A 268,139-nucleotide genomic window follows, 5' to 3' on the forward strand; every position below is an offset into this window, starting at 1 on the left:
ACTTCACCCTACCGCATCAGTAGGACTGGTTGCAAAGTCAGGAGAAGGAAAGTGGACCAGACTCCCATGGAAATAACCACATTTGTGATGCCAGTGCTAAGTTGATTCATCAGCTGGGACAGATGCTCAGTTTGTGGGGTGGTTTACAGCATGCTCTTGAGGGTAATTTTGACTTAGTTGTGACAGAGCCCTATGGCACTGAGCTACAGATCCCAAGTATTGTTCTTCACCATCCTTTCAGAAAGGCTTTCACATCTCTACAGGTGGAGATGAGCTTTCTGTCTCCAAGCACAGCATCTGCCCCAGACAATCAGGCAGAAGAGTCAGCATCCATTGCTGTGCTTGAGAGGTAGTGATTCACTGCAGGGGGAAGGCAGGAGATGTTGCCAATGAGCATTGCAGGCTCGTTGCAGGACATGGGAAGGAAAACTGGGATGAGAAGGGAAAAATAAAACAACTTGCCAGTATGTGAAGATGAATTTATCCCCTCTGTTCCAATCTACCATCACGAGGTATACCCATCTGAGACTCATTGCCATGCTTTCCACCACACAGTTGTGTGAGGCAGGATGTGAAGAGACCAAAGCAGTTTCAGCAGGACAGCAGCAAGCTGTGTTGGTGAGGAGGCAGCTGCATGTACCCCTGTGCCTTTGGTCCTCACCTCCATGTCTCTCTCTCCCCTCCCAGCCCATGCCTTGATGACAGTAAGCAGCTAGGAAATAGCACTGGAGGGTGATAGAAGTTGGCGGTTGTCATAGACCCCTTAAAATGAGGATATTGAGAAGAAAACATTCTGCTGCTTTTTGGGAAGGTTTCTTGCAGCTGCCAGGACAATTTGTGCGTGTATTTGGCAGTCTTTGAGGATGAGATATTCAAGAAATCAGCTGCTTCTTACTGGTATAAATGCCAGAAAATCTCTACAGATGAAAACAGCACACTAGTTAGGCTCACTAGTGGGGCAAAATCATCAAGTACTAGGCTTTTAGGAGACATTTTTTGTTCCCTGAGCTATTCTGCTTTAATGAAGTGCAAGCCATGGCACCGTCTCAGACTCTCCTGTCTCTCTTTCTCCGATTTTACCTCATTTCTTGCTGTGCATCCTCACTCATGCATGCATTCAAAATCATTCACAAGCATAAATCCAATGAGATTCATAGAAGCTAGAGCACCCAGCCCACAAGGCACTCAGCCTGAGATTCTGACCCAGCTGGGAGTAGCCCCTATGGAGCCTTGAAGGATATGTCTTCAAGGGTACACCCATTATCAGCAAGTACTACCACAAACAGAGCCATAACACTGGTCCCTATAGAGCGACTTATCACTGTGCACATACAGACAATATAATTGTGGGGCAGAAAGTTGTAAAGCCTTCCAAATGCAACATGCATCTAACTCTTGGCTTTTCCCATGAACTCTTTTTTCCCGTACTGCATAGTATGTATGTCAGGAGAACCAATCAACGTATGAAAAACTGTATCTAAGCAGAGTGCAGATCTCATGATCTGCATCATTAGATGCTGAGATACCTTTAAAATCAAAATCATGCTTTTAAGCTTCTTTAGAACTTGCAGTAGCCTTTTTACGGTTATTATGCTGATGCAAAAATGATGTTAAATAGCTTGTTGCCTCACTGTGAAGTCAAATAGGATCCTATCTACCCCGGAGCATCCTGAGTGAAGACAGGAAAGCAGCACAAAGGGAAATGTGACTTTCCAACCTAGCAGTTTGGATATTCAGATGAGCAGGGAGAGAACTGTTTGCTTGGCTTTGCTCCCAAAACAGTCTCTATAATTTACGCAAGTACTGAATAAATGCAAAAGCCATTTCTGCAGCCTGGGTCACACAACTATCAAGGGAGTGAAATGTCTCAGTCCATTTTGGGCTCCCTGCTGTAAAGCTGAGACTCTTCCTACACAGCTGGAGCCATGCATCTTTTTCCATCAGCATCTTCATTGCTACCACTTGAAAGGGAGTGAGTCCCAGGTGTGTGTCTTGATAGTCCCCATTTCACATGCTGACCAGTTAAACAGATTTGCTTATTTTTCTTTAGCAGCCTAATTTATCAAGGAAAAGCTGCAAGGGGAGTTCTGGTCTACCAAGCTTGATTGGGAAATGGGTTAACCCTGCAGCCACACCACTCAGTCAAGGCAGAAGCCAAACTGGATTGCCCCAGGTAATAGCGATAAAAGGGAAGTTAGTATAAAAGGAGGGATGATGGTCAGGGGTGCCCCCTAGAATGGGGTAAAATGTAGCTAAAGGTATAGTAAAACAGCGCTAAAAAGAATTTAGGTTTCTCCTTGAATGCTTTCAGGTATTTAAAGTGTGTTTAAGGGAACTGGAGATTGTGTAATAGATTAATATTTAGGAATACAGCTTGAGAGCAGAAGTAATAAAGTGGGGAAAGGGACCCTTATACACAGAGGAGGTTTGAGGTTAAAAGTAATCTAGTGACAAACAGGACTATCTGGGGAGCAGGCAGAAGCTGTCTGGTTGCAGTCACTGTTCTGCACTTGGGGTCATCTCTGCTGCTTCAGGAAATGGGCCATGTGGGAGCACTACCTCTGGGTTCCCAAGTCCAGGGATTTCCTCCCTTTGGTTTCAGTGGCCACTCGAGCTGTCAGACTGAAATCTCCAGTTCATCCGACTGATTGCACACCACACAAAACTGTTTACAGATGATGCTTTTGGCTTATAAAGCAATTAACTCTCTTCTTTTAGCTTACTACACAGCACTACTGACTGAGCTAGCCTAATTCTACTGTAATGTTACCATCTGAGGGTCTTCCACATCATGAAAAATATATGGTTCCTCCTTTCTGAACACACACAATGGCATCTTCAAGGAGAATGACCAATCTTGATTATTTTTTCCCCTGTGGTCACAAGTCCTATTTACAGGTTTATCTTCTGTACTCCTAGGTGCCCCTCTTCAAGCCCAGCACTGAAGCAGAACCTGCATGTGCTTCCCTGCCTTCAGCACCCAGACCTGCTTGTTTAACACGAAGCATGAGAGGAGAGATGTATTTTCCCTTAAGAACCCAGCCTCCCATTTATTGAACAAGAGCTCTCCCTTTTGCAGCGAAGGAGGGCAAAAGAGTCATTGCAAACAAGGTGGGAGGATAACACACCCTTAGCAGGCCACAGCAGCCTTCAGTAATTATATCAGACACCTGACACTGGAAAGCTGTTGCAGGATATAAAGAAAATTGCTTGCTTGTACCAATGGCTTTTGGTGTATCAGGATAACCCACTGGGCCTCTGCAGACCTTGATGCTGTCACAAAGTGTTGTCCCTGTGCAGAACTGACTTAATGGCTTCAGCTGGTTTAATGATCTCTTGGAAAAGGAAAGGCTTCAGCCAATAAAGGTAGGAAAAAAGACTTGGAAGCTATTGAAGGGAGAGAAAGTGGCAGGGGTTGCTCTTTACTGGTCCCAGCTCCAGTGAGGAAATACGCCCTTTACCAAAAACACTCCATAAGGGATTTCTCTGTGAGGACACGCAAGTTTCTGCTTGACGTTTTACACCTTGGAATGTAAATATTTGCATGACAGTACATGTAACATATGAGGTATGCCAAGGAAAGGAAAAGCATTGCTCAGCTTAATGAAAAGCAAGCATAAACTGAAAGAACATACTGCTTGCTCACATTCCCTGCCCTGGAGAGGCCATGGCTGCAGGCTGTTTCCCTGCTGTCTACTGCATAGTTTAAAAGGAGTGATTTGCAGCCTAGAAACCAATATTCTGAGTGAAGAGAGAAGATCCACTGAAAAGCTGAGGCTGGACTTCTGTTTCTTTGGCCACAAGGCTTATGAAAAGGCTTCTTTCTGCTTCGCACCTCCAAGTGAACAGTTGAGGAGCTTTTGTGCCAAGCTGTGAAAGAGGAAAAGGCTTCCTACTAAAAGGCAAGTAAAAATATAAGGTATCTTGTATGAATCTGTACTGGGTTTGCATGGCAAGGCAGGGGGAGGATTACAGGGCTGGCTTCTGTGAGGGGCTGCTGGAAGCTTCCCCCATGTCCACTGGAGCCAATGCCAGAGGTCTCCAAGGTGGACCCACTGCTGGCCAAGTCTTAAATACATTATCCCAGAGGATCAGTGGTAGTGGGTAACATTTAAAATGGAGGGGGAATTTACTGCACTGGAGCAATTGCAGGCAGACAGGAGTAAGAATATGTGAGAGAAACAGGTCTGCAGACACAAAGGCTAATGAAGGAGGGGAGGATGTGCTCCAGGCATCAGAGCAGAGATTCCCCTGCAGCCATGGTGCAGCCCATGGTGAGGCAGCTGACCCATAGGTGTGAGGAACTGATAGCAAATGCCATACCCTGTCCGCCTGCGCTTCAGGAATGAAGTTGAGCCTAGGAAGAAGGGAAGGGTGGGGAGAAGAGTGTTTTAAGATCTGGTTTATTTCCCATTACCATGCTCTGAATTGATGGGTAATAAATTAGTTTCCCCAAGTCAGGTCTGTTTTGCCCATGGATGATCAGTCTCACATCTCTGCTGGATGTTTTGGCCAGCACAGGGGGGCTCAGGCACTGATGCACGACCCACAGAGCCCAGAACTACTTTACCAGCTCCTTCAGGCATTCATGTAACTCAGGACCAGGTACAACAGTTCCATTCACTCCTGTGAGACCCCCCCAAAGCTGATGCATCTTTTGGATGCAGCGTTCAGGTCAACCCCACCACAGCTGACTGCAGGGGAGAAGCAGCACAGCCTACAGCCTACAAACAGCACTTACACTGACAAATACAAGTTCTAGCTCTGGAACAAGAAATGCTTTCTACTTCTTTTCCTTGAAGAAATAGCATTGTTAGGAAATGAACAAGGATTCCTTCAGGACAGGCATAGGAGCTTCCAGGAAGCATGGTTGCATCTCTTGCTCTTCATCAGGTACTGGGCAGTTCACATGCAAGTGCTTCTTTTAAACAGCGTATTCACTGCCAGACCTGAACGAATGGTTTCTGTCCTGCTCCTGTCCACCAAGACCTCACTCAGTAATCACAAGAAGAATTGGTATTTGGGGTAGGGCTAATTTTGTTTGCCTGTTTACAGGACAGGGCTGCTGGAGATTAAACTGGTTGTTCATATGAAGGATCATGCATTCAGCCCATCCATCTCCTGAAAAGCTTTTTGGGTTTGGACTGAGGTTTTCCCTTATTTTAGCCTGTCTTTGCCAACAGCTGGTTGATGTGATCAGTCTCTGTCATGTTCCTAGACAGGCTGACTCAGCTTCCTCAGTGGTAATAAGCAATTTAAGGAAGGAGGGAAGGAAGGCCCCCTACTCCATCTCTGTCTGTGCATCTGAAAATCCAGAGCAGACTCTGCACTCGTTTGCTGATGGCAGTTTCTGAGGTTGTGGCCCATTTTTCATATGGGCTGATTATAAGTTTTGTAGCCAGGTTCCATTTTTTGGCATTAGAACTAATGTTCTCTCACCATTATCCTCGCGGGCTTTACTTCACTTCTAGCTGGTGTTGACCACCAGCAGGAGCAGGATGCAAGATGAAGAGGGTTTTCATTTAAATCCAGAGGAATATTTATTACATTGAGGCAGGAAGAATAAATCAAGAACAACTAATGACTACACCTTGCAGCACACAGAGCTTGTATTTATCCAGGGATATTTGTTATACTGCACAGAGATTTACATTTCACTCTTCAACCCTGTCCATTAACTACCAGCCCCATGAAACCATCACTCTCTGCAGCACTGCTTTCCAATGCACACTTACTGCAGAGCCTGTGAGGGGGCCCCAGGTTTGGTGATTATACTTCTGACAAGGAAGCATCTGATGCCTCTGAGACACTGCCTTTGCTCATCCATTCCTCTCTGGTCACTTCAGCATCCTTTGGGTCCCTGGGTCCATGTTTCCAATTTATCTTGGTTTCCAAAGCAACCAAGTCTTATTCTTGCTGCTGCTTCTCAGCTGATTTGGTTGTACTTCTGCTCTCTGCATATTCTGCGCCTGACTTTTTGTTTTGTTGTTTGTTTGTTTGTTCTTTAAATATTACACTTGTGGCTTTTATTCCTTCCATGTTTGCCACATTTAATGGTGTGTCGAAGGACAGTTGCTGCATTTTTCCCATTAGATCTCCCCTTTAATAAGGCTCCTCTTATCTTACTGCATTCTTCAGTGGAACAGCCTCTCTTACTGGCATTTGGGGATCATATCAATGAAAAGATACCATTGGTGGAAGTGGCACTGTACATGTACTTTCATTTTCTGACACCAGCACTTCTGTTGCTGCCATTTTCCTCTCTTGTGCTAGGAAAAACCTCATGGGATTTTTCCTGAAGTGTTAATTTTTCCATCTCTCCAGTCCTCCCATGCACCTCCCTGTGAAGCCAATTGCACTGGGTAACTGCTCCCCTGCTCCATGTATAAGCTTGTTCCTCCCTTCCTTTCATCTTCTCTGCACTAGTTTCTTCAGGCATTTAGCAGTACAGTCAAAGCTATCAGATACCCAAAGTCATCTGTACACCCAGAGGGTCCCAGGAATGTGTATGCAGGCCCCATGGTATGCGATGCATCCAGCATTAGGGACTCTGCTTCAGGGAAACACAAGACCAGCTTGCTTGGAGGGGGGTCAGCACAATTTGGGGTTCACTGTCTTGGTGACAGCTGGGCATTGCTGTGCCTTGTGACAGCAGCAGAGCAGGTCCATGCCTGCACCACCTCAGGGGTGCTTGCAGGCACGGAGCAAACACAAGCAATAAAAGCCAGTCAGTCCCATTAGCAAAGGCAAAGGTGGGTGAAGCAGCAGATGAGACTGAGCATCTGTTAGCTGATGTATAAATACGTTTCTGTGTAAGAATGGAATGAGGATGTCAGCAGGTTTTTGATTTACCCTCCCTGACGTTGATTATTCTCGTTTTGTTTGACAGGTGAGATGAGCCTAATTATTCCCTCTGCAAGGTGTTTATGGAATTACACCTCTCCCTCTTAAGAGAGTCATAATATGGAAGCTGATACCTGTTCTTGACAAGATGTTACATCTGGAAACAGAGGGGGTTTTCTTGAATATGGTATATTTCTGCCATAAAGGCATCAGAGCGCTACGGGCATCACATTGCCCTTTGTAAAAGGGTAGCTCGTTCGTTATTGCTGTTAGTATCGTTGTTTTGGCTGATTGCTTCTCAGGCGAGGCGATAAGCGGGCTGGGGCTGCCAGGAGGGATCGCAGCTGGACAGCAGGGGGCAAGAGCGCTCCACAAATGCTCTGCGGGCGGAGAGCAGCCGCGGCCCCGACTTGCGGTGAGGGGCTCGGGGATGGGACAACGGGACGGGGAGGAGTGGTGGAACAGCGGCAGGGAGGGATGTGGGAGGGATGACGGCGGGGAGCGTCCTCTTACTCTGCACCCAATCCTTTCCATGCAGTCTGCTTCCCTGCCTTGTTCCCTCCGTTGTTGCTGTTGTTGTTGTTGCTGTTGTTGCTGTGTCCTTCAAGCTCTCTGGAGCTGTATTTGGAGAAATGAAGTCGCTGTTGGAAGTGTTTGTAATTCTAGATGTTTCCACGTGCATCCCTGTGAGCTGGTGCATCCTTGCTACGCACAAAAAAAAAGCCCTTCTGCGTACGTGTCATTTTAAGACTGTGCATGGTCCCGTTGCCTTCCTGAAGCAGAAAAATCAACCCCTAGTTAAAGTATCAGTCCTCCAGTTGTTTGCTGCTATAATCAGCTGGGCAGCAGAGATTACATTAAGAAGTGTCTCCCACTCAAACCATTCCCTGGTTCTATGTCCATTATAAAGCAGCTCTTTTTTACATTACTGCAGTACACCTTCCATGAAAGCATCGCCCATCTCTCAATTTCTGGGACTTTATTTCTGTTCTGTAAATAGCTGGAACGTTGCCTTCTCTTTGGTTAGCTCCCTGTTTGTGGTTTAGCTTGAAAAGCCTCTGACATTCCTTTACAGCAAGACTTCTCAGCAAGAAATTCCCTTCCAGGATGTTTTACCTTTGAAACATCTCTGCAATGGAGGGAATTTGGGAAGGGAAATGGAACAAAAAATCCTTTTTGTCTGAAGAGAGGCAGAATCTTGCTTTGTTGGGTTTGAAAGCTGGAATTTTCACAGTGTCCCATTTTCTTACGCATCTTCATTTAGGAAATGAATATGCAGGGAATTTGGGGAAAGCTTAGGGGAATAAAGGTAAGGGAGGAGGGCACTACCCTGGCCCTTTCCAAACTTCAGTATTGATGGAGAGAGAATATTTCCCCATTTATTAGACATTTACACACCGTTTGCTTCAAGGACGTGGAAATTCATATTTATCATATACATTGCTTGTTATTGTTCTTACTTCCTGACTGGCTGACTGAAAGAGGAAATTAAGCTGTGCCGAATGATTTGTGTTACTGGTAGCACAGAAAAAGAACAAGCCCCACAGAAAGAGCCTAAACCATTGTAGAGCTGTGGTGCTTAAAGGTAACCAGATATTGCTGGTAGAGGTGTTGCTTTAGCTGTACTAAAAGTCTGAGGACACAGAAAGGAAGGGTTGGTAGGGAGAAGCAATATGGTTTATATAGATTAATTCCTACAGCTGAGCATCTTTTGGTACTTTGGTACATCTCACAGGTAGTTTGACCCCATACAGAGTCTATAAGCTTGTATTCACTTTACTTTTATTATAGGAGGTGTCATGTATGGACCATATCCCTTGGAAAGGAGTTTGCTTTCTGTGCCATTAATGCTGCAACATCACAGCTGCTGGTGATGTAACTTGCATGGAGTCCCACTGCAGGGGAAACTGGGAGCTCCCGCGTTACTGCAGCTTACTGGAGGTGTTTCTGCAGCTGAATGCTTTGCCCTCTTCAGCCTGGAGATATGCATTTCTTAACACTGTCAGCCAGACTCCAGGCTCTTCCCCTTCGACCACTATTGCTCACAGCAAGGCCTGAAGGCAACTCACACTCCAGCGCCTGCAGATATGCCTTTATATATATTCCCTGTTAAATTTTTACAGCTACAACTTTGCCATCCATTTGGATTCTTCATTATGATCCCTGTCCAGTGGTCTTTGAAGTCAACAGCATTCTTTGAATCAAGCTCTATGGCTGCACAGGCTTTGAAAAAGAAACTAGTGCAGTGCAGGTTAGGAACTCCTCTTTTCCAAGCTAATGTGCTGGATCTCCGCTTTACATTAATAAAGGCATATGGGAAGAGAGGAAAGCAACCTCCCTGTGTCATGCTAGGAGTTGTGACATTTGGAGGCTGCGCATGCAAACAGCTAGCTCCTCTAGGAAGCCTCGCTGCTTCTCCTAGCTGTGGGGGAAGATGGAGGCCAGAAGTTGATTCTGGTTTTGCCCAAACAGCCTGTGGAAAGCAAAACAGAGTTTCCTGTGGAAACACACGGGTTTGGAACCCTTCTGAGCCCATCAGTGCTTGCAGTGCGGTGTCACACAGCCAGTCCCCCTCACTCGCTGCGTGCGCATGGTTATTAGGCAGGGACAGCAAGGGTGGGCAATGGCACTTGTGGGCAAGCTGACATTTTGCTTGTGGGATTTTGCACAGGTGAAAGCAATGTTGTCCCTTAGGGACCTGCTTCTCGCACCGACCGCTAAGGACAATGCACAGGGGTGGCATTTATAGCTTGGTGTGTCAGCAGGAGGCAATGGGGAACAGGTTGGGGTGGTGGCATCAGTGCCTGCTGCTGCTTGCTTGTTGTTCATCAGTCAGTGAGTGTTCCCTGGACAAAACTGTTCATTAAAATGCTTTCCTCTGAAATGGCCACAGTTTGTTGCCAGTGGTGGTGTAGCCCCGCTATAGCCCCATAGCTCACAGACACTTTCAGACCAAGAAGCAAGAGCTGAAACAACCCCTCATTTTCAGTCAGAGCTGGAGAGCAGAAACAGACATATTCAAGTTTCCCAGGCTTAAATGCACAGGCTGCCCTTTACCTGTCAGGGTGTGATTTTTCAGCTACTGATTGTCCTTGCTCAAAACACACACAGGAGCAAGACCCAGCAACTGCAGTCTGATTGAGAGCATGGACACTTGTCCAAGTTCTGCAAAGCATGGTTTGGGGTGCTGTCTCTTGATGTTGCCTTTCACCTTCTTTAACCACTTTCCCATTCTTCTAAACATAGATTCCCATTAACAGAAGATGCTAACTTCGCTTCTGTCCTGGCACCTACTGGTAAGTCCTCACAGTCAAAACAAGAACAATCTCATAAGGCAAATGCACGCAGTGTTTCAGACTAGCACTTGTCTGCTTCTCTGTGTCCCAAGACCCAGCCATACCTCGGGAATTCCCAGTTTTCCTGTAGGAGCTCAGGAGCCTGTGTCATTTTTTTCCCCATCACTTTTCCAGATGTAGATGCTATCACATCCTGAAACACAACAGAGAATTAGCAGCAAAGGGCACAAAGCCCCTTGCAGTTATGGGCAACAAACCCTGTAATGCCTTCCCAGAGAGTCACATTACATCTTCACAGTAGCTGGCAGTGGGGAGCAAAGCTAGGTGTCTTCCAGTTCCTGGTCTAGGCATAGCTATGGCTCACAGATACCTATTTGTCCTCATGCCAACATTGCTCTTCAGCTTAAATGACTCTTCCTTTTTCCTTCCTCTGTGTGCTATAGACAGCAGTCGTGCTTTCCACCTCCACTTTACTAAAGCATCCAAATCCTTCCATCGCCCTTCATAAATGTGAAGCAAATAGCGTTGTTCTTCTTTGAGGCAGTGCCTGCGCATGGTGTTTCTGACCCATCTTTCCTAAGAGTCTGGGTTTTTGATACAGAAGGTCTTAGCAAAGGTAGACCTGCAGCTGCCTGGAGGACGGTGCTTCCTGACCAGAGACAGTTAATCATCAACAGTGTCCAGATGGTTTGTGACTGGGGCTAGTGATGATGCACATACTTGGGGAACTTCCAGGTTTTGTTCATGATTCATTCAGCTTTGGCTTCCCCTGCTAGGAAGGGGAGATCTCACAAAACATAGTAATAGTTTGCATTATAGGGCAGTTTGCACACAGCTTTGCACCATCTGAGCTGGAGATTTTGAGATGACTCCTTTATTGGGACATCCTAGTGTGACATCGTGAGATTGGATCTATATTCTGTTGTGTACAAGCAGCGGCTCACAGGAACCTTTTATAGGATTTGGTTTAGCTATCTTCAAGGCCATGTGAGCTGCAATGGGAAAGGGCTTAGCTTGCCTTCCAGTCTGCCGTGCTGCTTGCATCCCTGCTTTAATAATGACAGTAATGCAAACCGGCACCCTCCTTTTATCCCAAAGGCAGCTGACTTTTTACAACCCGACACCAGGTTTGCATCTTAGAATGCAACTGCTGCCAGTCAAATCAGTGATAAGGAATGCAGCACAGAATCCTTTTAGCATGAGGAACATATGCATTTACTGTTGGTACTGCAGTGATAATGAGGTGTGCCTTATCAGTGTGTTATGTGAGCATCTGCAACATGTTTAGGATGTTGGCCCCACTGCAGCTAACTGACAGGAGTATGCTCTACTCCGAGGACGTAGTGGCAGTTTCAAGGTCAAATTGTGCATATTGCTCACAATCTCTGTGCTTGGTATATTCTGAAGAGATTTCGTGTAATAGGTTGGGGTTTGTTTTCCTTTTCATGGAGCAGAAACTTGCAGAAACCTACAAGGCTGAATGTGCTCAGCTACACTGCAGCACTGCTAGCAGCCACACATAGTCAGCACAGGCTGTTCTCCTGGTGTTATCACTCTGCTCACACTTTCTGCCTTTCACTATGGGCTGATGGCTGCTTTAAACCCCCACAAGGTCCTGCCCCTCGGGGCATGCTCTGTTTGTACCTCTGGGCTGCTGGGGACAGGGGACACAGCCACACAGCCCAGTGTGGTGTGTCTGTGTCCTCCCAGCGCTTGTGAGCATCCCAGCTGCAGGCTGCACTCCCTGCTCTCTGCCTGGGCCTGCAAGCATGCTCAGCTGGTAGGACCCTGTGCCTCAGGGGTGGGTGGTAGGGGGGCCTCCTGGGACCTGTATGCAGCCTGTATTCTTGCCAATGGCAGTACCCTGTTCCACCTCCTTCCTGCAGAAAGCTCCAAAACCAGTGAATATTATTCCACATTATTTAGTCTCTCCAGCAATACCCTGCTGGAAAAGCAGTCCTTGAGATACCTCAGCTGACATCGCTTCCTCTGCCCCCTGCAGCCTTTGCTCTTCCATCCCCACTCACCCTCAGCTCACAGTCTCCATGGCTTGCCCCATGCTGTTGCAGGCAAAGAGGAGGCCCAATTCTCCACTGTGCCATTCCCCTCCCTTTGCCGATAACTCAGCCCTGCTGTGATTCCTTCAAGAACCAAGTTAATACCATTGATTAAAGAAAAAGAAACCAAAACGTTCAGTCCTTCCAGCTTCTCAGCTGCTTCCTTTCCATTTCGATCTGCAGGCTGTCCAAGGCATCTGATTTTGTGTGCTGAACTGCATCAAGCCCTGATGACAGAAATGCTCTGTTCTCCCGCCCAGCACTGCCAGGATGTACGGGGACATCAGGTACTCTGCAGAAGTATTTTATGCTTAGAAGTGCAGAACACTTTATCCATGTCCCTAGAGGCTCCAGGGAAGAACACTGGGGCAGGTACAGTAGGGTGGCAGTGCCAAAATGCTGTTGGTCCATCACTGTTCCATGGCCCAGGCATAAGTTCACCTCTCAGCTCCTCGGTGCTCTTACACTCAGCAGCAACCAAGGAGGGCAGAGGAGCTGCTCCACCTCGAGGGCCCAGTGCAGCCCATCGGTATTTGAGCAGAGTGGTTTTCAGCTGTCTCATCTTGGATGTTTCTTCCCCTCTTCTCTGTAGGAAACAAATGAAAACCATGGAGGGAGCTTAGGACAGAAATGCTGTTGTTCTCCAGGATGATAACATCTCCCATGTACACCGTTCCCATACGGTCACCTTCCCCAGAACACCACGAGAGATCACAGTCTGCCATTTGAAAGTGCCCATTCAGCGCACGCTCAGACCTCAGAGGTGCAATCTGGCAGAGATCCTCCAAAACCAGCACTTACTGAGGTCCAGGCAGGGCAACAAGAGCTTGGGGCTTCGCTCTCTGTGGTTGTGAGCCACCCAAGGTGCTTTATGCATGTTCTCAGGTAGTGGCCTACCAAACACCTAAGAAAGGCCATTTTTATGTTCAGCCCAATGGGCTAATGCAATACTTACCTTCTTGAACACCAAGCAGGTTGATGTTAATATTTTTGGCCACATGCAGTTTTTAGAACACAGGAAATAATAGAAAGCATCTTTTAATTACCATACCTGTTTTATTATTAAACTTATTAAACTGTTTTGTTTTATTAAACTTAAACTTCTGTGATACACAATTCAATTTCCTTTGGGTTTCAGAGGCAGTGACAAAAGGAAGACAGAAAACCATCCCTCAATTTATTACTGCTCCTGGTATCCCACCACTGCACCTCGTCTGGGCTGTCAGATGAATAGATCTCTTTTAGGCTTCTCTATTCAGAAAACAGAGGTTGCACAACACTGAAAAGGCCTCCTGGAGGAGAAAGCTGATGGTCACTGCTAAAAGCACTGCTCCTCCTTGGAAGAGAAATTAAACTTGAGACCAAGAGTTACTCCTCTTGTTGTGTAGAGTGGATTCTTTCTTAGCCTACGTGTGATAGAGTTACTTATCCCTGTGTAGCCCAAAAAGAAAAGGGTGGTATGCAATACTTTGAATGGTATATAAGATCTATAGGGTGACCAGATTTATTTCTCCATGGGATTAGTCTTTAACATGAACAATTGAGAATCAGTGCATTGCCTTTTCCTTTATGCACACAGACGCAGTAGGAGCAGCCAGGCGTGGTGCTGTGGGGTTTGCTGTGCAGTAGATCCATGCAGACCCTGATCCGCAGGGGGTCAGCAAGCAGCAGGGCAGAGCCCTGTAAGGCGCACCAGCTCCTGGCCCTGCCACATCCTCCCCGCAGGGCACAGGGCTGAGGGTCATCCTTGGGGACCCGGGCAGGGCAGACCCCTCTGCTGCAGGTTGGGGGTATAATGCACATTGACTCCTGCGGCAGTGAGGTATCAGCATAGGTACAGTGGTAATAATCTCTGCCCTCAGGAAGGGGAGGCAAGTGTTGGTGTTATGAAGGAATGTCAGGCTCTCAGACATGGGTAAATGATACACCTGATGCATGCAACAACACAAGGACTGCATGTAGACTGTATGTAAGTCTATCGAGTAACTGATGCCAATGGGGTACAAATTGGCAAGCTGTCAGGCATGTGAGCACTCTTCTGCACCATAAGCCTGCAGACTTGCCCTTGCTTATGATTTTAGACCATCCCTGCTGCAATCCTGCCACTGATCTATGCAGGAATTAATTTGGATCAGTGTGCTATTCTGTGGATGGGCACAACTTAAATGTCAAAGGAATGGGTGGCAGTAAAGATGGAGCTGTGGTTTAAGCGCCTAGAGAGGCAGGTTCATTTCTTTACAGCATCCTGAGTATCGCAGGCTGTGCTTAGGAGCTTTCCATCTCCTCAGATCAAGGTGCTCTTTCACAGATATGATGTTGGAATATTGTGGTGATTTAACATTTTGCGAGGTTTTAGAATGTGTCCCTTGGGTTTAATTCTCTATATTGATATCAAACCACAGATCTAGGTAAGAAAGAGACTTGGAGCAAGAAAAACAAGGTATAGCATATCAGAAGGTGAGGCTGATTCACCAAAGCCTTATAGGACTTAGAGGGAGAAGGTAAAAATGTTATGATCCTATATTTCCTGGAATTTTGTGATGAATCCGTGAGGAACTTTAAGCCATAAAGAACTTGCTGTCAAACTTCTGACACTTTGCAGACTTCTTGTCATGAAACGGCAAACCTTCAGTACAGTCTGCTTACAGTATCACAGGGAGGCCACATTCAAGTAGGGGGAAGCAGAAGAGAGGGTTCTTTGACCCTGGGGTCTTTCTAAAGATCCCAGGGATTCAGAGAAAGCAGATGATCACAACAGTTCCCTCTGCTGGCGTAGCCTTGGCCACCTGGAATATACCCTGTAATAGTGGGACATTGCTCTGGATTACTTCAGTAATCCAATAAATGTGAATTCAGCCCTGGGGAAATAGGACTGTGCAAAAATGTAATTATAGGCTTATAAAAATCATACTTTGCTAATATTGCATTGCTTTCCCAAGAGAAACACATAACCCTGGGGACTGAAATGGGCGTGTATTTGCTACGTCCATCATTACAACGCATGTAACATGAAGAAACTCCTCCAAAAACTGATTTTCAAATGATGTCACGTTTATTTCATGATGCCTCATATAAGAAGAATTCAGGGGTGCTTTTTCACAGCGGAACAAGACCATCTCTCAGGTATATTGGTGCCTATCTTGTCCCACTGCTCTGTCAACAGCAGTGCAATCACCACATGGGTGAGTGCCTCCTGGAGTACCTGCAGGCGTTAACCAGACTAGGAGGATCCAGGCAGAAGTCCAAGGATGATACTGAGGGAATTAAAGCTAGAACTTCACTGGGGTTTGGTTGGTTGGTTGGTTGGTTAGTTTGGTCATTCCAAAAGGTGGTACCATTCCAAACTGGTACAGATGAGGCAAGTTAGCTTCTAAATTACTCTTACCACATGTGGCCTCTCTCCATAGTCTGTTCCTCTTTGTAGCTTGGACCACATTGTTAGAGACCTAACGTGCTGTGGTCCTCAGGTATGAGTGTAACTGTGTGGTGCTAAAAACAACTAATACTGATGTTGAAAGAAGAATAACTTGTTACTTTTTTCCAAAGAAGCAGAAAAATGAAAATCAGTTCAAAATGAAAATCACCATGTTTGGTGCTTTCCTGTCAGCAACAATGCTCAGAAACACCCATTGCAGGAGATAGGAGGACAGGAAGTGCTCAGTGAGTTTTTTGGTCTACTGTATTGATCAGAATACACCATGCAAGCCTATTAATGGTGTATCCTTGCACAGGGAACATCAGCCAGTCATTGGCAACTCATGCTGCTCCTCAGAGTCCTAAACACATGGGGGTTTGCAGCTAGGGAACTGGGGATAGCTTTGTCATAGATGAACTTGTCTGTCATCTTATTATTGAGAGCGTTTCTCCATACTGTGCAAGGTCTTAAGCCTCTTAAAGCTGTCTTTTCTCCTTGGTTTTTTTTCCCCCCACAAAATCATTATCCTAAAATGTTCCTGCCTCATTTAAGAGCAATTACTGCTAATACACTTCCATGGTGTAATATTGTAATGTAAATTTAGCTTGACTGCATGAGGATGCAGGGATTTGCAAGTGTTGTTGCAAATGTTGCCCTGGGAATCCATATTAAGCTGTGAAAGTAAGATCCTACACTTCGTGGACAGTAAAGCAAAAGGGCTCCTGAGATCTTCTACCTTATCCTCCGGCCATGCCCAGCCTTGTAAAAGCTGGTTAAACCATGACATGTAACTGAATCAGTCAAGAAAGGGATTCCTGCTGCCAAGCAGTAGCAGGACCTGCATTCTTGTCACAAAGATCCCATATATAAAGCAGAAAGCAGTGGAGTCCAGCAAGTGCCACCTGACCTCCTTGCACTTTGGGATGCTTGCAGACTAACAAAGCCCACCACAGCTCTAGCTTTCAAAGAACAAAGTAATGTCTCTTTAGTGCTATTCCAGCTCAGAACTCAGCATTTCCTTCCTCCCATCCTGAGGGCCTCCCCACACCCTGCCCCAGGACTGCGAGAGCCCCGAGGGATACAGGATGTGACCGAGCGCACTCTGGCCAGATCCATCATGCTGCAGTGGTGTTTGCAGCTGCTATGCATGCAGGCTGGTGACATGAACAAACGCAAGGGATGGCTGAGCCCCATAGCCTGGCAGAGGCACCAGTGCCCCTGCCCTGTGCCAGGATGGGTCTGGCCAGGCTTGATGTGCTGCAAGTTTCCAGGGGGATCCTGCCTTTGTCACTGGCTTCAAACACAGCAGCAGGGAGGGAGAAACCCCTGCATGTTTTCTGTTTCCAAAGGAGAATTGCTGCAAAAGGCGTGGCACGGGAGATGAGGGGAGTGTGTTGTGTAACCGGTTTCACCCATGAGATTAGGGAACTGCTGGTTTTCCTTTTTATCCCTAAGGAACATATCTCTGTTGCTCAGGTGCAGTTCAAGGAAAGGGACCAAAGCAGCAGCAAGCCAAGGCATCAGCGCCAGACAGACTGCAAGGTTTGGTAAACCCAATTTAAGTGAAGGGAGGCCTTTTGCCCGTGTCATTGAGATCTATAATGCTCAGACATTAGGTCAGCCTGGCCTCTCTTAAGAAAAAGCACATGTTCAAGGAAAGCAGATTGTCTTGGCTGTCAGTTCCTGATTTAGCCCCTATTCAGTATTTGCTGTTTGAGTTTGGCTACCCCAGCCAAACCCTGCTTGGATGATTGACATTTTTATAAGAGACTAGCAAATAGCAGATGACAAATGATTTACATCTCCTGCAGATTTACGAAGCTTTGGGTTTATAAACATTTTCATGACTCCACCACAGCTATCCAAATGTTTCCAAACAAAGCGAAACAGAAGCTCCCAATGAGTGCAGACCTCAGTATTAATGCATTATTACAGAGACTGGAGTTCTGTTATGGAACTGGCTCCAACACTTGACCTGCCTCTTGCCCTTTGCTCCATCGCTTCACTCTTTCACATTCATTGCCCACTTCTCCTTGTTCGTCCTCTTGCTTGCCCATGGGCTTTCACCCTTTTGAGTTTTAATTCAAGTGTGTAGAGGCTTTTCATGCTGTGTTGATTTCTCATACATTCAGAAAGCTTACGGATGCTGGTTTAGAAAGCCTTGACTGTTAAAGCAACCGATGCATTTACAAGTCTGTGACTTTCAATGAAATGCAAGTATTTCACTTCCCATGTGGTAGCCTGTTGTACCTGTTCTCTCCTCCTAGTGCTTTACTGATAAACATGTTCTCCTACAAGCAAACAATGAAATAAATCTATTTACTCAGGCACAGAGTTGCACGCAGCACAAGAGCATCACTCCCCATCTGCAGGCCAGAAAACACCTTCCCACAGCCACCTTTGGAACACCACCCCTACCTAAGCCTCCCCATCACAGGGCTCCATATTTCCCTTGCCAACTCCATTGCATGTCTACTACAAAATGCCCTTATCCAGCCAGTTCCAGGTTTTGGACTAACACATAGGCTTGATGTGGGGATACGAAAGGTGCCAGGTGAGACTGACTCTCCTGAATGGAAAGCCTTAAGTATGGTGCTGCAGCAGCATCACTTGTTTCTGCCTGAACACCAACTTCCCATAACCTTCCATTTTAAGTTCCTCATTCACTTCATTAACTGCAAGCCTCTCTTTTCATATTACCTTGACCCCTCTCCTAATCTAATTCACCGCAGCCTCCTCAAAACAAGGTGGTTGGCTTCATCACTGAAGTTATCTCATGTAATGGTCAAAACGGGAGGGCAAAAGTGCCAGCATGGGAACCCTCAGGTCCTGGTGTGGTGCTATTGCAGCTCACTGCTCAGCTGCAGAAAGTGTCAGGGTATTTTATGAAGTACCCCTAAGGCACATCAGCTTTTTCTGCCCCAACATTGCGCCCACACTGAGCTCCTGATGTTCTAGACTGGCAGAGACCGTGCTCCCAATACAAATGCTGGGACGAGCTCCTCTCACTGGCTTTATTGTAGGATCCTATGGTTATAGTCACCAAAACCTGAGTAAAATCCCAGCATAATATCCGCCAGGAACCTCCTATGCTATGTTGCCTTCTTGGGAATACATTTCCACCTGAGCAAACCTGCACCCCTTCAGGCAGCTACAAAGCTCTGTGTGAATGCTGTGCTTGGAAGCAGATGGAGTTGAAACTGTTGGATGCCGTTTTATGTTGGTCATGCAGTTCTGTAATGCCTTCTCTCCCTCTGCCCTGGCTGCTGCTGGAAACTGCCTTCTCACTCAGAGCCTGTAAGAGAGGTAAAGGGTTCATCCCCCTGCAAGTGAATGAAAGCATCAGGGACCTTGCTTCTGCAGCCTGATCTGCCCACCACTGTGTTTCAGTTTCCCTGTTGAGCTGCAAACAAGCATCCTGATGCTGAGCAAATCTACATCCAGGCACATCAGTGAGTGCCACGTTAGCAGCAACTCCTGCTCAGAGCTCTCCATCATCTCCTCAATTTGAAATTGAGATCACCACCACCTAAAATAAGCTTTTCAAAAGGAGAGAGGAATGCCTGTCTTTTGGAGCTGTTCTTTTCCATCTATACACACTAGGAGCAAGAAATGAGTTAGTGAGAGGTGCGAGTGTGTATGTGCACACACACATACACAGGCATCGTAAATCGAGTTTGTTTTGAAGCAGCAGTAAGGCGCGTTTGCCAACACATAAATTAAAGGCAAGGAGTTGTGTTAGGCAGGAGAGCCAGAACAGGGAACTGCAGGGAAACATCAGTCTCTCATTGGAGCGTAAGAACGAGCCTGCTGCTTCCTCAGAGCAGCTTTCTCGCTCTTTCTCTTCTAACGCAAGGGTTTCTGCCTTTAAAGGCAAGCTGCTCCCCACGAGGGTAAAAATGGGAGGGCAGCATTCCTCTGCAGCAATGCTGCCGGAGCCTAATGCCCTTAACCGACCTCAGGTGCCTCCATGCTCTGTATCTGCTCAGCTCATTCCGCAAGCGCTATTTAACCTAATTAAGGAGGAAAAGGCACCTCAAGACGGGCGAGGAAGCGGGGAGGGTGGGCGAGCAATGGTGCTTTCGGCATGTGCCCTCATGCACGGTACGGGATGGAAGCGATCCCCCCTTCCTTAAAGCAGGATAAGCTCCACCTCTGCGCTCACGGGCGAGGGGAGCCGGGAGCAGCGTGCCCAGCCGGGCTGCGCTGCGGCATCACCCGGGGCTCGGGCACGGCTGCTTCCAGCGCCGGGAGCGCACCATGTGGCACAGGTAGGTCGGGCTCTGCAAGGACTGCGCCATCCCCTCCTCTTCCTACGGGGGCACTCCGAAGGGAAGCCGTGCAAACGAGTGCGGCATCGCCGTGGGTTTCCTGCGCGCATGGCTTGGTGGCAACGGGAGGGTTGAGCTGGAGGCAGTGTGGAAGATAGCACATGGTTACAGGAAGAGCGAGCAGTCTTGTCTCTAGTTCTTGTACCAGAGAAACAAGAGAGCATCTGAGCCTGGCAAAGTCTTCATTCCTGGTTTTGAGTTGCCTGTGGAACACTGTGAGGGCTGGAAATAGCATGAACTGAAGTGTGTCACTAGTGCTTTAGGATGAACTCAAGTGTGTCACTAGTGCTTTAGGATGAACTCAAGTGTGTCACTAGTGCTTTAGGATGAACCGATGTGTTTCCCTAGTGCTTTAGGATGAACTGATGTGTTTCACTAGTGCTTTAGGATGGACTGATGTGTTTCACTAGTGCTTAAGGAAACGTTTGCTATACAAGAAAAGAAAGGTGGGGGGGAAAGCATGAAAAGAGGCAAATCTGTTCGTAGGTCATGCACACGCCTGCAACTTTCAGTAACTGTAAAGAAACTCCTTCAAATGGCAACTTAAGTTTAAGGCAAAATTTTCCACAATGGATTTTTTTAATACCTTATTCTGAAACACTTATTTTAGTCCTTCAGGGAAAGATGCCATAAATAGAGGGGCAGTAAGAGTCACTGTAACAGCACTGTTTGAGACGTTTTTGAGAGCAGAGTATCGATGAGTGGCACAAAACACAATCACTGAGGTCTACAGTGGGCTGTGAGGAGGAGCATCTGTGTACTTGCCATTCCTGCCTTTTGCAGAAGGGGGGTGAACTGCTTCAGCCACTGCTGCCTGCAGTTTAGAGGGGTACAGGAAGGGGGAAAGCAGTCTTTTCTGTTGGAAGACAAAGGGGATCCTCCCACATGCTCCTTCCCAGTCCTTGTGTAAGGGGACCTGCAAATGGCTTTTCACAGCGGCACACGGAGCAGTTCAGCAGCAGAAATTGAGCTGTCTGCTGGGTAGAGAGGAGCCGTGCGGTGCTCTATGGGAACAACAGTGCTGCTCTCCCACCCTGCTGTGCCACCTCACATCACTAGCATGGTGGGGAAAGCAGGTTTGTCCTTTCTATGCACTGTGCCTGGTGTAACAGGATCTGGAGAGCAATGGGGACAGAACAAGGCCATGACAGCTCTCCAGACCTGCTCACTTGGAGCTGAGCCAGGCTTCCCAGGGGTTTACCTGTGGAATGGGCATTTTTCAGCATGGTTGTTTTCAGAACAGGCAGCCTTGCAGCTGGAATGCTGGATGCCATCTCTAATGCAACCTCCTCTTGCCCCAGGCAGCCCGGCCTGGGAAGTCGCACACACGGTATGCACCTTCCTGCTGGAACCTGGGTAACACCACAACATGCAGCACTGATGAAAGACTTCGGGTTCAGTACACCTGCAAACGGTGACACAATAGCATTTCACCACGGAAGTGGTAGCTAGCTGTAAGCCTGGACTGAGGTGTGACCTTCAGGCACACTGCAGTGCAAAGAAGCACAACAGCAGCACAGCTGATTGTTGCATAGCGGACAGTGGGAAGGACAGCAAGTGTGTGAGTTAATAGCAGCATTGGTCCTGACCACACCACAGGGTGCCTAACCAGGAGATTTGACTGCATTCCTGAAAACTTGCCTGTTGGAAGCATTATCGTAATTCCCCTGGGATAGCATCTCTGCCACAACATCTGATTTTCAGGTCTGGCTCATCCCTGACCTCCGGACAGAGTGTGTACATCACCAAATACACAGAAGGGGAGTTCTGAAGCACAGAGTAAGGGATGGCTTTGGGTGGGGGTGAGTTTAATTCTAGCTTAACTCTTCTGAGGTTTGAGCTGCAGAATCTCACAGGCATGAAAGCAGACTTGGGAGGACCCCAAGGACTTGGGTCAGCACTTTTGTCACTGCCGTCAGCAGCCCCAAGGATGCAGGGACATCTCTGCAGGGCGGGAGGGGAGGAAGAGAAATGGGCTCTGAAATGTCAGGTAAGAGGAGAAGGCCTCAAGTGAAGGGAAAAGCCTATCCCCTCCTCAGTTTGTCAGTGTAAATGGTACAGAATCACTCCAACTACAAACACCATTGAGGGAAAAAGCACCAATCATGGAAGATTTGCTACTGCTTAATACATTCCACTGTCTGTAATGCCTTCAGACTGTCTCCTTCAGAGAGGCAGGGAATGCAGGGGTCTGTTCATACATCCCACATGTCAAAGCCTGACTTCTGTGGCCACGGGACTGCCCCAGCACAAAACCTGCTCAGTCCCAGCCCGTGCGGTTTATGCGAGGCCCTTACTGAACTCCACGTCTAGCGGCAGATGTTGAAGCACGTCCACTCCGGTCGCATTTACGGCTTGGGCCTTGATATAGTTCATAGAGGGGCTTTTCTGCCTGGGTGTGCTGAGAAACCCCAAACTGCCCCCGTGGTGCTCCCTCCATCCCGGCCCGTTGCCATGCACTGTAGGTCCTCTGACCTCTGCTGGCAGCAGGGGGGAGTTGCAGAGGGTTTCCTGACTTAACCATGAGCAAAAGAGCACCGGTACCAATAGGAGTGTGTGCATGTGGCTATAGGTAAAAATACTTCAGTTGAGTGAACGTAAAGCTGCCTGAACCATCACAAACACACAAAAAGCCACAATTTCCCTTTTTGGGGGTTCCTTTTTTACTTATTTTACAGGTAATATTTGGAAGGATACTTGGAGTTTTTTCTAGTTTCTATTGTGTAGCTATTGTCTGATTTCGAGTGGAAAAGCCCTAAATGATTCAGTTACATCAAAAAGTCACTTTTGTCTACTTTCAGAAAGCAACCCAGAAAACATGCTTTAAATGCACGGTGTTGGTTAGGCACACGGTGTTTCATACGGCAGTTTCTTAATGTTGTTCTATAGGAAAAGATATCACCAGAGGACGTAAGCTCTGCCTGGCCATCCTGCTTCCTCTCTGATTGCAGTCAATATTATATTTGGGGTGAAATTACCAAGTCTAATAGACTGGAGATTAACCAAATCAAGTAAAAATAGGGAAAAAATAAAAGGGGGTTTGAAGACCTAAGGATAAAGAGGACACGCTTGAAGTTTCCTTAAGGGAAACTTTGCTGCTTCAGGAAAGCAAGGAAAGGGAGAGGATCTCTGTAGTAGGGGACAAGTGCACTTGTCCTTCCTAAAGGAAAAGGGATTTTTCCGTGATCTGGAAAACCACGTAACAAATGATGTTGAACTATCCTGAGCTCCGGACTCAACGGTATCCACACACCAGGCTGATCTACAGGTTGCTGATGTTAATACATGCAATGATTCCTTGTGACTGAACGAGCTGTCTCTTAATGGGACAGAGCAGAGCAACCCTGTTGCACTGAAGCAGATGGGCAGACTGATGAGAAACAGCTGAGATTTCAATAGAGGACCTAAATGTAAGTTTCTGCGAGAGTTTCCAGAGAGAATTTAAGTCAATTTAATTGATAAGCCTTTATTAAAATCATTAACCAACATCTTCTGCTTATCAGAGCTGCAAGGTAAAAAGTGTTTGAAACGCTACCTCAATTTTAGGATGAATCTGGCACTGTTACAAAATACTGAAAGAGTCAAATATAATGACTTCTTTCTTGTGAGGAGTCCCGCAATTATAAAGCGGGGTCATTTTTTCCCTGGAAAGCATCAATTGCCTCTGAATAAATAGAAGACACACAGACCCAGCATACTTTCTCTGTATCCTTTGGCAGCATACCTACCTTTGTCATATCCTCTTTTGTTCAGCTAAACTAAGAATCTATGCAAGTTTCAAAGCATTGGGGTGTTATCCATGGAAATGTGAGGAATGACCTTTGCAGAAATGGCTAGGATGCTTTGGAGCAAAGGCCTCTCAGATCCTGGCTTCCTTGTGGAATTGTCCTCCAACTTCTCTGAATGAGTCAGAATTCTGCTAAGCCTGTCCCAGGCCAAATGACCATTGTCAGATTTGGGACTGCAGGAATACACCCTTGGCTTTCGAGAGGGCTGTTAGACCACGCTTGGCTCTACAAAGGCAACTGAGCAAATAGCGCTTCTATTATATGCAGTTTCCTTTTATTCCTCGTGCTTGAATAAATGAATTGTTATTTTTCTTCAGAAGGAGGAACAAAGAGCGGGTAAGAGGCAAGTGGAGGTGCTTCCTTCATAATCAAGCCCTCCTTTTGTCCTTTTCAGTGGAGTTTTATTTGCGAATGCCCGTCCTGCACAAGCTTTAAAAGGCATCAGCTTTCAACAATGCCGTGTCCTCATTGAGGCTGACCTGGAGAGGACCTCTATTTACCAGATATAAAGATGCTAATTATTTTGTGTATAGGCCTTAACGTGATTACGGCGAGCATGGACACTGGTTGTTGTTACAGCAATTGGAATTAAATTATGCTTGTGCCAGCATAATTAGGATCGCCCTCCGTTGGGCTGTATTTTAGGGCGGCATCTCAGCAGCTTGGTGAACACAGCAACAATTTCACTTTGTGCTGGCTAAAGCCATGCGGGCCGGGAGACTGGAATTCAAACAAGGGATTTCTTGAGCAAACCCTGAGGAGGGAGGTGTGGGCTTCGTGCAGAGCCCAGCGATGGCTTTCCTGCCCCTCTGAGCCTTTCCATTCGCGCTCATAAAAGAAGTAGGAACTGGAGTTATAAAAACTAAACGTAGGCCAGGCCTTCCTTGTGGAATGAATGCCTTTGCACAGTGGAGACAATCGCAGTATTCAAGCCCTGCAACACAAATGAGGTAATGAAGTCATTAGGGCTGGGCTAGGCGTGCATGTCGGGGGCATGGGCTGCCCAGGGTCCAGCGGTGCCCCAAGACTCGGGGAGCCCTGCTAAAGCAGGTGGACAGTGGCAGGGTCTTTCGGAATGCCACAGGGGGGAGATGAATGCAGCAAGGGGATGGATCGGTGCCTTTGGCCAGCACTGGTCCTGCCATGGCCAGAGGGCCTCAGGCCCTTTGTAGGAGGCAGGACATCCACTGAACCCCAGCAAGCCTCCGAGCTGCCCAGCAGCACCGTCCTGCAGCAAGAGGCTGCCTGCAGGTCTCTAACCTGCTGCCATCCCTACGGCCGTACGACTGTCCCGCTGTCTCCGTCCTGGAAGCCACACTGCACTGGCTGCAGCCTTACTGCATGGCTTTGGGGACAGCTGAAGGTGAAAGAGTGCCTCTGCCTCCTTCCTGCTGCTTTGGAGGACACTTGGTTGAAAGCTTGCTGAGGGCCATGCAGCTGATGTTTCCAGTGTAAACGCTGCCTCTGCAAGCTGCTCGTGGCTGGCTCTGCTCCCAGTGAGCTGTCCCCAAGGACAAGAGCAAGCAGGGCATCCCCACCCTGCAGCGGGCCCACAGAAGCCCCACGCCAATCCACTGCCCACTGGTGAGGATACCCAGAGCATCCCCTGAGATGTGGCAGCAGAGAAGGGATGCACAGGGGGTAATAATGACATGTGCCTGTCCAAGTCATCAGCATTGACAGTGTAGTCAGGAGGGAAAAGGTGTTAAGTTAGTCGCAGGAACTCCAGCATGAGTAACTCTGACATGTGATTCGGCTTCTAAAAACGATGTTAGTCCATCAGAGGTGTGAGTCTTGTGGTGGCAGCAGGGGTGCCTGTGTGGTCACTACTACAGGGATCCCACCGAAGCAGAAAATCACTGCGTGATACTTGGTGGGATGCTTGGCTTCCAGAAGCACACAAAAAATAAGCTGAAATCTAGGCAAATGCATTGCAGCCTATGGGGTGGCACATGCATTTTGTGTTATGCAGGTACTTCAGGAATTTGTGAAACCAGGGACTGTAGCTTGCTTTCATTTCCAGCACTTTCCTAATTTGATGTTCTGTACGTAGTGTGAAGTCAGTGCCAAGCAATAAGGCCAAACCTACCGTACAGACAAGAATCACACACCTACCACACGCTTTCCAGGAGCTTACTGAGGAAGTCTTGGAATATATGACCTTGTTAGCCAGGGCTGTGTTCTCTGGGATCATGGTAAGCCACCAAGGTGAAAGAGGCTGGGGAGAACCAGTTTGCAGGGAGATTCCTCTGCAGCAGAGCTCAGCAGTCTGAATGGTCCAAGACACTGTGTGTGAAATGCGGAAGACTGCAACAACAATACAGCAGCAAATACAGCTTGCCTGGTTCTTGCTATATTCCATGCCCCTCGCAAACAGTAAAATGGAAAAGGAAATATTTCCTTAAAGGAAAAAGTGCTTTCAGGTTTATGCTTGAAACATCAATAATTCATTGCCCTAAGGATCAAATACTGCGGGAGGAAAACCTTGCAATCAATGATAATATTTGCAGTTAGGCTTGGTGCAGGGGTTAGGTAGGGTTAACCAAGCCTCATCGGAACTGACCACCACATGGCTCGCGGTACATTTTACTCCCACCCGAGAGCTGTGGTGAGACAATGCCAGTGGGGTGATGCTGGAGGGTCAGATTCAAATCCCATGTGCTTCAGTGCTTGTTAAAGACAAGAGCTGGGGAAGACTTTTTCTTGGAACTGGGATCACCACCCCATGGATTGATGCATTCTGCTGTCAGTGAACATCCTCCTCTGTCCTGCTCTTTGCGTTTCACCAAGGTTTTTGGTCCCTATTTTGCTACAGATTACATCCATAGCGGAGTGGAGTGTCAGACCTGCTTACAGGAGGCTGCCCCATCCTGCTGGAAGCCCAAGAATCTCTGGCAGTGCCATAAAAGTCATTTTACCCATCCAGGGATGACACCACTAACTCTGATGTCTCCCAGAACCTCTGTTATTGGCATTATTCTCCCAGCAGTCCAAAGAGAGCTCCTCCTTGGCCCAAATAGGCCCCACATTCAGACCGCAGGGCTTTGCCTTCCCTGGATGATGGGGTCCTCTCCCACACCAGGCCACACCATCTTTGTCCTCTGGATCCTATTCTTGAAGGAGCCTGTCAAGAGGTGCTGCCCAGCCTCCTGCCCAGGAGCAGGGAGGAAGAAGGGTGATGGAGGTGGAGGGATGCACATAGCGGGGCTGGTTTGACATGGGCAGCAAAGCCACAGCTACACCATTTTAAAACAACCACCTCTGCAGGACCCAGCTATGAAAGCTGATGAAGAATCTTCCTGATCACAGCAACTGAAGGGGAAAGAAGAATTTCTCATGCAAACAAATTGGGGTAGAATTTTCTATTTCCAGGTGGTACCCAAAACAGGAACACCTTCCTTTCCTTCCTCACCGCAGTGCTTTCTCCCATAAGGCTGCTCTGAAGATGATGCAGGTGGGTTATGGATTCATCTGCTATGGGTCTCAGCCCAGCAAGGCAGGGGGGATCTTCTTGTTGTCAGCAGTCACGGTGACTGCATTTTATCTAGATTCCATCTATGGATCTTAATATAGATCTTTGTTACACGAGATTGAGTGCTGTTCCTGTGAAAGCGCTGCCTTTTGGAGCAACATTTCAATGAGTTTATTATAAGAGCACTCATCAAATGGGGGGGGGGGACGGACACAAGCTATTTTAGGAACTCAAAATGAACTCACGATATGTAGTATTGAGCAGCCTTATAGGCACCTTCAGGCTTAAAAAAAGGTAAAGAATCAGGCTTCAGTAAAAGCAAATGCAAGTCTTTATGTGACGTGTGTCAGTTCCCTGGGGCCCATAAAGATAACTCAGCATAAACCCAACCATAGGAATTTATGAAACAGCTCTTATAAGCTCAGCTGACACCATAGGGCATGGCCTAAAGCAATCGAATAGTGTACCAAAGTAATGTGACACACACTGAGAGGGCACACGTAATAGTCTGCCTTCATTGCCACATTGGCATGGCACTTTGAAGCGAAGGAACAAACCCGGTTCATTACTTCTGCAGAGGTCTCCTGGTGCCAGGGCAGTCTGGAGGCCAATATGGTTGGTAGTGGTGGATGTTCTGCACTGACTTGGCTTTTGCTGTTCCTTCCTGAATTAGGGAAGAACTCTTTCCCGGTAACTCTCGCTCTATTGGCATACATACACAGAGGCTGTGCGGAGACCAGAAATCCTCAGCTATTAATTTCTCTCCCCACTAGATGGCCCAGATCTCTATCCATGAGCAGGGGAGAGAAAGATTCCTTCTCCGCACGTAATCCAGCTCTAGAGAGATCCCACGCCGGCAGGGAGGCTCTGCAGGCTGACAGCCCCATAAGGGGAAACCTGCTCCCTGCTGCCCTACCCCTGGCATCCCCGAGGGCTCTGGTTCGGAAATCACATCCTCTGCGTGTAGGTAGAGAGCGATGGCTCCCAAGCCCTGCTACCCGTTCCGTTTCACATACAGCTATCCACCGGAGAACCAGTGCCAATGCTGGTGGTGTGTTTTCCAGAAAACTGCATTTGGAAACCGGTATCCTGGATTTAAAGGCGACTTCCCTGTTTTTACAGCATGCAGATATTTCATCCACATGTTAATATTCCTCTAGCTGCTGCACAGAGACGTTTATGCGGTGTTGAGCAGGTCTGACACAACAAAAAGCAAGGTGCAGCCTCCTTTACATCTACATTCATGTACTGTTAGGTACCTAACTGTCTCCCCACACTGAGGAGGAAAATACTACCCCCTCCAAAACTACTCCAGCTACATTAATCTGTGAAGATAAAAATATGCAAGTTCCTCTTTGTGCCCCAATCAGGACAGAGGAAAAAAGCAACCCATTGTAAGTGTATTTACTTACAGTTACAGAGCAGGAAGGACTGGGGTATTGCGGGCAAAAAGTGTGATCTCTTCAGCAGTGAGCAAAGCCAACATTTGTTTTAGCTCGAGGAGCTCAGATCCAGGTAAACTGGAAAAACTCACGTTCCCACCCCAAAACCATGCTAAGAAATGATTCAGATGCACAGTGAGGGAAAAACTCTTCTGTTACAGATTTGATGATGTGACCATCTCCTTGCTTGACATCTGCACTGCTCCCGATGATCTGTCAAAATCATACAGCCTAAGGAAATCACGTCCTTATGGTGGAGGCATAAAATATACATACACATTATTAAAGTTGCATTAGTTTTGTTCAATCTGCAACATAGGACCTTGGAGGCGTTGTTGCCTTGAAGACCAAACACCGGTTTTGGTAGTTAAGGAGCATAAATGCTAATGCTTTCTCTGATATTCACCTGGCTTGAAGCTTCAGCTGTGTCACTTTTGCTGCAGTTTCCTTATTTGCCAAGTACAGAGGAAATAGTGGTGTGTTTGCCTTCCAGGGGTGTCTTGAACTGTTCATGGCTGAACTCTGCTTTGAATGCTGCTTAATGGCTCTGTGTTTTTAAAGCACACTTCTCTTCCAAGAAGCCAGAGGTCTTTTCAGTGGTTCACCTGGTTTTCCCTTGGTCACCCTTGCGACAGGCTGCGAAGCTGTTCTGGAGGAGAGAAGAAAGGGATATCGGATGGCCTCTCAGGGGGACACTGCAGCTGCTGCCCGTGTCGAGCAGCCTGGTGATGCATCCAGCCCAGTGCGCGTTGCCCGCAGTGGCCCCTGCAGTGTGCTCCGGAGGAAATGGTAGACATTCTCCCATCATTCAGCCCATCAGGTGGTCAGTGTTATACTACAGGACAGGCTGTGCATTCCTGACCTCCTCTGCCACGCATGCCAAGAAAGAGGATTAATGACCCCTGTAAGGACCAGAATAGAAATGGTACTAGCAAACATCAATCTTCCTCCTTTATGTGCTATCCAGATTCATACCTTAGCATAGACCAAGCCTGCTTCTGAAATACCACAGTGATCCTATTCGAAAGCACCAAAATCCTCATGCCAGGCTGCACTGTCAGTTTAAGGTGCTCCTATCTCCCCTTGGTGCTCTGGAAAGCTCTGTTTGCCCCCTCTTCCTAGCCAAAGACCCTTGCCTGCCTCACACATCCTGACAGACCTGCCATTACTGTACTTCATGACCCTCAAGGAAGAAGTATGACCATCTCAAGCCACTGTTCATCCAGAGCAATTTACCCTGGCCATCGCTATAGGGTCTCTGCCTCTCAGGCTACTGAAGACATGAACATCTCACGTCTATTCAAGACAGGTAACCATAAGGTTGATGTGTCCAGCTATGGCTAGTCTGTGGAAAGGCTTGAGATCCTAGGGTCTTAGGAATAAAGGGTTGGGCTAATTTGATAGGCAGCAAAATACAATGTGTGACATGTGTGCAGTCTGCTGTTGATCAGCTCAGGGGAGCCAGAATGAAAGGTGTAACCTCGGTGGAGCTGGTGTAGGACTGCCCCCTTTCTCCCTCTCCAATGTATGTGGCAGGGACCTCTTTTCTTCCTCAGTAATTAGAAGTGAGGCCTCAAAATAAGAAGCAATCAGCATAATACAGCTGCAGTACTGATGTCAGATGTGCATAACCCAGAGCGTGGAGAAAGCAAGCAAGAACACATTGCATATGAATAATAACAGGTCTCCATGAAGCCATATGACCGGTCAGTTGGTGGATTAACTGTTTTAGTGGCTATTCCCACCAAACTGACTCTCCTGAGGGAAAGCAGAAGAGGAAAGCTTCCCCCCCCCCCCCATTTTCCCTGGGAGAGAGACTCCCTATAATAGAGTCCTTAGTATCAAATAATGCATCAACCTATGACGGTAATACTGATTTTCATGATGTCTCCCACAGAGCAAGCAATCTTTCTAGCCACCAGAGTTTGGTCGCTGGAGAAATGCAGCCTGAGATGATACAGGTGTATGCATCAGGGTGAATGGCTGACACAACTGATTTCCACGTTCCATGATGCTAGGCTGTTGTGATGCTCTTAGATTAGGAGCGGAGCTGTATACAAGCACTCGGAGGAGAAGCAGATTTCAGTTTTGATCTTTCTGTGGTCACCAGAGTGTAAGCTTCATTTTAAGTCTGGTCTCAAACACTGAAGTTCCCTTTAAGCTGAGATTTTGAAATTCATCCTGGCCCTCTCATTATGGAAAAAGAAAAAAAGAACTTCAAAACTTAGTATTTCTGTCACAGAGAGGTAATTGCACTGATATTTTCTCATTCTATTTTGTTTTCCATCTGTGGACATGTAGGACACGAAACTTCAACTTTGGAGAAATTAAGTCATTTTAGGTCATTATTTCAGTTTTTAAGCTTTAGGCAAGCCACCTCTCAAAGGGAAGCAAATACAGAGCAGACATTGATGCTGCTTGTCACTGAGCTAACAGGTGAGCTGCAGTCAGTTAACATAGCCTAGAGGTCTGTACAAAGAGGATCCTCATTCTGGATGAATCTGAGCACACATACACAGAACCTTCTGCAATAAATAACACTAATTCAGTAACATGCTAGGATCCAGAACCTGGGAATTATTTAGCTGTCAAAGAGTAAAATCATTGGAAGAAAAGTGTCTTAAAGCACCACGGAAGGTGCTCCAGGCATTTCAGATTGCTGAGTATCACATTATTGACACCTCTTTCTCCCTGAAAAGCACACTACGATCTTTTCCAGCCTTCTTCTAAAAAGGTTTTCCATGTTCAAAAGCAAGAATCTCATGGAGTTTGTGAGGAATTCTATTATTGCTAATAGTTTTCCAGGGCAGGTTCTTAGAGCCTATGGCAGGCAGTTGTAAGTCTTCGTTTAGGCATAAGGACTTAAGTCTCTAGTGTAGTTAAGTCTCATCCTAAGTATACCTGTGATGCTCCAATCAGAGGACAAGTCAGTGCTGATGAAATGTCCCTGCAATGCTGAGGAACAGTGCAGTGATTGTGAAGGCAGTTTAGGTCAATGATTATGAAATCCTGCACCCAAAAAGACATACAGATAATCTATATAAATCTTTAAAGCCCTCACAGGATTGAGTTTAAAATGATCTAATACCAGGCTAATGCTTTCCTCTCAAAGAAGAGAACACACTGCTTCTGAGCAAGAGCTATAGGCAAGCCTCAAATCATTTCTTTCCAGCTAGTCACAATGTAGTGGGCCACTAATCAAAGCCTTTCTTCCCTTTCCTCAAGTGTCCACCTAACAAAAGCCTGTTTCCAGGACAGAGAAACTGGAAGACCAGAGGAATGTAAGTGTCCAAAATCTTCCATATTTCTTCAGGTTCTCAGGTGGAATAAAAACCTCACAGATTTAAAGCCCTCTAAGAAACCGGTACTTGACTCAACAGCCTGAGTCACTTTGAACTGTAACTCAGATGAGCTATCCTCAGCACACTGTGATGGAAAGCTGCTGCTTCCCTCTTACCTACCACATTAATTCTGAGCAGAACCTGGATTAGCATCACTTGGAAAAGCAACAGGATTGGACGAAAAAGCTGGGAGGCAGAACATCCTCTCCATTGTAATCTATGAAGTGCTTTTCTAATCCTGGTGTGCTTTCTCTGTAGGCTTCCTAAAATATTCTCCCACTAAAGGTCAAAATATTGTGCATTTGCTCGGGCAGCAGTTACTCCACAATGGATAAAATAATTCCTGGCTTTCCTCTAAGTTCTCCCTACATGCCTGCCCTTTGACTGGGAGCTTCTCTGATCAGAGGGTGCTTGGCACACTTCTAACACGTACTTGTGATTAATGAATTGCAATCAAAGAGAGACCCGTAGGTACAGACAGATTGCTCATCTCCTTGGAGAAAATATTGCCTTTCTCATGTCCGATATCAGCAGATGAAAGGAGAGCCCCATACACCACCCTGTGTAATCAGTCTGTTGGGAAATTTACATGCAGGGGCTGAACAGTGGGAAAGACAGCAATATATCCCACTCAAGAGTAAGCTTCCATCCCTTTCTCTATTCCAACCGTGACATAAGGCTGTTGGGATGTGGAGAAGACATCTATCTCTGAACTACTGGAGATGAATCCTGGTGAGTTCCCTGCCATCTGTGGGCAGCACAAACCTAGCACTCCCAAGGAGTAACCAAGAGCCCTGCAACAGCAATGGAAACTCCCTCTGAGCAACATTCTGCAGCTCCCTTCCCTAAAACCCTCTCAACATAAAGAGCAAAGAACGATCTCCAGAAGAAAGGAAAAGGAAGGATGCAGAGAATATGAATCTGGAGGAGACTCCTCCACACACCCTTTTCCACACCGGCATTAGTGCAGCACACATCACCAGAGAAACTTACTCTGGGAATGAAACTCAGCAAATACAGTGCCTCTGGGAAGGTTTTATGGTGCAAAATACAACCTGAGCAAACCACAGAATCATGGAGTTACCAAACAGCCCTGGTTGGAAGGAACCTCAGCACATCATCTGGTTGGAAGGAGCCTCAGCACATCATCTGGTTGGAAGGAACCTCAGCACATCATCTGGTTGGAAGGAACCTCAACAGATCATCTGGTTGGAAGGAACCTCAGCACATCATCTGGTCCAGCCTTTCAAGGGAAAGGGAGCCTAGATAAGATTATCCAGCACCCTGTATTGTCGCATCTTGAAAACCTCCAGCAATAGGGACTTTGCCACATCCCTGAAGAGGCTGTTCCTCTTAAACGTGTATGTTGCTTAGAAGCCGCCTGATTCTGAGGCAAGTCAACACACAAAAAGAGCCATCCTCCTGCCTGTTGCAGCAAAGATTTGACAAGGCAAAAGATATAAGTGGGAAAACAGAAACAACTGATCTGTGACCAAAACCAGCCTGCATGACTTGGACATGCAGGACAGTGAAGCATGTTAATATGACACACTCAGATGTGTGCCTTTCCTGCCCTTTTTGAGTGCTGAGTGTAGCAGAGGACATTTCCAACAGCAACCAAACAATCCAGTTTCTTCCAGAAGCAGCACTATTAACATGCAGGAAGGGTGATGACTAATGCTGGACAAATTAATTTTTGTTGCAACATTTGTTTTATGAAAAGCCTCAAATGAACCTGTTTAGTTTATTTTCCAGAAAGCTCTTTGCTGCTGACTGCCTTTCCCTGACGGCACTCTTAGAGACCCCCAAATGGTCAGTCTGGGGGTTGCCAGTGTGGCTCTTTGCAGGTGATGAAGAAAGGAAGTAAATAAAAATATGATTTGACATTTCATTAGTAATGCTAGAGATGGCTGTGCACAGAGCAGAGGCAATGCATATTGCACCTGCTGGAGTGCAAGCAATAAAGGCAAATGCATAGCCTGCTCTGACCTCTAGCCTTCATTACCCAGAACAATATGCCATTCCCTGTATCCGAAATCACACTACGCTTGCGATAGCAGCAACCAGTGGCTGGATTTACATCCACCCAGCCAGAGCTAAATTGCTATGATTCAGCTACCTCCTTCCTTTCTCTCTTGAACATAACCTGTCTTCTAGCTAGACTGCTGCCTTTCCAGTTGGGAATAAGCCACTGTTTTAAAGAAAAAGAGCTGTGTGGGTGGAATGAAATGCTTGGAGGATATATGCTCTGCCATTTAGATATTTTTTTCCCTAATAAAGAAAGGGTGCAAAAAAGATGCCAGAATCCAAAGCGCAAACCCAAGCGTGCAACTGTATCTTTGAGCTTCTTGCTTGGTCATTTAGATAACCAGATAAAAAAGGCAGAACACAAGGTTCCAGTTTCCAGACTGACTCCAAGCAATCAGTGGTGACTTGTCCAAATATTTTTATGGAAACAAAGGTTATAATTACAGTAGTATCTTCATATTCTTCTTTATAGAGGAATATGCAGCTTACAATGGTATAAATAAGATCAGACTTTGACCCTGTATGAACACATAATCAATCAGTGAGCTACCCTGGGAACAAAGAGCCATTTCCTTGTACTTGATACTTGAAGAGATTATGAGAAAATGGTATGTTTTGTATAAAACACAGTGCACAGGCTTGTGTCAGTGCAGCTTGAAGGAAAGGTTACATTCAAAACCCATTATTAATAAGAACTTCATTTTTCTCTCCATCATCTAGCTCTTTACTTAAAAATAAGAGCATTGAGAAAACACTGTGTGGATTTTGATCTGGTGGGGGTGATAAAAATGATTTCCCCAACTCCAGTCTTGTACCAGGTGCCCACATTTGGCTCCAAGAGGACCAGTGGTCAGTCTCAGGACAAGCTGGCATTTGGAATCAACTTCCATCTGTAAATCTATAGAGAGAGATGCATAGAAAAGAGACAAATTTACCTGTATATAAATATATATAAGGATAGATACAAAGATATAAAATACATAGAAATATAATATATCCTCCTTTACAGATACATATATTATAATATATCCTCCTGTCTCCCTTTGGAGAGCTGGCCAGTCTCTGAGAGCCTCTGCTTGCTGGGTTAGCTTTCCCCCTCTTCCTCTTTTGGCCACCTTCCACCAAAGAACAAGTGATTTACACTGCTTTATGCCTGAATTAATTAATGTTGCATTCTAGTGTGGATGGAAATCAACCTTTTCATTGACTTGGCTGCTCACATGCACACACACCTTTCCAGGACACAATTCAATGCACCCAGGAAACTCAGATTAAGGCATGGCCTCACAGCAATGGTGAGAAAACTAAACACTTCCTCACTGGAAACTAATAAGGAGTAACTATGATGGTGGAAACATCACCTAGGTGCTGCACAAAGGGCAGAGCCCTTCTTAAGAGGCTTGGGAGATATACAAAGCATTAAGCATAAACTTTCCTACTTAGCCATGAATTCAGATCCAAAGTTACTCTACTGGTACCTTTGTTTCAGCTTAACCTTGCTCTCCAATTCAGAGCAATATTGCAGGCAGCAAAGAACAGAGCTTCCAGAAGTTATCAACAAGGCTGTATCTTTAGGTACCCAGTAGCATAGTGTTTGTGGCATTCATCAGACTGGTGGGAAAACAAGCAAGTTCACTCAGGTGGAAAGTGGAGTGGAACCACTGTCCCTGTAGGCAGATACAAGCTGCAGCTACAGAGCTCTAAGATGTACCAGCAACTGTTCAACCTCTCTTCCAGCCTCTCCCCTGCATGACAAGTGGTCCACAAAAGATGTTCAGTTGAAATATACAAGGGTTTTGACAGTAAATAAAACCTGCCTGCAGGAAAGAGTGCTCAGCTCTACTTCTGCATCATATAACCCTTGATGAGAATATTGGCCTAATCCAATAGAAAACTTCAGCAGGTTCCAGTATGAACCAGAAGAAAAGAAGAAAGAAAAAAAGGAAAGAAAGAAAATGAAACCTTTCTGATAGCATAATGATTTACTGCTTACTTTCAGAGGGCAAAGGGCAGGTGGGGCATCTGACTTGTATTGATATTCAGTGGAAGTCAGCATTCCTGTGCCTTCTGAAAAAATTCCCTTGGAATTTCTGACAAAGAGACAGCGAGAAAGAAGGAAGTCTCATGATGCTCTGGATAAGTGAGCTAAGAGTCCATCTTGCTCCAGCATCTGCGCAGATAATAGTCTGAGCAGGCTGGTTTCTGGTCCCTTGTGAATCACACCTTCACTCTACAAGGCTGTAATAGAGACAGTACCTAGTCTTAGGTATCACTTACAATCTGTAGCACTCAAAGTACAGGACTAATCCTTTGAATGCCTTACTCAAATATGGACTCAGGTGTTCACAATTTCTTCCCAAAAGAGGGAAAGGGAAGTAGCAGCAATGTGCTTGTTTTGCCTGGTTAAAATCAAAGCTTTCTAATACACTGAATAAACCAAGAACCCCAGGTTCAGGCAGCAATGTCAATTGAATATGGTCAAGATGGCAAGCATAGAGCCTGGGGACGGCAGGCAGGCACACGTTTAAAGCCAAGAATGCACCCTTCACTGCTACAGTCACCAAAAGCAAATGTCCAGCACCTTTGAAGCGTGTCTTTGAACCGTGGTCTCTGGATCTGGGCCAGGAGAGAAACAAATTCCTGGCTCCAGTGAGCTTTGCAACCTGCCCTCAGGTATATAAATCTCAAGGCACCTCCTCTAATTACAGTTTCAAGAGCGAAATATTGGAGGAAGCAGTTTTAAAGAAACCTTGCCATCACTTCTGCCACATAGATATTTATGATCTCATCTCTGTCTGCAGGGTCAATACTTCCACCTAGAGGTGGTTTTCCGTAAGGATGTCAAGTTTATGTTGATGCTTTTGTAGAGCCGCTCTGCAGAAACGAATGGGCTGGAGACTGGGGAAGCTCATGCCTGCAGCCAACTATTCCAGTTTGGCAGGACTCCTTCCTTCTGCTTCTAAGTGTTGGCCTATCAGTTCCCTGTGATTCACGCACACTTCAGTGTTAAACCAATGTACAGACCCAGTGCAAAGCTTAGATACAGCCAGAAGGCTCCAGTTGGTGGTTCAAAGGAGCTAAAAGTCTGATCTGTTTGCTTTTAAAATCAAACCTTGTCTTTCCTGGCTTGATGGAGGGTTAGAGACAATGTAAAGGGAGCTTCGTCACCCTTGCATTGATGATGACTCCTGAAGTCTCTGCTTGGAGGGGATGAAATCCTCTCTCCGATAAGTAGAAGACATCTGCAAAACTTCATCCTTCAAACACTTCAGAAGCATTGCATAGGACCCTCTACACAGAGGTGAATTTTAGAGAGCAGCGGCACATGGATTCCTTTAGCACACACGTCTGAAAACCCAGCAGCCTGTTCTTACTTACTTCATAAATGAACAGCTAGCACCACATTTCTGCATCAGCTGGCCCTGATTCTGTTTTCATGTGCGTGTCTCATACCTTGGTATAACTTTAAGCACACTCAGGTACAGTTGCTCTAATTTCTGATGACAGAACACCTAGAATGGGTCACATTTATTTCATAGTTGTGACTTACTACGGAGGCAAGGGGTAAGTGCATTTGTTTTAAGAATATCAAATTGTTTTCAGCTTTAAACTGTCCTTTTGATTTTGGAATGCAATTGGTGTTGCATTATCCTGACCTGCGAGAACCCTCACCAGCTACGCTGTTCTTGGAATGCCAAGAACATTAAGTCTATCAAAACCACGAATGCTGCCTTACTGACTATGAATTCAATCTTGATTGCACTGACAACAGTTGTACATTTCAATTTGGCTTCGGGGTAGTCAGAAATGTATTGCCAACCACGGTTACTCTGAAACTGGATGCACTACTGGATGCACTACCTTTGAGGGGGCTTTCTATGGAGCTTCATGTCTGGGCTCTGCAGAATTTAACTGAGTGTGAGGTCTTTGAGAAATCTTGATGGGAAACATCCTGCTTTGATGCCTCCATGTTTCAAATTACGTTCTTTTTTTTTATCTAAATGTATTTTATAAAACAAGTTGGGTACCTGAAATGCACTTCAAATACACAGCTTGTTGGGTCTGTGGGTATGGGGGATCTTGCTGGGTATTCTCATGGTTTGGGTTGTTTGGGTTTTATCTTCTCCAGAAATGCTGATCAGACAGCAGCTTTGTGCTAACGGGGTGAGAATGCTGCAGTGTGCCAAGTGGTGCCCTATTCCCCCCAGCTGCTGGTATCCTGCTGCCCATCACACATCATCACCCCTGGAGCCCACAGAAGCTCCCTCTTAGTCTTCCTATGTTGTGCTTCCATGACAGGGGTACAGGTCTTGCTCTTTCTTCTGGTTTCCTGAATGAACAGGAGCAAAGAATGCAGGCACTTATCATCCCGGTGTGTTTGCTATAAAATGGCAATAATGAGCTGGTTCTGCCTTACAGAAACCCCATGAGGATGCAGTAGGGATGTTAAAGTCCAGCTGAGGTCTGAAACTGACTGACACACAGCATCCAGAAACACCCTGTTTGCTCCTCTGCTGACCTCTGTGCATTTCCTAACAGGAGAAAAAGACTGCATACAGGACTGTGAGTGTCTCTTGTTTTGTGATAGGCTTCACCTGCAGTGGGGAAGTCTGTCTCTTTTCATTACTGTTATTTTATAGTTTAGGAAAAGAGTCTGCAGGTGACACATGTAGAAACCTTTTCTGTATCATTTGGACCTTTTACTTTGTTTAATGGTATTTAAAGTTGGCTCCTTAGAGGAAAAGAAATGAACTGCATCACTAAACTCTGTCTTTACTGTCACACCTTGTCACTTACCAGTACAACCACACCAAAACCTGCATTCTAAGGTAGTGCTTGGACTCCAGACATGTATCAGTACAAAAGCATGGTGAGCCTGTGAACCTTTACACGTGAAGAATCTTTCTTCACAGGTGAAGACAGTTCACTATTTTGTCAATACTAATCAGTGTTAATCAAACCTCCCCATTAAAACACAGGTGAGTGATGCCTAGCCTTTTCTCTCTCAGCAAGCAGTGTGGCTTCTCCAGCAGCAGCAGAAGTCCTTCTGCTCTACCCTGATTTATCTCCTCCTGCAAGATACAGCAAGGCTGGTCACCGTACCCCAAGTCAACACAGTGCATTCCCAAGATGCTGTTGGAAGGAGATCAATGGCCTGGTAAGTTTGGGCAGCCTGTAACTGGTTGACAGGACATTGGCTGAGCGTCCCATTGCCAGAGAAAGTCTAAGGCAGTCTCATTGTCCTGGCAAGCTAACTGACCTCAGCAACAGGAAATAAAGCTCTCCATGCTAATTCCAGTTGAAATGTAGGGAAAAATCCAGAAAAGCTCTTAAGCATATCTGATACTGCCTTTTGAATTTGTTGGTAATTTGTCACTCCTCATCCACTAGACCTTGCCCCAAATCAGTTAATGGCACCAAAGACCAGTGGCTATGGCAGGACACTGTTCCTTGCAGAATGCTTGGGAGCACCGTGGCCAAGTGAAACATGCCTTAGAGATAACAAGGGTGAATCTAAGCATAGCACAGAAAGAGGCAAGATTGGTATCAAAGAAATTAAGCATTTATGCTGCTCCCCAGGTCCATTTTACCTGTACTCTGAAAACTTTGCACAGTTGGAGCCAGCACCCAGGACTTAGATTTGTATAGGAGTGGAGGGGGGAACCTTCTTACTCCAAATATATAACTGGGTAATCCATCTCAAGGAGAAAAGCATGATCACATGGTGAAAAAAGTTGCTACTATGGTCTTTTTTCCAGTATCCTCTTATACACAAAGTAAGTTAATAGTTAACCAGCTAGGCCCACATGGTATATTTGATAGTAGAGAGGGTGTGAATGAGGAAGATTAAGGGTTGTGGAAGCAGTCGTGCAGCTATTTGAGCTGATTTGTATGAATGCCCTGGTGGTTTTACCCATGCTTCTTCCTTTCTTACTGTTTTTAAGGCAACACGTTGGACGCAATCCTGGTGTCTCTGCGATGAATGGAAAAGAACATTGACTCACTTTGTGTGGGCACTGCGGAAGAAAGCGGTGGGTACTTTTTCAGGGGGAACTGCAATAACAGGCTGGATGGACCGGCGTAGTGAAAGACGGCCGAGACTGCTGTGCAGAAGTGGTTGGCGGTGTTGTGATTTCTTGCTTTTTAAAAGAAACTAGGGCAGGAAAAAGATTGTAGGTGGCTTGTTACTTCATTGGGGGGTGGAGGATGGCGGGGTGAGCAGAGCCGGTTTGGAGAGCTGAGCAAATAGTGTCGTTGAGTAGTGTCAGTCACAGTTCTGAGCTGGGAACATGGGGAGCTACAGTTTTATTCTGACTTTTAACAGCAATTGAAGGTTCATGCCAGGCAAATGACTTTACCAGGGCTGCTTTCTCCAGGACCCTCCTCCATAGCTGCCTCTGCAGGGCAAAGCAACATTTCTGACTCTGCATTTCTCCATGCTAGAAAACCCTAAATTGTTTTAGACCTGCTCTTCCTCTCCCTTGAGATCATACAGCTGAGCTTGTGCTGCTGGATCACCGCACATGGCAGCAGGCTGGTGGCCACCCTGATGCTGGGGCTTTCCCCTCCCTTCTCAATGGTGCAGCTCTACCCATGGCAGCACGCACCATGCACGCAGGGATCCTGACTTTGGTCCCAGAGGCACTGACTTGGAGAAGTCCTCAAGCAAGGCTTTGTACTCGCACTTTTGGCAAAGTCACCTGATGTATTAGCTGTCCGGTTCTCGTCGCCTCCTGTTTTAATACAAACACTAAATAATGAATACAAATGGCAGGAATTTAGTATGACTAAATGTTATCCAGACCATAAAACTCAAACAGGAGCAACAAAGAACTGTTTCGCTGCATAATTAAGCTAGAAATATTTCAGACATTTAGTAGTGTGAAGTAACATCAATAAAAAGAAACGGGGCACTCCTAAGCCTAAAAATAAATACTTATTTATATGAAACCTGATAATTGAAGAAATTATGTTCAGTCTCTTTGAAAGAGACTGAATGTTTTCTGTTTAAGTCAGAGATCCATGACTTGGCTGAGCCATAGACAGAGCTGCTGAGTAGGTGATGTGCTGCAGGCTATTTATACTTTGCTCTTCGCCCCAGTTTTAGGGCACAAAGCTGCCTGCAAGGCATTGCCTGAGAATCACTTCTTCGCACCAATGTTGTCCACCCTTTTGGCCACAACAGACTCTATACCTGCCTCCTCCAGCAAATGAGCAGTTTTTGTCTTGTGTTGGCTTTTTATCTTTCCCAACACAGGGAAAGCATTGTCATACAACCCCATCAAACCATTTGACACACCTCCATAGTGAACCACATGAATAAGGGGACACCTGTGTTTTGGTCACTCAACATATATGTCTCTTGTTAGCGCAGTCAGGAAGAGTGAGGTCCCTAGGAAAGATGATAGCAGGAAGCAAGACAAAACATACCAGACCTCTGAGCTGGGAACAGTGTTTGCTCCTGCTCCAGGTTTCACAGGCTTCAGGGGAAACAAGGAGCAAGCAGTGGACTGGGTTAAACCTTGTGACAGGGCTGAACTCTGCATGGTGGAAATTTTTCACTATATATATATACGGTGGCAATTTATTGGTACCCCATACTGGATCCATGCATTTTGCATGACTACAGTAAAAGTAACAAAATTGTTTGGGTTTTTTTATCAGCACATAAAAACCCTAAGGCTATCTACCCTTGAGTGACGCCAACACAGTCTTGCTGGCTTAGCTGCATTAGCATCAGACCTCTTTCACTGGTTAGGTCAGCAATCATAGAATCTTAAGACCAGAATGGTTTGGGTTGGAAGGGACATCTTCCACTAGAACAGGTTGTTCACAGCCCCATCCAACCTGGCCTTGAAACACTTTCAGGGAAGGGACATCCACACCTTCTCTGGTTCAGGTGTTTCACCAATCTTGCAGTAAAGAATTTCTTCCTAATACCTAATCTAAATGTCTCCTCTTTCAGTTTAAAGCCATTCCCCCTTGTCCTATCACTACATGTCCTTGGAAGAAGTCCCTCTCCAGATTTCTTTTGAGCCCCTTTATCATAAAAGATGGGCAGGCCTGTGTCTTAGAGATTACTGCTGTGATGAACTCTATACTTTAATATGAACTAATATATTATGTCCATTCTAAAAATACATAAATAAGATCCAGGACAAGATCCTTAGTTTTAGAGCACTGTAGCCCTGTTGATTTCCACAGAGCTATATTAATTTACATGAAATGCAGTTTCAGCTTTGCATTTCCAGTCCAACCTTCTCAAATGGAGAGTAGGAAAAAAGTATAGAAAATACATGAAGATGTAAGACTGTAGATCTAGTCCCTCAAACATAGACAAGATTACAGAAAGACATGAAACAGAGAGTAAAATCCTGATCTTATTTCTACCTGTGTCTATTATTTTCCTGGGATTATTTTTCATTTGCTCGGTTTGGTTCAGGCGCATACAATCTAGATCATACCTTTAAGGCTCTCTCGTATTCAACATCTAATAGTGCTTATCAGTTACTGATTCTAAAGGGCAGAAGTCACTGAGTAATTGATGTCTTATCTGCAAGAAATAATTCTCTTGATAGAAGTCTCTGAGCTACACAAAACCAATTATTATTTCCAGGAACTTAAACTAAGGAAAAATGCATCCTTGAAAACTATCTATCTTAATTCCTAGTGGTAAACCTTGTAGCTCAAGTGTTTCATTCACTCTTCATAATTTTCAGCCTGTCCCCTGGAGAAAACAATGTGAGGTCATCACAGTGGTCATCAAATGAGATGAGGTGAACTTTCTGATACTCTTAATTAATTGTCCTGTGCCCATTGGTCTGTGTCTAATAAGCGCTTGTGGTGGCTTCATGAGGTAGGGCACTGCAAAATGCAAAACTGATCACTTACCTGCGGCTGATAAACCTCATCTGCTCCTTAAAGCTATTCTTCTTCTTCCCCCTGAACAATCAAACCCAGGTTTTGGCCTCCAGGTAGAGAACCACTGTGGACACCAAACCCCATCCTCTGCAATCATAGGCAGCCACTTGGCTGTTGTCACTGCGTGCTTATCACCTGTTCTCTGTACAACTGGCTTTTCCATATTACCCGTTTGAAATCATTGATTCACAAATGCTCCAGAAGATGCCCAAAATCTGGCAGTTTCACTACAATACAGCTATGAATCAGAGAAAGGATTGGTAAGAAATAAATTACTTTTGATTAAAGGATACAGCATCATTTTCTGTAAGAACCTTTGGGTTCATGGAAGGCCTTGCCCATCTTACCCGAGTCTGGGCTCAACAGTGACAGCTGTAAATCAGAAAGAGCAATGCCAGTGAGGTAGTGCTAGCACTTCTCCTCTTTCTTTCCTTGAGAGCAAGAAATGCCAGGTCTGACTTACCTTCTCCTGGAGAGGTGAATGGGGTGATTTCATGTGCCAGTGAGGAAACCTGGACAGTCTAAATGAGAGTTATAGCAGTTAATGTCTGAGAAAGTCAACCAAATGGACTAGTCTCACTGTCAGTAAAAATAAATGATCTAAAAGAGTCACTAAATCATGGAGAAAAGAGTATTCTGAGCAAATGGGTCTCAATAAAAAGAGCTGTTCTGGAAATACGGAATTCCTCAAGTGGTTTTGTAGAAAAGAGCACATTGTAAAGACAGCCATCAGTCCAAACAGAAACATAGGTTAAGACTGAGCTAATTACTTTCTGAATGAAAATCTATTGCGAGTACATTTACTTCTTGGGGGAAACCAGGTTATGTTTCTTAAGTTAAATTTATTCTCCCTTGTACACCTGTGTTGTATGATATCTAGGCAGATTGAAGGCATTTTAAGAGGCATTCACTAAGTTTGCATTAATATTTTCAAAACCCTCATAAGGTTATTTTCTATGAGACAGTAAATTGCAGGACAGTTCCCTAATAAATAGCTCATTTCTTTTTGCAGGATCTAGGCCAAATTCAGTGGTGGACTCTGTGTAACATAACACACACATCAACAGCTTCACTGTAGTCTCCCTTTCTCTCTGGTGTCACTGCCCTCAGAGAAGCAGAACAATTTCTGGAGAACAAATGACAAGAGACTCAATGACCAGACAAAAATTGATCATGAGGGACTTGCAGGGGGGCAAAAATGTACCTCCATTGACATCAGGCCATTTTACATCCATCTGGATCTGAGGTGGTGTCACTGGCATTTGATCAGCTGAAAACACTGTGTGAATTCAGTGGAGCTGCAAAAGTTTAATCCAAAAGATTAAATTCAGACTTGAGTTAATTCTTGTCAAAACCACCAATAACAAGGTAAAAGTATGGCTTCAGGTATGAAGGAATGTATGGACACATATTAAATCAGGAAGATACCTGCTTTCTCATATTTTACTAACACTGCTCTTTAGTATATCCATCACATTCATTTTGTACGGTCAGATGGTACAAGCTCTAATGCCTTGTGATCTATGTGCTTTTTCTGACCAACCTGTTAATGTCTTCATTTACATGTCCTAACATCTCTCTTGCCTATATTTGGTTGTTTTTCTTGCCCCAGATTTTGTCTCTGAAACTCCTTGTATCAGAACAGAGTCAGTTTGAACTGACATCCATTTCATGTATCGTCAGAAGCCTACAAGGTCTAGATACCTACATTTAGGCTAGTTTTCTTTAGTCATTGGAAGGCATTGGGCACTGATAGGACATGATTCATATGACCCTTTTTAGATCTACTTTAGATGGAATGAATCATGGCCTAGACATGCCTATTTTGCCTTCAATCAAAGGAAGCCTGGAATGACTTAGTCAGATATGAACATCTGCAGTCAGGATGCCTACATCATTGATATCTATACAATGTTAGATGGATCCTTACCTTTGATTGATAGCCTTGTCATAACAGCAGCTTGGCTTTCCAGAAACATAACACTTACTGTTTGGTGAAGGAGCATTAATGCTGTAGAATTTGGCTTTCTTTGGTATTCATCTCCAAATATTCTTCACTGTTAAAAGGAAAGTGACTGCATCTTTTGATGTTTGGTTTTGGGGTGGGTTTTTTTTCTGTGAAATATCTTCTTACGTGTGCTTTTTCTTTTTTCATTCTTCTTCTTATCAATGCTGCTGATAACAAACACTGAATTGAAAGGGAAGAGCAAAAGCAAACCTTCATCTTCTACCAAGGATCTGATGATGGGTTACTCCAAGCTGCTAGCTTGAATGTGTACACTGGGTGTAAGGAATGCATGCTGGACTCTTGGGTTTCCATTCTAAAATACAGCTTACCTTTTCTTCTTACCAAATTTCCTGTGCATTGCCCTCAGTCTTGTTTGAAGTTCTGGTGTGAAGTTGCTTCTCCTCATCACCTCTAGTTGCAGGGATACTGCCAACGCTGCCAGTATTAATCATAGGTTAAAACCTCTTAGCAAATTTGTAATGATTAGCACAGGCTAAAGCCTATGTCCAAGCACAAGTGTAGTCTCATTCACTCCTATAAAACCATAGATCTGCACTTGATCTATGGGAAAGGAGAGAATCAGGAGCAGAGCTGTGAGAGAACAGCATTTCTTGTCCATTAAAGCACTCAGGATTTCAAGGACTATTCATGACAAACCAGAATGAACCCAGAGAAACTTGACATTTCCTGCAAAACTGAAGTTTCCCAGGGAGGAAACATTACTGGGCAAAAGTGTGTGTGTGGGGGGGTTCATTCAAAATTCCCTAACAATTGCTCCATATTTGGTATTTTTTAAAACAAAAGGTGGCTTCAAAATATATTTTCACCACAAGCACTAAAAGACGTGATATTTTCTCATTGAAAGTCCGGGGTTTGGGTTTGGTTGGTTTGGGTTTGGGTTTTATTTTAATGTCATGTGTCTGATAACAGGGTTTTCCTAAAAGAAAATATCCAAGCAGATTTTGCCAGGAGAGTTTTTTACAACTGTGAAACAAACTTGAAAGCATTTAAATTTTGCCAAGAATCACTACATAGTTTATATCGTACTTAAGCCATCTAAATAGTATTGATCTTAAGACAAGGGAAGTAGAAGGAAGTTGTTTTTTTTTCCCCCTGTACTCATTAGATAGATTAATGAATTATCTAGCTTCTCTTACTCAGTGTAGCAAATGTAGGCTCGTGGGGGGTACACACTCAGAGATATGTAAAGCTTAGGAGTGTGTTTAACCTGACTGACAATGCTGGCAGGGAAACAGATGGTCCAAAACCAGTTATGAATAAGTTGATGACAGACAGTTTCTACCTCCTGCATCAGAGAGGCTCAGGAGCAACTTTCCAGGAGGAAGATGATGGAAGCAAATCTATCTGGTAAAGTGATACATTTATAAAAGAGGTTATATGCCATGTTTGGCTGCGATAGAAGAGCTGGATGCAAGGATTTTTATGCAAAGCAAGGTGATGAATACATCAGTTAAACCTGAGTGACTGCTTTTGTTTATTACAGCCTTCAGACTAACTGTCCCGTTATCTATCACTGCTTCTGGCAAACCCTTGTGAAAAACAATTAGCTTGAACATACTAAATGTGGGAGAAGAGGGGGGACACATGTGCAAGATGAATGCTTCACTCTTAGCTCCAAACCAGCCAAAGCAAAGCAACCCCCAATGTGTTAAAGTGGCAGGACGACCCATGGGACAGAGTGCTGGCCTAGCTCCAAGGAGAGCAGGGTGCAGGTCTGGTCTTGGCATGCCTGATGACCCAAATCCCTTTATCTCCTGAAGTTCCCCATCAGCAGCCATCATCAGTGTTGATGATTGCAACCCTTTTCCTCAAGGGCTTTGAGATGTACACATTCAACTTGCTGTATGAAATAGATGTTACTATTTTGCCACAGACTTTGTGACAGAGGATTTCATTGTAAACTTCATCCAGTCCAATACCGCATACACTTATTTCTACATGGGCAATAGGACCATGGGGTATGTTTTTAAAAAGTGTGTAAGAAATAAACACTTAAAATGCCTTTTTGAAAATATCAGCCTTGGCAATTAAAAAAATGACATTGTAATGTAAATTAGATCAAAATTGCTCGGGAATTCTGAAATTTAAGTGCAAACAGATGTTCACAGAAAAATGGCAGAATAGTTTCTCTTAGATTTTTAGGTTGCTTCAAATTTGCTACACATAGTTTTGAGGATGTGCTGGCCAGCACTGAGGGTAAGAACTGCCAATGCCTTCTGAATGAAAGAAGCTTTATTTTCTGTTGACTCTGCTCTGATTTAGCACCCAAGAGAAAACTCATTATAGTAGTTCACCTTACCTCATTTTCCTTTAATGGGCTGCCAAGAGCACATGGCTAACACAAAGCCAAACATTAACATCTCCAGACTGGTGTTACCTGTCACACCATATAGACAAGGTACTGCAATTGCTATCTGTGGGCATTTCATGCACATATTTACTCTCTTAACCTTGCCCAAATACCCTCACCTCAGTCAGAGAGCAAGATGTACCTACCTGACAGTGTTAAAAGATACATAGGGAACAAATGGGTTACTTGCACTTCCCAAGGAAGGTGAACCCATAGCAAGTGCCTAAAGGCTGTGTCATTGGCTAGGATTATAGCTCTATCTGTGGCTTACTCTATCACTTACTGTATCTTTTTCCCCTGTTTAGGGCTGAGCTTGCAGTCACCGTAATGGACCTTGTTTTGTAGGAACACACAGTAGGGCTTTCAGTATGGAGTTAACAGCTAAAAATAAAGCTGACCTGGCACTACTGGTGAGCATATTAATCACCAAAATCTGTTTGGGCACACACCTGGCTTTTGAAAAGAGGAAAACGTGGTGCGAGTCTGACTTTGGTTCACTGCATTCATTACTGAGGGGTTGCATTTCTTCTTGGTAGGTTTTAGTTCAACCAAATTAGAGTCACAGGACCATGGAACGGTGAGAGCTGGAAGGGACCTTAAAGGTCATCTCGTTCCAACCCCCCGTCCAGGGATGTGGCATCCACACTTCTTTGGGAAACCTGTTGCAGTGTCTCACCACCTTCATAGTAAAGAATTCCTTCCTAACGTCTAATCTAAATCTGCCCTCTGTCAGCTTAAAGCCGTTCCCCCTTGCCCTGTCATTCTTTGCTCCAAACTGCATTTTTTTTTCACAAAAAAACCCAAAAAACCCCACAAACAAAAATTGGAATTCTTTGTTGAAGAAACAATAAGACGATTAAAAGAAACTTTCAAACCCAGAATAAAAGTGAGGTCATATGAAATACGTCTTTAATATCGTTCTGTTTGAGTTGTTTGGTTTATGTTTGAATGACAAATGAACCCTGCTGTGGTCAGTCTTAAGACTCTCCTCCCACTCCCTGCAGGCCAATGCGATCAGACCTGTGGCATTTATATACCCACTTCTGCTTGAACAAATACAATTAAAGGGCAAGGTAAGATCCAAGGCAGTGGCCTATCAGGCCTTTTGTCTTTAAGGGTGATGTTTGTGCCCTGCCTATACAATTTAGGCAGGAGTCCAGCAGGAAGAGTTGACACAGCTGGCCTCTAGAGGTAGTCTTGCTTTTCCATAGTGTAAACTGTGATAAAGTCTATATGGCTAAACCTATGCAGAGGCTGAAACAGATTATCATGGAGTCTTTGGGAGTTATGAATGGCACCAGTGTAATTTCTTCTATTTGCTGCACTGAGTAGATTTAGATATGGCCGAGAATATTGTTTCCTGTCTGGGAATTTCCTATTTGTTTGTCTCTTCTGTGCTCTCAGAGACAGCCTAGAGCACATTAAGAGGTTTAATAGATACCAGCAACAACAAGTTACATGTGTAATAGTTCACAGGTTCTAAACAAGCTCCTGCCAATAAATTCTGTCAATTGGTCCTAATGTCCTAAAGCAAAACTCAATGTCTCAAACACAAGGCTCAATTTTTTCTTAGTGGACTTGTTTTCACTTCTGGCCCTTGGTTTTAAGAAAGAAAAGCTGTGTATGGTGGAAAATGTGCCATAGGACTTTGGCTGACGTGAAAAAGCTTCCTCATCTCGAACTGCAGACATGCAACTTCATTCTTAAAATGCATGCGTAATTATGGAGCATAATTACATGGTCTATCCAGGTAATTGCATGTGAAATTGAGCATGGTGTCATGTGCTAATAAGGTTTACAGCTACATTTACATTTTCGTGTGTATGATTGCATTGATTAAGATATTCTAAATCTGCTCTTAATACTAAGGGTTATTATATTGTCTGGTCTAAACTACTCCCAGCAGGTGACAATCTGCCGTCACAGAAGTTTAGCACAAGGCCTTTTCATCACTGATATTGTCCAAGTAGAAATTAAATGTGAGCTCTTTCTCCTTCCACTGTTGGTCCAGTCACTCTGTAAAAGGCTGCCTAGCAATGATCCGTTTCTTTTGTGCTATTGGAAATCAGGAATAAACAGGAGAAATCAGGAAAATCGCTGAGGTGCTGCTACCACTGTCATGTGTCAATACACTGTGTACAGAATGGTAGATAAAGCGTGTTGGGTACAAGCTGGGTGTTTAGTGCTGACATATCAGAGTGGTATAGAGATGGTTATCCTATTGCCTCAGAGAGGGAGCAGGAGGAGGGCATGGTAGACCTGCCCCAGTGTGGTTTTGCTCCTCAGGGTGATGGAGGGTATATCCTGCACCTCTCAGAGAGCTGCTGCCTGGGTTATTTCAGTACATGGTGGAGCCCCAACAGTCAATTTGAGGCTCAGTACCCTGCATAAATCCTGCAGAGGCCATTGTCCCCATAAAACTTGCAGCATTCCATGCTTCCTGGTGGTTGGGACCACTTGCAACAACCATCAGATCTCAGGGACCTTCCCCCCAACACAGCCCCCAGGCATGAGCTACATCACACTCGTGTGACAGCAGCCCTTCTCCATGCTTGTCCTCCATCCTGCCTTCTGTATGCTCTGTTACCAAGTACTGGAAAGCAGGGGAGGCTCTGCAGCAACAGCAATGGCTGGCCAAGTGACCACTCTTGTGCCCTCGGGATCCATCATCATCACCATCTGTGGATATGGTAAGGCTGAATAGTCCAGGAGAGTAGGCACAGGGACATGTGCCTGACCAAAGAAATCAGAGACATACTACGTGCTCATTTACAAAGGGAGGTGAGATCATACCAGAACATAGCACCTGGCCTTCCTTTAAGTTTAGAATACTGACACCTGCTCATATTAAAAGAATACCCCATTAGTAATATGATTTTGCTCACACTGCCTCGCAGTTGTCTTTCCTTTCACTGAAAAGGACACATTAGCACCAAAATCTTCTGCTGCTGTTTCCCCACTGGCTGCAGTAATACTGGAATCAAGCCTAAATGTGAACATAATTGAGAACTCGTTTGAATAAAATTATCTCATTCAGACATACTGGTTCTAGGAAGTCAGGCTAATGCAATCATTACAGTAGTAGTCTAGAAGTCCAGCGCTGCTTACTGCTACCCCTGATTTGCCTACTGACTTGTTTTATGGCCTTAGAAACAACTTTTCTGTGATTGATCTCCTTCAGCTGGAAGATGGATATGATGTTTGTTTATTTCAATTAAGTCTTGAGTGATTTAAAAGGGATTAATTAACCTCCATCAGACAATTTTGAAAGGCACTAATGCACAGTGTTAATAATACTATAATAACCCTAAAAAGGAGGAGAGGGGAGGACATTTTAGAAGTTGCAGGGCTTTAAGCTTAAAGGCAGTATAAATAGAAAGGACTGCATTTTTCTGAGTGGGAATAGAGAAATGACAGCCATCTAGTCCATTCTTGAGTAAGACGTTGTATTTTGCATTTGACTTGTCAGGGAAACGTGTGTCTTCTCATTCCTCCTTGGCTGCTAATTCATTCCATTTAAGTTGGGGAATGTTTACACCTGTCCTCATAAGATCCCATTCATACTTCTCACTATTTCAGACTCATTAGCCTCACTCAAACTTGGGTAGGAGCAAGTTAATCCTTTCAAGAATAGCTTACACTGTTAATACATCCAGTGCACAGTGTGTGAGATCATATCACCTTGCCCCAAAAGAGCAGTAGGTTTGCAGCCTACTTCCAGCCAGCTGATATTCCAAGTGACCTGAAGGAAATCACTGTAATTTCTCTGAAGACAACTGAAATACATTTATCCACAATAGCTGAGGCTCTATTCCTGCCATAACAATTAAAAGCTGTGTCAGTGTCAAAAAAAAAAGTACAGTCTGAATCTGTACTTATTTGTGTATTTTTAACCAAAAAATTCAGTGCTAAACTCAGTCCTCCTGCACAACTGCAAATAAGCACTGCAGATTCTTGCTATCATAAATGTCATCTTTCTCTGGAGCTTCCAGTAGAAAGCACAAATCTGAGGACTTTTAGGCTACAAGATCCACCTCTTTCCATGAGTAGGCTGGGCGTAAATGGTGCTCCAAAGGTACAGCTTATGAGCGCTGGTGTGTGTTGCCAAGTTATCATGTAAGATCACTAGTGTTTTCTGAGGACTTTTAAGGCAATTATATCATTGCATTTTACAAGTTATACCTATAATGAACAGAGCCTTGAATCAGTCCTGTTTGGAACAGTTGCAAATACACAGATAAGCTAAAAAGACTCACCATTCTTTATGCAGTTGACCAGTTTCACCCCATGTCATCAGTAAGTTAAATAAGACCAGGACCAAAGTGTTCTGGAGAGCTCAGTCAGTCCTCCTCCATGGAAAGATTGTTTGCTTCTGTCACAGTGTTGAATACCTTCTATATAATAGCACCTTCCTGTGTGGAGGAGCTGTTCCTCTCCAATATTAGCTGATTTTAATTAGACTTTATAGGTCCCCCAGTACACCACTTGGTCTCATCTGTAGGCAGCTTCCACAGTTCTCCCTGGTAGGTTTGTTATGAATGCAGTATTAGTGGCATTTCAGTCTTTGCAGTAAGTGGCTGTTTCTAAGTATTGCTCCTAGGGAACTTGTTGGTAACATTTCCAATATCACCTAAGAGCCCAAGTTCCACTTCCAATGGTGAGTGAGATGCCCACATCTCCAGTCGAAGCAGACTGCAGGCAGCTAAATGGCCATTTCAGCAGGAGCTGCAGTCCAGCATTACAGGGTGCAGAAATCTCCGTTCTTTTGGTCACACTGGTCTGCTGAAGAGGAACTCATGCTTCTAGAGCCTTCCGGATATCTCCTACCTCATCTGCACTCATTCAGTATCCCTATGGCAACTAGAGCAATTGCTCACTTGGAATAGTCATCTTAGGACAGTGTCATCCAATTTCTTCTTTTACATGATTTAGCAATTGAAAATAAAAGAAAACAGTAGAACAGCATCAGTGTCCCAACAGCTCTATGGAGACAACATACAACTGCTTAACAGGACCAGGAGGTGTCCAAAGACTGCTGCTTGAGTGGAACTGAACTCAGCAGAAAGTTACAGCCTTCCTCTGTGCAGCTCAGCACTTTTCCTTGGCACTAATTAGAATGGGAAGTGGGGGGAAATAACCCTTAAATCAGAAAGAAATCTCACAAGTTACATTTAAGGAAGGAGCAGCTTTTATTTAGGTCAGTGCTTCTGAGGTCTATAACCTCTTGAAAGGGTTTTGCATCTGTGAACTGAAATTCTTTATCAGAGCTCTAAATGGCAATGAAAATGATACAGCGAAGGGCTCAGTCAGTGAGATATGTTTCTCTTCTCCATCTGTATTGCTTGGAATCCTTAATGTGGTGAGCTTGGTTTCATACAGGTACTACAGAAGCGTTATACTAACTATATACTACTAAAGCTTTGATTTGTGTTTCTCTTGTCTCCATCCACAGCCATGCAATGGAAAATGTCTGTTAAAATTCTCAGGTCTTCATGGTTTGCACAGGTTTGCGGTGTTTCACTTTGGAGATCTGAGCTGAATCTCCAGCATCAGCAAAAGTGAAGCCAATCAGACCATTTCAAGGCCTCTACACCACTTTAAAACCAATATAATCATGTTCAGAGATGTAAGTGATGTACAATAGTTGTGCTGGGCCTTCTTTTGTTCTTTGAGAGCTGATGTAAAAACACACCCAGGTTTTCCAGGTCCCTTCCAACTTGGGTTCTTCTATGATTCTATGATTTTGATGTTCTATTTAGATACAGATTCCCAAATTGGTCTTGCTTGGATTGGCATGCTTGGGTTTCATTCACCTCCAGTCTGCTCAGCTTTCAAGCTGAATACTGCAACATGTGAATGTGCCACAGGTCACTAAATTGTAAGCTTAGCTTAAAGGTTGGGAAGACTTTTAAACAGGCAAATCTTCAGGCTTGATGAACTGTGGCTTTATGTAACACAGTGATCTTTGCAACACTTGCTATGAAGTTTGGTCCTAAGTTTGGAAAATACTGACTTCTGTAGGACTAAGAAATGAATTAAAGCTTCTGCGTTTGGTTGCCATCAAAAGCCTTTAGGAAAACATCACATAACACATGGGTGATGCAGGGGTCCTGACCACACAGTCAGAGACAAGCTGGTAAAACTCTTCTTTCATGAAAAAGAAGTCTTTTTTGGCTAGGTGAGAGCAAAAAAGGAAACAAAAATCATTGCAAGTCATTTCTGTATCTAAACCCCAAAACAACACACTTTCATGCACTTTCACTTCGGGCCTATCATGTTTTCCCCCATATTAAACAAGAGTGAGAGGAATCTGTGTGTCTGTATGTTTGTATGCATCTGGTCACACAAATATTTTGCAACATCACTGAAATAACATATTTGAGGATGAAATTGAATGTGTTTCATCAGCTGCAACCCGTCCATCCTTACCTGTAATTGTGCCTTGACACTGAAACCCCAAACTTCAGGGAACTAACTGGAAATGCTTAATTTGATGGCAGTGGAATCAGTCTCCCCCCCTCATAGTTTATTATGGATGGTTGTTCCTATGAAATTAAGAGTAAGAGGAGTTGTAAAAAGCAGGAATAGAAATCAGATTTTCCACTAATACATGGGAAATCAGACTGGCAACAACATTCAGACATACTGAGATGAAAACCTGAAGATACGAGCTTGGGCTGAGATAATTGGAAATATAAAGTTTGCTTAGTTCAGAACTGGGAAATGTTGACAATTTTAACTGTTTCATATATTAATGTTCATTACTTCTTTAGTTACATGTAAACAGTAAAAGTTTCAGAATAGAAATACATGCTTTTGCAAATTTATTCTTCAAAATGCATTTTTCTAATAAATTTCCTTTTTCACATATTTTTACACGTTGGATTTCCATATGAGTCACAAAAATAAATCAGGAGAAAAGAAAAGAAGCACATATAGATATGTAGATACGTTTAAAATCAGCATATGTTCAATTAAGTTGTGTTTTGCAATGAGGTCAGCCTCCTGCTTCAGAAGCTTTCCTGAAAAATACATTTGTGTGGATGAATCATTTTAAGATTCAACAGTCAGTGGAAGTTGACAGAGGCTTTTCATGTGAAATATTACACAACCTCTTGAGCATCAAAATTATATGGCAGGAACTGTTCTGTTGAGCACTACAGTCACTTTTCCAGGATCAGATCAATACATTTTCTGTCAAAGAACAGATCTGCTAAAACAACCAGAAAATTTCTGCAAGAAAATGTTATTTTTAATACAGCTAACTCTGTAATTCTATAGCAGTACGGATAGGCTTTTTAACGTGATTTCTGATTGAAGTAAACTCAGGAGGTAGCGCACAGATTTGTTAGTTCATTTTCAAATCTTGGACCCATCTTGCAAAAGCTTATGGACAGGCTTAACTTTTCACAGAGATATGTTTATTTCGGTAGGATAGGTCTCTGTCTGCAAAGTAAGCACATACAGTGAATCTTCTCAAAAGCAGGGTCTTTGGTTCTGATCTGATCTGTATAAGCTCATCCCTCTAACTTGGCTAAATCCCATTTATAACAAGTCCACGGGCTGTCTTCACAAACAGCTTTCAAAGTATAGCCAACCTCTGGAAACATTCTACATACGCATAGCTTTTCAGGGGAGGCATGATTAAAGACTGCATTATTGAATCCCAGTGGAGATAGCCATGGTTGCAGAATTGGTTTTACAGACTTTTTATGTATTGGCTGCAGCTCTTCATGCACGCCTCATGGAACCTTCTGAGTTACTGTCCAGGAGTGTCAAGAACTCTTTCTGTATGACACTAGACACAAAGATAGAAGGGGTTGGTATTCCCTTGGTTTATAAGAAATTAGGGTTGTGATTTGAAGGACCAGTCATCATTCGGTCTCTTTGGTTCCATAGTCCTTTATTCCCATTCTCTAGCAGTCAACATTCCACTGCAGGTAAAGAGTTAATTAGTAAAAATAATTGGTTTCTTTGTTGGATTAAAAGTAATGGCATCACATTGATGCTTGCAATCATTGCAACGGGGTGAAGAAATAAAATAGTTGGGTCTTTGGTTCAGGTTGAAGAATGTGTTTGAAGTGCACAAACTTGATTATTTAATGCAGGGATCCCTGGGTTCTTATTTTAAACTCAGTGGATAGGAAGTTAGCATTTCTGAGGTTCTCTGTTCTTCTAAATCTTCCTCCAGGAAAGCTGCATGGAATTGTGACAGCACCTAACTTCAGGCACCTAAGAACCTCTGCCAAAAGGACCCTGTTCACAGGCAGTGAGGACAGCCAAGGAACCACCAAAAGAAATCCAGAGTGAGTATAGATCCAAGAGGATCCTGTATGTCTTTTCACCATTTACACAAAGTGTTTCAAGGTGTTTAGGGCATGTAGCCTAAACTGAATCCCCACCTAATTTCACTTGTTCTACGCCTCATCATCTGTTGCTTTCATATTCAGAGGACCTTAATCACTCAACAGAGACAGTAGAACTTAATCTCCCCATTCACAAAGGGTGCCCAAAGTTGTGCTTATTTCTCCAGATTAAAGCGCTTAAGTGGACAATAGCAATGGCTTTGTTTGTCCTTCACCTCTTGCAAGAGGCTTGAGATGCCTCAAGACTGTGCCTATGAAGATAGAAATGGAGTGAGGGCTGCAGGACACCTCATGAAGCAGCTACAGAGGAGGGCAGGGCAGTGCCTGATGTCTGAAAGGGATGTCTCACACACACACACACACACACACACACACACACAGAGCTTCTCATGCCCACCTCCACCTCAGTGGTGCTTCCACGGACAATGAGGTTCTGAAAATGTGCCCTCCTCTTTCCTGATGAGCTGTCATCAACCGTATCACTTTGCATCAGGTAAACCCAATAAGAGCATCTGCTGATGTCACTAGTGGAATACCAGCTTGCTCCTGTGGCTAGGAGTGAATTTCTCTGACAGCAAGGACCACGTGTCTGGACTCAAGGCTGGTTTTTGAACTGCTGCTAGTGCCAAAAATCTCTTCAATTTCTTAGCTACCACACAGACTCCTGGAGGCTGGGAAAGGTACATTCCTTTTTCTTCTCAGAGGTCATAGCGAAACATTCCTTCAGTAATGTCAAGGTCTACAAGCCCCATGTTAACATCTGGGTGATGCAGGCCATGGTGTGAGAGACTCAGTCCATCACTGACTCACACTTCTCATCCTTAGATTATTGGAAGAAAGAGAGAAGGAAAGAAACCAAGCCCTGGGCGTTGCCCCTCCAGGGACATGAGGAAAGCCACAGTTCACCTCAAGCATCCTTGGACAAGTTGCACCCATCCATCTGCAGTACTGTTTAGTTTCAGCCCACCTGTGTGTCACCATTGGCTCTGGCAGAGGTGACTATCCCTATGCTGAGGATTTAAGCAGTCCTGTGTTTGGACCTGGAGTGCCAGCAACAGGGAATGTGCTAATTTTTAATTCAAGCTCTCTTCAACCACTTCTTTTTACAGAGCACATTCAGTTTTCATTGTCTCCAGCCAAGAGAGAATGTAAATGGCCCCAACAGGTGCAGCAAAGAAGCACTTCAAAATCCACTCATAACTCAACAGACACAGAGTTAAATGTATGAAATAAATATTTCATTTTGACATATTGAAATTTAAGCAAATACTATAGCCAAAGGGATGCTTACAGAGAGTCTGACACAAAAGAAATACCAAAGCATCAGATGAACATTTTCCTGAACAGAAAGATTTTTGTACTTAGAAGAATTCTTCAGTTATTCATTGAGCACCATTCATGTGTTCTGTACTGCTGAGAACACACAGCCAGCCCTGGGATAAATATTTTCAGAGCCATCCAAGTGATTTGGAGACTAAGACCCTCTGACCGTCAGTAGTTATTAGGTGCTTCTGATGGTGTTACCTGCCTTGTGCAGCCCACAGGGCTCACTATCTAAACCCCTGAGGTCATTAAGAGACTTTCCATTGACTTCAAAGGCTCTGTGTCAGGCTTGCAAGGTGCTGTAAGCTCTCTATGAGGAGACGGGAACCTTTCTGGAACAACAGATTGCTTTGGACCAAGAGAGATCATTTACTGAGGATAATACAAAGTATTTTTAAGTAGGTGATGCTCACTGCTAAACTGCAAACAGCGGAGGGGGTGGCACCAGGGTAGTACTGAACATGCATTTGGTCCTTTCCAGTGAATGAAGAAGAAAACCTGCAAAAACAACAGCCCAGTTTGCTTCAAATGGCCACAGTCTTCACTCACACCTCAGCCAGGGAAAACTCCAGTAATCTTTGGCAAACCTGCAGCATCCCATCAAGATTAGCAAGGAAAAAAGAAATGACTCACCTTGCTCTCTCAAATGTGAAAGAATCAGGGCCACCTTTTGTTATGAAACCCGACCTTGTGTGGATTCCAAGCTGATGAGCATGAGTGCCTGAAAATATCAGAAAACTGTGGTTTAGCAAGAGAAATAGGGAGTGAGTGGAGGAGCCATCCTGTTGATTTTGGAAGGAGCAGCAAAAGTTCCACTGACTTCAGCTGGGCACGAGCCAGGCCCACTGGGCACAAAACTCCACTTGGCATCTCTTCCATCTTCCACACACAATACTGACAGGGTCCTATGGACAAAATGTAATTGACTGTGGCACTCAGGCATCACCCAGAAATTGTTTCTTTGCAGTAGAGTTTACCAGTGTATAAAGAGGCAGCACAAATAGGACTATGAGGGGCTTGGATGGTGCATAAACCTTGTTTTGTTCCTCTGCATAATTGAATTCCACCCTTGGAGAATAAGCAAGGAAGTCTGCTTCTTAATGCTTAGTTTTCTGTTGCAACACACGATGGATGATTGGTTTTTAAAAAAGGCATGTATGCATTATGCTAAAGAAAAGTGTTAGTTTGGTAGTGCTGGGGAATGAAACCTTGGATTTAGTCAAAGAAACAACCCCTTAATACTTTCATAAAACCCCTGGTTGAAATGAAGATACAGCAGCATCCTATGGCTTCCTCAGCCCCCAGCATCACAGCTGTTTCCTAACAGCCTTTCACAGAGCTTAATACAGAGGACAAAGATCAACAGGATGCTATTATCAAGCACCATGTGCTAGGAAAGGGTAAATGCTGAAGCAGTCTGTGCTATCGTCCTTGTATTATCTCTGCATCTATGGATAGGGAGAAAATGAGGGCTTCTAAAAGTTAGTTCACCTGAATTTGATCTTCATCGCAGTATTACGCTAAAACACTGCTTCACTAGTCCCAAAGTGGACTGGGGCAATTGCTATACTGAAAACTTTGAACTGTGCAGGATGTTATTCCCCTCGTCATTTCACACAAGCACACATGCCTGTTCAGAGTGAAAACTGACTAGCTAGGGGTCCACAGCCACTACACACACATTGACATACCTGAAGTTGCGGTCCAGCTCATAAAATGAACCAGATGAAGTGAGCAAGCTTTCTACTCTCAGTCTGCTCTGGAAAGTTGCTTCTCCGAGACACAGACATTTCCAACAGAAAGCAATGAGTTCCAGTGGCAATGCAAGTACTCGGTCACTGACACAAGAAAGCAGGCTGCCCCTAGAGGCTTCAGTACAGGGATGACAGCCTGACAAACCCACACCATGGACTTATTTCAGTGTCACTCTAAAAGCTCTAGAGGAATCTGGAGAATGAAAGACTCAAACCAGTTTTTTAAATACTAATTGGCACTCTAACAAAACCCAGTATTTCACTAGCTCTTGAGAAGATGCTAAGTGGCCTTAACAGGGAAGGTAGCAACCACACAATATTCTTGGTGTTGCAGATAAGCCAAAATCAAATAATACCCATGGAGAACATGCATTATTATTTATGGTAACAGGAAAATGGCTAAAAGTATTTGGGCCCTTCCAGTAAACCACTGCAGCTGACTACATAGACACTTTTGAGGAAGGATTCTATGTCTATTACTGGCCCTAAACCATAAAGGAGTATAGATGTGAACAAACTCATTTTTCCTCGATTAAAAGTGCTGCTAAGCTTGTGTGCCGCATAAGGAGAGATTCTGTAATAAGAAAAGCAATGAAATAAGCTAGCAATGCCCATCCGAGTGCGAGCAGGGTGAAAAACCAATGCAGAGAAAAGGTAGAAAGAGAAGTGAAGGCGGTGGAGGAAACATATGAAGCAGAGTGTGCCCCATATTCAAATTGAATGTGTCTTGGAGGACAAGGGGTGTTCCAGCCCTTCCTGCCATTACAGTACGACTCAGCAGAAAACACAGCAACAGTCAAGAAGCTTTTCCCTGGGGGAGCAATGCTTATAGTCAGAAATCAAACTAAGTTAATACGGAGGCAATGCTGACAGAAGAACAGTTATCAAAATCCTTAGCATAGAACCCACCTACTTCAATACAAGAGGTTTTAATGCATGGTGGCATCCCTATACTCTTGTTTTCCTGGAAGATACTTTCCTATTGGGGTATGGACAGATTAAACCTAACCTGAATGTCAAAGAAGAGGTGCTTATTCACTAGCCATTCTGCTAGTAAGAACCATTCAAACTCACAGCCTCCCAGGCACACACTGTACCTGTTGAATGATTTAGAGGCACTGATGCTCAAAGCAGCTCCGTCTGTGGAACTACACTCTTCCACCTAACACCATTCTGAAGCCATCCAGACTGGCAAGACCTCACTCAGAGAATTCATTGTTGTAAAACATCTCAAATTACTGAACCAGCAGATAGCTAGGGAGGGTCTTTCCTAGTTCCCAGGAAGTTTATTTCCAATCACAACTGATATCCAATCGTTTCAGTCCACATTTCGTGTTTGTATACACCATAACTTAATGGTGTCTTTGTTTTCCCTGCCCCATTTCAGAAACATTCTAGAAATGGGCTTGCCAATTAGAGGTTCAAAACCATAGGGATATGTGTTCATAGAATCATAGAATGATTCGGGTTGGAAGGGACCTTAAAAATCACTTAGTTCAAATCCCCTTGCCAGGGACACCTTCCACTAGACCAGGTTTCTCAAAGCCCCATCCTACCTGGCCTTAAACACTTCCAGGGATGGGGCATCCACAATTTCACTGAGCAACCTGTTCCAGTGCCTCACCACCCTCACAGCAAAGAACTTTGTGACCCTCCTCACTCCAACAGGACAACATCCTTCTTACGCTGCGGGTATACTCATGCTGTTTCTTATGCTGAAATGCACTAATTTAGGGAAAACTTCTATTTTGGGCATGTTCATCCCGTGTGTGCATGCAAACCCCACAAACATACCTGGTGAGTGTATATTTTCTGTAGCACACTTATCCCTGGCAATAACCTGCATTCAGACTTCCATGCTTACCCCATTTCCATGTATTTACCTGTTTCTGCTTGTAAACTTGTGTATATAATGAAGCTCAGTCCAGTATTCTCTCTGTAAGTATATTAACAGGCAGGTGGAACTGTGAAGACCTTATTCGTTGGTGGGCATTTACTTAGGTCATTGTACCTGCTGAGAAAGTGCTTGCCAAGATGTATTACAGCTCCTCAATCTAGCCTCACATAATCAGGGTCTGCCTGTATGTGGTTAGAGGCCTTCACAATGAAGCATTTCCACTCCCTGAAAGGGAGAGCTGCATGTGGAATGGAGCAAGCAGATATTTTTCTCCATACAATTTTCCTCTTGCCAGGAAGCTGGTTGGGTTTTATTTGGGTTTTGTTTGCTTGTTTGCTTGTTTGATGAGAATGTCCATGGGAAGCATCACTTCCACTTTATTTATTTATTTATTTATTTTGATAGTAAATGCAAGCAATTCAATGCAGACAAATGTTCTGCTTGCTCTATGTTGCACAAGAAATAGGGGAAAATCCTAATGAAACACACTCATTTGAAATGGGAAGGTGAAGGGGTTCCTGTCAGCTATGATGTGAAAGACTAGGAGGATTTGTCCTTGAGGAAATAACACTTCCCACATCAGTTCACACTCTGTGTGGTAAGGAAAGGAAACAGAAGAGGATGCATGGTCACAGCTTCTCCTCCACTCATCCACGCATGCCTGTTACACCTGCATATGTGGATGCAGAGATGCCAAGCTCTAAATTATACCAATGCCATCGGAACAGCAGAGCTTTGAGAACCACCCTGAGCTGTCTGACACAAATGTGATCATTTCCAGTAACTCTCATGGGGCTCGGTACAGGACCCATTCTTAGGAAGGGTTTACACAGCATCCCCCAACTTTGTGTATCAGCTTGTGAGGGCAGCCAGGGAGAGACTTCACTTTTTTAGACTAGTCAGCATTTGATTTCATGCTTCTTCATTAAACAATGCATGCACAGAGTGCCTTAAAAGTACACTTAAAAGAATCATTTCCAACTGCTTTCAGCTGACTGAGGAGTTGCACTGGTGCAGGACCGAACCAGGAGTATGAACAGATAGGACTGCATGACAGTTTGAGCTTATTCAGGTGTACGACAACATAGAGAATACGTCAGCAAATGGAGAGCCATGTGGACATTAGAAATCAGCCATGATGACTGGCTTTAGGGGATCCCTGAGCTGGTTCACAGGGTGGCCACAGGCATAGGGATAGTTCTGAGTCTATGTTTCTAACTTCAGGTCAGAGAAGATTCAGTTTGTTCTGTTTGGCCGCATTAGATTAGTAGATTATAGTAATCTACATGTTAGCACCATGAGTAAAAGAATGGATACAGGACTGGACTCTGATCCTGAACCTTTGTTGCTACTGGATCAGAAGGCGGTTTAGGTAAAGCCACACGCTCCTCTCTATCTTTTCAGTGACTCAAGCCTGCAAGGGCTTCTTGAGATCTTTAGGCTCCCTCACAGCCCACTGAAGCCAGTGCCAAATCCCTCTGCAAGGCTGCCACAAGCCCTTTGTGTCAGCAGTTTTTTGTAGTCCAGTACATGCACATGAACACTCTTGTTACTGTTAGCATGGAGGGGTATTACCATTACCTGACACTTCAGCTGCCTGGGACACTTAACCTATCCCCTGCTCCACCACAGCATCTGCCAGATTTTTGCCCCAAATCCATAGGGCCACATTCTACTGTTTTCATACACTTGGAGGGTGAGGGCCCAAGTTAATTTGTCTGCTTCCTCATCTGCTTTTATAACTTATATTTAATGCAATGGGCCACTGGTGCAGCAGCAGGCAGAGAAGAGGAGCTGAGGGAGAGAGTGCAGTGGCTTTCCCTGCACTAGAGCTGCTGCACTGATGGGTGAACCCTGCTCAGTGGCCAGTGCCATTATCCCACCTTGTAATAAGTTTCACATCAGCACTCAGGATGGCTTTGTCCCTAAGGATGCATTAGCTCCACCCCCATTAGCAAACACCACATACAACACTTCGTTCTCCAGTAAAAATTACTTTTTACCCCAAAAGTATGAATACCAGGAGTATTCTCTTTTTACTGACCTATGTGGAGACTGGATTTAGATGCAGATGGGTCAGTGAGGGGCAGTTTCTGTGTGGCTGTCGGTACTTCACATACCCAGTCATAACATTAAAAGCTATATAAGCAAATGTGGTTATACCAACTGATTCCCTCAGTTCTTTCCAGTAACAAAAGTTGGGGATGCAGCACTGGTGAAATATCAGACCAGGTCTTCAGTCTTGCCATTGCTGTCTGTATTGTGAAATAAGAGATCAGTACTTACAAACTGAGGACAGCAGGAGAATGTCTTGCTGTAGTTAAGAGAGCTCCATCACTGCTTTTGATGCTGTCAGGATCTCACCCCCTGACTGTAAAACTTTGGAGCAAGCAATGTGTCTCAACACAAAGCTTCAGCTTCACAAGGAAGATGGAGAAGCGACAGACCTTTAAAGCCATAGTTCCTTGTTTCTAGGCAGGTCTTCTTGACAGAACCAAGAGCATGTATGGGCTTAAACTTACATGCATTAAGAGTTCCCTCAAAGTTAACAGATGAGTACATAAACCTCCCTTTGATGGGGACCTAGGTGAGGATCTAAGGCGCTCTAGTCCTTTTCTAAACAAGGTTTTTATGTGTGCAGGAAAAGAGCAGTGGAAGCAACAAGTCAGCCTGGAAACATAAGAATGAAGGGGAAATAGCTATTAACTTAATCTGAGCAGTGCTGAGCATGCCTGACTTGAGTTCTTCTCAGTCAGACTCCAGCAGAGTCACAGATTTAAGGTTTCTTTGTGCACACCCAGTTCATCACAGACCATAAATCTCACCAGAGATCTCTGCATGCCTTCCACAACTTCCATCTGAAATAAAGAAATGCAGACGGTTATGCAAACCACTGATTTTTCAAATTGCTGGAAGTTAAAAAAAGAAACTATGGGACAACAGATCACTTGTGCTAATGTGGACTGATTCTTTTTCAAACCCTTATGTTGACGCAAAGTGATGCTGCAGGCCAGGAAAGTGCACTAAAAATGCTATGGTTCAGGTCTGACCCTTTTTAAGGATTTCTTTTTCAATTGAAACACAAAAATGTTTAATTTAGAAAGCATTCGAAAACTTAAACTTTTGTATGTAAATACAGTTACACCTCCCCTCCCTCCCCTTACAGAAATACAATCCTCCAAGCCGTCAATTGACAAAACTCATCATTTGAAAGAAATAGCCCAGTATTATGGAACTGATTTTATTGCTGATGAAGTTAGAACATGGATCAGCTCCACCACTTCCCTTTCCCAAAAGTGTAAGGAGAGGCAGCATTACAACTGGCAAAAGGCTGCAAATTTTAGTGATGCAGGGATCTCAACACAAGCGTTTCAGTGAGAGCTGCAGACAGTCGCAACAAGGGAAACGCACACCCATCATGGGTGTTTGAGGGCTAAACCAAGCAGGTCGGCAGACAGACCCCAGTGTGAAATTTGCCTACTTTATAGAGTAAAATACCTTCCTTGCAATAGCACTGGCACTGGGAAAAGCCATGAGAACTGCCGACTTCAGGGAAAAGCCACATGAAGAGGGTATGCAGGAAGGCACACTGTATGGTTTTAAAGGGGCCAGTTCCCATGTTGGAGCAGGGAGGAGCAGGGGAAAGTGCCCTTCTTACGTTTCACCTTCTTGTCCATTTTAATCCAGTGGGACAGAAACAATACAATCTTCTGATTTAATTTCCTCTTGCGAGGCCTCTCACCTGGATGCACTGAAGCAGTGCACAGCCTTGGTCCTGCAAGAATATTTATAGTTGGGTTGCACTAGTCCAAGACATGAATTATTTCCTCCTTCCTTTCTTTCTTTTTTTCTCCTGGAAGGCCTCAAGAGCCATCCAGTTTTGTTCCCTACCCTACCTCAAAGCTGGTATTTTTAATTCCAAAAGCAATTCCTCAAGAAAGGAAGGCTGGATGTAGTCCGCTGTCTCTGGGTTCCACTGGGTTGGATGCTTCTTCCCTGCCTCAGGAGCTGAGCCAAAACTCCTTCACTGTGTCCCCATATGATCACTACCTGAAGGAATCAGATTCTGATCTCTGCCCCTTTGATGTCCTTCCCTCGCAGATATGAACAAGATCACTAATATTAGATACATGGTGCTCTCTATTTCCCTAGATACAACATGTCTTTGAGTAGTTCAATGACTAATGCATGATGTTGTTATTTAGGGTCAAATGGTCACTTGCTTTGTTTTCTTTACAAATGGTAGCAGCATTGTGCAGCCAAAGAAGTGTGCTGCGGTCTCAAAAGGGATGTAACTATAGGTGTGACAGTTGGGCATTGAGACATACACCTGAGAAACTCACCAAGCTCTAAGAATTCATGCTCGGACCTAATCAGGGCTGCTCTTTCACGTGAGTCACTGCTGGGACCTGCCACTTGTCAAGCACAGGCTCAATGTCATCCTCCTTAGTTATGCAGTGGACTCGGTAGGTTAAGAACTTGTGCTCCTCGATTGCCCCAGTTCTTCTAGCCAGAAGTAAATGCATATTTGTGAGGTATCTCTAAAGTCTGGGCTGGTATACTGAAGGTTGGAGGAGGACCCTGGAGCAGAGTTGCAGCTTCTTGAACATTTATAGAAAAGGGAAAACAAGCAAGCAAACAAATAAATGTTTGAATAATACCAGGAACAGAGATGGGGAAAAGAGGCCCTTGGGCGGAGGAGGGAGAGAGCTGCTTGCTGGCACTAAAATGTAATAAGGGGCAAACAACCTAAAATTGACAAATGGGTTCCAATTACATTCTATGCTTAAAGCAGTTAAATATTATTGCAGTTTACACGAGAGTTAAAGCAGTATCTGTACAAATTAAAAGTGTGGGGTTGAGGGAAAGCTTCGATCTTTTTGCCCAGCTTTTAATGGGGACTTTGTCAGTAAGTCTGAAGGAATCCTAAGTTACTGGATGCGAATGAGAGACACACTGCTCTCTTGTGTGTTGCTGGCTATGGAAACTGTTTTACTTGCACTAGACTAACTCAACGGGCTACATAACCTGAGGTGAGTGGGTCTGACCTTATCTACATACTTTCTGTAATGCACTGTACTTGTGTAAGGACAAGGAAAATCACCTGAGTTTAGAGCTTAGCAAACAACTGCTTCATTATTGAAGATGTATATTTCACATACACTACTATGTTAAGCAGTTAACGTATGTATTAGCTCAACACATACTTCAATGTCTTTCAGAATCAGGAGGAGTTTTTACAGATGTGATAGACTCAAATGGATCTGGATGCTCTGGCTAACCTATTACTCAATTCTTCCAAAACAGGAAAAAAAGGTAAATAGCTCCTCAAGGTGTAGTAATACTTCTCTGAAAAAGGGAGGTGCTGTGCAAGAGAAATCTCAGAGCAACAAAGGAAGAAATGTATGGGGCAATGCACTGCAAGTTAGAAGCCCAGATCTGATTCCTAATGTTGCTGCTTCCATACTGTGGGACTCCGGGCAAGTCATTTCACCTTCCTGCTCTCTTCTAACTTGTCAAATGAAACTGCTAGCAGCTCCGCAAGAGGTTGCTTGTAGGATCTAACGCTCTGAGTGGCTGGTTCTGTTAGAGCAATGGAGTTCTTAATGTTCTGCTAACAAAAAGAGTTAACAGGAGCCATGCACAGGTATAGAAAGAGAACATTCAGGAGAAGCATCTCAAAATTATAAAGAACATATCCTGGTTACTTTAATGCTCTGAAATAATAGGAATAAGAAACAGAGGCAAAGAAATGCAATCATTGTTTAACTGTTCGCTCCTAAAGAGAAACCAATGGAACAAGTTGGCCCTTTTCTTTGACTTCTACAAACTTCTGTTGAGTTCTCAAGAAACCGAAAGTGTTCCTAAAAAGGGCTGAGGTGGGAACAATAACTTCCTAAAAGTGTGGCTCTTGAATAATGGCTGTACTGCACTGATCCTGTGCCTCTGCTCCTACTCTAAAGTAGATATTCTGCAGCTTTAGTTCCGATAAAATGCCTGCTCCCTTCAGTGCTTGCACATAAATTCCTATTAATGTTACCATGTTATACAAGTGCATCGGGGAGGAAAATAAGCCCACTAATGCATTGTCCTGCTCCAGTGTTTTTTAACCTGGAGGATGCCACGCTATTCCATGGGCTGTGGGTGGGCGCAAGCCACAGGAAAAAAGCCACAGAGGTGGGACAGGCTCCATAAGGCTGCATCTGCCTCACCCTTTCTTCCCCATGCTTCTCCCCAGGCTGTGTGCAAAGCTTAGTGCAGATAAAGCATATGCTCCCGGAGTTGCCTTATGGCCTTCCTTCCCTGCTCACATGACAACCGTCACTTGTAGTCAGCCATGGTAGCAGCTCAAAGATGCAGGGCCTGCAGGCTCAGGCTGCAGCTGGCTAGTCCAAGCTTCCTTTCTATTATCTGAATACATTTCAAACAGCCATGGAAGCATGCATCTATCTCAGCTGGGAAGAGCTACCAGTGGTCAGCTCAGTTCCACCGGCAGCAGGTAGCTCCTGCCCTGGGCAGGAGGAGGAGAGGCAATGGTAATCGAGGACCACACTCAGCCCACCTCCAGCGATAGCGAGCTCCACGGCAGGCCCCAAAGGAAGGGAACAGAACAAATCCTGATTACTATTATTTATATCAACGCTATTATTTTTCCTGTTACTATTAAATAACAGAGTGAAGGGAAATACTTCTTTCCCTTTAGACAGAGCGCAGACACGTGGCTACTTACATCTTTTACATTGTGCCATGGATTAATTCAGAGGGGACGGGCGCTGGGAGGGAGATACTCCACCGTCAGCTGACCACAAAACAGGCAGACCCGGATGAACTCAAACAAATGCCACAAACGTGCAACTTAGAAGCCCCAAATCCTGCTGTGTGTGCATCCGAGAGAACTGCTTCATCTGTGCTGAACTGCACCGACTACAGCGGAGTGCTGGCTGTGTGCAGCAGTGAGCAGGCCACAAGGCAGGGTTGGGGCATCGTTGTTTTAAAAGCCAATTGCACGGAAGGGGCAGAAAAGTGCTACCTGATGACATGGGTTTCTGCAGAAAAATCTGAGGATGCAACTTGGGCAGAGTTTTAAAACTCCTCATAATGAGCAAGCAGTTTTGACCATTTCAGCAGTAGCTGAAAATTCCTCATGTACTCTGGTTAGCACCTTGTAACTCTTGATAACAGTGACTGACTAAAGCCAGAAATACCTCCAAGTGGGCACGCAAAGAGATTAATTTGCCTAAAGTCATATGCAGAGAAATGGAAACCCAGAAATATTTACTGTCCTCTCCCCATCATGACCTCAGTGTTTGCAGAAGGCCCTGGATTGCTACCCCCAGAAAAATACAGTCCTCTCCTTCACCATGGACACAACAAACCCAAGGCAGTGGAAATTGAAGCATTTTCTTTTCTGACCATGCCAGCATAGCTTAGCTTATCCATCTCTCTTAAAGGGTGACAAAATACTTCTGCATCTACAGGCCCAATAAGTGGCCTGCCTTGCAGCTCCTGAGCCATATGTAACGGTACAAAGTGGACACAAAGCACTATTGTTCTACTCAGTAGCACTGTAGACCCACTTCATATAGTTGGAGACAACTACATTACATGGAATCTGATGCATGTAATTTCTTGACCTCTTTTCTGAAATGGCCAGTAAAGGTGCCAAGTGTAATAGAGTCCTGTTAACAACAAAACAAAGCATCCTTTAAAATCAGCTTCATGTATACTATCAAGTGTATCACCAATATTGCTACCACTTTGGCAGAATTTTAGCAATGAAGAGGTAAGGGAGGCTCCACGGTGTGCTACTGTTAACATGGGTAAAAGAATACAAGAAACAAGGCAATAATACTAAACTCAGAAACTATGCCACATAAGTTTTAATTATCTGGCTTAGGCCTCTTACCAGCGACTGCTTATGCATTCTGAAAAGATGCTGCTTACCTAGAACTGCAAAGCACTTCACAATCTAGAAACGATAGGAGGGAGCTCTGCCTAAAAATTAGGCCAACCTTTTCATACGTGACTACTGAAATCTGCATGTGCCTTCCCTTGCCAGTGTCCCAACCTTTGACACCTGACATGCGCCTGACTCCAGCGGATGGATGGTCAGCTCTGCTTTCTTAGCATTGAATATGAAAACATGAGGTGGAATGCATTAACTACAGATGATTATCCTGCTATTTTTATATGATCCAGGCACTAACACACCCCTGCTTACACGAAGCGAGACGGTGAGGCATTCAGAATACTTTTCTCATGTCTTAACAGAAAAATGTGCAGACAAATTCAGAATGACTTCTCAGAAGCGTGGATACAAATTTGCTCAAATCAGCTTGTACTTTACCCCGTGATTTTATTTAGGCATGAGAAATACTATTTTACAGTTACTATAACTCTGACATAAGGAAAAATGTGTGGTGTGTTTGTGTGAAAGAGTACGCAAGCCACGGGAAGATGCTGAAATCAGCCATAGCTCAGGCCAGAGAACATATGTAATAACCTCTGGAACATCCTTAGAGTGTTGGGTATGTAAAGCTGCTGTGAAGCACAAACATTGCTCTTTTATTGGAAAAAAAAAATGAATGCACTTCACTTTCCATTGTTATTGTAACTATTATTATTTCTGACCTTTTTTGTTTTAATATGCCAATTGCTGACTGGAAGTCAGAGTTCCACCTGAAGACAGCACCGCGCTAAAATGAGTGCTTCCTAACTGTAAGCATAAATGTCATGTGTTTTCTCCTTAAAAAACATACAGGTCTTGTGTTGCATACATTCAAACGCTTGTGAACATTAATACGTTGGGTCAGCGCACACAGGACACTTTTCACGTCGTGTTTTCCTTTGGGAAAGGAGATTCCCCCAGAAGTCAAGCTACGTTTCCGCAGGGCTTTTCCATCACCCGTCAGCACAATCACCACGCAGCCACCCAAAAAGCTGCTGGCCTCACGCTGTCGCTTTGTCCGTATCAGCTTGCGAGTGACACACATTCTCAGCTGAATTTCACATCCATGTGGCTGGTGATGTACGGGAGGCGCAGGGCAGAGAACCGGGCAGGATACGGAGCGCGGTGCCCATGCCAGCCTTACGCTTTATCAGTGCTGCCAAGCGAGCGGCCGCTGCCCCCACGGAACGCCGATGTGCAGGCGGCCGTGCTGTCGGTGCTGGGCCGGTGAGGGCCTCTCCGCCACGTTTGGGCGAGGATTACCAAGGCGGCAGGCACCACCCGGTGCTCTGCCGCATCCCCGTGCACTGCCACTGCCTGGGAGCCGGTTGCCGGGTCAAGGAGAGACCGCCGGCCTCAGCCCGGCTGCCCGGCACCCCCGGGGCCGCGGGGCTGGCTTTGCCCGTGTTTACTCCCCGAGCAGGGGCTGTGCGGATGCGCTGCTGCCTCACTCAACTTCTCCGTTCGCTCTGTCTCGGCCTCTCAATGAAACCCGCCCGACTCGACAGAGTAAGTTATCGGGGGGCTGCGCGGGGGCCGCTGGGGCCGTGCCCGCCGCCTGCACCCCGGAGCTGCCGTTACCCCGCGGCGCTGCCCCGGGCAGGCGTAGTTCACTCTCGCAGCCCTCTCCGGGCGGCCAATGGACAGCGGCTGCCGGCGCTGTGACCGGCACGACTCCGTGCTCCCTTCGGCTCCGGGGGCCGGTGGCCGCCGCTACCTGCCCCACTGCCGGCTCCTCTAACACTGCGAGGAGCAGCGCGACGATCTTTGTGTGAGTGTGTGCGGAGAGTGTGTGCGCCAGCGGCTCCCTCGCGGGCCGCGGGTGTAACGGCAGCGCCGAATGGCTGGCTCGCCCGTCTCTCAGACAGCCGGCCAATGGCGGGCAGGCTTATATCCCGGGGAGTGTTGTGGCGCTGCCCGGGTTGCATGGCTCTGTGGAGCCGCGTTCCGCGGACGCCGAGGCGGAGGGGCTCCGCTGCTCGCCGCGCCTCGCTCCGGCCCAGCGGCACGCTGCCCGGCCGCCGGCCCCGCCGAGGTGAGTGCGCGATGCCCGGCACCTCTCTCCGGGCGGCAGGGACACGGGCAGGGACGGGCAGCGGCAGGCGGGGAGAGGGGTGCCCTCGCCCCATACTTTCCCCTCCGCGCCCCGGCGGCGGGGCTGCCCCCCGGCCCCTCCCGCGGCGGTGGCGGCCGGGAGGGAGGCGCGGAGCTTCCCGTGCCCTGCGCGGCGGCTGCCGCGGTTCCCAGTCACTTTTCCTGCCTCCCGTCAGCCTTGCCTTCGCTTCAAAGTTTGGGCAGGGGAGGACGGGTAGGTTGGTGCCGTCAGCCCTGTGCCCGGCCGGGAGGGCAGGGGCTGTGTTCCCGCGGGGCGAGGTGAGTTGTAATCCAGCGCAGGGCATTTAAAACAGGGAAAGAGAGAAGAAAGCCCAACAAGCCTGGAAGAAGCAGGCGGCAGGGGTAGGCCAGCCAGTGCCAGGCTGCGTTTGAAACCAGGCACCTCTCGCAGCCACAGAGAGAGAGGCGAGAGCAGCGGCGGAGGGAGGAAGGGGAAGGAGGGCGACGAGGAGGAGGGATGGCCACCGGCCGCGGCTCGGTGTGTGCCTCCGGGGGGACTTGACAGGGAGATCGCGGCAGGCAGAAACGAAACTTCATCCCGAGGGGCGGCGAGGCGAGGCGCGGGGGAGAGTGCGCGGATCGGTATCGGCTGCCGGCGGCCTGGGGGGGCTCCGCGCCGCCGCCGGGAGGAAGGGAGGGAGGGGGGCATAAACCCGGAGAGGGCGACGGAGCCGATCCGGCGGCCGCCTGGGGCGGGGGGGGGAGGCGGGAGGAAAAACCCCGGCGCCGACCCCGACAACAACAGCGGCCGGGCTCGGCCGGAGAGTTGGGCTGTGCGTTTTCCGGTAGTCATCGGCGGCGATGCGCCCGGGGCGGCGGCGGCCCCGGTGGGCAGCTGGGGGGGGGGGCGGTGACGGGCGGCCCTGCCGGAGTTTCGCGTGGATGTGGGATTATGTTGTGTCAATAAGTTTAAGGTGGAAAGGGAGAACGGGAGGCGGGCGGGGGCCGGGGGGGAGGCGGCGGCAGGCCTCGGCCGCGCGAAGTCCTATTTGCGAAGGTAAGTTGTGACATTGGGTGGTCGCGATGACAGAAAACTTGGCGAGGGGCACCCCGGGGAGGGGGCTGCCCCCTCGGAGGGCGCTCTGGCCACCGCCGGGAGCCGGATGGGTGCGCGGCTGATATTTGCTGCTGCGAGATCGGGTCGCTGGTAAATTACAGAAAGCAGCCCTCCTCCTTCCCCCCCCCCCCCCCCCTTCTCCCCCGGCAGCCGCTTCGCTCTTCCTCCTCTCGGGTTTATTTGCAATGTATGAAACTTGCATGGCTGTGAGAAGAGCCGATTCAGTGTAGGTTTGAGAGGAGGAGGAGGAGGAGGAGGACGGGGAAGGAAGGGTTGGAGGCAGGGGAAGGGAGGCGATCGCGTTAATCCCGGGCGCCGCACGGCAGCAGGTTTGCGTTGCAAATACCGGCGGCAGCCCGCCGCCGCTGAATGAGGAAGGTAAAACGAAGCGATGCGAGAGCCGCCGAGGCGACATGTACGGCGGCGGGGCGAGAGGCACCGGCAGGCGGCTGCCCGCCCCCTCCCTGCCTGCCTGCTTCCCTGCCTGCCTCCTCCCTCTCTCCCTCCCTCCCTCCCCGCCGGGGCGGGGAAGGACCGTGCCCGGGTCTCCCCCGCTCGCCGCCAGCCGAGCCGGGGGGCCGCGGGGCTTTAACCGTGTGCGGGGCGGATTCGCCACTTTTTCCGGGGGAGGCCCGCGGTTAAAAGTTTTTATCCGGAGGTGAGTGCGTGCGGGGAGGCCGGGGCCCCGCCAGGCCGGCGGTGGTCACTCGGGCCTGGGGCGCCGAAACCATTGCCCGTCCTGCTGGTGACACGTCCAAGTCCCGCAGCCCGGCGGGCGCGGCGGAGGGGCCCGTTCCCGGCCCGACCGCCGGAGCAGGGACGGGGGTGCCGGTCTCCATGTGGCTCTCCCGGCAGCAGCGGCGGCGGCGGCGGCACCTCCTCCCCGGTGGCAGCGGCAGCGGCGGCAGCAGCGGGATCATCGCCCGGGCCCGCGGGGAGGAGGAGGGGAGCAGCAGGGAGGTGTTTGCTGCCAGCCTGCCTCGCCAGAGCCCGCCGGGGAGGGCAGCTGGGAGGGCCGGGAGCCCCCCGCGCCCCCTCCCCGCGCCGCCGCCCCTTCCCTGCCCGCCCGCACGCCCCCAAAGGTGTTGTGCAGACTTTTCCCCCGGGAGGGTGAGATTTATGCGCTGCATTATTGCTCCTCTCCTCCCCCCTCAAAGCAAGATGGACTCTCTCTTCTCTCTCTCTCTCTCTCTCGCACTCACTCACACACACTCTTTCTCTCCCCCTCTCCCTGTGTCTTGTCAGCCTTCAAGATCGACATTTTGTAACTAGGATGCAAACTTGATGGTGACCGGGGGCGGCGGGTTGGGGGGGGGGGCTCGGAGAACGGGGTGGGGGGGGAAACGGGGAAGCCCTGGGTCACGGCGGTCTCTCTCCATATTTAATACCTTTTCTTTCCACCCCACCCGGGAGCCCGGATTCCGGTGGCCCTGCACTTGGCACGGGCGGCGGCCGGGGGTCTGTGTGCTCTCCCCGCGGGCTGCGGCGGTGGAGGGGCCGGCTGGGCGGTCACAGGACTCCGGGCGGCTCTGCTGGGCTGTGCCGGAGGGGGAACGGGCATTACCTGAAACTGTGTTACAGCGTTGCAGCCGTCCGTCCGTCCGTCCCCCTGTCCGTCCGTCCGTCCGTCCCCCTCGCTCTCTCGGTCTGTCTGTGTCGGCGGGTGGATCTCGTACCTGCAGTCTGCCGGCTTGCTCTTGTTAATTTCGCGTTGTTTGGCTTATCCACGCGCGGGGATTGATCGCTCACTTGTGTAAGTTCCCGGGGGTTATTGTTGTGTGCGCCTCCTTGCAGATGGTGGTCAACTTTGTGCCTTTCATTTCGGTACTGCGTGCGTGTTTCTCGGTGTGTGCGTGTAAATAATTCCGTGATGCATCCCTGTGTGGCTGTGTGAGCGCAGAAACATGCATCCGTGTGTGTGTGTGTGTGTGTGTACGAAAGAGACAGGAAAAATAACCCACCCTGCTGCTGCACGCTCAGTGATTTGCTCCATTTGCCCAGTCCTGATGCCCTTTAAAGACACGGTGCATCTTTTGTTCATTCCTTACGGTTTCCTACGACTGTCATCTTCCTGTAATGACAACTTCGCTGGGGTGGGGGTGAGGAAGAAGCAAGTTTCAAGTTTTGGGATCTCTCTTCTCGTTGGTGTTGCGGTGAGTTGCGATATTGTAAAATCATGATGTGCTGATGATGTGCCTTTATTTGATACTTTATAGGTCACTATCACATGACAAAGGCTTTGAGACAGCTTCATCTTCGTCTCCCTGTAATTTCCATTTGCCTTCCCGGGTAAGTATGTAAACTGTACACATGGAAAAAGAACTCGGTTGTTGTTGATAAGGTAGAGGTCCTCGTGCTGCTGCTTCTTCCATGAAAGATGCTTGTTCAGGTTTTAGCGCCTCAGAAGACATGTCTTCTCCAGGTGCTCATAGCAACTGCTAGATAATGAAGTTTGTTGTGTAAGGGTGGGTTTGAATAACCTGAAATTGAAAGACTCTGCATATTCAGATCTCTCTTCAGTTCTTTTCTCCTGTCTTGTTTTTCCTTAAACCTTGTTTTGTAAAGATAATCAGCTGATTGACTTGGGGCAAAAGCTGTAAACCAAAGCAGCACTAGAATATGCAAAGCGCAACACACAGGTCAGAAACTGAATGGGAATGTAAAGTCCTTTTAAAATTCAGTGGTAGATAAAACAGGAAATATAAACAAAATGAGTAATTGGAAATCTCTGGAGGTCAAGAACCAGTGAGAAGTTTAGCAGAGCTGTAGTACTGCTGCAACAGGAGTTGGTTCAGTTCTAACACCAAAACTGAGAGCTAATTGGAATTCTGTCCATGTTCTTTCTGTGTTACTGGTTTCTCTTTTGGCATTGATTAATGCAGGTGGCTATCCATTTGAAAGAGGAATCTTAGTGGCTAACTTACTAGTATTTGTAAGCTTTCAGCTACATAACCTTTATTTTACCTGTATGTTGGGAAGAGTTTGGGCACCTTTTGAAGGGTTTGAAATCTTTTAAGCTGAAGTAGAAGCAGTGGATTAAAGGAGAGCTTCTAAATTTGTGGGGTCACGTTCGTAGATGGCATAAAATAGATGGCACTTGGAGCGCTTCTCATACCGTCGCTCATGGCTGCCCTGAACTGCCTTTGGCCCAAAATGGGGAAGTAGGAGGCAGTATCTGTTTTTAATGGTGCTATTGTGAACAGAGTTAAAAGCAAGACAAGACACGTATGTGGGGTAAGGTTAGTACTCATAAATGCGAATGATTAATAACGTACTCTTGACCTTTTCCAGGCAGCGTATAGCAGACATAGGATAAGTGATGGTCCCAAACACACTGGCTTGAAGGGGACTGTTGGGAACAGCTGTTGTGGTGTGATATTATGACCACAAAGCTAGTCTTAAGGCTGGGATAACTACTGTGGGGAGATGGTTTGAAGTGAGGATTCTGCTTGTTCTCCAGTTCCTGTAGAACTACATCCAAACTTCAGTTTTTTGGATTTTGTGGGCGGTGAGGTTGGTATGTGTAGGTCTGAGAGTGTAAGCACCAAACTGAATTACTGACATTCCTTATGACAGGCTAGTTGCATAGGAGAACATGGCTTTCAGTTCGATAGGGTTACTGACAAGGATCGCATTCTGTGTAGAGTAAATGGCGCAGCAGTTCTCACAAAACACGACCACATTGGGCAATTAAAAAGCTGGCAGATAGGCTGCAAACTGTTGTTCAGAGCTGAATACAAACACACTGATTTTGGAACTTAATTTTCTGTGTTTTCAGGTAAGAATCAGATTAGAGTGCTGTGAGTACCAAGGACTTTGTCTTCATTTGGCATAATAGTAAAGGGTACTGAACACAAATAGTTCAGAGACCTTGCTTGAGGGAGGGCCTTCAGTCATACCTGGTTTTAGTTTCATGAGTTGAAGACTTTTAGATGCCTCGAATTTTGATCCTAGGAATGAAGTGGGGATCATATTCTGCGCACGGCTTTAAGAGGAGTGGACCTCGATTTTCGTGCATAATACTAACTTTGGGTCTTGATGTTGAGTTACAACTTGATGCTTGATGTTGTAATCTGGCGTGAACAGGTTTACAAAGAGAAGGGTAGGGTACCTTTCTGATGAAGAAGGCATAATAGAAGCTTTAGAGGAAGCAGGGAAAGATTTCCTTGTAGCTTAAATATAGGTAATAAAAACAGTGTGCGTAGTCAAGAGGAGAGATTCCGTTAGTTTTGTCCATTACTAGAAACTTCCATTTACTTTAGGGAACTGTTACTTTGGTGAAAGGGAAGATGTATTATAGAGTTCTCTGTAAAATAACTGAATGAAGCTTAGTAATTCAGTCTTGACCTGCGGGAGAGACACCGGAGTTCTCGTCTTGGTTACCAAGTGTTAGTGTGTTTTAAGCTTAAACAGGAGTGAGCTGCTGGCAAGGGGCTTTGGGAATGCTTCAGTAACTGGCCCATGGTCTCAGAAGTTCTGTGAGTACCACTGTCCCTCCTGGCTCACCAAGCTGAATAACCATTTCGAGTAGAAGCATAATTTAGCAGAAAGATACCTGGTCTCTCTGTTGAGGTAAACTCAGACTATTTAAGAAGCTTGCCCTCAATGCTTTTGATGGGGGTCCTGCTTGCTCTAAACCCATCGCCTGCAAAACTTCCCTTGGTTTCAGCGGGAGGCTTGTTAGGAGTGTAGGAGTGATGGTGAGAGGAATTTGTCCGTGTTTATTTTCCCGTTCAAGGAAGGAAATCTCTTTCATAGTTATTGTGTGAATAATTAAAGATATTAAATGTCAGTTTTCCACATAAAATATCAGAGGTAATCATGCAGTTATTTTATAGGCAACGTTTTTGTTTCTCATCCAGAATGATCTTAATACACTTTGTTCGTAAATTAGTGGTTCTATAGCTTGTGATCCTGTAAGCATGTGAATATCTTTAAGCAGATGACAAGCCTTGTTAAATTCACTGATACAGTTGCTTGCATTCAGAGCTTAAAGATGCTCCAGGTTGCTGCTGCTGGTGGTCTGCAGGCTGAGGATGCAGAGCATCTCTGAAGCTCAGACAGCATGGTGTTAGGTAGGGCAGTCTTGTGGCATAGAGCCGCTAGCAGAGTGATGTGAAGTAAGGAAATTCTGACCAAGTGAGCTGGGGAGTGTTGCTCTTCCACTGTGTGTTGCAGTGGGGAAGGTGCAGGTAAGGTAGGTGAGACCTGCAGTGTGCAAGGCTGTGTTGCACTGTGAGGTTTGTAAAGGCACCTGCAGTGAAATCGGGGCACCTGGCAAGCGAAACGCTGCCTCTCTTTTGATGGTACGTGGCACATGTAAGTGTTCAGGCCTCCCTCTTCATCTGAAAGTAGTTCCTTGGTGGAACCACCAGGTTCCAACTTTAATTTACAGTAAGTTAAGGTTGGAACTGAGCTGAAACTCTGGTTTTAATTTCTGTGTGTGTACCGGGCTGGCTGCGTGAGCTCTGGTACCAGAGTGATGTAGGCAAAACCAGTGGCCACTTCACACATTCTGGACCCAAGTCAGACTTGCTGTGCCCTGCCACAGGAGTAGCCCACCACAGCCTCTGGTAGAGTCAGTGGCACTGCTGTGGCCCACTGCTGGCTTCCAGGGTTGGAGTTTACTCTTGGAAGCACAGCTATGTGTCCCTTTGCCACCTGCAAATGAAGACTGATGATACTTCCCCGTATTATTCAGTCATATGGTGCCCATATATTTGGACAGTTTTCCTGAGTGAACTAAATATGCTTTGAAGTAGTATGGATACTGTGTTACCTTACTGTAACCTTAATAATTTATGTTTTCTTTATTACTTGGAGTCTATAACGCTGGGTTGCAGTAATAGCCATATGTATTTCAAAATGTTCTTGGGAAGAAACAGGAGAAAGTCAGCTTTCTGACTTGTGTAGAATTGACTTGACTTCTTTTCCTTCTACTGTGCTTTCCCCCGTTTCCTGGGCTATCATTGACAGAAGCTGTTTCCTTCTGCTCTATGTAAAACAAAAACGTTTGGGCTTACTTCCTTGGTGTTGTGTTATGTTTGGTTTTTAAGTTCAGAAAGGATACAGTGTTTCTGCTTGAGAGCAAGGTGGGGGGCCCAGTGCTAGTGGACATGTGAATTTCACAAGCCTCCTGTAGCTGTCACCCTTCTCAACGGTTTCAGAAAGGATAAGACCTGATGCAGCATAAGGATTACTTTGAGAATGGCTTGATGGGCTGCTGTCAGATTGCATTGCTTGGGAAAGGAAAAAACAACACACGTTACTCTATCAATAACAATGATATCATTAATAATTGGCAGTTGTAGGCATTGCCTTATTCACGTGCTTATGTCCTGTCTGGCCAAGTGTGTAAGCTGTACTGTATTCACACACCTCAAAACAGCAGTCATTTTTATCCCTGTTTGGACACCTGGGGTACAATGCAGTGAAGGAGTGTAGGCTTGCCTGCAGTCACTTAGCAGGTTAGCATTAGCAGGGAATGGAGTAAAATCTGCATCTGACTCCTTAGTTTTGTGTCCTTTCCCTCGGTGTATGCTCCAGCTCTGAGGCTTTCCTAGTAAATGCCTTTTACGTGCGTGTAGTCTCACTGAATTCTGTGCCAGTTGAGCATCTTTTGCTAATACTCAACTTTCATAATGCTGCTTTAAAAACACCCAAACACCTTCAGAATAGTGTGAAGTTACTGACTTCCAGTTTAGTTATATTTATTGACAGGATAGTCTAAAGTAGGATGAGAACTTAGTGAAGAGTTTTTGCCACTAGATATGGTATTTAAGCTGCTTGTATATTATACTGTGTACTGTGTTACACAATCTGTTGAACACAAACTTACTTGTATTAGTTGAGATAATGGTTTTCATAGTGGAGTTTGTCAGATATGCCTTCATGTGAAATAGTTCCTTTAATTACTTTTTGTATTCATAATCTAATGTAAAATCACAGCTCCTTCTCATACAAAACATGGAATTGACAGAAGCAGCTACTTTGCCACTCTGGCACTAGTGTGATAAATAGAGTACCTTGCTAATTTAAGCTTCCATTCCTAAACCTGCTAAGCATATTTCATCTTGTAAGAGTTTCAGATTTGCTGATTACCGGTGTTTTGTTACTGAGAATATGAGCTGGCTTTGGTTTTAAAACAGGAGCTGTATTTGGGGAGTAAAGCACCTTTAATGCCTGAGTGTATACCTCATTGTACCATTCTCACAATGATAGCAGCATTTTAGTATTTTTACTGTTTATAAATTCTGTTACATGGAAAAAAAAGGAATTGCCAAAGAGGAAAAGCATGGTTTTGACACTTTCCAGTGTTTTGTGCCTTTTACTTTGTAGCACACAACTGCATAATGTAATAGCAAGTCCCTGTAAGCGTGGACAATTCAGCATGTGAAAATAAACTAGCTTCAGGCGTATCTTGAGTACAAAGAAAGCACAATTTTTAGCACGGGGAAGGAAAGTTAACAGGATTTTAGGAGGCTACACTAAGGAAATCAGTTGCTTAGGAAGCATGGGATTTTTATTGTCAGAAATCATCCGCGTGGGTGTTTTGATACAAGATTTTACAAAACGTGTCAATTGCTGTAAGTAAGAAACAGCGTTGTACTGACCCTCAGTGTCACAGAGGCTCATTCAGCAACGGTAAAAACAATCCAGTGGACTTGCACAACATGGGATCTGTGGAACTTCATTCAAGTGGATGCTGTCTTCGCGAGAAGCTTAACAAGTCCTGTCTGCACCTTTCCTTGCTGAGGGGGAGTGGGAAGGTGTCTTCCCTCTGCCTGTTTGGTGGGCTTTGTTTGTTTGTTTTCTGTTATTGTGTCTTTCTGCAAGGCAATATGTATGCAAGATGGAGCAAATTGGGGGGGAGCCTGCTTTGAGACATGGAGGAACGACACTTAACTGTGTGCCCGTCCATGGGGTTACTCTCCTGTTACCAGGTGTAGCAACGGGGATGCTCTCAGAAGGGGCTTTGTCCGGCTCTTCTGAAACCCAGAGTTCAGGGCAGGGCATACACATTAAAGGCCAGCTCCTTTATATAGTTGGTGAGAACTGAACTGGCTTGTGGATGGATTCAAGTGAGGAAAGCTTAAACCTGGTTCTGGGTCATGGATTGGTGACTACACCGCAGTGCCAAGTGTGCCAGGCAGTACTTCACTGCTGCTGGGCTGATGGCTTTCAACCTGTACCTTTCAGTGCTTTCCCTAGTGTGCCTTTTATGCCAGCTGCATAAAGACTTTTAAACATACGCCTTGTCAGAAGTTGTCTGTCTTCTGGGTTTGGTTTTTTTTTTTGTCCTGTTTGTTTTTCATATGTAGCCATGTCCCACACAATCAGGAATTATCCAGCAATGGCAGTGGGTAAAGCATGTTGCACGATAATAGTCAGGATTATATCACTTGTGGTAGAATAGTAAGTCTTCACTCTTCAGCCTGTGTGTTCTTTTATGAAGCAAATAATCCTAGGGTTTTGTTTGTGTATGTGAGGGAATGCATTATTTTGTGGTTGTCAAAGCAATATTTAAGAGAAAGACATCACGAGAGATTTGGAGATGAGGCTGGATAAAGAAAACCACTGGGAAAGAGCAGGGGAAAGCTTGATTTTGTTACCTTATTTCAGCCTCTTCAGTGTGAAGTAATTCCACGAAAGCCAGTGGAGCTGAAGTGTTTTGATGTTCTGCATTAAAATCTGTCTGTGAAAGTTGGGAGGAAGTTGCTTTCTTTTGCCAGGTTGATGAAAAAGGCACTTTTGTGGTTGGCCATGTTTTGATTTACTTCCAGAAGTGGTCTTTGAGCTACATCATGCCTGCAGTGATCTACAGTTAGCAGCATCATGCTGATGGTTATTGTGTGGGGTGAAGTACAGGAACATCAATGTATCTTGCACTAACTACTGAAGAGCTCAGCCCTGCAGCTGTAGCTGTGCAGTTGCATTTCTGAATAAGAAGCCAGAACCAGAGCTGCATCAGCAGTGTGCACTCCTTTGCAGGTCATCTGGCTGAAGTTTCTGCTGGTCTTTAATTCCTGAGGAAAACTGCAGATTCCACATCATTCGTAGTTATTGATGTGCAGATAGTCCTGCCTGGCTCATACAGCTGTGGTACCCAGTGATCGGTGCACAAGCTTATAGGCAGTCCCTTACCTGATGATGAGCGATGCAGGAGGGGGTAGGAATAGAGACATTGCTGAAACATGCAGAGTTCCCATTGTTGGGAAGAGGGTACAGGAGCATCAAGTGTGAGAATGTCATTTGGTAGATGATAGATCTTTTGACATGTATGCCATTTCGTTTATGTTTGCTTCCCAACTACGTGGCTAGGCAGAGAAAGCATTCTGATGTACTGCACGTCAGTGGTTGAAGACGGATTTGAAAAGAAGTGGCGTTCTCACCTTCACTTCATTGGTGAGTCTGGCTTCAGATGTTCTTTCTCTTTGCAAACGTTTTCTGTATACCCAGATTTCACGTTGAATAGTGCGGATTTCCTGCCTGGCTCAGTTCTTACCCATGCCACAAACTTGTGAGTGACAGGGTTTACTTCTTGTTTGAATATGTCTGTAATTCTTTTCTGATTTGTGTCTTTATTTGTATTTCTTCTCTCTAATTTGTTTGAGATGCTCTTTCATACATTGTGTTAAACATCAGTCATCAAGTGCTCATAATATATTTTGAAACAAGTATGCAAAATTGCAGCATGATCCAGCGCTGATTACAGAGCTATGGCATATGAATTAATAAGAAAAAATGGCATCATTAATTTCCAGCTGGTTTTGGAGAAACAGAGGTGTTTATGGGGGGGGGAATTTTGTGTCTGCAAAGTGAAGAATGACAAAACCGGTAGCAAATACAGTCATGTAGGTAACTATTCATGATATACTCCCTCTGGTCTATTGGTTAAAAATGGGTTCCAGTCCTGAAGAGTAAGCAGAAGCTCCCGTGCCATTCCTTGAAAACTGTTGGACGAAATGAAGAGCACAAGTGTCAGACCTAGAGCAAGGGGAGGAAGTTTTTATTTCTTAGTATAGGAAACCTTAAATGAGGGAAGTAATTTATGGATAGCTGAGCATAATGGTTGGTTGAATGTGTCTGTTTCCCATTAATATCAGAGAGAATTGTGTGTGTAAGGCAAAAATTGTTTCTTGTTTCCCTTGGTAGTAAATCAGTATTTCCCTTGCATTTCTTACATGTGCTTGCTTGTGCTTCTGTCTCATCTCAGCGTTGTGTACCAAAGCAGCAGAAGGTATACAAGGTCTGTGGTTAAAAGCGACCCAGGCAAAATGTTCCGTTGCGAGGGCCCTTGGCACAGCTTGGACCATCACCTGTTGAAGGCATCTGGATGCTCAGTTGCAAGGTTTGGCACAGCTTAGCTTGCTGTCACTCAGGGCTGGCCTGTTCAGGTGGGAGCTCCAAACAAAGCTTTGGGGCCTGCGTGCTTGTGAAGTCTTCCTTGTTTTTAATCAGCAAAGGCAGATCCTTGCCCTCCTGAGAGATGTGTCTAGAGGAAACAGGTTATTTATTTGTACAGTGAACTGGACTCTCAAGGATGTCCCTGTTGAGCTTTCACCGTGCCATGCGGTGACAGGGCTGAATGAGCGAGAGGATGCTGGAGTGCGGGGAGGCAAGCACCTGAGAAAGCTGGCCAGACACTGTTTTGTCTAAGAATTGCCCCGCTGGTTTCTGTGCCATGGGTGCTCTGGTTTCTGTGTGCAGTCTCGCTTTCCTGGATGGACCCGCAGGGCTGCGTTTGAAGTTTGCTGTTCTTCTTCACTTACAGAGGCAGAAAGAAAGAAATCAAAACGGGAGGTGAGGCCGTCATCACTGGCATCCCCATGCAGTCGTTGGCAGGAGAGAAGGGCACAGTGCAGGTCTTCCAGTGAGGACACTAATATCTCTTATTAAGGGATACTAAAGTAGGGGGGGGGAATAAATCTTTGAGTGGGGGATGGTGTTTTGTAGAGCACTAACAGGCTTTGCAGAGATTGAGCAGGGCTGAAGGGGGGGCAGGCACAGTGAAAGCAAGGGAGGCTTTTGCACCTCGTATTCCTGCCTCTTGTGAGCCCCTCTGCACATATGCTTACGTGTCTGCTGCCTGGACATGCCGGTTAGACCAATTGGATTGATTTGAGTCATGATTTTGGTCAATAAACACTTGGTTTAAATTGGTGCTTTTAATCTCATTTTGCTCTGGTATTCCTGTGTTTGTTTTCTCTGAAGCAATCTCTATTGGTAGACAACCGTTAAAATCTGCTGCTAAATATAGCCTTTACCCTAAATTTGGCACCTCTTTTTTGTTAGCTCAGAGGATGCACTGTATGGCTGCACGCTTTCTAAGCGATTACGTGGGTTACATGCATTTATTTACATTGCAGCTGTTAAAAAAGTTTCGATTTAGGACATGATAAATTGTCCTTTTCCCCCTTTTCTTTGTGGCCTTTAAAATGTCCTGTTTAATTGAGCCACACTCAGGTACAAACACACACGTACACAAAAGTTAATGCAAATAGATTGTGCACTTAAAATGTAAGTTAAAGTACTGTCCCTAACCAGGTAACCTGTTCTGCTGTAACTGGATGCAGGCTTTGAGAACTAGTGGACCTCAAACTTACCTGCTTTGCTTTCTCAGATGAGGAGGAAAAGGAAGTGATCTAACTTCTTTAGTTTCTCAGCTTTACACCAAACCCCATTAGGTGACTTATGGGGCAAAGATATTTTCTCTGCAAATGCAGTGGAAGTTACTAGTTTTGGGTAACTGAGTTTTAAAGCAAAGACTTGTTCTTTGTCCGTCAGTGAAGACTCATCTGCTCAGTATTTGAGCTTTGTTTGCAGCTTTGACACGAAATGTTTGCAGTTTGTTTTAATGGAGTTTATACAACATTACAGTAGAATTTAACATTGGTTTGTCATGATTTAAAGCTAAATTACAATTGGATGTTTTTCATTAAAATACATTTAGCATCAGTAACACCTGATGGAAATGTCGATTGGGTTTCTTTCTGCAGGAAGGATTCATTTGTAACTGTGTCTGTTTCTGTTAAGCTGAATATATTTTCAGATGACTTCAGTATCCATTATCCAGAGTTTTTTATTTGTAATAATGCCTTGGGCTCTATCATTAAGGAATGGAGAATAGCTCACTATGTGACACCGTGGTCATATTAACCTTTTCCTTTTTGAGGGAGCTAGAGCCCTCTCTAGCTTCTAGCAAGTATAGATCAGCAGATACCTGTCTGTTTACACAGGTATGTATTTAACATTGAGAAAAAGCTGTTACTTTGAAATGGCTGTCTCAAGTTTCCCTCTAGGCTATGTGGCATGTGACTGACTATAGTGCTTGCGGGTGGACTTCATCACTTTCAGCACCACCAGTGTCCAGAAACCAAAAGTAAAGACAAGCTGGCTACTAGACACTGAATGTATTAGGTGAAGAAAAGAGGGGGGAAAAAATGATTGGTAAATACATCATAGCAACTCAGTGGGCTTACATGGGTAAAGAATTCTAACCCCCACCCTACCAAAGTATTAATAGCATCTGGGCAGAGTCAGAGTTTGATAACATGTATTGACTCTGCAGCTCCACACAGCTTTTCTGCAGCAGGGGCACTGTGGAGCAGTACCTGCCACCAATGAGGAATGCAGAGTTAGACCTCAGGTAGTAGAAGGGCTGTGCTCAGAAATGTGGAGTGTATCTGAAGCCTGGTGGCCCGGTTACACAGACTACTCATATATTGCAGTTTTACCCCCAACCCCTTCTAAAGGAGTTACTTCAAGAAGTGGTTTTTATGGCCTTCTCTCCCCAGCACAAACATAGCTTTGGGGATCCTGTCTTTGTCCTGATTCTCCGTATTCTTTTGTATCAATGTATAGGGTATTCAAAGTCTTAACAGTTGTTGTGATCTTGTACAATTAAATATGAAGAGATAAGATTAGAAAGCTAAATAGAAATTAGACGGAAATTGAAGCAAAGGTCAAAATGCTTTTGTGGGTCACAAATGGTTAAAATGGTCAATTTTTAGGGGCGGGGGGAGATAAGAAATGCTTCGTTAAAAATGTGGACTGGTTCAATTACTGAGTATTACCTACTCCTTTCCTTAGGAAGAGAAGGAGCGAAGTAAGATGAATCACTCATGCTGAAAGGGTCGTCATTTTAATTTTCACGTACATTTGGTACAAGGTCAGTAAGAAAATGAAGTAGTTGCGTATTTAGGCAACTTTTCTGATGGAAGCTGTTTATTGCTGAAGCCTTCGTGTTTTATGATGCTGCCCTTAAACAATTAGCTCTTGTTTAGCATAAGTATTTAAACAGAATGCTTTATTAATTCAGCTGATTTTATAGTTAGTGCATTTGCACAGGATTGAACTTTTCTTGTTCTAACTTGCTTCCCCCCCAGACTGTGAAATATTGAGGCTTTCTTCCCTCTCAGAAAATAAGTATTTGAGCCAAGATTTTATCAGGAGAATTGGTATCTTTGAGGGTGCTCTGTCTGAGATGTCTCGGGGAAGCCTGTTACTCAGCATGTGCTTAGCACAATTCTCCCGCTAGCTTGTACTGAAAGGGGCTACTGGTCAGGCTAGAAAACCTGGATGTAAAATTCACTTCAGTCTGAATTCACAGTTGGTGTGAGCTTGTGCAATTCCACTGAGGCTGCTGAGTTTGGCTGTGTTAGTCACAGGGATTGTGGCAAAACCAGCTAGCAGCAGTGTTTAAAATGCTGCTGTAACTACATCAGTAGCACTTGATCGGAAGAGTGAGGCACTCACTCTTTTTTGTTTCTTATTCGTGTGGGAGTTTGGTCCAGTCACTGCAGCTGAAGCTCACTTTTTTGCCTTTGCTTTGGAGAGTTGGTCAGATGGATCAACTGGTTGAAATAATCCCACCAACAGTGCATATTTAGATCATAGGCCACTCTTTCTCTTGGAACAGTTTTGTACTCGGGAACTCCCAGAAAATCATGTCTTCACAACCAGAAGCGTTTCTGCTAGTGCTGAACCTAACTCATGCCTCTGCCAAGCAGTCTGCTTTCATGGCAGCTCTAGCCAAGCACGGAGTGGAAAGGCAGGTGCGCTCTCTTAGCCCCGGTGCTCCAAGTTTGTGTAAGGTAAGCTGCAGGGGAATGTCCTTTGCAAAGCATGGGTACATTATTCGCTGTCTGGAAAACAGATTCTGTCACTTTCCCAGGTACTATTCCCTGACACCCCTGAAAGTGACAGGCACAGCTAACCACATGTGTGATTCCCCCACCTCCCATCCAAAAAGGAGCTGCGCTATTAGCCAGAGCTGTGCCCCGTTAGGTCTAATCACTGTCGTGCTGAGTTCAGCGAGAGCTTTGCTAATGACTTTAGTGGAAGTAAATTCTAACTTGTAAGAAGACCTTAATGGAACTCATTGAGGATTCTTTAGAGATTGTCTGTACTTTACTCGTATAATGATGCTGGTGATTGGTGTGAATTTTACTGTTGCACAAATGTGGGCGAAGGTATAAGCATGGGTACAGTAACCTTGTCATCCTGCACCTTTAGTCTACAACCTTTTCAGCTATAGAGGCCAAAAAAGGCAGAAAAATCCCTTTCACAAGGATGTGTTTGCATTTCTGTAAGTTTGCTTTTTGCCCTTCCACGTATGCTGGTACAACAGCTGGTGTGGACGTAAAGCGTGCACACACAAAAAGTCCTTGTCTTGGTATAGTCTGATATCCTGGGGCTGTAGTGTTCTGGCATAGCTGAAACAAGATTATTTTCTAAGGTAGGCAGGCTCATAGAATAATGCATAAATTTATCTTCTGATGGTGCTAAGAGTGAAGAAGAGTGATCTTGGAGTGAGTTTCTAGTAAAATGTGTCCCAGTCATTGAATGAATTCCTGGTAATATGACCTGGGGCATATTCAGTTCTATATCTAGTGCATTTTACTATTTAAACTCAAATATATTCAGAAGGATGGGTGTAAATACATTCCAACTCTGCACTTGTATTTTATCAAGCAAATGAAAGGTTAGCACTTCCTTCTAGGGCTCTGGCAAAGGGTGAAAACTGTGCTGGATGGAACAGGAAAAAACGTGCTGGCTTGTGCTGCAGTTCTTACCATTAACTTGCTTCATGATCTTGGTCAGATCACTTCCTCTTTCTTCCTCTCTCTGTTTCTCCATTTACAAAGTCATTTACAAACTTGGGATGGTGATGGCTTCTTCCTTTGGAAAGTATTGTGCGATCTCTGGAGATAAAACTTGATGCTGCTGAGTAGCAGCGCAGAAAGTTGCCCTGATCTGAATTCGTGTTATTTCTTTTTAATTGCCATGTGTTGGCTTTGTCAGGGTAAAATAGCAGCTGGGTTAATTGTGACGGTGTTATAATGCTTGGGGAAAAGGTTACACTGAGGTTCAGTTTCGTTTAGTGCTTGTGAAGATGTGGAAGAGATGCCTCCTTTGTCTAGAGAGATGGACTTCAGGCTGACTTTTAGCATTCGATCCTACTAGAGAGTCAAACCAGTTCACTTTCTAAACAGGTATATAAACAAAGTCTTTAAGAGTGCATATGTAGCACACAGGTGGTGTTTTCATTTATGCCGTATGTTGTTAAACAGCACATTATTAGGGCATAATAACACTTTGCTCTCCCATTGTGCACTTTTACAGGCATCAACTAACTACATTTACAAACATTGCAGCACCAGGGTTACCACCTCCGTTTTGCAGGTTGCGGAGTAGACCCAGGGATGTTCAGGTAAGACCGGATGGCTGGTGGCAGAACCCAGTACAGAACTCCTGAGCTTCCTGCAGGTTTCCAAACCCCTGTTAAATTTCTTACACCAGTTATCTCTTTGTTACTAAAACATCCACCCTGTGTATGTGTATATATTACTTTTCCATATTGGTAGGTGGACAACAAATGATAGTGAACTGTCATCCATCAGTTCCAGGCTTACTGGTTAAATATTTGTCAACTCACCATTTGGTGTTAGTATCCAAGTTCAGTTCAGAATTCTCCCACATTTAAGAGTATGTACTACATGATGGCAACATAAGCTTGTAGGTCAGAGCTTTTGGACCTGGTGTTTTTCACTCGCAGCCCAGGGTCTCTCCAGCTCAGTGCTGTGTGAATATTGCCCCTCCGTTCTTCCTGCTCCTCTGAAAGTGACTTTTGCAAGGATGCATAATCGTGTTTGCGGTCTGAGATGCGTGAAGGTGATAGCAATGTATTTATGCTGGTTCCAGGCATGAGCTAAAATGTGATGCTTCTTGAAAGGGCTTCACAGGCCAGGCTTGGGCTGTGCTTCCTTTTTCTAGAGTGTTCGGTTCAGCTCCCCAGCTTGAGCTTCTTGCTCTAAGGATTGGCACAAGTGGCCTGGAAGGAAGTGGGCATTGTGGCAACGTGGGGGTTTGTGAAGCACTTTGTAGTTCAGGTCCCAAGTTTAAACTTTGCAGTTTCACAGTAGTTCAGTAACAGGGAAGCCTAATGGCTGCCTTTTAAAGCAGATTAGACTGAGAATCCATGGATCTCGTGCTTTCATTTCTTAGGCTAGTACTGCTCAGAGCTGTGGACTTCTGGGCCAGCCTAGGGTTTTAAGCATGTTCCACTTTCTGAGTGGGTACATGGTCTTGAGCATACCAGCACTTGATTTCACAGCAAATTTGTGATGCCATGTTCACCTTCTGGTTTCAGATCCAGCCATCTGTGCCTATACTGCGATATAAAATGATAGAAAGCTAAGAAGATGATGAGTAAAATTCGGTAGATCCCAAGGGAGTTATCCCCCATCCTTGCTTTACAGTTCCACCCAAGCACCATCAGGTTTTTTAATGACTGACCTTTTCCAAATGCTGTTAAGACTGGAATCTGCTGGGCTGAGTTTTGCCTGTGTTGGGTTTATCTTTAGGGTGAGAGCCTTGTAGCAGATGGTCAAGGGTTACTAGAATAAAAATGATTATCTTCAATGGGAGGGGGGGAACCCCCCCAAAACCTCTAACTTGAAAAACAACTTTAAAACCCCAACAAAACCAAACCAAACAATAATGGGGAAGCAGCCCACAGCTCTTAAGGAGCCTGGTCTGAATGATGCAGCTCCTGCTGATCATCCTAAGAACTGATGGTTATTTCACAAGCACCAAAGTGGTGGTGTTGTGTGGTGGTTTTTGAGGAATTGTGCTTCAGTTGTGGAGAGGACAAAGATCTTTATATACTTGATGATTTTAAGGCCCATTCCTGCACCGCCTCTGTGATAGCAGTCTCCCTGAGCTGTTGCAGTTGCAGGATTGAAGCCTTCCATGCAGCTAATCTTACAGGGACCTGATCCTGCTCTAAGACATTCTGGCACAGATCATTGGGCACGTGCACAGTGCTGGGTCAGCTGTTGTGGCTTGGCATCAGTGGAACAATTGGTGAAGATGGATCTGATTGTGGATTCCAGTTTATGAAGCAGCAAGGTTCCTCTCGGAAATCTGATCAGATTTGCTACGTACAGAAGCTTGTAAGTTCTGTAACCTGAGTGATTTTTAGAGGGGTTTCTCATGAAAGAGGCAGTTGCATTCAGAACTTTCCTCTTTTCTCCTTAAAATGTAAGGCTAAACAGTTGACAGGGAACAGAGATCAATAAGGGTGTAGATAAAATGAAACCAGGAGCGGGTGAGCGGCCCAGTAGTGGTGTTGTGGGATGTTTGTTTGTGGTTTTCATGCTTCTTCCTCCGGTTACTACAGGAATAAAGTAATTAATTTATGGAAGTGCTTGGAAAGTTCCCTTAACAAAAGTTTGCAGAAGTCACATCGTGTTTTTGCAGAAAAATAAATATGCTGAGGAAAAGTAAAACAAATCTTAGGCTGACAGCTAAGGAGTAGTGTTTCAGATGGGAGCCAGGCTGAAGCTCTGCCGTGGCGTTTCCTTGACCTGGACCAGATGCTCCTGGCTCCTTGGAGAGCTCACAACTTTAAGCAAAGTTAATGCTGATTGGTTTTTGCTGCTGGTGTTCAGAACGCTGTGGACAACAGCGAGAACTGGAAATAGTTAGATACTTTCTCAGTCTGCTGCTGCTGCTTGGGAGTTCTGTTGCTATCAGGTCCAAGTAAGTTACACTTGCCAAGAAGAAGCCTTCTCGTTGGGGTATGAGGAGTGTATCTATGCTGCTGCTGGTTTTGAACCATGCTGAAGAGTAATGATAGAAGAATACTCCCTGGTACTGCTGTTAGACTGCTGTGGGCATGTAGGTAAGCAGAAAGGTAGCTCATGGATCTTTTTGCTGCAGAATAAAGGACTAGCAGAGAAATAAAATGGGAAGAGGATATGGCAGGATGATTCAATGATTCACTTGCATCAAAATGAAATTTCTTGTAGGGTCCCAGTATTTTCCTCTCATGCTTTGTAGTGTCATTGAGACCTGCAGTGGGTGTTGGATTTGATTGATTCTCCTGCTAGTGGATGCTATTTCTTTTTCTCTGTAGCCAAGGACTGAAGATGGTTCCTCGATAATGTCTGCAGTTACAGTGAGACTGACTTAGCATCATGGCGCTCTATAACAGGGAAAAGGCTAAATCAAATAGCTTGTGACGAGGAGATGCCTGTGTTCCTAATAACCCAGGGTAAGGTAAGAGTATAGGGGTAGTTGGGCTGTACTTCCAAGGCTTTGGCTGTATCGCAATTGAGCAGGCTATGCCCTATCACTGATTCCCTGATCATCCAGACTGAAAACTCTTCTACAGCTCCCTGCCTGTCTGTGTTTCCTGTGGCAGAGATTAGGATGCGTAAGGAAAACTGTGAGGAGCATATTGGAGTCTTTAGACAGTCAGGACACAGACACAGCTCAGTCTGGGAAGGATTCTCAGGACTGGAGCTGAGGTGTGCTCAGAGGACCCCTCTTGAACTTTACCTTCTAAGTCAGTGGTGTAGCTACTAGGACTTTTAAAAGTATATAGGGGGAGATAAAAAGGGGAGGAATACGATGACGAACAGAGACAACCCCACTTGTGAAGCTGCCAGGGAAGCTTGTGAGATCATAAAACTTCATTCAGGAACACAAAATTTCTGTCCCACAGGTGTACTGGGCCAGCTTGATTCATTGCCTGGCATTTTGTCATTGCTTCACTCTTCAGCAAAAAACACATTCTGCTTATGAATGAAGAGAACATTCCTGCTGTATTTCCTTTGGCTGTAGACCTGTAATTATTGTTCTTGAGTTTGTTTATGAACTGCTAAGGCCTTTTCTAGAGGTGATTTGCTGATGACATCAGGAAGAGCTGTTCCTGTTTTGGGTCTGTTTTTCCTTTACCAGAAGGAAGTTCAAAGGAGTTAAGTTTGCTACTGTTGGAATCAAGTACACAGCACTGTAGATGTCCACCAGGTTCGGTGAAGTCATTGCGGGATGATGGAGGGGAAGAAGTGTTCCCTGTCTGTTCTTGCATTTGGATGCACCTGTAACAAATCACTTAGTTCCAAGGCTAGAAAGGAGCAGGTCCATTGAGGCTGTTGGTCAGGTTCATGGAGTCACATCATATGCAGGCCTTTGTGCCTTTCAGTTTTTGAGATCTGGAGCAGCAGAGGTTTTGTTTAACTAAAAAGAGACCCATCTTTTCTCTGTTGCTTGCAGTTGCTGTTGTCTTTCTGCACCCCCACAAAGTAGGTGTAATGAGTTACGTGTTGTCTGCTGCCCCTCAGACAGGTAAGGCATGAGGATGGAGATCCATGAATCTTCAGCTGCCTGTTCCTGTGTTGAGGAAGTTCCAGTTGTCTCATTTTTTCTTTTGGAGAACTTCACTTGTGGGCTGTGTATGCTGGGGTGGAGGAGGACGAGGAGAGGGAAAACACAAAGTAGGAAACCAAATTGCAGTTCAAAAGTAATCACATGGAATCAGATCTTTTGGGACAACTAGATGTGTGTCACCATATTAAGTTATGCACATACATAATTCCTTATAAGACTGAGATTATTATTGGGTTCTAAAATTATACCTGACTGCAAGGATTTTCAGCCTAAATTCGTATTATTTCTATGTGGAATCTGGTTCAGATATGTGAGATTTACTACTGGTGACAAGTATTTGATCAGAGTGTTATTTTAAACTTGGATACATCAGCTCCCAAAATTTAGGATTCTTGACAGATTTTGGAATACTTAAAACACCCTCTGTAAGATTACTAAATCATAGAATCATAGAATAGTTAGGGTTGGAAAGGACCTTAAGATCAAGTTCCTACCCCCCTGCCCTGGGCAGGGACACCTCACACTAAACCATCTCACCCAAGGTTCTGTCCAACCTGTCCTTGAACACTGCCAGGGATGGAGCATTCACAACCTCCCTGGGCAACCCATTCCAGTGCCTCACCACCCTCACAGGAAAGAACTTTCTCCTTATATTCAATCTGAACTTCCCCTGTTTAAGTCTTAACCCATTACCCCTTGTCCTATCACTACAGTCCCTATTGAAGAGTCCCTCCCCAGCATCCCTATAGGCCCCCTTCAGATACTGGAAGGCTGCTATGAGGTCTCCACGCAGCCTTCTCTTCTCCAAGTGCCCCAACTTTCTCAGCCTGTCTTCATACAGGAGGTGCTCCAGCCCCTGATCATCCTCATGGCCTCCTCTGGACTTGTTCCAACAGTTCCATATCCTTTTTATGTTGAGGACACCAGAATTGCACAGAGTGCTCCAGGTTGAGGTCTCACGAGAGCAGAGTAGAGGGGCAGTTCCACCATGTGAACTAGAAAATGCTTAAAATGCCATACCCTCTCCAGAAGTATTTCTGTCTGATTTGAGCATTCACCACGGTGAAACACAAGGGCAGTAACCCCTGAATGTTTATTTATTTTAACTGACCAGCCTGCTGCTGAAACGAGCTTGCAGGGAAATCCATGGAGTCCCACAAGGTGGCAGGAGCTAACTGTTCTATATAGAACTGTTCTATATAGACCTGTGCTCTGCAGGAAAGTAAAGGTTTTGCTGGGTGCATGCATTTGAATCATGAGCGAGTTAGACCAGAATTTCAAAACCGTATCTTGTGTAGGTGTTTCTTTGGCTTCTGAATAATTTGGGCAAGCGAACAAGATCCTGTCCTCAAGAATTTTACATCAAAAGAGAAAGTTCAAGCATTCTTAACGTTGTCAACAGAAAGGTCCTTTGTTTTCACTTGGTGGTGGTAATTTGCTTGTCGTATCTATGAAGGGAGAGCAGGGTTGAAACCATGCAGGAGCTTGCTGGTGTGTGAGGTTCAGAGTGTAACAGATTGGCAGTGAGCACCTCCAACTTGCAGACTCACCTTGGCATCATGGGAACGCTGATCACGAGGTGGGATGCAGCAGCCAGGGCTGAGGGACTGTGGAAGTAAAGGAATTCTCTGCTGCTCCAGCAAGGCCGCAGGGGTGTTCTTTAGCAACTGAAGAATGAAAGTGATGTTAAGACTATCCAAGTTTGAGGATTGTTGTAAGCCATGGAGATAGTTCATCCTAACCCATGAGACTGTGTTGGCTAGTATATAGAGCATAAGGCTGAAATGTATTCCTTCCCAATACCCTGATCTTTCTTTTGGCTGCTGGAGTCCTTGTTTCACTTTTCCTTGCAGATGTATCCACTTAACCTGCTGATGGTCAGTGTTCTCCTGAAACATTCTGTGATCAGGATGTAAAGCACTGTAAAAGAGCAAGACGGATAATCAAGTATGTCTCATCGAAGGCATGATTCGAGACCTATGATTATATGCTTGTACTTAACATTGCACTTTGAGTTCTGAGTCTCACATTTTTGTCAAGTCTCTCTGGCCTGCCTTGTAAGAAACCTATGGAATTCAGGGGTTTAGTTGAAACAAGTGACTGAACAAAACAGTGCAAAGATGAAGTGGTTGGCCCTGATTCAGTGGACCACAGAGTGTTGGTTTTGAGACTTGTGAATCCTTGATTTATGTTAAAGGATTTTATTTTGAATCAGTAAGCATCCATTTGTATTGTTTGAATGAGTGGGCAGGTCTGATATTAGCCAGGTATTTTGGGGAATATGGACAACTGTGTTCGTGTAGACACAATGCAGTTCAGTAGGACTAAGGTGATATTGAGGTTGGGTATCTTTCTTAGCCAGTAGACAGGTATTAGGAGTAAAAATAATTTAACTCTTACATGAAATTTCAGTTTCTCTCATCCAACTTAGTGTCAATTTCTTTCCTTTTGCTGTAGAAAAACAGCTAAGGATTTATGATAAGGGTATCTGGAATAGCCATAGGAGGTGAGTTGAGTGAAAATTCTTCCATGTCTGCCTATGAAATAGTGCTGTTTCTTTTTCTAGCAGTGATGGAAGCAAGTTAAGAACATTTAAAGTTACTTACTGTAGTGACTTGCAGACCTGTAGCACTAGCCTGTATTGTCCGGTGAAATACTTACCCTTGGTTTGGCTGCCAGGACAAGGTGCAGAGATGGGTGTTTTCAGCAGCTGCCGTAAAGGAGCAGCGATTCCATTGTCTTGCCAAAATCTGGGAGCTTCAGAAGTGTTTCTTTTTATACTCTTACTTGCAGGAATGCCTGAAATTTAGGGAAACAAAAGGTTTTGTTGTTAGAGCTGATTTGAATAATTTCAGCGGATGTAATCAGATTATACTTAGAATTTAAAGATGGAAATGTTGTGATTTCCAGTGGTTGCACCTTTCACTTGCTTTCATTTCTCTTTTCTTTGAAAAGAAATATAGTTCTTATATAGAAACCCTAAAATAATGGTTAGGAAAGTAACTAGTTAAGCAAGGATTCAGCATTTGATGAGCACACCGTTGACATCTGTCCTATGCAGTTGAAAATGCACATGATTTACACAGTTACGTACCAATAAGATTGGACTATCGGCATTTAAATTAAATGGCTATCAGCTGTGAGTCATTGGAGCAGTTGGTGCTTATTGAAACAAACTTAGCTATGTCTGTCATTACTTCTGTTTGAAGTTTGCAGCCATGGGAATGAGTTAGATGCCTCATTCCCATTACAGCTCAGAAGCAGTGGGTCAGTTATGTTGACTTGAAATACTAAAAATATCCCCATATACCTGAACATAAATGTGATGAAAGAAATCAGTTTTAAACTTTAAGATAGGGGATCATGTATTCCCAGGGTGTCTGTGTTCAACAGTGTTCTTGAAGTGCAGCTGCTGTATGCCACAAATGTGGAACTTAATGTGGCTTGCAGAATTTGCTGCCATTGCTCCTTCAGAATACTACAGCAAGGCAAAGTTTGATTCCTAAGTTTATTTTTGCACAAAAGGTCAGTGATTGGGGTAATTCCAAGGGTATAAAGAGTACTGCGAGCAGCTTGCTTCAGTTTGACCACAGAGTCAATACCGAGAAAGGCTTCAGAGTGTGTGGTGACAATGTCTGATTGGGCACAGTGGTAGCTTTCTAGACAACAGTGGGTACGGGTGGTGTTTCTCAGCGGTGATAAATAAATGATCATCCCATATGAAGACAGGCTGAGAAAGTTGGGGCTGTTCAGCCTGGAGAAGAGAAGGCTGCGTGGAGACCTCATAGCAGCCTTCCAGTATCTGAAGGGGGCCTATAGGGGTGCTGGGGATGGGCTCTTCATTAGGGACTATAGTGACAGGACAAGGGGTAACGGGTTAAAACTTAAACAGGAGAAGTTTAGATTGGATATAAGGAGGAAATTCTTTCCTGTGAGGGTGGTGAGGCACTGGAATGGGTTGCCCAGGGAAGCTGTGAATGCTCCATCCCTGGCAGTGTTCAGGACCAGGTTGGACGAAGCCTTGGGTGAGATGGTTTAGAGCGAGGTGTCCCTGCCCATGGGATAATGATCTTAAGGTCCTTTCCAACCCTAACTATTCTATGATTCTATGAGAGTTATCTGCTTTGTGGCGTACTTAAAATTGTTACAGTGTACTGGGAGGCTTAGCAGATATTACTGAATAGCTTGGCAACTGATGGCAATTGCTCTATAACTCCAAATTAATCACAATATTACCAGAGGAAATAGAGGTGGAAAGTGACGAGGACTACACAGGATATGTGCCTTTCCAATGTGTCTTCTTCCAGGAAACCCAGGGTCTTCCCTCCCTATTTGCCAAACCCTGTTTAAATGTCTCAACCGTTCTGTTGATTTTAGTTAATTCAGGGACAATTGGAGACATCCCATCCACCAGATCCCCTACTGAGGTGCTGAGTGCTTTCTCCTCTCCATGACCTCCTTGGGAATGCAGGGCATCTCTGGCCTCTGGTAAATGCCCAGCTCCATTCAGAGTCCAGCCAGACAAACAGGGAAATATATACTGCCTGTTTACCAACAAAGCTAAGAGTTTTCTGCATCCCTCCCGGGCTGGTTTGCAATTGGATTTGAGGGATTTTGAGGTCTAGAGACCTGGCAGTGCAGTATATGAGGTCTTTCAAAGCAAAACTCAAAACATTATTTACTCCCAACTTTTTAGAATCACCTTGTTAAAATGTAGCATTTTAAAATCCAACCTATGCATAAAACCTGGCATAATCTCAAACCTTAAGGGTATGTCTGGATTGTAGATCACTGTGTTTTGTAGTTACCTGAGTGTGCTTCCAGTGAGGTAGAACGAGTTTCAGAAGTGGTTTGGCAGTGATAGAGAGGAGCCCAGTGATTTAACTTGCGCTAAGGGTAAATTAACTCTTACAGAGCTGCAATGGGCTGCTGCAGTTAAATAAAGCTCCTTGCACTCAATTAGTTGGTTTAAACCAGGTTTGTGTGTCTGGGGATGCTGAAACCATCTGGAGTGTTTGGGGTCGGTCACTGATAGTTGGTGCAATGAGGACACATCTTGGACATTCCTTCAATATGGCAAAATCTGGTTAGGCTGCAGTAACAACTCTTCTTACCCTTGCAGGTTGCAGATCCTGGCAACTGGATGATGAAAACAGAACTTTCTCTTAGGAAATTATGATTCCATTAACTTAGTATTTATCTGGATTCAAAGCTTTGCTGTAGTTGAAAGTGACAACTAGTTGGGGATATTATTGCTTCTTGGAGGGCTTGTTCTTGGGTTTTACAGGAATGGGAAGGCAGGGGAGGGTGAGTGTCTTGCCTTTGGTGCTCAGGGTAGAATTTTTGCCCTTCCTTATTTCCTTAAGGAAATTCTGCCTTTTCTGCCTTTTCTGCCTTCTCTGCCTTCTCCCAAGTGCCCTTGGGAGTGTATGTGAAATACAGAAGTCAGCACTGAGGCCGAGTTACTTGTGTTTGTCTCTATCTACTGTGTGCCAGTTGATTTAGTGCTGTTCAGTACTCGTTGCTAAGCAGATGAAGTTGATCTTTTAGTGACTTCAAGGAAGTCAGGAATGTCCAAATTCAAAGAAACTCTACATGTGATGACTGAATAGTTAGTGCTGCAATTGTTGGACCAACCTGTGTGCTGTTACACTGGCAGAATCCTTTAGGTCTGTGTTTAACACTCTCCCCTGTCCTCCCTCCACTCTTTTATAGGAAAAGGGAAATGAGAGTTAAAAGAAAGAATAATAATCAATACAGCTGAAGATTTAAGTGTCTGCTGGCAGGGAATTACTGTGTCTGTGTGGTTCATACACTGCATTGGTCTACAAGCCAAGCAGTTAAGTTCACACCTACATCTACACCAAAGTCAGAAGGTCAGATTGTAATAGTAGAATTGCTTTGACAGAAACACGAATGTTGGAGATGTTGAGCTTCTCCAGGTCAGTTGTTACAGCAGCCTCTTGCTCCTAGAGGAGTATACTTTCCCTTCTTCAGGTCTTTTCAGCACCAAAACTAGCAGCTGCTTTCTCTGTTCTCCTCCTGGGTGTACCAGAGAGCAGCAGTGGTGGTTGGCCAGATGGGAGACACAGGGATGCAGCTGATGGCTTCCTTAAAGTTTAACAGGAGCATAGGACCCTTCTGTAGCAGGTTAAAATACCTCGGCAGCAGAAGTAGCAGTGGGTCAGTTCTGCATCCATGGCGTTTCATAGCAGTGAGGTTTTCATGTGGATAGCTGTTACTGTTAATCTGTGTTTAACTTAAAACAGTGAGGGACAGATGCAGGAATAGGAGAACTTGTGTTACTGGCAAGCCAGTTACGTACCATAACAACTAAAGTGTTTTATGTTCCCCACTGACTTAAGGATGTGTGTGGATCTGTAAAGAATTGCATCCTTTGGTAAGGAGTGACCTATCTTAAACTTTCTCGTCAGTTAAGAACAAAACACCACACCTTAAAGGCTGCTTGTATATTATAGAAGGGCTGATATATTAATGCTGTTGCTGTGTTTGTATTTATACTGTCAGGTAGCTAATGTGTAAATTGGCATCTGTATTCCTTGCATCCATGCTGGAGGAGCAGGAAGAGACACATCCTCTTCTATGGTGTCCCACAGATGTGTGTTAGCCGTGAATGCAGGAAGCCTGCATGATTTTCCTTGCTGATGAGGTTCGCTGTACTTATATGTGCATCAATCAGTTTCTTGCAGTAGTGCATTGATTTTTGGTGGCTGTGAAAGGAGCTTGGTGTATCTTTTGGGGAGTGCTGGTGTTTGAAGTAAAATGTGAATTTCGAATGTTGGTAATCTCCTTTTTTATTCCTTTATAGTAAAGTATTGCATGGCACAAACTTTATTTAGCTTTGGAGTCCCACACAGACAGGGAGAAAACCACAGCCTGGAGAGGAAAAAGAGGCTCTTTTTTTTTTGTTTGATTGAATGAGGAAAGTTACTCATTTAGTGTTAGATCATACACTGAAAAAGGTAGAGAAACTCTTAGAGAAGACTGTGTGGTAGCCACTGGTTCATATGTCTTGCATTGGTGTCAGGTCTTTGGATAAGAGTGGGCATCATCACAAGAGATGTTGCAGCAAATGTTTAGCTCTCATGCAGGAAACCCTAAGCAACACTTATTACTGGAGATGACATGGTCTGGTGTTTTGGGGGGGTTTAAGTGAGTTTGCAATTAGTTGAGGCTAATTCAGGGTTTTGCAGAAGCCCCTTCAGTTCAGTTTGTTTGCAGCCGTTCAGAGGAGTTGTTGATAGAACAGCTAAAGACAGGGTGATACCTCATAAATCCACAGGGATGGCTGAAAAATGTGTGTGCGGGATTTGCACATTGGGTACTGTATTCACACAGTGATTTCTTACTGCCGTAGCCCTCCCCTCTTGTGTTTCCTGGGAGGAGTCCTCTGTCCTTGCTCACAGCTTCCATGGCCTTGGCTGGAGCCACCCATCCTTGGAGCAGCTCTGCTTCCCAGGGATGCCTCGCTGCTGTCGAAGCTGTGGGGTGTGCTGGTGTACCCCTGTGGGGTACCTGGGCCCCCTCAGATGGAAAGTGCCAGACTTGGGTTTTCTAATGTGCAAGCTAATACTGTTACTTGAATAAAACCACAAGTGTATGCAGAATGCAGAGCTCGGGCTGCCATAGTGGTTTTCCAGAATTTCATTAAGATAAATCCAATTTGAAAGCTTTATAAATGGTCAAGATTTGAATTCAGTGAAGTACTCAGTGAATGAGATGTGAAGCTGGAGGAAGTTATTCCGCTGAAGAAACCCTGACAGTATTTGGCCCAAACTGTAAAGGATTCTGTAAAAACAATTACACATAGTCTAAAGGAAATCATTCACATAAATAGTTGTGTGTAGTGGCTGTTTCTAATTGGGCTTCATGTTTTATCACAGTTAGTTTTCCATTTAGGAGGGAAGATAGGAACCATAAAACTTGATGCAAATTAGCAGAGCGAAATAGCTTTCTTTGAAACTGCTCTTTGAACCTTTGCGTCTCTTTTAAGAATATGCTTACAGAATATTGCAGCAGTACATCTAGGAGGAAAACGGGCTTGTCTTAAAATACAGAAGTATATGTCTTTCTGATAAATTGCTTCTGATAGTACTAGGAAATAGAGGAGATTATACGAAGGCAGGTTTCTTTTTAAAAGTCTGATTTGCATTTTAATCTCGTGGAGAACAGCTTTCATTATTCCTAAGGCAAAACCTAAACCCTCCTCGTTTGAAGAAATTGTGATGTTGGAAATGTGGTGGGGTTTTTGCGCTACAGGTAATGCCCGATCTTACACTGCGAGAGGTAAACTTGAGCATCTCTAAGCTTATCAGTATCTTGTTCTTGTGGTAGAGCTAAAAAGGGAGCAGCAGTGCTAGGATTTTGTGCTGTCACACTGTATGTAGCATCTGAGTGCACCTATAGCAGAGAACGGGGATTTAACTTCAGGGTGACAGTGGGAGGAGAGGCGAGAAGGGGCAGCATGCTGCTTGTGGTAGGATTTTTGCCTTGGGTATTTTACACGTTATTTAGGTATAACATTTGTAGCTGCAGTTGTTCTGGCACTTGTGATACGTGGGGGTGTGTAGTAGGTAACAGAGCAGTGGCTTTCTGGTGATGGAAATCTGTTGTTGCATGTATATGCTTTTAGTGTACTATATAGCTCAGAAAGCTTTGGTGCATACAAGCCTGTGGCAGAGAGTTGGAACTAGGTGATCTTTTAAGGTCCCTCCAAGCTCAAACCATTCCATGGTGCTGTTATTCTGTGTGCATATATGAAAATACGTGGTGTGACTTCTAAGGAGTGCTGAGATCCAGGAACCATTGAAGTGGTGATTCTGCTGTTTCTGAATCCACAGATTGTTGATGGCATTTTCTGGAGTGGTTTATGAGTTAATTTATCTGGTTAGCATTCTATTAACTGTGTGGTACCTCAGAGTTATAGAAGTGTTGGACAGGGATATTGGATCCACTTTGAGCCGAGCAGTGACTTTGTTTAGATTTAGTGATGGGGTGGGTAAATTTATGATCAAACGATCTCCATGTTGGCTTGGTTTAAATGGATGTGGAGACAGGTAGGTGTCCACCTGACTTTAATGTAGGGGATGCGAGGCCAGAAATGGCACATACCGTTGAATTTTGACAACTGTAGTTTAAGCAAGGCAAAACCTTCAAGTTAATGTTAAAACAGCACAGAATAACTACATGATTGAATGTGCCTGGACTTCTAAGTGTATGAGAATGAGTTTGAAGCACAGGAGTGCGTATACTTATAAGTGCTTGTTGCTTCCTGCTTTCTGAGGTAGGTTTTTATCTCGTCTAGCAGCTAAAAGATGATTATACATTAGATGATCCCTTTTCATAGCTGTTTTCAAGCTTTCAAAAGATTTGTGTTCTCCCTGGGAGAAAAAAGCTGGCACAATTTAAAGTAGTGGGGTTTCAACTTTTTTACTTCAAAAACACTAAAAAAAAAGTATCCTGTAGATGATAGAAATGCCTGAAAAAACAAATGTAAGCCTACCAACAATGGACTCATCTTAGTTACATTTGCAGGCCCGTAGGAAATAATGACTGCAGTGCAAGAACTGGTGATCTATCGCTGTATCTGTATTGAAGTCGGAGACCTCTGGACAGGGTAGTAACATTAGGCAGCAAAGGTCATGACACAAGTCTAACTGCTTGGTAGCGTTAAGCAGTTTTACTTGGAGAAGAATGGTTGCCTAACAGTGGCTTTCACACTCCTGCCCCTGAAATCCTACTAATGGTAAACATAGGTTTTTAAAATGCACTTGTTGTTTTGATGACCTCAGTCAAGGAAACTTGGGAAGAGCAAAGAAGCAGAGAGTGATTATTTGCAGCGCAAGCAGATGCTGCTCTGATTTCTCAAGGAAATCTCTTGCGTAGAAAGTCAAAGAAATGAAGGTTTTTGTGCTGTCAACAAGGCAGTACTTTGCGCAGTGCCTTCAACTTTTTCTTTGCATGGTCTGTTACCTTAAGGATGAAATGCTTTCAGTAGTAAAAGACTAAAGTGGGCTCACTGAGGAGGGTCTTTCAGAACACTTAAGATTGTCTGCAAACTAACTTAATAGCAAGTTACTTAAAAACATGAGAGTGTGTTGGTCTTTAGTCAAGATACAGACTGACATTGCTGAAGTTAAAGATGTGCCTTAAGTGACTTGTTAGTGAACCTTATAAATTGGTTAATGATTTTTATTTAGTAACTAAGATTCCTTCTTTTAAGTGCTTCTGATGTTTCTGAGGTTGCTGGAATAAATTAGCTTCGGCTGTCATATCAAGAGTGTCAGAGATTGCTATTCTGTATCTAATGAAATACTCTCACTGGTGAGCGTGTGTACTTGAACTGAAGAAGTAGAGAGGAGGAAGGGATTAGTACAGTTTAGCAACGGCATATCTGTCTGGTATTTGTGAGAACTGAGAAGTGCCCTTTCAAAACTGAGTATCCGTGTGAACAGCAGGGGAAAACAGTACTCAGTGCTACAGGATCTCCCTTCAGGTAGGAAACAGCTTCTCTGAAATTCACAGAATAATCCTGGGATTGGAGGTGGGTTTGTGAGCTCGTTTGGTGTGATGGAGTCCCAGAGCTGTGAGTGATGCTGTACAGGTGTAGGTTTTGATTTGAAGGGATGTCCAGGCATTTCTGTAACAGTCATTATATTGGAAAAGGGTTGGGAGTATCTTTGCTGTTCCCTTAAGTTGAGCTCTTACCTGTATTTTAACCTTGCCTGCTGTTGGTCACACATGACCACAATATCCCGTGCAGGTTTTGTGGATTTTTGGCTTTAATACTCATTAAATCTGTTCAGCCGAGTGTATAAATTACATTTCCAGCTCTGATGCAGTTCTGGCTTTAAACTGTATGTTTTCTTAGTAAGGAAGCAGCTGTCTGTCACTTCAGTGCTAATAGTTACCCCAAAAGAATGAGTAAGTTCTCCCATGAGACAAAAAAGGATAAAGCTGCCAAACTACATGGACACTAGTGCAGAAATTGCATTGACATTAAGGTGGATAGGACCTGGTGTTCTGCTGCTCAAACCCTGGCTGACCTAGGCTGCACACTGGAATTTAGGCTGCCTTTAGTCTGATGTTGCTGCAGGTCCTGAAGATACTGCAGTGAGGCTTTGCATCCATTTGGTTGGAGCTGACTATGCCATCAGAGTAGCTGTAAATGGGGATGTATGTCTGCATCAGTGGCCTTCAGTTTACAGCCTGAGGAGTTACAGTAAATGCAGTCACTAAAGGTAGGCTGTGAACTGGGAAGACTGAAGATGAAGGCACGAGTCCTGTCAGTCCACTCGTGGAAGTGAAGGCCATCAGGCCCTGCAGAGAGGTGACATTGTCTCCAGCTCAGTTGGGATTTGACTAGACTGTGTGTAGAATATACTTTGAGACAGTGTGATAAAGTGAACAAGGCACAGTGAATTTCAAAGGCATCATTAAGTGCTTTGTTAAAAGTTGCCAGGTTTCATAAGCTTCTGGAATGGGATCTTCCAAATGTGAGTTAAAGACATGCTACAGGTTCCTATACTGAGGAGAGAAAATACATGAAAGCAGTAAAGGTAAAATTGTTTGGCCACCTTGCTTTTCTTTTTCCCTTCTGCTATCAGGACTAGTGTAGAGGACATGGATGGGATTTCCAAAAGCATAGGAACTTGCCTTAAACTGATTAACTGTTCATTCGGTCCCCTCCATACCCACCAGCGCAAAATACCTGCACATCTTGCCTTGCCAGTCTAATGAGGCAAAATACTCAGAGCTGATAGAGAGTGAGACAAGTGTCTGTGTAGGAATAACTCTCCTTGGTGATCTCCACAGTCTCATTTAAAAAGCCATAAATGCATAGGGATTGTCTGCTTTTGGCTGAAAAGTAGAGGTCAGGTCTTGGCTGGGCGAGTTGGGAAGATCCGTTGCCATGCTGTTTTCCAGCGTGGGTTTTAATTCTTGTTCTAAACCAGTGGCTGATGGCTCACATGGTAGTCAGTCCACCTTTGCCTTGTGTCTTTTTGGCTTTACCTTGACACTTTGTTTTCTGTGTTCTGTAATTCTTACTATAGAACGTTACATATCTCTGTTTTATGTGTGGTTTTGTAATGCCGTCCTAATGATATGAACAAACCTCAATCCTGAGGAATGTGGGGACAGCATGGCATGTGGCAGATGCAGCCCGACTACGGCAGAGGCCAGGCGGGCAGGTGAAGGTAGCCCATGCTGCAGGAGCAAGCAGAATTGTCTCTCCTGGGGGGGGGCCCAGCTCCCACAGCCTGCTGTCCCCCCAGGAATAGGGCCTTAGTGGGGCTAGCATACATCTTTGAGAGAGGAGATTCATGCAAGGTGGGGATGCTGTTGCCAAGTTAAAGCCCTGCTTGGTGTCGGTTTGGATTTTAGCTTGAAGAGCCTCGCAGTTCTTGAAGCTCCAGAATATCCCCCCTGCCTTGTTTTATTATAACTTCACCAAAATAAGTTAGTTCCACACAAAACATGGCAGTTTGATCTTTCAGAACATACCATCATCTGCTGGTTTTAATGTGCAATGAGAGTTCTTCTCCAGTGGCAAGAGGAGGAGCGTGGTATCCATCCTGCGGGATGTGCCTTCTCGCCCCGGCGGGCTCAGCAGCGTGGGGCCCATGGGCAGCTCTCACCCAGGGCTGGGGCGAGTCGGGGTGCATGTTGGGGCTGGGGGCTGATGGTGCCAGCGGGGAGGATGCCAAGGGTGAGCGTGAGCGTAGGCTACCTGTGCGGTGAGTGCCAGCCCATGCGGTGGGGAGGGTGCCTGTGTGTGTGTGTGTGGGGAGCAGGGTGCTGATGGCATCCGTGTTAGCTGTAACGCTGGTATTTCAGTAATGCGGTGGTGCTCAGTCCCACTGCCAAAACCAAGCTATAAGCAGCGAGTCTTTGCTCCACTTTTCCTCGCTCCGCGCCTCTGCTCCGCCCCGTCCGTGCTCCCCGCGCTGCTGAGATCAGCTTCCTGCTTTTCATTTTCCTCAGAACGCTGCTCCTCCTCCCCTGAAAGAGTTATTTTCATGGGTCTGGAGTTCCTTCTTACGGGTGGCTGCAGGCTCTTTTTCTGACAGGCGAACGCGCCAAGCTGGAAAAGCAGTATCATGGTGATTTTGTTCTGTTGCAGCGAACCAGAGCTGTAGGCAGAATGGTAGACTGCTGCACCGAAAGCGTTTCTGTGCCAGCTCTGTGACCGTGGAAGGCGAAGGAGGTGAGTGCTGGTTTTACATCGCGGAGTTGTTGGAGGTGGGACCAGAAGTCACAGCCTACCCAGGCTTCAGGAACAAGACATGAGCAATTATGTTGTTACGCTCTCTGGTTAGATGCTTTTGCCCCTGCTAATACTGTAATGGAGTATAGTCAGGAAGTGATGGATTTTGCTGTGGCAAAGAACTGTAGCCCCTGAAAGTTTATAATGTTTAAATCCATTTTTCTTTCATTGAAAAATGTAAATAGATATAGCCATAATATAAATATATAAATATAGCCCTAAAGGACAGATGGTAAAGATGGGGTTTACTCTAAAGCACTTACTGCAGAAAAATCACTGGGGTAGTTTCAGAACTTGTGGATGGATTGCATTATGCCAGAAAGAGACTTCACAGTGATGTAGTAATGCCTGTGGGTCTAGAATGATGTGATGCATAGGAGGGAATGACAGGGGTTTACAGTGTGTGGGAATAAATTTATAGACAGGAAAAACAAAAAGGAAACAAACCCCAGAATTCTTTTTCCAATTGCCAAGCATCCCTCAGGATGGAAGGCAGGTTGGTTGAGAGAAAGCGGATTGTTTGGACCAGTATCTCTGTTGCAACAAATGACTATAGCTCCTATAGAAATGTGGCTGCTTTCATTGTTGCAGTTTGAAGTTTGGGTTTGGTTGGTTGTTTCGGTTGGATTTGGGTTTGTTTGGGTTTTATTTGTTTATTTTCATTATTTTGCTTTACGGAGTGAAGAATGGAAATACCACGGTATGTATTTTACACGCAAAATGTATTTTGCACACAAAATGTATTTTTCACACAAAATGCGTTTGTATGTATTACAAAATACAATTTCTAGCCTGTTAAACAGGTGAGCATCATTCCCTCTATGCCTTCTATTGGAGCTCTGAAATTGGTAATCCGCAACTAGTGGCAGGTTGCTGCTTACTTTGTGGTGTGGTACCCTTCTTTTGCTGCTTTCTCATTACTGCCTGTTAACAAGCAGATTAATGGGACCACTTTGTTCATTCTGACCGTGGTGCCCTGAGTGGGTTTGCAGAGGACTGTCCATAAGAAGCTACTCAGAACACATAGTTCTGGTGGGCCAGCCTGGTACTGGATGCTGCTGGCTTGGGTACCAAGCCTACTCGGGTAGTTTGCTGTTACCCAAGCTCTCAGGTCTGACCGGGATTGCTTGTACCCTTGATCCAGACCAGAGTGCACACTTTGAGTAGCTGTTTTCTGTGGTGCCAAGTTGAATTTATTGGTTCTGCTACAAAATGAAACAGATACAGGTTTGGATTGGTTGTGGGCATCAGGGTTACGTCTCTTACAGTGAAGTTCCTCAGTAGCCATGCTGGAAGTAGTTCTGGGAATCTTCCATTTCAAAATTTGATGCATTTTGATGGGCAATGAGAGAGGTGCAGTAAATTACAAACTGGGGGTTGATTTGTGGTAATATCTGTGGCTGTGGCTGACTTTTCCTTTCTTCTTTGTTGGAAATCAGGGCTGCTTCTTTCAGCTGTGGGGCAGGTAGGAGCGTATTTTCTTGAGGGTGTTTTGTATGACTGGGCCACACTTACCATTTCTGTAGCTTTGTAGATCAATGTGTAAAGTCAAAAGAAAAGCATAAAACCACTTTTATTGCCCAGCCTGTGGCCTCCACTGGGGTAGTACTGGAGGAGTATTGTATAGGAGGTAATAATAAAACTTCCAGTCGTGTATGGCCCTGCATCATCCGTATTTGGTTTCAGGTGCTGAGTATAATACGCTGTGTGGCTTTTGCCTCCTGCAATCTGGAAGTTGATTGCTGCTAAATCTACTTCTTTGTATAGACCTGTGCTCTAGAAATTAACCCTGTGCCTCGTCATGACTCAGGGTTAAAACTATGGCTAAAGACATTTTATGTGCTGTTCACACCACTATGGTAGGTAGACGATGCATGCCCATTTTCCTCAGTGTGTTGATACTAAGGAATTCTAAATGATAATGTTTCCACAAGAAATGTGTGGGAAATACACTTATCCTATAGATGCAAATATACCTCCCATGTGGGCCCAAGTACCCAACTCTTACTTGCCATAGTTACTACCTTTTTACTTGCATTCTGGCAGTAGACAAACTGCAGCACTGAGAGCATGGGTGTGATGTTAAGCTGCTGCCCTTCTTGTGCTGCTTTAGTGATTTTGTACTTATTTTCCTTGTGATTGGTAAGAGGTTGCTATAAAAAAGGCCCGACCTGGATCAATGGAGTCAAGATTTAGTGGCTCTAGATTTTGTGCTCATAACTGATTTGCCAGCCTTGCTGACAGGTAGGGTCAAAGCAGTTGCTCCTTTTTCTGTCCCATTTTTGCCACCTGGTCTTGTGTTAGCTTGTGGAGATTAGTTATTTTGGGGTGCACTGAAGGGGGGTGGGAAGTTCTGCAGGTTGGATCCTTCTTTGTTTGAGCATTCACAAGGCTGTTAATAAATGCTCTTTATTGGCAGGCATGAAGAGTGAAGGGTATGGCTCCCAGAGTCTTTTTTGACCTTCGGTTCACTACATGTGTAATGCTGGCCCCATCTTCAACATAGATAGAAGATACAATATGTTATTTGAACTACAGCTCCCTGACAAAGAAGTGTGTAAGGCTTATTTGCTAGAGGTAATAGTGAAGCACCATGTTTAAACGGCAGCGGTCACTGAGCGAAATAGTCCCAGCCTCAGACACTTGCCTCCTACCCCATGGGGCATGCTGGTGTTTTTGAAGTTGTGCAATGGACTGGAGTGGGATCATACCTAAATTAATGGGGTTTATTAGCTTAACTCTTTCTGTCTGCTAAAGATAGAACTGACCACCATTGGGGTTATCATGTACTGAGTCGTGAATGAGAGCAGAGAACCGAACAGCTCTATTGCCCTAAAAAAGGAGTCCAGGAGTGTGGGGAATAGAAGCAGGACAGGGGACAGGACTGCTTTTGGTTTCACAGCTGGCTTATGCTATCTTAACAGCTTGTCAAGCTAGAGCCTTAAGGGCAGGCTAAGGAAAATGCAAGAGAAGGAGGATGTGTCTCCAGAAATAGACTACTATTGTCAATATTTCTTCTGCTGGGGACTTACATGCATCTCTTAAACATGATTGTGCAGTCTGGATAGTTTCCAGTGCAGATAGCATCAGCTGGTTACTGATGCTGAGGATAAAATGACTTAATTGTGAGGTTGCTTTTATCTTTCTCCTGTGATCCTTTGTGAAGTAGGGTGATGCCCTGCATAGCTTTCCTTTGTGTGACCCAGCATAGCCTGCGACATATCAGGCTCTTCTTAAAAGCTGCATGGGACTTTCAGTAAGTGATAGTTGATTTCAGCCAGGTAGTTCTGTCTGGATGCAGAATACCAGTTTAGGACAGATTCAGGGTCCTGGTTAAATCCTTAAGTCCGAAGCTGATGCTGTACATTGTTAATACGATGAGTTGCTCTGAGGTTTTAACTGGGGATGGAATGCCTCAAAAGGAGAAGGTAGCTTACCTCCAATGGCTGGTACTTGAGTGAGTATTTTTGGTACCACTGTAATTGTTGCTGCTTGTGTGTGATTTGTGGAGTTGAGGAAGTTTTTGTTAGTGGTTTTCAAGCTTTTGTGTTACATGTCAGGTGCTGGCAGAAAGCAGCAGCAGATATTTCTGCACTAATTCCCCGGGGCTGTGTTTTGGCTGGGGTAGTCAGATGTTACATCCCAAGATGAAGATCAACTTTTGAGATGCACTAGTGTAGACCCGCGCAGTTGTTCAGGGCCTTGCTACCCTCTGTGAGACCCTATGCAAGTACAGGAATCCGTGCTAGCAGATTTTGACAAGGGATTAAAGGAGTGATGTTTGCTTTGCTTGGAAGTTGTTCAGATAGGAGAGTTTAGAGCTGAAAATACCATCTCTACTCCTTCCCTTGCCCTACCAAAGTAAACTGAAAAACATAACAAAACGGGGCACATTGACTCTTTTGTGCTGTTTTAGAGTACCTTATGCTACAGAAAGATGCTGTCCAGTGAAAACTGTATACAAAACAGGCAGAACTGTGGAGGAGAAACACAAGAAATTACAGTTTCAGGATGAGAAAGAAAACTCATTGAAGTGTTGCTGCGAAGCTTGCACAGCAGGAAATTCAGTTGCTTTATGCCAGGAGATTGAAAGAACTCCCTAAAATCCCAAGCACTTAAAAAACTAAATATAAAATTGGCGCTTTGGTTTGATTATGTCTTTCTTTTGGAGGGAAAAATAAGTCTCTCTTGCTGTAAATGGAGAACGTAGTTAATGAGACTAATGCTTTGTTAGGCAAATCACAGCAAAGGTTCAAGGGGCCTAATACCTCAAGAGCTGGTGCAGCTGGGCCATGACCAGCTGTAAGTACACAGCTTCTGCTGGTGGGGACGTGAAGTTACTGCCTCTGTTGCAGCATCTTCTAACACTGTCGTATCCACCCTCTGCATGGACATAGTGTAATGGCAGCAGCGTTCTCCATGGACTTCTGTCCAGGATGCTACTGGCAGAGCCTCACTGGGAAGCACTATAGCAGCTGTGGAGGGATGGTGCAGGGTGCTGGTGTGGTGTGCTGCTCTGGGACATAGTCTTCCCTGATGGTCAGCTAACCCGAGGTGAAACCCTGGCAGCATCTCCAAAAGATGCTCCTATTTCAACTCTTGGTGAGCAAGATCCTGGCTGCAAAGCAAAGCTACTCAAAATGGATCCCTCCCCCTTTATCTGTTACATCACTATTGTATGGTAAAGTGTTTTTTATAGTATTGGGAGGTTAAAATACTTCCAAATTGAAGGGATAACTTTATGCAGGTGTTCAAGCAAAACGTTTATTTCCCAAACGAATACAAAAGTGAAACTGTCTGTAGAAGAACTGAAAATTGAGTTTTCCTATTCCAGCTGGCTACAAGAATGTAAGTTTTTGAAGTTTAAAATGTTAGTAATGGTAGTCACAAGCATCCCATACTAGGCTAAATGCCCCCTGGAGCTTGTCAGTGTATGGAGTAACTCAGAAGTAGCAATCAGGTGCGTAAAACACCTGGAAGTTTCTTGGGTAAAACAGCATGCAAGTTCCATGTGAACCTGTGTGCACTGACAATCAGTGGCGATACCTCCCGTGTTGGTGGAACCCACTCAAGCAGGTTCTCGTTAGTAAGGGCCAATAAGGAGTAACTGCAGTTAAGCTGTTTCTTCCCCTTCCAAGGCTGCAATAAGGCAGCCAGCTAGCCAGGCCCCCTTCGAAGGTGACCGTGACATATTCTAACCACACAGCCGAGGCCTTCCCATCTCCAGTGGAGTTCGTGGTTGATTCAGAATAATAACAGGAATAAGGCTGTGGTAGAGGCTTTCTGAGTTCCGTGGGGGGGCTTTCACTGAATGCCTGTCTGTATGTGAGCCTCTGCTCTATGGATGCTGAAATGTTCCCAGCAGGTACAGGCATCTGCTCTCTGGTGGACCTCTGGTGAGACAAAGCCTCCGAATTGCTGCGTTGGTGAAGTGGTGGTTAGAGGGAGGAGAAAGAGAGACTTTCTGGCTGAGCTTTCAGTAGAAGTGAGTGTACTTTAAGTATTATCAGCAATTTACGCTGTTACTTCTGATTAAATTTCCTGCTGTATGGATTGGCAGAGTACATAAAAGCAGATAAATTCCTTGCTCCTGGCAGTTCTGAGAGGTATTTCAGCTTGTCCCGAAATAAGCAGCGAATTCAGCAGGTAGCAAGCTGAGGAATGATAGAAGGGCAGGGCCCTTAGAGGGAAGGCATCTTCAGTGTACTGTTTAGCTGCTTTCTGCTGACTAACGAAGGTACAAAGAGAGGCTGTATTGAGATGCTCAGGCTTCAGTCAGGAACGTGTTTCTTTTAGGATGGTCAGCCTCCTTGAATTATACCTGGAAATGATTCTGGAAAATGGTGCCATCACTGGAAGATGAGTATAATATGCTCCCTTTGTGAAATACTGAGGGAGGGCAGCTACCCAACGTTCCCAAGCAATCTGTGGTGTGAGACCTTTAGGAAGGACAATTTATGGCCATCTTTCGGGGTGATCAAAGCCTAATCAGTGTAATAAACCTTTTTATCAAAAGGAAGTATGTCAGCATAGGTATTTGCAGCACTAACATGCAGTACACCCATGCTTTGGCTGATCTGCATATGAAAAAGTGGTAGAAGCTCCAAAGGAAATCCTGTGTGCAAAGGGAGGGAGGTATTTTAAGAATGGCAGTGGTATTCTGCAATTTCTTGCTTTTTATTCCTATCTGCCACTATTTGTCTTCTGCATAGGTTCTTTGCAGGGCAGCCTACTGCGTGGGGCTTGCTTTTATCTTGCAGGCACCTGCAGAAAAGTACATAAAGATACATACGTATAAATGAACATGAGCCAGCTTCAGTGTGTGCTTGCAGCCCAGAAAGCAACCGTATCCTGGGCTGCATCAAAAGGAGCGTGACCAGCAGGTCCAAGGAGGTGATCCTGCCCCTTTATTCTGCTCTCGTGAGACCTCACCTGGAGTATTGTGTGCAGTTCTGGTGTCCTCAACATAAAAAGGACGTGGATCTGTTGGAACAAGTCCAGAGGAGGCCACGAGAATGATCAGGGGACTGGAGCAGCTCCCGTATGAAGACAGGCTGAGAAAGTTGGGGCTGTTCAGCCTGGAGAAGGCTGCGTGGAGACCTCAGAGCAGCTTCCAGTATCTGAAGGGGGCTTACAGGGATGCTGGGATGGACTCTTCATTAGGGACTGTAGTGATAGGACAAGGGGTAATGGGTTAAAACTTAAACAGGGGAAGTTTAGATTGGATATAAGGAGGAAATTCTTTCCTGTGAGGGTGGTGAGGCACTGGAATGGGTTGCCCAGGGAGGTTGTGAATGCTCCATCCCTGGCAGTGTTCAAGGCTAGGTTGGACGAGGCCTTGGGTAATATGGTTTAGAGCGAGGTGTCCCTGCCCATTGCAGGGGGGTTGGAACTTGGTGATCTTAAGGTCCTTTCCAACCCTAACTATTCTATGATTCTATGCATATGCTTATGTGTGTGTCTATATGTGTGTAATATACAAAGTGTGTGCATTTTTCTTGTAATAGCTGGACAAAGTGGGCTTGAGTGGCTGTGCAGAAAGGCTGAGAGTTGGGGTTGTTGAGCCTGGGGAAGGCGCTGGGGAACCCTTATTGTGCCTTCCACTACTTAAAAGAGGCTTAAGAGAAAGATAGAGAGAGCCTTTTTAGCAGGGGTTGTTGTTATAGGATGAGGGGTAATGGCTTTAAACAAAAAGAGGGGAGATTCAGGCTGGATGTGAGGAAGAAAGTTTTTACAATGCGGGAGGTAAAACATCGGCCCGGGTTGCCCAGGGAAGTGGTGGTGGATGCACCATCCCTGGAGACATTCAAGGCTAGGCTGGATGTGATTCTGAGCAACCTGATCTTATTGAAGATGTCCTTGCTCATTGCAGGGGGTTGGACAGAAGACCTCTGAAGGTCCCTTTCAACCCAGACTATTGTGTGATTCTGCAGCTGTCACTGTTCCTCATTCACTCTTTGCAGGTCACTAAAAGCATGGTGCGAGACAGGGCAATGTGACTTGGCTTAGCGCAGTATGTATCAGTAGACCTCTGCTATTGTCTACTACTCATTCAATCAGCGGATTTTTTTGGCGTACTGTTTTAGAGCAGTAGTGAACCCACTCTTTCATTGCTCTTTCCAAAGAGGATCTTGTGTGTAAAATGCATAAATGAAAGAAAGAAATAAAAAACTAGTTAAATTTGTGTGGAAGTCTTCAGTGGCCTTACATTTTGTATGATGCTGGCTAGTTAAGACTACAGAATATCAGCGTTTTCTTAATGACAATACAAATTAGGCCTGTTTAAAAACTTGGATACCAGATCTAGAGTGTGCTTGTGCAAACCTCAGTGCTGCAGAACTGGGTTCCAGCTTCCAGACACCTCCATCACTGGGTGCCTGAGCAATGAGTGGCAAGAAACAGCTCTTGGTCATTTACAGACCTGAAGGGGTAAGGTGTCCCCTGTCTTGCCAAGGTAAATGTGCTTTAGAGCCCATCTTTCTTCAGGATCTCCATGTAAGGCAAATTGGGACCAACATTTAATGTGCTAGACCTGTGAAGCAAGATGGGGGTGTTGCTGGCTGGCATCAGAGGGTGGCTGACCTCAATACTAGCTTTAAACATCGCCTAGCTGCTGCTTGTGCCACACCATTTCAAAGGCAACCTCTCTACTTCGACATTAAAGCTTACAAGGCTCATTTCTTTCTTTCTTTCTCCTGTTGGTATAGTTATGGTACCACCGTTTTCCACTTCTAACTACAGCTTGAAGTAGGTCAGAGCTCCTTAACCATACCGTAATGATCACTGCACTTTTATAGTGCTTTTCGCTTGAATTACCCAGGTGATTTATGGGATCGATGAAGAAAGCTGGGTGACACCTTTCTGACTGACATGATTGAGGCAGATAGCAGCTCTGAGTCATAGGAAGGCTTAGGATGAATATAAGGAAGGTTTTGGCAGGTCTGAAGAACCTGTATCTGAGGGGGAAGCCACTGCTGCCAAGCAAACAAACTGCATAGGTAGTGTATGTCTGCATTAGAAAATCAGAGGGGAGGGGGATATTTAGCACTCTAATGCAGCTCACTGCATTACGTTCACCTCTGGGCAACAGGGCAAGCCTTTAGAAAGAAAAGGTGTAAATAGAGATCTCTGCTCTGTGAAGGAAGGGTAGCATCACGTTCTCTAGAGCCTGGCATTCGTGTTGCAGCAAAGTGATTTCCAGAAACAAAAAGAAACTTAAGACAATCTTGCTCTTTGGTAAGGGGACCGCAGTTCAGTCACTTGGGAGAGGACACAGGTTAACACATAGTAACAAAAATGGGTCAGACTCCAAGTTTGAAACAAGCTAAGTTGTTTAATAAAAAGCTCAATAAAACCTTTATTTCTAATGTCGATGGAATGGCCACTCATCTGAGGGATGAGTATTTGAGGTTTCCAGATAAAACTGTACTGCCTGGAGCTTAGCTGAGTGGAGGTGTTGAACAGAGACCTGACAAAGCATTGGACATTTTGATGCAGTGCAATAAGACTGTTTAGCAAAGTGTTGTTTTAAATCATACTTCAGATATCTGTTTAACTTATTATGGTTCCCTTACTGAGTTTTGTGTGTTATTGGGCGGGTGGTTCTTCCATGATTGAAATACCTTGCCTAAATACGTATGTGCTGTGTCCAAACCTGTGCAGTAAGTTTGTGGTAGAGGAAGGATGGGACCCAAGTAAGATGAGTTAGCTAGCTTGCTGTGCTGCTGCTTTGGTCTTTACTTGGTGGGCAAGACTGTCACTTGAACTGGTGCTCTGCACGTTCAGCAGTGTTATGCAGCAAATCTGTTTGCCTGTCCTTGAAGAGGAACAGTGAGCTGCATAGGGGTTAGAAACAACACAGCCCTATCTACTGCAGGCATGGTTAAGAAGGTCAGAACTTGAATCTGGCCTTGATGTGGGCCAGAAGTGGGAAACTAATGCTTAGGGAATGTGAACATGGAACATCATCAGTGTAGCTGCTGGGACCGTACCATGGTTCAGTTAGTGGACCTTCAGTGGACTATTGTCAGTGCTGCGTGGGTTTTAAGGGCTCAAAAATGTTGTGTCTTATCCCGAGAGCCAGACTGCAGGAGCTGGGAGGCTGCAGGAATTCTCTGTGGCCACTAGATGACTCCTTCAGCCTGCTGGTAGGTAAACTCGGAGCTGATAAAAGCTGGGGTGAAAGAGCTGGTACGGGGAGGGGACTGTGCTTGGTCTGCACTGAATGACATGCACCCGCATAAACGGGTTACATATCTCGCACATGAAGGAAGTGTTAACATGGCTTTTGGCTTGAGTTGAAGTAGTAACAGGACAATATACCAGTATAGATCACTGGTTTGTGAGGTTTGTCGGTGTGTGCTTTGAAAGCATTTGCAAAACAAAGGTCCAGACCTCCTCCTGGGCTAGATGGATGCATTGAGGCAAGGAGCATGTGAAGATGTTGGTGTTACAATTTGTACTACTTGTTGACAAGACAAGTGCTGCCTGGTTTTATGTCCAAAACCAAACCTCCCAAAAACCTCAAATCAAAGCCCCAAAAGCCCAAACAAGCAAAAATCCCAGCACCCAAACTGGCAGCAACATTATTGCTGGTTTTGCCTCTTCTTAGCATCTTGGAGATGGATGGATCCTGTTAAGCTGGTGTAAAATTGAGCAGGCTGTATAGAAATTAAACCCCAGGGAGAATTCCCCCAGATTCCCCATAGATTTCATTGCATGCTCCTGCACTGTTCAGGATTAAATGATCTTCCTGTCATTTAGAGACAGCGTAAATGATGCTTCAGTTCCATAAACAAATATTTGCCAATGTCTGTGCTAAGCATGTAGTTACTTTATCAAGGTAATTAGATGATGAAGTGGTACTGTTGTTGCTCCGTATGTTTCTCTGACAACCATTTTTATGCCTGAGATGTAATAATGAATACCATTAGTTGCCATTAAATATGACCAGTTCCTGGTGCACAGTATGGGCTGGATAAAACAGTAGCCCGCATGGCTGATGATGCTTATTTCTTCACAATTGTTTTGTCAGCCAAGAATCCCATAGAGATGAGACGTGGCCCCTGAACTGTGGAATGATCTATGAAGAGTTTTACATTGTTCTTTGAAAGTGTAGTGTTTGAGTGCTTCATTGTTCACGGTAAGCATAGCGCTAGCTCTGGTTTTATACTTAATGCGCACTAAGTGTGTATAGCTACTGTGACTTAAGGGTCAGCCTGTCCACTTCTATCACAGCTAGAAACTTTCTTCAGCTAACGTTTTCCCTTTTCTCTCTTGAGACCTGTTAAGTGCAAGCCCCCTTGTGAATTAGCTTTCAGAAATGCAGTTCTGGATTAAACCAGGACTAGAATTTCCTTGACTCAAACCTATGTCCCTTTTATGTTGACCTAGTGATGTGCTGGGGTTTAGTTCTTTGGATGTGTCAGAGTCATGATATAAAAGCAGCTGCTCTGTGAGATTTCCAGTTATTTTCCATTTATGTAGGTAGGTAGTTTATATATTACAGTTCTTTATTTATCTGCAAACATTCCTGATCTCTCAATTTCAAAATATACATACATATATGCATAGGCATCCTTCCCTTCCTCCCTATCCCCCCTACCATCTTTTCTGCTACGAGACCCTATACTTTGGGGTTATTTAAAAGCCATGCTCTAGCAACCTGGTACTGATCTAAAGGGAAACTGCACGACCCATAATTTAAAATCGGATTAATGATTTGTAAATGAAGTATGACAAAACTTAGGAGGAGAACTATTGAAATAAGTTTTTGGCATTTGCGTAAATCATTCCCATCCTTCTAGCTGCTGCTTCATTATCTTATTGGTTACACTGAATGTTCTGCTTAACTTGCTTTCTGAGATTTCCATGTTTGTATCTATTTACTTAAAAGCCGTGGCTCTTACGGAGATCCCTTGCCTTGCTTAATTGAAAGGTGAAGGAGGAAGACTCAGGAGCAAAGCTAGGGCAGAAGCTGATCACCATCAAGTTAAACTGACTTGGTTTGGGTGAATTCAGTGCTTTAATCCCTTCTCTGCAGCAGGAGAAATAAAACTGCGCTGCAGCATGTTAATATCAGACTAGTGAGATGTACAAAAATAAAGGAAAGAAAAAAAAAGCCCTAATCCTGTGGTTCCCATTAACATCTACTCGTAAGTGTTTTATTGTTGGCTTTATGGTACTTTTCCTGCTGTTGCCAGTGATGGCTGCAGATAGGAATAGACGGCAGCATGTAACGTGGATCAAAGTGAGGTGAATGAGCTGAATTGTGAACTTATCATGCTTGAGCTAATCTGGCAGTGGAAATGACATAAGCGGCTTAATTTTATTTAGAGCTATGCAAAGGGAGAGGCACTCATGTGTGTGCATGTGTGCCAGTCCTGTCTCCCTGGCCTCTGCCTGGTCCCTCTTCTTGCTCTCCTGGGCCCCAAGTGACGTGCTGGGATGTGGACAGGTTATCAGCTGCGAGGGCATCTGCCATGGCAGGAATTAGGCTGCTGCAGCAGTCGGGAGCACAGGTGATGCTGGTGTATTGTAAGTTCAGTGTCCTCTCTCAAGTGGCTGAATTGAACCAAGCAGCAGCAGGGAAAAGGCTGAGTGAGGTGCTGTCGTCCCTCTGCAGACCTCTAGCTTGCAGGACTGTGTGTGCTTCCCTGCCTACCTTACTGCTGCTGCTTTGTCACTATCACGTGGTGATGGAATTGCCAGTCCCTTTGATATTTCTTTATTCCAGCTGTTACCATAGTAAACTTTCAGGATGGTCAACTGGTGTCTTCTGTAATGTGATGTCTTGTTGTGCAAAGACACAAGGAAAGGACTACCGAGAGTGGGCAGGCTCAGACAAATAATGAGGGTTGCTTTGCGTTTATTGGGGGGGGAACCCCAAGCCAAACCACTCTTTTGAATGGAGAAGTTTGTTTGAGATGAGCTTGTACCTCAGTTTTACTTACACAGGTTACTGGATTTAGGATTAAGAAGTGCAGTTTAAGATATTTTCTTACCCATTTCCAACAGTATTCCCCTCCCATACAAGCATTTGATTAGGAAGTAGGGTTTAATTGTAAACTTGAAATCTTGTTGAGGAGTGTTTCCAGATGCCTCTTGAAAGCATTTGCCTTTCTCATTTATGTATTGGTTTAGATAATTGTAAATGGAATGGGTCTTAAAAGCTCCTAAAACTTCTGAATTGGTCCTGCAAAAATCCAGGAGATCTTTACGCCTTAACCTTGTACTGTGCAAAGGTTTGTCCCTGGGTTATTATCAGCTGAAGGTAACACTGCACTAGTGCTTTCATGAAGTTTCTGACAGCCGGGGTCTTTCCCAGTGTCAGTTTTAGAAGTGAGGCTTCGTTGCCTAGTGCCAGTATTGACACAGTCGTGAGACTGGTGTCTGTAATGTTTGTTCTGAAGAGGGTATGTGCTTTGATGTGCATCCAGAAAGTTGTCTTGGTGGGGGTGGGATTTCTATTGTGCATGGGCATGGGGGTTCCCTCCAGGATTAGATTTCCTCATCCTCCCAAAGCTGCTTTAAGATGAATGCTTTTTGTACTGCTGAGAATTGGATTTGGTGTAAAAGCCTGTTGCAGCTCATTGTGTAGCCTAGGCCCACCCTATGGTGCACGAGAAGTCCCCCCCAAGTAGGGTTACCAGATTCCTACTATCTTCTTTACCCTTCCTGGGCTTCAGAAAAGGAAACCTGTAGGAAGAGTGCTGAAATACTTAAATAGCAGTTGTTAGTACTAATACCTCATTTTAGGATGATGCTGGTGCTAATTTCACTGGTTCATTGATAATCCTTTGAAGCCACTCATAATCTCAGTCTGTCACCTTTCCAGCTTAGTATTTCCAAGGAATTTACAACTAAGCAATCTATTTATGGGTTGTGCCAGTGTGTCATGCTGGATGAGATGACACATTTGCTTTTTGCATGTGCAGTAAGAAGAGTAAAGAATGTGTGTTCTATTTAATGCAGTTTGGGTCCTGAACTGAGGTTGCAACAGGAAGTCTGCATAAGATGGTGTTAGGGACCTCCAGGTAGCACCTCACACTGGCCAAGCTGGCAGCCAGGAGTCTTTCTCAAGCAGTTGGAAGTTGCAGATTGAGTTTCCAAAGAGGTGAACTCATTGTAGCAGGGCTCATACAGCCTGAGATGGGCTGCAGCAGATCCCGTGCGGAAGTGGAGTTCTGATGGCAGTTGGTCCATGCGTATTCTGAATTCCTAAATTGTTTCTGTTATTCCCTCTCTAATATAAAGAAGCAGCAAAACTGACTTTTAATATGGTGCTTGGTACAGTCACATCTATGTGATTGACAGGGTATCTCAGTTTGTCTTGTGGTATATTTCTGCATCAAGCCCTTTCTCTAAAGTTGGTAAAGATCTGTAACATGTTGGTTTGTGCCAGAACACAAAGTTCCATAGGTTTGATTTCACAAACTTATTAAGTATTATTTATTTAAAAAAGAGGGGAGAAATTAAACAAACTAACCCTGGATTCAGTATTCCTAATATAGTGTATACATACAACAGTTCTGCAGTCACCCTTGGCCTTCTGCTGTTGATTATCTGTGCTGCTAGAGTGGGTAATAAATACTGAATAGTACTCATTATTTTTTTGCACTATATTGTCGTTGCATTATATTTTTGCAACAGCTGAATCGTGTTGCAAATGCTTTACAAGGATGTTAACAATACATTCGTTATTATGGGAGAAACAGATAATTACATTTATACTGCACTGGGGACTCAAAAGTATGCTTATTTTGTCTTACAGACATGTACGTATACAGATCAGGCATAGTAAGGAAATCCAGCTGGAAGCTTGAAGAGTTGTCGTGATGCTACTTTGCCTATGCTAGTATAAGCACGAGGACTGGAACTGGAGGTTTCAGGGGGTTTGTTCAGAAAGCATGAAAATAGGCAGTCCCATGTTCGTTTGTTCTGTTTCCTGACAAAGTTTTACCAAAAAAGGCAATTTTTTTAAATTAAAAAGAAGTTTAAATAACTGTATCTCTGTGGCTTCTCCTTGCAGCCCTGCAGAAACTGTTGTAGTTCACCACTCTGATAAGGTCTATAACTGCGTGATTACATAGCGTTGGGGAATGAAGGAACATGCCGTGCTGTTCAGCAAATACAGTCTACAAATACAGGTTAATGGTTAGCTACGTTTAAGTCTGGAAATGATCGCATAGTAATTACAGCTAATTATGAGACGATACAAGTGCGTTGCCATGCGATGTCCTCAGAACACCCTGGAACTCCAAATTGTGCTGTTAAGAGAAGGATTTGAGTATTACCGGGTCATCTTAAAACAGAAATACTGTTCTTCAGTATAAAATGGCTAAGTCTGGTGTTAATGTGTAGGCTTATAAGTTTCATATATGTACCTCTAAAGAAAAATTAGTTCCCATTTTAACTGCGGTGATAACATCTGGTCCAGCTGTTTGCTGCCTGTGCTTGGCCCTGGAGCAGCGCATAGAGCAAAAGTAGTTTCTCCTGATGCATTTTTAGAACTACTTGGGATCTCATTCCTGTTTAGAGTTGCCTTTAGGCAACCCCTGGCATGCTGTGTTTTGGCTTCTGCCTATCTCTTGGCTCTGTGTCAAGGTGTGATATTTAAGAGTGTGCTGTGCTCCCCTGTGACTCTCCTCTTCTGGGGCAGCCTCTGTGAAAGCACGAGTTTTGTAGCCAGTTTTCCCTCTCTCTGCCCTCAAAGAAGAGGCTGTGGCAGAAGGAAGAATTGGTGCTCCTGGTTGCTATTTTTTTCCCCAAGGCAGGGTTAACCTGTTCATCCCATGGTCTTTATCCTCTTTATAATACCACTAACAATTTTTGTTACTATTAGTTTGCACCTTCTGCTGAACGTCAGATCCTGCAGAAAACCCTATCATGTATGACATGGACTTCTGTGTGCAGCCCGTCTCACCAAAGCTTCACATAGCCAACAGGAGCGCTGCAACAAGTGAGGGCTCAAAGGCCACAGCTCTTAAGTCTTGATATTGAGAATACTTACACTTAGGCATAACTTCTCCAGTAAAGCTCCCTTCTGTTGACCTCAGGGGTTATTTGTGTATTTGAAATAGAGCAAAGTGTAAGTGCTCCCAAGTTGGAGACCGCAGGAGTGGGAGGCAGGCTGTGATGCACTGCTGTGGAGGGTGGCATTCGTTTAACACGCTGGGGATGCTCATGGTGTTGGAACTCATGCTAAAGAAGAGGTATAGGACTGATGGATAACAGTGACTGATTTGCTTTGTGTGTGGTACTGATGGAGGGGAAGAAACCATCGTCCTTCAGCCCATTCAGGTTGCTTCAGTTCTGTCAGCCTTCCAGTTATTAATGCTGTTTAAGAAGCAGCTCTGTGGTATCTGTAAATGTCTTTTACGAGGAGGGGGGGAAAGTACATACATAAATGCTTCCTGTAATTACATGTTAAATACTTGTATCTCAGAGTGACTGCAAAAAGCATTTAAGGAGCCAAGACATCAGCATCTCTTCTTTAAAAAAAAAACCAAGTTGATTTTTTTGCTTTAATCCTTATAAATTGTTTCTCAAGTGGTTTGTATCTGACCACTCACTCCTATGGTGAAATGACTTTTGGGTAGCTAATCGTCGCTGAGTTTGTTACATCATAAAAGGTTGCTCCTGCAGTGAATTTAAAGCCGTCTTCTGTTCAGTGGTACAGTAAAATATCATCTGGTAATGGAAGGTAATAATCCCTAGCTCACACCTAATGACAACTAATGCTCCTTATTACTGCATCACTGGGACTCTTCACAGAGGAGTTAACTGGTTTTGTCCTTTGTTTTCCACAAAGCTGGAATAAGATGGACATCGTTGGGTGCCAGCTAGATAGGTACTGGAGTAGAACCCTCTCAACAGCTCCAGCCCTGACTTCAGTCTCAAACAGCCTCTTAACTTTACAGAAGAATCCAGTTATGACCTGCAGCACTGAACACAGGAAACCTCCCAGTCCTGGTTTCAGCTGTAACAGTTATTATTAGTGTACCCTAAGTTCCCTCAGCCCTTTCTCCTCAGACTTGTGTTCTAGACCCTTCCTCAACTTCATTGCCCTTCTGGACTCATTCCAGCCTTCTTTGCTGCCTGGGCACAAGCTGCTCACGTTCAGCAGCCATCAGTCAGCATCCCCAGCTCCATTTCCACTGAGCAGCTTTCCAGCCACTATTCCCCAAGCCTGGAGCCTTGCAGGGGGTTGTTGTGGCCCAAGTGCAGGACCTGACGCTTTGCCTTGTTGAGCCTCGTACCACTGGCCACAGCCCATGGATCCAGCCTGTCCAGATCCCTCTGCAGAGCCTTCCTATCCTCCAGCAGATCAACACTCCCACACAACTTACTGTCTGCAGATTTACTGGGTTTAAATAGGAAGAGCTTTTAGGAAAGCTGTGAGACCCTATGCAGGGCATATGGACTGGCTGACTCTGCCAGTAAAGCTCCACTCGATCCCCATTAACATGATGCTGCCATCGCAGCACACCTCTGTTCTATTGCACCCACATTTACATGAGCGCTGCCTTGAAAGTTGTGCTGTTGTCTCTTCTGCATAATTTCCATGGACCTGAAGAGGAGGAGAAGGACTGAAAATGTCACTGAGTGCACGCTTGGGATGAAAGTTATCAAAGATCACAGAGCACCACAAACCTACATTTATAGCAAGTTTATGTAATCTATGTATAAAGCTTGGTGCCGTGGTATCATTTAAATGTATTCTGGAGATGAAGCAGCAAAAGCAACTAGGATTATTTTTTACCTTTTAAAAAAACAACTAAAAATGTGTTTTTTAAATACATCTTTAGGGATTTGTAATTATATTTAAATATCTTTATTTTTCTCAATTTAAATGCAGTGCCTCCCATTACAAGACAATGGAGAGGGGCTGGAAGAAGGCAGCCTCACTGTGGGAGTCCCTACTTTCCTTCCAGTTGGTTCAGATGGGAAAGCTTAGGTATTGTTCTTTTGTAAGACCATTGACTCTGTCAGATCTGATATACTGAAAATGTGCATGGATACAAACACACCAGAGACATTTGGAAAAGGATTGTTTTCTTTTCCTGCCATTTACCTTGATTGCAGCCTTTTTGTGTGTAGGTTAATGCTGCTCTCCACTTGTATAGCTACTTGTTGGTTGCAATAGAAAGCCTGATAGAGGTTATGTGCACAGTCTTCTAAGTAGATGCAACAATGCGGGTAGAAGTAGAGCTTGTGAAAAACAAGTCTTGTCTAAACTAACTAGGAAAGATATTTCCCCTGCAGTTTATTTGGTGCGTATTCCATGCTTTTCCAGGTTCTCGGAGTGCCCCAAGTGTTGCACTTCTTTTCCACTTAAGGGTTTCTCTGGGAAGTCTGTCCAATGAAACTTGAAGGTAGCTGGTAGGGCAGTGCTTCTGAGCATTGATTCATTTTTGCATGTCAGGAAATGAGAGACTGTAAAGCTGTGGCTGATGCTGGAACAGCGTGTTGGGGGCAGAAATAATTTCTTAATGCTAAATTGCAGGGGTGTACGTGTAGATAGTCTAAATAATGGGCCCAGATATTAAAAACACCTTGTACAATCACAAGGTGTGACAATAGAAGTAGCTACTCTGGTTGATTTTTGCACCTGACAGCTGCAATGTAGGCAAAGGTATTTCAGTGTTACTTTGGTGCACTGTGGAGTTTGGGGTGGGGATTGTTTGGTTTGGTGATTTTGGGGTTTGGTTTTGGTTGGGGTTTTTTTTTTCCTTGAAGATTTTGTTGAATGAGAGAATTTAACAGAATTTGTTTCAATGATTCCTTTTTTCCCCTTGTGCATCGTCATTGAGTATTTAATGGCATTCTGCAGGATTAAGAAGAATTAATAGTCATCATTTTACTCTTCACAGTACTGTTTTCCAGTCTTTTGTAAAAGAGCTCTAATTTCTTCATACTAAAGTCTGTCAGGTGATTTAAAGCCAAAACAATGGAGAAGATTTTATTATGAGTTTTATTTCTTTCTGTTATGGGGGCATGTTCATGCTTTTCCAGTTTATTTTTGACATTAAAAGAGAATTGAATAAAGGGTGAGGGCCCTGTTTAGCTGAACATAGCACAAATGAGCCTGGAAAGATAACTCGTACTTCCAAGCACTAACCTTCTAGAGTCATAGTTACTTTAGCCTATTAAATGAGTCAGTTAGTTCCAGGTGTTGGGGTGCTGCAGTGTTTTTCTCACTTCTCTCTCCATCCATCCATTCCACCAAAGCACTTCTGCAAAGCTAGAAATGCAGCTTGAAGGTGGCTGGTGTATGGGCTAACTCGGGAAGCATCACACTGGGAGGTGGAAGAGAGTGCTCAGGAATTCCCAGTAAGTTCAGTGTTATCATATGAAAAAGGCTTGTTAGGCTGGGGGCTATTTGTGGGGCAAATCTGCTGAATGCTAAAGCTGCAGGAATGATAGGAATGTGCATTGTTTGTCCTGCTCAACTCAGCTTGGGGTAGTGGAGTTAACTGGGCTCTTCCCAGGGTTTTACTGTGCTTGATAAAGTGAATTTTAGGCCTGATGCTGCTTTATCTGACAGCTCTGCTATTGCATTGGGCCGAGTATGGGAGAAAGGGGAACGGGTCACAGGCACAGAAACTGGTCTTACAGACAGAACCTGGCGGGCAGCTTTGGTGATGCAGAGCTGAGGTTGCGGGTCTGTTCATCCGCTTGTTGTTCTGTTGGCTTGGTGGGGCAATAGGGCTGAGAACTCATAAAACTCTTTCTGTCGGTAAAGTGAGCACTGACAGGTTATCTGCTGAGTCAGGTTAGGAGCGTGTACATAGGGAAAGGATATTTCCTCCTACTGCACTTTCGTGTACGTAGGCGCTCTCCATTTTGCGTAGTAAATAGCAGCCCAGAGGTTTTAATTTGAGAAAATCCCGTTCAAACGTATGTAGTTAAAGAAATGCAGATGAGATTTTGAAATAAGCATTGTTCAGAATAATAAAGGGGTATGTGTGCATCTGTGCCGCAGCTGAAATGGCCCTCGTTCCTACTGTATGCAGCATTAATGAGACAGCAGTGGAGTTATTTATGTATTAAATAACGTGGAGGTTGCTGTTGCACAAAGGAGTAGGGTATTTAACAAAAACACCAGTGTCTTGTGAAGTATAAAGTAGCAGTTAAACTCTATGGGAAGCTTCAATTTCCTTCTTTTGCAGTCTCTTGTTTGTTTGGGTTATATGTGTGCATATACACATATATATATATGAAGTATAAAAAACACATATACAGTAAATAACTTTATATATAATTTTGTAAATTGCATACTAAACAGGAGGCTTGAATATTCTACCATCCATTTACTGAGGATACAGAAGAGAAATATGAGCCCCTCCTGGTGGTTTCTTCCTGATTATCTTCAGGGTTCCATCAGGCTGACCAGGGAGTTTGCTTCATGCCTTAGGCTTTGCTGTAGCAGGAGGCCAGTGGCATCCATGTTATCCCTTGATGCACGCTGGTCCTTCCTCAGCAGATGAGGAGGGCAGTTACAGCTGCCTAGGTAATCTTACAAGTGCCATGATGAATATGGTTTATAAGCTGTGTTACATGGTTCGCCCTAAACTCTGAATGTCAGACCATTCCAACCGTGAGACACTTCCTCATTCTAGCACAGGGCCAATTCCAACCACTGGAAAAACAAACCCCAAACAACAGGACAGGCATGCGAGGATGATGGCTGCTCACGGATGTGTCCTTCTGTTCAACAAAGTTGAACAAGGATGCTTTTCAACTTGGTGGTTTTTAATTCCTATGCATGAGACTGGATGTTTTTCAGTATTCCTCTGCAGCTATGAGCTCTGTCATCTTTTCCTCTGAAGGAGAGCAGAAACCACTGGATTTCAATATGCTACATGCTAATGAAATAATCAGATGGTTTGGAGGTGTGAAAGGCTGCTTCCCCAAATACCACACACTGAGCTATGAAGCTCTTGGACTATGGATTATGATGATAATCTACAGTGATGGAGGCCTTTTGGGGAACACTTGGAGAATTAAGAGAGTTGGTTAAATGGAGTTAAAATGTGCCTTGTTCTAATTGACAGTTACCTATTTATAGTTCCCAGAAGCTATTCATTGAGCACTAATATACTGTACATGTGGTACTTAAATAAATATGAGGTACTGCACCAAGACTGTAGCGGTATTTTAGACTGGGGAGGACATTAAAATGAACATGTTAGGTGGGTTGGAATTAGACTGACATGCCTTCAGGAGCTGCCTTCCTGTGCTTCAGGTGTCTGTGCACTGGCATCTTCCTGGTCTCAGTAACTCCACTGCCACTGTGCAGGTCCTTGTTTCATGGTTCCCATGTTTCCACGTGGGAGACTGGGAGCTCCTGCTGTTACCTCTCAAGGTGTTGCAGAGGAATAGCAGCACATACACGAATTCCGTGGCTCTGCTGTGCCCAGTTTACAGGCAGGCATGCTCACTGTCAGCAACCTCTTTCCAAGCAGTAATCTCTGAGAGCAGGTCCCATAGGCTGGCTTGGAAAGATTGGCAAAGCAAAGGAGCTGGTCCCCAGTAGTTCAGGATGCCCTCAAGGAGCCCAGGAGCGCCCATAAGGGAACACCACTCGTTTTCTTCGTATAACTATCTTTTCACAGCTGTGTTTGCAAACTTGTCCAAGCTATATAAACATTCAGGTGAAAGTAACTTCTGCTCATATGGATAATGTTAGGAATCAGTATACCGTAACTGGAAATCCTGTTCCATGACAGAATTAACCTATCAAAGTTAGTTCCTCCTTTTGAAATCAGTTATCAATTGGATATCATCATATGAGCCCTTGTATCGCTTGCAGTGTTGCCCCCAGGGGGAAAGCTGTGGAGAAAGAGAAAGGAAAATGTCCTTTGAAACTCAGGGTAAAGCCATTCTCTTCTCAGTCCCATCTGCCTCGCTCCATCTAGTGTCCAAATTCTGACGGATGCATGGGCATGTCAGTAGGTGTCCAGATGAGATGCCTCTGTGTGTCATGTCCCCACTACCACCTTTTAGAATTAAAGTCTCTCAGGATTTACAGGGAAGACTTGGGATGCACTGGGATGTGATGGTGAAGAGTGCTTTCCACACTTACACCCCCCTCTGACTTTCAGGTAAAGTCCCTGTGGATAAGCCCCTGGCAAGCTAGAGGGGACTGACTGTGTTTGTGTGATTCTGAGCTATACCCAGGATCATAACATACAATGTGATGGGTCAGGATAGCTCTCAGATGTCTGTCTGCTTCCTGAGTCTTTACCCATTCAGAGATTGGTTTCTGGTTTGTATAGTTTCAAGTATCAGAGTGCCTTCAATGAGAGGTGCTTTGGCCGAGGATTATGTTGCTTGAGTGTTTGCAAAAGACCATATGTGAATCATAGACTGTTTTGGTACTGCACAACCCTTTACTGAAAGAGCCTTTTACTAGGGGATGATGTTTGTCACATCCTTTGCTCTTAGCTCAGTAGATGAAACTAGGCTGCTGCTCTGATGCTGACTACTGCGAGATGCAGGGATACACCTGCAGGCTGCCTTCCCACTTGTTTGGTGGCTTTCTCAAACTTGATCCCTTCAAAAAGAGAGAGTATTTGGGGTGTTGGCAGGCACATCTATCACTTCCATGCTAAGGGAACAGGTAAGCAGCATCCTCAGGAATGCTGGGTGTGGCCCTTCTGTTTTTAGTTACTCCTGTCTCCATGGTGCTTTCATCTCCCATGGAGACGGGGACCGCTTGGGTCCTGAGGGGCTCCTGAGCCCATCTGCCCAGGTGCCTCTGGCCTGCAGCACTTTTAGACAGAGCCATCTTCAGCAGAAATAATCTCTTTGCTATAGAGATTAGGTGAATGCTTCTGAATCCTGGTTGGCACTGGGTTTAGCAGCAGTTGCTGTTCATCCAGGAGACCTGGTGGGAAGAAGGTGGGTAAATTTGACTCCTGTCACACCATGGGTAATGGTTTGTATTGCTCAGGGGGCACAAGTTCACTGATAACATGGGGCAGACCCTTTAGGTGCGGTGAATTGATGTGGGCAGCCTTGCTGAAGCTGTCACCTGTGGCTTAAAATAGGTAACACATTTCATGAGTGTGTGGCTAGTTTTGGCATCTAATACTGTCTCAGTGTTCAGGAAGAGACCTGGTCCCACACTTTCCTCCAATTCAAGCTGCTATTTATGTCTTTAATACCATCTTAGATTAAGCTTCAACGAATCCAGTACTGTGCTGTTGCCTTCATGCAGAAATTGAGGAGTGCAGGGCACACAATGGGCTCTGGGCAGTCCTTGTTTACTGTTGACTTTGGGCAGCAGCTTTGTTGGGTTAGGGTGAGTTGGATCACCAACAACATCTGATTCTGTGTCCAAACTCTTTTAACAGTGAGTTCAGTTGTGAACAGATGGGTTGGGTCATGTCACTGCTCTGCAAACCTGTATCTCAGGCTTTGGATAGCTTTCCATTACTATAGTGGTGTCCAGCCTCCTGCAGTCACTTGCCAGCTGCTGCTGTGCTGCCTTTGTATAGTCAGAGATGCATTAAGAGCTGGCTGTTACATGTTGGGTACGTGGCCAGGTGTGTTATAGGACACACCATGCACATTGTTTTCATGCATGGAGACTTCTGTGTGGTCTCAGTGATCTCTGGAACATGGATACCGGGAGGGTATTGTGATGTAAACACCAGCCTGGGGCTCTGCTGGAACCTTGCAGCGGGCCACTGGCGCAGGATGCGCTTCAGCAGAAAGCTTTGGTGAGTATCTGCAGCTCCTGCTTGGAATACTCCTGTCCCAGAGGTCAGGTAAAGGAGGTGGGCTCCACAAATCTCATGTTGAATTTTCTCCATTCAAATTCCCTATAATTTGATTTTTATAACCCAAAGTATGCTTGACACTGTAGGCTAAAGTGTATGGTCAGCTGCACAGCTCAGCTGCTCAGATTGCAGTAACTTAGTCCTGTTTCTAAGCTTATAAATCCATTTAAGCTAAGTGAAACTAGTGAACTCCAAATGATTGGTCTTGTGAGGCTTCAGCTTTGTGGCTTCCTTCATCAGAAATCAGTCCAGTTTTTGTGACACGCTGCCAGTCACATATGTCATGGATGTAAATTCCAACATCCAGTGCAGCTTTATTCCCCTGGCATCCTCTGAGCCTTGTGCTGTCGAGGAACCAGCCTAAGCAAACAGAGTAAACTGCTCTTAGACCAGAACAAGAATCGGAAGCACCTGAGTTGGTTTTGCTTTACTAGTGTGAGTTCCTGTGTCAATAAGGGTTTATTTTGTATGCAATGTAACTTCCATAGCCTAAGCAAGTGGGAAAGTTTAGAAGTCTGTTTGCTGATGTGAATTTCCACAATGGCCTATGGAAGGTTACGTGACACAGGTGACCTGGAGAAAGTAAAATGTCAGATACCAGTCACTCACTGAGTGCTGTAAGTGACTTCTAATTTGATGTGGAGTTTGCATACAGTGTGTCTTGTCCCTGAGCTGTAGCAGGCTTCAGCATAAGTGGTCTTCAAGGATGCATCTTGCGAGGCTGTAACCATAGAATCATGTCAAAAAGCAGTTTGTAATTCAGAAGAGTTGCCATCTTTCTGAGGGTAAAAATTGCCTTTCCCTGTTCTTGTCAATATGTGTCTATAGTAGAATAAGCAAGTTTGATAGAACCACTAAATCCCCAATTTATACTGCTTAAACTATATCTCAGCTATTTCAATTCAGGCATTATTTCATTATATGTATAATACACCATAGTAAAAAGTGTGATTTCTGGCAAATTACTTGTTTGCTTTCTCCAGTTAGACCAGTTTAAAGCACTGTCTGCATTTTCATATGCTTTTATTTTGCAAAGCAATAAAACCTGCATTAGAGCTTTATCGGGTAGGAGTTAAACAGCAGAAGTCAGCTTTTCTTCACTTGAGAAGATAATAACGCATACAAGGTGCTGAGCTATATTGTAGAGTCTACAGGCTGTGAAAGTGTTTATCTTATTTATCCAATCTTACCTGTCATACCTAACTTTGGCTTTGCTGGGAGCTCTGTATGGTGAAGAGATGCTCCAGAATAATGTCATAGGGCATTTCAGGAGAGGTTTTCTTCAAGTACCACGTAAGCTGTCAGTTTGTTTTGGTGATTCTGGATCTTTCTGCTTCAGTAAGGTTTGATTTCCGTAGCCTGGTGTAGATCATTATCTGAACTGTAAAAGCTGCTTTTCTAGGCAGCAGGGAAGGTACAGTCTCAAGTTGTCTGAGGATGAATTAAGGAACCCCTTTGAATACAAGGGTGTCATTAGTTCAGTAACAGTCTGTCTGTATTGTGCTGATTTAAATCAGTTTTGAGTCTAAGCTTGCTGTAACCTGACGTATTTTTATGTGGTTCCTCTGAACACAGTTGAGACTTAAGGGCTTCCTTAGCAAAACAAGATGGTGTGGAAAGAAACCTGGGATTTTTGTTTGGTTTGATCCCTTTTCTCCTTTCCGGAGAGATGTCCCCGTGGGGCTGGGTTTTTTACATGTGGTGGCTATTGCAGACACAGCTTGTTTGTTGTTCCGTGTGTGAGGATACTGCTCTCTTTTAATGAATGTCAAGGCAGAAAATAATTACTTAACTGCACAGTCTTTTCAATGAGGAGACGTGTTTTCTCAGGCATTGCACTGCTTTCTAAAGATGTTTTTGAAGCTGAGCAGAGTAAATTTAAGTCTGCAGTTCTCTGTAAGACAACGATGCCTTGGGACTGCAGGAGACATCCTCTGGAGTACTAACAGATAGTGTACTTGGTGTGTTCTTACTTGCATAATAATAACTGATAGCACCTTTTATTACACAAAAGGTGATATCCAAGGTGTGCTGTCCCATCCCTGCTCTCCATACACACTTCTGTCAACCTTAGATAATAATAACTGGATAATAAATACTAACTGGAAGGTATTTAAGGCCTGTTTGCTTGTTCAGTCTGCAGCCCCTTCTCTCCTAATGATTTTAGGCTGTTTTGTAGTCAGTTTGCCACTGTTGCAGATGGGAAGGTGTACAGAAGTCCTACCTTTAAACCCCTGAAAGAGGGGTAGTGGACCGGGAGTGTGTTTTGTGGAGTGGATGGGGCCACGTACAGCCTCGAGCTTGGCACTGCTTTGGGGCAGCTGGGGCTATTCCAAGTGAAATCTCTGCTGACTTTGGTGACTTAGGAAGAGCACTGAGTTACATAGTGAGGAAGGGGATCTGCAGCATAAAGAAACCTGCAATCCCTTAGGTTAATCCTGGAGCTGGGAGCACTTGTCAGCCCTGCCATACGAGTTGTCATCCTTGGATATCAGAGGGATGCCCACGCTCACCTTCCTGTGGCCCCTCATATGCAGCCTGAGCTGAGCTGATCAGCTGTCTTAGTGGCTCTACCATGGCTTATTGCCCTGCTGCAGGCAGGGATGCGGGTGGCCGGAGCCACTCATCTGCCACAAGGTACTGTGATTAAAGGGATGCTTTAGTTGCCCATGCAAACAGAGGAGGGAGTTTGGAGGAAAAAACTAAAGGCAGATTTACCACATTTGAGTAAACCAACATTACAGCAAACAGGAAGTGTTCCACTATCTGTGACTTCCCTGTATCATGTACAGTTACACGTTGACATGATCAGTTCTTTAACTGATAATTGACTGTGCAGCAAATCATCAGTGAAAGGGCAAACCTTGGTGTCCTTGCTGCGCCACTCAACAGAGAAACCAGGAAATCATCCACTCAAAGAGACCCAGCCCTTAACCCTAGAGGAAGGGGCTTCCTCAGCAGTTGTTCTCTTCATGGGAATGGTTTTGTATTGATAGCTTCATTTCAGCAAGCTATATTTGACCTGTCTGCGGGCACAGCTGCAGTTTCTCCTTGGCCGGTGGCAGAGAAGCTGGATATAAAACCCTGAGTTTACAACCTAACATGTATACCTAGTTAGATATATCTTGTTTAAACATGTATCTGTTTCCATCTAGGAATATCTGCATAGGCGTAACAATACATTCTATAAAGGTAATAAAAATTCTAGAGGCATTCACAAGGACTCAATTCTACACATGTGAAACAATCAGCAGAGATCCCCAACAGTGATCAGAAGACCTGGGAAAAACAGTGTTTCCATCTTTGTTTCTCCGTGGTCATAAAGATAGGAAGATAAAAGCCATAATGCCTACCTGTAATCTTAACTACCCAGTCTTGTTTGAGGTGTGGCTTACTCCTGAAGAGCCTTTTTTATGTTGGCTGGAGGTTTATTGTGTTGGCTTTTTTCAGCTGGAGAACGGCAGAAGCCGTTCTCACCACCCAGCAGGAGCCAGGCTGTTGGAGTGTTTCATGAAGCCACTTCTTTGACTGTCAGTTAAGTAATGCGAGTTTTAAATAGGTGATAATGTAAACGAAATGAGAACCCGAGGTTTAAGTAACCTATCTCACTAAGAGGACTTCTCTTTTCAGTTTTTATGGGCCTCCGGTGTTTTCTTGGTGGTTCTCCAGAAAACCTTGCCAAAAGGAGATAGAATGAATCAGTGCAGGCTGAGGTCCTCTGCTTGTGGCAACATCATTTTTGACTGCAGCTCTTCCAGTTTACAGTTCTCCTCCTTATTTTTGATGTGTGCAAGGCTTCATTAAAAAAAGCATAGCTGACAACAACAAAACCCCAAATGAAAAGGCAGCTGTTACCCACGCATTTTGTATTCATAATGAGCACAAAGAGCTGAATCCCAGGCCATAGGAACTGCAGCAGGGGGAACCGGTGCTTCATGTGTCAAAGCTCACTTTCCAGACTTCAGTGTTACTCAGGAGTGCCTGCATCAGAGTTTCCTACCGTTTCCTTTACTTTTCTCTTTAGATCAGCCTTTGGGCTGGTTGTGTTGTTGCTGGAAGCTGCTGTTGCACCCAGTGGTGGCCTTGAAGCATCCTTCTTTTCGTTAAGGTGTTCGGTGCGTAAATGTTTTACTGGGTGTTTTGCCTTAACGTGTTGGGAATCTCTCTGTGAATTCCCTTTTAGTGGAAAAGGGGCCTGTGCAGTGGAAGTGTGAACTAAAGATAATTGACTTTGGAAGTGGCATCTGTTTCCCTCTGAGCTGACTGTGCCCTTGCACTGAAAATATTTACAATGATGAGAACTCATTTGCTCTTCCTAAGCTTTAGCCAAATGTTTGACTTGTCATGATTTAGCTGTGATATAAGGCAAACTGAGGTGTTTAATGCCAATGTCAGGAGCTACCAAGAGCCGGTTTTCACAAATCCAGTTTTAGTCTTTACAAGTGGGATGAGTCATTTAATCGAATGCAATGAAAACAGAAAAGCAGGGTAGACGTTGAAGCACAGAGGTGTCGGTTCATCTTCCACTTCTCACATTCCAGAGCAAATCTTTCTAATCAGCAGGAAATTGTTCAGCTGTCTGCAGTGTAACTTCATGGAGATGCTGTGCTGTTTCCCAAAGAGCAGTTCAGGATTCTGTTATTGTTGACAGGGAAGAAAATGCCCATTGAGTCCACTGAACTAAAGGAGTGCCCCTACTGAGTTCATGTAGTAGCATGAAGAAGGCTGGATTAATCAAATAACCTGGCACATCCACAGTTACGTCAGCTTCTTTCCCTTACCATAATGTCACAGTTTAAGTCAGTGGAGGATCTTGGGTCATAGATAATGATCATAGCATTAGGTGGTAGGATGTACTTTCTACAGGAACACAAGGAACAGTGAGCTGAAAACGAGTATTTTCATGTTCACAGTAGCCGGCCATTAATGACACCCAAAGGGTTCAGGAGAAACCTATCTGCTGCCCCAGGCTTTTGAAAGCATTGGATGCACATTGGGATAACACATGTCCAGCTTTGTGAGTTGTATGGCATTGTGAGGGGACATCTGAAGATAGACAAAGACAGGCTTCTGAGTTACTGCTTAATGAATGGTTATGTGTTTGCATTCACATATGCATGAAATCCACCCATTCTGAAAGGGCTTCATTAAGAGCCCAGCATTTAATAAGGACCCACAGCCAGGTCTGAGAGACTTTTTGTGTTCCAAAGTACCCCTCCACTTAAAGTCTTTTAGAAAGAAAACACCTTTCCTGCTTCCTGAGGAAGTTTCAGTGGGAACCTGACTACTTGTAGAAGGAGCTGCCTCAGCTGATTTTAAGTGTTTGATTCTTTGGTGGGCTGGTTTCAGCCTCTTGCAATGAGATCCTTAAGCCTTGTGAAAAAACCCGTTTATTATAGAGATTGCTGCCAAATTAATGCATCCCATAGCAGTTCTCAAAGGCTTTCCAGCTGTTTTCTCCCAAGTCTCCAAACAGCAAGTGAAGGTTTGGTTTGGTTTGGTTTTGGTTTTAAAACTTGAATTGGAAAGTCCTGTCCAAGCTTATTGAAGTCCTTGAGCATCTTCCCAGGTCCTGGTAAGCTTTTTATCAACACATCATGTTTGGTGTCTGTCCAGTTGCTTATCAGCTCACCAGGGACCTAGACTTTGGGAGAAGACTTGTGTTTAGGCCCGTGAGCATAGAACAGCAGACTTCTGAGCTGGCCTGTCTGCAGCAGATCTCTGAGGATGTTAAACATCTGGATTTTGTTCATCACATGCCAGGCACTCTCACCTTAGTCTTAAATCGCACGCAGTACTTGACCAGGAAGCTCACTGGCTCACTCTTGCTGTCTTGCTCACTGAGGGTTTTTTACAGCTCTCTTCAGAATCACGGTAACTTCATGCTCCCCATCCTGAAAAACAAACTGTTAGAAAAGCAAAATAGGAAGGAAAGCTTGGACCAAACCAGACTCACATCTCCGAGCACAACGCAGATGCCATGCTGTGCTTACATCTCATGGATTTATTGTTGTTACTATTATATTTATATTTTAGTGTGGAAAGATGTTTGCAAACTTGAATTTGCAGCTGTTGGGTAGCTTTCTGGAAAAGAGTACAGGAAGGGTTGAGCCCAAGCTGTGCTACCTGTTCTCCAGCTACCAGTATTTCCAGCTCTTCCGCATTTAGAATTGCTGGCAAATATGGTAACGTGGTTGTCATCTCCGGTTACTGCAGGTCAAATGAATCGGTGTCATCATTCTCATGGATCATGCGAGAGGAAGAAGTCAGACCCTGAGGTGTTTAATTGTGCTCTAAGGCATGAAGGAACATCTGGGAGACAGCAGGCTGGCTGACCAGTGCTCAGTGCCTGGGGGGATTGTGGCACTGATCCTTCATTGAAGCCATTTCCAGGCACGTGAAGGGCAAGAAGGTGACTGGGAACAGCCACACATGGATTTACCATGGGCAAACTGTGGCATATCAATGAGCTGAAGTGATGGAGACAAGGTGGTGTGGGCAATGGGAAGAAGCCTTGCTTATTTTGGTACCAAGGTTTCTAACACTTCAGTAGCACCCCTGTACCCAAACTGGATCCAGACTGGGATGCATGATGATGAATGAAAAGCTGACTGAACCAGTGGTTCAGCGCTGAACTGGCAAAGAGTTACTGTGGGTATTCCCTGGGGGCCAGTGTTAATATTTCCATTAATGATAGAAATGATGGGATGGAGTGCACCCTCAGCAAGTCAGCCGTGACACCAAATTGGTGGAAGGAGTGGGTATGCAGGGGGGCAGAGCTGCCATTCAGACGGACTTAAGAAAGTTGGAATGGGCTGACAGGAAGCCTATGAAGTTGAACAAAAAGGAAGGTAGAAAACAGCTTTGCAGGGAAGATGTGGGGATCCTAATGGGCAATAAATTGAATAGGACTCAGCCGCATGACCCTGTAGCCACAAAAGAAGACTGAAGGCAAGAACATAGCCAGACGATAGAAGGGGTGTCCTTGTCGTTTCTGAGACTGTGGACCCCAAGGCAAGAGGGAGCACAGTTGAGGATTGAGTTGGTTGGACCTGAAGCACATGCCATACTGGGGAAGGCTGCAAGAGCTGGCTGTGTTCTGGCTGAGAAGGTTCAGTGAGGAGTCCAACTGATGCCAACTACCTATAGGACAGCCATGAATAAGGTGGAGCTGGACTCTGCTTAGAGGTGCACAGTAAAAGGACAGGCAGGAGGCAGTAGTCTCAAGTTGCAGCAGGGGAAATGCTGGTTCAGCAAAAGGAAGAGTACCTGCCGTTGTGAGGATGGTGGAGCAGGTACTAAAAGTGGTGGTGGCTTCCAGCTTTGAAGCCAGGCCTGCCTTGAGCAGGACTAGGAACCTCCAGGCGCTATGTCTTAAATGTTGGGTTTTTCTCGAAGTAATGTTTGTTAGGGCATGGGAATTAATAATGATATTGTCTAGTTTTTAAGGGGGACAATGTGAAAGTATTTGCCCTAAAGCCTTCATATGCCGCTCATGTCAGATTGATAGCTTTAGGTCTTTGGAAGTGGACATTAATGAATCATGTGATTGTCTTGCCATGAATTCAAAATAAGCCATCTCTTTCTCCTTAAAAGAGACTGTTACGTGCAGCAGAACTCGAGGTGGTGATGCATCTTTGCGACATTAGCGAGCATGCATATGGCTTCAGAATGGGAGCATTGTCTCCAGCCCTGCTTATGTGAGAGCAGGATGTTTTAGGGCAAGACTCTGAAAGTGATGTCTTATGGCATAAAGCTATCTCCCTGGCAAAGAACAGATTTTCTTGGGAGCTTGCTTTCTTCCAGGAGCTTGAAATCATTCATGCCCAACATCCATTGAGCTTCAGCAGAATGTGGCTGTAGCACTGAAATGCCAGCTATTAAATATGGGTTCATTTGACATATGACACCTTCTACTAGACCAGGTTGCTCAAAGCACCATAGAGCCTGGCCTTGAACACTGCCAGGGATGGGCCAGCCACAGCTTCTCTGGTTAACCTTTTCCAGTGCCTCAACCCCTATGCCTCCCAAATAAAATGTACCTTTTAATTTAATGGGCTAATTGAACAGTGAAGTGCAACAGTTTATGCAATGAGATATGGAACTATGGGACTTAAACTATTTTGATTACTTTGATAGGTGTTAAAAGGGAAGTTTAATGTGCTGAGTAGCTGAGCCTGCCTTGGTGAGGCTAGATATGCAATAATGGTCTTCCTTCTGAGGGTCTTCTAAGTACCATTGTTTATTCCCCTTTTTTAATCTGTGTGTTGTGAAATATGACCACTATTTCTGGCGTTGTATATGCCCTGTTCTTGTATTCAGGGCCAGCTTTGTGATTCCCTGCATCTCCAAATATTTACATTGCTTTTCATGTAATTGCCCAGAGGTAGCTGTGTTATGCTATAAATTTTCCAGCACCTTTACGTGGATTATGAAGCTGAGAATGTTGGATAAGCCCCAAATCAGATAGACACGTTCCATGGTGTGTTTAAGAGCTTGTATGCGTTATGAATGGGAGACAGTGCTCAGGTCTAAAGTGAGATGCTTACAAGTTTGTCCATGTAGTGATTTATCAGCACAAGCAATTCAGGTTGTCTGGTGAGCCCCTCAGTCATAGAACCATGCAATCAAATAGGTTGGAAAAGCCCTTTAAGATCATCAAGTCCAACCTTTACCCCAGGACTGCCAAATCCATGGCTAAACCCTGTAGTTGTTCCCATTATGAGACTAATATGTTAAGTCACCAAACTTAGGTCTGAACATCAAAGTTTGGGTGAGTGAAAACCAGAAACCTCTTGACATGGCATGGTGGATTTTTGGCTTTATCTGCTGTGAGGAATGCTTAGAAATATGCTTTATTCTCCAGGATTTTCTCATACATTCACTTAAGGCCCTAATTACTTATGGACTTTAATATAACAGAATTTTCTCATGATAAGTCATTAAATTGTGCTGAAAAAGCTCTCGATAATAAACTGACATTTGTGCCTTCTTTTGTTTCTATGGATATTTCCCCTCCCTTCTCTTTCAGTTCCTTAGTCCTGAAATCACCTGTCTTTTGGCCTAAATTCAGTCCATCAGAATGCTTAAACTTAGGCTTCATTTTAGTATGTACTTACCACTGTAGGACCAAGAGTTGCATAAGGAAATAGCACTATGTGATAGTAAAACCAAACTTTTTTCTTCTTTTCAATTGAAAAATCGGGGGAAGTTGTTTTTAAATACCCAAATGAAATACAAATGAAGATAACCACTAGATGGCACTTGAAAATTGTGTATTGAGATCCTACATCTGCTGTCAAAATAATGACAAATTTGGCTAGAGCCTAAAGGGTTTTATGTGGATCTGAATAGTTCTGAGAGGTGGAGGTGTTTCCAAAACCAAAGTTCCTTTAGCTGTATATTCTTCTTCCGTGATCAAGAAGAATTGCACTCAGCAATGTAGGTTGCAGTAAAGGCTCATTCCTGATACCTCAAATGTTGCCTTTAGTAAGAAGAGCAATGCGTGTAATGCACAACTTGAGGTCATTTCTTCTCATCCTATCACTTGGTACCTGGGAGAGGAGAGTCATATCCAGCATCATGCTCTGCCTTGGCATTCCTTTTACCTTCTTGGCCTATGCCTAATTTGAGATACAACATATTTTGCTGAAGTGTTGCTGCTTTAATATTTCTTTTAATCCTATTTTAGGTCAGTAGTTTGGAAAATAACCTAGGATCTTGCAGGAGAGGGTTCAGGCATGCAACAGCCTCCAAAGTTTCCTTTTTCTCTCATTTTTTGCCTTACCCACTTTATTTCTTGGTGGGTAGAGAAGGTGGAAGTCAATAGGGACAGTTTGGTTCTGCAGCTAGAAATTCATCATCAAGTCAGTATGTGGTATTTCTGTCAGTGATCATTGCACAAGGCTCTTTTAGTAGAAATTTTCATGTAGCCTCTTTATTGTTGTATCTGAGATGCGCGAGAGTTACATTACCGTGATTTATGAGCTAGTAATATTGAAGGTGAGCAAACCGGAGTAAACGCTGTCTGTAGCCATTAACTTGATTCTGGGTCTGTAGGAGCAGTGGGTAGTAGCTGTTTCGAGGGGCTGTCTTAGCCTATTGTACTTGAGTTGAAGAGAGTGAAAGTAGACAAACTCTAATACCGGGTTGTGCGAGGCTATTTTACAGCCTATTAAATACGTATTAAGGGACCAATTCTTTCATTTGCTTATACAGCTGTATATGGTTCCCCTGACACTGGTAGTAATTATGACTGAATTTTATTATGAAGGCCTCGTTACACACATGGTAAACCTTAGAATGGATTACAGTAGCGATGGACACAGCTGCATTGTCCCGGTTTTGCAGAAGATGCTCGGGCACAATCAACAAGAGGTGAAAAGGAGAGTGGAACAATCTTCCCATTCAGCTGTGCTCACCCTGCGATGGATGCTGCAGGGACATCTCCTCCTTTGTGCTGCTGTGTGCTGCAGCAAGAGCACTTGGCTGTGTTTCTGCCCTGCCTGGACCCTGGGGCAATTGGTATGCTTGCTAATTGGAGACTAAAATGAAGCTTTGGGAGGGGCAAGCCAAAAACATTGACTCCTCACCCCCCCCCCCCCCTTTCATTCAGAGGGTCTCCTCCTCTGAAGGCTGTGAGCACAACTCCACATCCGACTTTGGATTCATAGCAGTAGCCCTTCAGTGAGGAAGTTGTTGCTGAACTGCCGATGCCCTCGTGGGAATGAGCTGATGGGAGTACCCCTGCCGAGAAATTCATTAGGTATTTCCTGTGGCCATCTTACCTGTGATCTCACTGGCTCTAAAGCCGGCTGTGCTGAGATTAACCATTTAGTGCCTTGCAAAAGCTAGCCTCGGTTAACAAATCACAAAGGTTTTCATTTTAGGGTGATACTAAAATACCAGTAAATCACAGGAATGACAGTGGTCTGTCTAGGAAAGCTGCTCCTGAGGCAGGCACAAGTAGTCCTGCTCACACAGGGCACAAAGTGAATTTTGCTCTCTCAGCTCTGCACCCTTGTTTTCGTTGCTGTCAGGCAACTATTCTGTCAGAATACCTCCCCTGCTTTAACTCTGAAAGTCAGTGCGTTCCGGCTTGCGCTGTTGCTATGGGCTGTGATGCTCTGCAGACAAGCACTCGAGGGGTGGTTGCATTTCAGTCTACTCCGTGTTCCTGGAGGAAAAGTGCGCTATTGATAAATTGCTCTGGCGTCAGCAGAGGGATTTCAAGGTGCGTGTTGTTGTTATCCCCTTCTCCGTGGAAGGAGGAAGCATTCCGAAGCAGGCTGGGCTCTGCATCCTCTGCGCTTGGAATTTACGGTGTTTATTCTGCTCACCTTCCTGGGTTCGTTGTCACTCCTGTTGTGGCTGCAGATGTAGCAGCAAAAATGAATGCTGTTTTGCAGCAAAAGGATGCCAAAGCTTTCTGGTGGGGTGGGCCGGATCTAGCAGCACAGGGGTCCCAGTGTATCCATCCCCATGGTGACTGACATCACCTATGTATGCAGGAGGCCTGCTGCTGCTCCCCAGTGCCCGGCTCCTTCGCATTTACACTGCACAGAGCATGCAGTGAGAGAAACCCGTGCCTGCTCTCCAAGAGCTGCAGGCAGTGGATGCCACTAGGCTAAGCTGTGTGGGTTTTCCCAGGGGATGCACATGGCCATGGGAAGACCTGCTGTGGCGGTCTGTTGGCACATGGGGTGGTTAGTGCTTGGTGCCCCAAAGGTGGCTCTCACTAATGCCTGTCCCCGAAATCTTGGCCAGCCCAGTGTGTTGCTGGAGTCTTGCTAATGTGCTGGTGAGCTAAGTGTAGCAGTGCCCTGTGAGTCACCGGGGTTCTGGTTGCTTCTGCCTCTGCAACTGCCGAAGGCTGTAATCAATCCTGCTATAGCAAATGTCCCACTGTAACTTAAATTCAAGGCCTGTTTTGGTTAAGGCCTGAGCCTCCAAACAAGATCGCTTGGGTGGGTTGGCTGGATGAGGGTTTATTTCCATGGTGTGTGCTTCTTACTGTTGAGTTAGAGGGTTTCACTTAAAACAACGAGTTCTGAGTGCCGGCTTCCCTTCCCCTCCCCACCCATTTGGAACCCCTGGGGCCGGTTTGGAACCCTGGGGCTGGTTTGGGACCGCAGTGTCGGGTCTGTTTCGGTTTGGAGGTAGACATCTTCAATGCTCTCACCGAGCCCAGGCTCAGCTGCTGCTCCGCATCCTCCCTCTGCCCCAGCACCGAGGAAGCCCGGGTACCTCCCTGCCTTTCTCTCCTCGGAGCTGCCAACTGCCTCCGTGGCCTCTCCTCTTCCCCACAGCAGGCGCTTACAGCCGAGCCCCGGGTGCCGCTCGGTGTGTGCAGAGCCGGCCGGTGCGTGCCGGAGCTCGGAAGGAGCCGGCGCATCCCAGCCCCTGGGCGGTGGGACCTGCCTTGCCCCCCGTACCTCCTCCAGCCGCCGTGCACCCCAGCAGGGGCCCCATCCGCCGGTCCGGTACCCCGCACCTCCCAGCCTGCCCCGGGATGCGCCTCTTCAGCCCCGCGGGTACCAGCGGCGCCGTCAGTTACCGGCCGTTCCGCCAAGCCCCGCCGCAGTCACCGCTGGGTGCAGCCGCGTTTCTGCTGCCTCCTTGCTTTCCCTGGCCCATCGGCCCCAGCGTGCTGAGCCCTCCTGCTTTCCCGCACCCCATCCTTCTGGATCGAGCGCGCACGGGCTGAGCAGGGTTTGTGGATGCGCTTTGCGTTTGGGCAGCATCGGGGTTTTGTTTTGAAGTGGAAGCGCCGTGGTTTTTGTGCCAAACGGGAGCTGCATTGCCCAAACAACGAAGGTTTCCTGCGGGGTCGGTGGCTTGCCGCTTTCATTGCATTTAAAAGGTTGCTCTAAGATGGAGCTGAACCTGTTGTGCCGGGCCTCAGAGGGTCTGTTTGGGAAGCATTGGCCACTTTTCGTTATTGTTTTAGATTTGTGATTAGTGTTTGAAGTCTTGACTTTTCTCAGATCGGGTTTATTTAGGATAAGGCATAGCAGAAAATAAAAGCTTGACCATTTCCTAAACCATTCCCCACTGTTATAAAGTTAAATTATAGAGGTTATTACCCTTTATTGTTTATACATACCCTATATTATTTTTATTATACATTTATTATTTATATATAACCTATATTATTGTTTATCATTATTTATTAATTTAATTATATATACCCTTTATTATTGATATTACCCTGTATTAGTATAAAGTCAAATAATAAAGGTTATTTTTGTAGGTCCAGGAGGAGATTCCCGCAAGCCTGGTGCCTTCCAGCACTGATAAGTTGAAGTTAAACATACTGATTTTGTTTTGCCTAGTTCAGTCTGGTGAATGAGCATCCAAATAGGGGGGGACCCCAAAAGCAAACAGTGACATAATGAAAGACTTCAGAGAACTGCGGGAGGGGGATTATAAAGATGGTCCAAACTCGTACCTTTTGAGCACTTTTTTAGTTGCATATTTGAAATGTGATGCCCCACTTAGTTTTCGTGATTATATGTTTAGGGTATGGGGCACAACGACACATGATGACTTGGGAGGTTTGTTCCTCAACGCCATTGCCCCGCACACCACAGCCCTGCAGGTGCTGGGGTGCTGGGTGACATCCCAGGGGAGACCCTTCCCTTCTGCTGCTCGCCAGGGCTCGGCCTCTGTGTTCCTTCCTGTCAGCAGAGGCCACCCTCTTGTGCTCTGCATGATGGATGTGGAACACAGATTATTTGCTCATGTCTTTTGTGTATGTAAAGCCTGTTATTTTGTCTGTCTCAAGCTAAACGATGCTAGTTTTGACAGAGGTTTTCCTTTGCTTTTGATTTGCCTGTTTTCTTCATTCTTTTTTTATTTTCTTGCCTTTTTTCCATTCTTTTTTTTCACTTTTTTTCCTTCCCCCCCCCCCCCCATCCCTGTATTTTTGCTGTTTGCTCTCTTTCCCTCCCTGTTTGTTTTTTGTTTTTTTTCTTAGTGTATTTTCTAGGCTACAACTCTTAAATTGTAGATTATCAATCAGCTTGCCCTACTGACAGCAAGCACTTGCTGGTAGCCTAACCAGATTATGCTCTTAACTTGGTTTTTCAGTACCATAACCAACATAGCACTCCCAGCGTTGGGTTACACATTGAATTTCAGGCTGAGTGTTGGTTGAAATACTTGGCTGGGTAAGGTCCAGTCAGCTTTGTCTGTTTGGGTGTAAGGAAAGTGCAGTAGTTGGGATCTATGCAAAGTTGTCTTTTTCATTTCCTAATTGGATTACTCACTCACTGTAATGTTAGTATCCAGTTCCTTAGTGTGCCTTCTGAGGGCAGTTCTGTAGCAGGCAGGGTTTGCCTGTCTTTCACTTACTTTAATGAGGGCGTTCTTAAAGGCTGAAGAATTCTCTACAGAGTAAAATAGGATTTTATTATATTTCTCCATGTTTTCTATAAATGAAGAGAAAAAGAGCTATAAAAAAAGAGATCATTATTCCAAATCAAACTTCAAGAAGCAACTTTGCAGCACTTTATGTGCCTCCTCGTGACTTTTCAAGCTTTTGTTTCTTGTGCTTGAGTGTCATGGAATGATTCGTGTTCATTTAGTATCTTTTAAAACCCAGTTGCCTGAAGCGGTGGCACAAGCACATCTGAGTAGAGTATTCCTTGCAGAGAATAGGTAAGGTTTTATTATGTATTGAAGGCCTGAGATGTCTTTGTTCAGTAAGAGGTGGTCCTGTGCTATGCTGTGCACATGCTGTCTGTGTTGGTTTCCATTCTGAAAGAGGATTTAGAGGGAGCTAGCGCTTGAAATGCCCTTAAAGACATTCTTACAGGTAGCTCTGAAGGATTAACTATGACAGTATTAACCAAAAGCAAAACTAAAGGATACACACATGAAAAAGGCAAGTGATCACCAGTAACAAGTTTATCCCCCACCTTTCTTCCTTAAAAAACTTGAAGCATCCTGGTACATTGCTAATGGTGAGTACAGTTGTTCAACATAAAGTACTTTTCGTACTAGAGGAAATCTGATTGCTTTCGTTGCATTAAAACCCTCCAAAGAACATCTTATTTCTTGTGCATGTGAGTGAGCAGAGAAAGAGTAGAGCTGAAGTTTAGAATTGATTGACTTATTACATGTTGCTTTTATTCCTCTCCGGTAAGCATGAAAAATTCACTTAAAAGAGTGCTGTTGACATTCTTCTGATGATCTTAGGGTTTAATTTTAGGTATTAGAGAACAAAACCATCAAGCAACTCGGATCTGAGTTTAAGAGAATTAGGAGTAGTTCAAAATCACTCATGAAGATGGAAGAGGATGTCATTAACAAATAAGTAAGACTTGTAGCAGTGTTGCTAAGTGTTTCATGTGGTGACAGTCTATCCCAAACCTCTGCTAGCAAACAGGACTCCACAGAGTCTCAGCACGTCCCCCATTAAACCATCACATCTCTGAAAATTAGAAAGCTCATTAATGGCTTTCCACTGTGAAACAATAAAGACTATATTCCCTGACTGGTCAGTAATTAGTGCCAGCTAGTGTTTGCCCTTCATTATAGGAATATTCTGCTTCAGTTATTCCAGAGTTAAAAGGGAATTTATGGTTTAAAAAGCTTTCTGTATTCGTGTAGTGTATTTTGCTGACAGACTTGTGAGAAGATGAACTTATTTCCCAGTCTCCTGCTTCTTTATTGTCAGCTCAGGTCACTGACTTGGTAGCCCCCGAAACACCAAGCCATTAATGTCATACTTGGATCCTCTTTTCTCTCTCTGGTATTTGTTTTTGTAAAGTAATAGAGAATTTAGATAGTGTAAAACAGAGCAGAAAGTGTGGAAAATCCACTTGAAACTTTCCCTTTGCTCCTTTGTACCTGTAATTGTCATGGACTCAGCTGAGGGCCCAGCTGGATTCCAGGAAATGTGGCTTTAAGGTAACAGGAAAACAGAAGTCATTTCCACTGTCCTCGTGGAAATGAGTGTTGCTGACACCGAGATTCTCCCATAGAGAACCTTCCAACAGGGATGTCACCACAGTCACAGTTCACATCTCTGGGCTTCGGCTTTTGCAGCTCTGGCATTTCTTCCCAGTCTTCATTAGAACACGTGCCTGGGTTACTTTTTAAGACCTTCATAAGGATTTGGGTGTTTGTGGGTGTCGTTTGGGACATGCCTGGTGACTGCCGCTTGTTCAGCACAAGCACTAGCGGCATCATCAGTGACAGATAAAGTATGGGGTGAGATAGACCCAGAATTAGGACTGTGGAAGTTGGTCAGCTGTCTATATCGGGTAATAACACTTGTTGTTAACAAACACTTGCATACAGTTGTGGGATTGAAACAGAAACGTATGCAGTAGAAGCCTAAACATTCATTCTTCTCCCCTGCTCCCCCACTGCCATCCATCTCTTAAGCAATCTTAATTTTACTTCTCTCTGAAACCCTATTAGGTATATATAAGACAGCCCAGAAAACTGTGATACTTTGACTAAAGTTTCCAGGACCAGAAAGGAAATAATACAGCCAGCACACCAAAAAGAAAAAGAAAAGGGGAAAAAAAATACTTTTTTTTTCCTGGTGTAGTATCTGTATCATTTGATCTGTATCTGCACTAAAAGGAGGTGTAGAACATCACCCTGAAGGTATCTCTTGCTATCAGTAGAACACGGATGTCAGCCTTGACAGGTATCCTCTGGTGATGTTATAAAGCATGTGCAGCTTATTTTAAGTGAAGCTGTCCGTACTTTTGTCTTGTCTTGTTGGAATATTCCTACTTTCTCCCTAGTGTCTGTCACTTTTTTGTCATCCTTAAGCTGAGAAATACCTTATAAAATCTTGTTAGCTGTCTTCTGGTTTCTTTTTTTTCCTCTTGCTAACTTCTAAAAGCCATTCCATCTGCCTTAAAAGACACCTGACGTTTTTACTGATACTGTAGGGAAAAAGTATTTTTTGTGATGTGGTTCATAAACTCCATTCGTTTCAAACTTTGCACTTTGGGTGCTCTGTATGCTTTTAAGCCCCAAATCCTGCAAAACCTCCTGGATTTGTTCTGTGACTTTCTATAGAACTATTTAATTGCCAAGCTCAGATACACGCTTCAGTTCTTGTAGGGTCCAGGTCCAAGTCTCTATTCAGAAGCTTGCTGGTGGGATGCTTGCCAGCACCCAGGGATCCCTGAGAGAGACAGAGAAGGAGCTGGTGTTTTTGCTTGCTTCTGCCTGCCAGCGTCCGGTCTCCCATACAAAACAAGCAACTAACACGCTATTGATGATGTGTTGAGGGGGAAGAGAATCAGAGAAATAAATAGAATCTCAAGAGTCCACTGAATGGATTCCATTGATGTTTTGCCATTCAACAAGGGAATAATGCCAGTAAAACCTGCGCTGTCATTTAATCATATGTGCGTTCGCTTGCCCATGCAGTGTGTTGTCTAAGTAGTTATGTTACGTCTTGCCAAAGTCTTCCAGACAGAAAAACCCCCCAGAAAACAGAATGAAAGTGCCCATTTTAGCTGTGGTTTGTATCTGACTGGATTTGTTCTGGTTTTTCTCATAATTAATTATATGATTGTATATAAAAATATCAGCAATTCTAACAGAAACACCCATGAAGGGTGGGGGCAGTGATACGGAAGATGAAGCAATGCAGAGGAAAACAAGTTCATCACACTGTGTCAGCATGTATTTTTGTAAGAGGAAAAATCCCATGAAATGCAGTAGAGAAATAGACTATTCTTCATTGGAAGTCCTGTATTTGGCTGAGAGGGGCATCAGCAAAAGAGAAAACACCAAAGAACGTCTGGGAGGAAAGGGTTTGGAAGCACAGAAATACGGGAGAATAGGGGCTGTTCCTGTTATGAATGACTTCTGTTTTATAGGAGAGGGCATGGAGGATGGAGTACATAGCTTGGCATACCTAAGGGGTGGAGGGCTTCCAGACCCTGCTGTAAAAGTGAATGTCCTGGTTTGAGCTTGGATAGAGCGGTACTTAGCTGCCAGCTGGGGTTAAACCACGTCAGTGAAGTTTGAAGTCAGTCTGTGGCCTCGGTCCTTCCGTCAATGGGGTTAAATTGTGAGGACTTCTGTTGTTGACCATTACAAAGATTCACTCTGAAGTGGAAGCAAAGAGCAACTGTGCCTTTCTCTAGTAAATGGTGCCTGTAGAACAGCCAGGATCTGGCTTACTCTGTGTCTTGGATCTCCTAAATGCTTGTTCAGCTGATAGGGTAGTGACCTATCTTGTTAAAAGCCTCTCTATAGTCAAACTGCTGCTTCAGGGTGACGACTAAGCTAAAATGGTTCACAATTCAATGAAACAACCTAATGAGCATCACTTGAATTCCTGAAGCTGAGCCTGCGCTTCTGTTTCAGCACTAATGTGCAGTAAGCTTTGATTAATTTTGTTCTAATGTATTTGAAGGGTAACTGGGTGCCTTATGCATGGAAAACAAAACCTGTTTTTCAGCTGGGTCATAGTAAAGTGACATAATGTGCTGAGAGCCCCTTTGGGGTTTGAAAGGTGACTGGTGCTTGGGGCCTCTGCTGCCTTGCCAAGCTCAGCGTAGAGCATAGGCAGGGTCTCAGGAGTGATGGAGGACATGTAGAATACACCATGGCATCACTTAAGTCCTGTGAAGCTTTTCTTGCTCATCTTTCAAAGGGCAGCAGGCAGAGAGGTGCCAGCTAACGGCAGTGCTGTTGTTGAAATGCACTGAGGCTTCAGCTCTGCTTTGCAAAGGAGGATCATGGAGCGCTCTGCAAGCATTAGTTGCACAATAACAAGATAGAAGGCTACCAGTAATACTCATCTTACTTAGGTCTGATTGTGGGCAGAAACCGTATGCTTACCTTGCCTAAGTAACTCAGTGCTAATGCCTGGAGTAGCTGTGTCCCTGTTGTGCGTTTATCCTGCTCAGGAATAGGCCACATACTTTATTGACAACGTTGATGTAACAAAACTGTGAGACTTAACAAATCTCTGCTACTCACAGGAGCTAAGTTCCTACTCAAATAGTAACTCAGCTCCTTGTTGATCTGTGTCCACAAATACCCCAAACAAAAGCAAATGATGGGTCAGCACTTTACGAGGAGAGGCAGATGGGGAGCGCAGTGCAGTGTGGTACATGGCAGGGGTCACGGTGGGAGAGAAACAGTCTCAGACGTGCATTTTGCGATACTGGCTTGCGGCTTGGTTTGTAATGTTCTTTTCAAGCCAAAGTGGTTTGTGCATTTGGATCCACTTTGGCAATCCCAGATGAAGATACAGGTGAAACGGTGCATGATTATCTGCTGTGTAATGTTTGGTGAAAAGATAGGAATTGGTTACAGAAAATGAGCAGAGGAGCAGGTGCCATGAAACCGGAGTTTAAATGCTTCCAGGTAGAAGTGGTGGGATGGGGACAGCAAAGTGTGGAGCTCAATGGCAAGAAGCTACAAAGTTATAGGGTATCCTTAACTGATGGGAGACAGGTACTGCTGAGGAGTGGGAACTGACAAAATCCAATACACATTGAGGAAATGGATGGGTTTATATATATAGGCTAGAATTTGTGAACCTGTGTTCTCCCAGGTTAAGTTGTTCCCTCCAGCAAGCAGTGTCTGAAGGTCCTTCAGCTTTCTGTGCTGTTGGGGTCTGCAGGGGAAGAGGCTGCTTACACCCGTTTCTGCTGCAAACAAGGGCACGTTGTCAGGATGCCAGTGAGTGAACCAACAAGAAAACACATGTGGAAGAGGTCAGGATTAGTGATCACTGAAATGGGGGGGATACGTGGGAGCATGGCCAGGGCTGCACAGGCTGTGTGAGGATGGTTCTGATGAGGCATTCATCCCGGCTGTGACACCAGGGCTCAGGCAACTGGTGTCAGTGCAGGTGTCACAGCTTTCAGCTGTAGGCTGAAACACTGGTGCTCTAGCGGGCATCTTCCAGACAGCAGCATCCTGAAATGCAGTGTGGCCTTGCACCTGCAAGGCACGACCTCTTTTCATGCCCTTCTCCTCAGAGTCAGCAACAGAGATGCTTTGCCTATGGGGCAGCAGTTAGCTCAGCTTCTTTATCCTCCTGGCGAGAAGCCCCTGTGAGACTGCATCAGTTCTGCCAGCTTTATAAGATCTGGCTGGCTGACCACTCTCCAGGTTCAGTTTGTTTTGCTGGCTTTGGTGTTTTCTAGGAAAGCCAGCCATGCTCCTGTCAGGATTATCATTGATGTTACACAGTGCAAACAGAAGGCTATGAGGGACCAGACTGTGTGTGCCAGCAGCGCTTGCTTGCTGTGGGTTTCAGTACTCAGATGAGATGTACTGGTTTTATTTACTTCTTCATTTGTTTGCCCCTTACTTGGGTAGCAGATCTCTTCAGCCATCCCTTAAACTGGTAGTTATGTGTGTTGAGCATGTATTTGTACTGAGAGGTAACTGTGACATATTTCTTCAGATAAGGACACACACAAAGATAGGTGCGTAAGCAAATACAGTTTTACCTTCTGATGCACTTGATTCAGTGGATGCTTTTGTTCCCTGTGCAAGGGCTCTTGTCAATGAGGACTTCGGAAGTGTCAGGGTGACTGCTTCTGGTTGTTTGCTCCAAATTCATGTATTAACTTCAGTTCTCTCAGACAGGGAGTCAGGTGTCCCTACTGCACCTTTTAATGGCACTTGGGAAACCCTAGCTCACAGCGTCATGGGGTTCTACATTGACATTGCTATATATAAGTGAGTGATTACCAGATAAGTGGCTGGCAATACGTTCTGCTGCTAAAAAAGAGAGATATCCTGGTGTTTTCAGTTGCAAAACATGAAAAACTGCAGTGGACACAGGCGAGGAAGAGCTGTGGAGTTTCTCACTCAGTTGACTAGTGAAGCATGAGAGCTTTTCTCCTATCCTTTAGACATGAGCCCATTTGTGAGCTGGAATGGATAGCATCTTTGCTTCATGCTCTTTAATTGTACACTGCTAGTTAATTGAGGCACTAGGTGCAAATGGTAAGAGTGGAAAAGGTACATCCATGCTGTTGTTCATAATTGGAATATCTGGTATCTCATCTGAGAGCCTTACAGTAATGCCTCATGTACTTGCCACTGGTGCGTTTAAGTGTCCATATGATGGTCTTTTTTGCCTGAGCATTTTGTTTTCGATGACCTTATGACTGTTTTTGCACAACAGGTCACAGTAATGAAAGGCAGTAGTAGGAATAAGGATCATTCGACAGAAGGGGAAGGAACTGGGAAGCGACCAAAAAGAAAGTGTCTTCAGTGGCATCCCCTGCTTGCCAAAAAGCTCCTTGACTTCTCTGAAGAGGAGGAAGAAGAGGAAGAGGACGAAGATATTGATAAGGTAGACTTCTTCGGATGCTTTGCCTGTGAAAGGTTAATGGTGGGTCAGATTGTCCCTGGCTGTGCTTTCATTTTGTTTGCTTCTTGCTGTTCTTTCTTATGAACAAGCATAGCAAATAGAAAGAGGTGAGGCTGTGCCCACGAGGCTGTAAAGGCAAGTAGTAAATAACACAAAAGTGTGAATTCAGAATCTTGCACAGACTCTTTAGATGTAGACAGTGGAGTTCTAACCTGCTCAAGGTGGGGTTTTGATACATGTTTTCACAATGGTTCATTTTAGACGTGAAGTTACCCTGTGCTTGATACCTGCTTGTAGCAGCTCTGGGGACCAAGCTATAGTTACCTCTCTTTGGGTTTTCTTCTTTTTAATATTGAAAAAAGGCAAAAATTAAAAGGGAAAAAGAAGGAAAAGGCCATCAACAATTTTTACTGGCTTTCCATGTGAAATTCAACTTACCCTCCAAAGTATTGAGAGCACAGGGGGAATAATCTGTCTCTGGTCTGACACCTGATATTTTGATCCTGTTCAGTGATGCTAGCCTACCCTTTTTCTGTAAGGATCCTACAGCGTGGCAGCTCACAGATGCACAGTTAACTCATCCTCTATAACAAGAAGTCAAAATGGGTTATGGAGGCATCATATTTGCACCATGTGGGCAACGTTCATATCTGCATCTTGATGCTTTCCTAAGGCAGGAAGGGAGAGGGCAGTGCTGAGGAGACTGCCTTGAGCCATATACTGATAAGGAGGGGTGACCTTGACAAGGATAAGGAGGAGCCTGATCCTCTGACAGTGCTTTCTGTTGATCTACGGGTCACTTTCACAATGTGGTATAAAACAGCAGTGTTGCACTTGGGTAGGAGATGGTTTTCTGTTTCATACAGTAATCCATTTCATTCAGTCAGAACTAGATGTCTGTGGTGCATCCCTTGTAGGAGTGATACGCTGTCCTATAAGTGGAGAGAATGTACTTTGCAGGTATACTCTGTTGAGAGATTTACCCTCTGACTGGGCAGCTGGGCAGCATCTGCACTGCAGCACTGCTCACAGCCTGAGTTTTGAATGGCAGGAGGTGGGAAAACAACTGTTACCTCTGTGTTTTCCTTCCTACACACTCTGTAGTTGCAAACACGATTGAGGTCCAAGGTAGCACTTCTCACCTCATCCCACTGAGATGATTTCTAGGTTGTAGGAAGGATCTCCTCCCTCCAGCCCTTTAGGGCTGTTAGTAAAGAATGGTCCTCAGCCTAGAAATCTGCTTCACTTGCAAGTCAAGAGTTTAAATCTTGCAAAGAACATGAATAAACCTTGGGCTGTCAGGTGAGAAGATTTGATGTAGAACTCTGGGTCTTTTGGACAGAATGGATGGATCCGTGTGCATCTCCCTTGTTGACACACAGACTCTGTCTCCATGAGAAGCATGGATAGCTGGACTTACACCCCATTCTCTTTTGGCTGTGCTAGGTGCCGCTCCTTGGCGCTGACAGTTTAGAGCAGGATGCTGATGAAACCGAAGATGACGAGTCCTCGGAGCAGCGAGCTCGCCGACCAATGAATGCATTTCTCTTGTTCTGCAAGCGCCATCGCTCCCTCGTGCGCAAGGAACACCCTCGCCTCGATAACCGTGGCGCAACCAAGATCTTGGCAGATTGGTGGGCTGTTCTAGATCCAAAAGAAAAGCAGAAATACACTGACATGGCCAAGGAGGTACGTTCCATGTGAAGAGTGGGTGCAGCGGGAGTTCGTCACATGTTTGTCTTCCATTTCTCTATGGATTAGATGTTTTCTGTGGAGTCTTTCCCTTCCCGGAGTTCCTCAGCTTCCGCAGTGGAATTACAGTGCCCCGAGAAGCTGCTTTTCTTGCTTTGATTCAGTTGGTCCTTTGGACCAGAATGAAAGGAAGGTGTACACAAACTAACCTAGCTCTAGTAGTTATTGGTACAAATAAGGTACAAATATTGGTATATGTTCAGTTTGTGACAGCTATCATCTAATAATTCCTGGTGTGCAAGCACTAACACATGTATAGTGGCTGTTGAAAACAGTAACATATATTTCAGTGTTAACTGACTAATAATACTTGGCTCAAGCTATATATATATATATCTATATATATATATCTTGATAATACAGGTTGCTATTATAATAGAGGTGGACCAGATCAAAAGTGTAGTCAACAGATATTGACATTTATACCTTTGATGCTAAAGAATTAAAACATGAGTAGTGTTTTACGAAGTTTCAGTAGTCTCTCCCTATGCATTGTTAACTGGTTTCTGATAAGAGAACCTTTGATGAGGCAAAGTCCAATACCCGAATCAGAGAGCAGTACATAACCAGGGTCCCTTAAGTGGGAGCAAAGAAAAGAGATTTTCCCCCAAATTTCATCAAGTATCTTTATGTCAGTTTGAAATTCAAATGAGGCTTCTTAAGAAATAGCTTGCTTGGCTAAGGTGACCCCAAGAAGGCTGCAGATATTACCAGAGTGAGACAGACACTTTGGTTGATAACAGTTTCTTAGGTTGATAACATCTCCCCAAAACAGATCCCTGTAATTACCTATGTGATGTATACTGTGAGTAACCACTGAGCTCTCCATGGCAGGTTCGTTTTGAAGCAGGGTTTGTAATTCGCTGCCTGTGACACAGTGTCAAAACACTTGAGTCTCAGCTTTGTCCAGCTGTTCTTGATCCGTTCTGCATTCCCACTTATGAATTAGCAACGCTTCTTGAAATGTGTGGGAAAAGGGCAATGGGAGATGCAGTACAGATACACAGGAAGGAAAGAGGAAAGTGGAGAAATGATTTTTGGAGGAAACAAAACTGATGGGACTGCTTTCCTCAACCTTTTGTCTTGCTAAGGGAAACTTATTCATTAAGGAGAAAAATAATTGCAGAACTTCTGTGTGAAATGACAGATCTGAAACTATTAATCACATTGTTGTAGAAATCATTGTGCCTGTAGTGATTTATTTATTTCTCTTGGCATGAAGAACAAATTGCATATTCAACGTCAAAGTGAAACAATAAATCTGAGTAGTTTACATCATGACAGCTAGTTCCAAGAATGCGTAGAAGAGAGCGTATCATTTTTATTCTTTGAACAGTTTTATGTTACAACAATAATTAGCAGCTATAATGTGCTATTGCGTATATTTGGGCCTTCTTTACTACAAGCCTATTCTGTGCGTGTGTATTGGTTGTTTTGTTTCAACACTTGCCTTTGTGGTTAGGCTTACTGCTGGGACTGTCAAAAAGATGTTAATGTCTATGCTAGTGCAAACCATTGGTATTTTTCCTAAGGAGAGCTCATTTAAAAGTCAGGAAGGTGAATGCTTTTGGAAGGAGATAAAGTTCCCATTGTACCAGTAATGTTCTGTTTGAGTACCTATATATATAACCTCGCTGATGTTTAAAATACAGTGGATGAGTTTCTATAACTTACATGTAGCTGTTGAGTGCCCTTTGCCTTCCAGTTTTCACTGCATAGCCTCTAGCCACTGCTCTGTCAGGGCACACATCTCCCAAAGGGCCCTGTGTCATATCTGCTACCCCACAACCTGAGCATCTGAACTGCTCCTCAGAGGTACAAATGGCCCTGGCAGAAGTGGTCCCTACTACAGTGGCTACAGCGCCTGCTTGTTTTATACTCTCAAGAACCATAGAATCATAGTTAGGGTTGGAAAGGACCTTAAGATCATCCAGTTCCGATCCCTCTGCCATAAGCAGGGACACTTCACCTAAACTATGTCTTTCCTGGCCTTGAACACCTCCAGGGATGGAGCATTCACAGCTTCCCTGGGCAACCCATTCCATTGCCTCACCACCCTGACAGTAAAGAACTTCTTCCTTATATCCAGTCTAAACTTCCCCTGTTTCAGTTTTAACCCATTACCCCTTGTCCTATCACTACAGTCCCTAATGAAGAGTCCCTCCCCAGCATCCTTATAGGCCCCCTTCAGATACTTTTTTTACTACTAGAAGCCACAGCTTACAAAACCAGTTTAGATCAAGCATAAAGCAAGAAGCTTTCAAGTTTCTTAACCTGCTTAGTACCAGCAGCGACTGTCTCAGCAGTGTGTAAACCAAGGCATTTGCTTATTTACTTACATACATCTAGCTGTATGCAAGTTCCAGGAATTTGGAAGATTGTGAGGCACCCAAACTTCTTTCCAAGTGGAATTATGAGACGTTTCCTAGTGGTTTGGACATCTATGCCCTGATATCCACTGAGAGGATAACCAGGTCTATAGTACCTGTGTGTACCTTAGGGTGCTTTGATTCCCTGAAAAACCTGGCTCTGTGTTCCTTCTATTTTCAGTCTTGTGGCTTATGCTTATAGCAACACGTGCCCTGGAGACCTGATGCTGCGCCTCAGAGCTCATGGTCAGCTTCTGCTGGTGTTTGCTTTAGGAGCAGGCTTTCTATTTGTATCCTGCAGACTTCCTAGATCAACTTAACTTGGAAGAGGTTTCATTATCTAGGATATAAGCCCAGTAGCTGGTAAACACTCCAAGTGAAACCACAAGTATTCCTGCCATTTGTTAGCATTTCCCTTCACCGAGGGGAAAATGAATTCTGGCCACTTACTAATACGCTCCATCATTTTTAATTGCTACAATAATAGGGGTAGTGTTCTTGTGTTAACTCCTACAGGGGTTACTGGGAATATACAGCTGCCTTGGAAAATATCCAGTGAGATTATTATTGTTCAAGCCCTGTTTCCTTGCTAGAAAACACTTCATTTTTAAATATGGCTTTGCATCGCCAAGACCCAGGCAGTCGGGATTGTTTCCTGTTGGGAGCAGCCTGATAAACCATGGATGCTGCTGTTCAGTGGCAGGGCTGAAACCCAGTGGTTTCACAGGTACAATCAACAGGACTGGGAGCTTGGTACCCTTGCTTTGGCACCCACCTTGGGGTGCAAGGGGGCAGATGTTCTGGCTTTATGGGTTGGAGTCTGGCGACTTCACTGGGTGATGTATGGACCATAATGTGTAATGCGAACCCTGAGTCCTTTAGGAGTGAGAAATTGGGATTAGTGAGAGTGTAGGATTTTCTGGGGAATTCTTTTTCTTCGTTAAATGTCTGGGATTCCCGTGACACATAATAGCCAGTTGGTGGGATTTAAGCATGCATTTGAAGTTAAGCAAGTACTGACTGCTGCCATGAGGTATAGCTGCAATATACTTGTGAGCTCCTGTTCCCACCTCACTGGTGATGAGAACAACTTGGAGTTGCCTTTTTAGACCTCAGCTTTGAACTGGTCCTGCTGCATACCACACATCTTTCCCTAGGCTTTCCCAAACCGAAATGATGCCTCAGACCGATCCCGCAAACGTATCCCCTGGAACTTCGGGGTATGACGGTGCTGCTCTGCCCCTGCCAATCATGTGGGAACCAAGGTGGTGTCTTTGCTTTGCAGGTTAAGGGCTTTATTTTCTTCAGTGACTTCAGAGATGCCCTTAGGCTGGCTGTGCTGAGTTGGTTCACTGCACAGTTGGTTGAATGGAGGAAAACAGTAAGCTTTGCTGTTGTCTTTGGCATTTTCTCGTTGCTGTGTAGCTCGTTTTAAGTTACATTCTCATGCACTGGCAAGCAGAATCTATCGCTTCATCTTGGGCCTTGGTCTAATAGTCACAAAAGTCAATGTGGAAAGTCTTTCTGCCCTTCATGTGTTTTGTAAAAGTACTTCTTGGTCATTGTGTGACTTACTACATTTTCTTCGTTGATGTCTTGAGTGTTGAAACAGTGGCAGTGGATGCTGTGTTGCCCTCCCTCGGTTTGCTCCCTCCCCTTCATAGCGCAGCTAGTGCTCACTTCTTGGCTTTGCAGAGGGAAAAAATCCATTACTCCACCAGCTCACTTGAATTGCTCTTGTTGGGAACTGATTAAAAGCTTATTGCTGCCTTGTCTTGCAAATGGCATGCACTCTGGTTCTCATTTGATGGGCAGCCTGTCGGCCTGTCACGTTGCTCCATAGAATAATTCAATTGCTCAAAGCAGCGATGCTGATATGAAGAGCTTATGTGCCTCATTGCTAGCAATTCTGTGCTTTTCACTCTGCAGGCTGGAAACATGATTTGTGAGTGGGCTGTGGCTTTAACAATGGAAGGCAAAGCTGCTCTGCTGTGTATTTCCTTTCTGCTTCTTCCCTTACCCCCTCCCCTTCCCTTCCCTCCACCAGGCTATTTTTGTGGTATACTGAGCTCCCTAACCAAAGTGAGGGAAAGGGGAAAGGGGTGAAGTGAGAGGTGTCACAGCGCTTAGTTTCCATGTCTGATGCATACACCCTCTTCAGAAAGCACAGCATGTATGTAGGTCAGCAGTCCCTGCAGATTTCTATTATTTATAGCCATTTCTATAAATACAGGACTTCACACAGCGCGTTTGTGTGGTGCTGTGCTGCTTGTAAACTGAAACGGTTTTAGCCCTGCTACAGTCTGGAGGTAGCAAGTGCCAGCTAATAGATGGAGACGGAAATGAAAGTGAACAATACCCATGCAATGGCAGTCCTTCCACAAGGCATGCCACTTACTGATCTGGGAAAACACTGCAGTGACTCTATCAGAGGACAAGGTTTTCATTGCTGTGTCTGTATTTGATACCCAAGGGACTTTGTTTTCCCCCGCTCTGCATGTGTTCATGTGCAGACATGCACATAGATGCTCCTCTGTGCTGTAACGGGGGCTGATGACAGCCGGGTGGGTGGGAACATGTGAAACCATGGAAGAAACTTCCTGCAGCTGCCCTTGCTGTGTACATCAGGATAGAACTGCTCTTGTGGTTGTTTGACACCATTGAGAGCTACCTAGGGCATGAGGAGGATGTATTGGGTTCCTTCTCACTGCGGTGAGCACTGGTACGCGCTGCGTAGGCTCCCACAGCAGCCGGTGCTGTACGCCCCTATCAGTTGTTAGGCAAACATTTGCAGCTGGAATGCGTGGCATGTTCCTCTGCTTCGCCTGCTCTCCACCTTGCATAGCAACACATTTAAAATACTGAGATGTGCTCTTTTTATTGCTGTTAACACTCAGAAATCTTGTTTTATCCGGTCAGCAAGATACTTGGAAAACATCACCCTTGCATTCTGTGAAGAAAATGGGTCCCCATCCTTCTGCCTACCCCCCAAAATGTGCAGGATCCAGACCTTTTTCCCCACGCCCCCATGTGTAGTCTGGCTTTGTTCATTTTGCTGCCACATGCCAAGGATATAGCAAACAACTGATAGGCGTGCTGTGTCTCAAGGCCAAACTAAGTTTTAAATGGGCCCAGTTTATTTTATGCAGCCATGAAGCGTGGTGCATTCTGGAAGGAGCACTGGGATGATGTACTGGAAGTTACTGAAAACGAGATGGTGCTGATAGCGGTCTATTTTTGGTGCCTGGTTTGGGAAAGCAGATACTCCAACATTGTAAAATACGGAGCTATTAGAGTGCAAAGTGAGGACCATCATGCTGCATTCATCGCTAAATGTGTGCTTTGATTTCGTTCAAGCTGGAAAGTGAACAAAGATCATACCTGTAGAACATCCTAACAGGTTCTCAGCGAGTGAGCACGCAAGGTGTGGGGAGCAGGTTGCAGGGTGAGAACTTCAGCCTGCTCTGGGTGATAAACCCTCAGGAGAGGAAAGAGAAAACCCGCTTTGAAATACAGCTCTACTGTCTTCATATTTCTTCTTATTAAATAGTGTTGGCAGTCAGACTATAAGCATGTGATTAAACTGTTAATATTTAAGGGTTATTTACTGTATTAAATCCTCTTACATGCAGTGCACTCTGTTGTCCTCTGAACAGTATAATGTCATGACTGGTAATTTTCCTCTTCTTTTCTAGTACAAGGATGCTTTTATGAAGGCAAACCCAGGGTACAAGTGGTGCCCCACTACAAACAAACCTGTAAAAACCCAGACATCCACTGTAACAAGCAGGAAAAAGCTGTGGACCTTCGCATCAGATGCTACAAAAGACTTACCAAGCCCAAGGAAAGTGACGACAAAAAGCGAAGAAATGCCACAGCTTAACTTTGGGATGGCAGGTGAGATTTCCATCTCTGTTACTCAGATGTAGCATCCTCATTGTGTTCGCGGCTGTGGCATTGGAATTGAATTGCAGTTTTCTTTACTGCACGTGGTACTGTAGTACAAATACCTTTCATTTTCCAGATTACATTGCCAGGACTGCAGTTAAACCTCTGCATAACAACTTGCTAAAATACTCCTTACTGCCTGAGTACTTTTCAAGAGCTGAGTCCAGATAATGTGGCACCATAAACCATACCCCATTCGGGGTCCAGATTTGATTGATTGTTTTGCTTTTAATTCCAGTTTAGCTGCAGCTAGAGATGTTCATTTTCTAGTGGAAAAGGAAAATCCTGATGATTGTGCGTTCTTTTTCATCAAGTGTTGTACCATGTTTAGTAATTAATTTATGGTCACCTATAGAGTTGAAGGTATTGACGTTCTTTTAGATGATTGTACTGGCGGAGCTAGATTTTTGTACTTAAATCGAGAGAAGTGTCATTTAATTTCACTTAGAATGTGCTCTTCTGCCCATTATACTTTAGAGGGGCACAGTCTAACCTTTTAAACACCAAAAGAACTAAAATCAAATCCATTGAGAAGTATCGGTGGAGTGCCTGAACTGGTGAAAGGCAGATAATCTCTCCCTGATAACCCGCAAATAGCACAACTGTTGCAGTTATGACCTTGAAATACCAAGACATCACTGTTAAATATTGGCAGCTTCAGAACTTAACAGTCAAGGTAGAAAGTTATTTTTCCTTTATTGCTTTTTTGTGGTTTAAGGTTTTTGATTTTACTAGTACTTATGTATTTGAAACTTTGTCCTGTCCTGCCTTGCGTAAGACAAGCGTGTGGCAGATAGGACTTTCCTGTTTGGAGAGATTGTGAGCTGCAGAGTGGAAAACGGTTTTATGGACCAAGAGTTAAAGGATAAAAAGGGATCAAAAGGCATGTATACCTTTTTGCTAGTGTGGTGGTATAAAAATTGCTGTAATGAAATTCCGTCTGGCTAGCAAGGAACTGTGAAATGTGATGAAAAGAAAGTTTTTCATGCCACGTAGTTGTGCTGTATGGGAGACCAGATCTAAAAATCACAAGCCCTATCATCCCGTTCTGCTTTTTCATATCAGAGGAGTAACTTCGGTGCTCCTTAAAGGTTTATTGACTTAACATAAAGAACAAGCAGTAGGTCATGGTCTGCCTCTCTGCCGTCCCCTACGGCTCTTGCTAGACTATCCCAGTGTAGAGGAGAGAGAGGTAAGACAGCATCTGTCAGAGGACAGAGAGCTTAATTAGGAACAACTCTAATCCATTGGTTTATCTGTAGAGCTGTTCCCTTCTGAATGAAAAAGGCCGTTTTGTGCTTTTTGTCACTCCACACTACCTGTGGCTTTGGTTCACTCCAGTCCTCAAGCCAATGAAGAGTGGCTGTTTCTTGAGCATAGCAATAGCTCATAAAATAGCAACAGCTTCTGACAGAGATGTTAGGGTCATCCGAATCATGACAAGTCTGCCATGGCAGATGGATTACTGTTTTATCAACTGTATACCAGTTTGTGCTAAATACGTTTTATTGGGTTCTTCTCTCCTTGCCTTCTTGTTATAGTTCAGTTCAACTCTGACTTTATCCGGCCCAACCTCTTTTAAAATCCAGGCTGTATACTAGCTGATGAACTAAATGTATCTGAACCATCTCCAAAACAATTTTACCTTTGAAATGCCATTGTCTGTCTTGCATTTTCATGGCAGATAGCTTCCTAGGACAGGGATTCTAGGATTTAGGAATCACTCTGTTTTACTTTTTGGTAGTTGTTAATCCTGCCTTGATTGCTTTTTACATATTACATTTCAGTTTGGAAAACGTAATACACAGAGAGTAGCATCTTCCTTTCCGAAGTCCCATACAGGCCGTACCTCTCCTTTAGTTCTGGCATTCCAACAATAACTACCCCACTGTGACCTGCAAACCCAGTGCTGGTGTCCTTGCTCATCCAGCCTGGAAGCTGTAACTCAGCGTGTTTGTCTCCATCTGTTGTAGGGTGTAGCGCAGAGGCAGTTGCTGTTCACAAGTGAACGTGACCATCGCAGCATCTGCCCTCGCAATGACAGAGCTGAGTGAGCAACAGCTTTGCTGTACAGATGTGCAAGTTTCCCAATACTTCTATATGTCTGCATCAGGAAAAACCATCTGAGCCAAAAAGCTTTTTTAATGAAGCAAAGGGTGGGAAAAAGACACTTCTTAAACGTTCTGATATCCTCTTGCTTGAAAGACCCAGCTGGTTTCTGATCAGGTATTTTGATGGCAAACAATGCTGTGCTGCCTGGATCACTTAGAATTATACTCAGGTATTTGGCTGGCCCTCTCCATTTTGTGTCTCTGTTTCCTCAATCACTTCCTGTTACTAGATCCTACGTTTCTGATAGTGTCTTGTCTCTTTGTAAAAAACCTAATATCTTTTCCCTTTTTTGCTTTAAAATACAAGGTTTAAAAAAGCCAAACCCACAAAACTACAAAAAAAAAAAAAACAAACAACCCACACTTCTACCTCTTTATTCTGGTAAAGCTAAAAATTCATTCCAGGTTGAAGCCAGATGCAATTTAAGCTGTGTTCTTAACATAGTGAGCCACTCTTCTGTCCTGGAGACAGCGGATGAACCTGGTTTATTCACCTTGCTCTCCTCTGCTTCTGTCTACTGCTGTCTTAAGAGAGTATTGTAGAAAGTTACCCTGTGAATGTCAGTGGGAGATGCTGCCTGAAGGAGAACTTCTGGCACCATCTGTGGTATTGAATTGAACAGCACCAGTGAGTATTCTTATCAACTGGATCTTGATCATCTGCAGCACTGAATCCTTTGGAGATTTACAGGTACAGATTTGGCCCGTGTCAGCTGAAAAGCACAACGGATTCCTCAGCTTTGCACTTGAGTGGGAATGGGCCAGGGGATTTCCCAGTGGGCATTTTGGTTGCAGCTATTCTGCATCCAAACTTCACGTAGCAAAATGCAACCCAATGAGCAAGAGTAATTGCGCTGGTTGGCCTCCGTTCCAGGAAACGGTCCTGGGCACATGTCACTTCTTGTTGTGGAGAGAGTTTTTGTGTAGTTTGGCGAAAGGGAATTGGAAAATGTGAGTGCACAGTTGGTGAAACCTGAGGGAAGTGCCTTACCTTTGATACCGCATCAATACTGAGGTTTGTGGCTCAGCAATGCAGCAAGGGTAATGCTCGCCTTTCACATTGTGGTTGTTTGGTCCACAGGCACTCTCCCTCTCTCTACGTGATGCTCTTTAAAACCGGGACTCTGCACTGCTTCCAGGGCACTCCCCCAAACTCAGACAATTAGTCTTCATAGTGATGAAGAGCAACCGCTGTTCTGAGTGGAAAAGCCACCCCATGAGTAATGCAGAGCCAGTGTTCGTTGCTTTCACTTCTTGTTGTTGTTTTCCGAGCTCCTGAGGTGCAGGAAGGCTGGAGGCAAGAAGCTGTCAGCAACAAATACTTGGAGAAAGAACATTTCTATCCCCATTTTACTTTCCTCAATTATAGATTGTATTGGCAGGGCAACAAGGAGGCAGGCAGCTTGCCTGGCCAGGGCCTGCACTGTTCTGGCACGGAGGATCAAGCGCTTCATGCTTCAGAGCTGTCAGGCTGGCACTCTTCACCACTAAATGCAGCTCTAAATTAAAGCTAAATGAAAATAGGAATTTTGCTTCAGAGCTTGATCCTGTCAGTTCGTTCCATCCTTTTATTTGTTCTGTGGCTGAGGAAGGGAGCCACGGTAGGAGCATCTATTGAGTTATAAACACATGCGATATTAGAGCATCTTTGTGTGTATTTATGGATGAGATCATTACAGTTGCTGTTTTAAAGATATCCATCTCTGTAGTACATAAAACCTTTGGCAGTAAAATTGTAAATCCACGCAATGGGGTGTTAAGCACACAAATCCAATTAAATCCTTCAAACAGCTTTGAAAGCCTCTCCCAGAGGGTGCAGAAATGGTTATTTGTGATTCTCTTGAACTGCCTTTTATGGCAGCTTGCTTAGAGTGTCTGTGACAAGTAGTCTTCTGGGGGTTTAGTGCTGCAAATGGTACGTTCTTTAAACAAGCAAATGAATAAACTGAAGACTTGGTTTTACTCTTTTTAACAGATCCTACACAAATGGGGGGTCTGAGTATGCTGCTTCTAGCCGGGGAACATGCCCTGACTGCACAAGAGGTAAGGAGCTCCCTTCTCTTCCTCCTGCGAGCCCTCAGTTTAGATTGCTCTGAAGAAGAGTATTTGACCAGTGGGAAATGAAACTTAATACTCATCTTGGGTTAACCTCAGGTTGGACTGAAGCGTGAGCCCTGTGATGCAAGTCCTGCATCCCAACTGTGAATGTAGAGGTTGGGCCCAGTTTTTCTATCTGTTCAATATTAATTCTGCTGATCATACCAGGCAGGTCTGCCCCATGAGACAGGTCGCAGGTAGAAAGGTTAAGTTAACAAACAAGTGATTTTGTTTGAGCAAGGATTTCATGTGCTTGTGCAGTGCCTCACACAACTGTACCCTTGGCACTGATGCAAAATAAATACCTAATAATTTCCGTACGGCCAGTGTCATTGTAAATGCATTCTGAAACCATGCAAGTGCTAACAAGCAGTCAGAGTATTGCAGTCTACTCCCTATTTGCCATCATAAGCATTTCGTTTTTAAGGGGCTTAGTAAATGAAAGTGTTCCTGTAGATATCCAGGACTAATTATTATTTATGATGTATTGGGCTGAGTTTGAACATTGTTCAAAAGGTGGCTTGTATGTTGGGTAAAGGAAGTACTCACTGCCATAAATCTCTAGCCTGGAAAGAGGAGCAGTGGAAGTGAGGAGGGTTTCTGTTCCCTTTTTTTTGTTGTTACTGGGAGGGCAAGCAATAATTAACTACCTATACCTGATACCTCCAAATGTAAACTGAGCAGTGCATTTGAGATGGATTGCTCCTGGCCTGCCAGGACTGAGCCAAAACTGCTCAGTGCTTGGCACATCAGTTTGAGCAGGTCAAGCCTTTGTGCAGATGTGGCTACTGGCTTACTGTGCTGCAGCCTGCCAAGTGAGAAACACTAGGGTAAGGTTGGCAGAAAAGTTTGGTTGTTTTGTGCGAAAATGACAACTTTCTGAGGCTTTCAAACTGTGAATCTTTGTACTTGGAGTTTAAAAACTTGTCACTATGTGTTCTGCTGGAATGAGAGGGAAGGTGTATTGTAGTCACGGGTACTCAGTTCCATTAAGAAGGGTTTTTGCTATGATCTTGTGAGTTGAGCTTGATTTTTACATGCAAAGTGCTTCAAGTAGTACAATTTGAGATGCCAGTGAAGGAATGAAACTTACACGTGGATTTAGAGACAAATAAAAACTGATGCTTTGTGATCGGTTTAGTATATGAACAGGATTTTTAACTGGAACTTCTTTTTTTGAGCAAAACCCACACTTCTGATGCACCTGCATAAACCCAGTTTTTTTCTGATAGAGGCATGCAGCCTGGCTGGTCATGTAACATTGACTTTATGTATAAGCTGTGCTATGCTGTGCTTTTTGGCCCTGTAGTCTTCTTTTGAAACCTGGTCCTCCACATCGAAGAGGCAGGCTCTGTCCCCAAAATGTAAAGCAAAATGGTTGTCATAAATACAGCCTGAACAAAACTAGTGGAGGGCTTTGTTGGCTGTTGTTAGAATCATGGTGGGCCAGAAATGGGCCCGTACTTGCTCCTGAGTTACCGTATTTCAGTTGCCCTATGCTCTCTGAGAAGCAGGTGTGAGAGCACCTTCACAGGAAACAGAACTGCACATCTGCAATACTTTCAGAGGGTCCCCTGTGTAAAACACAGCCTCTGGAACAATGTGTGCTTGGTATTCTCAAAGGGACCCAAAATGTTCAGTCGTCCTGACTGCCTCCTAACTCCAGCTATGCTTCGGTGCGCTGCGATGCTTCCTCAGTTTCTTTGCATGGCAGCCCTGATGTGCCTTCTATTTCCCTTTGTTTCCTTTTGATTCTCTGTTTCAGTGCTGATTAGATAGGTAGCAAACATTTCTTAGGCTTGTGATTCCCCAAATGCAGTAAAGATCCTAAACCTGTTCAGATTTGGATGACAGAGCAGCACTTCTGACTCCCCATCCTGGGGCATGTGGACAGAGGAGACATAAGATGCTCATCTTTGCATGCCCATGGGACAACCTATGGTTGGATTTCCAGGCTTACGCTTGAATACAGTTTCACACTCCAACCACCGTTTGGGAGGTTAGCAGAACATCCTGGGCGGTGTTATGACAGGCTCAGTAAGAAGATCAAGAATTCCCTGTAGGATTGATAAGCTGCTTTCCTCTTCAGTGGAGCTGGGTTAGTTGTGTTCTGTTGGATTTGGTATTAACATGAGGGGTGAGTTGGTGTACTAAGGTGACTGTTGAGGTATTGTCAGCGAGGAGGTTCAGGTGTTGCTTGCCTATGGAAAACATAGGTATTGGGGTTTTATGCATGTGAGTGTGTAAATATGTAATACATCTAAACCCCTGGCATTTCTATTTAAAAAAGACAGATGCAGTGTCATTTTAAAAAGAATACTCTTACTTGATACCGTAGTCTTCGTTATCATTAACGCATGCCTCTACCTGTAAGATACACATGCATATGTATGGTTCTTAAACTGGGGGGCTGGCAGACATAAGATTACTTATCAACATACAGCTGGCTGCTTGTGCATATGTATGATTATGCAGACTTGGGTGGCCTTGTAAGCAGAGGTCTTAAATACCACAAATTGTTAATAGAAAGGAGGGCATCCCTGGCATAGTTTGCTCAGAAACTGGGAGAAGATGAGGGCAATTAATACTTAAAGGTCTGCTAGTGTTCAACACCCTCTGATTCTCTGTCAAGTGTGTTAAATGGATGTGTTGGAACTTTGCAAGTCAGGTGTTTGAGTTATTGGAAGCCCAGATGTCCTGTAACATAGTGACCCAGGAGGAGTTCAGGCCTGTGTGGTCCTGCAGGAGGATGGGAAGAGGCACTGCAGGGGTGTTTACAGACTGGCCCTGGTGCTTCAGTCACTACCTCTGTGTGTCACCCATCATGTTCCTGTTTCTGTTGTTTTATTCAGTAAAGAGTTTTTCTCCTCCCAGAGTTCAGTGCTGGTACGTGATTGATTCCCAGGCAGCAGCTGGAGTCACTAAGCAGATAGGCAAGAGAAGCTACAGACCTTACCAACAGCAAACTAAGGACGTTGACCCAGACCCACCTAACTTCTGTGTCCTCTCACCAGTTGCACAAGGCTGTGTTGTGTGTATATGAGTGTATTTTGTTAAACACCCGGCAGGTTGGCTCCAGGTACTGTCCCTGTGATAGACAAAGTCCCCACGTCAGGTTGATGCACAGAAGGGATGATGCTGCGAAGCGGGCTCCTTGCCTGCCCGCTTGCCTTGTCCTTTACTCGCCCGCAGGGCCCTTTGCTTGCCTTACAGCAGCACCTAGTGGCCTGTCTGTAGGTTACTGCCCAGAAATCCCGGGATTTAGACTGTAGTCCAAAACCCGGCTTTCCTACGAGTTTCCCCCTCTTGCCGGTGCCTGGCACATCAGGACTGCAGTAAAGCCTCCCATCATTCTGCACAGAACATGAACCAAAGGCTGTCCTTCCCCTTCCTTTGCCGTGATACGTTTTAGAGCAGGTAACAGCAACCTGCAAGGGAAGAGGAGGCTATGGAGGTGTTATCCTTGTGGTTTCTTTGTGAACAAAAGGTTACCTTGCATACGATGCTGGTGCTGGTGCTGATGCTGGTGCGAGGTGGTATCACCTGTAAATCAGAAGTGAAAAGTCTCTCAGTACAGCAGGGGGTACGCTCAGAGGATGAACGAGGAGAAGGAATGAGATGTTGAGGACGTTTCATTACAGCAGGAAATGAGACGTACACAATGGCACTCTCTGTGCATCCATTCCCTCCGGTAATTACTGTAATGCTTTGATTGGGTTCAGCCTAGCAGAGGTTGGCAGTCTTGGAGATAATAAATTTTCCCACAAGTCAGGAGTGTATGAGGAGCAGCTAAGTAGAAGAAACAAGCTCAAGTTAGTGCTTCTGTCAGTAAAGGCAACAGAAACGGATAGGAAAAGCATTGTTGGTCTAACCACAAAATAGCCTCTGTGTTACTGGGCACCAGCAGTCTGTCCTTGACACACAGACTGGCTTCACACCTTCCACAGCTTGTGGTTCCTGTACCACGAGGTGACCAAGCTGTGCCTGACCCCAGTGCATGGCCTCGGAGGCAGCAAGAAGGTTCATCCTCCCTCACCGTGCCTCCCAGCACTTGTGATGCAGGGGCTGAGCCATCGCAGCCCCTTTCAGGAGGGTTTCTTTGCTCCATCACAGTGCTCCTGGTCAATGGCTCCTAACTTGGAGCTGGTTTGTGCTGTGTCAGGTCAGATGGGTGTTGATAGGCTCATGTGGATGTGCCCTTGGATAGGTAGCTGGGAAGCTGCGAAGCCATGGTCCTTTCTGGTCTGTTTCTGGCAGAATCCCACCAGTGAACTGACCTGAAACAACCAAATGAACCCTCAGGTATACATGGAGCATCCTTATGTACTTCACACCAGTGTACAGACTCAGACCTTCAGCCAAGGGTCACTCAGCAGCAAGATTGGTGTGCATCTCTGGTACAGTCCACAGCACTGCTGAGGCACAGACATCTTCTGATGCATCAGTGAAAACAGTAGCACAAATCACTGGAAAAGGAAAATGCATTTACAGTATATTCTTTGTAAGCCTTTGGGTTGGTATACTCCCATAGTACACTGATAATACATCCTGCTTGGTGTTTAGTAAACATAATAGAAGCATATCTCATAGGAGGCACTGTTACTGCTTGGTTTTATGGCAGGAAGAAAGTTCAACTGTGCATGTAAGCAAATTGTTGTGTGGCATAGTTCCCCTTGGGAACTACCCACCATTCTTGGCCTGTGGGTTGCTATGATTGGATTTGGTGTTTTCCAGGGTAGTATGGGTAGCAGATACCTGAAACAAAATACCACTGGTACTATAGCATCTTGGACAAACAGCAGCAGGAGCAGCAGTACAAACTGCATGTGCTGTAGGCCTGCTTATTCTGTGGTGCTTTGTGCTTACCAGCAACAGAGGTGGTTGCTAGCTGAATCTCACACATGCGTTCACTAATAAATGCTGTTGACATACTTGTTGTGGTAATAAATAAGAGGAGAAACACATTTGCATCAAAATGTTGGAAGTAAATTGAAATTTTATGGAAAAAATGCAAGTTGTTAGGGAGCAAATTGCCATCCTTCAGCTTTTCCTAAAATCCCACAAAGCCTCGCTTCTTCCTTCTGTTTCCTATAAGCCATGTTACATACCTTATTTTATACTAACTCATGTAACTCAGGAGTTACACATGTAAATCTTTTATACTCAAATCTGACTTTAAATGAATGTATCATATTTGAGGCAGTTCCTTTACAGAATGATGCTTGAGTAGCAGAATTCGGGCTGATAAGAATAGTACAGCTAAGCTTTGTGTTAATTTGAATAAGGCTGTTGGGTTTGAACAATCATGTCTTTGTGTTGTAATTTCAGTAGTTATGACTCTTTATGCCACAGCTTCACATAAGCATCTCAAAATGGATGTTTAGGAGCATCATTTGACAATTTTAGGCCTGTGGTACCCGTAGCTGCTTACTTTCATGCTGTTAGGTGAGTGGGGATAAGCCTTTCTGTCACTTAGCAACTCTCAGTGTCTTCAAAAACGTTGTTTTAGCTTCTAAGTAATTTTCTTGTTCAGAATGGCACTACAGACATAGCAGTGTTGATGGCATCACCAGTACTAGGTACCTGTGTAACCCAGCATCAGTTTAGCATTCTTCTGCAAAATTTGGAGTTAGGAAAAGAAATACATCCCTGGTATTATTGGGGTCTTTCTTCTTAGGTGATTTTCAGATGCGTTCAAACGGGCGCTGAACTACATTTTCACCTGTAAGCTCAGTTCAGCCTGTCCAGGACTGTGAAGCATTAGGTTGTCCATCTCTTAAACACTGCTGCTTGTTACTGCTGCCTGGTGTTGTGTTTGCTCACTGTTGTTCTCAGCTTGAAAGCAGCACCTTTGAGGTCTTACTCTGCACACTCCTTCTTTTCAGGTTTCCTCAAGTACTTGCCAGTCTGATGCAGCTAATTCTACAGAAGCCTGTCAGAAGTCATCACTGTTCCAGTTTGCAGAGGTGAGTTCCTTTTAAAAGGGTTGTCTTCCCCACTGATTCCTTTGTAGCAGCATCTGAAAGCTGAAAGAGAAGTCAGAAGTCATGCTTTTGTTTGTTCCTTCTGTTTGGGATGATGGTACTGGATCAGTTAATAAGGTACATAGGTCAGACCTGAAGTGCAGGAGAGTGTACTTAAGAGCATGGTGGAAACCCTGGTGTAATAATGGAGCTGTGGTTTAAGCAGTAATTTGGAGATGTGTTATTCCTGCACTTAAGTTTTGAGCTAGAGCCTTACTAACTGAAGTTTTAACCTGTATATTTGGATGTTAGGTTATGTTCTTTATCTGTCGTGGCTGCTTTAGTTGTCGACTCCATCAAAAATAACTGTCATTCTGGAATTGCCAAACTTTTCCTCTATGCTGTATCCACCAAAAACTCTATCCAATGTATAATATTTTGTCAACATATTGAGCAGTGCCATACTTCGTATAGTTCCTCCTGATAGCTGTCTGTTCCATCGATTTCACTGTCAAGTCTCTTAAAGAGCAAGATAAATACCAGCTCACTAAATTGTTTCAGTTCATTTTACAGTGCCCAAGCAGGAACGTGCCATAGCCAAGTGGCAATAGACAGGAATTGTGTTGTGTGCTACAAGATGCAGTCTTGCTAAAGGCTTGTGACCGCTGGCTTTTCCTTACCCATTGAAGAACAGCTTTAATGGGTGCCAGGAAACAAGCTCATCTGTGCTGCTAAAACAGGTGGTTTAGATATAGCTCACTGATGATCAGTAATTAGAAATGCATATTAGCTAGTCTTACTTCTCAGGATGTTAAGCAACCTGTAGTGAGGCTGCACCTAACCGGTACGTGATGCATATCTGTGGCAGTGGCAAAATAATAGGTACTTGTACCAGGGTGTGACATTAATCGGAGGTGTCATTTGCAACCAAAATGATTGACACAAGGTAAACAGTATAAAATGCAGTTACCTGAGTATCTGGGGTAGATCTCAAAGTGCCTGCACCCATTGTGCCCCTGTCCACACGTACCTTCCATGCTACGCAGCAGTCTGTGCTCTATCAGCATCACTGTTCTGCAGTCCCAGGTCTTTCATTGGCCTGTGAAATAAAATCTAGTGTTAAGGTTTTGTTGCTAACCCGGTTTTGACATGCCAGTGGGTAAATAAAAGCCCTTCAGAAAAGTCTTAGCCTGTTCTGTTTGCCCTAGGAAAGATTTTCTGCGTGAAAAATAACTCAGGATCACCATTTCACCGATCACCTGTTTATGTGTGTGATGGAAAGCAGATACTGCGCTTTGGGTGTGCTGGGATTCATTTGCATGCCCGTTAGGTACCAGGACACTTTCTGGATGATGGATCAGAAATGCAGCACGTTGAAGTTTGATACTGAAACTGAAAGCGTTAGGTAATGTGAATGTAATTGTTTTCCTGACAGATCTCTTCGAGCACATCGCAGCCCGGAGTCCTGGGAGCTGTAAAACAAACCGAGGAGTCTGCATTGTTCCAGTTTGCTGAGGTATAATGGCTGAAATATGGCGGGGGGGGGGGGGGGATATGGGAGGAAGCAAGGAATCAGTAAGAGTTGTCACTGAATGGCTGAGCACCCTGTGTTATAAAGGATTCCCGTTACGAGATGTTTATCTTCATGACAGTATCGTGTTAAGAAAATCATATGGGGGATAACCAGTGATTGGACAAGATGTTGACCAGTTCTACCAGCTGTAGCATGTACAGATGATACTGGGCTTGTGAACGTTACCTGGCCTTCCCTAGCCGAGGACCACTGCAAACATACTTTCCAAATGGCCTTTTTCATTTACATGTAGAAAAACAACCACTAAAATGACACTACGCACTGCCTATGGAAGAGGCTGCAGCAGTGCAAAATGGCAACTGCCCTAGAGGCAGGAATCCTTTGGGAAACAAACTTGCAGGTCAAATGAAGCTTATCACAACAGCTACACGGATATGTAACACCGTGATTAGCTGATGACTTATAAAGGCGTTAAATTACCCCTAAGTATGTAAGCTGTCCTTCCTCCACGTGTGGAAGGTTTGGAGTTCTGAAAGATTGCTTTTAATAGCTTATTATAATGTGCTTCTATGAATTGATTTTCCACACATATTCTCTTCTTGCCCATTTGGGGGAGTCTGGTACTGCTTTGCAGAATCAGTTGTGCTAAAGGTATCTTCAGGGTGGGTTTGAAAAGAAGGGACTGGAGCTGGTGCTAGTATGGAGGAGCAGAATGGGATGAAAAGATATCCTGTTTGTTATTCTGTGTGCATGCAACACTCTTCATTCTGTTAAATGTTAAGCTGATTGTGTACTGTGTGTTTTCAGCTTGGCTGGGATGGGCCTTGATGTACTTGTTAGGTGGCCCAATTGAGAAAAACCAGTTTACTAATTCAGGTGCCATACAATCCCTGACTATAAACACCCCTATAAAAGATGTGGCAGACTTAATATCAAAGATTTTTTCATACGTACCCCCTTTTATTAAAGCTACAAGTCAATTTGTAATGTTCTTTTGAGAAACTCAGTGGAATTGGGCAGGATGGAGCCATGTGTTGAAGCCAACCTTTTAAACTAAGTAAAAGATACAAGTTGGAGAACACTTCTTGTGAATTGCATTGCAGAATGTTGTATGAGTGAGTCTGCTAACTTAGATTCAGAAATCATCACCATCTTGTGTTTTAATTAAACAGCAGCTTTAATTAAAGTGGAGTCTGCAGAGATGAGCAGGGTATCGGTTTCCTTCAGCACGCCATTTCATCCATTTCAGTCAATTTCCTTTAGCACATCATTCTCAAATTGTCCTGTAAAACCTGACGGAGATTGACTTTTGGGATTTCACAGAACCTAAAATCATTTCCTCTCCTAATAGAACAAACAACAAAATGACCAACCTGAAAATGGTCCTGCGGATGTGACAGTGCATTGGGTTGCATACCACTACACTGCGCCAGCTCATCTGGCACGTCGGAGTGCGTGTGTGAATCATCAAGTGTTAGGTGGAAGAGGTGCTTAGAAAGTTAATTAGAAACTGGTGAGGACAGTTTTACAGCCAGGGCTAATCTCTTTTTCTTGTAAAGATATTAAAATGCGTGTGCAGTCTGGGGGGTTGTGGGGTTTGAGTTGTGTTTTCAATGTCTGGAAGTAAGGGACAGAAACATGGAAAAGAAAAGAGCATGCTCTTTAAGCTTTCTTCCCCTGCTATTAAAGCTGCTTGTGCTCTTTCGCATATAAGGGCTTTCATTTACACAGGGTGTCTTTTGTCAAGTTTGGCAAAAATCCCGTTCCTTACTGTGCCACTTCTTAGTGGGTCCTGTCTATATGAATGCATTACTGCGTTTAGGAAGCTAAATCGCGGTAAGCAATTTGCAGTAGACTGCTGTCAGCCATGTACAGTGCTACAAAAGAGAAAATAGAGGGAGAGAAAGTAGGTATTTAGCCAGTAGCCAAGTAGACCTATGAAGAAATGTGAAGTGTGCTGTGGTCTGATGTGCCTGGAGCTTTTGGCAGCCATCCCAGCTCAGTTTTGGTTCTGGCTGGGTGTTCTTCGTATGTTCCCTTTCTCTTAGCCGCCTTTGCAGCAGGGTGAGTAAGAGTGCCTCTTTGTGAAGACAGCAATCCCATTGAGTAGATTTGTCATTTAAAATGGACACCTTCACCCCAGCAGTACAAGTCCCCTGTCACTCAGAAACAGCTTGTTATATGTAGACGTTAGCATGGGATTCTTTTCATCTATAAAGCCTCAGTTAGCCTTTCATGTGGTTGTCTGTCCCAAATGCTATAGTCATCAATTAAAGCTGTTGAGGATATGGCTAATGAGGCCTGCCCAGTGACTTGCCACAACAGATGATGAGAAACCCAGGAGTAAGACTTCACTGGGTCCTGTGAGTGTGCAAGCATGCATCTTGGAGGTCTTCAGAGATGACGTGATGTCCCTGTAAGAGTTTAAGTCTAGAGTGTTGCCAGGTTGCACTTTTGGCTTTCTCATTCTGCTCTTGCAGATACTTGGTCCTACTTCTGTCCTTCCCATTTGCACCTTTATGGAAAGCCATTATATAGGCCAGTGATTTCAGAGCAGTGGGCTGTGTTCCTTACTGCAGTGGCTGTTTGCAAGCTCTCTGCTCACATGGGCTGGTTGCTGTCATCCTCCTTGCCATGTGAGGGAGGCAGAGCAGATGGGACCCTTTGCTCTCTTGGTCTTACTGGATGTGTGTTTGGCAAACGCAAACAGATGGTGATGACTGCTTTGTTGAGAAGAAACAAGAGTACCTCTTGGATTTACTTAGCTAAGCTCTCGTTATTAAACAGAGAAAACACTTCCGGGGAGTCGAAGCCATAAATTGCTTTTTTAACCATCTTAAAAACTGAATGAAGCCAAAACCCCCAAACTATTCAGTTTCAGCTGCTTTTTGGAAGTTTTTCTCTAGGTGATTTAATGAAAAAAGCCCCCAACTTGTGTGCAGCAAGGTGGAATTTCCTTTGCAAGTCCAACAGGTTACCATCATTTAAGAAGAATGCATGCCTGAGGATGATTTTGTCCCTGCTGCATTCTCACATACTCACTTTGAGCAGGCTTGCAGGCAGCCCTTTCTGTCTATTTCTGCGCTGAACAGAAGGTTTGAAGCCTTGAAAACTTCTGGTCAAAATGCCTTGAAACTGTGAGAGCTAGTCACTATCTTCTGATATCCAGCCTTCCCTTAGGTAAAGCTGTAACCTTCCCAGGTAAAGCTGCTGTGTAAAATAGATCAATATGTTTGCTATTTGTCTGTATGCTGAAATTAGTAAACAGCTGTGCTGAAATGAAATACCTGGTTTAGGAGGGAAAAGAAAATGTGGTACGTGCTTCTTACACAAACCAGAATGATGTAGTAGCTCAAATGCTGACCTGCATTGTAATAAAAGACAGAAACTTGCCCCTAATGATCCACAGGTTCAAGCTCTACATAAAAAGGGGCTATTTGTGTTTGTAGTACTGCAGGTTCTGATTATCCTGATCAAAACTAGAAGGTGGTAAGACAGGGAATGAGATTGGTATTCCCCCTGAGAGGTGATTGATTGTCCATCTCCTTGCTTTTGGTGTTTGGCCAGCAGCTTCAGCAGAATGAATCCTTACATTTATGTCTCTTGAAGTCTATTTTCTTGATTATGAAAGGAGTTTTCTTGCTGAAGTGAAATGTTGCCTTCCCGTTAGTGCTACAAGGATCTCACCTTGGTTTTGTTAGTGTCAGTATGAAATTCTTTGCTCTTTCCTCGCGTGATGCATCAGGAGGCAAACTATCCCTGCATGTTCCCAGGTTATACTGCAGCGTGTGGGTCTTTTTCTGCCCCATTTCTACCCTTCATATTGCACTGAAAAAAAACATTAGAAGGGGAGGATTCGTCGGAGCAGAAGGATGGAAAGCTGAGGCCATCTTTCTGCAAAGTGCAGTGTACAAGGTGCTTGCTCTGGTGGGGTCCTGAGCAAATTCACTGAACTGTGTCAAAGCATACAAGGATTTTGAGTTATTTATTGGGTTTAATTTTAATTATTATTAATGTAGTGTTATTTTAATATATTATTATTTTAATATATTAATTATTAGTAATTATTATTAATGAAGTATTTGTCACCGTCGCAGTAAAATGGTTATCCTGGATTTTGGGGGGGGCTGGGGGTGTAATGAACCTCCTTGACAATTGCAAAGTAAACTCGTCAAATGATCTATTTCAAAAGAAACACATTAAACATAAAGGCTAAGGTGGCAGTTTTTGCATCTGAAAGATCATGGTCGTAAGCATTATTTTTATGATGAGGCAGATGACATGGACAAACTGGTGCTCTTGCTCCTGATCTTAGGGCTTTTCAGGGCTTCCAAATACTACCATGTAGCCCCGTGCCAAAGAAGGTCGTGTATGTGCAATAATGATGGATTCTTGTGTTGGTGAACTCATGCTGCACTTGGGAGCAGGTCACAAAAAACCTGACTGTAGAAGCAGTTCCCTGAAGTGCAGTGGTAGTGATTTGGCACACCAACATCTATGTAGAAGGCTGGATTTGCTCTCCAGACGTAAGGGCATCCTTCTCTTTTCTGACTAAAGAAAGGGAAAAATGAAGTGCCCATGAGGACAAATGGTCCTCTTCTATATCCAGCCAAGCAGGAAATACTGTTCACGCTTTCAAGGAGCAGTTTATTTAACCTTGACTACCACAGTTGTTCATGCTTTTAAGCAACAGGTATGTCTTGTTCACTTAGTCACATGAAACGTAGGCATGATAGATTATTAGCTGTGGGCAGTAAAAATGTAGAAGAAAATCCAGGAGGCTCATCTAAGGAAGAAATTCAGTGTTTGCTTGTATCCCACTGACCTAAATGCCTGTTAAGTGTTTTGTGGATAATACATGAAACACTTTCATGAAGTAGCACCTTCTGCCAGAAAAACCTTAAAGTAACCAATTTAACTGACTCCTTGGGGTTTTTTGTTGTTTTTTTCCCTTCCTTTCTGTCTTTCCTGTGTGCCACTGAAATATTTTTCTCCTCTGTTCATTTAAAACCTAGATCTCATCAAATACTTCCCGATTGCCCAGCCCTGAGCTGGTGAAGCACTATGGGAAGTCTGCACTCTTCCAGTTGGCAAGAGTAGAGTTATGCCAGTTAGCATCACAATGGGAAGATATGTATATCTGTTCTCCAAAAGGCTATGAATACTAGGTCAGGTTTCCCGAAAGTCCTAGAAATTCTCTGTGAGTCTTGAACACAGCCCTTTAAAGGTCTCCTCTTTGATTAATCACTCAAAACCCTTTGAGGGTTGGTATGCAGACACTATGATTAAAGATGAAGATAAGATAGATGTTGTAACCAGGTAAATAAGGGAGGATCCTAGCACCTTACTCAGAGACAGGGGGTTTGCCCCCTCCTTCCTCCCATCCAGCCACATATGCTTGCTGTAGTGAGGTTAATATCTCTTAGGGAAAATAAGACAGAAATTGGAAGCACTGAAATAAAAGTATTTCATGCTTTGTTCCATAGATAGTAATGCTACTATCTGACTCTATAGGAGCTCACATGAGTGGAGGAAAACCTGCCTTACCCTGCAGACAGTCCCTCGCAGTAGTAGCGTTTATGTGTGCTGCGTTGTCAGCAGTGCTTATGCAAGGGTGATTACACCTAATTGCGATCAGTGATCCATAAGGGTATTTGGCTATTGCAGCCCTGGGACAGCAAAAAGGCTGGTAGTATTTAGAGACACCAGAAGTTTTTGAGGTGTCCTGTTACAGGACAGCAGCAGGGTTTGAGTGGGGCTGTGCTGCGCTGGATGCAGCTCGACTTCTGGAAGCCAGCATTGAAAGTTGTGATGTGAAGCTTGTGAAGCCTTCATCTGAGGGTTCACTGATGCTTGTCCGCAGAGTTTGTACAGCAGCTGGCAGAAAAAGGGAAGCTGGCAGTGTGATGTTTGCATGTTGGGCGCCTTTCTGTGATCTCTCAGCGGCTGCTCAGGTTCCCCAAACCCGATTTCATATACAAAATGAATGTTAAAGGCTCTGATTCAGACTGAGAAAAGCATGGCACATGTGCAAAGCACATCCTGCTTGCTGCTAACTCTTGTAGAACCTTTATTTCTTTCCAGTTTTGGAGATATTTGGTATCTGTAGTGTTGGACTGCAGTTGGATAAATGAGATGAGAGAGATTCAGCTGCAGTTTTCAGATAGCAGTTCAGGACCTGGTTTGGAGCATCCCAAATAAACCGTGCTCATTATCACCTCAAGGGTGTCTTAGGCTTGCAAGTTCGTTTGGCAGACACATGTGCCATGGCGCTGTAGCTCCAAACCACAGATGCTGTGCACTGGAGGGGACCAGACTGCTGTCTCTGTGCTGCTGGCATGGCAGGGGTTTGGCACGTGGGAGCCTGTCTGCTTCAGCACATCACACTGCTCTGCTCCTCCTTCATCTCCCTGCTATGGGGATTAACCAGTTTTATCTTCTCCCCCTCCAGTCCCCCTTCCCTGTGCCTTCCTTTGTGATATTTCACAGCATTTCACAGATGGTGAAGGCATAAAACGCAGAAGTGGGTTAGGAATTCACTGAATTTTGTAGAAGATAGCTGAAGTTTCTAAAGCGGTTGGAGCAGCCGCTCTGCAGGCTGACGCCTGGGAGGCCGCTGCTAATCAGCTCTGCTTGGGTTCTTGCTGTGCCTAAATGCATGCTTTGTCTTTACCCTTCAGAGCAGAGGCAGGGGAGTGCAGGGAGGCAGTGGTGGCGGGGCTCAGCATCACCTCCACAAGGCGCAGAGGTCACTTTGGAGACCTGAGCTGTGACAGCCAGAGCTTGGGAGGTGCTGTGAAGAGCTGCAGCTTCCAGGAGACAGCATCATTAACCCTTGTGGTTTATTTCCTCTGTGGCAAGGATGGGTTGATTTCTGCAAAAGCCACGTTGTTGGCCAGTGTTGGTTTGGAGCAATGGGAACTGTAGGTTGGGGGGATAGGGGGAGCTAAAAGGTTGTAAGCACGGTAGTTCCCTGGTCCATAGAGCTCCAGTTATGCATCAGATGTCCAACTGAGCCTTCAAAACCACCACCGGTTGTGTTGCCTGCTGGTGCAGGTTGGTATTTAGCTGCTGACATCTGCTCGTGTGTGAGAGAGCAGGTGGTTCAGCTCATCCTGCTCTGCAAGGGGAGCCATGGCAAGAAGATCCCCAGATCTGCAGATAGCCTTGGGTGTCTGGTGCTTTTATCCACCGGAGCAATGGTGGAGCAGCTCTCATCTGTAACAGCGTGCACGGCTCTGCGCTTCTTTTTCAATGTAATGATCTTATGAATGAATTCAGGGAAGAGGGAGGAAATAATCCATTGAGAAGTTGTCTGATAAACACGAAAGAGTTGCGCTGGTAAAATAATGGTTTTCTTTTCTCCCCCTCTGTTTTTTTCTTCCTTTAGATTTCTTCAAATACATCGCATTCGGTTCCTTCTGATTTAACAAAACAATGTGGAGCATCAGCGTTATTTCAGCTGGCAGAGGTAGTATTAAAACACCGGTGACTAATTACCACAGGTGCAGTGGGGCGGAGAAGTTAATGATGCTGATTGCCAGAGCCTGGGAGGCGGAACAGTGCTACACTTGTAATTAGCCCGTTGCTTATAGAAGCATAAATTATTGTGGCTTGGGTGCCACAGGTGAAGATTGGCCTGGATTAACCATCAGCTTGAGGGCTTCTGAGAGTCCGTGCTGCGGCTGAGCTGATGTACCAGGCCCTGGTAGCAAGGGGGCTTTCCAGTCATCATTGAAGGTGTTTAAACTCCTTGTTCTAGGGTTTGGGGTTTTGACTGGTTTTGGTGGGGGGCTCAGGGAGCTGAGAGAGGGGGCCGGGTTAGTGTTACTCAATTGAGGGTATTGCCATTACAGATTCCTGTGGAAGGTCATTAGTTGCCTTCATTGATTCTTGCTTTCCATGCCTGCTGTTTTCTGAAGTGCTCAATAACTTCTGTTGACACTCTGCTGTGATACTCTCAGCACATCCTCCTTCTGGGAGCAGTTAAAAGCCATGGCTGCCTACTGAAATGTTGGATTCCCTTTGCTTCTAAACTGCTTGTAAATTGCAAAGGACTCACAAAACAGAAGTCACTTCTTTGTAGCCACATCCACAGCCCTCTGTTCTATTGGCTCCTGCAGGAGCAAAGGTATAAAAGAAAAACCCCAAACCACTGGTGAGGGGTGTGTGTATTGAGTTGACAAAATACTATCAGTGTCCAGTGAGCTGCATTTTAAAGACTTACCTTTAGCTTCTGAAAATCACAGGCTGTGTCTACACTGCAGTGCAGTAACATGTCACAGAAGTACCTTAAGTACCAGGAGCCCATCTCAGCATGGTTCATGGGGTTCTTCTCTGCATAATCTCTGCTTCTTAATAGACACTGTGCTGCCCATTCTCCACTGTTTCTGATGCTCAGCCTAGCTTGACCTGAACCAGAGCAGGAGTTTCTACCCTTTGCAGCAGGCATTTCTAGGAGCATACTGTATTATGCTCATATTGGTGTGAGAGATATTTTAAGTTGGCAAGGGAATAATGCCTTGCCAATTTGAGACATCTAAAACCGACCTGAATATACCGCAGTGGTGTGGAGGGTACATCCGTACTGACCACATGGCCCGTGGGCTGAGCTGTGGGATAGGGGCACTCCTGGTGTCTGGTTCACAGCAAGCCTCTTGCATCTGGTTTTGCTCCAGGTGGCTGGTTGGTTGGCATTGGTTTTATAAACAAGTTAGCAGTAGGGATTCAGCCGAGGGGCTCTGAGAGGGAGACTGAGAAGAAGGCAGCACTGCTTTGCACTGTGAAGGGCTATCCTAGCAGCGTCAGCACAGCTTGCAGGTGATTCAGAACCGAGAGGATCTCCCAAGTCAGAGCTGCAGGAACATGGCAGTTAGAGGGCCTCTTTTATAGCCCATATTTTAACATCGCTGTTCCTCAGACAGTGTGAGGAGTTTGGTTTCCATTAATGTTATCTCCAGCAGGAGATAACCATGGCAACGACTGCTGCTTTGCAGTTCCTTGCAAAATAAAGTCTGTGACATGAGAAGATTTGGAAGGCTTTTCTGCTACCTTCCAAACTGTTTTGCACATTCAGGTAAAAGAAAATAGTCTTCATTATTGAGATTCAGTTAACTTCTTTCACCCTCTCCTTCAGGGCCGTTTGGAAAATGGAGGAAAAGATTGCGTATAGTGGCATTTGGGAGTTGAGGGGGGGTATGGAAGTGAGATTTCAAGTAGCTTGTCTGTGGCAACAGTGAGAAATAGTGTATTGTTCCATTTAGGGTATTCTGAAAATCTATCTAGCAGTGGGTCTCAAGGTTACATAAAAGGCACTTGGATGATCATGGAAACACCACTGAAATAGTTGGAGTCTTTTTCTGTTAAGGCAGTAGAACCCACCAGCCTTATTCTAGCACTTGGGCGTCATCGCATCAGTTTCAGTGGGGCTTCAGCATGTTTTTCAGTACTTCCCTTTAGCATAGTTTGCTTTCCTGAGCTAAGATGCCAGAGAGATTCTTTGTATAATGCTCCTGATAATGTAGGTAAGTAATGGTAACAGCCGGTGTTTGTTTCATGGGACTGTGTTTAACCTCGTTCCAGATGTGCCTTGCTTCAGAAGGAGTAAAAGTGAAAGAACCTGGGAAAACAAAAGTGGAAGCACCCGAAGATGTGAGAGGGGAAGTTCTGGAGGAAATGGAAGCAGAACTGGAGAAAACGATAAAAGACTCCTGTGAAGGAAAACCAGAACACTTAGAGGTGAAGAGAATGCAAAACCGGGATGAGGCGAAAGCTGAGGAATCAGAAACTGCAAAGTGCAGAGATTTTACCAGTCTCTCAATGGAGAGTAGTCCTTTTGAGAGAAGCGACAGCACGAAGGATCACATGTGCTGTTCTCCAGAGCTGTCACTAGCTGACAGGAGTATCCTCGGGCTAAAGCCAGAAAAGATCAAGAAGAAGAAGAAAAAGAATAAGTTGGAGCGGCACACAAATGAGAAATCCACCCCCAAGAAAGCCTGTAAAAAGAGGCAGTCCTCCGAGTCGGACATTGAGAGTGTCATGTACACGATTGAAGCCGTGGCGAAGGGGGACTGGGGGGCTGAGAGACTGGCGGAAGCTCCCCGCAAAAAGCCCCGTCCTGCCTCAACGGGGAAGGAAAGCGCGTTGGATTCCAAATCACCAAAGAAAAAAGTGAAGTCGAAAGACAAGAAAACATCAAAGGAGAAACCCCCGGAGACCACCAAAGAATCCAAGCCTCCCGATTTCCTTAGTATTGCAGCCAGCAAGGAAGAGCCGTGTGAGGCTTCCGATAACATTAAAGCGGAACCACTGACCCCGACAGAGGAGGTGGTACCCCAGAGCTTACCAGAACAGGTCAAAACTGAGGACAGTGACTGTGTTAAAAAGATAGAAACCTGTGGCTCCAGGAAATCGGAGAGATCTTGCAAAGGTGCTCTTTATAAAACTCTGGTGTCAGAGGGCATGCTCACATCTCTGCGTGCCAACGTGGACAGAGGTGGGTGGCTTTGAGTGTTTCGTTTGCAGCAGAACCATGAAAGCCTGCCTGGAGTGGGAGGAAAAGCCAAAGCCTGTGTTTATGTTGGAGTTTGAGCAGCGTGTGATGGGAATGCTGTTCCTGGTCATCTGGGATGCTGCTGGGGGCAGGTGGAGGGGAAGGACTCCATGGTCCAGGGCAGGCCCTCTGGAGTCCTGCCATCTCTGCTTACCTCCCAAACTCTTAACCTCTCCTTTCTTGTCTTTCATGATCTCTGATGGAGCTTTTTGACCAAAGGCTTTGTTGGTCCAAAGGCCTCTGCTGATAGATCTATGCAGGACCTGTGCGGTGTGCAACCCCAAACAAATAGCTTGTTTCTATATAAACAGCTCATAAGGTTTGTGAGCATAATGGTTGGTCCTACAAGAGGCAAATGTGTTGTGCGTTTGGTTCGGTTGGTTTGCTGTAGGTGGTGAGCAAGAACCCTTTACCTTGTGGAAGGATGAATCTGAGATGATTTCTGAAAGCTGTCAGTGAGATGCCCTGAAATGTGTGTTCCTAATTAGTAGGTGTGTAATTAGAACAGTCAGACAAGAAAAAGATGCTTGTAATTTAGGGAGGTTTATTACTGTAAATCTACTTATCTTTTTCTCCTCCTTTATACCTCAAGAGATCCTGACTTCACAGGTAGTATGAAAAAGGGTGGAGAGTGGGGGAGAGAGGGAGTATGGTTGCCAGTATCATCATTAACCAGTTTAAAGTAAATAGATAAATGTTTTGTAACCCCTTCAAGACATGCAAGCACCGTAGGTTTCAGTACTGAATGGGTACCCAAGTTCCTTCTGAGCCGCTTTGTTCTGGCACATGTTTCTAAAGATGAGAAACAATTTTCTGCCTTCATCCCAGGAAAAAGAAGCTCAGGAAAAGGCAACTCCTCAGATCATGAAGGATGCTGGAGTGAAGAAAACTGGGCTTTTTCCCCAAGTGGGACAAGTGGGAACAAAAAGCTGAAAAGGCCTAGGCCAAAGGAAGAGTTTGGTTTTGGGTAAGTTGCAATTTAACGCTCTTCTAAGTTCTAGTTAGGTCAGCCTGGTAACCTAAGAATGAATCCTCCTCTGCAGCTGAGTGAACGGCATCCAACACCCAAATAATCACTGTTAGATACAGAATTCCTGAAAATTACAAACCCTCCTGGGCTGAGTCATGCTCTAGATAGCTGGTATCACAGGAATTCCTTTGAGGTCTTCCCTGCTTTACACTACTGTAAACAGATACGAGTGACATGTGCTCACCTTAAGAAGGTGGGGGAAACAAAGGTGCAATATTTACCTACTCAAGAGATGATGAAGAAGGTTACTTACCTTTTCAAAGCACTTCAAAAGCGGTGTTTAAGCTTCTGTGTAGGTGTTCAATCATAATAAACAGAATTAGACTAGAAAGAACACATCTCTTTGCCCGCTTGGAGAGATTGCTTATAGAGGAGGAATAAACAATGTTCTCATATCAGCAAATAATTGTGATAAACTTCTCATTTTTCCATTGTAAAGAAAAGATATTTAAACCCTTCGTGTGCACAGGGAAGAAATTAAATATATCAGAAGAATAATTAATGCTTACAAATGCATTAAAATTTAGCAAGGCTACACAGAATTACTTTTCTAGTGCATTAATAGCAGCCTTCGTCAGAGCATTACAGATTGATTTAACTACAGGCGTAGATGGTAAATCTGCTTAGCCATCCATACTTACTGCAAGTTCTTGAAGGCTTCCAATTATCTAAATTCAGAGGATGAGAATGAATGACAAACGAGTGGATTTTTCACACTTCATGCTTAAAATCGTAATGTTTCTGTTGTGCAGGCTCGTGGTGGTGGCCTTTTTTATAACCTAGTTTATGTGAAATTTAGTTGCAGCTCAATTTACAGCAAAGATACTAAATTGGTTAATATCTCTAAGTCTTATTTGCTTGGAATAGTCAAGTAAAAGCGATGGAACGCTTCCTGTGGTTTTAGTGCATTGCATAAAAGTTAGGTAAATATTGTTTTGAGTTTAAATGGAACGATTGAAAACCTTCCACACCGAATGGTGTGAAAACTGAATGCCTCTCCTAGCCAACAACCAATGTAGTTGCAAATGATTTATTCAAAATAGCTCAGAAAATTGGGTAAATAATTTGTTTGACAAATGCTGTTCTACCATCATCAGCCGGCTGAATGGGGAAAATACAATCTTGATTCTTGATTAAGTCATGTCATTAGTCAGCACTGTTTAGTGAACTTTGTGAAGGCAGAACTGGTGATTTGTGGAGGAGTGTTAAGTGCTGTAGGTATCCATTACCCCTGTTCCTTGCACTATGTGATCTGGCTACATGAAGAGCCGTTTTTACCTCTACCTGCTCCTCTTAACTCTTTCTTCTCCCTTCAGCATCACCTTTCAGCCTCATTTCTTTGGGAGGAGGGAGTGTCTCACACCTTTGGAATGAATGTCTTTCTCCCCCTGTCCTCTTACCTTGTCCATCAGTACTTGCCCACACTTCCCTGATGGTCCTTGTCAGGTGTGCTTAGTCCATGCACAGCCCACTCCTTCAGCAAGCAGCGCTCTGCCTCTGTGTATCTCCTGGCAGGGCTAGTCTGTGTGATACGAAGGCCTCAGCTCAGCTACCTGTGTCTGACCAGGCTCATGAGATACTCAGAGCATTCATGGCGATGTGAATTCTGTTTTACTGATTGATACTAAGATAGTGATAGCAGCACTCTGCACTGCCTCCATGTCACACCAGCTAGAAGGTGCTAGCCAGAATGGCAGCTCTTCTGCTTTCAGGGTTGGACCTTCCTAACAGCCCCTCATATGCCCTTGGGGCAGGTGGGAGAAAAGCTGTGGCAGAGGATGGAATTTTGAGGGGGATGTTAGGGCACAAAATCAGCTTGTTTTGTGGTTGTCAGGGAACATCCGCCTGGAAGAGGGGGTAGCAGTACCAAGCACCACTCTTATCAGGTATCTTTGTGGTTTCAGAGCAAAACAAACCATGCAAACCCCAAACAAACAAAAACACCCAAAACCACAAACCAGCCCCATCGTGCACATAGTCTGCCAAGAGCCAAGGTCTATTTTAAGGTACATGATGGCTTACTGAAAGAGCTAATGACTACAGAGATAAAATGAAGTATCACTGCCTACCAAAGCTTTCAGAATGCAGTTTGTTTGATGTGCTGCTTCAGAAAGCAGGGAGAAATGGCGGGTTTCTTGTGATACTTCCAAGTGTACAGTGTGTAAGGCCCATCCCTCTAACAGTCCTAACAACTTCAGTCAAGTTCAGCTTTTCCATAGCAAACAGAATAAAGGACTAACAGCAAATGTCATCGTTCCCCTCTCATTGATGGTGCTATTTATAATCTGCCTAGCTGTGCACACTGCCTTTTATTAAAACATGGTTCCTTCCTGTGCTCCTGCCTGGCTGCAAAAGTTCACTGGAATAGAGGGCTTGTGTAAGCCAGCATAGTCATAGGTGATCTAGTTACAGTCATTCAGTTTGGGCTCAAGTATGAGGAATGCTGGGTTTCATGAGAGCAGGGACTAGTTGCATTTTTCCTCTCGCAACAATGAAATACGAGGGGAGAAAATACAATCCCCCCGAACAAATATAAAGCTAATTCCCACCCAGAGCACCAGGGTTTAGAATATCCCCAGCAGATTGAATAGTTTGACATGTTTTCTTCTGCTTTGAATTGTTGCTTTCATTCTCGTGCAAGGACTTTTCTATGAAGTTACTTTATTGGCTTGGTTATTTATTGTGGTTTTATTGTCTTTCTTCATTCCCCTCGCCGAACAGACAAATCTCCTTTATGAGCCTGTGCAGCAATCAGAGCTAAATGTCAACAGTATGACTTTGATTTGTTTATTCTAATATACTCAACTAATGTAATCGCCTTGCACTGAGTTACACAAGCAGAAGCTAGAGTGTACATTCTCATCCCAAAGTTGGCATGATATATACTAGTTTGATGTTTATGGTGTGTGTGCGCTTACCTCTTTCCCCTTTTTAGCTTAGCAAAGTTGGAAGAAGAATTTGAAAAGAAATTCAACAGCCTCCCTCAATACAGTCCTATTACCTTTGACAGGAAAAATTCATCTGTTCCAAGAAAAAAGAGGAAGGTTGGAAGTGGCTCCTCCGAACATCCAAAATCCAACAAAGGTAAAGTACCGTGTGCAATACATTCCTAAGCAACAGCAGTGCTATGGCAAGCACAGGAATTGTGCATTCTTAGTTTACTGTTGTATGTGAAAAGCATGAAGTCAAGGAAGAAAAGTGGTAGCACTGAGGTTAGTTGGGTCTCACCTGGGTCAGTGTTCAGGCTGTAGTCATGATCTTCATACAGAGTAGAACTGGTTGGAGGCTGTGCACGAGAAATGTCTGTATGAGACATAGAAATGTCTATATGAGACATAGAAATGTCTATATGAGACATAGAAATGTCTATGTGAGAAACAGAGTTCTCATAGCAAACTAATCTATCAAAAAATAGTTATCAAAAATGTACTTTAACAAAATTTAATTTATCAAATTTCTCCCCAATATTTATCAGAAAATCTAGCAAACTAATTTGTCAAAAAATGTGCCTCTTTCTGAAGGAAGTGAATTTGACAATTTTTCCCAGGAGAAAATGGGGGGAAAAGGATGGCAGATTATCACCAGGTTACATTTTGGCAGTTTTCAAAACACAGTTTCACGCCAGTTTGCATTTCGCTGTAATTTTAGGCTCTTCAGATCAAAAGATGAGGCCAGAGGGGCCTGAATGAAACATTTTGGTGCTTTTTTTTGTCTTTTCTTTCTAATCAAGTTTTTAACTGTCTGAAGTTTGGAGCAAAAGTGTCCAGGCATGAGAAAGAAGGTTAGGGGACAGGACAGCCAATTCCATACCCAGCTCCCTTGCTGAGGCTCTCAGAGAAACTCATGACACATTTGGCTGTTTTATATACAAACACCCTGTGATGCAGAGGTGTTAAAGAAGTGAGAATGCCATAGGGAAAGCTGCTTTTAGACTGTGGCAAAGATACTGATGTATGCATGCGGTGCAGAAGCATCACAAAATGAAGGAACGATGTACCAGTAATTCTAGAAGACAAAAGGATGCTCAAAAGAGCCCTCATTATGCACAGTTCACAATGTGGAGCTGGTTTCCTTTGCTGCTGCTGTGCTAGTTTCACTGACGGACAGGTTTTCACATCTAATACAGCTATTTTAGCCAGGTGACCCTGGATTAGAGCTGTGCCTTTTGAATACTTCACAAATAATCGCATTATGGTATGCAGGACTGAGCAGCTGTTCTTTCCTAGTGCATGCCAATTTTGGTATTGATTTTTGTATTCATATAATTAGACGTGGAGCAGGCACTTTTGCAGAATTAGACTTGTGCTAATACCAAGTGAGTTCTGACTTCGGATGCCTTTCATTTTATCATGGTATGTATTCTTCTTCAGTGAGCATGAATGAATTGCTCTGCAGCTTGACAGTACAATGGTTAATTAAGCAACATCTGTTGGGAGCAAGATCTCCTCATCTCCCATGATGTGGCAGTTGAAGTTGTAGCAGCTCTGTGGATCTCTTGCTGCAGTAATTACATGTTCAGGTGTCTGTACATCTAAAAGTCTTGCAGACCCTGTTTTTTGGGAATGGTACGCTAGAATGATACCTCAAGTCAGGTATCCCAGAGCTACATTCTGCTTTTGGCTAAGTTTATGCACCAGAGCTTAATGTTTATCCTTGTCGCCATCACTTAAAAAGCTTTGGATTATACTGGGCCATGTCTCAAGGGAAGGTCAGAAGCATAACTGCAGGCAGGTTCCAAGCCTGATACAAGTAGTTTTGGCACAGCCCTGCGGAGGAGGCCATGAAGCATTTGCCTCTGGCTAACAACAGGGGCTCTTCAAAATCAGCCAGCTGACTTTGCACTGGAGCAGATGGTGGAAAAGTTCATGTGAGTGTTTGCCAGCGGAGTTGTGGGCTTGCAACAAGCAGCCCCAGGGCAGGAATATCTGAGAGTGCCGTGCTGTTTGTGTAGTGAGCATCTCACGGCAGCCCGGGACTAAATCCAGATGGAGCCAGTGATACCTGCTCCTGATTTCAACGGATGCTGTATTCAGTCAGGTTAGCTGGGCAAGCTGTCAGCTTGTGTCAGTCATTCCAGCTCCCTCGAGAGTGAAGTTCAGCTCTCAAGAGGGGGCTGAGCAGACCTCAGACATACCATTTTTCTTTTGGAAAAGAAAGGTTGCTAAGAACTAAATATTCCATGGCAATGGGTTGATTTTAATTTGGTTTCTTTTGTCAGGGTGCTTCAAATTAGGACGCAAGTTATGGCTTTGAAATGACCAGAACCAAATTACATACAAGCAAGCTTACTAGCTTAGTAGGGAAACTGTTCCACGTGGGCCAAACATTCATGAAGCTGAGTCCTCAGTTTCATTTGTGGTGTGCTGACACATTCAGCCTAGTCGTGCTCTTGGCTTGCTTGTGAACTGTGGCGAGTCCAAAGACAGTTGAAAGAATACTGACCTCCAAAGGTGTTAAGCATACGAGGCTTCTGCAGGTGTTGCAGGAAATGCAGATGTTCTGCAAAATGGTAGAGTTTGGAATGGGTCTGGGTTTCCTGAATTTTCAGGGATTTTACACCATCAGATTTAAAAAAATAGGTAAAATAGATCTTATTCTTTCAGTGTGATGAGCATGAACTGTTAAGGGTCAGTGTAGCTTTATGGGTGTAACCATAATGGATATAGGATAGAATACACTGCCCTGCATTAGTGTGTCATGTGGAGTTGCTTTTGCTGCTTTGCTCTTCCTTGGGGTTGTGTCTGTCTGTAAGGTAATTAGAAGAGATATCCATCACATTACTAGTGGCTGGGGCCTCTGCTGTTTCCAAACAACAGATAATGATCGCTGGGTAGGTTTAGTAAAACACTCTTTAAAGTCATTCCCTGCTTTTTCTGAACAGGCATATGCAGGATCATAAACTTCCCAGGCACTCTCAGTTCTCAAAGACTGTGCAGATCAGTGCCCACTGAAGTACATTTACAGTTTGGACAATAGGTTGGGATGCTGCACGCTGAAACTTCCTTAGCATGTTAGGTCAATAAAAAAGAGAAGTGTTGGGTTGGGGTTTTTTCCCCTGCCTCTACCCCTAACCAGGGCTGTTTGCCTTAATATGATTTATTTGGGAATGAATGGTGCCAGATTGATTTTCTGTCAAATGCCATTAACCTGTGTGTACAGGAGGCCTGAACTGACCCAAACAGCCAAGGTTGTCATGAAATCAGTGCCCACTGACTCCTGCCATTGCATTTACATCCAGTCCTCCCTTCAGCTGTTCTTTTGATGTAAAACCACCTGAAGAACCCTATAGCAAGAAAGTTGTTTCACATCCACATGTATAAGGGAAAACTTGAGCTTTCTTAAATGAGAGACAAGGTTTTTTTTTCCCCAGAGCTTTCCAAATTGTGCAGATTCTGCTCCCACTGGAAATAATGGGGCCTTCCTTCCATGGGAGCAGGATTGAACAAGCCACAGTGCTTTGGCAAATCCTACCTCAAGCATTTTGAGCTGGGAGCATGCATTTACAATCATAATGTCACGAAATGGCTGCAGAATGCAGCTATCCTGGATTTGTGCAGATGGCTTGCTCCGACATTTGCTGGAGCTGTGGCTGGTTCCTTTTATTCCCCCCCTTCTTTCCAATGGCATATGTGCCAGAACATCCCACCACACACAAGTCATCAGTCTGCAGTGAGTCACTAATGCAGTTTTGTATGCAAAAATGAGCAACAGGCATAGTCATTATTTCTGCCTTGTGCTGTGAAGAAATGCTCACTTATGCACTTCCCTAAAGCTTTCATTTTGGGAAGGCAAGGATAGGAATGCAGAGTGCTTTTACTTGGGAGAGGGAATGTCTGGAGTTCTTTTTTTGTCTGTGGCCTCTAGGACTAGGAAAGCATCAGCTTAAAACGGATGCTTCTTTATGGCATTCCTCTCGGTCTTTAGCTTGGGGTTTTTTTCTTGGCTTGGTTCAGAGCATTCAGATGCCTGGAGATCTGCAGTGTTCCAGAGATCATAACCTAAAAATACAGCCTGTTCCTCCTGGAAGCTGCAGAAATGCACAAATCTGCTTGTCCTGCTTGTCTTACAATCATGTTGAAGTGTTCTCTGTTTGATCTGACCCTTGCACATAGGGAACGTTGTGAGAGCACAGGGGACATGTGCCCAGGAACGCGGCGGAAACGTAGTTATGGTTCCATTATGTATGGGGGGTTCATTTTCTTGCCCGCTACTTCCCCAAGCAGCTGCCTTTGGCTGTAGCAAGCTATTCCCAGGAGGCAATCCCTACTGCCCTCAGTGAGTACAATGGACAAGCCAGGAATTAGCAGGTGGTTAAATCCTGTGGCAACTGCTGAAGTGGCAGGGAAAGGAAGAGCCACAGAACACTTCCAGTAGAGAATGATGGGGAGGAAAGGATTTAACTTTGCACTTGCAGGTGGCTCTATAGCAATAGCAAGTGAACTAACATTAACAGTTTTTCTCAGCTTTTGAACAGGAAATCACATGCAGGTCCACTGCCTAATACCAAGCCTTTTGGGTTAGTTAGGTGTTTCAGGCACTGATTTTCTCTGGATCAGTAATTACTAGACAACTTGTACGTGTAAGTGTGAGAGGGATTGTAATCTGGCTTTTCACAGAGGACAGTGAGCCTGTGCTCTAGTTTATTCTAACTAGTTCAGGCAGGGAGCGTGGATGGAATTCCTCATGGAGTCAGACGTTACATTCTCAGGCCCCACTATGACATGGTGACCTATTTAAGCTCTTAGCCCATCTTCTCCACTGCATTCATGGCCAGAGGGTGTTCAAATGTGAATGGACATTGTCTCACAGGGATAACAGCTAAAAGAGAAGGGAATTGAAATGAAGGCTGTTTCACTTTTGGCCCTAGCAAAGTCAATGTCCTTGGATTTTCCATTTGGGAACAAAATTCTGCATGTAATTGGTGTGTGCCTCGGAGTAGGAGACCCTACTACACCTGTGACATGTAGGAGACCCTGCATGCCACACATAGAAGCTTATGACTGAGATGCCCTGGATGGTATTCAGGAGATGAAAGATACGTGTTCCCTTCTTTATGATGATACTTGTCATCTCTATGTGAGTTTTTCATCTGTTATTCTGCTTAGAGTTGCTGACACTGGCTGACAGTCTGTGATACTGATTGAAATGGTCTATGGGGCGCAGGTTGAGCTGTAGAAATGGAGAATTCTGTGATGCTGTGTAACACATTGCTTATTCCAGGCACCTGCAAAAGTCACTAGTTTGCTAGTTAAATACATGGCATAAGAATCATCTAGTTAACAGGTCCACACGCAGACACATGTGTGGGAAGACTTGTCTCTGATGTTAGTGAAGTGTTTGACCTTAGTCTTCAGGAAAGCTCAGGCATTTTTTCCCTTAGGATTTCCATCAACCTCCCTGAGCTGTTTCATTCCTTGTTTTGCATTTTCATTTCACTGGCACTAGGCTGCTTATCCAGCTCTGCCGTACTCAGGAAGCTATTGTAAAGTGTGCAGAATGACCCTTGTATTGGTGTGAGTGAATATAGCCTCTTCTGTTGAGCTATGTGATACTCTCTGTGCAAGTTCTAGTAAAGCTATTCAGATTCAAGCTGATGGTGCCTAAGATGGTGTCCTCTTGGATTTGACTTGGTTTGTTGTCAGTGATGCAGACTGCGGATGCACGGTGTAGGCTTAACCTTGATCGCGTGTTACTACATGGTTGCAGTTGTGTCTTGGTAGTACAGTGTGTGCGTGTCCAGTTCCTCTTAAGGATGAGCAGTGGAGGAGGCTGGTGTTTGTGGTGGGTAAGAATCCTGTTCCAAGTCAGCTGCAGATGGGAAGGACACCCTGTCTGCTCACCTGCAGTGCATCTTGTTTCTGGTTTGGGCTGGTCTGTTCCAAGCTAGCCTGAAGGCCTGCTTGCCTGCTCTGTCTTTGGAAATAAGGTTTTGAAGTGTGGTTTTTGAAGAGTAACTCCATAAAAATGGCTTTGCAATGTAGTGATTATGCATCTGTTACATCTTTGGTCTGTGTTGCTGTTTTATCGCTGTTTATCCCATTAGGGAGACAAATGATAGCTTCTTGATGATGTCTGCTTTGTGGTCTGATGTCATGTAAGATGGCTTCTAACTACTGCTAGTAAAGACTCTGCTATCAAAGTAGGAGTGATACCATGAGCTGGGCATAATCTCAACTTCCTCTCCTGGCAGCTTTTACTTCTGCCCTTAGTCTAAACTCATTTCTAGTCACCAGAAAGGCAAAGGTAACTCTTGCATCCTGTGGTGGGTTGGTCCTGGCTGAGAGGTAAGTCCCCATGGTGTCATTTGCTCACCTTCCCACAGTGGGATGGGGGAGAGAATTGGAAGGCCAAAGCAAGAAAAAAAAACCCTCATGGGTCAAGGTAAAGAGAGTTTCATAAGTGCAGGGAGGAGCAGGGGGAACAAGTGATGCACCACCAACAAACTGATGCACAGTTATGACTGCTTTGGAGTAAACTCTCCCCAGTTCTGTTGCTGAGCATGACGTTATATGGTATGAACCACCTCTTGGTCAGTGTGGGTCAGCTGTCCCAACTATGTCCCTTCCCAGCCTCTTGCACACTCTCAGCCTTGTCGCTGGGATGGAATGCTTGATGCTCTGCAGACGCAGTGTGGCAGTCACTGAAACATTGGTGTGTTACCAACACTGGTTTAGTCACTGGTCTGAAACACAGCACCATCCAGGCTGCTATGAGGAAAGTTTACTCCATTCCAGCCAAACCCAGTGCATGTCTCAAACCTCTTGTTATACTGTATGGTTATGCTTTCCTAAGGTCATCATTCTCCAAAATGCTTTCTGTGCACTCAAGCACTGGGAGCTCATGGGTTGAATACAGCCTTGCTGAAAGCCTCCAGACTGGAAACGGCTCAGGTTCTGTGCTTCCCCACAAAGTGGCATCTTACATAGCGGAAGGGGAGGTTGTATAATCCTTACTGTGACTGTTGTACTCTTTTTAACGCAGCTAATTAAAAGTGTTATTAATGTTGTCTGTAGGTTCGTGCCAGTCTAAGAAAAAGAACTTTTTCTACAAAATTGTCACCAAATGTAAGCTCAGAAGGAAGCTTAATGTTCCGGACACAGGTACTGGTGCGCTACTTAGATAAGGTTTTGGGCCACCTTTTCTCTCAATTGAGTCTCGGGGAGATGCTTCCAGACAGAGAGGCTACTCAGCCCTCTTTAGTTTTCAATTGCTTTGGTCCCTTATTTCCCTGCGTGCTTTGACTCCTTTACCACCTGGCTCCAGTTGCTCATACTGCGTTATCCCAGTATGATGCTGTTCAGGTTTTACTTGGCATCTCCCCAGGTTACAGTTTCCGTGCCCCAGGTGCCATGCAGCAGAGCTGACAAAGCAAGGGCAATTCTACAGTTGGCCCTCAACTCTTTATCTCCCACACTTTATAGTTCTTTAGTCCCTTGGGTGCTCTTGTCCCCATCCCTTCTGTATCAGAGACCATATTAGTTATGCCTTTGCCAGAGTATTTATCTATGTCCCTGTTTCCTTTCTCTGTGATCTCCTGCTGTCTAGAACCTTGCAGACTGCAGCTGGTCAGAATGTAAGAGCTTGTTTCTGCACCAGACCTCAGAAATATGAACCTAAACCTGGAAGTTTTTATTGAAGAAGTCTTAACCAGCTTTCTGTGTAAGATAACAGATAGAAGATAACTTTAGCAGGTTTATATGTCCTTGGGTTGCTCTGCCCACTATCCTGCTGGTATCTCTCCAAAGTCTTTTCCGTACTAGAGTATCATAGTCCTGCATACCTGTACACTCCCAGCTCTGAAGGGCATTTCCAAGTGTACAGTGTGGACAGGATTGCAGCTGAGCCTGCTTCCCTGGGCCCTTTCCTGGGTTTTTAATCTTATGGTGGCCACACTACCCAAATCATGCCCAGGCTGTTCCTTAGCCCTTCCCCAGTGGAGTTCTCTCCCACATTGTCCCTGTGGTGTGGAAGAGCTGCTCTGGTTCTTCTGCTCCATGAATTCCTTCCCTTTTTTCTTTCTCCCCACCCATCCATAGGTATCTCTAAGATAATGAAATCATTATCCCCATCTCCAGCTCCCCCAGCCACCTTTGTGCTTAATGCCTTTCCATAAGGCTTGCCCATGTTGTTCCTCTCCTTTCCCAATGCTGTGTTTTCTGTCCTCTGTGGTGCACTTGCACTGTTTCCCCCCACAGGCTCTGCCAGCTCTGCTGCATTCAGTGATGCAAATACTTTGAAATCCCTTGCTCTGTTTGGTTGTATGTGTACAACAAACATGTTATGGGAGTCACTTATGAGAAGTAATAGTCTCGTTTCCATGCTGATGTGAAAAAGGCATCATACATTAACATAGCTTTTCTTGGGTGCCATTCGTATTTTTTTGTTCCTGAATTATAATAGATCATATAGGCAAATCAGTAAGAAAAAATGGGTGGGAAAAGGATCAGAAAATGTTTAATGCATGATAGAGTAAAACATACAAATACTTCAACTGTGCACATACAAAATGTGGCCAAACAAAATGCCACTGGGTTAAAAGAAACCAGCATGTTTTGATAGCAAGTGAAGTGTGCCTGGTGATCAAAGATTCAAGTCTGGCAAGTGTCGAGTGCCCTGGCCTCATTCCAGCACAACACAGAGGCATGTCCGTGGAAGTTAAGCATGTGAATAATGTCATCATGTCCAGACATTAAAGATGTGCCTGTGTTTGCTGGAATAGGGCCAGTTTGCCAGGTTCCTCCTAAAGACTGAGGCACAGACATGAGGAACTTCCCATAACACAGCCCACATAGAAATCCTCAAAGGAAAAACAATGGATGATATATATATATAGGTATAGATATATAGATACGTATTGTTGGGGAACTGCATTTCCTCTGAGATATGGAAGGGAAAGAATCTGGGGTCTTGCCTGCTCTGAAGTGACACTAAAAGCAAAGTATTGATCAGCAAAGCGCAGTGTGGGTATGATGGTGTTACAGCCTCTCCATCATGTGCTGCCTGTGTAACTTCATCCTTGCATGAGTTCCTAGGCAGCAGGGCCCTGAACAATTTGACTCTGCTGTCCTGTATTCTGCAGTGTTCAAGCTGGGAATCCCAGCATCTTCATTTCAGTTCAAATACACAGGGGTTTAGTGAATCAAATACTAAATGAAAATGCCAGCTCCCTTCCATGGTGAGTCACAAGTCTGTAGTGTGTGGGTTTGGTTTTTATGGAGTTAATTTTGATGAAGGAGAGAGCTTGTTGAATTGCCTTATAACTGGAGGTACTTGGAAAGGTTGCTGTCAGCAGAGGTCATGCTGGAGTCGTGTTTTGTCGTCTTGAAGTATGTGTGCCTGTGTGTTTTGAATGATGAAAAGTGCAGTAAAGGCAGCTTTCGATGTGATTGGATCGTGTTGTCTGGGTCTGTCTCTGGTTTTGGGTATCTGAGTGAATTTGACTCCATGTGACCACATTGTACCCAGGATGGCCAGTACAAGTCACCATGTTATGAGTTCGTAGGTGTTTATAGACACAGATACAGCCCAAGGAAAATACCAACGGATGTGCCACATTCCCTGCTCCTAGCAGAGAGCACACAATAATGCAACTGAATACGTTAAAGAGAGGGTGTCACTGCCTTAGGAAGGCTGACAGGATCACAGCTGGACCTGTCCCTCTTTGGGGAGGTTGAATGCCACTTAGCTGAGAGATGTATTTTCTGCCACACTGTCAAGGCTTTCTGGTGGGAAGCAATACATTAAATACCAAGGGGTATGTCACAACTGCTGGCCTTTGCACCAGAAGGGGAGAAGAGGAGCTGAATGTATACACCAGTCTCAACCCTAGCTGATGTGTGAAGGACCCCCATCCCATCTCCTGTGGCTGGTAGAGCTAACTGCCTGCTCCTCATCCTGCATCAGCTCTCCCACATGCACATCGATCCATGCAGCCTTAGCACGTATGTTTGAGGAAGAACAGAAGGTGCAGAAAAGCAGCAGAATGACCTTTTTGTTTATGCTTCTGTTCTTCTCCTGCTGAGAAAGCCCTATTGTGCGGAGCTAGGAGCCCAGAGGGATCCAGCAGCTCTGTGCCACTGTGCCTTTGGCAACCCTCCAGGCTGGAAGAGGGCTTGGTCAGCACAGGCTCATGCAGCAGAGCTTTCCATGCAGGCAGCCGTTCCGTACACCTGGCTTAACCATCTGCTGCACTGCCAGCTGGTGCCTCTCTGCTTGTTTAGTCCCCAGCCCTGGCTGCAGCTCTGTGTGCTGCCTGACCCCACGAGTGGTACTGAGCAACCTCTTGTTGTCAGAAGAGCTGGAGTTCCCACCGGGATATAGGTCAGTGTGCTTGGCATCACTTCCCTAGTGAAGTGGTTCCCCAGGCACCGGTGGCTTGAAGGCTTGCTCTGCCTTGCTAGGCTTCCCCTTTATAACTTCATGAAGGCCATTAAAGCATTACAGCCCACCTTTTCTTCTTGATACCAGTGTGCTTAGACCCACAGAGCATTCGTTCTCCATTAAATGGGATTAAACATCTGCAGTTGGCTCCAGTAATGAATCATTAAAGAAACACTTTTAAATCTGCCTGTGTCTTGCTGGGGTTCAGTCTGAAAAGCCTGTGTATGCTGAGTTTGTCCAATTGTCTTCATTCATCTTGATCACAAATATGGGGGTCAATAGGACTACATGTACCCTACATGCCTGCAGAATAGGGTAAACTGTCCATGCTGACTTTTAACAAATCTAGCTCAGGAAACCATCTGGTATGGAATTGCGGATGCTTTTGTCACTGTGGTGTAATCATGCCAAAAGGCCCACATCTTTGTATCATGTGCTCAGCTCTGCTTGCAAAAATAGCCCTGTGGTTCTGCATGTGCTACTGTCATGTGGCAGGCTAACCACATAAATACCTGTTTGCAGGACTGCACAGTAGCTGCGGAACCTCATTTCCTTCCTAGACAGCATTCCCCTGAAAAGGAGCTGAGGTCTCCAGGGAGCAGCTCTTGAGCACAGGGCTGTGTGGAAGCAGAAGGGATGTGAAATGGATTAAAGAAATGACTGAATTAAAATGCAGGGAATTAAACTTGATTAGTACTGTCCTTTCTGCACAGCAAAACCAAGTCCTGGTATGGAGCATCCATATGGATATCCTTTTTGTAGCAGTGGGGTGCTTTTCCTCTTGAAGGAGGTGCAGGAGGACCCCTGTTAGCACCTAGCTTAGCTTAAATGGCTGTTGGAGCATGGACTAGTTTCTCCTCTGGAGTTCAGTGCAGAGGGTCAAGTGAGGGAAGCCTTTGTGTGATTTCCTCCAAGGCAGGTTTTGTGTCTGCTTGAATAATGATCTACGAAGAAGTCAATTAAGTGGTTTCTTATCCCAACGTGCACTAAGACTGCTTGAGAAGGAAAAAGAAGCCCTTCCCTTCAACACCCACCTCCCCAGAAAGAAACAGAATCATCCATTGTTCATCTTTAATCCTTCTTTCACTACTGTATGGCAGCAGCATGATGGTGAAGTGATAAAGAGCTTACTTTAGAGCGAGAGGAGAAGAAAAACAGCCTCGAGTCTCATCTCAAGGATTGAAAAAGATTATAACATGGAGAGGGAATATGCTTGCTGCATCCTGGGTTTGTCAGCCACCTTCTGCTGTTAGTCAGACACACTGACATGGTATATGCCACCTTATGCCTTCAATAACAATGGCCTCTTTTTACTTTACCTTTCAAGGGTTTTTTTTTCTCCTCTTTCATTTCTTGAGCTTTTGGAGGCATACAGTAAGAGAAAGAAAGCACACGTCAAAGGGAAGTATGTGTTGCATTGACCAATCAAGTTAATTTCTAGTGATGTGACATGGCTTATACTATGCAGCACATCTGATTAAAACCATACCAAATCAGGTTTCTTCTTCTTGTATGTTGATTCCAATTATGTCTTAATAATTTTTTTTATAAGTGTGAAAAAAGAGTGAGTTGTATTGCTAAGATTAAAGCCATTATAAACTCAATCAAACCCAAATTAAGCAGCACTGTCAAAGCACTAATTAGAGCAGATCCCCAAATCAGAATTAACGAATAGTGTTGCACTACAACCGCACTATTGCATTAACACATAATCAACACTTAACGAATTCCCAAATAAGAAATCTATAGAGAAAGCAGTCCATTTAATTATACATTCCAATTAAGATTTTGGTCTCAGTCAATGCAATAAGCTTATCTGAACATCTCACTATTAACCCAGTTGAGTTATGTGAAAGTCACATTTGCAGTCATCGGTGCTTCTGCTTAATTGGCCTGTTAAAGGGCAGATCTGTTCTTGTGATTTCTCCTCCTCTCTTTACATGAAGCAAGGTTTACAGCATAGCTGTGCTCTGGAAAGGTTTGCAGCTACAGCTGAAGTCTGAGAAAAGCTAATTTAAGCTGAGTGCTTCTTTCTTTTCACTCCAAAATAAAGAGCATGCACAAGTTCAAAACCGTTTACAGGAGAAGATACAAAGGTGAAGTAAGAACTTAAATGAATTGAGGTCTGGAACACTTCCAAATCTTCTTACACATATGTCCTAGCCCTGATTGTATTCCTATGCCAGAAAACATTAAAAGGTCCCTTCCTACTTCAAATAGCAACGGGTCACAGCTAAGATCAAGTGTGTTACAGCTATTTGCTTCATCCAGTCCACATCTTCACACAGTTAACAAAGAAGCTAGCAAAAACCCAGAGGTTGTATTAGCCTTATCTTTGAATAGGAAGCTCGTTAAATCTACAAAACAAACAACAAATAAGCAGTAAAATACACACGAAAATGAAAGAGGGCAGAGTCCCTGCAGACTGCTTGCCTGTTGTGCACAGCTTGCAGGGTTGGGTGTCCCTGAGTCGCAGTGTAGGAGGTTGGTCTTGTTCAGTGTTCAGCCTTTCGGAAAGGGCAGCTGACTGCACTCAGGATGGAGTTTTGTGCATGTGATTTTTGCTGGTCCTGCCACCCAGAATGGGAACAAACAGGTCTTAAACACGTCTTTAAAACAGGAAGGACAATTGGAAGACGTCGTGGGGAAGAGAAAGCTAACTGCAGGCACAGTGACAGCTGTGAAATAGATAAAGAACTGCTGCAAAGAGGTGGTGACGGGTGGTAAAGAAAATGAGGAGTTGAAAATGCAGCAGGGAAGATGAGGTGCAGGCATTAGGAAAGAATATGTAAGCATTCAGGATGGCAGTGCCCTGGGAAAAAGCACAAGGACTTGGTGCAGATGCCATGAGTGCTTCCAGTTTCACAACAGGTTAGACAGGCATCTGTAAGAAATTACTTGGGCATTCCATTTGCTATAGTTTTTTCCTAATCCTGGTTTATGGTGATCACAGATGGGGTAGGCCTTATAATACTCCTATTACAGGAGGAAAAAGTTGCATTTATGGACTAGTGGTACCCTGTGCTATGGAGCAGTACAGCTCCTTAAATCAGTGGAAATCGCAAGCGATTGATGACTGTGCACTGATCTCAGGCTCTGAAAGCTTAAATGGGATTTGCGATGACTGTCTGACCGATTTCGTCATGAACAAGATTAAAGTGACTGTTTGGTCAGGTGACAGTTTGTGATCGTGTTCCAGTTCAGGGCAGAAGGCTACTTAAAAACGCCAACGCTGGTAGCGCCGAGACAGATTCAGACTGTTCCTTCCTCGTTCTCTGACTTCATGTAGGCAGTGTTTCCATTGCAGTGTTGGCTTCCCTTCTTTTTTGTAGCATTCTTGCCCTCAGCTGGGATCCAACTCGTGTTTTTGGGGCCTTCTGGGAGCTTTTTAAGGTTTGCTGTTCTGTAAAAGGCAGTATTTCCCTCTGCGTAGAGGAGGCAATGTAGAGTGACTACAGAGGGAAGAGCAGGTTAGTCAGGAATTCCTGAATCCTGCTTGTGTGTGTGTCTGTGAGCTCAAATAAGCTTATGTGACGAGCGTTATTGTTCCTTAAATACATTTTGTCTCCTAACTACTCGCTGGCATCTTCTGTTGTAGAGTGTTTTATACAGACTGATCCCCTGCTCCCACTGAAGCGCTGCTGCCCATCTCACAGTTTTCTTTGCAGATAGGAGAAGCTTGAACCTTCTGGGGTAGCTTCTAAGAGCAAACATCTGCACCATTTGGATCGTATCATGCCGTGGGTTATGCTCTGAGTACATGCGAGGGAAGGCTTTATGCTGATAGGTGCAAAATGGTAAATGAGCACAACTAGTAGCTGAATTATTCTATGTGTAACACTGCGGTTTTGTCCTCTTTCAGCCATACTTTCAGAAGACAGAATTTCCAGTGAGTCTGCCTGGAAGAATAAAATATCTATATCTGCCCTAAACACTCCAGAGCCAGCAATGATGCATGAGCCTTTAGTTGGCAGCCAGAAAAGGAAAGCAAGGAAAACTAAGATCACACATCTTGTCCGAACAGCAGATGGTCAAGTGTCAGCAGCAGCAGGGACACTGGGTAAGGAAACTGGAGCTTAAATTTTGTTCAAACTGAATGGTTGGAGAGGGTTTGGGAACACAAGCAATGTATCAGGGGAGTGTTTTTCAGTTAGTTTTCATACCTGCTTAGAAAGGTCCTTCTTTACAATACAAGCATCGATCAATTGAGAAATCAGCCCATGATTGCCAGATTGTTCTGTTTGAATGCCCAGTTCTGTCTCCTCTTTCTGAGTATTTTTCTTCAAGAGCTGAGAGCTGATACAGTGGAAATGAAAATGGGAAATGGAAAACGGTTACCTTTCATCATACGTTTCCAGTCCAGCAAAGCAATTACACTGCACCTAGTTATAGGATGCAATGAATGAAACTCCATAATATGACAGTCAATAACACAGTCCTTGCAGGAGCACTCTGCAGTTAAGATAATCTGTCAGGACTTGTGTATCTAAAACGTACAAAAAAGCTCTCTGGCCTGACCTAAATGATCAAACTCAGTTGAATGCAAAATCAGTAAACTTCTTTATAAACCTTAGTACCGTGCTGCTGCCAATAGCTTGGGTCAGAAAGCACTGCCGCATGAATCAGATTACACTTGTAAAATCAAAGTACTGAAAGTAAAGATGCTGTTAACACCAGACTAGTCATGTATCGATGGGGCTGCTGTGAATATAAGGGTTGGATTTGCAAGCTTAGCTTTCTTCTATTGCAGAGGAGAAGCTGAAAGAGCTGCCACAAAATACTCTTCAGAAAACACAAAGTGCAGAAACAGATTGCAACAGCGAATGCTCCAGAAATGCAGACACAGAAGAAAATCATAGTATTACATCAGATATGCCAGCAGTGTCTGCGTTTTTTAGCTTAGCTGCTCTGGCAGAAGTAGCAGCCATGGAAAATGTACACAGGTATGGTTTTCTTTTCCCCTTGTTGTTTAAGTGAGTAGTGTGTGGCTGCCAGCTTGTTCCGAAAACACGTGAATTGCAGACTGTTGAATTTGGCCTGTGTTTCCTCTGCCACAGCTTGCTTTGAATGTCTGTTTTACACCATGTGCTTAGTAATGTTCAGTCTTCACCTAAATGACAATGTAATCTATTTCAGTGCTCAGTAAAATGGTGCACCCTGGTAAGCTTACCTGCTAATTTTTGTGCATAAACAGCTTCATATGTTCCTTGGGACCCTAATGATTGAGTGTTTCTAATTATCAGATGCCATTTGTCAGATAATAGCAAATTTAAATACCTGTTGCATGCTGATTTGTAGTTTTTAGTGGCCTGAGACCATAGAGAGAATTCCACACACTTTAGCTGCAGTTTTTATATTGAAGGTAGCTAACTTGTTCTTTTTGCTCTTGTGCTTTGCTGGGTAGGAAACAAAGCATCTGCAGAATGGCACAGGGCAGAACAGCATTGGGTGGTGGAAAGCCACATTAGCTTGGGTTGGTCCTCTCAGTTACTTGAGTAGACCATCCACACAGATAAGGTGGAGAATGTGCAGGTTACTTAGGGCTGTTGGATCAGATCCTGCATGGTAGGCCTGTGATGGAGAGAAACCAATGACAGCAAGTCCTCCTTGGCTCTTAATTATCCAACGTTGTTCTTTTATGCTGCAGCTTACTGGAGATGAAACCCCATCCTTTCCTTCAGTGGAAAGTCAGTGAGGAAGTGCTGGGCCAGTTTGAAACTGCCACAGCCTCTGCAAATGGCATTTGGCAGATTGCTGCTGCCTATAAAACTCCACAAGGCAGCAACTGATGAAACCTGTTTACTGTGGCCCCAGTGCCCTGCTCATTCCTGTGTGTCCAGGCTGCACATCAAACACTGAAAGGTTTTTTAGGTCCGGGGCTCTACAAGAAGCAAAGTCATCTGAACCCAGCCTGCAAGCTGTTCTCTGCAGAGGCTGTTGTCTTGCTTGAGTAGCACTGGTTTGGGTGAGAAGTGTTTTCACACACTGCAGTCAGCCTGGCCTTTCCTCCTAGCATTGCAAACCAAGTGTCTTCTACCAAGGCAGCCAAAGTCTGAACTCGTTTGTCATTTTCTGTGGTCAGAAGTGACAAAGGGGGACTTGGGGATGTGCTGTGCCAAGCTCTGCTCTTACTCACATCCTTGTGGTTTCATTCATTTCCATTAACGCTAACCAGAGTTGCACAAGAGCAGCAGGATTCGCCTCGCTGTGGTTTTTCCCTCTGTGTTCCTTTAGGAGCTCTTATCCTCCTCTCATTCCTGTTGAAGCCAGCCAGTGTTTTACATAGCCTTCTGTTGGGTCTTTGTTTCTTACCCCCACCTTTTGTCATCTCCTCATGCAGCTAGAGTAAGGTAGCACCTTCCATGAGGCCTGAAAACATCAAAGGGGCAGATGCCCAGCAACTGTTTGCAAACTCCAGCTTGTCATCACCCTGGATGACAACGGCAGAGGACTCTTTCCAGTAGTAACTTAGCCATGTCTCTTGCAGACTTGGCAAATGGAAGGGAAAACAGAAACCTGACTCTGATGGGCTGGATGCTTCTCTGTTTTCTATTCTGTTGACTGTTTGCTGTCTTTTGCAGCTCGCTTCTTTATTTGCAAATAGCTGGAAATGAGAATGTTGGCATTAGAGGTTAACTTGATGGTTAGGGGTTTAGAGGTTTGCTTGCTGTTATTTCTTCAGTGTCTGATTTTAACTCTTAGGAATTTCACAGTCTTGAGCCGTGGAAGCCAAACTCCTTTATAACTGTAATGGGATCTTGTCTGGAAGTGGCAGCATGGTTTTCATTCGAAGGCTTCTGTTTAGTTTTGTTTACCTTGAGCATGCCCCCGTTAAGCACTGGGAGCCTGAGCTGTGTTTTATGCCAAGGCCACTTGACAGCACTCCGGCTTTGCAAAGCACATTGGTACCTCCGTTTCTGCTGGGGTCCTGTTTGTACCAGAGTCAGGTAGAGTGGCCTTTGTGTAAACAAGAAATGGACCCCAGATTTTTATTGCTGCTGATGACACCTCCTATAACAGAAATAGGACCTGACTTGTGAGGTTAGGTAACAGGCAGTGACGTGCTTTGTGTGTGTATTTTAAGAGGCAGGCTGCAAAGGAACTCTCCCAAGTCCATCTGCTGCAACGACTGATGTTGGATTTCCAGCACATAAATCTGGCACAGTTTTATTTTTACGATACCCTGTGGCAGGGGATCGTTTGTAAATGAACACTGCTGTAGTAATGGAAGAGATGTGCTGGGCTGATGAAGTGTTAAGTCATGAAACTTGGAGTAATCCCAACGTGGAGCTCTGCTGATTAGGATGTTTCCATATTGCTTAAAAGCTGGCTGTTGACTCACATTAACATGATACATGCCTTTGTGCATTTACCTTCTTTGCCACACATGAGCTGTGCTCTCTGCTGCTGAGGGCTCTAAAGAGTATGCATAACAGCAATACATGGGCCTCTGTAGCAGCAGGTAGTTACAGTGCTGTAATGTTGGATGTTAAACCCTATCACGTTGCACTTTCCATCCTTTCTGGTCTGATAAAAGCACCTCCCATGCTTCAGATAATGATGGGTGGCTTTTCTTTTCTTCTTTTGCAGAAGTCAGAGGGCCACACCTCTCCCACACGATGGACAGCCAAATGAAATGTCTCAGGCTCCAGTGCTTATTTCCTGCGCTGACCAGTGAAGCTCCACTTTATTGTAAAACATTGTGCTTTACCTAATACCCTAGCCTTGTCTTTACCAGGGGAAGCTAGTCAGTCCATATGATGGAAACTATAGACTGCAAGCAAGTGCTTTTTGTTCTGAGTGGCCCAGAATTCCCTGGAAGCCAGATGTTAGCATCTTGGGCCGGGTCCTCAAATCGGAGCCCAGTATGTAGGAGGGTGGTATTAATTGTCTATGAATGAACAGAAATGGAATGATCCTAGAGCTTGCTTTCTATTGAAGGCTTTTAAACAGTAAATAGGTGGTTGGTGTGAAAAAAAGGCTGCCTTTACTGTTAGCTCACACAGCATCTCTTTTACCAACCAGAGAGTACGGCAACTAGTTTCGTATAATACCTAGTTATTCTAAATTAAGAAAAAAAAGGAAAAAAAGAAAAAAAACACAACAAAAACACTGACGCACTGCACTAGTTATTATTAGATATTCTTAGTCATTTTTGTACATGAAGATTTAAGTTCTAAGATGGTTTATATTAATAGGTTATGCCTACATTTATATTGTAGAATGAATTTAAACCCTGTTCCAGAGAACTCACGGCAGCCTGGACAGATGTACCATTGTTAGCGGTGTTTGGGCAGCCATGTGGTCCAGATGTTCTGCACTTTTATATTTGCCACCGGCGTGGTAGAGTTTACTGGGAGAAATTCTGACAGGCGATCTTTGGGTTTGTTTCTTTTTCCTTTAGCTTTGAATAACCAGGATGATGTGCATTAGAAGAAAGGAGTGGTGTATGGAAAAGAAAATACTGCAGATAATTGACTTGTCTTTCATGCCTTGGAGGGTTCCTTTATTTTTGCATAGACTTGGTAAAACTTTCCTGTAAACAAAAAAAGTACTGCAAATGCGTTTTTCAAAAGTGACCTTAGTATTATTTCACCGTTCGGAACAACCTAAAGCCGTGACTTTTGGATATACATGTGCACCAATACACATACCTTTTGCATCTCACAGACACTGGCGTTGTTGTAGTTACTATGCACAGTCCAGAACAGCTTCAGAGTTTGCGTAAAGGGCCAATTACAGTTTGTGTGGGTAAAGTGGCAAGTTGTATACAGATAAACTACAACTGAAGAAGAGTCACCTTTGACTGAATTCAGACAACCAAACAGATCCATCTGCCAGTTTCTGTCTTTGCTTATGTTGAAGTTTTGTGTTTTGCTCTCATAAAACATCCCAAAAGCAGGCCAAGTGTATCACTTGGCCTGTTACCTTCGCTCTCTTGACTTACACTATTGTATAACGAAGCATTGATTCCTACCAATAGATGCAAAACGATCGCTAATAATTGATCTAAAGCTACAAATTCAACAGGGTACTTCTTCAATAGCACAAGATGTTTCCCTACTTTTTGCATTGTAGCACAACAATGTACCAAATTGGACTCCAGCAATAATTTTCTATTAGTCTTCGTCATACCGGCTGAACTTTTGATAGTATTAGATTGAGTTTGAAGTTCTTTGAACTAAGTCTTTAAATGATGCGAGTTTACATCATTCTATCAGGCATTCTTATTTATACTTGACTGAATTGATAATGTGTTCTGGGGTTATTTTGTAACTAATTTGATGAAATAGCCATATGGACAGTAACTCTATTAATCCTTGCTAGGTTTAGCCTTTCATTGTAGTGGTTGAGTGAAGGTCTTCGGTTCAGTGTCAGGAAGCATACAACACATACCACACGAGTTGTAACAAAGGCTTAAAGGTCTGACAGAAGGCAGGTAGCTGGGGAAGTGTCACTGAAACAGCACCATCCAGGATGCATGCGTTGGAAGAAGGGAACAACAGCAAGAGGACAGCAAAATTAATGAGCCAATGAGTCAGTGGAAAGGCTTTTTACAAATTCAGGTGAATCCATGACTGAGAGCCCCTCAAATGCCATTGCAGCCTATGGCAGTATTTTTAATGAGATTTTATTAAAGTTTTATAACTTCTTTTAACAAGACAAGAAAAACTTCAGAGACTTAAAACTAATGGGTCACAGCTAGGTGGCTGTTGGAGTTTTGGACCACTTTATAATTAGCTGAAATCCAAATATGTTACAGTGCAGGCCGTTCACGTTGACAATGGTACTAACTTATTTCTCTAGAAACCTTTAGAGTAGATATATTTTTGTCAAAGCACCCCATCCTTCCTCGATTTAAATTTCAATATTGTTCCTGAAGATATTTCTGTATATTAATGGTACCTTTTTTAAAAGAAACAGAAAATTACTTTTTTCTATATGAATTAATATCTTACTTGATCTGCTTTTCCTTGACTTTCCCTTAGAGAGGGGGTAGGGTTGGGTCAGTTTACTGGATATGACTGTTTTCAGATACTTATAAACCTTTTTGTAGATAATGCTTAATTTTTAAGCGATTAGGCACTGAGAGTAGCAGAAATCCTGCAAAGCTTTATAGTTCACTAGGCATTTGCCTTTGTTGGTTCTCTGAGTGATGTCTTGATTTGAGTAGCTAGGAGTTTCCCTGAATCTACTAGAAGGGGTATCAGTATTTTCAGGTAACAAAGTCTGTTAGCACAACAAAAAATTTCAGACCAATATCTTACTGTATTGGGGTCGGGTTTGGTTTGGGTTTTTTTTTTCCTTGTTTTGTTTTGATTTTGATTTATTTCAGCTGCTTTCATTTTGGAAAATCTTACTGCTATTGTGTGTACTTCAGTATACCAGCAAACACTGTTACCCGTTCACACATTGTCCACAAATGCCTCTAGAGAAGAAATTGTTGCACCTTATGTATATCTCAAGCAAACCAAAATATGATGCTTTTCTGCTTTGTTTATTCTGAATATGTTGTATCATATTTTACTGAACCCATTTTAACTTAGCTAAAGCTATCGATATTTATGCATTTCACATTATTTTCTGGATCTGAACCTGTGTATAAATCTTTCTTTAAAAAAAAAAAAAAAAAGAAAAAGAAAAGCATTCACCGTAGTCGTCCTCTGTGACTTCTCCATGGGAGGGGGGAATCTTGTCTCAAGTGTCAAATGCAGTACTGTCCCTTGGCTTTTATTTATTTAGCAGTCTCTGGTGTCTCGTATGTAGTTTTGAGGTATACAGAGTACATTGTCGTAGCTGAAGCTACAGATCTAAGCATCTAGGAGAAGATTACTGTAATGTTGTCTTCGTTGTTCTAGTACTGTATGCAAATATGGGAAGAATGTTCTGCAGAACATTTGAGATGCAGATTCTCATCCCCACAGTAGGTTATTTTCCAGATATTAGACCAAATCAATCAAAACTCAATGATCTTAAAGGTCTTCTCTGAACTAAATGATTCTATGATTCTAAAAACATCTATGGAGATTACTTAATGCTCTGCTTATGGCAGGAACTACCCCTTGAATGTGCTGTGATTTCAGAAATAGAATATATTTATTTAAGATGACTGAATGCTCTTTTATACTAATACAGTATCCCAAAGTCATGAGCGAGAGACTTCTTGGTAGTTTGCGTTTCTGTTTTATAGCATTGGTGCGTGGCTTTTAAATTAAAATGGTAAGTGCTGTTGGAGAAGGGCACAGGAACAAGGGGCTGGTAGAAGCGTGTGAACTTGTGGTGTTTAAATTCCAGCTTTGGTATTTATTATTTGAGTGAAAGCTGCCTTTGTAGCACAAGGATAAAGAGCACTTTGCAGTTTGTATCAAGTAGAAACCCAAGAGAGTTGTAACTCACATCAGAACGAGTGGATGCCTTATTGTTTGGATGCTATTTTTTGGAACAGGATATTAAATTGAAGCAGTTTTAATTTCCACTGCCTGCTTAGCTACTATACAGATACAGAACAGACAGAAGGCAACAGTTGTAGACGTGGGGCAGCTAAGAGAGGATGAAAGGAAAGCTGACCTTTGTTCTCAGTATGGCAAAGCAATGGCAGCAAAGAGGAATTAGGGAAAAAAGATAGATGTATACATATATATATGTGTGTGTGTGTGCGTGTGTGTGCCTGGGTATGTACACTCTGCAAAAAGCCCAAACTGTATGATAAACGTGACGGGTCTACAGGAGACTGTAATGGATGTTGACCCTTGGAATGCACTCCCTTTTTGTGAATGCTGAGTCTAATATGGCTACCTCTCCTCAAAGACTACTTTTGTTAACTCCCATTTGCTTTCAGACTTGATCATGTAAACTTGTCAGCCATTGATACTGTTTGTATATCGCTGTGTGCTTTACTTTCCCAGAGCCACGTTTATATAGAGCAGACAACGTGAAGGCTGAATATACAGTGATAGCCAAACTATGTTGCTGGAGCGTTTTTGTTCACCCTCTGCCATGGTCATATGGATTGCAGGGCACGGGCAGTGTAGGTAACTGGTTCACTGAAATCAGGGTTTGTAACAGCAGAAAACGCAGTGCTTGTTGGAAGGGGGGACTTCAGATATTGCCAGAGGTGATGCAGAAAGCCAAATGCTGCTCTTGAAACTTATTCTGGAGTTTATGCTTGCAGTCCTGATTTCACAAGGAAACGTAACTGGTGTGTTGTATACCATACGTTATCCATTAGATGCTGTTTGTTTGCCGTGCTCGTTTGGTAGATTGTAGAGCTCCTAGGTATCTTTGCCATGTTTTGTAATACTTGTGGCGTTCTCCTTGCCTTGTACATATTGCGGAGCTGTCACCTCCAGCTGCCAGGATGCTGAGGCACTTCAGGACCCTGGGTGCCAGGAATGAGTGTGTTCAGGCTGTGAAAGAGTTACTTGCCTTTTGCCCTGAATTCCCCAATAAATAAATAATAATTAAAAAAACCCACAGTGAGGTTATATTCTCACCTGTTTAGAGTCATTTATATACTCAGTATTTTCTACTGAACTGACAACTTTGAAGGAGCTTATGAGATGGGCATATATTTTATGTTCCCCCACTAATTCTTCTAAGGCAGGAATCTAGGAAGACTTGACATGAGATCTCCACTCAACAACACACCTAAGATTACACTGAAAGCCATCCTTACTTAAAGGGGCAGCATTGTTGCTTGCACTCCGACAGTACAGGAGCCCCGATTATGGACCACTACGCTCTTGGAGTTGGGCTTGTGAGATGTTTCTGGGAGAGGCACATCATTGTGACCTAGGGACTTCATTGGCATGGAACTTCAAAAACAGCTGCAGATAGCTGAACATTTATGGAGTTCTCCCAGAGAATTACACTATAGCTTCTGGATCTTGACTGCTACCACACTGTATTGGCAAACGCCACCAACCAGGCTTCTTAATGTGGTGGTCTAGCCTGCGGTTTTCACCCCTGGAACTGAACCTTATTTCACACACACACTGCTACACTTTAATGAGTGGACAGGGCTTCGAAGGCAGCAAAAGCAAGAGAGGCATGTATGTACATGTGTTTGCGTGCATGTATACATACGCATGCACACACATCAGAGTGCAGTGTCATACAACATGTTCCCTGTAGCGCAGTGTTCCTGTGATAGGTCATCAAACATGAGGTTTTTCAGATGATTGATAGTTTTCCAACTTTCTTACTGGATTTCAGCTCTTCCCTTCAATGTTAGACCAAAAGGTGTGATTTTTAGGAATCACACCTGAAAAAACCCCACCGCCACAGATCCTGCTGACCTGGATGCTACAGAAGCCACCATTCTCAGCAGTACTTGCTTTTAATAACCAGTATCTGTTGGTAGTTTTAACACAACTGATTTCCTATGATCTGTCTTTCTTAGAGCCCAATCCTCCCAACTTTTATTCTCACACGTAACTCCTCTGGATTTTGACCCAGTATTTGGATTTTTTCTCTCCAAAGCTTGGTGTAAACATGCCTTACAATAGTTCATCTCCGTCAATGGTAGAGCAGAGCTACTGCCTTCTTAGATGTGTGTAGATAAAAGTCAGTAAGCACATTTTTAGAATGTTCAGAAACCTCTAATTTGATATTTTTTAAGTGCACATGTAAGTCATGTGTATAAGATGCTAAACTACATTAAACTGTGATAATAAAACTGAATAAAATATTTAATAAAATATTTTAAATATTTGATAAGGACCTTCAAATAGCTTTATGTTCATTCTATTTTGGTTATCTAGTGTGTGCCTGTAAACAGTTTCCCATTTAAAACTAATGATTACAAATAAATACTGTTCAAATGGAGTTGCTTTGATACTTCACCTGCTTTACTATCAAATGGTTGTTCACTTCAGCATATGGCTGAGGTAGCAGTATTTGCAGCATCTTTTTAGCTGCAGTATGGATTTGTTGGCTCTTTTACACTTAAAAAGAAACAAGCTCATTTTCCACCTGAAAATTGAAGGTGCCAAAACCCAGAGGTGGATCCTCAGAACTGGAAGCTGTATTTCCCAGTCAGATCATCCATTCGGCTCCTACACGACTGTGAAGATGTCACGTATTTGCAGAGAACTTCTGCCCGTTTGCTTCCATGAGTGTATGATGGGATCTTCCTTTTGACTTTACAAACTTCCAAGCCTGCTTCAGCACTTTTGACACCGTTGGAAACATTCATGGGCCCATGCAAGTGCCCCAGAATTCAGTGGTTTTATACTGGTATAAAGAGGGAAACTGGGGAACAGAGGGAGCCAGGACTCAATGCAGTTAGGCTGTGGGAGAAGCATCAGCCTTTTCTCCTGAACATCCCAGGTATCCACTTTGCATTTGTGGATTTTGTTGTCTTTGCACAATTGGGAAGCTTATTTATAGTCTGCATCAATAGGAGAGAAGTTACCTCACATGAAGAAGCCTTTGCTATGGTTTTGGTCATTGGACTGAGAGAACCCACTCAGAAATGAATTGTCTTAGAGATAAGTAGCAAGTGTCATCAATGTTTAAACTTAAAAGTCCCCACTACTTCACAAACTTATTTAAACCAGGAATAATAATGCCCATGTATTTTACTCTCTTGAGTCTTGAAAAGGAGACTCTTGTGGAGTGTCTCTTCCTGTCCTTGGATGCCTGAAGCCTTGATTGCACTGTTTCTCTGATCACAGAAGACCCAAGTACAGACTTCATGAAGCCGGTAGACACCGGTTGCTCACATGGGAGCAGAACTCCTAACTCTGAGTCAGAACATAGCAGAAGGGAAGCCTTCAGTTGTTTCTGTTTTTTTAACTATGTGCCATTTACTCAGGAAAGTAGAAATGTGTACAGTCTTGCACTGCCTTTGCTGGGTATGCGTCAGTATGTCTGCAAAGAGACACCACGAATGGAAGAGCTTCAGAATTAAAGGCCACATAAAGGTCATAGTTGAAGGAGGTGGGGGGGTAAAGCTCTGATTCAGTGAGCAAAAAAAGCTGGAAGAAATGAGAAGAAATACATATTCAGTATAGTATGCTCAGTCAGGGACATTAAAGTTGCTATTCTGGGGGGTTTTATTACCAGATTACCTTAAAATGGTCGTCTTCATTTGTCAAACTCCCATCTTGTCTACTCTCATTTTGTTCTTCTAGCAAAAGACCTGAATTCAGCTAATCCGATGCATCTAAGTCTGGTTTGTTACCCAGCTCTCACTCCTGAAGCACTCACTGCTTCTTGCAGCTGCAAGGCCTTACACTGACACTTTATTATCTGTCAGGTAAGATAAAGTTCCACTAATGCTTTTGGAAAAACACGGGGCAGAAAGGCATCGTCTTCCTCAGGTGCCATGCTTGTGTGGGTGCTCCGACACCGTCCCATCAATACCATTTGTTGGGTCCTTTTCATTGTTCATCTGGAGTTCTTCACCATGCAGCTATCCCTGCTTTCAAACCGACTTCTTTCCCCCAGTGACAACATCTGTGACACACAAAGTATACCTGAGCATACCTTTCCCATGCTAGATACCAGCACGTGGAGCCGTCTGTTCTTCAGTGGGATGCTAGCACTTCATAGCAAAACACGAGCTGCATTCCTGGATCAGCTGCAGAGTTCTATTTTGTTTGCTTTCAGAAATAAAACCTGTCAGATACAACGCCTACCACCTGTTCAGTGTCAGCTTCTTTTTGCGGACTGTTCTTGGCACAGGAACAGTAAGAAACTGAGCTCTAATATAGTTGTATTTAAAATATACTCATCAGCTAGGCTTCCTTGGTTACTTTCTGATAGGAGAAGATAACAGGTCTTCAGCAGAAATAAAGCTAGCACAAATGTAGCTGTCTCAACCCCAGTTCAAAATCCAGCCTGTATGAAGCGACACAAAAAGTTTATTGTCTGGAGGAGCAGCACATCAACCTATTCATCAGCCCATGAAACAAGAAACTACTTGAAACAGACCCAAAAATCAATCCAGTTGAGTCAGAATGTCAAGCTCAGCACTGAAGTGTTATTTTCTGAATGTGAACACCCAATGCTTCAATCCACTCTGTAGCATTTTATGTTTTACTTTTCTTGCTGTAGTGTTTGGGTATGGAAAAGTAACATGAAGAGCGTCAGGTCCATTTTGCACCCTAGGTCAGGTTTGCACGCTAGGAGCAGGCTGGTGTTTCCATCAAACAACATCCAATATAAGAAAAGTGAGAGAGAAAGAAAGACTTGAGCTCTCAGGGGATATCCTTCCCATCCAAAAACATATTTGGAGTATGTCTTAGATATATGTCCCACCAAAGGCTTCCCAGTCATGGTAGATCATCGTGCTCCAGTCAGATCAATTTGAGCATCAGTTCCCTTCCTTTACAAGGTCTGGTGGATTCTCTTAACACATGGTCAACACCTAGAGTTACCATCTCATTTCAGGCTTTCCTACTATGAAAAGTCTTGATTCTTACATGTTTTAATGAGTGTTTAAGATTCTTAAAATCATATTGCTGCTGGAGATCTCAAGATTCAGCAGCATGTTGCCAAGAGTTCCAAGGTCTAGTATCTCAAATACCAACACCAGAATGCTTTCCATAAAGGGGTTTATGTTCTAATTGAAGCCCTCTAAATGCAGCTTGCAAATTTGAAACATTTTGCCATCTTTCAGCAGTAAAAGAGAATTTGGAAGTCAGATAATCCCAATCTATCAGTAATTTAAAATCCTTGGTTCCGGTATTGGTGTCCACTAACATTGGCTTTTGTAGTGCCACTGAATCTTTATGCAGTGACCTAGCCCTGACCTATACACGTCACAGTAAACCCGGGATCTTGAGTCAGTGTATCTGCAGTCTTGCAGAATCAGTGACTTTGATTCAAATGGCCCTTGCCATCAGCATAGGTCAGGTTGATGTCACCTGAAGCAAATTCATTGCGTGTCTCTGGCACACAGACAGATGCCCTGTTACATTCTAAGATGTTGCATGTGGCTTGGTCCCCACTGGCTCTGTGAAAGCCTCGTTCTTGCCCATGGGTGAACCTGTCCAGGTATCACAGTTGTGTTTGTCATGCAGCAGGGCTCTGGCACAAGCCTCTCAGCCTCTACCCTTCAGGGCAGCAGAGTGTATCTGTGCCACAACAACTCTGTCCCTGCAGCTGGGATCTCTTCTTGCCCACATCTGCTCAGATAACAAAATGAACCCAGCTGGGACTACAGCAGTAAAGCTATTCAGGACCTTCCTGAACTTCCAGGAAGGCAGCAGTCACAGTGAGGAGTGTAATGTGTCTTCAGTTAGAGCAGCTATGTAAATGGTGTGCAGAGATTGACAAGTTACGGCAACAAAGCCGGGTTTCGTTTTGTTTGGAAGAGCAGTGTTTCCTAATGGCAGTGAGGTGGCAGGGTAATTACCGCCGCAGCAGATGGACTGTTGCGTTGTCTTCAGGAGGTTCCAATTTCAAGGGAGAGGTTTGCCAACTGGTCTAAAAAAGAAAGGAAGAGGAGGAATTGCAGTTCTAGTCTGTGGCTTAGGGTGGGTGCTGTGTTTTGCTTCAGTGACTGCAGCAGTAAGTTTTCAGTCAGAAGTAATATGTGAGCTACTTGAGATGCAATGCAGTTCTAAACCATCCCATTCACCCCTCAATGACAGATGTATTTGGCACGTGGCGCAAGTGTTGCTAATGAGTGCTTCCCTGCTTGTATGTCATAAATAGTACCAAGTGTTCATCAGCGTTTGAACCAGTGCTTAAGAGAATACTTCCTGTGATGTTTCAAGAAAATAGATGGTGCTTGGCTGGCACAAGGCATAGTTTTGTCCTGGAAAGGAATGGAGGGAAGCATTCACCATGTGACTGTTTAATCTTGGTACGCACTCTTTTTCAGAGCATCTACTGGTAGCTATCTGCAGTGTTCTGTATTTGGGATGCAGTTAGTTCAGCGAAATTAATATAGTTAATTCAGTGAAGTTATTTAATGAATTCTCATGCAGAAATCCACAACAGCAAGGAAACCTCTTGGGGATGAAGGGTTGCCATGTGCAAATGCTAGACCTCATGAGGAGTAGGGCATATAAGATGCATGGCTGCAGACCTAGGAGCCAGGCTGCTGGGAGGTATCAGCGCAGGTGCACAGTGTAACTCGGCTGACTTGCGTGAGGGGAAAACAAGGGAGCCTATGGTCTGAATGTGAGGACAGCTGTATTTATAACCCATTCAATTCACTAAGCCCAACGTGTTGTCGTCACCGTGTCCTCGCCAGAAGGAGTTTGAGGGTTGCTATGGCGGGAGGCTCCGATGATGTACTGCTTGTCCTTAGCATTTCCTGTTCACTGGTTCCCTGCAACTCAGTGTTTTTAACTTCTTCCTGGCTCTAGAGGCGGTCATGGGTGCCTGCATTGGTACTAAACTGGACCATAGTGGTGCGTGGTGTGTTAGTGGTGTCTGCTCACAGGTGCAGCAGCCCCACTGCAGATTTAAGGCATAGCCTGAGCAAGTCACCTGAATGGATGCTGTTCTGCTCAGTGCTGCAGAGGGAAAAGGCTGTTGTCCTTAGCTCACTGACAGCTTTGCTTAGAGCAGGAACAGCAGAAATACAAGGTGCTCATAAAAAGCCCTTTTATATATATATATGTATATATATATATACACACATATATATCTAAATAAAAGTGGAGCAGAATTTTACTCAACTCCCTACACACAGCAACAGGATCCATTCCATCTCCTAAGGCTTTTACATAAAAATTGCCTGCAATACCTGATGTTTGCTGCCATGAGCTCCAGCAGCTGAACTAATCACACACTAATCATGCACTGTTATCTTATGAATGAGCAAGCAGAAAGTATATATATATGTTTTATGGATTTCTGTATCCAATGGCAAAATGTACCTGACATACCTTGGTCATCAGGAGGTGATAGTAGCAACCATCCCCAGGCTATCTCTAGAGCTGGGTTTTTACTTCAGTGCTGTCAAACAGCATGGATACAGATGCATTTTTGAAGTAACCCCTTTATGATAGTGGTAGTCCTGTGTGAGAACCATGAAAACACCAGAATATGTAAGAGTCGGTATAAAAGCATTAGTTTTGTATTCACCGATTCTGGTAATCTGCACCTAGCTTAAAAACCTGAGACAGGAAAACAGATGGGTGCTGTTCCACCTTGGCAAAGTGATTCTAAAACTGATAGCCAGCAGTTGCCAGCAGGGATTTCAAAGCATCTTTAATAGGGAGATAAAAACATACTGTTAACAAATCTGGGCTTTTAGACCCTTCAGAAAATACTTCAAGTGCTTAGCAAGATGAGTGGTTTTTTACTACTGTTGATTAATTAAAAAAACAAATACCCTTAGTTTAAATGTCCTCAAATAAGCAGAAAAAGGTAAAAGTCATTTTTCAGATGCCATGCATTCCCTCAGACCTAGATGGGAGCCCCTTGGCAGCCCTGGCCTGTCACACTTGGCACTGCTTGTGGGAGGATGTGGTGGCATGGCTGGAATGTGCGGCTGCCTTCGGCATCAAACCACTGTCCCATAAACTTCAGCCATTGGAAATCCATTGCCATTGAGTTAGAATGGACATAAACAGCATAGAAGCTGTTTAGAAGTAAGAATTGGTTGGGTTTTGTCACTTTTGTCAAATCTGCTGTGCAATTGAAAATGCCTGATACTTGATAGAAGGAAACCTCTGCATGGTTTTGTTTGTGTTGCTGGAAGTTGGGAATGTCAAGCTTCACTTACAAGCTTCATAGTTTCCTTTTCAATCGTCTTACCTTGCCTTTCCTCTCCTGAGCAGCTAAAAGCTTGATGGACATCAGTGGCAAACCATCCCACTGGTGTTCCGTAGGGTAGGCAGTGTCGCACCTTACCAACCTGCTGCACAACACTGAAAAACCCATAGAGAGTGGCTTTTAGTTAGTGGTATTTAAGGACATTTCTCCTCAGGCGTGCATCAAACCCAGCTTCTGCAAATGATAGGCACTAGGAGGTGGGATCCTCCAGCAAAGCGGGTAGAGCAGCAAAGCTGGGATCCCCAGGCCCTTCTTCTGCCCAGCTTCCTCTAGGACAGCCCAAGCAGCACCAGTGTCAGGATATGTCAAATATGATGAATTATTTACTCTTCCAAACAGTGTATTGTTAAGAGCAGATTCCCAGGATTCACAGTGAAGGAGGATTTGGTCTGGTTCATTTCCAGTGCATGGCTTGTTATGGGAACTAATGTACCTTGTACATGTTCTTACGTAAAAACAAACCAAAATCCCCTTAAGCACTGCTTATTAGACCTGAGACATTTGTGTTAACTCACACTGAGCCTTAACTTGCTGAATAGAGCTCTTTTACCACGTTTCTAATCTTAGAGGGGGGGAAAAGCCCTCAGACGATTCAATTTTCCTTCTCCATAATTACTGAAGAAACCCATCAGATCCAACAAGCGTGATAGCGGTTTTCCCAGTTACCCTGCCCATAAAGCCTCACCTAAGCCAACAGGTAGGCATGGGGGAGCCTGCAGGGTCAGGACAACGTTTCTGTGAAGTATCATTTCTTTCCCTTGGCAGAAGGCACCCTGGCCATCGGGAAGCATGGCACAGCATCCCCACTGCTCGGATAGGGAGGCCAGCTCAAGGATGTGGATAGAGCCCGTCAGCACCCGCTGCAGAAAGCTGCAGTAAGAGCTGCACCTGCAGCATTCACCTATCAAAGCGAGGGCTGTTGCTGTGAGTGCCTTGTCAGTCAGTAAAGCGTGGCTTTTGGTTGCTGTATCTTCCCCTACATCTGTTTGAGAGCTGTGTGTGACAGAGCTGGTGTGGGGTGAGCGCGTCGCGGTGGGTTTGAGCTGGTTTCATGCTGGCTGTAACCACACAGGACACTTGCTGTTGTAACCTCCGGCTGTCTCCCTGTGGTGGTGGTGGTTGTCTCCAGCCCCTGTGCACATGGCGTTGTTGCTGACGCAAAGACATCCTTAACCTCGTGTTGTTACTGGGCATTGATTTGATCAAGAAACACGGTTTCAGGACGGATGCCACGGACTGCCATAGTTCAGTGTGGCACGAGATCACCTTTTGTTCCCCCATGTGAAATATATAAAAGGAGGGGGTGTAGGCAATCAGTGCATCCATGAATCAAATTTGGCATTTTCCACCTGTGTGTCTGCCTCGGTGAGGGCACATCAGCAGGATGCTGAGGTAACTGTGCTGCAGGAATGGTGAACAGATGGATTCCCACAGCCATCTGTAGGTGAGCGTGGCAGACTGCTGCTGCTGTTCACTTCCTTTCATTCCTTGTGGGTTGATTGCTGTTAATGGTGTTATGTTCATTGTGTGCTATAAGCCAGCTCAGAGGAGGTCAGTGTGTGAGGTCAGCTTTGAGCAACTCTTATTATGTGAACTGTAGCATCATAAATCATTGTTGCAGTAGCTGTGTTTGTTGAGGAGTCTCACAGGGGTGGACCATGCTTTTCTCTGTGCAGAATACCCATTACTGGGAACAAGCACCCAATTGGGAAGCACATCCCTCAAGCAATGGGTGCAAACGCCTTCGTTTTCTGCTCATCCTGGGCTGTCAGGAAGCTCCCTGCCCGTACACGGGTTGCTGTGCCTGCTATACAGACAACCTCCTGCAGCAGTTGGCAATCACAGAGTGTTGAGAGGAAAAGCATTTAATGGCTAGAAAAGGAACCAGGTGAAACAGAGCAGGTCAGAAAACACCATTTCATCAACAGGCTTGTGAGTGGAAAAAAATGGCACTATAAAAGGGGAAGTTAAGTGATGAACTGGTCTTACCCAGGCCCAGTAACCACCTGGGCAAGGATGAGCCAGCACTGGGAGATTTGGGCTGCTGTTTTCACAGACAAACTATGAAATACATTGAGTGCCTATCAACCTGCACTTCAGTTTAGCCAATATGTTCAGCAACCCCCAGCTTTCACAATTGATATAATCCTCAGCAATGCCTGGAGAAGGGGAGGTGTTTTCTTCCATGTTTCAGTTTCTTTCCTGCTCTGATAGACTCTTAATCCCTCATTCTCCCACTGATTCCCTCGCTCCTACTAATCCCTAGAAACCCTACCCAGGAGAAGCAAACATAGGTTGTGGTGGAGTCAAAAGTGACGTTGCCACAGGTCAGCCTGAGCATGACTTCCAAGTTAAACCCTTTTCCTCAGTAGCTGATTTTGTATCTAGTGTAAGTGTTTCTCTCTTAAAGTTTGCCTTTTTATCCCCCCTTCCCAGCGTAGCAGGGTGCTTCGTGCATTTTCCTTGCTACTATCAGCATGTCCCTTGAGTCCTGTAGAGCTGAACAGGGATTACTGATGAGACTGGAAATTAACACTGATCCTGTAGCCCTTGCAGGCAGAAAATTCATGTCAAAACACACACAAAAAGGGGCCATTTTCCCTTCTGTTGGGCTTGCTGTGTAACACCAAGGGTAAAGCAAGGCCCAGATACATAAGTAAGATGAACTAACGCTCTGTGGCGATGCAGGGAGTGAAGTGACTTGAGTGTTGAACAGTGTTTTTTCATACAGTGGCTTTGCCAATAGGGGCAGAAGAATTTACATCGTGCACCATACAGGTCAGCTTCTAGCTTTTGCACGTGCCTCTCTTCTTGTGGTACTTACCTGCATGCTCCAGGTGGATGCCTGGATCAGATAGAGAAGGATACCTGCTGCTCAGATGGCTAAGGTGCTTCTGAGGTCGCTATGGAATATCATTCTGGAATGTTCTAGCCTTAGTGTTTTATAAGCAAAGGTGCAGAGGGCAATGCTGAATTCAGGAAGGATGTGTTTGCCTGGCCAGTGACAGGTATGCTTTTGAATACAGACCGTCTGTCAACCGTCATACTGCAGATACATCCTGTTCCATCACGGACATCCTTCTTTAAAATACCCATGTTCAAGCTTTCCTTCAAAACATCAGCATTATTATGGGAAACAGTATATTTAATTGCCACACTTCCTGGTTTGCACTGTGCTGGAACACCCAGCAGAGCAGACCCTTGTGCTCTGTGGTGGTACTGTGCTGAGCCCCGCAGGATGGATCCTGGCTCAGCAGGTCACAAGGAAACATTGCAGGCTCTGAGGGATACCTGGGTATGTGTGAAAACAGAACCAAAGCAAGAAACATCTCTCCTGCCCCCACAGACACCTTGCTTGGGTTTTCTGTCCAAATGGGACCCCCGTGCTTGTGCTGCTGCAGTTCAGGTCTTTACTGGGTCTGAGCCACTTACTTACCACTGGGGTGGTACCCAAGGTAGAGTGATTGTGCATCAGGATGTCATCTCTGATTTGGGATGAGGCTCCTAGAAACCCTTACAGCACGGGGTGTGTTAAGTGCTGTCTGCATCATGAACAGAAGTGATGCTGCACCTCATGAGCATTGAAGCCTGGGGAGGGTTGGGGCTGAGAGCACAATGATATCACTTGTGAAAGGACCTTGTCCCTCTATTAAAAACAGGGTTTTTTAATATCCCTGCCCATCTGCATGTGTATGCTCCCACTTCACCTTTATGAGTGGACCCCGAGATGCAAACTGGGAGCAGACAGGAAAAGGGTGGCTGAGAAGGTACCGTTGGTCTCAGTGGGTCCTAACAGTGGCTCCAGAAAACGTTTCTCCCTTCCCCATTCCCTGCTCAGTGGCTTGGGCTCTTTGGACAACAGCAAGAGGTAGTGCTGTGCTGCCTGGGGAACATGAGGGCAAAGTGGTCCAGCTGGAGATATGGCCCAAAATGTGTTAAAAGCGTGTCCTCAAGTAGCCAGGTTTAATTTTAATGTCATATTTAATACCTCTCAGGACACTGGCTGTGGGTTGAGAGAAGGGTTATGCCCTGAAAGTAAAATGGGGTGGATGGATGGATGGATGGATGGATGGATGGATGGATGGATGGATGGATGCTGTCTGAAGGACTGCTGAGAGTTCAGTGTGGGGTGAGAGGCATCACATCTTCCTTAGAGAGAGGAGCCTTTGTGACGTGGTTTGAACATCGCAGGGGGATTGGCAGGGGAAGCACTTTTTGACCGAGAAATGCTCTTTTAGGTTAAACAACAAAACTCTGCATGCACATTCAGACTAGATCCTCATAGCGCGGCCAGGCTTTGACAGTGTACTGCAGCATTATTGCTATTTATAATCAACAATTACTAACACTATAATCCAGTAAACTTAGTGGTAGCAATTACAGCAACATAAATAGCAATCCAGATGACTAAAGGCATTGCTGTCAATGCAGATGGCAGCTATAGCATCAGAAAAACATAATTTGGAGGGAAGATACCAGAAGCTGGTATGTGAGCTTGGGTCTGCTAGTCTTTTATATACCATTTTTAATATACTTCCTGAAATGAAGCTTCAGAAAGGTACACTGCCTCTTTAAATTAGTCTAGGAACTACAGGTAGTTCACAATATTTTTAAAGTAATAAATCTCTCTATATATCTATATTAAAATATATATGTATACATAAGCTGGCTAGCCTACCTTGTGGGAAGGCTGCAGCTAAACTACGTCTGAGCTAATATTGTATTACCATGGTCCTCTGGTTTGTAGATAGCCCTTCCTTATTAGATGAGGTTCTGTTCTTGCTCCACAGAAGGTGCCTGTGTATATAACTCCTTTGTATTGCTTTCTGCAGAGTCCCTTATATATTTCTTACTACTAATGCTGTGTAGAAAAGGAAATCCAGAGATTTTACTACTGATTATTAACCATATAATGGCCATTAGCAAAATAAAGATTTAGTTGTTTGGGAAACAGATTATTTATATTGTGTATGGTTTATTGCCTGATAACTTGTTTGGTGACTGGATATTCTTTTCCTTCTCCTGGTCCTTTTCTGCTTTTTCCAGCTCTGGTGTTTACTCCTCCCTTTGGTTATCTAGCAGGCAATAAAGTATATTGTATGTTTTGAAGCCAAGCAGTGTGCTTCTTGATTGTGCATGAAGGGGGAGGCAGTGTTGCTGGAGGCCCCATGGTGGAGTGGTGGCTGCTGCCTGGCACCTTTCCCATGGCAGCTCCTTGACAAGGCAGGGCCCAGGCAAGTCCCAAGACAAAAACCTGGCGTTTCCTACTGGGAAGGAAGGAGCTGCAATGAGGAGCAGGCACAGCCTTGGCCCCAGCCATCCCTCAGCACTGAGGGGACTGCACGGATGCAGATGAGTGACTCGCTTCTGGTTTCACACACGGCCCCTCGCGCAGTGGCGGTACCATCGCTATCACTGGCAGCTTCTGGCTCTCCCAACAGCCTGGTGGGGTTATATATATATATATATCTATCTATATATATATATACACACCCTAAGTATAGAGCTTGGTGCACACACACAGCAGGAACGGCAAGGGGCACTCTGTGCGTTCCTGCACACGAGGGGATGCATCATCCATCCTCAGCGGCTACACACCGGGGCAGCGTGCGCCAACACATTGCTCATGCATGTGTCACGCTGCCCAAACTGACCTGGTCTGCTTGTTTGGGGGTTTATTGCTTTCTTTTGTTCTGCTTTCACTGGGCAGTCACGTTGTGCATGGCAGTTCCTCTCTCCTGATATCATCTGTGGCACTTTAATGTGTTTCCAGGATCCCACTCCTGTGCTGGAGGAGCACATCCTTCCCTAAGCCAGTCCCTTCCTCTTCCTCAGCCATGTCACCTCGTGAGGGGACACACAGCATCACCCCTCGCTTTGCCCTCCTCGCAGCAGAAGATCTAGCACAGCATAAGGGATCTGCAGTCAGGTTGCTGACAAAGACAAGGACAAAGTCCTTCCCCAGGAGCCAGGCTGTAGGCTCCACTACCATGCGGGCACGGTATAAAAGACCAGAGCCACTTCCCACTATATCTCATAGGAAATCAACAGCTTTGGCACCTGGGGAGAGGAAGCTGCTGAAAAACTCAGCCTTTTCCAGTCAAGACCGTGTTCTGGTGTTTATTTTTCCCCATCCCACCGTGAAGTGAAAGGTGAAATGATGGTGCTGCCTGTGCACCACCCAAAAGCAGTAAAAAACCTCTCATTTCTAAGTCAAATGGTAACCTTCTGCCTCAGTTTTGTCCTTTGCCTCTTGTACTGTCTATTGCATAAACGTTTGTGTGCATGCTGCACAGGTACACAGCTGAAACACCTTAGTCCATACTTGCTAGCAGTTTCAAATGGTTGCTGGCTGGACACTGATGCTCTCAATGGCAGCAGTTGCAAATGTGACAGTACTTCTAGGGTTCTGCATTCGTGTTGCCCTGCCTGAGCACTGCTCTGGTTCCTGCCCACAAGCTGGGTTTCTGAGGGGGCCATGGTCACAAGCGCCTGCTTGGCCAGGCAGCCATGGAAGGACCCATATGCATGCAACAAGAGCTCCTGCTCTCCAAGGAGGGACAGCGTGCCCTGATGATGGGGTCACAGACGTACCTCCAGAGCTGCACAGCCAGGGCTGATCCCTGCCTGTGGGTCGGGTTGTTCCCAAACACACAGCTCGGAGCACCCCACATCCAGCCTGAGTGAGAGGAGCGAGCTGCTGCCTCCATCCTAACTGGGCAGCCCCCTGCTTCCTAGTGCCCAAGCCACATGTGAGTGATAGACAGTGCTGGGTGGTGGGGAAACATGGTCCCAGAGATTCCTTTACATACATAGGTGGTTGTAACCAAAGGGCTCAGCAATGCAAAACTATTATTTTCTGCTCATTTTGGGGCTTTTTCCTCATTTAGAATACAACAGGACCCCTTGAACAGCACAAACCTCCAGTCTGGTCCTCTACCATCCGCACGCCTCCTGCTTGGGGAAAGAAAGTGCTCTTTTTATACTCATAAAAGTATATGGAGGATTATTTCATATAGAGGATTATTCTATTAGTTTTGTCATCAACAGAGAAGAGGAGCCAGAGATTTGCACCTGGGAAATGCCTGGCTTCATCCTGCTGTGCTTGCTGCACCATGGGGGAAGAACAGCAGTAAAACCCTTTATAAGCTTTCATTCCCATTTCCAAGCAGGGAGGCTTCTCCCTTCGACCACAACCCCCTAAGGCACTGCTCTTGCATCCTCAGATGCCTGTGCCAGGACTTGGCCCCACTTGCACGGCCCACCTGGAGGAATGAGTTGCTAACGTGGGCAGCAGCAAAGCCGGCGACTCAAGCGGGTGCAACAGCCCACAGCATCTATATTCAGCAGCTAATGAGTGCTGGAGTAAGCACCTCGAACATGAAGCATATTTTCTATGCATGTCTCCATCTTTTCCCTATTTTTCCTCTTTAAAATTGCTTATTATGGGATATTTATGATTGGCAGAAGTTATTTTTTCCCATAGTGCAAATTGGGTCAGACACAACCGAGATGGAAGAAAAGAAAGGCTGCTGCAGGTAAATGGGGAGGTTAATGCCTTCCTCTCCATATTAGTCCCTCTGGCAGTCACAGGGAGCACTTGTACGTGTAAAAGGAGCCTTGTGTTGGTGTCCTCAGTGGAAGCCCCAGGCAGCAGATCCCCCCAGGTCTGTGGCTGCAAGAGCAGGACAGGGCAGACCATGCTCCTGATGTGCAAGATCTACCTTGTCCTGCCAACAGCCTGCAAGCTGTATGGGGATGGGAAGCTGTGGTTGTAGGTCACTGGGCGGCAGTGATTGATTGATTGATTGATTGATTGATAGACTGTGATTTAAATATACCTAATAATAAAGCCCTGTGTGGGGCTCAGCTTCCTATTGTTTGCTCAGATACGTTTGAGGGCACACTTAGGCTGGCACTTCATTACTTGTGTGAAGGACCTGAGTCTTTAATTAAAAGCCTGATAGTAAAAGCACAAAGAGAAATCCTCATGGATGCAAAGTCTCAGTAAAATTGCTCCACCTTCCCTGGGTTTAATTTCTCCCTAACTAACAATAAAAATGACTTCTTTTCCACTGGCAAGTCTCGCTCTAGCAAGTTTCAGCAATTCCTTTTCATTCAGATAGAGCTGGGGAAGGAACGCAAACATTCTCTGTGCCAGCCATCCCTTTGGAAGGGAAATCTCCCAGTGTACCAGCCTGGGAAGAGGGTTTGTCTCCCATCATCTCCAGCACTTACAAGGGCAGGAGCAGTGCTGTGCTTTTGCTGCTTTTAGTTGTTCTGTGAGGTTTAACCTTACCAGCCTCCCAGGACATGTAATGAAGAGGCAGGCAAGGCAAACATGGGGTGCAGAGCACAAGGAAGCAAGCCTGGCACTAGGGCCCCTGATTATACCCTTTTCCCCCCACATATTGCAGAGGTAAAGAAGAAAGAAGTACACCCATATGAGCTGGGTTGCTTGGGTTTGAGGCTGTGTGAAAACCCCCTGTTTCTGAGCCCTTTGTGGTGATGCTCAAACACTCAATTCCTTCTCTGCAAAGTGGTGGCCAGGAAATGCTGCTGCTCAAGGCAGTGGAGGAAGCACCCCTGATGCACCAGAGCCATGACTGCAGCGCTGAAAGCATCCCTCCTGTAGCAGCCACAGCAAGAAAGGGTTGGAGAAGTGCAAATGGGACCGTGCCTGCGTGGGCCAGCTCCAGTGGAAGGGTCAGGTTATCTCTAACAGGCAGCTTTGTTTATGGAGCATCTCTACCAGATGCATCATCACATAGAAACAGTACCTCTTTCTTAGCTCCTTCCCATGAGTTGTTGGGTCTGGCAGGACACCACTCCTCCCCAGCTGCTCTACTCATCCTTCCCAACCTGGAGTTTCAATAGGCATTGCAGCAAACAGGCAGCCTCCATCACTTACCTCCCATCTGTGTTCAAGACGAGGAGCTGCTGCACCATACAGTGGCTTCTTGGCACCCTGGTGAAAACAGTCTCATGGCGTGGTGACAATGGCATGCTCATCTCTGCATGAGAAGGGCTCATCTCTCCTTTTGGCTCACTTGGCCTGGGTGGGCTGGAGCCCTCTGTGTGAAAGCAGAGCTATAGAACCACAAAGCCCTCCCAGTAGCCTTGTATTGATCACCTGTGTGTTTCATTACCCAACCATGTGCTGCTGGTTACTTCATTAGCCATGGAGACCCATGGTTGGGTCTGTGTGATGGGAAAGCTGCAGCTGCACAGCAGGAAGGCAGCAGTGCTCCAGGCAGCCGTCAGAGGGGATTTAGGCTTCCCCATCACTTTCTCATTCCTTTTGTTCCTGGGAGGGATGCTTTTGCTGCCATGCCCTAAATGTGCTTGCAGTCAGTGGTGCTTCACCACAGGAGGAACTGGCCTGGCCTGGCCCCCTGTTTTGGTTTCTGAATCTCCAGATAACTATAATTGAGTGGCAGCTGGCAATGAGCTTTCTAAAACAGGGTCCTTTAAAGGTTAATGGGGAATACTCCGATGTACTGATGTGTTAACACAGCTATTCCCTGGGTTTGCATCTGACTGTAAAGGGTGGACCCTTGAAGTTGCCAGAAAAGTCTGGATTAGCAGCACGATTGATTCATCTTTTGGAGGCTGGAGGGTGGTTGATTCATAACTCCAGCTCCAGCCAGGTATTTGGTGTCCTTTCCTCTCCCCCCAGCTGTCTGGTTCCTGTTGGCTGTAACAGGAATGAGGCATGTGCATCCCTCCGAAGCGCCTGAGGAATCTCAGCTTCGATGTTTTCCTCCCATAAGCAGGCAGAGCACAGGCATGATGCAAAGGCTCGCAGCCAGCAGCTGCCCCACTGCTGCTGCCCCCCAACCAGGGCACACAACCACAACCGCTACCCATTTCTGACGTGCTTTGCTTCTGGAAGCAGCTCTGGAACAGCACCAGTGGCAAAGATGTGTTAAAGATTAAACAGGCAGGGGGGGGAAGATCCCCTGAGCACAGCTGAGGATGTTTCCCCAGGGAAATAAGGAAAAGGGAAGGGGAAACTCGCCGGTGGGAGCTGAGCCATCCTGCCAGGTTTATGCCTTCAAAGGCCAGGACTGCAGAGCTGCAATGCGTGTGAATCCTCCCCCTTGCAGTGTGCCACCACCCCTCCTGCTGGCCCTTGCTCCAAGCCCCATTCCCATTTTCCAGGTGCTGGTGTTAGTGTTGGCAAGGTTGAGTGAGAGCAGCAATGGTGGCATCTCCACTAGGACCACGTGCAAGTGTGGGCTCTTTCCTCCTGCATCCATGCGATGTTAGCACACATAGGGTCTAAGGCACTGCTAAGGCAATGCACGCAGAGGGCTCTGGAAGGGCTGCTTTCCCTGCAGCCAGGCTATTGCTGTGCAGAGATAATGCTCTTTCTAACTGACTGCTTCAGGGTTTTCTTATGCTGTGGAAAATGTCTATTGATCCAAATACGTGCGGCTGTGTGAGGATGGCAGACACAATGTGAGGCACCACCACTGCCAGCACTGGCGGATGCTGGGGGCTTTTAAACATTCTATCAAACACTATCCCAAGGCTGTAAAGGCTTGTAACTGGGCTGGCCACCAAGGCTCAGACACATAATGGATATGGTGACAGCTATGGCTCTATGCCACCTGCAAGTGAAAGCCCTCCCGATGCGTGCCTTGTGGAGGCTGCTTTGCCTGGGGTGTGATGGGCAGGCAGAAAGGAGAAGGGGAAGTGAGCACCACTGATAGCAGGCACTGAGGGGAGGAGGCTGAGGCTGAAGCCACCCAAATGCCTCACAAGGAGGGGGGAAACTTGTCACACTGAGGAAACACTGGTTGTGAACCTCAAATGATGTCCGACTGCCGCAGGAAGCGGGTAACGGCTCAAGGCTCAATGACCTGAGGACCCCCCCACCTCCACATGGTGTTCTTATACCCCCAGCAACCTGCAGGGAACGTGTTTGCAGCTGCCCATGAAGCCAGAAACGTTTCTTTTAAACGTCAATCCATATTCATCCCACCCCAGCTTGAAACCCTGCCTGGAGGCCACTTCATGGTGATGCTGCATCAGATGGGAGGCGTAGAGCTGAACCCCAGCAGGTGCTGATGGAGCGAGCCACTGAGAGGCCACCCTACCCTGCCTTTTCCCTTCGTGTAACCGATCCTTAAACAGGAGGATAAAGAAACTGCCTGACTGCAAACGAGAGCACGAAAATATTTGCCTCGAACAGATGGTTCTGGTGACTCAGATCGAACACCCCCCTGCTCCGAGCCGTGCTTTGCCAGCTAGAAAACAATGACACGCCGCGGTGACGGTGACGAGCCTAGCTGGGGAAAGTGGAGGGGGAAAAAGAGCACTCACAGGTCCCGGTTAACAGAGAGAAAGGGTTCACCCAGGACCACTTCTCTGGTCTAGCACCAGCGTGGTGGGTGCTGCATGCGTGCAAAGGATGGGGTGCGGGACCGTGGGAGCTGATCTGCTGTCGTTATCCAGGAGGGAGTTACAGCACTTACAGACTCCCAGGGCACAGGGAGTGCTATAAATACCCTCAGCTGCTTGGTTTTAGTGATTTCTGTGGCGGGAAAATTCAGGGAAATTCCAGGATATGGCTATTTTTTGCCATAGTTCTATGCCTTCACTACCCAGATTTTGTCATTTTTGACTACTGGCCAGCCCCGAGCCTGTGCTTCTTCCTTTCCACTGGCTACCTTTACAAATACCCACTGCTCTGCCTTCTCCTTCTCACACTTGATGCTTTCACACCCCTCAAAAAAGCCTGTGCTATATTGAAGCATTCACATTATTCTGGAAGCCTTCAAAACGCCTGTGTTCCTTTCCTTGCAGCTTAACCAAACACAGAGCAGCTGCTGCAATATTAGGTAGGCATCGACTTGAATTACACCTGCAGATGCACTTCTGATTTACCCTTTTTGACTGATTGCTTGCCCTTCATGGCGTAGTTTTGCAGCTAACAGGGAGTAGCTACAGCTGGGGTGATGGTACAGACACAGATGCTTGTCCCTTGCCCAAGCCTTTGCAGTAGAGCTGCTGAGCAAGCCAGCAGTGTGGCTGCTGCGTGCATCCCACCTGAGCATCCCACCTGAGCATCCCTCCTTGCGCTCACACCAGAGCCTGGGGAAAACCAAGACCACGTCTGCTGCTGGCAGGGGGACACACCAGCTCACATCTCCCCACCTGCAAACCCCTGTTCGTGACGGCTGGAAGCAGGGCTGGGAATCCAGACCCTGCCAGGGGAGGTGTTTCCACCTTTCCGCTATGGCCAAGGAAATCTCTATTGTGGTTAGAAGCACTGATGGAAAGGAAATCGTAGTTTTTGCTCTTAAAATGTCTGGTTGGGCTGATGAGTTTCCTTGCCTGGTTTCTGCGGAAGGTTTCTATTCAGGACCATGCATTAGGGGCTTCCCAACCTTTAGCAGAGTGGACAGAAAGATTAGGCTTTTCATAAAGTCCATTAATAAAGCCCTCAAGGCATTGAAGTGAAGCAGATGTACAGCAAGAAAGATCAGATTAACCATCACTTTTCTTGTTTTCCAAGCTGACGTACCATTGCAGGCTGCAAAATAAGGCTACCTTTGCTTCTATCCCTAGGGCATGGTGCATTCACCACTCCTATATGGTGTAATGTATGTAGCATGCACATACATGTATTTATGTACATATGTGTGTGCATGTATCTGATTATTTACCTTACATACCACAGCACAATGATAAAAGTCTCTTCATCTCCTTATCTTGAGGTAACTATTGGTTGCCATACAGAAAATCAGGAATGGGTACAAGCTCATATGTGTTTTCCTGACCATAGCCATGACCATAGGTAGACTGGGAAAGCCAGGCATGATGCCAAAGGCTGCTGTGATCCTCAGTCTTACCTGATTTTGCTTGGTTGGGCTGAAACAGTATCCAAAAGCCTCAACAGCGCCTAAAAGCCTTCAACAGCACTTTTCTATTGCATAAAACCCCACAGACACACTTCAAGAAGGGAAGACGTTTCCCTCTGTTTAACCTTCCCATCCCACCTCCCAGCCCCAATGCCTAGGTTTGGCAGCATCATGAGGTTTCAAAGCGGTTTAAGGACCTATGTATTGGTTAAAACAGCCTGACCAAACACTTGAATATTTTCAGAGGTTAAAATACACCAGGACTTTAAAGCAGGTATTTTTAAATTGCTTCTTTTAATCACCTGAATTTGAGTTTTGGTTCTGTTTTCCTGCTTCCCTAAGGAAAAGCTGGTATTTCAAAAGCTATGGGCTCCAGTTCGAGTGATTCACCCTGCTGCGGAGATCATCTGAATCAAAACAAAGCACGGATCCAGCAGCCACGCTCGCTAAGGGAGAATTAAGGCACTAATGCCATTTTTAATTGGCCTTTATGAATAATCATGACACATGTTCCCGGTTGCTCTCTTCTAGCTTTGTTAGGGATAATCCCTTGCAAAAGAGAGCCCCTGCCGGTTTGGAGACCATTATCCTCAAAGACAAACAGCCTCCGGAGGCAAGGTGGGCCCCGCGCTCTGAAAGGCATGGACCAGTCATTAAGACATGATGCTGGACATCCTCCTCCTCACAGGAGGGTGGCTCAGTGCCTCTCTGGCACAGGGTACCCAGTGATTTCAGAGCTATTCCCAGGGAACAACAGTGTCCTGCTGCTCTTTCCATGAACCCTGCAGGATGTTCCCAAAGAAGGGAGCTGCTCCAAAACACTGTTCTCATGATGCAGAATGCATGCATGAGCCCTCAAGCCTCCAGTCTTCCAGTCAATGCACACCTTGCCCATCCCAGCAATCACAAGGGGGATTTTTCCCTTTCCATGAAACAGAGTTTCAGACCTGTGTCCTTTCTCACATGCTGCAGTCACATCTGTCCTGCCTTAACAGCAGGTTTTGCCTGCAGGTCTAGCACAGTGGTGAGCATCCACTGATGACCACTTCTGCAGATCTCTCTGGCAAAGCAACGGGGCTGTAGCATGGCTTTGCAAAGCGGAGAAGTCAAGCAGCACATCTCTGCATCACCAGAGGTGTACACATAGGGCACCATTCTGCTGCATTGGTGCATAGCTTGAGGAGCTCAGTCCCTCCAAACCTCCTTCCTACCGTAGCAACCCTTGGAATACAACCTCAGAAACTACATGCTGGCTCAGCCAAAGCTCATCTTTAAAAACACATTTAACAAGTGATACCAGGAAATAAGCCATTAAGAAATGCACCACCAGCAAATAATAATAAATCATGGCTGATTAAAAGCGACCATTATCCCCTTTTGGGACATTCAGCTATGGCCCTGACATGGCAACCACCTGGCCTAGCCTTGTCCTTCCTAAATGAATCATAAAATGGTTTGGGTTGGAAGGGACCTTAAACCCTCCAGTTCCAACCCCTGCCATGGGCAGGGACACCTTCCAATGGAGCAGCTTGCTCCAAGCCCCTGTGTCCAATCTGGCCTTGGACACTGCCAGGGATGGGGCAGCATTTACATCTTGGTTATGAACACCAAAGACAAACTTGCCTGAGGGTGATGCGCACCCATCCCAAATCAGGTGGTGGATGTTGCCTTGCAGATGTGCTTTTCCTTCCTTCTGGCTGTTGAGGAGGCCTCGGTGAGTGGCTCACACTCCGTTGTGTCCAGTCAGATGTAATGTGGAGGAAGAGCAAGGTCTCTCCCATGTGGAATGTGAACGGGCATCACTCTAGGCATCACTCATGCCATGGGCACCAGGAACAGTTAGAGCTCAGGAGAAAGGTTAAACAGCTTCATCACACTCAGCTTTGAGAACCAGGTTTCCTCTCACAAGGGAGAACCACGGGTGAGCTGGAGGGAACAAAACCAGCACGCAATGCCCATTGGCACGAGGCTTGAGTTTTCAGACACATCTGCAATTAGAATTAAAAGGGGAAAAAAAGAGCTATAGAAAAAGGATGGAAAAGGTGTGAGTTATTTCACTCCATAGATTTTCCAGCATTCAGTTTCCTCAGCCAAGGCCATGGGGGCTGCAGACATACATAAGGCTGTTACTGTTGCTCTGGGGGCAGGAAGACTGCAATTCCCACGTGTGCTGGTTTTGGCTGGGATAGAGTTCATTGTCTTTATAGCAGCTGGTATGGGTCTGTGTTGTGGGTTTGTGCTGGAAACAGGGCTGATAACACAGGGATGTTTTAGTTCCTGCTGAGCAGGGCTTGCACAGAGCCAAGGCCTTTTCTGCCCCTCACCCCAGCAGTGAGTGGCTGGGGATGCACAAGGGGTTAGGACAGTTGACCCCAACCAAGCAAAGAGCATCAGGCAGGCTTAAGCCTAAAAGCAGTTGCGTTTGGGGTGTTTTTCTTTATTCACCTTCACGCCAAAGGAAAACCAACCTTTTGCTTCTGTTGGCACACAGGCAACTTCTGCACGGGCAGCTCCAGCTTGTTCATGCAGTGCCAACAGAGGCAGGCCTGCTATTCAATGCAAAGCAACCCAAACCTTGCGCTCATGCCATGTCGTAGGAGCCCAGGGTGCTTCAATTGGTGTTTCAGAGGCTGCACCTCAGCAGCTTGGCTGAGCAGTGGGGAGCAGCTCCGAGCTGGCAGCGTTTGCCATGTGAGTGTCCCATGGGCACTGGAGACCCTGGCACCAGCTGCTCTGAGGGTTAAAAGTGATGGGAGCAAACCTAAGCCAGGATCCTGGTCCACTGGCCACCCTTCAGAAGCTCAGGAGCGTGCACGCAGGCACCCAAGGGATGTGGGGAAAGCATCCCCATCTCAAGCTGGTTTAGGCTGGAATACAGGGGAATCCTATGAGGAGTAACTCGGCAGTAACAGGAAAAGGAATCACCACACAGCACAGCTCTTGGAGTGAGTTTGGTTTTCCAGACTGAGAAGCCTGGGAATGAGCTCTGGTTTGGCATCACCTGTGTGATGTGGTACCTTCAAAGCTTGGAGCCACATTTTGGCCTGGCAGATCCCACTGTGTCCCAAGGTTATTCTATTCAGGTTTCCGAGCTTGAAGCCGCAATCTGGATCGAGAGCGGGTTCATGCACAGAGCAGGCCCTCACCAAGTGCGTGTGATGAAGAGGGTGTTTTTGTGCTGCTGGGAAATAAATGAATGGCATCTTGTACCTTTTGGCACAGGATTCATCCCCTGTGCTGTTTGTTTTGTTCCAGCATTTTCTCCCTCCTGGCTTCCTGACATGGGTCATGCTACTAATTCACCTGCAGAGCCTCTCAAGAGCTCACACTTGTCTCCAATGGAGTTTATGTAGCTCATTTAGCTGGCCCTGGGGAACAGGTACTGTCTTCTCCTCCATCACCTTCACTGTGACTGGCATGGTCATGACACATCTTACCATACATTAATCATCCTTCCTTACTGATGCTGTAATCAGCTTCATTTCATGCTCAGTGTGACATTTAAAGCTGTTTACACTTTGGTGCTCTGGTGTGCTGTCATTGCAAATGCCAAACCCAGCCTCATGGCCCAGAATTATTTGTTGATTTTTATTTCCTTTTTAATTATGCAATTTTCCATTCCCATTTGGGTTTTATCATTTGCTGGAGAGTTGGGATGAGGAAAAAGGGTAGCATAAAAGGCAACCTGACAGGGGAAAAAGAGGGAAAAAAGAGGGGAAAAAAGAGGAGCTGTGTGAGAGCAACAAGAAAAATCACAAGAACAACTTAAAATGACTTTATTTTTTAAGTATATTAGCACAATATTTACAAAATTGTTTCATGATTCATAAATAAAAACATTTTCTTGGGTAAAGACTATAGAGCTATAGATATTTAAAATGTCTATATATTTATACATACACACATACGTACACTCACGAATGGAAGCATACAGTTATGAACAACTTTGGTCTGAAAATACTGGTGGGAAAAGGCTGGGTGTTATCAGTGACTTTTTAAACGCTCCCTTGTACATCTGTACCCACGTGAAATCCAGAGCAGAGCCCTTAACACAACAACAGGATAGTGAGTTTCCCCCATTTGTGGGGCAATTGCTCCTGCAGCCTGTTCACAGCCATCAAGCTCCTCTTGTTTCAGCAGTGCTTAGTAACAGCTCGGCCTCATCCCACCATGACACAAACAGGTTCTACTGCAGTCTGCTTTACAGAAGTTAACATAAAGCTATTATACATAATGGTTTTGATAAGGCAGAATACCACAACACAATTCCAGTTGGTTTGGTTTTTATTCCTCAACTGCTCAACTTTCAGCTTGCCAGAGGAAATCACTAGTTATAAAGAGGGAGCTCTGCATGGTACTTAATCAGGTCAATTCTTACACTGAATTGTTAATGGAGAGTAATCTCCCTTTCTTTAGGTAGTGATTGCTGGGATTACGGAAAAGTCTGTATCAAGATTCATACATAGGAGCTCAGATATCAGATGAATACTCCCACTGACAGACTGAAGGTATGAAAGCAAAGTGTAAATCGTACACGCTTCTTAACTTTTTATCACACTAATAACCCTCTTCACTGTGGCCAGTTCCACTGATCTGAGCAAGGGCTGGACCGTGGGCTGCTTTAAGCTGTTCACCCCTGCAGCCCTAGCAAGAGGGCTGTTCATAAGAGTCAGTGTTGTACAATCAGATACCTCAATTTCATTCTCTTGATGCAAGGTGACTGCACCAAGATTGGAGCTCAATATGCAGAGACCAGAATCCCTGCAACATGCACCCAAACATGGATATGAACCTTAGCTCGTAACATGCACATCCAGATGTGCCAAATTACTCAAAAATCTTTAAAGACATGGATTTATTATTTTTTCACATGACTGTTTGGTAAGAGCTTTCCAAACCAAGTTTTTAATTGCTAGGAGGAGAAAAACGTGGTGCCTTTGAAAGGCATTCCCTTAGGATGAAAAGGAGACAGCATCAAGATTTCTACGAAGTATACATGAAGCCCAAGAGAAGCCAACTGCATTGGAACAACTCTCAAAACAGTTATAAAACGTGGTAAAATCTCATGGAATGTGCAAGTCCTAGAAAAAAATTGGTTTTTAACTGTACCACTTACATATATACAGAAACTGAGCCTCCTCGCTTCTCATCAGCTCCTCCTACTTACTTTCTATTTTATCTATTTGTGATGTAACGGCAGCATCACAAACTTGGGTCAGAAATGGAATAGCTCCTTGTTTCCAAAACAAGGTTTTAAAACTCTGTCCAATGTACACTAAATAGGACAACTCCTATTTTTATGAAGCATCCATGACTTTTACAAATTCACTGAGTTAAGAAAGCCTGAAGTTGCTTCCAGTACCACACACCACACGACATGAACACACACAAGAACCACATTCAGCATGAAAATTACTAGCTGCTGTGCTCCATAATTCCAGTGCTGAATTAGGCTCCAACAGCTGAGCAGTTTCTCATCAAAGAATACAGAAGAGGCACAGAGAACTCTCTCACTGGACTAAAATATTGGCCACCAGAGCACACATGACTACTGTCCATAGAGAGGAACACTACTGTTTCGTGGAACCAGGAGAACCCAGTTACTGACTTAAGGAGAGCTGGGAGTAAACTTTGTACTGATGGAACTTTGTGTATAAGCATTTTATTTATTCTTTTTATAGAAAAGTTTTGCTGAATGTCAGAGAAAGATGTCTTTGTACAGTCTTGATTTCCTGCTTGTATCATAGACGTATGACCATACCTTGCCCATGCACACAAATAAAGAAAACAATAGTCTAAATGGTATTGCAATCTGTGGGCCGAGCAGGCCCGTTATCGAAGCAGTGACTAATGATAGCTTCTGAAAATAATACCACTAAGGATTCCTGCAGGGAGACCCTGCAGTGGGCAAACAGTGCTTTTCATATGCTCACCCTCAAACATCCCACATATACCGTAACAAAAGAAAGAAAGATCACATGTGGGCAAACACACATGGTCCTTGCTACAGCTGCTGTGACTAGAAAATGACCTCATTTATATCAAAAGCACTTTTGCCACACATGCAAAACAACTAGTTTCCTGAATTTCTTCTCGTTGAGTAGTGCATCTTCAAGGCCACGGTGTATCAACAACGGTGTACTTTTCACGTATCACATTGCTCTGCAGTTCTGTGAGTTAAAGAAAGAAAGAAAGAAAGATTGTTTGGGAAGGGCAGCATCATTTTGTGCTTACAGCTTACAAAATGACCTATTTCTATTTCAAACTCCGAAAGCACACTCAGTGCTGATGCTCAATGGCACTAACAGTAAGTGATGTTTCAGCCTCTCGACAACAGAAAAGGCGGACGCTGTCCTGGAGCTCCGACTCATGACCTGGAATCAGCTGTAGCAGCTCCCAGATTTAGCTGTCTGACCCATCCTGTCTTCACTACCAACACTGGTTTACTTTCACACACTATTTTCTATGTTAGTGTGCTTCAGCATCTGACCCATCCTCACCCTCACTGTGTGTGTGTGAGCTTTCAAGGGAATAACAAAGCTCAAAAGGTTCTTGCCTCGAGCTTGCGAGTCAGAGCCCATAGCCTTTGATCTGCAAAACCTCCAGGTATTTTTAGGAGCAGAAAAAGCAGATTTCTAACCCTACCCTAAAAGTCAAAAATAAAATGGATAATTAGCGATTCCTGGGCTTTTGGAAGCTCCACCTCAGCACTACAAGAGGAGGCATGTTGTTATAAGACTAAACGAGACCTAAGGAGAAACAGTCAACTTACTTAAAACTGGATCTCCAAGCAGAACTCTACCTTGCTCTTCAGCATGTGCTAACTGTACTGATCCCATACCTATTTCTCTTCTGGTCAGTTTTCAATGCAGTAGACTGGCAAATATCTATTTGTTTCCTGATCCCAAGCAACTGCCTTGAAAAACAAGGACCTACCACCCACTCCTCATTACACTAAGTGGTATACATTTATCAACATATTTAGGAGAAACCAATAGAGCTGTTCTCTGTACTGCAAAAGTGCTTGCATCCCTATTGGTTTAGAAAATAATACAATGGTGTATTTGGAAGAATCACATGGAAACATAAATCCATGCTGTTTGTAAGGAAGCCTGTTTTAAAACGTCAACTAATGCACCTTTATGTTTATTGCCACATCGTTAATTCATGCCTTCCAGAAGTGGCATCATATAAAAATACTTCAAGTAAATTAACACTCTGAATTAACAGATTCAGAGTGACTTTACTACTGACAAGCAAAACACCATAACTTGATGCAGGAGTACTATGCTAAGGGTCTAGTGATACATCATGACAAGCTTAGTTTCCAGGAAGAAACCCAAATACCAATAGCATCAACAAGTGCTCTTTTATCCTGCTCCCATGTAAAGGAAATACAGCTTCTGAATAGAAAAGAATCAATAAAAGGACTTTTCTTTTTTAAACCTGAGCATCTAATCTAGAATACAAGATCTTCAATGAGAGCAATGTGGCCAGGCAAATTCTGCTGCTCTTGGATGGCTATGAGCTGCAGGAAGCAAGAAACTTTGCAAAGCAGGCTACCCAATTCAGGTACCAGTTTGGAAATCTGGGGCCAAGTTAACACAGTCCCTCTCATTTCACGGAGTATTGTAAATGAGGAGTCTACCTGTAGTACATGTTGCAATCTTACAGGCTATTAATACCAGCATTAAGGACAGTTTAAATCAGAAGAAAGCTTAAATGAGGCCGGGACAGTGAAATAATACATCTCTGATTACTGTATTTGGTAGATCTTTAAATACACAGAATATCCAATGGGCAGAAGTCACAGTGCTCCATTAGAAGATCAGAATGCAGGTTTCTCAAACAGAACTTGAAGTTATTTAAGCTGTTCTTAAATGTTATCAAGGTGTTTAAGCTCTGTTGGTTTTTAAACACTCCTATCTGACCCTAAAACAAATAATAAAATTGAGTGAAATCTGACTGCAATACAATGCAACAAAATCCAGAGAATGCAGACAGCATCTAAAGGGGGAAGGGGTAGAGAAAGTCTACTTTCAAACCACTTTCCTGTGAGCTTCCATAGAGAAGCCTTACTTACATTAACATCAATGACAAAGACCACCACCAAAACAAAAACCAACCACAACCCACCACCAAGGAAACAGACCATCCATCTTAAATACTTAAAGCATACAAACTATTTGACTTTCCCACATTTGATCAGAAACATACTATTTAATAGCTGAGTCACCCTCTTCACTGCTTAGAAACACACATTCTTCCCCTATGCGTAATACAGAAAAGATGTATTCTTTCTTTTCAATGAAATATAATCTGAGTAAAAACAGTACCTGCACTGAACCCTGTCCTTCAAATGCTATCATATTACACCAGTAGTGGGTAATTATAAGCATCCAAACCCCCAAGTACATGTTAATGAAAACAAGGATCTGGAGATATACTTGGACTTACCATCATTCTAACATCACTCCTTTTGCATCTTTAAAAGCCAAGCAAATGGGTTAGTAATGAGCAAAACAGCAAGAAATGCTTCATAATTAATATTCAGATTAATTATAAAATTTAGGTTAGCACTTGCTACTACTCAGCATGCCAATTAGTGAACAGAATAGCAAAAAGAAAAAAGCTAAATAACATTCAGTCTCTTTCCCCGTATTAATTTCCCCAATCTTAAGCACTATTAGAGTTTCCCAACACCATGCTGGAGTTTGCCCAACCCAAAGGAATATGAAGAGAGTGACAAGGATAAATTTTGCTACGATCATAAGCATTCCACCAAGATAAATGCTTATGAAGAAGAATTAACATCAACTTTCAAGACCTGTGCCTCTTTTCCACTCACAAGTTGAACTTCTTGCAAATTAAAGCGGATAGACATTAATATCCTGGTATTAGATTGGGCCTAAAGCAGTCAAGCAATGCCACTGGCTAGCAAGCACAGCAGCGTTAGAACAGGGAGTCTGGAGCTGCAGGCATAATTTTATCAGGAGATCAAACTCTCACCAACACACACAAGCACATTAGTTGACATACCGATCTGCCATCTCAGTGCTGTTGTATTGAGAGCTACAATTCATTTTTGACCTTTTTCCATACTTAATCCCTTAATTAGAAGATAAGCCTTGAATATCACCTACCATTTAGTGGTTCTTCTACAGCTTTCTGCAAAACATTTAAAAATATATATATGTATAAAAAGCCTTCATGTTTACTTCTGGCTCGCCACAGTTAAATTACTCTAATAGACATATACAGTAAGTAGTGATTCTATGAAAACGAAGAAAGCTGGACGTTAATAAAATTCAGGACTAGGCTTCTGAAAGACATTACATCAACCAATAACTGCATTCTCCAGATTCACTTTTTCCCCAGAATATGTTTTATCTCCGATGAAATACCTGTAGGTGGCAGCAAAATGCATGCACATACTACTTGCAAGCTCTAACGCCTAACTGATTTATCCTGTGATTTGCTCCAAGGTTAGTACTAAAGCAGCATGACTAAAAGGGATAGTAGCCATGCAATCAAGGGAGTGTATTCCAAAAGTGTTTCTCAAAAGGAAATACACCACGGTTGTGCGTTTAGTCTGGTAGACACCCATCAGAAACACCGCATGCAATCTACAGAAATGTTAAGGATTAAAACATCAGTAACGGGTTAGGATGGCAGATTGCAGAACAGGCCCTTTTCCCCCTCTTAGGCTCAATAAAAGATAAAGCAGTGTTTTGTGAGTGTGCCCCAGTGTCAAAATGAAGCACTTCACTGTTATTACGTCTTCCATAGTCTTTAGATTACACAGAATCAAAGCATACTTGCAAAATTACATCTATTTACTGCCTCAAAGTAATATATGCTGAAGAGCTCTTAATGCAAATGAGCCACATATTAAAACACCTCATTTTTCACTAGGTCCCCATAATTTTCAGAAGTTCATGGCCACAAATTATTGGCACCTGAATTCCTCTGTATCTGAGCCTCTGCTATTTTCAGTGACTGAGATTTCCAATCACCACTAAGCTTTATAAACTTCTTTTGACTTCATTCTTGTCTCTGATTCAGCGAATAACACAGTATTCACTACCATGTAAGTTGTGGCTATTTCTTTGCTTGTGAAATCCTTGCTGCAGCATAAAGAGATAAGCTCATGGAGAGAATGGAGTTCCATGTCGTCTCTATTTCAAAGCTTACTTACAACCAAAAACTAAGTTTAAACAAAATAAATCTCCTCTTGCCCTGTTTGCTTCCATTCTCAAGTAAGCACATGTACATCATACAAAGGCAAAGTGTTTTGGAAGAAGTGTATCTGTAATACACTTCTTGGCTCATTCTTGTAACAGTTAACTTTGTGAGCCTTTTTCTCTACGCACTTATATTCCTTTCATAAATAAGGGAGCAATCACCTGAAAACTGGTCCTTAAAATTAAAATAGATAAGAGGAAGTAATATATCTCTGTTGTCCTATCTGCAGTCAGCTCTCCTGCCCCACTGCTAGGAACCATCTTTCTTCAACAGCTGGGTCTCAGGCTGTAGACTGAAGAGGAGACCTGGAAATGTGCCTCAAACGATGGCTGCTAGCCAAGAAATGGAGTGACAGTGTTTGCCATGCTCCCCCTGCTACAAGGAGATTTTACTGCTATTTCAGTTGTGCCTCTTTACTTGCTTCTGCAGAACTCCAGCAATCAGGCAGTTCACATTCATGGATCACCAGAAAGCACTGCCTAAGCCTGTGAAAATTACTGCTTTAGGAACCATTACTCTAGAATTCAAAACCACTGATTGAAAAGCCTTCTTTAACAAAGTGCTTTTCCATTTGTTCTGTGTTACCTAAAGACAGACATTCTGCTTTCAGATGGTCTCAGCAAGTTAAGGGGCATTACAGGAAAATAACATAAAAAGATCAAGACTGTAGCATCAATATAGCTGGGAATTCAATATTAAATAATACTGAATTAAAAATTAAAGGGTTCTGGTGTAAAAGACAATAGGAAAAAAACTCAAACCCTTAGTCTTTGTTATAGGCCACCTAGATGAAAAAAATTCAATGGTATTCTGCACTCAGCTTAATGAAAAGCATCTTCATTAAGGTGAGCAAAAGGTCTTTATGAATTCACATGAAAGTGCATTGTAAAAGAACACCAAACTTCCCTTCACATCCACCACCTTTTTGGGACAGCCCTTGAAATTCCATTTGGGCACAACAGTCAGTGTAGCCATTAGGTATGGGCGGCAATTACAGTACTATAGACACACTCAATAGGGACAATGAAGACCACCAACTCACTCCACATTAGACATCTGTTACACAGCCAGAACTTTTGCTTGCTACCAACCTGGTCTGAATTGGAACTAGTGAAGAAAGGTTCAGTATCTCACTACAATCCCCTGAGCCATCTAGTCACCCCAAATTTATTAATTTTAAGCTTACCCCTGGACGAGGATGATCTTTCATTCTGGAACCTAAAATAATTACAGAAAAAGTGACCAGGCAAATGAATAAATGTCATTACCAAGCAAATAACAATATCCGACAGAGAAGCAACACTCAAACCCAAAGCTTCTGTTATCCAAACTACTCAATATGATGACCTGCAAGTTCTTAAAGCCTCTAAGCACTCCCCTGCTTAGGAACTAAATAATCTTGTCACGTACAGCCTGCGAATTGTCTCACTCATGCATTCAGCTGTAAAAATGAATTATGTTACACACTATTCTTTGTGATTATTTCGGTGTGCTGGGATCCACCCCAACAGTCACATTTGACTTCTTCAGCCAGCATAATCAAAGTACAAATGCAATATTAATGCAGAATGTTAGCACAAAGTTGTACAGATGAGTACCCCAAAGGAAGTTATTTGTATTGCTGTAAAAAGGTTTGCTTCAGGTCTGTCACATTTTTGACTCATCTTTATCTACCTCAGGTACCAAATACTAGGCATTCTGCCTTAATTTCTTCTTCAACAGAAATCCTCCTTGTCTGTCATTTCTGACCATGCTCAGACATGGTGTGCACATACTAAACCTCAAAGACTGCACAGTTCAATGCAGACTAGGGACAGCACTGACTGCACACACATCAGCTTGTGTCTGGAAGCAATGTATCCTTAATTGCAAGGTTCTGTGTCTAACAAGGCTGTTGGAAGAGCCTTCATACACAGCTTGAAACAGTCACTCTGCTCTCAGACCCAAGCTGTAAAGTCCATGTAATGTTATGCTGAGGTGTGCCAGCATTCCAATCACACAGCATTACCATGGGTTTTGCCTATTTAGCAGGCGTGACTGGCTTTTTTACCTTTAAATCTCTCACCTTTTTGATACCTGGTGAACAGATCAGTTTCTGAAACAAAGTATTGCTATTCTTTGCTCCTGGCTTTTACAGTTAAGCACAAGAAAAAGCAGGATTCACTAATATGAAAGGTGTGCATTCAAATCACTCTTCACTTTAACCTGCCTCTAACCAGTGGAAATCACTAGGCAGATTTTGCTTCTTCACATTCATATTTTGATAAGCCTTTGTGTAGAACGGCTTATGGGGTGGTGCAGACAAGTCTTGAAATCCATTTGCTCTCTCTCCATTCTAAGCTTCAGCCAGGCAGCTGTGAAACTGCAGATATTAAACAGGAGCATCCATCCAACAGTTGAAACACTCTTCCTTAAGAAACCTGTCTGTGTTGATCTCTAAACAGTTTCTTATGATAAGCTGTAAATTTCTTTACTCAGAGATTGCCCACAGGCTTTACAAAACAAAGCCAATGCATACAGGCAACTTGTCAGTAATTTATTGAACTATGGAACTGTGAAATTGCACCTTATGTTCAAATAAACTGTGCCTACCTCTGAAAGTAAAACAGAAAAAAATTGCTCTTCTGAATATTTAGATGCCAAAACAGAAAGATAAAAAAAATAATGCAGAATATTAGGTGCTACTTACCCATAATAAACACGTAAGCCAGACTAAGCAAATTTGCAATGGCCATAATAGCTAAGCCAGCAATCACAACAGACCCATGTAATGGAGGACAGGCTGTTAAAAACAGGGTAAAATAAACTATTATCTGACACAAGTAAAAGCACAAGCTTTTATTTTCACATGTAAGTGAATACTAAAATAAATACACCTGATAAAAACAGACATGATTCATTTCTCTTTCAAAGCTATCCCAAAACTATTTCCCCTATCTTCCTTTTTATGTATGTATTCTTCAACAATACAGAGGCATTCACTGATTCATCCTGCTTAGCTGTACTATTCTATTAGAGTTTAGCTATTCTACTGCCACTCACTGCAATTGACAACATTCTTCTGTTAATTTTATTTCAAACTTCCATCTTCAGTCCCACTTATTTTGAACTGTAACCACATTCAATTACAGAATACAAGACTGTTACTAACAAAACAGGATAAAAAATGGGAAGGGACCAGATTATGAGGGTAGTTCTGAGGCAAATCCACCACAGGTAACAGGGATGCTCCAAGTTTACAGGGGTACCAAAGAGCAGGAAGAGGCTATTCAAACTAACCCCAGTTCTCCACAGAAACTCCTCATCCTCTGATCCTTGTTTCCAGCGGCCTGAAGTCATCTCAAGTACCTGTGAGCTCCACCTAAGATGAGCTATTTCTACTGACACACAAGGGTCACTGAGCTTAATTTCCAGAAATACAGGTACCATCTACCTGCCTGAAAAGGTCACCCTGAAAAACTGGGAATACTTTCCATCTGAGAGCATAATAAATACATTTTCCATTTCACGTGACTCTAGAGGTTTATCAGAAATCTCTCATCAGCTTATTTTACTATTACATTTGACAACACCTGGGTGCCCCTTACAAATACTTCTATAAATACTAAACAATAAGCACTGAACTCAAATCACAACCCTGCTGAAATTTCACCCAGAACAGACAGCCTTCCAGTATCTGAAGGGGGCCTATAGGGATGCTGGGGAGGGACTCTTCATTAGGGATTGTAGTGATAGGACAAAGGGTAACAGGTTCAAACTTAAACAGGGGAAATTTAGATTGGATATAAGGAGGAAATTCTTTCCTGTGAGGGTGCTGAGGCACTGGAATGGGTTGCCCAGGGAGGTTGTGAATGCTCCATCCCTGGCACTGTTCAAGGCCAGGTTGGACGAGGCCTTGGGTGATATGGTTTAGAGCGAGGTGTCCCTGCCCATGGCAGGGGGGTTGGAACTGGATGATCTTAAGGTCCTTTCCAACCCTAACTATTCTATGATTCTATAAAATAACCAACCAAATCAATGAAGAACGTCTCTATGAAACAAAATCAGGGGTTTAAAGTTTTTCCAATGAGCTTCATTATGTATTTTACTACTAAATATACTACCAAGGACGCCTAGTCCTAAGCTCACCCTTTTCTCTGTTGTGGGGTTTTCTCACGGGCAGAGGGGAAAGCAGGCAGGGAACAAAGGCAGGGAGAAGAGGTATCACTGTATGCAGCGTTTAACTGGTGTTCCTCCAAAACAGCAACTGGTTTTCAGTGCTGAAACAGAATGCCAGCCACAACCAGACTCAGAACAGTCTCAAGAATGCTTCCAAGTTGACTGCCTCTGCATCTGCCTCCTTAGGCTGTTTCAGTGGTATTAGTTTCCTAGCAACTCAGTTATCAGTCGCAGAGATTAACAAGGGATTTCTGATTTATCCATTGAACATGAGAAAATCGTTCTAGTAGTTTAGTTTCTAAGTACCCCAGGCCTCAGTAAGAATAACAGCAATAAAGCTCAGTGGTGGTTTCAGGTGACTCTTCAGGGAATTAACTGTTGCACAATTAATTACCTGTTTTTTCTGCTTTAAAAAGCAACTGCTCATAGAACACAGTCATGCTGGATGCAGTCGTACTAATGAAACCAATACACGTAATACTACCTTCGGGCTATTCTTCTTTCACCAGATAAAAGAGCGTTAGCACAGTAAACCTAAAATACATTTACAGAAGTGACTTGCTAACACTCAATGGGGTGAAGCTGTTTGCACAGCATTTTAGTGCTAGACATAAAAGAAATACCAGGCATAGGCAAAAGGAAAAAGACACTTTTACAGAACATAAATTGCTTACCTGAGACACACAGTGCAAAACCAACCACAGCAATGACATAACCAAGAATGTGCAAACCTATCAGAGCAAATGCTGCTTGCGGTAGGCTATCAAAGACTGAGAAAGACAGAAAGAGAAACAGAATTTTAACTTGTAAAGTTGAACTAGAGAGACACAAAAAATAGATCATTTCTATGAAGCTAGGGAATAGGTTCTCTTCAATTCCAAGCTCTGCCAGCCAGTGCAATAACAAAACTCACAAGTCACTGTAAGTCACTCGGGGCTCTTATATGTATACACAGACACATAAACATTTATGGCTATAGAAATAAGTTTATAAATAAACCACAAGTAGAAAAAAACTAAACACATACAAACAACTTAATTGCTCATCCCAGCCCCAAGACCCAGGAAAGAAGAGCAGGAATCACTCGGATGTCCTACCCCAAATGTCATTTTTCAAGCAGGTAACTTATACACTTCTTCCCTGAAGCATTTTAGCCAAACAAATACAGGTTAAACATTTTGTTCTGAGAGACTAGGAAGGTCAAGAATCCAGGATGCTATTGTAGCACCTATTTATGAAAATGAAAGCAGTATGTAGATCATGTGATGGAGAGAAAAGACACTCAGGTTTAGCATCAGTATATTCTTGAGCTAGTGAATAAATAAATGCTCACCGATTCCAAACATAACATATTGAAGCGGTACCAAAATCACAGCAGGGACTACAATCAGACCGAGGCCAGCTTGATTCTGTGCAGTATAGCCATCTGCAAACATTTATATGGAAATTAGTAAAACAAAAATACTTGATTGGAATAAAGCACAAAGCACCAGAAGTAAATCACTGGTATCGACTTTTAGGGTGCAGGAAAAAAAACGTCAGTAAAGCACCAGAAGTCACCCCCCAGCCCCTAATATTCACCCAAAGTAACAGGACAGAAAATAGAACTAAATTGGGTGTCTGCATCCCCCTGTGATTACCTGAGGGCCTGACAAGCACAGTGATGGTTCTGTTGTGTTCTATAATTATTACCTCTTTTTTCAGTTTAATATTAGTAGACAGCAAACAAGAAGCGGTATTAACTTCCATACTACTGCATGGAAGAGGTTCACTGGTGCTCTTGTTCCCTTCAACTAGGAAGGCAATTTTAATGCACTTACCTTGGACAAAAAGAACAGTGCCTACAACAGCAGCAACTATGAGGGCAGCAATGGCTCCGATAATGCCTGTTTTCTTCTGAGGTACAGTTTCATATTTTAATACTTGAAGACAAAACAGAGACAGAGAGGAAAACAATCAGAGACGCATAATTCTCTCACTAAAACACACAGATTTGATGATTAGGATTCTTATTACACCCTTTTATAAAATCCAGGTGGTAAGTTATCACAGTAACTTTGGGACACAGCACAGGTTAACTCAGGGAGATGCATTACTGACAAATAACATTGCAGTGAATCTGTTACCCAGGTGAGTGTCAGATAGGGACTCAGAAATTACAGGTTTAATTCTCTTCCCTGTGACACTGTGCGAACTCAGTTGGATCACCTCTGTCCCCAACGGAACAGGATTCCCACCTCACCAGAATACTTTGAAGATGAGTAGGTATAAGATGACCTACATGCTCAGATGCTGTAAACAAGACTACTTTTCAGTAAAACTGCACTGCTAAATAGCAGCCATCTCAGAAATGGTTGATTCCAGTGGAGGGTTTCAAAGCAGCAGCACTTTAGTAGCCTTCAGAAAAGAAGGAACAGTACAAATACATCATCATAATAAACTGTATTTGTTTCTGCCTTATACGCTGCTAAAATGGAGACCAAAAAAAGGCAGCTCTTGCTCCAAAAGCTTGAAAATTAATACACCAACAACTTGATATATGTTGAAATTGGTAATCACAAACAGCAAGCAAATACTGTAGGAAATTTCAGGATGAAAAGCATGGAGCATGTCCAGAATTAACATCCACTTAACATGGACCAGCGTTTTAAAAACAGGTATTCGTTTTCAACCTCTGCTCATGGATGGACCCTTGAAGAGTCCCACAACACTTTCAGACATTCATGAGAAGGTAATAAAGGAAATTATATACAGACGGCTGAATATGTGATTACTATAAATCACACTGGGTGCAATTTCTTTCCATTTCTTATGGCCCCAACTCCAAGCAGAATTTATTTATCTTTTTAGAAGTCTACAAATTGAAAAAGGCTGAAAAAAAACAACCCTAAATCAAAGACTGATGTAACAAACTGCACCACAGGGAACCATCTGAAAAACTAGGCCATAAAGCACACTCTACATTGCACAGTGTTGGAGACTGGTATAAAGCGCATCTGAGGATGTCTTGACACTGATGGATGTATTGCCTCTGAAAAGATTGAACAAAATAATTAATGGCCATGTTAAATTATATTTCAGCCTGTGCTAAAAGACCAGTGAACAATTTTATATTAACACCATCCTTCTCTACTACTGGTTTTATGACTGTAAAATGAAACATGTTTCTGTTCAATAATGTTATGGTGAACCAACAGTGAAATAAAGCTTCCTTATTCTAACCAATGACAGGAGATGGTATGTATTATACCCCACCAAAATTACACACATGCAAAAAGGCTCACAGCTTCCAACAGTACTGGCAGCAGAAACACCACCTCATGGCGGACCAGCTCTAAACACAGACCCTTTAAGCTGCACGTCCCATCTTTGTCTATGAAGACATACAGCTGCTAAAAATCTTAACCCCAGAAAGCAACCCTTGACCTCCAAGCAAACAGAGCAGACTGGTCCAGACCCCGCTGCTTAGGGCTAGACCCCTTTACAACAGAGAGCCAGTGTCCACAATGGCATGACTGTGGCACGCTGAAGCCCCAAGACCCATGGTTTTGAAGAGGTCATATTCTGAGTTCACACGTCCCAAATTCTGCATATTCTATGTCAGACTAGCGTTTTCACAGCTTCATGATAGAAATGTATGCTATATGTCCTGAAAGAGCACAAGGCTCACTGAAAAGGAAATGGAAGACTATGCAGCACGAAAGCGTGTAAGTAATACTGCTTATTAGGAACTACCTTGAGAACTGTATACAAGTTAACTCTCTAATTGTGTCAGCTGATTCATGCCAAAACCAAGCCCAAAAATGACCGTAAGTAACAGCATGGATGATCAGAAGAGGATTCTAGAGCAAACCAAAAGCCAGTATACCTGACAAAGCAGTCATATACCTTTCTGTGTATTATCTGCAACAATTCTACCACATATCTTTCAGGTGTAAGCACCATCTTTCACCTTACATGGATGCCTTTAGGTACACATGTAATTTTAAGATAAATCTTTAGGGCAAATCATTAATTACAAAGAATTAAAGAGTCAATACTTACCAATAGCACTTAACTGAGCCGCACACAAAGCAATAACTAAGAACAGTAACGTTATGATGATAGCCCTTTCCATTAGAAGAAACCATGATCCTAGAGAACAAGCAAAGAAAAATGGGAAGAAGGAAACAAAAACTGAGGTTATCACAGTCTTACCTTTATTGCTCCTCTTCAGCTATGCTCTACATTGCCAACTATTACATACAGTATTGAGCAATTAAAGTTATAATAGGCTAAGCATGTTCTGCCTATGTATTTTTCACTCTGATCTTGTTTGAGACAACCTATTTATTCTTTAGTTATTTTCTTTTTCTTCAGTACTTCTAGTTACCCTTGCATTTTCCAAACTGGAGGTCTTAACCTCCCCTAGAGCAGAGGATATGTTTATGCTATTGTCTGGCAACACAAGCTAGCTAGCTTGTGGTACTACAAACAGCACAGTGGATCAGAGAAACAGTATATTCAGGTTAAGCGGGGAAGATACGAGAACTGATATCAAATGAAAAGAAGATATTGATGCTTCCCCAGCTATTCTATCTCCAACTGCTGTAATGCCTGAAGAAACCCAGATGTGCAGTAAGGAATACAGGAGCTAACCTTAATGAGAAGAAAACATTGCTTTGTTAATGTTAGAAATCGCACATTTCTAGATGTGTTTTTAGGTCCTCCCACTGTCATCCATTTAGCCATTTTTCCCCTGCATCTTGGATGCCTTAGGCTGTTCAGTCACTCGTGCTGTAAAACCATGTAAGCCACCTTCCAATATAAAATATCTCCACTGAACTAGAAAATGCAGCTGAATCTTGCATCTCTGCTCATAACTTCATTTAGACTCACTCAGTGGAATCCAAAGGCTTCATTTTTTACATTATACTTGCCACTGGTCCTCTGCCTGCACATCTGCTTCCAGAAATTTCTAGTCATCGTGAAGATCCATAACCCTTGCACTTACTCCATCTTTAAAAGCTGTAGCCACAGCTCCAGAAACATGAAATTAAGCAGCAATCCCTCAACTTTCAATGCCAAGTAAACACTTTGAAGATAGTTTTAAATTCACAAATACCCATCTTTCCCCTCTCCTCCTCCTCCCACAAGCGGTCACAGAAAAAAGATACTGTGGTTACAACGTACATACAAGGCAACCACGGAATATACTAAAGGCAGAGAAATGCAGGAATATCTGTCAATTTCCTTACAGCCAAAACAAGCCTCATCGAATGCACTGTTTAAAGGAAGCCCTTCTGCTTCCAACTTCAATGCATAAAAAAAGCAAGCAGCTGTGAAGCCTGGTATGTGCTAGGACTTCAGTGTGCGACATGGAACCATGCATGGCCCAGTCTCAGAGTCTAAAAGCACTTATGGTATCGAAATGCTTGCAATACTGCTGGTACATGCAACATGCAACTAAGAGAAACAGCTGAACACATTTTTCTGGCAAAACACTTCCCTTACTCTGGTGGTTTAGAGCAGTGAACTCCTAGGAAAAGTATTACTTTGAAAGCCAATATAAGGAAGTCAGTTCCAAAATAACAAGATGGACTTCTAGCCAAGGAGAAGGCAGAAGAAGGAAGAGACGAGGAAAAGGGGAAAAGAAAAAAATAGGTGAGAAAAGAGAAAATGAGGAAAACACAATAAAAAAAGGAAACTTTATTGTCACTCTCCTGTGAAGATAACTGATGAGGAAAGAGCATGCCCAAAGACAAGGGCACTGGCACAGATAAACTCGCTCACTCTGCTACCCACTTCCTAGGTGAATTCAGGAATTCTGTAAAGTGAGATGGAGAATGGTTGGCTCTTTTGAGATCGTCTTTGTGAAAGCAGCAATTGGAAGCTATTAGTAGTGGCAGCGTGAATTTGTTGCTCAGGAACAACAGAGTGAGGACTGGTACGGGATTTCTGTTCCTCACTAACCTTTTCCAAAACTCCCTTGCTATACTTCCTTCTTTTAGCTTACCATCTCAAGAGTCTCTCTAGAGCAATGAGGAACAAAACCCCCAGAATGATGCACAGGAAGTTAGAGAGAACAAGCAACTGGTTTAATTCCAGCTAAACCTTCAAAAGCACGATTACGTTCTACATTCCCTAGCATACGCTTTCAAGCTTAACGTGACCTTGCAACTATTAAATTCACCAACCACGTATCTCCTTTGATGCTGGGGTATTTTCCTCGCCGCAACTGACAACTAGAAAATGAAATTAGAAAAAAACAACCCATCAGTTTCCTGCTTTGTACTCTTTATACAGCTTTCAACATTCTAAACACGAAGTGAAAACAGAATAGCAAAGCTTGCAAATGGGACCCAATTCTACTATGTCCTCAAGCACCATTTCCTCTTCTAGAGCTTAAAACTGAATGGCTAACACAATCTAATATGGTTGAGTAATGAAGAAGCTTTAAGAGAAGGGAGGAAACTGCCTATACCTCTTCCCCTGTTTTGCAGTGTTCTAAGAACTGAATGATTCTGAAGCATCCTTACTCTCTCAGCGCCTATGCCCCTCTCAGTCCATTTCAGGATCATATTTGTTTTGCAGGGCATATGGATAAGACCCAACTGTGAATTACATAGATGTCTGCAGCAGGCCAGAAGTAACATCTCTCTGAGCTTGAAAAATAGTATAACTAATGCAAAAACTAATAGCAAGAATATCCTAGGGCAATTGTACAGTGCATGAGTAAGACTCCGCGTGCTATGCATTCAGCGCTTCTGAGCGGCATTCCAGAAGCAAGGGGCAGGTCTCCTGCACAGAACAGATAAACACCACACATCTATACTCAGTGAAACCGTCCCTTCTGCAGAACGCTAGGCAGACTGCACATATACAGCAGATCCCATTATTCAATAGCTGAGGAGCTAGAGCACATGGGCTGCGTCTGACAAAATAAGGTCAAACGGCTCCCTAAATGAGAAATGTATCACTTTGTCACCATTACTTTACACATTGCCTTCTGAAGATGACATTTAATGCTAGACAACCATTACAAGTTACTACCTAGAAGCAGCATTTTCAACATCACTAGAAAACTGCCTATCTTCAGATCAAGTTTTCAAGTTCTTATACAGAATTCCTATTAGTTTTGCCTGTTGATTTTTCCAGCATCACTAAAGATTCCAAGAAGCAATTCTTCAAAGACAAGATCTCTGCAGCCACTGTGATGGTCATATTCACGTCAGCATTACAAAGATACTGAGACTATGTTTCAGCATGTAGATGATCTTTAGATGTTATTATAGAATCAAAAAATGTGTTCAGATCTTTCCCCACAGAAGCACTCCCCTATAACTTAACACAAAATAACTTGCATTGGCATTCAAGTTAGAAGGCTTGGGTGGTACAGGTTTCCTATTTTCAATTTCAAGTAATACATTGTCATAGTCATTATTTTTCTCTTGCCTGTAAGATTTTGCTTGTTTTCTCTCCCAACGGGTTCTAAAACAATGGCAGGCAACTCACCTGAGTGGTTTCTAAGTTCAATTCTCGTTTCTCCTTCTCTGTTTGATTCTGTTACTTCACAGCTGTAATTTCCAACAGCTGCTTCTGCACCGCTAAGCATCAGAGAGGCAATACCTTTGGGTAAATCCACCTGAGATACTAAGTCAGCTGATCGAAACTCGGGATCTCTGAAAAACTCCTGTTTTCTTCCATCAAAAGAAAAAATGATATTTCCTTGTTTTTTCCACGTCACAAACATGACATTTGTGTTGTTCTCCTTCAGATTAGTCACATAGCAAGGTAAAATGACAGTTTTATTACAGTCAGTTCTTTCAACAACATCTGTCCCACTAAATATCAACTGGGCAGAACCTACAAAGAAAAACGAAAAGGGACACATTCAGAATTATTCCTTAATATACAATAAAAGGAAGAAAGGAAAAAATAATGACAACACGTGACTTGGGAAAACGAAACAACCTCTCCCATGAAACCGCACAAAGAGAACCATCTTTTAAGGAAGGAGGAAGAAAGGCATTAATTATATAATCACTCTAATTCTACCACAGCCCCTCTATACAGACTTAGCCATTCTCACATCCGTTTAATGTATAGATGCCACAGCCTAGCATAAATTAGAAAACAAGAACAAAAGAAAGAAAAAAGAAATAAAGCCTTGGGTTGCCACTTACTCGGACACTTCCCCTAGCATGCCATAGGCAGCAATACTGCACTAAGGCCTGGTTTCTGCAAAGCACACACATAACATTAACCACGGCTTGTCCCATTGATGGTCAAATGTTTGCCGATCCCACGGGGATGTAAAAAGGGAGGTCCAGGCATCAGCTCCACGCAAGCATCTATTACAGTTCTTCAAGGAAAGAATTCTACTTATACTCTTCTGAGAAGGCTGGCAGGGCAGCTTAGTCAACAGAGGTTTGTCATTTGTTCCTTCTTGCCTCTGAAGGTGGAGCCAAATGTCCATAGGTTTAGATGGCTCCCTGCAAATTCTCTCTTTTCCTTTCTGACAGAGGAGGTGCACACATAATACCATGTATTAAATAAGATTATTACTGACTTAGTATTTGAGCATATAGACAATAGAACTGAAAATGGAGAATATATAACAATAAATGACCTTTATTATAAACCACTGTAAGCAATACTAATGCTACCATTCAAATGCAGGCAATGAAAAATCACCACAACACAGGGCTAAGTTATCACTGCTGGCTGTTACCCTTTTTCTCCCACACTGCAGCACAGTTCTAAAACAGCAGTACTGCCTGACCACTGTTGCAAGAAAGACCTCATTGTATGCCGAGATTTTACTGGAAACGAAGATCTTTCTGGTTTTGGGAATACTAAAAATGGTAACATTGGTATTTAAATTGCACCTGGAACCAGAAGAGAGGGATTAATTAAACTAGCTTAACTGCAAAATATGAAGGCTCGCAATCTTTTCCACGTTTTTCCTCACTTACATGAAATTGTAACTTGGTTTAACAGATATCCTGATAGTCATCGCTCCCCAGAGTCATGGTGGCATTAAACATGCAAAACACTTGATTATATCCAACTGATAAACCCAAATACAGGAAAAGATAAGTGCTGTAAAACAAGACCGCAACCCCTTATACCGTAAGCACACAGCCTTACACACTGGAGTTTCTCCAGTGACTTCAGAGGAGCCACTGGTTTTCACAGGTATAAACCAGCTCAGCAGCGTGGCAGGTATTTGCTGACTAAATTCAGTTACGGGAAAGGGAGAAAGGGAAAAACCAATAAAACCCAATACAAGTTGTGTCACTATCTGCAGCAGCCACAGAGTCTCAGATCAAGTGTAAAAAGCACTGATCTTTGAAACACTGCTTTAGTATTCTCACATGGGTCACTGGATTACTACTGAATATCAAAAGTTTGTAATAAACCGGCTCTATGCATATTATGCATGACAGCACTTTTACAACGAAGGAGGAATTATTCTTCGGTTTATTCGCTGCGTTGCACTATTTTAACCATACCTTGAAAACTGAAAGTAACAAAAGCAGAACGAAGGCAAACTGTAGCCAAACCTCAAACTATGCCCTAATAAGAAGCACATGCACACAGTTTAAAGCTGTAGTGCTTCAACAGTTCTTGGGGGGGGAAATCACATCTGGTTTACTTTAATGCTATTTCACAACAAAAGGTTTATGAGTGTGGGGTTGTTAGGTTTTGTGTTTTGTTTGGATTTGGAGGGTTTTTTCTACCCTAGAGCTAGCACATTTATATTTCATAGAAGAATTCATTCACTGCTGGCTCCATTTCATTGAGAAAGGTGCTTTCCAACTAAAGGAAGCAACTACGCTTCCAAACATTTACCAAAGCAAATAAAACCCAGGCATCTTGAAGGAATTAAAACCAATCTAGCACAATTTATTAGCACCCTCGTATTAGCACAGAATGGCAGGGGGCTGGTAAATTACCGATTCCACCAGTTTGCTGTTGTGTAGTCTATGAGAGCTGGCATGTTTTTGCCTGAAGCCAATTAAGAAGCACTCATAAACTGCTCCACCAGCAGAGTGCTGGGGAGATAACGAGCAGAGATAACTGCAGACGGGCACCGACAGAAGCAGCACACTACATGCGCATCAGTCCTCTTCAAATATGACTGCTTTAGTAGAAGAGGTTGCATAGCTGCTATCCCCCTAAAGGGAACTTGGCAACTTCGCTATAGATTCTACCGTCACTACCAGCTTCAGACAGTTTTTCTCATGGGATGAGGAAGTCATCAGAAGAACCCCTTTGGCAACAAATCCTGCAGGAAGTGGACTACCAGCCCCACACTTTTCATGGTTTATCTATCAGTTTTGTCTCATTAAAGTGACCATTTTAAAAGAGCCTTATACTAAGCAGTTTGAGAGAGGCTACTCCTGAAGAACACTGAGTTGTGAAGCCGCCACTGAAAAGCTGTTTCAAATAATACACGCAGTGCAAATCTGGGGATACTGCACATTATGTCAACATTGGCTAAGCCCGGCCTGATGGACACTTGCATTTCCCACTGACCACAAAACATGCAAGGGCACTCAGCATTTAAGCCTGTCTACTGCTAATTCAGGAACCCAGCCATGAGTTTGAATATCAGCTTTAAACACAGGGGGTTTGCCAGTAAAGAGCACATCATCATCTGCACCTCAATGAAAACGTTATGGGTTTGGGGTTTTCCTTAACTCTCCCTGCTCCCATCGAGTTTCTTCTTGAGGCATATTAAACGTAAGTCAGGTTGCGAGATGTCATTTACACATCAGTGGCACGCAGACTTCGAGATGTTATTTACACATCAGCGGCACCCAAACTTTTTAAGATCGAGGAATGCCCTCAACCCTATACAAACAACCACTTTGATCATCGCTGGCTCTCGAAGCACACCGAGCTAAGCTGCCCTAGCGCTACTAAGCACAAGACGAGCAGCTCTGCGCTGCTCTCTCGTCTCCCCCGCACTTTCAGCAAGAAGCAACGCATTCCCAAAACCGGGAGAACGAGGGAAGCGGTAAGGGCTGGAGGAAGCCCCGCTTCACCCCAAGCACCGCAAGCCACAGCTAATCCGCCCGCAGCCACACACGCCTGCCGCCGCGGTCGCTGCTCGATGCTCGATAGGGACAACCGGAGCCCCCACGCCGAGCGGAGGGACCGGCCCCCCCCGGTTACCCCGGCAGCAGGGCGGGCAGGCGACGCTCCGCTCCCTCCGGGGGACCGGCCGCCCCACGCCCCGTTCCGCCGCCGCCAGGATGCACCCGCCCCTCCGCTTCCCTCCTGCCCAACGGCTGCGCGGGCCGGGGGAGGCGGCTCCGCTCTCCCGCCCGCACAACCCTCCCCACCGCGGCCCCGCCGGGGCGCCGGCACCAGAACCCGGGGGGGGAGCACGGGGCTGCCTCAGGCCCGGTACCGCGGGCCCAGCTTCAGAGGTGGGACGAGGAGGAGGAGGAGGAAGAGAGAGGGAAGGCGGCGAGGACTCACCGGCGCCCACGGCGCTGAGCAGCACCCAAGCAGGCAGCAGCCACATGGCGGAGCGGCGGCGCGGCCAGGCAGCCCCTCGGCCTCCGGAGCTGGTCGCCGCAGCGGGCGGGCGGGCGGCTCCGCGCACGGGGCGGGGCGTACGGGTGAGGAGGGGGCGTCCCCCGCCGCTGATTGGCTGCGGCCGCTGGAGCGGGGGCTGGCGACGCGAGCCCCTGTTGGACGCCCCCGCAGCGCGGTGATGGAGGTGGGCGCGCAGGGCTGAGGTGAGGGGCTCTCGGCTCCGCAGGCGGGAGCGGCCCCGTTTCTATCCGTCGCCCCGGGAGGCCAGAACGGCCGGCGGGAGCAGCGCCAGCAACGCTGTGCCCTTGCTCGTTAACTCGTTATGAGGACGTGGTTCCCTTGGCCGCTTGAGCTCTGCGGTCATGGCGGCTCGTTTGTTTCCCCCCACCGAGTGCCGAGGCCGTGCGTTGAGTAACGGCTGGATAAAATGGCTGACTAACGAGGCGGGAGGAAGGGGCGGCGGGCGCTTTCGGTGCGTTTGTCGTTAATCACCTGACACGGCCCTTACAGATAAAAAGGGGAGGAGAACGGAGCCGGTTCTCGTCGTTAACGACCTCGGTGTAAAACCGGCCCCGGCCAGCGACACGCTTGCTTCCGGCAGAGCTGGGGACGCGTCCCGCCGGCTCCCCACAGCCCCCTCAACGGCCAACCGGTATTGGGCCCCACGTAGGGCTGGAAGAGTCTGAGAAGATAGCGCAAAACACTGGATGAGGAGCTTGTAAACGATCCGTTATTGTCCTGCAATTAAAAGCGAGGAGAGACTCCCTCTTCACCTCCTTCCTTCGTGGAAGCTGACTATTTCAGGAGCCGTTCGACAAACGTTGTTTTCCTCCAGAAGCAGCCCTCTTTAGAACGTTTTTAAGGTAGAATTATCTCAGAGTTTTAGATTTGTGAATACTCGCACCCTAAATGTGTTCTTTGTTCTCAGGGGTATGTGTTGGTGAAGCATTAAAAGGTGGACTGTTGAATATACTCGAGGAACACGCACACGTGTGTACATGTATGTTCAAGGCCAGCCTGGATGTGGCTTTGAGCAACGCAGGGTAGTGGATGGGGTCCCATCTCACAGCAGGGGGTTGGAACTGGATGGTTGTTAAGGTCCCTTCCAACCCAAACCATTCTATGATTCTATTATATATATCTATATATAAACACACACATATATTTTTACAAGTCCTAAAGTTCAACAGAGGATGAAAACCAGGCCAGAATAAAAATTCTAGGAGAAACCAAATTTCCATGGTTTTTATGTTTCACATGGTTTTACTATATTTATGGTATTTTTTTTAGCTCCAACGTTAATACTGGCTTGGGTGGTTCTTCCCCACACCCCCTGCTTCCTGACACTCTATGCTCTTAAATCCTTCCCCAGCCTTCCATAAGTTACTAATGGATACCGATGCCTTGACTACGGTGTGTGGTTTCTCCAGATACTCGTAAAGCTCTCAGACATTCTCTGGCATTCAAGTTTATTAAAAGGGTTTGAGCAGTGGGAGCCATCTGACTCCAGGAACGATGGAGGGGGCTGGCATGAAGCAGCTGATCCTGCTTCTGCCAGACTGATTCAGATGATGCTCTCTGGAGACCAGAAGAAACAGGCTGAAGCAGAGCGTAGCTGGGAAGATTTGTCTGCTTCAGTTGTAGCTCCTGACACGGTGCCAGCGTGCTGAGAGCCACAGGAAGGCACTGGGGGACAGGGTCAGCTCCGTGGGGAGCTGAGCAGCATGGTGGTTGTGAGACAGTTGGGGATGCTCTCCTCCTGCTGCAAAGAGGAGAGGGCTGCAGCTGCAGCACACGTTTGTTGCCGTTGCTAAGGTGGAACGTAGCACACCCACGCTAGCCTAAAAGCAAAACCGCACACGGGCGATTTCATACAGTGAGGAGTCTTGCATTAGAGAGTGTTGCTTTGCATCAGGTGCTGTCTCTCGATACGACTGAATCGGGTTGCACGAATCCCAGAAAGATAACGCTGTGCATACAGCTTCCCTGATTTTTTCTAGAGATAGCTGTGCCATCCAGCTAGGCGTGCATTTGCACTGCTTTGTCTTGTAACGCTTCCTCTTCTGCTGCTGAGAAAGGCCTGCACTGCCTTTGCTTGCTGATGTTTTCAGGAAGCAGGATCGTGCAGCACGAGGCAGTTCTGGTGCTTCTAATGCCTGCTGAGAGAAAGCTTAGGCAGTTCTGCTTTCCTTTCTGAGCCAGGTATGCAAAGCACATCCTGCTGTAATAAAAGACCTGCATGCTTTTAACCGTTTCTTCTAACACCACTGGGACCATTTTCCTCTCTTTTTCCCATCAGTACTGCATGTCCCTCTAGAGCTGTGACCCATCTCCGACTTGCATACTGGGTCTAGGTGCTCCAAAAGCAATAGATCATGCATTTCAACAACTGTGTATGAGTCCCTCATTTATGCTTTCCAAGGCACACATTTAGTCTTTAAATTAGACAAGTGTTTTATTACCACTACTAGGCACTGATCTGTTATTTTATACTGATTTACTGTTCTTCAGTGTGCCATTGATCACTGTCAGGGGTCAGCAAGTGAAGCTGCAGCAGGCATTAATCACATACACAAGCCCATGTACAGGAGGCAGTGATGGCTGCTACTGGCAGGAAAATGCTTGAAAGTGACATATAAGCCTTCCTGCCTAAAGCAGAGGGTGTCTGTGGCTGTGATTTGTCAAACTGACTGTGAGGGCTGTCTCCCTCAGCAAGAAATGCAGTTGCCAGATCTCCATCTGTGTTCCTGGACTCCCCTGACGTATGTATCCTAGCGCTCACAGAACCCATCCAGACCCAGAAGTCACAGCACAGCAGCAACATGATGGGTAATACCTTGTTCTCCCTCAAGCACCAAAAAGCATTCACAAAGGAGCCTGTTATCCCTCTCCTTTTTCACCTGGAAACTGAGGCATGCTGAGGTTAAACGAACTGACTAAGGTTGCATAGTTAGCCAGTGGCAGAGCTGAGAATAGACTCCATACCCCAGGCCTATGATCCCTCAATCCCATCTTGGGGGCACAGGCAGGCTACCAAAACTATACATTACAGATGCATAAAATATGACATTTTTAGAACAGCTTAAACCCTAAACTTACTATAATTATATTTAAAAAAAAAAAAAGAGCAACAATATTTTCTTCTTATGTGAGATCCTGCCTGCGCAAGAGTAAAAATGGGATTCAAGTGACAAGTATAAATATTAATGGTCTTCTAAGTACAAGCACACTAAAAAAGCTCCCAAAGACCAAAGCCTGATTTAACTTTGAGTAATAGTTGCTGGAGACCTAGTCAAAACCAAAGCAGTGCTGGGAAAAAGTGCTAACTTTTCACATTGCTTGATAGGGCTAAAATGCACTCATTTTTCCTCCATTTCAAAACTAATTGTTTTAGGAAATAGCACATCTTTCATGCTCTCCCCTCTCCTTCCTCACTCTCCTGTTGTCTCTCTGAGTGCATATTTTTGCATTTCCATTTTTGTTTTGCATTCTCTATTCATCTTATAAAGCTTATCCCGTTAGTGACTCAGTGGCCTCTGGAAACCCAGCCTGGGAAACGTTCTCCTGCCACGAGGGCTCCTGAATTCACTGAGATTTGCAGTTGAGGTCACTGAACACCCACTGCAGGCCACTGCCCAAGACACCTTAGGTTACCAATGCTATCTAGGTCTTGGCTGTTACTTGCAGCTGCCCTCCAGTGAGACGCCTGGAGAACTGGATCTGACTGTCTTGAACAATAGACTACACTGAAAGAAATCACACCTTACGGTATTTAGGTGGTGACAATGGTGATCTGCTTTCACCGTGGCCATTTTTCCCCTTCCAAGGAAGCTCTGAGATGGTGAAACTGTATGTATCATTCTAGGGAATGGTTCAGTTTAGCAAAAGCTGTAATTGTCTACTCAGTTCTCAAGGACAGTTCAAGAAACCTCTCACCGCAGTCAAGATGCACTCAGAGAGAGGGTCAATTCTGAAATATTTAAGAGAGGCTCATAGTTTTAAAGCTGTTTCAAGACATTACTTCCTAGGCAGGGCAAGTCAGAATCCCTTTTGATGTCAGACAGAATTAGGCTCTACCTATCTTCCGATATCTTGGCTCAGTTGCCTAAATGCATTTGCAAACCTGGCCTCAAAAAGCTTTTATTAGTGTGTTGGCAGATCTCTGAGCACAGGGAACACGCTGTCCTCCGCGTTACAAGTATTTGTTAGCAACACACCTATTATGTTCAGTTACAGCATGGAGCCTAACCATGCCTTGCGCTGAGCCAATCCATCCTCCCTGGAGGCACCTACCATCCCAGCAGCCATCCTGCAAGTACAGCCCAGGGTGAAAGGGTACCACTGCCTGCATCAACAGAATCTTTTCCCTCCATCAAAGCTGGCAGAACAAAGGTCTGTGCCCACTCCCCCTCTGCACAGTGGAAGCTGCAGCCACAGTAGTGCCACCTATGAAACAGTACCCACTGGTGAGAGGTGGTGCATCTTGTGAGCCGTTTGGAGGGACACCCATGCCGACTGAGCCTCTAGTGCCTGCAGCCTGGCTGCCTGCCTTCGGCCAGGATGTGCTGAGGATCAGCTGAGGCCTCACAGATTGCCTTGACACATTTCTCAGTGTGGTCTTGCACTCTGTCCTCTCCCTCCTCCTCCCTAGCCCCAACCCTGCCTGCTGCAGTCTTTCACAAAATCCATAGAAATACAATTATCATGGAGATGGCTGCCTCTAGCAATTTTGTTCTTTGCAGATAATTACAATTGGCTGTGGCGGTTAAAACCTTACCGGTGTAGACAGATGACAGACAACGCAATCACATAAGCTTCCCTCTGAGCAAATAAAGCTAAAACCCATTTATCATCCTAGTTGGGAACAAAGAGCCTTCCTCTGAAGAGCCAGGCTGTGAAAACACACAGAAAAGCCTGTTACGCTCACGGATTAAATCTGTGGTAGGTAACCAAGCACAAGAAGTCAATTTGCAGCAGGATGGTGCTGTAGTAATTATAATACCACTTCTTTCATCTCAGGAATAGCTAGTGAGGGACATTATCACCACATTCAGAGGCAGTGACTGAGGTCCTAAGAGGTTCATGAAGTGGCTGGAAGCCACGTGGGCATAAAGAGCTCCAGCACCACAGACACAGAAATAGCGTCTGTAATGGGTAGTGGCATTGGGATCCAAAGCTGGACATGGAACACTCATTTCCAGAGGAAGTCATTCATTGCCCTCTCCCAGAGAGCAGAAGGGTTTTGATTCCCACGTGTGTCTCTGAGGCACAAAGCCTGCTGGAGCCATCTTTCATGTGACAGCTCCCAGGAGGAGCCTATGCCTCCACTCCACTTCCCAGCAGTGCCTAGGCAAGGACGGTGCAGCCCTAGTCCTCCCTCCATCCTGGTTTAGCAGGTCTCATTCTCCAGCAGGGCAGGACAATCTAGCCACCCTGCCCACAGCCCAAATACTTATTCTTGACAAATGGTTTTAACATTTTAACATTCTAGTCTATACATCTGCCCTTTCTTTGGGGTGAATGGCTTTGTGGTGGCACACAGGCTGGGGTGGTTGGGGACGAGAGGGAGAGGGCTTCTCTTGGTACTAATTTAAAACACTTGGACAATTCATAACCGTTCCTGAGATGTTTATGAGAAAATGAAAGCTGGTTGAGAACAGTTGTCCCACAGAAGTCACTGACTGCCCAGTACACCCGAACACGATAGCCTCGAATTCCATGAGAGATGCTTGGATCTCATGGTATTTGCACAGGCACAAAGAGAAATACTTGCGCTTGTTGTATGGGAGAGGGCTGAGAAGGGGACAGAGAGGGGTGAGAATGGGAGAGAGAAGTACAGAGGAATACCAGAAACAGAACTGCACAGAACATTTTCTGTACGTCTGGTTTCCATGATTACCAACGTTCCCTAATGGACATACTTCGCATGCAGCCACATTAACATCACAACTATTCCACTTGGCATGGTGCGTGCATTTCACTGGCAAACTCTTCTGTCTTTGGATGTAATCTGTGGACAGTTTCTACTATTGTTTTAAATAGTCTCCTTGGCTCCCAGCAGCTTTGCCTGGATAGATTCCCCCTTCTAGCTAAAAACAGAAATTAGACTGATCTCTTTTGGCAGCTGTGAAATGGTTGCATATTGTGTATGTTTCCTTGACGAGCTTGCATGAAATGGAATTCAATTCTCCTTTGATGGATACACCACTTTTAGCACAATGTCTCCACAAGATTAGCAAGTGTTCCATTTTTTGGAGAGTTTTGATGTGCATGTAATGTCATGTATGCCATTCCTGTACAGCATTATGAATAGCACATAAAGTTGTTTGAACAGGGAGACAGAACTGATGGAGGAATGTTTCCTCAGTGACTGTGCAATATGATTTGTGATGGTGTGTAGTTTGCTAATCATGAAGATTGTCAATCAATGACAATTCCATGAGATTCAGGTTTTAATTCGGACCACTTCCCAGAGCCAAATTCAGGTGCTGTAGCATATATGAAACAGGCTGTGCTGGGTCTGCCCTAAAAGCAATTTAGCCCCATGTCCTGTAATGGCACTGCCCAGACTTCATGCCTGGGGAAGATGTTTTTGGTAGCTCTTACTTTCTTACTGTGGTAGTTCTCACTTTCTTGCTTCCTCAGCCTCCAGGCTTTTATAGCTCAGAATCCCCTAGCTCCTGGTTTCTGCAAATATTAGAGCCCTCAATGGAGAGAGAGGAGGTGCAACTTCCCCTGAAGACAACAGATATTACAGTGAAAAGCACCGTGGGTGACTGTGATTGCTCTGTCTTCTTGTGTGGTTATGTGCGTGAGCCTCAGTCTAGCCTGTGTTTCAGGGTAATGCTATTACTAAGAATAAAATCAATGAATGACAAAGGAGATGTTCCGAGGCAACAGGGAAAAGGTCAAAATTAGTGTAAAAGGATAATAATATTGTATGAGATCTTTATTATTAGAATATTATGAGAGAAAGTGGCTGGCATTCTGCCATTCTCTTGCCCAGAATTTAATTAGCCATGAAGGTCTTAATGTTCTATTCAATAGAGTCTGGAGAGGGGTGGGGGGCAAGGCATCTGTTCTTCCTTGAAATTAAAAGCTTCTGTGAGGTGGAGGTGGGATCAGTTACTTGTTTTTCTGACAGGACTTCTCAAGATCAAATTCAAACGCAAGAAACACCAAGTACTGGAAGCATTAGCAGAGTGGTATGGCTTTAGTTGTTTTGTACCGTTGGCCTGCCTGCGTGGTGAAACTCTTCAGTACTAATGGGCCACTAATGGGGAATCACAGACTCTGGCCCTGTGGGATGTAGCCAGACCACAAGCTGAAGCTGGTTTAGCTGTGGATTGCCAGCAGAAAACTCCCCCATGCCTTCCTTTCCTCTGTTTCCTATTCTGTGTCTTCTCAGGGGGTTGCAGAGCCAACTGCATGGAGTGGGTGGGTAGAGAGGGGGCTCCTACAGGATTAGTTTCCAGCCTGGTCTGTGAGAGCTGTTCCAGCTCATCACACTGCTCTACATTGGCAACTCACGTGGGGGAGTGGTAAAAGGGTGCAGATAAGGAAACAAAACACGCAACAGAACCTACCCACAGCAGCTTCTTGTTCAATCAGATTAAGACAGGAGTCAGCTCCCAGGGTTGTATGGTTGTTTCTTCCTGCTGTGGGTACAGCAGAGTGCTGCATCTCCAGACAAGCCTTCATCCCAATGCCTACCTGTACACTCAAGTGGTTGTTAAAGCCGGGGCTGACGAAGCTTTCAGAGCCAGTATGCATAGCCCATGGGGCATTGCCATCTCCAGCTTGGTGGATCTCCATGGAGCCAGGAGTCTTCCCAGGCAGACTGGCCCAGGCCCAGGGCATGGAGACATATGGTTGGTCTGTGGATCTGGGGCAGGATGCCAGGGATGCAGGCAGCACTCCAGCTGAACCCTAGCTTGAGCCCTGCAACTGCCTTGTTTCAAGCAGAGCATTTTGGCCTCATCATGTGGGCATTCTTCCACCTGCATTTGGTTACACAGGAGTTATTTCCAAGCAGCTCATTGTCACAAGTCTTCAGTTTCGAGCAGGGACAAAAAAGAAACAAGAAGTTACCTTCCAAGTTATTTGAGGCAGCTTTAGGTTATGGCTTTCCTCAAGGAGCTGGTCTCCTATAGATGTTCTTCCAACTAAATTTCGTTTAACTGCCTTTAAAGCTGCCGGATGTGATAATGGTGGGTTCTGCTCTGTGACAGCAAAGTTGAACATGCAAACAGGAGAAAAAAGGAAGTGTTCAACGGGAACTCCACTGGAGTTACCACCGGTGAACTGAAAAACCTGTGAAATGGCTTTAGTTGTGCTTGAAATTTCCCAATGGCTTGCAAAATTATACTGGACATACAATATTCGAGAATGAAGCCCTGCTCATCTGCCAAGGAACAGCTATAAATGCAGTTCATCCCCAAAGAGGGAGGGAGCAAACCCAAGAGGGAAAACAAGAGTGCCCTGGGAAGGGTTACTGCAAAAACTTTGTTACCCTTTCTCCTCAATGATAACTGTATCCACTTGTAGCTGTCACAAGTAGGGTCTTGCTTATACTCTTGCAACAGTTTGCACTGTGCTTAACTGTTTCTTTGTGGCTGCAGCAGATAATGTAATAGCTCCCTACATAACAGCTGGAACAGCTCCAGCTATTCAGAGAGCAGAACTGGAAGAGCTGCTAACAAAGGAGGTCTATGCAAAACCCAGCATTATTCCAGCGGATTCAGCTCCCTGGGCTCTGCCTTCCTCCTCCTCCCCCTCTTCCTCTTCGCTTTCCGTTTACAACTTCCTTTGCCTGTATCTGTTCCTGAGGTTGCCCGGCCTGCGTCCTCACCTGACCTTCTGACTGCCCCCTGGTTCTTCTCCTCTCCTTTTGCCCTTTGATTTCTTCCTGTGGCTTTTGAACACCAAGGACAGTCTGGTAAACATAAGGGTGGTTTATTTGTTTGGGGTGTTTGTGTGCATGTGTATGCTGGCAGGTAAGCACTATGGTTTATGCTAGTTTATGTCAAGGCTGTAGTGAACTCTGATTTCATACCGGTCTGTTCTTCCCACCCTCAAGATCTCTTCTTCCTTTATTCCTATCGACTCTGCTTTTCTCTTCCTGTTTGCTCTCACAGGAAATATATCTGTTCCAGTGCTTTTGCTTCCCTGCTGGCTTCCTCTGCAATCGTAGCTACCTTCAGCCCCTTTACATCACAGAAACAGCCTCATCCAAGTTCCCCTGACTTTTCCCATCTTGCAGCCTTCCTGTTTCTTTTCTGGGATTGTTTCTCTGCATGGGCATGTCCAATTGTTTCCTTATGTTCACCAGCTTTTGTTCTCCAAGTCTGGTCTCCATGGGAGTGATCACAGCTACCATGTCCTTAACCCTGCCTTTCTTCACTCTGCATACTGGTACTGCTGCAGATGCCGGCAGCTCCCAGTTCTGCTTTCAGCTCTCTCCAAGGCAAGGGCACTAGGTATGTGGGCTGGCCACTGACAGCAATGCCCTGGCTGTCCTGGTAAGCACAACGTGAAACAGCCCCTCAAAATAGCAATTGTCGGTTGAAAACTATGACTCATTTTGACACTTTTTGGCTGTTTTAACTACATAAACCATTTGTAGTGACTCAGTGTGAAAACTTGCCTGCACAGCTTGCAAAAGGCGAGGTCAGTGTTAGAATTAGCACTGCACACTTCTTCTAGGGAGGTGGTCCTGAATGAAAGGGGACCCTGAGCCCTGGCAGCTGTCTTCCCACGCAGGGTGAAAAGCACCAAGGAGTGACTTCTAGTACTAACCTGATCAGCCACCAGAAACAGATGCCTTTTGTTTTCAAATGGCCAGTAAGATCAGATCAGCACTGGCACCATTGTCTGTGTTTTCACCCAGTGGAAGGCTGTGGCCTGGTGTAAACAATTATGGCACTGAGTAAAGCATAATCGATCACAGAAGAGCCACAAAGGATACATTTGCCAAAGCATGGTTTAAAGATCAGGATCTGTGTAATGGAGCTAGCACACTTAAGACAGTGAAAAGGAGGCATCAGCATTCTGTGGGGTGAAATATAAAATGGAGAGTCATAAAAAGACTTTCACAGTCCTTTATGGTTGTTGCATTTTCTGCATCACAGCAAAGCTCTATCTTCCGCTTGCCAGAAGGTCCCTCACTCTGATAAACTGGTATTTGTATTCTCAGTAACTAAAAACTAAATGCCTTGCTTCTTCCCAGATGCAGACTAGTTTACTGTTGTGCAGTGAGAGAGCTTCCTGTATGATGTGGGTCCTGGTCATTGCTATAGTCTCAAAGCTTTAGGTTGGGGTCACTCTGCTAAAATCAGGAATGGCAAAGGTGGGTGTTCACCCCACAATATGTGGCCACAGGATAAACAGCTGGGTCCTACAGGCAATATTGTAACCTTCTAAAGGCTACATCCTGTGGCAGTATCTTCTCTCATTTCTCCTTTTCTGCCACCCCTGAACAGAACATCCTTTCTTTTGCTGTTGTGTTTTACAAATGAAAGGTTCCCTCCTCCTAGCCAAACCTTATGCTGATAAAGGTCAAGTTAAGCTGCTCTGAAACCTGGGTATCAGCACAGCTCTTCAAGATGCAGATAAGAACGAAGTTCCTTTGCAGAAGTAGGTGATTGAAATATAAGGAGTTTGGAAAACTGCAACACAAAGACATTTCTCCTCTAGACAAAAAGATAAGCAGATCCATCCAGAGTTCTGAGGCTTTAGGCATAAAGGTTACAGTGTATGAAGAGTGGTGAAGATCCACAAAAACCCAAGCGAAGTAGCAAAACTAATCAATCCTGACTCACAAGAACATTGAGCCTGACCCTCAAAACAAACCCAAGAGATCAAGTCCACCAAGAGAAGACCTGAATCTGTGAGCAGTTTGTGTATTTTCTGACCTTTGTTTGATTCATTCTGGGCACAGATGTTACCACCTGGTTTCATCACCAGTTTTTCCTCCCCCAGATTAGAGCAATCAGTGAGATCAGCTACTTTTAGCAGAAGGGTGACAAGCACCATGGTGTTTGGCTGCCTTCTGTATGTAACTGTAATAGTGAATTCAGTCTTCTCGGCCTTCTACAGTCTCCTACAGTGCTTTCTTAAACACCCTGTAGAGAAACTATGGTTTGTATGACAAGTCAGGTGGGGCCAGCTTCCTGCTTCTGATCTCCCACACTAATTGATGTCAGCAGGCCTCCCTCCCAGCAGCGGCTGCTTACACATGGCACTCTACAGAGACACAGCAGGGAGCTTCCACCCAGGTTAGCAGCAGCTCAGACAGACTGACTGCATCAGTTATATTCAGATCGTGTTGTCAAGCTTTCAAGTGTTTGGAAGGAAACATCATCACACAGGAGTATGCTGTGTACCAGAGAGGGAAGAAGATTAACAAAAAGCAGCGAAGGGAATACAACCAAGAGAAGGCATGTTTTCCATATTTAGGCAAAGATAATATAGAAGAGATCTGTTTAAAGGAAGCTGTTTGATTCTATCTATTTGAATTGTCTATCAATCCTCTTCACAAGTGAACAAAAATCTGACTTTCAATTGTTTAATCTTCTCTACACAGTTACCTGCAATTCTGTTTTTCAGTAGAGGTCTCACATATCCAAACCCAGTATTAAGTACATTCTTACTCAAACAGAAATGTTAAAGCACTGTGCTTACATTTAAAGTACCTACAACAAAAAACCTCTCTAAACCTGATGCACCTGAGCACACCTTTCTACCCCAGGAACAAAGTCTTCTCAGAACAAATTGCTTTTCTTCCTTATTGACAGTATGATACAGCTGAAACTGATGAAAATCTTTGAGCATGTTTTACTTGAGCATATAATATGGGCACTCTATAGAAGGCTGTAATGAAATGGCTGCTAGACAGATTAGTACAAAATCAATGAGTGACACAAGATCACTGAGTTTTCACTGGTTTTACTGTTGTTTGACAGTTTGACAAACGCTAGTTTGTCAAAATAGCAAAATAGCAATTGTCAAACGCTATAGCAATATAGCAATAGCAATTGACAAACACTAGTTTGTCAAACCCTGCAGAAATCCCTCCTGCCATCGTACTATGAACTTGTGCACTTCCCGTAACAAAGGAAGCAGCGATCGACAGATGCTGTCAAACGCTTGATACCTTCGGCACCACTTCTTTAGCGCTAGCTTCTGGACAAAATCCACAAACAGCCTGTGTCCCTTGGCCTGACTGCTGGCCTCTAGTCTTTCCCAAATGGATCCTCTGAAAGGAGGTAGAATGCTCATGGACCAGAAACACTGCCTAGAGTACACATTTTTCATTGTTCATGTTACTGCTGAGTAACACCAAGATGTCATTTGTAGTACTTTCCTTTGAAAGCCACAGAAACAGGAAAATGTTTTAAATGAACAATTGGAATTAGTGAGTCATCAAGAGGAGCAGCATTTGAAAGAATTATTTTGTATTTCTGACCTTAAAGCATTCATCTTGGTTGCTTTCTACAACAGGTAGCTAAGACATGTGAGTGACAAGCATATCTCAGCCACTTCTGGGATGGAGTACAGACACAGCCACTCGTAATTACTTAAGACCAGGAATGAAAAAGAACACAGTGAAACTACCCAGGAAGTGAAGGACTGGCATTTCTCAAATTGTTATTTACTCTTTAAGTAAAAACCTTTCAACCCTGCGGATACCAGTGCTCCCTGGGAATAACTGCTTGCAAAATGGTAAGGCTGTTACTAGGAGGCTGAAAGACAGACATTTCCAGCAACACCAAGCCCTGGAGCAACAGCGAAGTATTAGGTAATACCTGAGAAAGCCCTGGTAATGGTGTTTGCTGAAGAGAGAAATACACTGAGAGAAAGAAGTAGCAGACAGAAAGCACTTTTGCAATCTCAGAGCCTCCTGTGGAAATTCCCCACCTATGAATAGTATTCATGCAGAAAAGCCAGTGTTCATACCCTGTGTTTACTTAAGCTCACAGGTACTAATCTCACCGGCCAGGCTTTTCCCAAGCTTTATTTCACTCCTTTGTCAGAAGCCACCCAACCATTTCCCTGAAACGTTAATACATCAACGAGAAAGTGGAAAGCAGTCCCCCTGCGGAACTGGGACAGGGCCTTCAAAGGCATGTTGCGATGCTGAAGTCAACTGCTAGTTTCGACCAAGTGACAGGCAGGAGCGTGCCCACCTCATGTGCGCATGCACGTGCAGCTGCCTTGTGAAGGCACACTGCAGCATTGACATTCAGGCAGCAGGCTGAGAGCCAGCGTGGAAAGAAACAGCATCACACTAATTTCTTCCTTTTTTAATTAACATTTGTCAGACTTGGAGAGAAGCCCAGACCGCAAAAATTTGGACACAAAATTCTAAGAGCTCAGAAGCTGGAAATGTTCACATACAGGCTCTTCATTTATGCCGAGTCTTTTTTTATAGGTCATGCAGAGATGACTTAATTGCTCTTACTGTAACTTACAATTAGCAGTACAGTGATTTGTTTTGCATGTCGTGGTGCACAGTAGAGCTATGCTCCAATGAAAGTGACAATGTTTGATAGTAGGTGGGCATTTGTTTTCATGAAGGAATTTTCCCTGCAGTTCCTCTCTTGCGGGTGGGGGAAGAAGAAAGCCTTTATTGCCATCAGCAGCAAAGAGTGAGGATATTGTGACCCAATCCAGGAGTTGTTTGTAACGGTTGGTGGTTTCTCAAATTGATGTGAACTTCTAGTTCACCTTCCTGCGCAGCACTTATCGATGCAAGCTCAAATGATTACTTGTGCCATTACCAAAATACTGAATTCCTGACATACGACTGAAAGCCACTATTAAACTCTTGCAATTTCAATGCTAAGTCACTAACTTTTCTCTATACAAGAACTGGATAAAGAGGTAAAAATACAGCAGTTAATTTGCACTTTTTACCAGCACAGCACATAATATTCAGCAAATCATACCGTCTGCTGACATTAGAAGAGAATGGGGACTGGAATATTACATTTATTAAAGTTAGATAGTAATGCACATAACATCATTTTCAAACATTCTAAATGGCCTGTAAACAGCACCTCTGATAGGGTTCCAAGCACTAAGGCTGCTTCCAGTTCCTAGCAGGGCACTTGCATCCTTTACATCCTAGCCTAGAGATAAGGTAGTCCAGGGAAATAAGACATTGAGTTGTATTATGAGGTTTAGAGGCATTTCAGAGCTGCAGAAACCCTAACAAGTAATAACGTTGCTAGTGTTCCTTTCCTGCAGCTTTGAGGAGCACATGCAGGAGAGTGAGCTGCTTACTGATGAGCCTTCCTCAGCCACATGTTTCCGAGAGCCAAGTCTCCGCTCTCCCTGGGGCCACATAAGAGACTGAACTATTGCAGTCCTCACGGCAAGGACAAACCCCATGGCTTCTCTGACTAGATTCAAAACATGAAACTCCTCGTCCCTTCTGTGCTACTTCTGGCTCTGTCTACAGCCAGCTTCTGTTGATGACGTGTAGCAGTCACACCATGCCTCCATGCTGATGTATTTCAGAGGACTGAAAACGTTAAAAGAGACCTTGGAAGGGGACAGCTGTATATAAAAGTTAACTCTGCAAATAGCCCTATCTGTCCCAAATATTGCTCAGAAGAAGAGAGACTGTTCTATAGCACAGCACAGCTCCACATGCCTCCCTACTAACGTAAGGACACCTTTGTTTTGTTGGTTTTCAGTTCTGACATTGCGTTAGATAATGAGGATGGATGAAAGACGTGAATCAAGTGATTTAATTTTAATGTGGCTTCTGCTTCCTGCGCTGATCTAGCAGTGGAATAATTACACAGATCATTGCTTTTTCAGAACAGCCTTTTAGGCTTCTTGTGAGAGACCTCATTACTCTCCTCATGCTTTTAAGGAAGATGGTGTGGCCATTTGCTGGGTCAGTAAGGCTCCTTTCAGAGCAGGGCCAAGTAGTTTCACTGTCCAAATAGGCAAATACCATTCTTTGCCAGATAACAATTAAGGGCCACGTATCACTCTTGAGACAATAACAGAAGTGTCCTGCTTAGATTAATGCAGTTTCAGACAGTACTGTGAAAAATCATGTTGATTAATTACATATAATTGGCACACTATTTTAGAATTACTTTGGCATAAAGGAGGACAGCTTTTCTTCTGGAGATTTGTCTACCCCATTAGAGGGATTTTGGCCACGCTTGTCTCAACAGATTCACTTCTAATAGAATAAAAGGCTCAATTCATAAGAGAAGGTTTCTGATTAATTGTTTGTTATATTAGCACGAAGGAGTAGGTTTTGGGAGCGAGTATTTACATAAACAGCATTTATACAGCACAACATCTGCAACCAAAAGCACGAGCGAGCTGCTTTGCAGGCAGTGCAGAAGGGGATTGCTTTATCTTAGGTTGAAGTAAACCCACTGTTAAAGTAAATATGCAATAGCAACACCACTTAACAAAGGGAACATGAATAATAACTTTTCTAATTTAAGCTGAATGTGG

The 268,139-nt window shown here is 44.5% G+C and overlaps 2 protein-coding genes and 2 long non-coding RNA genes across 27 annotated transcripts; 2 read left to right on the forward strand and 2 right to left on the reverse strand.

The window, feature by feature from the left end:
* The first annotated feature begins 70,195 nt into the window (after nt 1–70,195).
* Nucleotides 70,196–206,593, forward strand: BBX (BBX high mobility group box domain containing). 17 transcript variants are annotated; one of them, XM_061350576.1, is made up of 17 exons: nt 70,619–70,637; nt 73,991–74,063; nt 104,599–104,682; nt 149,173–149,343; nt 150,808–151,050; nt 157,178–157,379; nt 161,517–161,584; nt 167,524–167,604; nt 169,037–169,117; nt 176,526–176,606; nt 178,718–179,630; nt 180,516–180,654; nt 183,653–183,801; nt 190,731–190,817; nt 197,960–198,157; nt 198,848–199,040; nt 201,688–206,593. In XM_061350576.1, the coding sequence occupies exons 4-17, from the start codon at nt 149,182–149,184 to the stop codon at nt 201,773–201,775; spliced, it is 2,685 nt and encodes an 894-aa protein (XP_061206560.1). In that variant the 5' UTR covers nt 70,619–70,637; nt 73,991–74,063; nt 104,599–104,682; nt 149,173–149,181; the 3' UTR covers nt 201,776–206,593. The 17 variants fall into 17 exon arrangements, with proteins under 17 accessions (XP_061206567.1, XP_061206566.1, XP_061206553.1 ...); XM_061350575.1 differs by lacking the exon at nt 70,619–70,637 and adding an exon at nt 70,957–70,975; XM_061350574.1 differs by lacking the exon at nt 70,619–70,637 and adding an exon at nt 72,390–72,432.
* Nucleotides 137,292–138,490, reverse strand: LOC133210832 (uncharacterized). Its single transcript, XR_009725041.1, has 3 exons — nt 138,046–138,490; nt 137,588–137,644; nt 137,292–137,517 (listed from the first exon to the last, which is right to left on the reverse strand). It is a non-coding gene; the product is annotated as an uncharacterized LOC133210832 (long non-coding RNA).
* A 23,878-nt stretch (nt 206,594–230,471) lies between the features above and the next one.
* CD47 (CD47 molecule) lies at nt 230,472–252,716 on the reverse strand. 8 transcript variants are annotated; one of them, XR_009725046.1, is made up of 12 exons: nt 252,591–252,689; nt 248,610–248,960; nt 247,292–247,339; nt 245,160–245,249; nt 242,936–243,037; nt 242,449–242,541; nt 241,790–241,885; nt 239,647–239,739; nt 238,144–238,175; nt 235,856–235,985; nt 235,170–235,197; nt 230,472–232,882 (listed from the first exon to the last, which is right to left on the reverse strand). XR_009725046.1 is itself a non-coding variant. In XM_061350586.1 (12 exons), exons 1-11 carry the CDS (start codon nt 252,634–252,636, stop codon nt 235,172–235,174), a joined length of 1,002 nt encoding a protein of 333 aa, XP_061206570.1. In that variant the 5' UTR covers nt 252,637–252,689; the 3' UTR covers nt 230,472–232,882; nt 235,170–235,171. The 8 variants fall into 8 exon arrangements, 6 of the variants coding, with proteins under 6 accessions (XP_061206570.1, XP_061206569.1, XP_061206575.1 ...); XM_061350586.1 differs by having other exon boundaries at nt 235,856–235,880; XR_009725047.1 differs by lacking the exon at nt 235,170–235,197 and having other exon boundaries at nt 252,591–252,690.
* A 12,064-nt stretch (nt 252,717–264,780) lies between these two features.
* Nucleotides 264,781–265,309, forward strand: LOC133210845 (uncharacterized). The gene is made up of 2 exons (XR_009725048.1): nt 264,781–264,916; nt 265,152–265,309. It is a non-coding gene; the product is annotated as an uncharacterized LOC133210845 (long non-coding RNA).
* The last annotated feature ends 2,830 nt before the right edge of the window (nt 265,310–268,139 follow it).

The sequence above is a fragment of the Neopsephotus bourkii genome, unplaced genomic scaffold (genome assembly GCF_033783945.1).
Source record: "Neopsephotus bourkii isolate Nb327-2 ecotype Australia unplaced genomic scaffold, CSIRO-AGI_Nbou_v1 NB_532, whole genome shotgun sequence".
In the NCBI taxonomy this organism is placed as follows: Eukaryota; Metazoa; Chordata; class Aves; order Psittaciformes; family Psittacidae; genus Neopsephotus; species Neopsephotus bourkii.

Bases quoted from the DNA above. Each gene is read 5' to 3' on its own strand.
- BBX (XM_061350567.1), top strand. From the start codon at position 72,188: ATGTACGGCGGCGGGGCGAGAGGCACCGGCAGGCGGCTGCCCGCCCCC. The intron at 179,631-180,515 runs GTGGGTGGCTTT...CCTTCATCCCAG, and splicing joins GCGTGCCAACGTGGACAGAG to GAAAAAGAAGCTCAGGAAAA. The intron at 180,655-183,652 runs GTAAGTTGCAAT...TCCCCTTTTTAG, and splicing joins AAGGAAGAGTTTGGTTTTGG to CTTAGCAAAGTTGGAAGAAG.
- CD47 (XM_061350585.1), bottom strand. From the start codon at position 252,636: ATGTGGCTGCTGCCTGCTTGGGTGCTGCTCAGCGCCGTGGGCGCCG. The intron at 242,542-242,935 runs GTAAGTGCATTA...AAATGTTTGCAG, and splicing joins CACTGTTCTTTTTGTCCAAG to ATGGCTATACTGCACAGAAT. The intron at 235,881-238,143 runs GTAAGCTTAAAA...AATGTTTTGCAG, and splicing joins AAGATCATCCTCGTCCAGGG to AAAGCTGTAGAAGAACCACT.